The sequence below is a fragment of the Aulonocara sp. 'chitande type north' Nkhata Bay genome, linkage group LG20 (genome assembly GCF_057382095.1).
Source record: "Aulonocara sp. 'chitande type north' Nkhata Bay isolate Kocher_YH1m ecotype deep benthic linkage group LG20, A_spYH_male_GT1.1, whole genome shotgun sequence".
Taxonomy (NCBI): Eukaryota; Metazoa; Chordata; class Actinopteri; order Cichliformes; family Cichlidae; genus Aulonocara; species Aulonocara sp. 'chitande type north' Nkhata Bay.
In genome coordinates this window covers 17,809,664-18,065,000 of record NC_141363.1, presented here as the reverse complement: position 1 = coordinate 18,065,000, position 255,337 = coordinate 17,809,664, and the positions used below count along the sequence as shown (strand labels likewise).

General features: G+C 40.7%; 9 protein-coding genes and 3 long non-coding RNA genes across 30 annotated transcripts in view; 2 read left to right on the top strand and 10 right to left on the bottom strand.

Moving 5' to 3' along the window:
* Window positions 1-13,386, bottom strand: part of ap4b1 (adaptor related protein complex 4 subunit beta 1) — a 46,098-nt gene extending 32,712 nt beyond the window's left edge. Inside the window, exons 1-5 of the mRNA XM_086278564.1 lie at window positions 13,263-13,386; window positions 12,972-13,089; window positions 2,981-3,205; window positions 2,771-2,901; window positions 2,468-2,615 (exon numbers count right to left, since the gene is read on the bottom strand). Of these exons, the coding sequence (XP_086134690.1) occupies window positions 2,468-2,615; window positions 2,771-2,901; window positions 2,981-3,205; window positions 12,972-13,084 (617 nt within the window). The 5' untranslated portion in view covers window positions 13,085-13,089; window positions 13,263-13,386. The remainder of the gene's footprint in view (window positions 1-2,467; window positions 2,616-2,770; window positions 2,902-2,980; window positions 3,206-12,971; window positions 13,090-13,262) is intronic.
* Window positions 13,387-15,021: 1,635 nt separating this feature from the next.
* sephs3 (selenophosphate synthetase 3) lies at window positions 15,022-20,564 on the bottom strand. Its single transcript, XM_086278568.1, has 8 exons — window positions 20,156-20,564; window positions 19,360-19,463; window positions 18,798-18,905; window positions 18,474-18,628; window positions 17,309-17,399; window positions 16,639-16,738; window positions 16,243-16,455; window positions 15,022-16,149 (listed from the first exon to the last, which is right to left on the bottom strand). Exons 1-8 carry the CDS (start codon window positions 20,430-20,432, stop codon window positions 15,905-15,907), a joined length of 1,293 nt encoding a protein of 430 aa, XP_086134694.1. The 5' UTR covers window positions 20,433-20,564; the 3' UTR covers window positions 15,022-15,904.
* Window positions 20,565-25,729: 5,165 nt separating this feature from the next.
* On the bottom strand, window positions 25,730-54,578 carry ikbkg (inhibitor of nuclear factor kappa B kinase regulatory subunit gamma). 5 transcript variants are annotated; one of them, XM_086278714.1, is made up of 17 exons: window positions 52,293-52,376; window positions 52,032-52,078; window positions 51,344-51,484; window positions 44,059-44,333; window positions 43,544-43,618; window positions 43,326-43,427; window positions 42,697-42,882; window positions 41,764-41,825; window positions 41,488-41,535; window positions 38,921-39,023; window positions 38,689-38,804; window positions 38,433-38,585; window positions 37,750-37,822; window positions 37,499-37,633; window positions 36,209-36,345; window positions 35,977-36,053; window positions 25,730-26,967 (listed from the first exon to the last, which is right to left on the bottom strand). In XM_086278714.1, exons 3-17 carry the CDS (start codon window positions 51,480-51,482, stop codon window positions 26,783-26,785), a joined length of 1,866 nt encoding a protein of 621 aa, XP_086134840.1. In that variant the 5' UTR covers window positions 51,483-51,484; window positions 52,032-52,078; window positions 52,293-52,376; the 3' UTR covers window positions 25,730-26,782. The 5 variants fall into 5 exon arrangements, with proteins under 5 accessions (XP_086134840.1, XP_086134841.1, XP_086134842.1 ...); XM_086278715.1 differs by lacking the exons at window positions 52,032-52,078; window positions 52,293-52,376 and adding an exon at window positions 54,515-54,578; XM_086278716.1 differs by lacking the exon at window positions 41,488-41,535 and having other exon boundaries at window positions 52,032-52,393.
* Window positions 53,868-62,078, top strand: tmed4 (transmembrane p24 trafficking protein 4). Of its 2 annotated transcripts, XM_086278720.1 has the most exons (5): window positions 53,873-54,082; window positions 55,722-55,822; window positions 58,547-58,672; window positions 60,377-60,523; window positions 60,635-62,078. In XM_086278720.1, exons 1-5 carry the CDS (start codon window positions 53,920-53,922, stop codon window positions 60,782-60,784), a joined length of 687 nt encoding a protein of 228 aa, XP_086134846.1. In that variant the 5' UTR covers window positions 53,873-53,919; the 3' UTR covers window positions 60,785-62,078. The 2 variants fall into 2 exon arrangements, with proteins under 2 accessions (XP_086134847.1, XP_086134846.1); XM_086278721.1 differs by lacking the exon at window positions 58,547-58,672 and having other exon boundaries at window positions 53,868-54,082.
* A 75-nt stretch (window positions 62,079-62,153) lies between these two features.
* On the bottom strand, window positions 62,154-65,957 carry plpbp (pyridoxal phosphate binding protein). The gene is made up of 8 exons (XM_086278719.1): window positions 65,785-65,957; window positions 65,086-65,193; window positions 64,951-64,986; window positions 64,795-64,870; window positions 64,138-64,278; window positions 63,915-64,057; window positions 63,696-63,794; window positions 62,154-63,324 (listed from the first exon to the last, which is right to left on the bottom strand). The coding sequence occupies exons 1-8, from the start codon at window positions 65,872-65,874 to the stop codon at window positions 63,133-63,135; spliced, it is 885 nt and encodes a 294-aa protein (XP_086134845.1). The 5' UTR covers window positions 65,875-65,957; the 3' UTR covers window positions 62,154-63,132.
* A 2,801-nt stretch (window positions 65,958-68,758) lies between these two features.
* snrpg (small nuclear ribonucleoprotein polypeptide G) lies at window positions 68,759-72,347 on the bottom strand. The gene is made up of 4 exons (XM_086278402.1): window positions 72,212-72,347; window positions 72,016-72,038; window positions 71,212-71,336; window positions 68,759-69,041 (listed from the first exon to the last, which is right to left on the bottom strand). Exons 1-4 carry the CDS (start codon window positions 72,241-72,243, stop codon window positions 68,991-68,993), a joined length of 231 nt encoding a protein of 76 aa, XP_086134528.1. The 5' UTR covers window positions 72,244-72,347; the 3' UTR covers window positions 68,759-68,990.
* Window positions 72,348-73,488: 1,141 nt separating this feature from the next.
* LOC147305408 (uncharacterized) lies at window positions 73,489-77,673 on the bottom strand. 2 transcript variants are annotated; one of them, XM_086276609.1, is made up of 2 exons: window positions 77,486-77,673; window positions 73,489-76,908 (listed from the first exon to the last, which is right to left on the bottom strand). In XM_086276609.1, exon 2 carries the CDS (start codon window positions 76,881-76,883, stop codon window positions 75,327-75,329), a length of 1,557 nt encoding a protein of 518 aa, XP_086132735.1. In that variant the 5' UTR covers window positions 76,884-76,908; window positions 77,486-77,673; the 3' UTR covers window positions 73,489-75,326. The 2 variants fall into 2 exon arrangements, with proteins under 2 accessions (XP_086132735.1, XP_086132734.1); XM_086276608.1 differs by lacking the exon at window positions 77,486-77,673 and adding an exon at window positions 77,327-77,466.
* A 2,234-nt stretch (window positions 77,674-79,907) lies between these two features.
* On the bottom strand, window positions 79,908-102,125 carry tbc1d22b (TBC1 domain family, member 22B). Of its 3 annotated transcripts, none has more exons than XM_086276607.1 (14): window positions 101,812-102,125; window positions 97,725-97,781; window positions 95,738-95,930; window positions 95,461-95,626; window positions 91,462-91,629; window positions 89,045-89,112; window positions 88,638-88,766; window positions 88,482-88,547; window positions 86,278-86,392; window positions 86,002-86,108; window positions 85,854-85,929; window positions 85,629-85,756; window positions 83,744-83,839; window positions 79,908-82,310 (listed from the first exon to the last, which is right to left on the bottom strand). In XM_086276607.1, exons 1-14 carry the CDS (start codon window positions 101,865-101,867, stop codon window positions 82,182-82,184), a joined length of 1,554 nt encoding a protein of 517 aa, XP_086132733.1. In that variant the 5' UTR covers window positions 101,868-102,125; the 3' UTR covers window positions 79,908-82,181. The 3 variants fall into 3 exon arrangements, with proteins under 3 accessions (XP_086132733.1, XP_086132732.1, XP_086132731.1); XM_086276606.1 differs by having other exon boundaries at window positions 89,045-89,115; window positions 95,461-95,623; XM_086276605.1 differs by having other exon boundaries at window positions 79,909-82,310; window positions 89,045-89,115; window positions 101,812-102,121.
* Window positions 102,126-105,813: 3,688 nt separating this feature from the next.
* On the top strand, window positions 105,814-244,596 carry myt1b (myelin transcription factor 1b). Of its 11 annotated transcripts, none has more exons than XM_086276063.1 (23): window positions 105,814-106,170; window positions 207,929-208,035; window positions 214,125-214,179; window positions 215,941-215,971; window positions 217,071-217,133; window positions 218,802-219,163; window positions 220,594-221,715; window positions 223,677-223,811; window positions 224,221-224,311; window positions 224,596-224,712; window positions 226,427-226,641; window positions 227,817-228,004; window positions 229,997-230,251; window positions 230,857-231,011; window positions 238,426-238,488; window positions 238,875-238,943; window positions 240,636-240,698; window positions 241,026-241,106; window positions 241,692-241,913; window positions 242,491-242,582; window positions 242,737-242,840; window positions 243,481-243,624; window positions 243,762-244,596. In XM_086276063.1, exons 1-23 carry the CDS (start codon window positions 106,059-106,061, stop codon window positions 243,900-243,902), a joined length of 3,987 nt encoding a protein of 1,328 aa, XP_086132189.1. In that variant the 5' UTR covers window positions 105,814-106,058; the 3' UTR covers window positions 243,903-244,596. The 11 variants fall into 11 exon arrangements, with proteins under 11 accessions (XP_086132189.1, XP_086132179.1, XP_086132178.1 ...); XM_086276053.1 differs by having other exon boundaries at window positions 243,759-244,596; XM_086276052.1 differs by having other exon boundaries at window positions 226,391-226,641.
* On the bottom strand, window positions 131,191-132,872 carry LOC147305406 (uncharacterized). The gene is made up of 3 exons (XR_015126635.1): window positions 131,696-132,872; window positions 131,477-131,621; window positions 131,191-131,394 (listed from the first exon to the last, which is right to left on the bottom strand). It is a non-coding gene; the product is annotated as an uncharacterized LOC147305406 (long non-coding RNA).
* Window positions 151,612-152,338, bottom strand: LOC147305405 (uncharacterized). Its single transcript, XR_015126669.1, has 3 exons — window positions 152,176-152,338; window positions 151,876-152,095; window positions 151,612-151,785 (listed from the first exon to the last, which is right to left on the bottom strand). It is a non-coding gene; the product is annotated as an uncharacterized LOC147305405 (long non-coding RNA).
* On the bottom strand, window positions 229,368-235,604 carry LOC147305404 (uncharacterized). Its single transcript, XR_015126539.1, has 3 exons — window positions 235,480-235,604; window positions 230,835-230,922; window positions 229,368-230,219 (listed from the first exon to the last, which is right to left on the bottom strand). It is a non-coding gene; the product is annotated as an uncharacterized LOC147305404 (long non-coding RNA).
* Window positions 244,597-255,337: the final 10,741 nt, after the last annotated feature.

The window sequence follows — 255,337 nt, the reverse complement described above, 5'->3', positions numbered from 1 at the left end:
GTCATTACAACAAGTGTTTGTGAACTAAAAATCAAGAATGTGGGATACGGTTTGTCCGTGATTTGAAAAGCCCAGCGCTGCTCCAGACGAAGGAAAGACCAATTCTGCAGGGTAGACCTACCTTGGCACTTGTGCAGGTGAAGCCAAAGGGAAGTGTGGAGATCAGGGAAATTATTTTACTGCTATGGTTCATAATCATAATCATCATCATTACCATTGCATTAATCATACAGTTTACAGTATTGATATTGTATTCAGATGTTTAAACATATTGGTACCCAATTAGCCTTTATTACAGGTGCAGTTATAACCACGTTAAACTGTTGAGTTAAATCAATAATCTTAAATGCTTTTGAATGCTTGTTATAAATCTTAAATGTGTATGTGCTGATTCTGATAAAAGAAGGCCCTAACTCTGAGTACACTCTGTGCCAAAGTAGACAGGAAGCGCAGGCTTTTGCAGAGCGTGCTTGTGAAAGTGAAAGTTACTTTGAGGAGCTGTTTGGATGATGCTATTTGAATAACCAGGTTATTAATTATTGTCTTTTATTCATTTATATCTTTTGATTAAGCTTTTAGTAGAGGTTCTTGATTAAAACATTTATTCAACATATTACAGATATAGTTTCAGTTAGGTTATTATGCACATGAGAATTGGCCTCTCTTCTCATAAAACAAAGTTCGTGTGAGGTCGAGCCACACACACACACACACACACACACACACACACACACAGTAGGTAGGCTTATGTTCTAGGTGAGAGTTCAGATATATTTTCTTGCAACTGCATTTTTGTGTGTGCAGAATTGGTAGTTTGTTCCAGAGCATGGCCCGAGGTTTTGGAGAAACGAGAGTCAGAAGATTGACAGGAAGCACCTGCCGTGGAGACGAAGACAATGTTCTTTTCAAACTGTGTTAAAAGTCATTGTGGTTTTGATTTGACGTATGCATGTATTGTATCTGATGATGCATGAGGGGGCGTTAACCCTGATGAATCAAAAGCAATCTGAAGTGTCTTTTTGGGCGGAGATCTACAGCTGATGTTTTGCAGTGTACATCTCCCCACGCTGCGTGTGGTCATTAAAATCGATTGTTTGACCAAGCTCTTCTGGACCATGGTTGTTTTTACTCTCCTCCTCAATATTGAACCCTTAACAGAAAATATGCTTCACCATATTTTCTAGTCTTTGGCTTAAAATGAAGTTGGTTTGGAAACATATTCAGCTATGCTTCATCTCCTGCTTTGCGTTTGTGTGGTTGCCCCGTGCTAGCAGTGTCCAAGCCTTGTTTGTTTTTGTTTTTTTTCCCCTTTTCACACCGCGCCCCCCCTGCAATGGCTCTGCGCCCCCCACACTTTGGGAAGGTCTCCACTAAGCGTAACAAAACAAGTAGCGAAACTTACATGAACTACAAACTACACATACTGCCTTTATCCACATAACACCATAAAGGAAAGGGAAAAAAACAAAACAAAAACAGGAAGGAGAGACAGACTGTAATATGTGAGCCACAGCTGCTCAGCTCAAACATAAGTATTACCTTTCAGCCAAAACACATTATCAGTTTGAAACTGATAATGTGATGTGCATTCATTATAGTTTACGAACTCATTTTGCCACTGAGAAATCAGTTTCAAATACAGTTTCTATGTTAGGACAAAATATAATCTTGATGTTAGGTGATGGAATAAAATGTGATTTTATAAGCGTGATTATTTAGGGTCAGTTCCTGGGCAAGTTCTTACATCTCACCAGTGCCAGTAGTGGAAATTTGCTGTCACTGACAAAAATGAATAAAACAAAATAGCCTGGTAGCACATACGGCTGAGGAAAGTCACCTGGACGTTGCCAGTGTTATGCTATGCTACAATAGTTAAACATGCAGGGAAATATATTTATGTGCACATTGCTCTTCCTGTCTATAATGCTGGTTTAGACAGAAGTCTAACAGGAAGCTATTTGGCTCTGCTGATATGATTAGCTATCTGTAGAAGGCTGGATGATAGCCACACACACAGACAGTCCTGCAGATTAAGGCTCTCATTAGACAAAAAATGAATTCAATTTCAGTAAGAAGACAGAATGCCTTTTTTCCCCCATTAACTAAGTAGCAGATGAAGAGAAGAATGTAAAAACATTAGAAACAAATTAATGGCTTTCTTCAACCCTCTCCTTCTTTACCCCACCCCCCCCCCCCCCTCTTTTTTTAACTTCTTCCTGTGATGGGATTAGTTTTCTTCTGGTGAAATTTCACAGTTTTCTAGATGTGTCACCATCCACCACTTCAGCTACCTACTTTGCCTAAAGGTAAAACAGTAGGGCACGCCCCTAAAAAATTCACATTGAAATTAATCAAAGACCTAATGCAGTTCAGCACTAACAGTAAAATAAACTGCATACCAGAGCATCCTTATTTTGACAGATTTCATGTATCCACATTTCATCTGATGTTTTAACTGTGGACCAACCTGTTGAGCAGGTGGTGGGTAATGGGTTTGTTAATAGCGATACCACCCTCCTCCTTCAGGATCTCCTCCAAAGCTCGGAGGCAATTCACCATCACCACGGGGTCCGGGTCCCTCAGGAGGCTGTAAAGTTCATTCACCACTGCTGCATCTGGAAAGAATCACAAACAAGAGGTTTCTGTACATGACGCTGATGTATCAGCAAGTGAAACACACCTGCTGATACATCAATAGTGATGGGATTAACTTTCTTCTTTCTTGCAAGAGAAGAAGAGAACTGTGTTAACGGGATAAAAAAATCCCCACCTATCTCAGAGCTAGGATGGAGGTTGTGCAATTTGGCCCAGCCGAGTACAGCCACACGTCGTACGCAGGCTGCTCTGTCTCTCAGTCCTGCTGTTAGAGGCTGCTCCACATACTCCACCAGGCTGGGTAACCTGGCACACAGACACATTCAAAACCAGTCATGAGTGGATGTGGCAGCTTACACTGAGGTCCCTGTGTACAACAGCTCACCTGAGGTTGGTCATGTTCCTGAGGGCTAGACTGCGGACCATTGGGTTTGGATCCTGGCAGTCCTTCCTCAGAGTGTTGATGACCAGCAGGGACAACTCCGGGTTTAAAGTGGCGTAGGAACACAGGAAGACATAAACCAATTTCTTCTGGACTACATCTACTGTGGCACAGGCTTTCACCATCTCACTGAACAGGCCAGACACATCTACCCCTTGTGACATGGTCCTGAAATGGAAGGGGGAGTAGAAGGGGGCCAGATAAACAAGAAGAAAGACAAAAGCGGGAATGAATAAGGAGGGGACAGTCAGAGTTGAAATAGAGAAAGAAAGATTAAAGGAAAATGAAAAATGGGGAAAGAGAACAAAGAAAGAGACACATGGAACAAGAGGAAATGATAGGACACAGGAAAACCTTTTAACATCACATTTAACAAACATTTCATTAACATATTCTTCTTACTAACACAACTTTGTCAGTGCCCAGATATTTCAAAAACATGTGAGTGCAGAGAAGAATATTTCTGCAGGCTTCTTGAAAGAGATCCAAAGCTCTCCTTTGGAAGCTGGTTGTCTTTTGTTCTGCTCTATATCAAGATGATCCCCCACTGCTTCAATAATATTCATGTCTGGGCTCTAGGGAAGCAAGTGCTCCATTGTGTGTTTTTCTCTATAGGTTTGTTTTTACTGCATTGGTACTCTGTTTGGAATCATTGCCGTACTGACAAACAAATCCACTGCCAATCAGATGCTATCCGGATGGTATTGCACGGTAGATTAAATCTGACAGTACTTTTCTGTCTTCATAATTCCATCAGTTCTGGCATGCTCCCCAACACACTGGCTGAAATGCAACCCCAAACCATGACAGAGCCTCCACCATGTTTTCAGATACCATTCAACTGCGGTAGACAGTATTTCTTAAGCCTGCCACTTCTGCTTTTGTCCTCGGTTTCTTTAGGGACAGCCTGCACGCCACTTTGAGATAGTTTTAGGCTAATAGTTTTAACCTCATTAGAGCAAAAATACTATTTCATGTCTTTCAAACACTGTTGCCAAAGTGCTTGCTCATAGGGGGTCATATGATTGTTGGGTTTTTCTCTGTATCTATGAAGCGCCTTGAGGCGACTTATGTTGTGATTTGGCGCTATATAAATAAAATTGAATTACTGTTACTGTTGGCATTTCTGTAAATTTAACAAACAAATTGGAACAAATTATGTATTTTTGCAACAGGCTGCTAGTAAAAAAAGAGCCTAAAGAATACAAAGAATACAAAGCACAAACTAGGCCTTTGCTACTAAGTTGTCAGTTATGTGCAGACACAATGATTCATCCCTTCAGTTAGGCATCTTTTTATGCTTTAATGCTTCCTTCATAAGTTAGTGATAAGAAATATATATAATATAAAACAAACAACAAACAACCCTCTGAAAACAGTGAGGTACACGGACTGGACTGGAAATGAGTAAAGAGGAAGTTGAGGTCTAAAAAAAACACGTCAGAAAGCCTTGTGAAATATTGTTTAAAAAACATACAAGAAAGTCTGGGTGCCTGAAAGCAAAATATAAAGAAATGAGGGGTGGCTCAAGCCTTTGCACAGTACTGTATATCTTCATATATTGACCTAATTTTCTTTTTAATGTTGCCCAGTGTTTAAGATCAACATTCATTATTGGAACAGAATAAGTCCACTTTAAACCTTCAGCTTACGTCTTTCCTTGAAATGATCTACTGCTTCGTAGTGAAAACAGGATGATAAACCCCCAGTCAGCAGTGATGTTAGTGCTATGTCACTAGTCCTAGTTGGTCTTAAGCCATTGAAACAAAGGGGAGTATTAGTCAAAACAACAGAGTGTTACTACTGAGGGGTACGATTGGTACCTAGGGGTTGTATAATGCTTATATGTTCACTTTCCTTTCCAATATTATTTATATAAAAGGCGAATGGAACTTTGGGGTCTTAATAATGAAGCCAATGTAAAAAAAGAGCCCTGTTTTCCTGGGTCCATCTCCTCACAGCTTTCCATTTTGATGTTTCTCGTGTATTTTTCATGATCCTTAAATTGTATTTGAATTACTAGAATCCATACTTTTAGTATAGTTTTATGTATTTGTTTAATGTTGCCTAACTTTCCAGATTGTTTATGATATGTAGTCTACACCAGTGTTTCACAAAGTGATTACAGTTTAACGCATCTGTTAACACAAGGGATGTTGAATTAAGTAGCTTGCTGTTTTTTTCTGTTGTTTCAACACTTCAGCTCTCTTTCCGTCAAAGACACAGCAAAGAGCGAGACTTTACAAAAGACACAAAAATGAATCATAGTGAATCGAGCCACATGTGGGACTGTTCAATTGGGTGTAAAATGAATTTCATCAATCTGAGCTTCCACAATAAATAAGCAAAATGTTAACAACGCTGACAACAATTTACAACCATTTTCACTGCGATTATCTCATTTTCTTCTTATTCACAGTTAGATGCTTATGACTCGTTGTCAGCAGTTGGAAGAATGTACTGATACAAGTGTGCAGGGACTGTATCTCAATTTGTTAAACATCATTACTGAGAATGTTTGTTCACATAGTTTCTTCTGAGCATTTCTCCTTATGTGTGGGAAGTTTCAACTGGGCTGCCTTGTGGACAACAAACACTCTTAAAATCCTCATCATGAAATGACTAAGTGTTTTTTGCAATTTTGTGAGAATATCGACAAAGCTCCTGGTTGTGTACAGCTTGGTAAAAAGTCCTTGCTGCTTTTGCAGATGTCTGTTCTTGTTCTGCATCAGTCAAGTTCTTATAGTTCTCTGCATGTGTAGGCTCATAATGTCGATTTAAACCATCATCCTTAACCATAACCATAGCAACCTGCTCTCCATCAGCTAAGCACACAGCATTACCTCTGATTTTAATAAATAACTTCTGAATAGAATACTGAATAGAAGTCAATGTCTAATAAAAGACTGCCAAACTCGTATTTCTCATAAACATGGAATCCAGCACATTTACAATGAAGCTGATTTCCTTGTGCACAGATATCTACGTAAATCTACAACAATAGCAGTCATCTACAGAACCAACAAAGCTGTATTGTAATTTCCCACAAAAATGATGTCATTCTTTCATATTTCCAGTTAGCTGCTAGCTAACACCTGCTTTTTCCAGTGACAATTAACTTAAATTGCATGGGGGATGGGTTGGGGTGGTAAGCAGGTTCCCAAAAGCAAATGTGTGCCCGGTGTTCCAGATCTACTGGCGTTTAGATCAACTGGCGTTGGTCGAACAGATGTGTGGCAGTCTTGCGTTTCAGGAGCTGCTACCGACAAACCAGCAAAAAAACGCCAAATGTGTCATCTGTGACACTTGTGAGGTTATCTCAAACACACTCTGTCAGTCTTGATGCTGTTGAACAACAAAATGTTTAAAAATGTGGCGAGTTTACCTGGCGATATCCTCATGCGCGACGCAATCGCGAAAACAGCAAACAATTAACACCACGCCGATGTTGTTCACGGGACAGCAAGAGTAAACGATCGGGAGACTCTTGTCGTCGTTATCGTTCCCCTCGCACGGTTTATTTCTCCGAATTCAGCGTTTTTGCTTCATAACTACAGCGTGCAGTTTACTTTGTGCACTAACATGGAGTCGAGTCAACCAGCGCCACCTCTGGCCAAGTGCCACAGCCTACAGCCAGATCAACTTGTGACACACATCTACACCACGTTTGAATTCGTGTCATGCACATTTGTACCTTTCAATTGTCTGTGAAGGTTCTCAGTCATCCAGGTCATCGTAGTCAAAGGAGCTTGCAAAGAAAAGCGTCTGGACTTCTTTAAGTTGCTTGAAGACGTTTCACCTCTCATCCGAGAAGCTTCTTCAGTTCTAAGGTCAAATGGTGGAGAGTCCCAGATATAAACCTAGTGAGAGTAACCCCCCACAGAGGGACAAAAGGACCCCCTGATGATCCTCTAATCGCCTGAGCCAAGGTGTGAAACTGGGTGTGGGTCCCAATCAGCCAGAGTTTCGGGTGTGTTCATTGTGAAACCTGGCCCCACCTTATCATGCGAATTCCTGAGGTCAGATGGCCCAGTGGGCGTTAAGGCGTCTGGGAAGGGATCTCAAAACTGGATTATAGATGGCAGAGAGTTGGTGTCGTAAACCCCCGCCTCTGTTCAAAGATGGTCGCTCACAGTGGACATAGATGGCTTCTTTCACTCCTCTTTCAAACCATCTGTCCTCTCTGTCCAAAATGTGAACATTGGTATCCTCGAAAGAGTGTCCTTTATCCTAAGATGCAGATGGACTGCTGAGTATTGTCCTGTGGAGGTGGCTCTTCTGTGTTGTGCCATGCGCTTGTGAAGTGGCTGTTTGGTCTCTCCAATGTAGAGGTCTGAGCATTCCTCGCTGCACTGTACAGCATACACCACATTGTTAAGTTTGTGTTTTGGCGTTTTGTCTTTCGGGTGAACCAGTTTTTGTCTGAGCGTGTTGCTGGGTCTGAAATGCACCGGGATGTCATGCTTGGAGAAAACTCTCCTGAGTTTCTCTGATACACCGGCTACATAGGGGATGACAATGTTGTTGCGTCTGTCCTTCTTATCCTCCCTCGCTGGTGTCTGGTCTTCTTTTCTGTGCCTCTTTGCTGACTTTAAGAACGCCCATTTAGGATAGCCGCATGTTTTGAGTGCTTCCTTTACATGTGTGTGTTCTTTCTTTTTTCCTTCAGGCTTAGAGGGAACATGTTCTGCCCGGTGGTGTAGGGTCCTAATTACTCCAAGTTTGTGTTCCAAAGGGTGATGGGAGTCAAAGAGGAGGTACTGGTCCGTGTGTGTGGGCTTCCGGTAAACTTCGATGTTGAGTTTGCCGTTCTCTTCAATGTGCACGGCGCAGTCCAGGAAAGGCAAACAGTTGTCCTTTGTGTCTTCCCTGGTGAACCTGATGTTTTTATCCACAGAGTTAATGTGCGCAGTGAAGGATTCCACTTCTTGTGTCTTGATTTTGACCCAGGTGTCGTCCACATATCTGTACCAGTGGCTGGGTACTCTTCCTTTGAAAGAGCCAAGAGCCTTCCTTTCCACTTCCTCCATGTAAAGGTTGGCTACAATAGGTGACATGGGGGAGCCCATGGCACAGCCATGTTTTTGTCTGTAAAAGCCTTCGTTGTACTTGAAATATGTAGTGGTGAGGCAGAGGTCTAACAGTGTGCAGATCTGATGTGAAGTTGGTCCTGTCCTCCAAGGAGCTGTCTTCTTGTAGTCGTTTTCTGACAGTCTCCACGGCCTCCGTGGTGGGTATGCAAGTGAAGAGAGAGACTACATCAAAGGACACCATGGTTTCATCTGGATCCAGGGTAAGTTTCTGGACCTTGTCGGTGAAGTCGGTGGAGTTCTTGATGTGGTGTGGGGTGTTCCCCACGAGAGGCGCAAGGATGGTAGCAAGGTGTTTAGCAATGTTATAAGTGGCTGAGTTTATGCTGCTGACTATGGGTTTGAGTGGGACAGCTTCCTTGTGGATTTTAGGAAGTCCGTAAATGCAGGGTATGGCATCCCCTGGGTAAAGGCGGTGATATGTAAGGCGGTCAATAATTTTGTCCTTTTCAAAGTCTTGAAGGCAAGCTATAACTTTCTTTTTGTAGCTGCTTGTGGGGTCTCGCTTTAGGGCTTCGTAGGTATTGTTGTCACTGAGGAGAGTAGTGATCTTTGTATGGTAATCTGTAGTGTTTAGGACCACGGTGCATCTTCCCTTATCAGCTGGTAAAACAGTGATGTTGTGGTCTTTGCTCAGGGAAGCGACGGCCTTCTTTTCCTGTATTGTGAGGTTGGATGGAGGGACTTTGGCACTGGAGAGCGTGGCTGAGACTTTCATCCTGATTTGCTCTGCTTCTGTCTGTGATAATTTATTAATCCGTATGGCAGATTCTGTGGCTGTGATGAGGTCCACTATGGGCAACTTTTGTGGAGAAATGGCAAAATTGAGTCCTTTGGCTAATACTCTCTTTTCAGGTTCAGTGAGAATCCTGTCTGAAAAGTTCTTAACCCATTTCTCCTGACTGACTTCAGGTGTGTTTTCTTCTCTGGGTTGTGTAGGTTCAGGATGAGGAGTGTGTGTTTTTGAAAGCAAGGTGTGAAATTTCCTGCGTTGTCTTTCTTTTCCTTTAGAGTGTTGGGCCCGCTGAGCCTTGTCCACAAACTTGTAAACCTCTTCTAAGATTGGAGAGGGTAGAAGGATTTCCAGTTCCTGCAGGGTCTGGCTGATCTTGATCTGGAGGGCATCTATGGTGAAATGGACCTGTCTTATCCTTTCACTTAAAAGGTGATTTTGTGCTCTCTGTAGAATCAAGTCTGCTCTGTATCCCCTGACAGTGGATCCAAGGCGCAGGCTCTTAGGAACAACTCTGCTTTGTCTACATCTTAGGTTGAAACGGAGATGGTTCCTATAATCCGCTAGTTTCCTTGATTCCCTTTCATACTCCCGCACCAGTTGAAGGGTGTTCCTCCCAAAATGTACGGCAATATGTCTGTGAAGGTTCTCAGTCATCCAGGTCATCGTAGTCAAAGGAGCTTGCAAAGAAAAGCGTCTGGACTTCTTTAAGTTGCTTGAAGACGTTTCACCTCTCATCCGAGAAGCTTCTACAAAAGGCGACTACAAATGTTGTGGGTGCTAAATAAACAGAAGAAATTGATCCCTGTTGTCTTTGCTTACTGATTGTTTTCAGTGTTGACAATCCACATTGCCGGGATTGTATCTGTCAACATGTTTGTGGGTAGATCTGGATGTACCAGGGGTTAGTGCAGCCACTCAGCCTCTACTCAATGTGATCATAGCAGCAGGTGCAGATGTGTCACAAGTTAATCTAGTAGTAGGCTATGGTACTTGGCCACAGGTGGCAGCAGTGGACTGACCTCCATTGGAGACTGCTCCAGCTGCTGTGTGATAGTGGATCTGCTACAAATTGAAGATCATAAGCAAGTTTTGGAAATTAACCCTTGTATTAAGTTGAAGAACAAACAATTGACATTGATTTTGTTGCGGGTCATTTAGATCCGTACTGTGTAAATCCACTCAGAATTATCCAAAAACTGCAATAAAACAATAGCAACTTTATTTTCCATTAGATAAACATGTAGAACACAGACATACAACAGTTAGACTTTCCATAACTATTTTAGGAACAATTTGGTTTTTCGTTCTTACAAACACATTTCTTTTGAACTTGCCCAACGTTCTCAGTTTTTCAATGCTCAACATTTTCTATTTTGTCCACATGATGGACAGAATGTAACTGTGTGCTTTCTGCAGATGTATTTCTTGCATTTCTCACAAAGAGTGCTTGTTTTCAAACAGGAACCTTCCTAACTAAGATTTAAAACAAAGGATTTCTACGTCTCCTCCAGTCTCACAAACAGATGACAAACCAAGCGACACACCTGAGTCACTGACTTTCTTAAATCCACTCACTCTCACTGGCTGTTTATTACTAATCACTGTGTAACTGCTGTGAATTCACAGTAACTGCCATCTCCTTACAAATGTTTATTAGATTAACCACACTTATACAGACTGTATATAACAACCAACTCTAAAATGTTTGTTCGCAGAGAAAAGACACAGGCAGACTACACTAACGACTACACTACAACACTAGTGAAATATTAGTGTCATTTCATTCATTTCAAAGGTTTATTTGCATGACGCACAAACAGACACAATTGAAAGGTACAAATGTGCATGACACGAATTCAAACGTGGTGTAGATGTGTGTCACAAGTTGATCTGGCTGTAGGCTGTGGCACTTGGCCAGAGGTGGCGCTGGTTGACTCGACTCCATGTTAGTGCACAAAGTAAACTGCATGCTGTAGTTATGAAGCAAAAACGCTGAATTCGGAGAAATAAACCGTGCGAGGGGAACGATAACGACGACAAGAGTCTCCCGATCGTTTACTCTTGCTGTCCCGTGAACAACATCGGCGTGGTGTTAATTGTTTGCTGTTTTCGCGATTGCGTCGCGCATGAGGATATCGCCAGGTAAACTCGCCACATTTTTAAACATTTTGTTGTTCAACAGCATCAAGACTGACAGACAGAGGTGTGGACTCGAGTCACATGACTTGGACTCGAGTCAGACTCGAGTCATTAATTTTATGACTTTAGACTTGACTTGAAAAAATGTTGTAAGACTTGTGACTTGACTTAGACTTTTACACCAATGACCTGGGACTTGAATTGGACTTGAACTGGTTTACTTGAAAAGACTTGATATTTTACCCCAAATATAAAATGTAACATGCATATAGAGATTGAAAATGTGATGTCATTCTGGGGTAGAACCACAAAGGATTCTGGGAACTCGTGGCAAGAGGTACTAGCGCACGCAGGCTTTTAATTGAAATCAGTTATACAGCGATAAAAAGAAACACAAAAAATGGCAAGAAGCTGTTGTATTATTAACTGCAATAGCCGGTCACATGACAGCCACGGGAAGCCGACGGGTAAAGAAATCGGTTGTTATCGGATTACGACGTTTAAGAGAAATTGTTCGAGCCATGTTTCCGAAGTAACAAAGAGGCGACGGATGGCCTGGATCGCAGCCATTCAAAGACCAAATATAACGTCCCAGAACACTCCAGCTCACAGGTTAGTCTGCTCCAAGCATTCCCACAAAGGTCAGTCTTCTGTTGTAGTTAATGCGTCATTTTCATAACATAATTGGTGATATAGGTTACAAGCAAGTCTGGCGCTGAACAGAAATTGTCGCGCTATGCTCCTTTGTTTATTGTGCATAAATAGTGAATTGTCCTGACACAATATTGTGTTTCGCTTCTGTTATTATGGTACATTGACAAAAACATACTTTTATTCACAGGATAAAACAGTTGTTTTGTATCACTAATTGCCCAGTACGATTACAGCATACAATATTATTGTCACTGCTACATTTCTGTAATGCGTACCAGAAATTATTTCCACTACTAATTAATTACCGTTGAGCTCAAAGGTCCTATTAATAAACGGTTAACGAATGTGTATTTATGACGACGATTTGTGAGACTGGTAAACTTATGATACGTACGATGGTCTTTCGTTCTACACGGTGCATTTCAAGGTCCTGCACCCATCCGTCGGTAAACTGTACCTGGGCTTGTTGCAGTGACCTGAAGTTACTAAACTTCATGAGTGTGTGCACTCACTCCAAGAACCGTATGATTATAAATATGCACATAAATATGCTACGATGAGATAGCTGACTTCATCTAACTAGCAAATGTTGTCCAGGCTACGTTGGTGATGCAGTTTTTTTTTAATGTGTATGATATTTTTGTCATGCGATTTTAAAGCCGGTCCTACAAGCGCATCCAAGAATAACATGCAGCTTATCTCAGAACTGTCAGTGAAAATTATTCTTGGAGCTAGGTTTAATTGAGCTGCATTTTAAAGAGGTGCAATTTCACAATTTGTGTATATTTTCTAAGTTCACTATTTTGTCATGTGTTGAGAAAAACACAGATTTAAAAATTACATGGTCTAATATTTACATTTAGCATAACTGCAACATCCTTTTTTCGTTTTTTTTAAAGACTCGAAAGGACTTGAAATTCAAAATTTCAGACTTGTGACTTTACTTGGACTTTTACACCAGTGACTTGAGACTCGACTCTGACTTGCCTGACATTACTTGAGACTTGACTTGAGACTTGAGGATAAAGACTTGAGACTTACTTGAGACTTGCAAAACAATGACTTGGTCCCACCTCTGCTGACAGAGTGTGTTTGAGATAACCTCACAAGTGTCACAGATGACACATTTGGCGTTTTTTTTGCTGGTTTGTCGGTAGCAGCTCCTGAAACGCAAGACTGCCACACATCTGTTCGACCAACGCCAGTTGATCTAAACGCCAGTAGATCTGGAACACCGGCCCCGTTTGACAGATGAATGCGACCTTGCAGGCAAACCGCAGCGCCTGGTGGCTGAGCAGAGGGATGAGATGAGTACCTGATCACTTTGAGGATGGTGTTCCTGTACCGCAGCGGGTCTGACTGGACGTTGGGGTTGGACAGAGCTCTCCTCAGCTCCCTCACCGTCTCCTCCCCGCCCAGATAAGGCATGGTAGCTAAGAGACACAAAAAACATCATTCTGCTTGTCAGTAACAAGCAGGTCCAACTGCACCTCTGGCTGTTGTTTTGATAACGCAGCCGGTGACCCAGCGTTCAGCCGGTGAGATAAAACGCAAAGCTTTTATATGACCCAGTAACACACGAACTTGTTCATTTTAAAAGCGTTACCGTTTAGCACTTTGAAGGACGAAGTTCATCCGTAACAACACAACAAAAAGGACTAGAATAATTACTCCCTCTACACATCCGCATTTCTTCTTCAGTGTTGTTTTTCCTCGTTTTAATCCCACGCTGCTCTCTGCTGGCTGGCGTGAGTATAGCACGACAAAGGTAATACTCTCCCCTATCTGATACTTTGTTTATATTTCGGTGGAAAATGTTGCTTTACTCCATTTACTCCATCTGACAGTGGTTGTTAATCGTGTGCAGACCGACATAGGGTACAGTCTTATAGATTTAACTGCCTAGAGCAGAGCTGGATTAAACCACTGCAGGCACCTAAGAAACTGTTGAGTTTCAGTGACCCTTGTTACATTCTTTCTATAAGCATAGTATTGTTTAAAACAGAAAAGTAAATGCACACAGCAAAAAAGATCAAATTTGTAGATCCACAAACCAACTATTAAACTAAATTATCTATATTTCATCCCTGGATGTCTGGGACCATACAGTCCTTTTCTACTCTTGGCTGATAATCAGACTTTGTATAGCATAAGAATAAACTCAAATAATTATGACAAGACTGCTATAATCAAAAGAAAATATTTTTTTTAAATCATGCACATGAATGTTGGTCCAGATGCAAATGTGGAAAGTCAGAAGCTAGGAGAGTAGCAGCAAGAGCTCAGTTCCTTTACATTAAACATTAACTTGTAGTTTTCCTATTGAAACTGATATATCCCATGATGCTGATGCTCAAAGTTGGTTATGGAAAAAATGGGGAAAACAATATGATTTTCACTCAATATTGTTACATTTTGCTTTAAATTGATTTGGTTGAAATTACAGAAAACTTGTAATGCGTCTCTTCTGTCCAGAACATTTCATCTGGTTTTATCCTGCACTGATGTTTATGCAGGAAATGGTGGCACAAATAAGGTGATTTAAAAATAACCAAAATTCAACCTACTCCTGTGAACTTATTCTTGTGTTGTCCAGGGAGGGACTCACTGATTTCCATGGAAATCCCTCAGACAGCATCAGGTTTACATGCAAACATGCATGGATCAGCTATCTGTACACAGATCACTTTGGTAACCCAGTGTAAATCAGGCCGTATGCCGCTATAACTTTCTACGCATGCAGCCATTTGAAGATGACAAAATCCAGAATTTAACTGAAAAACTGTTAGCAGTGCATTTGCATATATTCATCCACCCAGTAGATCAATACTACTCTATTTACTCCAGGTAGGTAGGTAGGTAGGTCTCAGTGGATGTTTTTTTTTTTGTCTTCCAGAACAAGATCATGCTAAATGAGGCACATGCGTAGTGATGGATGTGTGTCAGTCCCACAAAGTAAAATGGGTCAACGGTCTCAATGTCAAAATGCTGGAGTAGCTATTAATCTAGAAATGAATATGATGTGAGATTAACATTTGTGAATTTGGACGTTGTCTGAATGTCCAAGTCAACACCAGTGATGGAGGAGCTGTCTGAGCAGCTTAATATTACAAGTATACTAGCAAGCAGGATGACTGATACTAACAACACGGCAGTACAGTCCTGACACGACTGGTGTATGCTTGTATTAAACATGACCAAAGGTTCAAATAATGAACTCATTGTATGTACTAATCCCTGTGAGGCAAAAGATCAGGCTTCAGACTGCTCCAAACCCCTTCAATGTTATTCTTAGCACTTTTCAGTGAAGGTTTCTTGGTGTAAAAATAAAAACGTGCCTTCACACTACAGTTGCATAAGACCCAAACAGCACTTTGGTCTAAATTGATGATGGGTTTATTTGATTGTGAAAAGCAAGAAATCTACAAACAGACAGCACTAGACCTCCAGCACTGAAAGTCCAATCCCTGATCCAGAGACAAACATCCACTCTGCCCGGCCCTGCTGGTTGGGGTTTGAAAGGCAGAGCTTCATTAACAAGGAAGGGCGGACTTTGTGCTTGGGCGGTCAGGCGACTGCTGACCCAGGTGGACAATCTGAACACGGCCCAACAGGTCCCAAAGGAAGCTGCTCAAACCTTCCTCTGGATGGCGTGGGCAGAGCCAGGTTCTAGGAGTGATACATCATTTCTTTTCCACAGTAAACCGTCACCAAATTAACACATTTAATGTTAGCCATACATCCTAAAATAAATCACCCTAATCCAACCATAACACACACACACACACACACACACACACACACACACACACACACACACACACACACACACTTCTCATTATTTGCTACTTTGGGCAAGTATGATTCAGTATTTTTCTTTTTTATAGAACTGAAACTCATTTTCCAGAAGCTGTTTATGATTTTGATAAATCATATAAAACAAGTTTTCTATATGAAAGGCAACAGGGAAAAATAATGCTGAGAGAGGCAGTACATTGTGCCCTGAAGTTACAACATGAAACATGAGAAGTACACCATGTTTTAGCAGCTCCTTCTAAAGCTGGACATGTATGCAGCCTGTGGTCCATTTCCTGTCTCAGTGGATCACATGACACTGGGTTTTGGTCTGTGCACTGTCAACTTTTTGACAGAAAAGGTAGATGGGATGAACAACAATTAATACACACATAGACACACTTATTCTCTCTTGCACACACACACCAGAACAGTGTCAGAGGGTGACAGTGTCTATGACACACTGGGGTCAGGGCTGGTGGAGCTGTTTTCCTGATTTGCTGCCTGGCTTCCTCGGGGTGGAACCTCGATAATGCGGGGTTTGTCAATGATGCGAGCATGGCGGTCGCCTTTCTCCACAATACCAATAATCCACGCTCCGCCCACCGCCCCCTGACCCCCTGCTCCGGAGCTGAGGTTTTTCATCTCTGAGCAGAACTTGGCTGCCTGCTCTCTGGGCAGACACACCAGCAGCCCACCTGGAGAAGAGGGGGGAGAAGGGATGTGAGTTTCTAGCTTTAAATACTGCATTTATTCAAATTTAACCACATGTTTAATGTCACTGGTTGTACCGGATGTCTCAGCTGAAGTGCCCTGAAGCAGGTTAAACAGGTTTCCGCAGGCTTTACTGATGGCAGCCATCTTGGCTATGATTGGAAGGTTATGGATAACAAAGGCCACCTCGTTTTGCTGCTGTCTTGCCAGGTTGTTGGCGTGACCCAACAAGCCGAAACCAGTCACGTCTGTGGCAGCGTGGGCCTGGTACTTGTGCATTAGACCCGCCGCTGGAGGCAAAATGTGAATGAGCCAGAGTAGAACCACAAGAAAGAAAAGGGAAAATAAATTAATCAATAACAGCTGATATAAAGTCTGCTAACTGTAATTTAAACATTATTTAGTTAAATAGTTAACTAATAATACATTTGCATGACCACTAACGACTCAAGATCTTAATCAAAGTAGTGTACCTGTGCGGTTAAGGGTTGCCATGGAAAACATAGCTTCCTGATAGGCCTCTATAACTTCCTCTTTGGTGACAACCAGCTTGATCTTGTTCCACTTTTCAGGCTGGTAAAACAAAAACAACAACAAGATAATTAATCTTCAAAGCAGTGCTTTTATACATTTCTACATGCACAATGACCCACACATGGCAGCTGTGAACCTTTGCAGGAAGGAGAACTGTTAGCAAACAAAACATTTTTTTGTTACACGGACACAAACCCTGTCAGCAGTCTTGGGCGTTTCATCAAAGAACTGGAGCAATTTTAGCTCATGTGACCAGGAAGTAACCAATACATATTGTCTTTCTTGTAAACATTTTTCCAAATGTGTCAGCATGCAATTCTCACCAGATATTGTCAACCAAGTGCCAATTAATATCATGGTGTGGGGCTGTTTTCAGCTAGCCAACAAAGCTACCACACTACATATAACACTGAAGGAAGGATGAAAGGAAAAATGTACTGAGACATTCATGATAAAAGTCTGCTGCCATCTACCAGGAGGATGAGGATGAAACGAGGGTGATGTTTCAGCAAGACAATGATCCCAAACACACAGCTAAGGAAACTCTCAATTGGTTTCCTGTGGCAACATTACACTTAATATTTCTGTGAACACAGTTGAATGGCTAACCTGATCGATCCACAGATAAGCGTTTCCAGCCACCCGAGTGCCCAGAGGTTTGGTCAGCACCAAAACGTCACCTGGTACAGCCCCATCAGGCCTGGAAAATAAAACAAAACGTAAACATAAAACATGCAAATCTTTGCATTTTGTGAGTCACAACCTTTCATAATGCGTTATTCATAAAAGGTCTTTGTTTCTTTGTCTTCACAGGCATCTCTGCTAATGAGGCACTGGCAGAACTTTTATTGTTCAATAGAATTTTATTGCCGATGAGCAATAAAAGTTAGTCATACCCAGAATATTGTAGCTGTAAGAGATAAGAATGCAGAGCGTCTCACAACACAGAGTTGACTTGTGTGGTCCCCCATGTTTCACAGCTGCTCAAACACCCTCACTCTTGTTATGAAAGCTTAGCTGGATGTGGCCCTTCCTCCCCAGGCATCCTGGCTAGTTCAGTTATGCAGGTCTTGTCCTGCTGTGAGGCAGACTCCAACTCCACCTACTTGGACTGCAGTAGTCCTTGTTTTACACTGAAGTACCACTGAGTTGAAGGCCACTCTATCTAGAACTAAGTAGAGACCTGGCTTAGCTATGTCAGGAGTTGAACTAAATGTAGATATAAGACTCTCAAGAAAAGCCTGATATTGATAAGTTTGTCACGAATAAGTTTAAAAATAACAAATTTGTTGTATTCCCAGTCATTATTGGTATTATTTGATAATTACATTAAGAACGCATGTGCACCTCCATTTGTCATGCACATGCATCAACCCTGCCAAGAAGAAAATGTAAATCTGTGGCCACAGTTGAACACAAAATGTTAAAGTATTATTACAATTCAATGTAGTTTCAGGGGTTCTGGAGGTTTGTTAACAGTGTTAATTATGACCCTGATTTCCTTGTTACAGAGGTAGGATTGCATTAACAGTTGGGAAAAGGGAAGATCAGGTCCAAAAGGACATAAAGAGGTCTGTAAAAATGTAATAAATATGAGGTGAAATTCTAATTGACCAATTAAAATAAACATTAACAGTGATGTAATACCAACCAATCTGCATCACTGATATCAAAACCGGTGCTTTTAAAACTGGAATTCAATTAAGGAGAACTGCACCACTGACAGACTGGGGTGATCTAACTATAGTAAAGTAAAGCTGTTTCAGGTACTCACATAATGAACTCATTAGGCTGGCAGACGACCGATGCTACTCCTCCCACAATGATCCAGGGATTTATCACAGTCTGTCCACCTGTCACTGAAGTTCCTCCCTCTTCTGCTGCGTCACGAAAGCCTCGAATCATCAGCGGCATCACGCGCTCACGGTCCTGTTTCACACATGCATAAACACATGACCATAAACTATCAACGAAGCGCTTATGCTAGCTTTAATCAATGTTCATTTGTTTATGAAAATTACAAGGACACAAATCTGTTGACAGCCCCCACTTCATAATCACATCAGAGACTGACTCAACACAGCACACAAAATCCTACCTTTTCATTCATCTTCTGGCTGACACTCAGTAGCATCAGCATGTTGTCACACTCTGTGATGCCCATGGCATAGAGGTCGCTGAGGACATTAGCGCATGCTATCCTGCCCTGTAAGACAAACGGAGAGAGAGTAACAGTCATGTGACTGTTAGCTTTACAAAGCTCCCATAGATAGGTGGCACTCAAAGACAGAAATCCTCACCAAAAACTGCCAATGGCATAACTAATGAACAGAAGGAGCTGGAAGCTTTATCACAGTCTAATTGCCTGCGATGTGTTTTTTTTTTTTTTTTTTAAATCTTGATATTATAGTCTGCAGTACTGTTTTGGACAAAATAAGTAATAATTTAATATGTGCATTTGAGGTTTTGGTTTTATGGGCTAAAATCTCCTATTATACTGCTATAATACTATAAAAAAGAAAAAAAAAAGATGTCACTTTAAACAAAGATGCCTAATTATCAGCAAGTTATCCTGTTACGTTGTTTGCATAGCTTTCCCTCCTTGCCCATGTACTGTGTAGTAATGCTTAGTGGCGGGAAATGCATGCTAGTAAACTCACCATCATGTATGGATCTTCCACCAGAGGGTAAAAGAAATCTGTGGTCTGGACAAGTGACAGTCCTCCATGTCTCAGAGGAATGACAGCGGAGTCCATCCCTATGCCTGTAAACACACCACAAGGATGAGGACAAGACAAGCAAACAAAAGTTGACTTATTTTGTGTTACTACTACTTTTTATTTTTGGTAGTCCGTATTTAACTGCAGTTAAACAAATTTAGTAGTCTAGTTATTACGGGACTGTTACACGGAATTGCCTGACACTGTCTGAACTTTACATGAATTTGTTTTAATCTTTGGGGGTTACTCAGTGTAACTTTGTATATTGCTGTTACACGGAGTTAGAAAGTGTGCAAGTCAGTTACAACAGGAACATTGGACTATCTGCACGAACTTCGCACTCAGAGCATCCGAGACATTTCTGCTGACTCATACTTACCGTGTGGTAATTTGATAACTCGCAAAACACGTGTCCTATACTTGCCTGGTTAGTTAACTATTACATGTATTAATTATTAATTATTTAGCCAAGCTAAAGCACTATTCAAGCTAAAGCTAAGCACTATATGGGTAGCTTTAGCTATCAATATAGTGTGTGTGTGTGTGTGTGTGTGTGTGTGTGTGTGTGTGTGTATTTGAATCTTAAAGTGTTTTCCGCCCATTGCTTTCTGTCAAATAAGCTGCCATTAGTAAACACAAGCTAGCTAGGTTAGCAACAGTTGCATTAGCTAACTGACGTTAACTTGGGTTTTAGAGTATAATGGCTAGCTCTACTAACTTCGAATTTGTCCTTTACCTAGTCGTGGGCCAGGTAGCTGTTGGCCGAACTCCGAAGCTTGGTCTCCGGCCTTCCCTGTCCCGTCGGCCCGGTCCGGCTCCAGTCCCGCCAGGAGTTTGAGCAGAGCCTCCTGCGGGACTTTGCAGCCTCATCCCTTCAGTTCCGAAAAGCTTGTAAGGCGGAACCCGCGCTCCAGTCCGTGCTCCTCGGGTTTGAACGGTTTGTATCCTGGGGGAAAACATCCCTCAGTGCCCACAGCCTCCACTGTGGGAGGCGGGGAAGTTGAGCCTGACATGCTCGTGGCCCTCTTCTCCCACACAATACCAGCTGCGTAGTATAACACCGGTGAACACAGGCACACGGATGAATGGAGCGTGTGGCTAGCGAGTGGTACGTGAAACGGAAGACCTTGGAAAAGTTAAACGGCATAAATGGAACTTCCTGGTGTTATTTTCACCATAAAATCGTTTGCGATTCAGCAGGTCTAACAGCATTCAAAATGTTTTTAAAAATTCCAAATACTACATTTGTTGCATAACTTGGGGATTTGATTTATTGTTACCACTATACCAGAAAAAAATAAGGGGCAACAAATTGAATGAGCTCTAGAGAAAACGCTTTATTTTGTAGGTAATGACTCTACTTCCGGCTTCTCCCTGTGTTTCTCAGTCAAGCAATAGGACCACAGACTGATTAAGTGTGCCTATGTAAAGAGGCACACTTGTTACTATTCGTCGGATTTATTATTCTGCATATTATTAGGGCCCGAGCACTGACAGTGCGAAGGCCCTATTGTAATTGCTCTGTTTATTATTATTATTATTATTATTATTATTTCGGCAAATGAATTGGCCGTTTGAGGGCCTAAACATGCTCGAAAACTCATGAAATTTTGCACACGCGACAGGTCTGGTGAAAATTTACGTATTTTAATGTTCTCAGACTTGGCCAGGGAAAATTAGCTCAGTAGCGCCACCTAGAAAAATGAAAAACGCGAGCCCCCGGTATGGGGGGCTAAACCTAAAGGTTTGAAAGTCGGTACACCTATATAACGTTCAGAGTCGAACAAAAAAGTCTATTATGGCAATGTCCTAAACCCAACAGGAAGTCCGCCATTTTGGATTGAATGTGACATTTTGGCTCTGATTTTACCGTTTCGATGCCTCGAACTTTAACGAACTCCTCCTTGGCATTTGGTCCTATACGCTTCAAATTTGGACAGTGTCAACTACACCCTTGTGCCATGTTAAATTGCGGAGCTTTTGAGTTTTCACAATACTATGAGGCCGTGGCGCCATGGCGAATTTCGATGACTCGCCATGAAAATCGTATTGCCTCTCATTTTGTCATACATTTTCTGACCTTGACCAAAGTGAACACATATGATAAGGCTCCACCCCTGAACATATTTCAACTGCCATATTTGACATCAAGGACAGCGCCACCTAGTGGGAACAGGAAATGTCATGTTTTACACTTTGGGGTACAGTATAGTGATGGGTGACATCTGCAGCCTCAAATTTCTCCAGGAAAGCCTTAAGGAGTTGGTCTTGGGTTACAGTGAAAACTGTGACTTTTCGCAAAAGGGTGTGACCCCAGCGGCATGGCGAACTTTGATGTCACGCCATGAAGAAACAAATTAGTATAACTCAATGAAATCCAGTCTGATCAGTACCAGACTTTACAGGCATGATGTCACACCCGCCCTGAACAGATTGATGTGCCCATTGTCGGAAATACGGACAGCGCCACCTAGTGGCAACAGGAAATGTCATGGCTTTAATTTTGTTGTACTGATTTTCACAGGTTCATCGTGGCCACCTCAAAAGCAGTGAATATCACCAACAGTCCCTCGTAATGCTTCAGTGTAAAAAATGTGACTTTAAACTGAACAGCGCACCCTGGTGGCAACGCTGTTCAACATGAAAGATGAAGTTACTTTTGAGGGGCTTGGAAAGTTTATAGAGGCTTGAAACTTGGCCCACGCCTCCAATGTGATGAAGGCTTTGTTGTTATGTAACCATTTTCCTTGAATAGCGCAAAATGGCTCCACAGCGCCCCCTACAAAATTCCAAAATATCAGCCCCTGCTCTGTGTTTTATCTATGAGTCTGAAACCTGGTAAGCTTATGGAAGATCATAAGATGTACAAAAAAGTCTCTTGGAGCAATATCCCAAATCCAACAGGAAGTCAGCCATTTTAAAGTTAATGTGTAATTTTGGCAACATTTTCCCATCTTTTCAGGCACCATACTTTGACGAACTCCTCCAAGGGATTTCATCAGATTGATGCAATCTCCTGTGTGTGGAATCTAAAGACCTTTGTGATGTTAAATTGCGAAGCTTTTTACATTCAGGGAAACGGGGTGGTCATGGCGGCACGTAGAGTTTCAATCACTCGCCAAAAAGCAGTAATCTGCTGTCACTCAAAGACACAATGTCCAATCTCTCCCAAAGCTCATAGGCGTGATGAGACTCGAGCTCGGAAATGTTTGTTATGCCATTTGTACATAATGGTTAGAGTGCCACCTAGTGGAACGACTAACTAATCATGAATGAATGAGTTGAAATGTTAGCTGGTGGTTAAATGCATGAATTCCATCAATGTGACATCAGATCGGAGGTGCTGGTTTTAGGTGTTGGGCGTGGCTCGACACGCCGGGGGTGCGAGGGCCCTCATAACGCTGCTTGCAGCTTTAATTATAAATGTATTTGAAAGTAGATTAAACACATCTGTGTCGGCCGTGGCTCATTAAAGTTCTTGTCTTTAAATGAACCTTGTCTTTGTGTGTTTCAGGTACTGAAATCTCAAAGACTGAATGAACCAGCATTGCAGCCATGGGTCATTGTGAGCATCACAGGGAAGGTTGCACCTGTATGACCTGCACCCATGTCGCTGCTCTTCTGTTTAAGTAGAAGCAACAGTGTTGATCCGTGTCACAGGGACTGTTACAGATGAACCTACATACTGGGTTTTGCTGGGTAATATGGCCAAGATACTGTCAGTGGTTGGCCATAAGATAGACCTCTACTCTTCAGCGGCCCAAAAAGGGCTCTGGATCAAAACAAAAACAGACCATCTGCAGTGACAGGTAAAAGAAGCCGTCCTCAAAAAAGAAAAATTCCACCTGCTACTGTGGAGGAGTTGTCTCAAGAGATGGGAAAATATTTTTCCAAGCATAGTTCTGTTCTGAATAACCCATAATGTTGCATTTAGGGGGCTATATAAATGATTTGCATTTACTGAATATGTACTTACTAAGTAACACTGTTCAAAAGTTGAATAAAGAAACAAATAAATGTTTACCTTTTTTTTTAAAATTACAACCACGTTGTAAAACATCACATCAGTTACAATGTAGTATCCATGTCGTTTATAGTTTACAAATGACAAAATGTTCACATAAAATCATGACAGCATTTAAATAATATCACCCACTACTAGCATTCTGTAATTTACTGTCTCTTTTTAAATGTATCACTATACAGCACAAGACTTTTAAGAGTATTTAACAAGAGCATTTTCCCCTGGTTTTACTACCACACTGGGGCACATGTTCACCAAAACGCAGCAAACCTTTGCCATCTTATCCAGGAGGGTCACCTTTTCACCCTCACATGGAAGATGTAATCTGATTGGCATGGTGGTATGCAGCATGTAGTTTGAAGCAAAGGTTCCGGCAGTGCCCCATGTGTAGTGTTGGAAACCAGTTAGGATTTGTTTCATCCATTTCATAGGCTGGTTTGCTTGCAATAATGCCAAATAATTAGCAACTCTATAAATAGAAGGTAGTTCTGCAAAATCACTCATTATGATGTTTGTTCTAATTTGCTATGACCTCAGAGCACATTGAAAATAAAACTAATAGGCTATAAACAGTAATATGAACTTATTTAGAACTTACCAGAATGAAAATACTGTAGCACACCAACAGATATCTGGGGATGGTAGAGAACTGGATATCAGCTCGTCTCACAGCTGCTATGCAGGCTAGACGCCTTCTTTTGGTAACATCCGATACATAAGCTCCCTCATGATGCTTCCAGGTGAGGAAACAATGAAAAGAGGGTCCATTTTCAAGCTTATTTCCTTGCCGGTTGTGCAATCTAACATCACAACCGACCACACAGCAAGCATTTGTTTGGCCTGCTGATATGGCGCCTCGACCAAAAATCCTGGCTACGCCCCATCCGGTAAGATCACGCTCCAGAGCCCTATTACGGATCTAGAAAGAAGATGCTGCATTTTTAACTCTGAGAGAGATGGAGAATGAGCCTATTTCCAAAAAAAGTGGAGTGTGTTCCTTTAATTACTATATTGTATATATTGTCAAAAATTAAAGTGAACATAGCAGTTGTTGTATCTTGTTTACTGTATTACTGAAAGATGATTTCAAAGTCAAGTTAACGCCACATTATAGTGAGATATTGTGTAATGTGAAATACTGTAAGCAAATGAACAAACAACCTAATTCTTGCTAAACCTTTGACTGTTTTGTTTGAATCCAACTGTTTTTTGCAGATGTACATAAGACATGTTTTACTTTTATTATTATTATTATCATTATTGCACTAAATACATTTTAAATAAAGGATACTTTGATATACATTCTACCGTAAGGTTGGAAATGTATTTTCTTCACCCTAAAATATCTTTTGAAATGTATTTCAGTTTGAAAAAAATATATTTTCAATTTCAAAAATATATTTCTTTGAGCATCACAAATACAACATATTTACCATATATTTGAAATATATTTTGGCCAGGAAAAATGTATTTTTTTTACCGTATTAAATTCCTTAACTACAGCCACATTAGCTCCACTACACTGTACGCCGGGCCGGATGTGGCCCGCGGGCCTTGACTTTGACACGTGTTGTAAACGGTTTCTTTATAGTTGCGAGAAAGCATTTACGATGACGCAAAACAAAGGCAAGGTGAGTCTAACGTGTGAAGCAATGGTGTGACTATGCCGAAATTGTGTCGAGGTTAAGAAACAATCAGAGCGGTTTCCACAGTGACATCTCATAATGCTGTTTTGTGAAGAAAAAAAAAAGAAAAAAAAATACACAAACTCTGCACAATTACAATTAAGGCCAATTATTACACCAGACTATCAATAACTTCGATCAGCACGTGTTTTGGGGAAATACCGGTACAAACAAGGAAGAAAAAACACCGAGGCTGTTCCCACATTGAGTGCTCGCTGATGGTAGTGTCCTTCAGAAAATTTTCAACAATACCATTTTCTCTCTGTTGACCTTCTTGAAGCTGTTTCAGTTGCTTAGTGATTGTTATGAAACACACAATAAATCCAGCTATAAAATAAAATATATTGAGAATGGACCGATATGTTTATTGTGTCAAGCTGTTTTGGGGCTCAGTGAGCTTTATTTTTAGCGAGCCTTGCCAACAGCCTGGGAAAACACCCATAAAAAAAAAATCTGAATCCTTGCGCCTGACCTGCCTTGAAACAGCAGGTGAGCCACCAAACCCTTACTTATGTCACATGACATACGTGTTTGAACCCCACTCTGGAGCAGTGTTTCTAAACGAAACATCAATTCCATATCTATATAAAAACATATAAAGTCAAATGAATAACTGATTTATTTTGTGAATCTCCAACAGTTTGATGCATTTTTTCCACAAATGTTTCTATACTTAGTTAAAATCCACACAAACTGTGAAGAAATCTTACATTCAGATAGATAAATAGGTGCAACAGGTAAAGCTAAGACAATAGAAGGGTCACAAAAGGGCTGTTGGGTTAAGGACTGGGTTTAGCATGAGGTGCAGTCAGTCATGTACACAGGCACAGAACACAGAGAATGGTTACTTTTTTCCTCCAACAAGAGTAAATCCATCTCTAATACATCATAATACATGTTCTGAGGTAATGCAGACAGCTACGTTTACAACCATAACATATCTGATTTTTTTTTTAAGCTCAATATGTTATTCACATGATCATGTGTATAACATCTGGATTGTCACTTCTTTTTTTTCTTCTAAACTTATCATCACCTTAGGTCTAATAATTACTGATCTTTTGGACTGATGGAATTACAAGTATACACATTTACTTCACAGCATGTAGTGTGCTCCTCTGTCATCACTACAGCATTGAAGCAAAGAAGCAAGGAAATGGGGGATAGAGGATCATGTGAATCTAATCACTGAATCTAAAAAATACTGAAGAAAATGTGCATCAAAGTGCTGTCTCAGAGGAAAGTAAGCATAGGAAAAGGTAAGAGGGGAAACATAAGAACAGAAATGATTATAATGATTGTGGAAAGGGAAAAACTACAGCAGAGACTGGATCCACACTAGAGCTACAGGGAAATATCATGCTGATTTTCTTGCTTTTCTTTCACTTGTTCAAACTGTCATCAGATTGCCTTGGCATGAACTGTCTCAATTCCAGCATACTGAACTGTTCAACAGAAAGATCCAGAATTTGTGTTCAGGTTTGTGGATGTGTATTTGTTTGAGAGAGAAAGCGAGAGTAAGGTGCAACTATCCAAACATGTTTTTCCAGCGGGCACCCAGAAATGGGAGAAGACACACTGAATCTAAACAGACTATACATACTGCATATCTATGTATGTTGTTGTCATGGTGTGCAGGGCAATAATGATTATGTTACTGTATACAGTCCATTACATGTATCTGCAGTGTGTCCATATCTGGAGCCAGGTACTGGCACTTAGGACAACATAAATCCGGCAGCTCCTCAGTTCCGACTGGACCTTGATCACCGACTGGTCCCAATCCCGGAGTACGGAATGAGGGAGCAGGGGGCACCGTGTTGAAAGGGGGGAACACACCTAAGGCCGAGAGAAAGAAAACCTTTAAAAGAGAAACCACGTTTTACATTTCCTCAGTACATGGTGGTGGTTAAAGGTAGATTTACTCAAGTACGTATACACTGATCTTGACTTGAAAAACTAGACTGTCTATTGTTATCAACAGGACGATTTTAATTCAGTATAGTTCTGTTGTTTCTCTGGTAATAATAATAATAATAATAATAATAATGGATTGCATTTATACAGCGCTTTGAGGGCCCCGAAAAGCGCTTTACAATTCCACTATTCATTCACTCTCACATTCACACACTGGTGGAGGCAAGCTACAGTTGTAGCTAGGGATGCACCGATACCACTTTTTTGGAAACGAGTACGAGTACTTGCATTTCAGTACTCGCCGATACCGAGTACTTAATAAAAACATGATTTAAATTTGCAGGTAACAGCTTTAGTTCTATAATTTAACAAAAAACAAACAAACAAACAAGGGACTAGTTTGGAATTAAGAACATTTATTTAATGTTGTATGCAACATATTACAGAATAAATAATTATAAAAAAAAACAAAATTTAATTTTAAATTTGTTTGTCTGTTTCTCTGTTTAGAAGTGTCACTAGCACAGTCACAGCTGGGATGACATCAGAGGCTAGTCCGTCGTAGCTGCTCACTTTTTTAGTTAGTTCCTCAAAGGGGGCGAGGATAGCAACAGTCGTCTCCATAAGAGCCCATTGGTGAGCGAGATAGTCAGGGAGTTCGTGCTCGGACACATACACGCCCAGCACTCGCTTTTGCTCAATCAGGGACTGGAGCATGTAATACGTGCTGTTCCAGTGCGTCTGTACGTCCTGCTGCAGTCTCTTTATTGGCTGGTTGAGCTGTCCCTGAATGTCCTCGAGGCGGGAGTAGGCTAGGGCGGAATGTTTAAAATGCCCAACTATTTTCCGTCCCACTGCTATAGCATCAGCTATGCTCCTCTGTGCTAATAAGCGTGGGTAAACTCTTTGTACTCGTTGTTGTGTTGGGATTTTAGGTGCTTGATTAAATTGCTTGTGTTAAATGCGCTACCTTTAGAGCCTCCTCTGGACAATTTCGCTGAGCACAATTTGCAGTCCGCGTCGCGTCTTCGTTCACTTTGAAATAGTTCCACACAGCTAATATGTCTCGCCTCGCTTTCTCCCAGCTCTGAACTGCAGCCGGGGCCTGGGGGCGGGCACTCGGCGCCTGTGATTAACCCCTTACATGCCGCTCAAACATAGACAGGTCTCAGACCGTGGTATCGGTCCTCGGTATCGGGGGACTTTTAACGAATACGAGTACTTTAGAAAATGTGGTATCGAGGCCGATACCCGATACCGGTATCGGTGCATCCCTAGTTGTAGCCACAGCTGCCCTGGGGCAGACTGACAGAAGCGAGGCTACCATATCGCTTCTGCAGCGAGGCTGCCATATCGCTTCTGCAGCGAGGCTGCCATATCGCGCCATCGGCTCCTCTGGCTATCACCAGTAGGCGGTAGGGTAAAGTGTCTTGCCCAAGGACACAACGACTGTCCGAGCCGGGGCTCGAACCGGCAACCTTCCGATTACAAGACGAACTGCCAACTCGCCACGTGTAAGCAGCAGTGCACCAGTGTCCAGAAGGAAGGCTACCATAACATGAAGGAATTTAACAACAAGAGCTGAGCGGTATTTTGCACTTGCTGCTTCATCACCTTTTCTATACCTGTGAGTAAACCGCAAACAGCTGTCAAATTAGTACAATGTCATCTCTCTCCCTCTCTCATTATGTTCTGACTGATTAAATCAATACTTGTTGGGAAGAGGCTTTTGCACTGACAGTAATATAGCCAGTTGTAATCAGCTCCATTAATCAAGTTGACACATGCAAGCAGGTACTCAGCCAGTAGCAGTATGCAGTAAAGACTTTCACACGATTTTGAATTAAGGCTACATCCACACTAATGGATGGATCCATGAATCGTTTTCAAACGAAAATGCATTGTTTTCTCTCCGTTTTGGCCTCCCGTCCACACCGAGACAGCATTTTCCCCGAAAGAAAGCGCAGCGTTTTCAAAACGCTCTCGAAAATGCATACATTTGAAGATGGTGCTTTCGCGTCGCAGTGTGGACAGCGAAAACGGAGACTTTTAAAAGCAATGACACATGTTAGTCATATGATGCAGTCATGTGACCAATTAAAGATAGCGGAGGGCATTATACAGCAGTTGTTTTGTTTGCTCTCAATTTTGACAGCCCTATTAAAGATTAATATCAGTTTGTACATGCTTCAGATAGCTTTTCTTCAAATTCTTTAATTCTCACTCGCTTTTGCAACTTTGTACTTTTGTGTTACTCGGAGCACAACTCCACCTCATTGTTAGTCCATTTAAAAAAACTTGGTGCTTTTCCTCGACATTTTTCCACCAGTGTGGACGTAGCCTAAGAAAAGCAAAACAGTTAATAGCAAAAATAGTTTGTAAATTCTTACTGTTTTTAACTTGTATTATGTTTTTTACTTGTATTGCTATGTATTAGGGCTGCACAATTAATCGTTAGAAAATCGCGATCTCAATTCATACTTATGTGCCATCTAATTTCGAAATGACAATGATTTAAAAGAAAAAAGAAAAAGAAAAAAAAAGATGAAGATTGTACGCATTTTGATCCGGGACATAAGCTGCATGAAAACATGCGCTCACTCTTCCTGCTCAACAAATGACAAGGGCGGAGGCTTATACCACGTGATACAGAAGTCAGCTGGCAGGGAAAAAACAACGGAGAGCATGTGAGAGATGACGAAGCTGTAAAGGCCAAGAAAGTGACTGGAGAAAATCTGTCCCGGTCAACCACCCAAACATCAAACATCAAACAGCAAACCGTTTTATTCTCCGCGGGAGTTTGCTTCATTCATCCTGGCCGCTGTTTACATCCCGCCAGACGCAGATGCGCAGGCAGCTCAGTGCGCACTCGCGGAGCAGATTCTCCACACGGAGCGGACATTCCCGGACTCTCTCATCATTGCTCTTGGGGACTTTAACAAAGCCAATCTGAGCCATGAGCTTCCAAAATATAAGCAGTATATTAAATGCCCGACCAGAGAGGAGAGGACATTAGACCACTGTTACAGCACGATCAGCGCCCCGCTGATCCCCCTATCGCGCGGTGCCCCGCGCTTCACTCGGACTTTCTGACCACGTCATGATCCACCTAATCCCCGCGTACAGACAGAGGCTGAAGCTCTCCAAACCTGTCGTGAGGACTAAAAAACTGTGGAGCAACGAGGCTGTGGAGGAGCTTCGCACGTGTTTGGAGACCACAGACTGGGACACATTGAAGGCTGCTTCTAACAGCTTGGACGAGTTTACGGACACTGTCACCTCCTATATCCACTTCTGTGAGGACAGCATTGTGCCATCACGCACCAGGGTGAGTTATAACAATGACAAACCCTGGTTTACTCCTAAACTCAAAAAGCTGTGGCTGGAAAAGAGAAAGGCGTTCAGAAGCGGAGACAGGGACTGCTACAGAGAGGCCAAGTACAGGTTCACTAAAGAAGTGGACATTGCTAAACATCAGCACTCTGAGAAGATGCAGCAGCAGATCTCAGAGAATGACTCGGCCTCTGTGTGGAAAGGTTTTAGGAATATCACAAACTACAAGCCTAAAACCCCCCACTCCACTGATAACTTGCTCTTAGCCAACACCCTTAACGACTTCTACTGCCGTTTTGACGAGCCATCAGGCAGCCTTCACACCTCCAACGGCCCCAACAATAGAGACACTTTGGACACTAATTCCCCCACCTCTCCCCCCTCCATAGAGCCATCACCACCTTCAAACCGTTCACCTACAACACCCCCCTCCTCACCCCACACAAAAGAGGATTTCACACCACCTCCTCCCACCACAACTCTTCATATTCATGAAGCAGATGTGAGGAAGCAGTTTAAGAACCTGAATGCTCGGAAAGCTCCCGGCCCAGACGGTGTGTCTCCTGCCACCCTCAGACACTGTGCAAACGAGCTGGCCCCAGTGTTTTCTGGCATTTTCAACTCCTCACTGCAGGCATGTCATGTGCCTGCCTGCTTCAAGTCCTCCACCATAATCCCTGTCCCCAAGAAACCTAGGATCACTGGACTAAATGACTACAGACCCGTGGCTCTGACATCTGTGGTCATGAAGTCTTTTGAGCGCCTAGTTCTCTCCCATCTCAGGACCCTCACGGCCCCCCTCCTGGACCCCCTGCAGTTTGCATATAGAGCCAACAGGTCTGTAGACGACGCCATCAACATGGCCCTACACTTCATCCTGCAGCATCTGGACTCCCCAGGAACCTACGCCAGGATCCTGTTTGTGGACTTCAGCTCTGCCTTCAACACCATCCTTCCAGACCATCTCCGAGACAAGCTTTCCCAGATGAATGTGCCTGATCCCATCTGCCGGTGGATCACTGACTTCCTGACGGACAGGAAGCAGCATGTGAGGCTGGGAAAGAATGTCTCGGACTCCCGGACCATCAGCACCGGCTCCCCTCAGGGCTGTGTTCTTTCTCCTCTGCTCTTCTCCCTGTACACCAACTGCTGCACCTCCACCCACCAGTCTGTCAAGCTAATCAAGTTTGCAGATGACACCACCGTTATTGGACTCATCTCGGACGGGGATGAGTCTGCCTACAGGAGGGAGGTTGAACGTCTGGTGTCCTGGTGCAGCCACAACAACCTGGTGCTGAATGCCCAGAAGACAGTGGAGATTATTGTGGACTTCAGGAAGCACACAGCCCCACTCCCCCCCATCATCCTGACTGACACCCCCATCACCTCTGTGGACTCATTCCGCTTCCTGGGTACCACCATCACCCAGGACCTGAAGTGGGAGCCCACCATCACCTCCGTCATCAAGAAAGCCCAGCAGAGGATGTACTTCCTGAGGCAGCTGAAGAAATTCAACCTGCCAACACGGACGATGATGCAGTTCTACACTGCAATCATCGAGTCCATCCTCACCTCCTCCATCACCGTGTGGTACGCTGGAGCCACTATCAGGGACAAACAGAGACTGCAGCGTGTTGTGCGCTCTGCTGAGAAGGTGATTGGCTGCAGACTCCCATCTTTGCAGGACCTGTACACCTCCAGGACATTGCGGCGTGCAGCTCGGATCTCAGCTGACCCTTCTCACCCTGGACACAGTCTGTTTGACCTGCTCCCCTCAGGCAGGAGGCTCCGGTCCATTCGCACCAGAACCTCTCGCCATAAGAACAGTTTCTTCCCCTCTGCTGTTGGACACATGAACAATAACCATATGACTGTACCCGCCACTAACACATGACCCTACGCTGTGTCACTGCATCATTCCATGTTTGGCACTGATCACCACCTGCACTCATGTATATATCTTTCAACGTAGCACTCTTAATTCTTATTCTCATGTATATATCTCATGTATATCTCATGCACATATCTTTCCACTTAGCACTTTTAATTCTTATCCCTACTTTAAATTTTTTCCATGTCTATTTAAGTGCTATTTATGACACTATGTTTGCACTGAAGCACCGCAGCAATTTCCTAATGTTGTAAACCTGCTCAACATTTGGCAATAAACCCCATTCTGATTCTGATTCTGATTCTGATCAATATCAGGAACCTTATACAGCGCCTCCCCATACCCGTCGAACTCCAGCAGGCACAAAGAAATTACGGAAGCTATCACTTATCACCTGACCAAAGATATGGCTCCCATCAACACTGTTCAAAACGAGGGATTTAGGAAAATTATCAACATCCTAAACAAACGCTACACAGTGCCGTCCCGCAACTATTTTTCTATTGTTGCACTACCTGCTCTATACACGCAGTGTCGAGCAACGGTGGAGACGGAATTACAAGCAGTACAACATTTTGCGGCAACAACAAAATGTGAGACATTTATTGTTTTTATGTTTATTTGTTGTTTTTATGTTCAATCTCAACTGTTACGAAGTTGATGTGCAGTTAATAAGTGCAATAAATATTTATACTGGAAAAGAAAATCGTGAGAGAATCGTGATCTCAATTCTAAGCCAAAAAAATCGGGATTCTCATTTTATGCAAAATTGTGCAGCCCTACTATGTATCACTTTTATTTATCTTTTTAGTTTCAAATAGTTGTACGGCACTTTGTTTGAAAGCACTTTATAAATAAAGTTATTATTATTATATAATTACTATTAAAAGTACACTGTAAGAATAACATCCACAAATACCCGTGCTAATATTTAGGCAAAAAAGTAGGATCGCTAATTTGAAAAGTATTTTCCTTTTTCACTGTTGCATTTATTTACAACATATACAGTGGGGCAAAAAAGTATTTAGTCAGCCACCGATTGTGCAAGTTCCCCCACTTAAAATGATGACAGAGGTCAGTAATTTGCACCAGAGGTACACTTCAACTGTGAGAGACAGAATGTGAAAAAAAAATCCATGAATTCACATGGTAGGATTTGTAAAGAATTTATTCGTAAATTAGGGTGGAAAATAAGTATTTGGTCACCTCAAACAAGGAAAATCTCTGGCTCTCACAGACCTGTAACGTCCTCTGTAAGAAGCTTTTCTGTCCCCCACTCATTACCTGTATGAATGGTACCTGTTTGAACTCATCATCTGTATAAAAGACACCTGTCCACAGCCGCAAACAGTCAGACTCCAAACTCCGCCATGGCCAAGACCAAAGAGCTTTCGAAGGACACCAGGAAAAGTATTGTAGACCTGCACCAGACTGGGAAGAGTGAATCTACAATAGGCAAGCAGCTTGGTGTGAAAAAATCAACTGTGGGAGCAATCATCAGAAAATGGAAGACATACAAGACCACTGATAATCTCCCTCGATCTGGGGCTCCACGCAAGATCTCATCCCGTGGGGTCAAAATGATCATGAGAACGGTGAGCAAAGATCCCAGAACCACACGGGGGGACCTGGTGAATGACCTGCAGAGAGCTGGGACCAAAGTAACAAAGGTCACCATCAGTAACACACTACAACGGCAGGGAATCAAATCCCGCAGTGCCAGACGTGTTCCGCTGCTGAAGACAGTGCATGTCCAGGCCCGTCTGAAGTTTGCCAGAGAGCACATGGATGATACAGCAGAGGATTGGGAGAATGTCATGTGGTCAGATGAAACCAAAGTAGAACTTTTTGGTATAAACTCAACTCGTTGTGTTTGGAGGAAGAAATGGCCTGGTAAATGGCCTGCATTTGTATAGCGCTTTTCTAGTCCATAGGACCCCAAAGCGCTTTACACTACATTCAGTCATTCACCCATTCACACACACATTCACACACTGGCGATAGCAAGCTACATTGTAGCCACAGCTGCCCTGGGGCGCACTGACAGAGGCGAGGCTGCCGGACACAGGCGCCACCGGGCCCTCTGACCACCACCAGTAGGCAAACATGGGGTTAGTATCTTGCCCAAGGATATTTGGAATGCAGCCAGGGTGCAGCCTGGGATCGAACCACCGACCTTCTGATTAGTGGCTGACCTGCTCTGCCACCTGAGCTACAGCCACCCTATACTGAGAAGAATACTGAGTTGCATCCCAAGAACACCATACCTACTGTGAAGCATGGGGGTGGAAACATCATGCTATGGGGCTGTTTTTCTGCCAAGGGGACAGGACGACTGATCCGTGTTAAGGACAGAATGAATGGGGCCATGTATCGTGAGATTTTGAGCCAAAACCTCCTTCCATCAGTGAGAACTTTGAAGATGAAACAAGGCTGGGTCTTCCAACATGACAATGATCCAAAACACACCGCCCGGGCAACAAAGGAGTGGCTCCGTAAGAAGCATTTGAAAGTCCTGGAGTGGCCTAGCCAGTCTCCAGACCTCAACCCCATAGAAAATCTGTGGCGGGAGTTGAAAGTCCGTGTTGCTCGGCGACAGCCCCAAAGCATCACTGCTCTCGAGAAGATCTGCATGGAGGAATGGGCCAAAATACCAGCTACTGTGTGTGCAAACCTGGTAAAGACCTATAGTAAACGTTTGACCTCTGTTATTGCCAACAAAGGTTATGTTACAAAGTATTGAGTTGTATTTTTCTTATTGACCAAATACTTATTTTCCACCCTGATTTACGAATAAATTCTTTACAAATCCTACCATGTGGATTCATGGATTTTTTTTTTTCACATTCTGTCTCTCACAGTTGAAGTGTACCTCTGGTGCAAATTACTGACCTCTGTCATCATTTTAGGTGGGGGAACTTGCACAGTCGGTGGCTGACTAAATACTTTTTTGCCCCACTGTATGTAGTTAGATCCAAATGGTTTTGGACAATGACACATTTTAGCCATTTATCCTCTGTACACCACCACAGTGGATTTCAATCAAATAATCAAGATGCAATTGAAGTGCAGACCTAAAAAAAAAAGTATTACAATACATGTTTAGGATTTACAAACATTTTTTTACATAATCCTCCATTTTAAGAGGCTCATAATTAGTTGGACTGACAAGCATTTCATGGCCAGCAAAATGAGTTCTAAAGTGTATAATAATTTACACTCTGCTTTAATTCAGCCTAATGCCACAAAACTGATCAGATAACGTTTCAATGTACAAATGGAGAATGACCCAAACCATACTGGAAAAGCAACCCGAACGTTTCTGAAGGCAAAGAAATGGGATATATTCTTCAATGGTCAAGTCAGTGACCTGATTTCAAACCAATAGCACATGCTCTTTAATGACTGCATAAAAGGAAACTGACGGTGGTCAAGCAAAACTAGACATTCAACAGACATCGTCATAAGATACGGGCACTTCCAAAGAGCGTTACTATTTCTTTGAATCTTATGAACAAAACATTGAATCTACTAATGAATAAAATAATTGTTAAAAACTTTAACAAATTAATAGTTTTTAATTGCAGCCCTATATGTGAATAAATTAAAAAAGAAAATAAATTCCAAAAAACACACAGCATGAAATTTTCTCTATTTCAGTAGTGAAAGTAGAGCTTCATGAGAATAAAACTATCATGATTCTGTACCTTGTGGGGGGGGGATGAGTGTGGGCCGTGCAGAGAAGTCATCCAGGTGTCTCATCTTCATTTGTTCCATACGTGCACTGAAACAGAAGGGAGCATTGAAAAGTTCTATGTTAAATCTCATCTTATTAACTGTACATGCAGATGAAACACACATAATGAAGCATAAACACATCCACATACCCAATCTGATGACACAAATAATTATTATAATTTGCAATGTCTTGGTTTTTACCGTGCGGTAGCTTCCTGTTTAAGCCTCTCATTCTCAGCCAAGGCCTGATTCAGCTGCTCCTGCAGCTCCTCCTTTTTCTGGTTTAACTTCTCTCTGGCTTCTCGCTCAGCAAGGAAATCTGCCTTGTAGATCTCAGCCTGGGTGAGAGAGACATGTGAGGTCATTTTTCATGCAGTAATTTGGGTTCATTTCAATAAACTGGCATTACATACATGTTAAAATGTCGGCGTGGCTGATGAAGACTGAAGTTCAAATGTGTGCTGTCATCATTATAAGAATACTGAGGTTCTCTCTACTCTTTCCAGGCCAGCTGCTGAAGTCACCTTAGTTTGTGGTGGTTTGAAACAATTATTAGCACTTTAGATTTTCCAGAGTGATTCAAAGGACTCCAATGAGAGGAAAGAATCTGAGGGACCAGTTCACCTTGGCTGGGATAATGTGGAGGGCACTCAAGGGAGAGCATCTAGTGGCCAGGCCTATGGAACCTATGTGTTACACTACTCAGCATTCCTGAAAATGTCTATACCAGGGGTTAGGAAAGTCCATCCATTAGTCGAATTTAGGATTCAGAGGGAACAATGTGGCTTTAGTTCTGGTTGTGGAATGCTGAACGAGCCCCTTACCCTCTCACAGATATTCAAGTGTGCATTTATTCTACATGTACTTTGTGCGTGTGGAGAGGGCATTTTTCCATTGAAAGATACGGAAGAAGGTCATTTGGTCCCTGTGCACCCGCAGTGAGAGTTTCATCCACATTTCAGGCAATGAGCTGAACACAATCCCAGCAGAGTTGGTCTCCACCACGACTGTCCTCAACACCATTTATATTCATAATTTTTATGGACAGAATTTCTAGACAAGAGCTAAGTTGCACCGGTGGCTCTCAAACAGTCTTTGTGTCAGATTCAAGATGCTGCGATTAGCATTTGAGCATTTTTGCTCCACATTGATTACATCCCACTTGGGTCGTGACAATGAGATTCACTACACCACTATCGTGGACTAAAGAAATCATATCTCTAATATCTCCCAATTTATAGAAATTTTCAAAAAGTAATGCAATCATTTTTTATTTATTTAAAGTTACAGTGTGTAAAATCTCACCACTAGATGTCAGTAGACTGCAAATTGCATTCTATGCATAAACTTAGCTACATTGGCCGCTGTTCATCTGTAGACTGTCAGTCCGCTGTTTACTTCAACTGTCAATATGTGTCCATAGTCACTGTCATCTACCAGACCTGTCAAGTGACCACTTTATAAGTCAGCTCAACAGCTAAGAAGGAATACCTGTGCAGTAAGGACAGGAATTGTTTCCAGGGAGCCTTTCTGTTGCTCCACCTCTTCCTTCAGTTTATCAATCAGGTCCTGCTTCAGGGCCAGCGCTCGCTCAGCCTCCTCCAGTCGGCAGCACAGATCTCCACCCTGGAATGCATAAACACAGATTCATGTTTGGACTTGACCCCCAAGGTATTCCAAAACTAATGAGTGTAAAAACCTTTTTTAATTTAATGTGTGTTTGGTTGGGTTTTTATTTTTACCTCATTCTTCAGTTTAGAATCATAGTCTCTAAAGAGACACGTGTATGCATGCTGTAGCTGTGTCAGTTTTTTCCTGAGGAAATAAAGTGCAATATATTGGTAAACGTTCAATAAACCAAAAGGAGGAATGACCAAAGAGACTGTTAACAACACAGAGCTATTACCAATCAGTCTGTCTGGCTAGTGATCTATCACAGTTCACATATGACTTTGACCACAATTTGGGTTAAAACCCATTAGGTTATAATTGTGTATAATTACCAGTGTAATGCATCAATAGTGTAATGCAATGATCGGGGAACATTCTTAATTTCGTTGTACCTGTGACAATGACAATAAAGGTTCTGATTCCGATTCTAATATAGAACCACTTTTTTGCACAAAAGATTAAATAGTAAAGTAATTATTCAGGGTCATCACAAGCTAGTGTACCCTTAAGTCCTAAGCTCGGATAAAATGGGAGGCTTGTGTCAGGAAGGGCATCCGATGTAAAAACTGTGCCAAATCAAACATACATATCCGTTCACTCTGGTGGCCCCTTGTTAAATAAGGGAGCAGTTAAAAGCTTCTACATTTTTTTAATGCATGTTCCTCCGTTCAAATACATCTTTCTAAATAGCACAACAGTGCAGAAACATATGAATCATGTTGGCTTCTTCTATCTGTACGCGTCTTGGACTCACTTCTCCTCAGTGACAACATGTCTCTCTGACTTCAGGGCCTGCTCCAAGCTCTGGGTTTGCAGCAGCAGCTTGTCCATGGCTACATGATGCTGTTTCTTCTGCTGTTCAAGCTCCCGCTCTGCCACCTGCAGGGCCTTTATTTTACTGCTTAATCTGCACACAGGCAAAAACAAAACAAAACACATGAGCACACCTAAAGGGTGAACTAAGACATAATTCTGTGTATGGATCTATTGCAGGTGATGTAACAACTTACTTGTCTTCCAGGAGTACGCGTTCATGCTCACTTTTGTCCAACCAGCTTTGTCTTTCCTGTAGTTCTCCTAGCAGGGAAGTTGCCTGAGCTTTCAGGGCCTCGCAGTCCTTGGCCAGCTACAAAAACACAAACAAGCTTTTTTGCACTCCGCTTGCTAGAATTAAAAGTATAGGAGGTAGAAGATTTTTTTCATGCTTTCAGAGTAAAAATGACAGCTAGTCACATGTGATACCTGGGCACAGTCCTTGTCCTTCTGTTTGAGCAGGGCTTCAGTTCTGTCCCTCTGAGCTGAGCTCTTCTGCAGGTAATCAAGCTTCTCCTCCAGCTCCCGATACCTACAAAATAAAAATCACTTGTAACAGGCAGTGACAGTGACAAATATTGAAAAATAAATAAATAAATAAATAAATATAGGAATGCCCTTTTTAAATTACTGTCTAATACAAACAGACAGCATGTATATACAATATACTGCATATCATTATATATTAGATGCAAAGAGCTGATCTTTTCTATAAAAGCACAATTTGAAAGACCGGTTGATTTGACATAAAAATAAATTAATTTAAAGTAGTAAGAAAATCTAAATATTGTACTTGTACATTACTGGATTAAACATTTATAGGATGTTAGGGCTGCACAATTTTGCATAAAATGAGAATCCCGATTTTTTGGCTTAGAATTGAGATCACGATTCTCTCACGATTTTCTTTTCCAGTATAAATATTTATTGCACTTATTAACTGCACATCAACTTCGTAACAGTTGAGATTGAACATAAAAACAACAAATAAACATAAAAACAATAAATGTCTCACATTTTGTTGTTGCCGCAAAATGTTGTACTGCTTGTAATTCCGTCTCCACCGTTGCTCGACACTGCGTGTATAGAGCAGGTAGTGCAACAATAGAAAAATAGTTGCAGGACGGCACTGTGTAGCGTTTGTCTAGGGTGTTGATCATTTTCCTAAATCCCTCGTTTTGCACAGTGTTGATGGGGGCCATATCTTTGGTCAGGTGATAAGTGATAGCCTCCGTAATTTCTTTGTGCCTGCGGGAGTTCGACGTGAAGCGTTGTATAAGGTTCCTGTTATTGATGTTTGGGTGGTTGACCGGGATGGATTTTCTCCTGTCACTTTCTCCTCATCCCTGACGTGCTCTCCGTTGTTTTTTCCCTGCTAATTTTAGCATCACATGGCACAGCTTCTGTATCACGTGGTATAAGGCTCCGCCCTTGCCATTTGTTGAGCAGGAAGAGTGAGCGCTTGTTTTCATGCAGATCAAAATGCGGTACAATCGTCGTCTTTTTTTTTTTTTTAAATCGTTGTCATTTGGAAATGAGATCGCACATAAGTATGAATCGAGATCGCGATTTTCTAACGATTAATCGTGCAGCCCTATAGGATGTCTTTTAATAACTTTTGGAAATCATGAATAGGGATGGGTATTGATAAGATTTTAACGATTCCGATTCCATTTTCGATTCTGTTTAACGATTCGATTCCTTATCGATTCTCTTATCGATTCTTTTTTTTTAAAAAGGAGAACACTAAAGTCGATTAGCTTAGAACTGTGTTTTATATCTTCTCTTTGAACAAGATAGAAATTTAGGAGTAACATGGCCTTACAAACCCAACAGTGAGATCTTAAGAGATCCACAGCCTACGGCTCTTCAATGGGGTGTCACAGGGTCCCCAGGAAAAAAAATGTATATGTAAAATAATAAAATAAATATTCTCCTGTAGCAATAACAAAGTTTAACATAAATTATTCTGTAGCAATTACACAAGAATATCCAGTAATGTCCTGCCTACAATTAAACACATTCACTTACCAAAGTGAAATCGGGGGCATCTGCTGTGGCAAATGGGTGCAAGTCTTTGACCACAAACTTAGACACTGCTCGGTGACATTCGTCTATCCTGGCCTGAAAGGAGACGCTACCGGTAGACTGCAGTGAGAACTGCCAGCATCTGAGCCAGCCAGACTCTGTCTCTCTCATCATGGTTATCTAAATGCAACGCACAGTAATAGCAGGTTTTGTAATAAGGTAAATCGCGCTAACATAATGTGCAATGCTAATTGATTAGTTACCTGCAGTATTAACGGGAGAGGACGTGGAAACGCTACCGCTGCTGCTGGGTTGAGCTTCGCTAGTCCGGAGCGGATCAAAAACACGACATTCGTTGAACGCAATCGCGTGTTTTTTGAGCAAATGCTTTTGCATGTTCGTAGTGTTTCCTCCCTTTGATGAAATCTCTACTTTGCAAGTATTGCACGTTGCCCTGTTGTCATCCTTTCTCATAAAGTGTAACCAAACTTTTGAGCGTTTGTGCCGCTCAGGCGCCGTGTTTCCTACTGGGTAAAAGACGCTACTCAACGTGATGACGTCATTCGGGGCGACTGGAATCGATAAGGGAATCGTTTATAAAAGTGGCAAACGATTCCAAGGAATTGAAACAGTGGGAACCGGTTCTCAACAAGAACCGGTTTTCGATACCCATCCCTAATCATGAATGAGATAAAATACTAGATGACACTGGACAAATCATTGCTGTTGTGTTACAACATTATTGTGTTATTGGTCTGTGAGCTGAAGTTTGGCAGCTCTAATAAAATAAATGAAATAAGAACAAATACATTTCCTAAAACAAACAAACAAACAAACAAGGAAAACAGGCTTTTTTCAGAATAAGAGACACACAGGTAGACCTCCTGCAGTGATGGAGAAGACAGCAGAGCAGGAAGCAGACGTGCAAACAGTGAGAAAGACAAAGCCACACAGAACTGCGAGCTCACCTGCCCTGTGTGGCCTGAAGTTGCTCTGTGAGCTTAGCCAGGCTAGAGCTGGAAAAAAGGAACAGAAAGAGAGGAAGGAGAAGGAAGACAGCATCTCAAAAGTGAGGCTTTTGTTGTTTTAAGCAATCAAAAAGCATGCTGGTGTCATTTTCCAAAAGAGAGCAATTCTCTGCAGATATTCTGTATCATTAAACAGAACTGTGTTAAAGGTTTAGCAGAAAGTAAAGTTAGTGCTGTTAGTTTCCAACAGTGCGCTTAAGTGAAAATGCTTCATACCAGTCGGACGAGTGCTGTGCCTCAGAGCGCTGCTGGACAACCTCCTCAGTAACATTGTTCGTCTGTAAAACAGTCATACAAGTTTTTCCACGTCACAGACGACAAAACAGATTGTGTTTATCATCACGTTATCTCTTTTGTAATTTGCAAGCAGTGAAAGGTCACATCTACCAGTGACACGCAAAATGCAACAGAGGAAAACAAGCCATTACTTTGTGAGGAGATTTCTTCTGATAACATTTTTATCATTTTTTAAATCTTCTTTATTCATGTTTTCAAATGTTATTATTAACTGTAGTGCTAATTGCTATTTAACATTTATGCTAAGAACACACAAGGAGGCTGAAAGCCACCAGGTGGAACTGAGACATGAATCTTCAACGTAACCTAAACAGTGTTGTTCTGTCATGGCTTTAGGAAGGCCACTCAAAATTATTTTATTATTTTTGATGTGATTAGTTTTTGTTTACCATGAAGCTGATTTGTCTGACTACCAATCCAAAACCTGAAACACCTCAATCATATTTCAAATATGATTACATGCAGCAGCATCCGTGAGCGAAATGATAGAGGTCAGCACATTTAGCTACACGGTACAGTAACATTACCGATAAATCATTGCTAATATTTGGTATTTATATTATTAATATTTTTACCGATTTTACTTATTATTGTATTTGTGATTTCATATTAACTTTTACCTTAACATGCCAACTAACTTCTATATTATCTACAGTAGCATCTCGGTGTTACATTCAAGGCCAAGTGGCAGTTCATGCTATACAAATCTGGAAAGTTATGCGACAGAAACAGAACATTCACACATTGTTTTGCTAGTAAATGTTCCCTTTACGCTGCCAGGATCATCTACATTACTACCTTACCATAGTGACTCATCTGAAAGACTTTTATGTGCCTGGATATCAACGTTACCTGTGCCTGGGCCAGTTTACCCCGGAGCTGGTCTATGCAGTGAAGCATTCGCTCCTTCTCTTTCTCTCCCTCGTCCCTCTGCTTCTCTAGCTCCTCATTTTTCCTTCTCAGCTCTCGCATCCCTTCCTCCAGTTTCTCTTTGTGGCTCTTCAGCAGCTGCAGGAACTCGTTTGCACCTTCCACAGGCTCCAGAGAAAAACATGGAAGTGGCATAGAGATGGGTTAAATAGATGAACATACAGAGAAGAATGAGAAAAATGGATCGTGTTCGTTGTGGGCTTCAGCACTGAAACTACACCGAAACATCCAACACCATGTGGATAAGGAGAAAAGGAGAGGTTGTGATTGGGATAAACTGTGTTACTGTCTTTTCCAAATTTTATTTGAGTGTTGTCCAAAAAACCCCCACGTTTGACCTCAAAATTTATGCTGCTGAATGTAAAACACAGTCCAACACACTTCAGTTGCTGCCAATGTCATTTTAGTCACATTTTCTATTAGTTACAATTTTTGACCTCAGCCACTGTTTGTAGATTAGGTGAGGAAAGCTCAAACTGGATGTGTGAGGGCTGCAGGTGCAGCGTTAGAGATCTGACTGGTAGAATTAGGATGGGAGTGACCGGGCTCACCTGGCTATTGTCATTGCCCATTATATCTCCCAGTTCATCTGAAAATGATATGGGGGGAGAGGATTGTGCGTAACTCAATGAGCTATGCACACTTGTGTTATCCTAGACACACAGACACACTGATTAGATGAAAAATATGAGCAGAAAAAAAAAACAGAGTTTGACTGACCATGACAGCACATGAACATGAGCCACAAACACACACACAAACATCTTACCAGGCTGCGAGGTGGTGATGTCTGTGTGCATTGCTCTGTATCTTCGACTCTCTTCTTTTCTCGCTGATCTAGAGTCTGAGAGACATAATGGAAAAGATTAAAAGTCCATTTCTCACCTTTCCCATGATATATATGGAGGCTCGTATTAAACAGGATTAAAAAATTTAAAAAAAAAGAAGACCTTTTTTAAAATCTTTGCTCTGTATGTTGTCATATGAGCGGATATCCCTAATATGTTAATCTCTGGCTATTATACAAAAAAATCCCACCCACCTATTACCCAAGCATTTCGTTACTGAGGAACAGCCAATCAAAAGAAAGCTAGCTTAAAGGGGGGATGAGCTAAAACAGTTTGTTTCTGTACTGAGGGGCCACACAAAGACCCGTGTGAGTAAGGATTGCCTTATATACATCTACAGGACACACAGATTTGGTGCATGTCTGCTTGCCTTTGTAAATTTGAAAGTAGGTAAATGGAAACATGACTAATAATTATCAATTTCCAGCTAGCCAACCTGTGGTCCGTCCACTGGTCCATTCCTGGCTGTCCGTAGCTGCGGGTTTTCAGTCTGGCTGGAGCTGCAGCAGTGATTAGACGAGGTGTTGGAGGAGCCAGGTCCGTTCACCATGCTCTGTAAGGAGTGGTTCTCCTGGGCCAGCCTCTCCACCAGGGACCTTGCTTCTTGGAAGCGACAGCTGAGAAACTCTCGTTCCTCTTTTGTCCTTCGTTGCCATCCCTCCATCTCCTCACAGCGCTGACGCAAGGCCAGGTTGCTCCGCCGCAGCGCCTCTGTGGGAACAGAATGAGGTGGTAAAAGGAGATGGGGGAGACTAATATATACTAAATACAGTCATGTGAAAAAGAATCATTTCACAGGCTCTGCAAAGTCCTGTAAAAGACAAATCTGTGAAACTGTGATTCAGTAGCTTGCAGAAATACCTGTACCTGACTATCAGTCTCTCACACGATTGTGGAGGATATTTCACTGATTCCTCTTTGCTCCACTTCACTTAGTTGTACACTTGTTTAAGCACAGCTCTCTTGTAGTCCTAACACATCATTTCAGGCAGGCTGATGTCTGGACTTTCGGCCACTGCAACGCTTTGATTCTTCTGAGGTTTTTTAGTGTAGATTTGGCGATGTGGTTGAGATCACTGTCCCATTGTTGCATGACCCCACTTTACGCTAAGCTTTAGCTGTCAGATAGAGAGCCTCAGCTTTGACTCTATAATACTTTCACCAAATGTGCCACTGTGCATTATAACCAAACACAATCTCCACTTTGCTCTCATCTATCCAAAGACATTGTTTCAGAGTTCCTGTGATTTGTTCAGAGGCAACTTTGCAAAGCTAAGCTATGCTCCCATCTTTTTTTTAAGCGAGAGGAAGTTTTCTCCTGGGAACCATTCCAGTACAGCCATACTCCTTTAGTCCTTTTCTAATTGTCAATCCATGAATTTAAACATGCTAATTGAAGCCGGTGGAGTCTGAGAAGTAGCTTTCAGGGTTTTGTAATCTCCCTTAGCATTGCATGCACTGACCTTGGGGTAAATTTGATAGGACACTCCTGTGTTAACATGCACCTGAAAACCAGCAACCTTAAATTTTTTTTAGAAATGGTCACACCTGCTGTAAGGGTGTACTTTCGGTGTGTGAAAATTATGCTTTTCACACGACTGCGTGTTAATGATATTACTGAGTAACTGAATTAGTTTGCTGATGGTTTCCTTGAATTAATGTTAATAAATATAATTTGCTTAACTGAAAAACTGTTCCACTGACACATCAAATCTAATTATACTTTTACAAACTCTTGCTCAGTTCTTGGAAATGCACTCAGATATGACTTTTATTTTTATGACACCCTTTCCTAACTGACTAACAACAATAGCTGATGTCAACATGAGCATAGAGTAGGGCTGCTCGATTATGGCAAAAATGATAATCACGATTATTTTCACTGAAATTGAGATCTCGATTATTTGACGATATTTATTTAACCCTTTAAGACCTACCATAGAACCAAGTCCGCCAGAGCTTATATTATTTTTTTACATGTTGTAGTGCCATTTTTGGGAGCATTTCAAGTTGCTATACATCAATACAACTGTTATAGCCCATATTTTAATAATATGTATGCATTAAGTCCATAGTAACTACATTAATTGCAAAAAAGTGCAAAAAACTACAAACATTTTTTTTTACATATATTTCTAATTGGAGAAATTAAAGAGGTTTATCCATCAAAACTTTAAATACAAAAAATTTGCAAAAATTAGTTTACAACAACAGGAAATTTATTTTGAGTGTCTTCATAGTTTTATTTTGGAGATACAGCAATTTTTATACACGGCAGGAAAAACAAAAAACAATCCTGTGATGCAAATTCGCAAAGAAAACAGCATGTGCATCAAAATAAACTATTTCCAGCAGTGCAATTCGAGTTCTAAGCATTCCAGAAACTGTAGTTTTTTTTACTTGTAGGCTTTTAAGGCCTACAAGTAAAAAACGACATTTTCCGCGAAAATTACGTCACTTCCGGTTTCGGGCAGGAAATGGCGGACATGCAATAGTTCGCGTTGACGTCTTTTTCAATGTGGGAAGTGTAACGAACAGCTGATCGGATCGGCAAAGCGTGTTTCTGGAATATTATGTTTTTGTTCCTGCAAGCCCTTTTATGCAATTTTTGCAAAGCTTTATGTGGAGGGGAAACCGTGACCGAGGACCAGCTGATGGCATAAGATGTAAGTACAACAACTCCGGTTTCATATGCAAAAAAATTATTGCGCTAGCTTACGCAGTTATGGTTCTACAGGGATTTAAAAATAGTTATGCAAAACGGAGCGTGCCACTCTGACCGGCTTTAAAGGGTTAACAATAACAATGTATTGAATAATGACTTTAAAAAATAATATAAAATAGTGTGCAAATACTGATAACAGTGCAAATGTTTGCAATATAAGAAATAAATGAAAAATGTAAACATCTATGTTTAGAGAACTTTGCAGTGTTGCTCTGTGGTGCAGCTACGACACCGTAGCAAAGTTTACACACTATGTCTACTTGATCCACGTCTGACTCTGCGAACCCATAATGTTTCCACACCACGGAAGTTTTTTTTACCTCTCTTTTCAACCAACGGCAGTCACTAGTGATGTGCGGATCGATCCTGAAATATCGATTCCTCCGATACCAGTCATTTATGTTCTAGAATCGATTCTCACATTAAAATATCGATATTTTTAGTCATTTAGGGTTAATTTGTAGTTTATCACTAACAGCAACACAGTGGAAAGAAACTATAACATTCGGATTCTCTACATTCAAAGGAACTACTTCCTCTTCCGCCTTTCATAGTCATGTGCGAAATACGGCTGTATAAATGGCTCGCAGCCCCTTGGCGCGCGCACTCACAACAATGGCTGAGCCTAATTGTGCGGACATATTTTACCTCCACAAACAGCTGAGACATGGTTTGCGATACATGTGGCAAAAAAGTGCTCCAAGAGTGAGGTGTTGTGGCTATACTTTCCCAACCTTGAGACCTCAGAATTAGGGAGACAATCAAAAGGGCACATTTTACAGAGTTTATTTATCGGATAAAATACGTTAAATGTCACCGAAACAGCGGGGGTGTCCAAATTCAGAGGCTGCTTCCACCTGAGGACCCGCCCTTCACGGTCTAAAGAAAGCCGGGTAGTACGTCATGAGTTCCCTCGGTGGAGTGAAACTCAGCCGTCTGCTCCTTGCTATCTAAAATATAACCAGGCGCTGGCGTAAACTCTCGACCGTCTCACACTTTCTTTAATTAGTTTTCTGTTTGGTGTTTATTCAGCTGTGTGAAAACCCCGGAGGAACCCACCTGAGGGATTAATAAAGTTAAATTTAATTTAATCTAATCTAATAACTTTAATCTCAGCCAAACCGATTTACTCACGAACAAACAAAACACTGTAAAACCAAAACAATAACATTTTTAAGTTATCAAAGTGACTTATATATCATGTTTAACCCGAGTAGTGAAAGCCTGCGGGGGTTTGAAGACGATGTGTCGATTGGCTCAGATAATTGAAGTTTACACAGCTACATTCTCACCTGAAAACATGTTAAAAGTTGGGGGGTTTTTGCGACCCAGAAAGAGAAATAAGAGTAATATTAAAACTAAGTAGCTGCCGCCATTGCTGGAAACTGGAATTGGCTCGGCCGCGCTATGAATTCTGCGATATGGTTTTTCAATTTTGTTGTCCAGGTGGAAATTCGGGAGAATGGTGGCTCCGGGATTCTCCCGGAAAAATCGGGAGGGTTGGCATGTTTGGTTGTGGCAACATCACTAACCTTGTCAAACACCTCAGAGTAAATCATATCACAGAATATGAGTAGCGTATGTTGAGACGAACTGAAGAGGAGGAGAGGGACAGGTGCTGCTAGGGCGAGACACACGTCTCTCACAGAGTCCTTTAGTGCTGCAGGCAGGCAACATGTTCAAATAGCGCACAACTTCAGTTTTTTTTATTTCCATATGATGAACTATGCATTATTAAGTGATAAGAACAAGTAATCTGATGACCTGTAATCATTATGACGCTATAATTTGAGATACAATAAATAAAATACGTTTTTTTGTATAAAGTATCGGTATCGGATCAGTATCGTCGATACCACCCTGAAAAGTACTTGGTATCGGATCGGAAAGGAAATCCGTGGTATTGCACATCACTAGCAGTCACTCTCCTCTCCAAATAACTTCTGCTTAGCTTTCCGAGCTTCCCTCGGGTCCTCTTAATTGTTGTGACGTGTGTTCGAAATGCAGAGAGGTGCGCTCGATTTGCCGCACGGAGCAGCGCGAGAGTAAAGCACGAGGGAGGTGCTAATAATCAGCTCAGTCATTTTTAATGATCTGTGAAAGCCCAGATCGTAATCGTGATTAAAATTCGATTAATTGAGCAGCCCTAGCATAGAGTTTAAATAATGACACAGACTCAGTTTGCTGACTCTTTCCTCGCCTTCCTGTTCGCTACTGTGTCTATTAGTCATGTTTACCATTATACAAATGTTGACAAAATAAATGTTCAACTTTATTAGCAGTAAAAACATTTCTCAGTTGAATTAATTTACATGAGCTGCAGCATATAAAGGTTAACGCCAACTAATGCTAGTTAACTTCAGATAGTTTGCTGTATAACTGAATATAGAAAGCTTCCTCTTTACACTCTATAAACTCAACAGTGAATGACTGAAAATACTTTGTTTAAATGTTCCTTTGAAACAGTAATGTGTACTCAGTAAACACACCACATTATTTACATTAATAAAGTATTTTTTTGTGCACTTATCTTGAGAGAGAAAGCATACCGAGCATACCATACTATATACTGGACACAGTTAAAGTGCTGTGACTCACAAGGTGTGTAAAGTAAAGTAAAATTTTACTTATATAGCACCTTTCAAGATAAAAATCTCAAAGTGCTTCACATAAGCTAAAACATAAAAATAAAAATCAACCAAAAGCAGGTTTAAAAAGATGAGTTTTTAGCTGTTTTTTTAAAAGCGACCACTGAGTCCACAGATCTCAGGCTCAAAGGGAGAGAGTTCCACAGTCTGGGGGCCACAGTTACAAAAGCTTTGTCACCTTTTGTTTTCAGCCTTGTGTTTTGGACAACCAGCAAGCCCTGGTCACGTGACCTCAGGGACCTGCTGGGAATGTATGGATGTAAAAGTTCACTTATATATGTTAGTGCTTGTCCATGCAGAGCCCTGAAAGTCAAGGTCAAAACCTTAAAGTGGATTCTGAATTTAAGAGGGAGCCAGTGCAGCTGAATCAGCAGGGGTGTGACATGGGAGTAGTTGGAGGACTTGGTCAGAAGCTTTGCAGCAGCGTTCTGAACAACTTGCAGATGCTCCAAAGAGGCTTTACATAAACAAGTAAACAAAGAATTACAATAATCCAAACGAGATTAAACAAATGCATGAATGACAATTTCTAATTCGGAGCGCGATACAATGGGACTCAGCTTAGCAATGTTTCTCAAGTGATAAAAACAGGAGCGGACCAGAGCTTTAAAATGAGTGTCCAAAGTCAGAGCTGAGTCAATAGTAACACCAAGGTTCCTGGTAGAAGGTTTGGCAAATGTAGCAAGTGGACTCAAGTTTTCCATAACACTAGGAACAAATGTTTTAGGAGCATAAACAAGGACTTCAGTCTTCTCCTCATTTAGTTGAAGAAAGTTTCCAGCCATCCAACCTCTAATGGAGTCTATGCACCTATGCAAAATCTGTAGCTTGGAAACATCATGGGGCTTAAAGGAGATATATAACTGAATATCATCTGCATAGCAGTGATACGAAATGTCCTTAAAAGTGCTCAGTAAGTGCTGAAGAGGAGCCCCTGATATACCCAGCCAGTGTCTCAGCCTATCTAGCAGAATATGATGGTCCACAGTATCAAAGGCAGAGGTCAGGTCCAACATCAACAAAACGGAGCATTCTCCTGCATCACATCTCATCAAAATGTCGTTGGAGACTCTAAGAAGTGTAGTTTCAGTAGAGTGAGATCTACGAAAACCAGATTGGAATTCATCCAGAATGCTGTATTCATCTAGAACAGCTATAAGCTGCTTAGCCACAACCTTTTCTAAAATCTTAGCAATGAACGGTAATTTTGAAATTGGTCTGTAGCGTCAAGCTTAGGTTTTTTTTTAACAGTGGGTGAATAACAGCATTCTTACAATAAACAGGGACCTGACCGGAAATCAGTGAGGTATTGATAATTGTAAGCACACAGTGACCGATAGACTGAAAGACATTTTTAAACAAAGATCCATGTAAAATATCAAGAGAGCAGGAGGATGCTCTCATTGAATCAACGCCTCCATGTTTCTGCTGATCTAGCTTATGTTTTTCTGTCTGTATTTGTGGTGTAGGTAAAGGGGGATCCTGCTGCTTTGTGAGGCATCTGTTGTAGTCAAAACACTTGCAAACAGGTGTGAAGAATTGTTCAACTTCATTGCATGCATCATTAGGTCTCCATAAATGCTTACTAATTTGTAAATGTGAATAAAGGAATTTGTATCTTAAGTAACATGTGCTTGCAAACTGAGACCTGGAATTGAGTATACAAGTGTGTAAATGACCTGTAGTTAGAGAGAAAGCGTTCCCACAGATATTTCCATCTACAGCGGCACAAGTATATCTGTAACTCATGAACTTTCTATTTTTCAGCCATTAATATCTCCGTACACATCTATAGATTTCATTACACTAGGAAATCTGAAAATAGATTGAGGTTTTTAACAAATGTACAAATCGGACGTCTTTTCCTGTTAAATGATAGTTCTGCCTCACCAACATCATCAGATACTTGCTCATAGGGGATTGTCTGCTCTTTGGGGTTTTCCCTCTATTATGCTGTAGGGTCTTCACCTTACCATGCAAATGTGACTAACACCAGAGACATTGTAAGAATGAGATGTGACACTTTAAGAGCCAAGATGCTTATAGAAACAGAACTTCTAGGGGGGAAAAAAAGCTTGTCTGTAACCTTTGAAAGTATGTGTTATCTCTGCATACAGTTTGTATATCCCAGTGACCACTGAATCGAAGAGTTAATGTAGATAAATGCTTTAAAATAATGAACCACACAAATATGCTTCTAAAATGACTTTTAAAGGACAAGATTTTCTTCTTTCTTTCTTTCTTTCTTTCTTTCTTTCTTTCTTTCTTTCTGCATCTGCTGTTTGAGCTCATCACTCAGTGCAGCGATATTCTTTTAAGAGACCTTTTTTTAGTCTGAACACGCTTACCTCTAAGCTGCTGGTTGTCACTCAACAATCTGGTCACCACTTCATTGGCTGCAAGCTCTGGTGGGACCCTCAGGGTCCCTCCACTCTCTTCTCCGGACATCTCCCACTGCATGGGGCCATCGGGTTGTGGCTGCACCATCACTGCAGAAACACATCAACATTACATCACATATAAGCACATTTCTTGTTTAACTAAACCGTTATTAATGTTGAACATCAATATGCCGATGACCTCCATGGCATTCTTCATCACATGACACATGGCAGACCAGGCCTCAGCGCCCTTTAGGCGGCCCAGGCTGTAAACTTTCATTTTCACTTTAATACAACGTCTAAATCCAAGTCCAGCATGTGTGTGAAATGGGTATCTGACCTGATGATAGACTTCACGAGTCAAAGATAAAATGTAAGTGATTTTTGAGCTCACGTACAGGAATGGAGGAAAACATTACGTCATCCGCATTACCGAGGCAATGGACTCGACACAAATGTAGATTAATTAAAGTATAAACGCCAGTCGTCAATTTTAGCCAAAAGCACCAGATCGCCCCAGCTGTGTTATAGGTAACGTTATAAACATCTTATTTTCTCCCCAACTAAACAAACAGGGTCAAACATGACTCCCGTACTAATTCTAAGCCCATCTGGCAGGTAATGTAGCTGCATTACTATGTGAAACTTCACTTACCCAATCTTCTTTTTCACTCCGGTCGCGTAGAGTATCAGACAACACAGCTGTCAGTCACATACAAACTGTTAGTAAGGGTATTTAACGCAATTAAACCAGCATCGGGGAGCTGGGAGCTGGCGCTAAACAGCTAGCGACTTAGCTAATGAGCTAGCTAGGATAACAAACCAAAAAGACAACAAAGTAAACTTAGGCACTTGTTGACTGACATTAAACTAGAACTACATTAACGAGCTGTCTGTCTTCAGAAAGATATTGTACCTGGTTTGTAATATTATTCCAACGGACTGAACGTGTTTGACATGGGCTGAGCTATCTGTTAAAGCTGAAGCGAGTGTTGTTCGCGCAGGAAATGAGAGGAAAAATTTCACCCTGAGCTGAGTCTCTCAGGCTAACCCCTAAGTCTTGCTAGTTTGAAACGTTTCACATCCCATTATTTATTAGAATTAATAGAATATCTTCTGAAACTCAATTCAAATGGTGACCCATTTTAACTGAAACGGATTGCCCATTATATCTAAAACATTAACATAAACTGGGCTGTTAACTAAAACAAAATGTGGTTTATTTTACAAAATGTCAGCATTTTATCTGACAGGAACCATCATGACATGGAGTAATTTAGAGTAATTTAGAGTAATTCATTATCCTTTTTATAATTGATTTATTGGCTTGCATGCTAAAATTGAATGTGTCAGGTCAGTCACGCAGTTTTCTGTGTCAGTCTCGCAATGAGGTGCTGCTCTGCACCACCTAAGTCTCAGACCAATAAAATCAATCAACTCAAGTGTTAAATGTACTGTACTGTTGTGGCACCAGCCTGCAATCACTATCACTCATTGGCTTAAAGCTTTAAAAGAGCTAACATGCTCATAGCTTAAATGACCAGTTTTACAGATTTTGCTGATTTCATGCCCAAATTACACAGATACACAGCTAAGTGACATAACAGTGGCATATATACAAATATTAACTTTCAATATTGATACCATTAGTACTAGCGGACAATACTTCGGTGACTAAAGCTGGTTAGATATTTTGGGTATAAACTGAAATTAGTTATAATGAAACTATTAATATCTTTCTAAAACATACGACGTTGTCACCTTGAGGGACTATAAAAAGGAAACAGAACTCACTTGTATCAAGTCAATAAAAAGGCCTAAGACAAAATACTAAACAGAAGAAAGAAGAAGAGAAATAACAATTTAACATAAACCACTGACACACTCCGGGGCCTGATCAACCCTGCAGGGCCTCAATGGATGAGGGTGTCTAGTGATAATGGCTGAAACACCTGATGAATCCAATGTCCACTATTGACGATGTGTCCCAAATTTTAATATGATAACCTAGATCAGATCTCTGATCCCTAAACCTAACCAAGAGAGGAAAAATGGCAGATAAGTTTGGGTAAAAGACCGAAAGTTGAGGCACACAACGACGTGTCCCGTTGGTAAAGTTTCTGGGCTGCCTTTTCTCATAACAGCCATCCCTCAAGATTTTCTCCATTTAAAGCAATGCATTATCAGGCATTGTAACATCTAGTCATTTTACTAAAAAACTGGTTTCAACTGCATCAGAATAATCCAACAATTCCAAGATGAGGCTTCGGTCACTACTAATATGTTTTTCTTTTTCATAATACAGTGGGTTTCTGTTAGGATTAAGGATTAGGATTTTTAGATCTATTTATTGAATTTATTAAAAAGGTCTGTGCACTAAAATATAAAACTTATTCACGGGGTGAATCGTGGACGAGCGTGGAAGAAAGTCGTGCCTGAGAGGTTAAACTCAGGGTACCTCCTTACACTAGGAAATCCCCTTCCTTTTTTCACCGAGAGAGAAACGTCAGGTAGCCGCAGCGGCTTTACAACTTCCTGTGCTGATGCGCCCAAGTGAAAGAGGCCACAAGATGCTGTCTTTCCCGGCTGCTGGAGTTATTTTATTACTAGCTTGGATTTATCCAAGTGACAGCCTTTATTTTCACATAGGGGAGACGGAGAAAAAATGTTTCATTGAAGAAATTCCGGATGAGACCATGGTTATTGGTAAGGACTATTCGCTTGTTAGCATAACCTAGCTAACTAACGGTACACGCTAACAGCTGGCTGCAGCAGAGATGCTGCGTTGGAAATGACAACGGGGACCACACGAAGACTTCTTCACGGTGTTCACACCGGTTAAAAGTGTTTAAGCAGCAAACTGTCAAGTTTTGGCCTACTAAAGAGGCAATCGGTTTGTCTCTTTATACTTAAAAAATATGTTAAAGTGAGTTTCTAATCTTAGTTAGCTAAACAGTATTTTACACCTGAAGCTAGCATAGTTGGAGTTGTACGTGGTAAAACTGGACGGGTTAACATACGTATAAATATATATATAAACAACCCATATTAGTGTCAAGTATTGCCGAAATAGTATTGTAAATATTTGTGCCAGCCTTGAATTCATAATTTGTCCACATCTAGAAGGTTTAGCTTTACCTTCACTCGGATGAATGCATTGGCACTGCTCCCCGCAGATCTATTTGTGGCAAGTAACCTTCACAGTACACTTGATTCGGTACATTTTAAGCATATGGATCTTTACTGTAGTTTTATGGTGTAATAGATTTAAATGACACGCTTTCACCAAGACTTTTTTATTTAAAAATTGTCGAAACTCAATTTCTTTTTCACACTGGGTAACAATATTCATATTACTAGAAATCTGAACAGAATGATGGTGATGCACCTAATATATGACAGTATTTTTTTTAAACCAATTTTAGGAACAGTATCCACAAAATTGTACTTACCTTACAGGGCTTTTATATGTGTCACATCTTTGCATTTTATGTATTTATGCATTTTTAGGATGTGTGTAAGGGTTCAGCTGCACTCAGAATACTAAAACATTCTTAAATTGATCTCAGAAATGAGTTTGTTTTTTTAAATGCTGCTTTAATTAGGTGTAAAAAAAAAAACCAAAAAGAAAAAAAAGGTGACTCTATAATGCTACACTCCGTTAACTCTACTGAGTGTTTTGGCCCTTACAGTTTAATATTTTTGGTCTTGCTCTCAACACTCTGCCAGCAGTGATTTTACTAACTGCAGCAGTGGTGTTTTGAGTTTAGAAATTCCAATTTAGGCCTCTGTACACAGATACATTTACTAGCTTGTGAATTTTGTGTTTAAAAACAATTTTTTGCCTGACATGAACAGAAATATGCATATTGTCAGGATGTAGAGATTGTTCCACTTGCATTTTTAAGATCTTAAGCTGACTCCGCTATTTTCATGAATGCTTTTTAGAACGTCAGAAAACTGAATTCCAGCATTTCCAAAAGTGAAATCTGCCTTTATACCCAAACATGCATAAATGTTAAAGGCTGTTAAAACTACAGATCCACTGAGAACTGTTGTATATTTACACTTTAATGCATCAAATATTTGAAATAAAAAAAAGAAAAATAAACTGTGTTTACTTACTTACATTTTGCTTTTTATGCTTTACCATTCAATGTGTTTTTATGTCCTGACCCTGTACATCTTGTGTAAATACCCTTGTTCAGTGTTATGATAGTATTTTCAACAGTATGTTTAATATAAACACACTTTACTGGCTGTGTTAGCAGTGCAGAAGTGAATGATTACATGATCCATTGATGGTATGTTTGCTTGGTTTTTTTTTTTTTTTTTTATTTAAAAGGAAAGTACAGGACTCAATTGTGGGACAAACAAACCGGCTCCTTCCTTCCATCCACCCCTGGTCTTGGGATGCATGTTGAGATCAAGGATCCAGACACAAAGGTAAACACATGAGAGGTAATTTTCCATGGAGTGAAATTATTCTCAAATGAATGCTCTATGTTCCACAAGTGTAAACTAAGATTTGCAAAATGGTACAATTTGTATTTTGGAGTAGTCAAAAATGTGTGCTCAAATCTAAATCCAAAGCAATTTGAAAAACAAAAGACAATTTTACAAAATACACATATGAAAACGTGAATAAATGCTAATCATTGACACACAGATTTTTAAGTTCAGCTATCTAAATTGATCATTTTTGCTTTCATAAATCTTACATATGTTTGTTAGTCATTAAGCTAAGATGAATGCTATTGTGCTGTGTTCTGAGACTGGTAAGGTGATTCAGATGTAGTTATCCCACATTACCTGAATTATATCTATATTTCGATTATACAGCAGAATAGTTATCTTGTACTAACTTAAGAGGATGAGCCAGAGGGATGGCTTATCGTGCTGTTCTCCAATCCGCAGAGGCATACTGATTGGCTGTTTTTGTAGCGGAAGAGCATCCACCAGGAAGCAGCAGCATATTTGAACCATATATTAACCTTCATACAGTGGGGCAAAAAAGTATTTAGTCAGCCACCGATTGTGCAAGTTCCCCCACCTAAAATGATGACAGAGGTCAGTAATTTGCACCAGAGGTACACTTCAACTGTGAGAGACAGAATGTGAAAAAAAAAAAAAAATCCATGAATCCACATGGTAGGATTTGTAAAGAATTTATTCGTAAATCAGGGTGGAAAATAAGTATTTGGTCAATAACAAAAATACAACTCAATACTTTGTAACATAACCTTTGTTGGCAATAACAGAGGTCAAACGTTTACTATAGGTCTTTACCAGGTTTGCACACACAGTAGTTGGTATTTTGGCCCATTCCTCCATGCAGATCTTCTCGAGAGCAGTGATGTTTTGGGGCTGTCGCCGAGCAACACTGACTTTCAACTCCCGCCACAGATTTTCTATGGGGTTGAGGTCTGGAGACTGGCTAGGCCACTCCAGGACTTTCAAATGCTTCTTACGGAGCCACTCCTTTGTTGCCCGGGCGGTGTGTTTTGGATCATTGTCATGTTGGAAGACCCAGCCTCGTTTCATCTTCAAAGTTCTCACTGATGGAAGGAGGTTTTGGCTCAAAATCTCACGATACATGGCCCCATTCATTCTGTCCTTAACACGGATCAGTCGTCCTGTCTCCTTGGCAGAAAAACAGCCCCATAGCATGATGTTTCCACCCCCATGCTTCACAGTAGGTATGGTGTTCTTGGGATGCAACTCAGTATTCTTCTTCCTCCAAACACGACGAGTTGAGTTTATACCAAAAAGTTCTACTTTGGTTTCATCTGACCACATGACATTCTCCCAATCCTCTGCTGTATCATCCATGTGCTCTCTGGCAAACTTCAGACGGGCCTGGACATGCACTGTCTTCAGCAGCGGAACACGTCTGGCACTGCGGGATTTGATTCCCTGCCGTTGTAGTGTGTTACTGATAGTGACCTTTGTTACTTTGGTCCCAGCTCTCTGCAGGTCATTCACCAGGTCCCCCCGTGTGGTTCTGGGATCTTTGCTCACCGTTCTCATGATCATTTTGACCCCACGGGATGAGATCTTGCGTGGAGCCCCAGATCGAGGGAGATTATCAGTGGTCTTGTATGTCTTCCATTTTCTGATGATTGCTCCCACAGTTGATTTTTTCACACCAAGCTGCTTGCCTATTGTAGATTCACTCTTCCCAGTCTGGTGCAGGTCTACAATACTTTTCCTGGTGTCCTTCGAAAGCTCTTTGGTCTTGGCCATGGCGGAGTTTGGAGTCTGACTGTTTGCGGCTGTGGACAGGTGTCTTTTATACAGATGATGAGTTCAAACAGGTACCATTCATACAGGTAATGAGTGGGGGACAGAAAAGCTTCTTACAGAGGACGTTACAGGTCTGTGAGAGCCAGAGATTTTCCTTGTTTGAGGTGACCAAATACTTATTTTCCACCCTAATTTACGAATAAATTCTTTACAAATCCTACCATGTGGATTCATGGATTTTTTTTTTTTTCACATTCTGTCTCTCACAGTTGAAGTGTACCTCTGGTGCAAATTACTGACCTCTGTCATCATTTTAAGTGGGGGAACTTGCACAATCGGTGGCTGACTAAATACTTTTTTGCCCCACTGTATATTACTGTATAGGATCTGTAAGTGAAGGGTGACAGGTTTTTTTTTTGTGTATTTAGAAAACAAAAATGTCTGTGTTGTTTGAAGTAATGCAGAAATCCACAAGATTGCCAGATCTTCCAGTTTTTTAACAGGACTTGAACGCTGCTTACGTTTGTGGATCTGTTCTAAGCTGACACTGTGAAAAGAGTCCCAAACCCCTCTGTGCATCTCTGAATTGATCTGTGGAGGAAGCCTTTTGAAAGCAAAAATCATAAAATTTATGTAGCTGAACTTAAAAATGTGCATAAATGATGAGTATTTATTCAGGTTTGGATATTTGCATTTGCAAAAGAGTTTTACCTTCATTCAAAAAGTTTTGTACACCTGTATGGATTGGAGCCTGCAGTTGTGAGTACGAACACACATTTGTAAATCTTAGTTTACCCTTCTTGGTTATAACATACACTTTTGCAACCCTTTTGATACCAATGTAGCTCCATAGTTTTCTAATACACACCTGCACATGGAACATATAAGTTAAATCTAAGCATTTGCTGCTTACACATTCCCCAGATCATCCTTTCGCGTCAGTATGGATCGGATGGACGGTTCACATTTACTTCCCATACACCTGGAGAGCATCAGATCTGTTTGCATTCAAACTCTACCAAGATGGCTCTGTTTGCAGGTGGAAAACTGGTATGTGCAGAAGTGCACGTCTGACTTTTTGAACTGCCAGACTGCTTTCCATTAAAAATAATTAGCATTTGTTTAACAATAACTGAGTAATGTTAAGCAGTGTATAAATGTTTAAACTGTACATTAAATGAGTAGTTTAAAAAATAAACGACCTAAAAGTAGTTGATAAATCATTAAAAAAGAAAAAGAATCAAAAAGTGTGATCTTAGTCAAGTTTAGTGTATAAATGGTTATAATGGGTAGAGATTGTTTATATTTGAGCAATTTCAGTTGGTAAGTTTGAAATTGCTAGCTAAAAGTAGCTAAAAATGAGCTGAATTACATTTAAATTATTCAATTAAGTGATTTAAAAAAATTAGTTGATGAATTAGGTCTTAAAGTAATGGTAAAACCCTAGCTACATAAGGGTAAGTTTATAACTGATAAATAATCCTTGTAATACAAAGTTGACCAGATTTCTTAAATGAAAACTGTCACCCTTTTTGAAGTATTTGACCTTCACAACAGTGTTAGATAACACATTTACTTGTGTCTAAAAACTTAAATTTCTCAGAAAGTCTGAGATTGAAGGTGAGTTAACCCTAGACGCAATGAAACAACAACAACAGTGGCAGCCTACCTTAATGCTGTTTGATCAGCAGCGTAAATGTAGAGTCAAGTCACTAGAAGCACAGTGCTACCTTAGATAAATTAAAAGTATTGTCTCTTTTTGTATTTTTGCATTACCTATTTATTATCATACCTCTTAGACTTATGTTAATATATTTTTTTGGGCACATCAGTGAGCCTAAAAATAGTTTTCACTGATATTGTTTGTTTGTTTTAATCTTTATATATAAAAAAAAAAGCCTCTTAACTTTCTGTCTGGTCTGGCACTAGTCTGCACTTCACCTCAGACTGAAGTAGCAAACAATATGCCAGTATCCAGAGAACATAATGTATGTGCTGTAAAATAACACCAATAAATATGGGTGTGTTGAGCTATGCTGGAAATGACCTAAGCCCATTCTGATCCTTTTGTTCGAGCCTCTTGGAAGGTTTTTCCACCAGATTAGCTGAGGTTCTTAAATCAGTACAGTTCAATATTCTTGGGACCAGCATTTCAACTATGCTTTGAGTGAAAACATCATAATCAATAATAATAATAATAATAATGGATACTTTATTGATCCCCATGGGGAAATTACTTGTTTTTCTCTGCATTTGACCCATTCACTCAGTGAAGCAGTGGGCAGCCCACTAAGCAGGCGCCCGGGGAGCAGTGTGTAGGGACGGTACCTTGCTCAGGGGTACCTCAGGGTAGCCGTTAAGTGGATTCGAACCGCCGACCTTCCGATCATGGGGCGACCACTTTACCTACTGAGCTATCCCTGCCCCTGTCTTATACTAATCGTGGTGCAGGCCAGTGCACTGCATGAACTGATACCTTCAAGGATATCAAGGATACATTAGCACCAAAGAATCCCACTGATGTCACCGTTCTTCTTCTGTGGAAGGAGAACCTGCTACTTTTTGCTTCCAGACAGGAGTGAAATTTTAAGGTCTAAAAAAAATTATTTCATAAGGACAGTGTGCAGCTGTAGTCACCATTTCCCAAATAAAACTTAAGGTTTTAGTTAGTACATCAATTTAGCTTATTCTAAGGAAGTTCTTGATCTGAAGTTGACTGAAAAACATGTAAATCTGAAGTGTCTGTTACTGTAGAGAGTGCATCTGGACATTCAAGTGGGAGAACATACCAACAACTATCCTGAAATTGCAGCTAAGGACAAACTCACCGAGCTGCAGCTACGAGTCCGACAGCTGCTGGACCAAGTCGAACAGATCCAGAAGGAGCAAAACTACCAGAGGGTGAGTTAAAAAAACAAAAACCAAAAAAAACCAAAACAGTTCTGTTTTATGTCAAAAGTATTGGAGTTGAAGCCACTGCAGTGACTTGAATGTGCTGGTTTTCTTCTGCAGTATCGTGAGGAGCGCTTTCGCATGACGAGTGAGAGCACCAACCAGCGTGTTCTCTGGTGGTCCATTGCTCAGACGGTCATCCTCATCGTCACTGGTATTTGGCAGATGAAGCATTTGAAGAGCTTCTTTGAGGCCAAGAAACTGGTGTAACGTGAGTGTGAACAGAATCAGTGAGTGTGAAATGACACGAGCAGACAGACTTTGCTCACCCAAATAAAAAGGTGTAGGAGGAGACACTTGGTCCTAATATTAGCCATAAATGGTACGCGCAAATCTGCAGATACAATTTTGTGTCCCGGGTAATGTGGCTTTTTCCTTTCCTTTTAGTTTTTCCACAGTAACTCAAAACGGTTTGTTGTGTAATCCTGACAACACTGGACGTGTCACTTTTCTATCTTAAAGTGCAGGAAAAAGCATTTTTGTGATTGTATATGAAGAAAAATGAGAATGCTGAAGTTGTTATAAGTATTTAATTTTGGTCATTGTTAGTGTTACACATAGTTTCACACAGGTTTTGTAACTTTTAACCATAGGATTTCAGCTGTACTCATCAGGTACATACATTTCTGCATATACTATAATGCCTTTGGTTCCTTTTGCGCCCATTTCAGTGCTTGAGTCCCAGTTAGTTTTTATAAGCAGCATAATAAATAGTTTATAATTATTCCAGAACTGTGTTAAATACGCACATACAGGTATTCAAAGATTAACTCACGATACTTTGCCCACAATAGCAATGACATCATGATTCTGTGATATACATTAGGTTGATTTATTCAATGCATTGTGAGTTTCTATAGCTATATTTAGCTATATATAATATTAATATTTATTTAACCTATTGAATATTTTAGAGCTACAGCTTTGATATTGTTTCAGGTGCTTTACAGAAGCTATACCAATATTAAACCACTCGTCGAGATAGGCTTACAGTTATATTATAAACCTTTTATATGCTGCTTGTTTGTGTGAAATGAAATGTTAAAGTGTTACCATCCATCTTTCTACAGACAATGTATTGTTTGTAGTATACCAGATCTATCTGTAGAGCCAGTTTATGATATTAACAACAGGAATGTGTGTATAGATACTGGCTGCCCTTTTCTAATGCTTTTTACAAGGATTTAATACTACAAGAGCCTCTACACTTATCATTCCTGACACTAGATTGTGTTTCAACAAAACTTATTTATTGAACAGTTGTGACTTTTTTTTTTGCGCTGGGCTAGAGCCAAGTTGACTGTCAAACATTAGCAGGACAGCATTTTAAGATTTCTGATCATTTCTTAAATGCAGAGTTTAGATCCAATTTCAGATCCATAGATATCATATGCACTAAAGCCTTTTCAGAAATGTTAAATTGCCACTCTGGAAATATTCTGTTTTTTACTGTGGTCTGGGTGCCTGTTTCACATGCTTAATAAAAAAATAATTAAAAAAAAAACTTTGGCTGAACTTTTTTTTGTTGTTGTTATTTGCGCCACTTTGTCCTAAGGAGAAGAAATACACAGCAAATGGATCATCGTTTCAACAATAAAATTTATTGCTTGGCTTCAGCTTCCCTGTGAGCCAGATTCCAAACCAAACAATGCTGAAATGCCTCGGTAGGACAGTAACCACACATTAAATCACAAACTGACCTTTTTTCTCCCCATGTTGACAGAAAAAAAAAAAAACAAGACACACACAGATCTTGTGATACCGGTAAATAAACCACTGCTACACCATCAGAGCTGCAGTGTGAAAACCTAGTTGGATGATGAAACAAAATCACCACTTTGCATAGGTTAACCCTCACACTCACCTCCAAAGCACCACAGCACGGACACGAGACTGCTACACAGAAACACTTCCTCGGTTTACGCTCAGGTTTATTAATATCAAGAATAGAGTTTTGTCACCTTTGGCACACCAAACAGAACAATATCAAACACACAATACAATGTGTCATTATAAAGGGATAAATGATTTATTTGTTAAATCAGGTCTTTGTTTCATATGTTCAACAAGAGTGGTACACTGTGCTGTGTGGAGGTCCTGATCTGTGGGAGACACATTTCAGCACCGTCCTGTGTTTGAGTGGAAAAGTAGAAAATATCACACACCAGCACAAGAATCCAAAGAAACCTCACGCAAAAACACTGAAGTCGTCGTGTTTTCAGTAGTTTGTCTTGTATCCAGTTATCTTGACTAAAAGGTTTTCCATGAGGAGCAAGTCAGGGCACTAAACGTTAATAACACTTGTTAAACAACGTTAAAAAGGTTTTCTAGCTCTGTGCCAAATGCCACTTTAATGCTTAAACTGCAACAAGGGCACACAAAAAGTTAGGATTAGGCAAATACAATTTACAATTAATGCAGGATTCCTCAATCCTAGCTCCACAAGGCTGTGTGGAAAAGATCTGCTTCACCGCTCTGTTCGTTCTGCATGTGAAGAGCAGAGCTCTTTTGTTTTGCTTTTTTAATTAAAGGTATTTCAAAGAAGGAGAGGCTCTTTCTTAGCGTTCAGACACGGTGAGGTGCTGCATCTTCTTGGCGGCATCTTCTGACACCATCTTAGATGTTTTCTCAGGACTGGGAACTGGACTGGGACCAGGACTGGGATTAGGAGTGTTCAGTGCACTGTTGGGATACTCCCTGTTGCCGAATATGATGCTACCCACTCGCACATTGGTGGAACCCACCTCAATCTTTATATGGAAGCAAAGAAAACAAAAACAACAGTTAAAAAGGAGGAAAATAGGATGTGCAGATTCAAATCAAATATCAGCAACAATGCTGAGGAGTCTCCAAGGACAAATGTTTGTGCAGACAGTCAGATTTTCATGATGACTCCACTGATCTTTTCTGCAGTGCCGGTACAATGTTGACATTTTTTTCAAAGTTCAACTTTTAGGAAATGCAATGTATGTGCTGATGTGGGGTTTGACACAGACATTCATGACCTACAGAGGATCATTGACTTTAATCAAAGTCAATCAAAAGAAATTTGATTTCAGAATTTGGACACAAAGTTTTTTTAAATTGCTGTTACCAGCTTCCATACAGGAGTGACACTCACCGCATGTTCAAAATCGGTGGACATACCCATACTCAGCTCTACATCCTCTGTAGGCAGCTTCAGACTGTCACACACCTCCTGTCTCCGACTCAGCAGCATCTGTGCAGGTGTATTGTTAGGATTACAGACTGACACTAATATTAATAGTGTTTTTCATTTTTCTTGGTGCACACAAAAATGACCACAGGTAAATGTAGCCGTTCTGTAATTGTTTCGTACCTGGAAGTCTGGGTTGGGCCCCAGAGTGAGGTCATAGCCGTAGCGCCCAATGGTCATGAGTCCTAAGAAGTGCAGGGCGGGACACTGTGTCACTATGTGCTTCACCGTGTTGACCGTGTCCTCTGGTGGCAAGCCATGTTTGCCTAAGACAAACATTTGACGCATTGTTCACGTAACAGCAGCAGTGTTGGTGATCAGATCGTCACACCCAAGAAGCACTCACTCTGTTCTCCGCTGGTGTTGACCTGAACCATGACCTTTAACCTCTGTGTGCTGGCTCCTCTGATGCGCTGCCACGAGCTGTTGACCCTGTCAGCCAGTTTTGCAGAGTCGATTGTCTCCACAAGGAAGAGATTCTGCACTCCTGCAAAAATGAGGATGAAAGGGCATCATGCTGTTGTATGTATTCACTTATTTATTTAGAAATAGCTTTAATTTGGTACAGTCATGGTAAAGAGAAAGTACACCCAACAAGCGTCATGGCCCTTCCCACACTGCTTCTCAAAGATCACTGCTGATTGTGTTCCCTTTGTTAACACACACACCCGAATGGTCCAAATGATCACACTGACAAAAGTCTGCCTTTATAGACGCGCTTGTAACGATTAGAAGTACCTGACTGTTCTCTCTTTAATTACTATGGTAGCAGTAAGAGTGTACTTTTTTCAAACACTGTTTTGTTAAAACAGATAATGACAGTGTAATATGACGTGTTGTTGTTCATCTGAGGTTCTATCTACCCAATTTTCAGACCTGCTAACGACAAGATGTTTTTAGGGTTTTTTTTAGGTTTACATAAAACCTTAGAATAACCACAAAGCACTCTGAGAGAGCATTTCACAGGTCTGTGACCTCTACGAGAGAGCTGATGGTCACTCACCCAAAAGTTTGTTGACATTATTCTTCTGTAGATGGCCGATAAAATGCCACTTGATTTCTGGACACAATTCTAAAATCTGGATGAAGGGAAAAGAAACAAAGTCAAGGTCTGCGGTGGGGGAGGAGCAATCCAATCTTCTAAAATATGTGAACCTACCAGAGGATCTGAAGCTTTGTCAACAAGTTCATTAACCTAGGGAGAAATGAAGGGCAACGTCAATCATCTGTATTACTGTCCACCTTCATTCTCCTCACAGGTCATTCAGAGACGCTGGCAGTGTTGCACACTCACATAATTTTCCCCAAAGTTCCGCTGCCCTTGCTTGTAGGCCTCCACAACCATCTCTGGGGGTTTTGTCTTGCTGACAGCTACAAGGCGGGGTGGTACAGCTGGTAGTGTCTGAGGAAGGACAACAAAAGCTCATTTTTCATCCGTATCAGTGAGCATGAGCAGAGGAGCGTGTGATGCAGCATGCAAGCAAAGGTCTTTTGCAGAGGAGTGAGTCAACCCTGTCAGCATCATCCAAAACAACGATGCTTCCGGCTGCATCCACATCCTGCTACAGATCGTTCAGCTGCTCCTCATCATTTAGATAAACCAGCTCACAGCATGTTCCCACAGCTGTGACCTACATCAACCTTGATTCTATTTGAATGGAGTGGCACTTGTTGAAAAGGACATCTACACTCGTGGACGTTTCCCATAGAGCAATAGTCACACAATAATGGAATGAGTAACTGACAGACATCATCTGTACCCACTAACACGCAAACACAGCCAGAGTGCGTGTACCATGCTCCCCGCACGCACTGTCACGCATGGGGTGTTATGAAAGTGCTGCCGCAAGCCCGACTGTCTCCCATTCAAAGGTTGAAGTGTTTGGCAGCCTTACATAACGATTCGTGCTGCCGCAGCACGTTTTTCTCAGGGCCCCAAGAGAGGAGCGAAGGCAGAGGCGCTACCGAGAGGAGCATCCCGGCCTGCAGTTACCTTAGGCCGCCGGGCCGCCGCCTGGTTCACCCGTTCCACTACCGACTGCAAAGCCTTGGCAACTTCCTCCGACATCGCTACTTTCCACATTCCGTTAAAACTGCTATGACACAGAACGCAAAGAAACGCGTCCGCACTGACGACACTCGGCTTTCAAAATAAAAGTCTAGCTGAACGGGAAGTCAGTCGTCCGGAGTGCGCCCCCTGTCGACCCGCCGTCAGCATTTGCGCATTATGATTACAAATGCACACAGCACTCAAACACACCGGAACTGAAACCTGAGTGAGAATTCCTCTCCGGCTTCAGGCCAGAAGAAAAAAACTTTTTGAAGTCATATTTAGGAATAAGGTCAGCAAAACTGTCTTTACCAGGTTTTTCTAGATGCAGATTTTATGTGCTGCTGACATATAAAGGACAACAGTATCCAGAGACATTTGTTGGCTGCTGCAGTCTGGGAGACATGCTACTGAAAAGGAATGACATTGCTGTTTTTGTTTTTGTGTATGTAGATACAACCTGTTGGCAGTAAAACCTTTATTTCGGTCATGTCCTGCATTAAAAACATATCTAAAACAATACACACACTTTATATATTTGTGATCACTTACTGCTTTTTCTAAATATAAGAATTGCATTAGGATAAGACAGGTTTAGTCATTTATTTGTGTAGTCTTTAGTAGTTCTCTTAAAGACAATGTTGGCTGCTTTTTTATGGGCTCAAAATGTGGTCATAAATATTTTGTACTTGTAAAAAAGATTTGTATGTGTAAAAAAGATTTGTGTGTGCGTAAAAAAGATTTGTATGTGTAAAAAGAATTTGTGTGTGCGTAAAAAAGATTTGTATGTGTAAAAAAGATTTGTATGTGTAAAAAGAATTTGTGTGTGCATAAAAAAGATTTGTATGTGTAAAAAAGATTTGTGTGTGCGTAAAAAAGATTTGTGTGTGCGTAAAAAAGATTTGTATGTGTAAAAAAGATTTGTGTGTGGACTTAGAAAAAAAAAACCCTGCAAGTTACAAGTACGGATTTTTGACCCTATTTTTCTACCCTTCATCTGATTGGTCAATGTCATGTCAATCACAAATGTAATAATCCAATCAGAGAACAGATGGGTTTGGCTGTCGGAGGGGCGCTTTTTTGAACTGCAAGTCCTTGAAGGGTGATACCGTTTGTATCCGATAGCAGCTAGGTCCCCAAACTTTCAGTAGCTGTTGAAAGGAAAAAGTTGTGGTATATCAGTGGTTAGAAATAACATTATTACTTTAGGATTAGTTTAACACAAAGTCAGGGCTGACCCAGCACCATTGCTGTGAGTCACAGTGCGCAGCATAAAAGTCCTTTCACATCGGATGCAGGATACGCTGCTAATGCTAACTGCTAACTAAAAGCAAAGGATCCAGAATTTGTTACGCTGGCTGCTGGGCTCTATGGGTTTTTGCAGCAGCTCTACCTGTACTAGATGCACCTGCTCCTTGTCTTTTCTATCTCTGACTTTATGTCCTCTACAAGAGTTTGTTTTTTTTGCTAGTTCTTCAAATGTTCAATAAAAACATGTATGCTAATTCATAACGAAGAAAGCTTTGTAATGAAGACTGTCATTTCCAAAACACTGCCCGCCCCCACCCCGCGGTCCGCAGCGCTGTTGAAAAGGCTGTGGAAGTCCCTGTATTAAACACGTAGACCTGTGACATAAAAATCACCAAACTCGGACTACCACAGACTGTTTTCCTTCGTGGTGATGAAGGAAAACGCTGGGTTGGCATGTAAAAGGGCATTTATTCCCTTCAAAGACCTGCAGTTAAAAAAAAGCGCCCCTCGACAGCCAAACCCATCTGTTCTCTGATTGGATTGTTACATTTGTGATTGACATGACATTGACCAATCAGATGAAGGGAAGAAAAATAGGGTCAAAAATCCGTACTTGTAACTTGCAGGGTTTTTTTTTCTAAGTCCACACACAAATCTTTTTTACACATACAAATCTTTTTTACAAGTACAAAATATTTATGACCACATTTTGAGCCCATACCTTTTTGTCCCATTCTCTGTCAACATGATCCCACACTGCTTCACTAATGTTGGCTGAGCTCTGGGGACACCAAACCATGACTGACTGATCAAATTTCACTCACTTCACATGGCCTGTTGCCACTGATTTTCAAGCCACTTCTAATGTCAAATCAGAATCCTTTAATAATCCCTAAGGAAATTATGTGAACACTCATACCTCAGCCTTTTCTGCCTGTTTGTCTTCCTTAAGGATGACTTGTTGACAGCCACTCTTCCACTCAGACCATTTCTGACGAGTCTTTGGTGAACAGTAGATGGGTCAGTAAAGGACCTGTGCCAGATCTCTGCTGGATTCTTCTTTTATTTCTTAAGGACATGACATTCAGATACTGTTTGGCTGCTGTAGCGCTTTAGGCCTGCCACTCCTTTAATCCTTCACTTGTTTGTTTTTCCCAAAAATTTTTAAGCACACACTTGACACAATCTTGGCTCAAATATTCAGTTAACAGCTCTTTGGGCATCACATCATTGGTGAACCCCCCACTCTTTTACATCTGTCAGGCTGCTATCTTTGTAGATTCTGAAGCAGCAGGAATAAATTACTTTTTTGTAAAAGGCAGTGACTAAGTGCATACCTAAATTCAACATGTATTTGGTTTTCTCCTTCTTTTGAAAATAGGCAGGTATAAATGAGCTCAGCAGCAGCCAATCTCCAAAGAAAAACTTTTAGCTTCCGAAGGCCCAGAGAATCACTTAAAATTTCTAAGAAGATCTGTCTCTTAGCGGGGAGAATATGAAGAAATAAGGGTGTTCCACAGTATTTTATATCGGTCCAGCTGGACTCTTATCATCATATTTAGTGTGCAGCTTCCTCTGCCTGTTGCTATAGTAACATGTTGACAGTAACAGAACAATAACTTGTTGTATTGTGGTAATGTGATATAAACTGAATGCAGAAAACCAATTACAAAGAAAACTGATTTATTCACAAGATCACACATTTCAAAAATCCAAACAAAAAGACTGTATCTATCATCTCACAATTCAAATACAAATGCTTTGTCTCCTTACTGAGGAGCCAGAAAGGGACAATAATGTAAAAAACAAACAAACAAACAAAAAAAAACCCCCAAAAAAAAAAAAAAAAAAAAAAAAAAAAATGTAGGGATCATTTTCTTCAGGTGCCTCCTCCGCTCTCATACTCTCTCCAAGGCCTCCAGCATGATGATGCTGTTTCCCCTGATGACCTGTGAGAAACAACACCACACAGAGTAAACACACTACCATCATGACAAATGTCCTAAAGGTTTTAAATAAAGCACTGAGCTTTCCAAATCTAAACAGAATTTAGTATCTTATTCATAGAAGGTAAAGCAAACAGCTTTTCTTGACATTTTAAAGCCTAAATTATACTGAACAGCTGAGCACTCATTCCTGTTGTTTGTAGTTCATTGCCTGGGGAGAATGTGTACTTAGTGTAAAGTAAATCATCCACAGACACAGAGTCCACACAGTCACAAAAAGCAGGCAGGCACAAACTGCCCTAACCATCTCATGATGAAATTTATAACAGTGGGACCCGAGTATACCCTAGCGGACTTGCTGACGGTATAATTCCTGCTTCAAACCGAGTTAGGATGGTTTTGAAATGAATGAAAATGATTTCCTGGAGCAAACAGCAGCAGATGCAGGTATAACTAATAATGTATGGTATGTGAACACAATTCCACAAGTGTGCTATCGTGCAGTCCACCAAACAGTCCCAACAGCATGTCACTGGATATGGAAGACATATGTGTTGTTCAAGTGGGCCAGAAACGGGGAGGGCGCGATTGTGGAGTTCGGCAGGAAAGGGTATGACACAAACATGAAAAGAAAAGTACAGACAGTGACTGCAGTGGACACTTTTCGTTGTTTTTGAACACACTGTTCACTTCACTTCACTCCCTCCAAGACATCTACAGGAAGCGGTGCCTGAGGAAAGCGGGGAGGATCATCAAGGACTCCAGTCACCCCAGCCATAAACTGTTCAGACTACTTCCATCAGGAAGGAGGTTCTGCAGCATCCGGTCCCGTACCAGCAGAATGAGAGACAGCTTCTTCCACCAGGCCATCAGACTGCTGAACACGTCATAGACACCTCACCTTCACTACTAGAACTTCAACATTATGCACTCCATACTGTACATTAATGCCACTGTTTTGCACATGTCTCAACTCTGTATATTTTTATATATTTTATTTATTGTTTACTCTATTTAATTTGTAAAATATGTGTATACACACACACACACACACACACACACGCACGTAGAAAAATATTTAGTATACACATCCAGAAATGCATATACTATTATATATTGTACATATATTTATTAGTTTCAGATGTAGCCATTCTTGTATTTTGCTTGTTTACATTATTGTATTTTGCACAACTCTGTTGCTTGTGAAGCTCGCACACAAGAATTTCACTCACATGTACTGTACCAATGTACCTGCACATGTGATGTGACAATAAAAGTGATTTGATTTGATCAACTCGTTGTACTGAGAACTTTATACTTCTCCAAGGCTGGCTGATGGAACAACGACAGCACATGCAAGTGTGGCCCACGCACAGGTTGTAATACATATTTGTGATACTCCATCAACAACAAACACTCTCTGCAGGCAGTCTGTGATTGCGCAGGAACTGCGTTCATGCTACTCCCACTCAAGAATAAAACAAGCATAACAATCTGACGTTGTTCAGGTCATGGTTAATGTTATCGGGGACATGCTAAATGTCTGTGAAATAAGGGCATAAAACTTGTTCCACCAGCTGAGCTAAAACCAAACCGTCAAGTACAACCAGGTTACAAAGGACGAAATACTAGTAGCACATGATATGCAACCAAAATGTATACAAATGACTCCACCAAGTCTCTTTGCACTCCATATGACAGGAAGAGCAAATGGTGGATGGAAATGACTAATATGATGGAAAAACAGGGCTTTAATCAGGTACAAAATATTTATTTTATTTTGTGATGATATCATGCAGATTTCAATTTGTACTGCTGCTGAAACAGAGTGTGCCAAAATGCAAAGGGTTCACGTGCAAATGAATATTGGCAATCCTGTTAATATACTACAGCTAAAGCTATCAAGAAAGATCGGGGTCTTAATGGGAGTGCTTTGCAGCATGTTCAGACCGTGGCAAATATGAAGTCTGACACCATTATAACCAGAACTCTCTCGTAAATAAGCAAGCTGTAGTTAAGAGGAGAGCAGACTGCTTGAAGATAACAATGCTGTGCTGTGCTTAAGCGCACAACTTTTCTTTGGTTGGATGCACAAACTAAAGAATGAACAGAAGGAATGGGTTAATGGCCTTTGGTGACAATACAGAAAATTAAGAAAGACAAAGGTACTGACCACCATGCCAATTGTGTTCTGCTGTCCTCCGGGGCCCATCTCCAGACAGTCATCCACCACCAGGTTCATAAAAGGGTCGAACCCCCGCAGGATGCCTTGCACATGTCTGCCTCCATTCAGCTTCACTGAAAGGAGAAAAAAATAAATCACTATGAGGAATTTTACAAACTGCTCAGTTCATTTATTTCTGAGACTGATCCATCTTTAAACTCAAAGTTTAGATTGTCCACATACTACCACGAATATTTACATACAGCAAAATAAGACATCCATATTTATGCTATCACATAACCTAACTTTTGAGTCCACATCTATGAAAGGTACTTGACTTACCCAGTGTGAGGAATGAACTTATTATTCCGAGGGTTACAACAAGCTTATTTTCCAACTTTTAAGACCATAAAGACATCTCACAATTATAGTATAGTGTCAATGAAAGACAGTAGGGGTTATAAGATCTGTGCAAGTTATACAATATATCAACATTTGTCCTAACCATCGCATTTCTAGCAGTACTTCCCAGCAACACAACACGCTGCGCGTATTAAAATAAATTCCCCCCCTCCCCATGTGTATTGCCTGCACTACATGTCTGCTCTTTGTTATGAGATCCTGAACAAACAGGGAGCAGAGGTCATCGAAGAAGGCTTTGTGAAGTGTACCAGATGAAAACGTAATTACTGAAATTATTCAATAACTTTACTTTGATATTTCATGCTGTTGCTCAAAAACAACGAAAGACAGGAACAGATTCACTTTTAACATTCCGGCTGCATTTGAATCTGTGCTTGGAGTCATACTCACATGAAAGCTTCTTGTCCATGAACCTGGAAAAGAAACCCATCAGCATCGGTTACATGGTCACAGTTTCTTCACAGGCATGTTAGCTAATGTTAGCTTGTGGCTATTACAAACAATGTACCAGATCTGCTATACAGGAAACAAGAAGCAGGTACAAAATAACCAGTGCGCGTTTATTTATCAAAGATCATTGACTTACTTCTTCAGCTCGGGTGGGTGTGCTTTACTCATTTTAGCTGTATTTTCTGGACGCCGAAGCACTCGTTCGCAATCTTTTCGTTTCACGAAACCGCGGAAGGAAAGCGTGCGCCGACAACCGGAACTTCATTGGTGAACTCTCATAGTGGACCTTCTGCGTTTTCCTCACAGCGCCGCCATGAGGACAGGAGGAGGGAGAGCCGGCCAGCTTTGAATGCATATACCGGTAGTAGTGGAAGAAATATTCAAATCATTTATTTAAATGCAATTATCACAGTATATCCCTCAAATCACCACCAGAAACAGCCTTTCCTGTTGATAAAAGGCAGGATAGATTCATACTTTGATGTTTAGGCAAAATTCTGACCCTGCCATCCAAATGTTGCAGCCTGGGATCAAAACTCATCAAACCAGGTAACATTTTTCTAACCCAGTAATGTCCACTTTTAGTGAGCCTGGTTGATTCATAGTGTCAGTTTCCTGTTCTTAGCTCACAGAAGTGCCACCCGTTCAGTTCTGATGGTGCTGCAGCACATCTGCTTCATTGTCCGTGTTGTGCATTCAGAGATGCTGTTCTGCATACCTTGGTTGTAACCAGTGGTAATTTGAATTATTGTTACTGTCTGGCCTGACGAAGCACTATGCCAAAGCATTTTCACCCAGAGAAATTTTGTTCACTTACTGGGTGTTTTCTCTTTTTTAGACCATTCTTTGTAAACCCCATTTATGGTTGGGTGAGGAAAATCCAGTGTATGTTCAGTTTTTTGGGGGGTGTTTTGCTATAAGACCAAGTGGGCCCAATGACAACCATTATTTGTTGACAAATACATTTAATAATTTGAGGAAAATCATATTAGTGTAACTATTGTTTTAATAATGAATCTAATGTACATTATTGCATTTTATAACATTGTTTTACTGTTCCTGCTTTAAGAGTAATGTGTAAGCTTCATGGCCATTAGTTGTTATACTGTTGACTATGTTCAGAATACAAATGGAAGAGCTTTTAGCTGCGACCTGTTATTTTAATAATGATTTATATTATCTGAACCTAGAAACTAGCTAAAATCATCAAAAATAAATGTATATATTTGAGTAGAAATGAAATAACTTTAAACCACTTTGAATAAAATCAAATTATGGTATAATTTTTGCAATTTGCCCTTGCTAATTTCAACTGTCATCCATTAATTACTATCAGTCTGCTGTATGGCTGTGGCATGCAGTCAGTTTGAAAATTCACAGAATTAGAACAGCAGAAATGATGCAAAGAAAACATCTGACAACTGTTAAATTTTATTTATGTCATCTGCAAAGAGCCATACACACCAACTTACAAAAGACCTCAGAAAAGTAGAAACTTCAAAACCTAGAAACGTATCTTCTACATGTTCACAGTCGCATTTTGAAAACAGTAGTTGAAAATACTTTAGAAAAAAAAATCATGTTGATTTAAGTTTATTCACCAAAGCGCACTTATTGAGCATCGTAGACACACTGAAGGGCTGCCGTCAGTCCATCTGTTTGCATAGTTAGGAAATACGACCAGAGCTCATGCAAGCTAAAAAGCAGGGGCATTATGAAAGGCATTGTTTCGGGTAGAGTTATCCATGAAAGCCAAGTTTGCTCACTGTATAGATTACTGCGATCTCTCTTCCATGATAAAATATTAGGAAACAGCATGTAAACAAACAGTGTTACACATTACAATCTCATTCAGACCCTGGGGCTGCATTTTATCTCTCGAGCAAAGAAATGAACCTCCACCCAGTGCTCTAAGTAGTGCTGCTAACACTCACGTTCGGGACACAAGACTGACAACACGACAAGTTCAGACACCACAATTGATGAATAATTATTGCCAAATTTGTAAGAAAATACAGCAGAAAATATAACAAAAACTAGACAAGTGGCAAACAATTTGTCAGGCAGTGTTCTGGCCAGAATGTACCACAGTTGAGCAGATGGCCTCATTTCTCAAAAGAACAAAAAACAAAACCCTGAGGCAAAGATGAGCTTAGCTCCACTTTGAGCATGCGAGCAAATCCCAACCTGTTTTTGGAAAATGGGGTCGATTAGAAATGAACAGTTCAAACTCTAAGAGCTGGGAAGTTTATCCAAGGTCCAGGAACCTTTACACAACTGATGTTATTATTAACAGCCATTTTCAGCTGCTCCCTTCTCAAAAGGGATCGCCACAGTGGGTGACTCCACAAGTTTGACTGGCAGAGTTTTATGCTCTTTTTATGGCCTCCCTAATACAACCCCAAAGGGGCTTTGTGTATCTGGCTGGAATTAAACCAGCCCAGTTGCTGCCAAGTGGTGAGACCATCTTCCAGGATCATAAGCTACCATTCTTAATTAAAAGAAAAAATAAAAGGAAAAGCAGACAATTTGTGGAAGTTTTTATACCACTCTGTGGTATAAAAGTGGATACACAGACAACAACTGGTCTGAAAGAGGGACTCCTGGGTTTAAAGGTTTGGATACTTTGAATGGATCAAACGAATCAAAATCAAACTGTTCTGGCTTCTACAGTTTTCAATGCATTATAGAGTGAAAATTTGCAGACAACAGTCCTTCACAGTGAAAATATTAGCTTTATGTTCAATTTCATATCATCAGTCTTGCTGTAATAAAGCTGAGGCTCATCTTAAAGGCTGCTGCTGCTAAACAACATAAACACATATTCTGTGTAATTCTTCTTTGTTGTATTTCACTACAATGCAACTTGTTAATGCATGGTTGCTCTGCAAGACGCATCTGAGAAGATGTCCTGTTCTCAGATGTACAAACACTGATTAAACCTCCCTTTAAAAGCTGCTGTGATGGATCTTAGACAAACTGATATCCACACTGTGCTTTTCAATGAGTCTTGCAGGAGAAAATAAAATTCATGGTAAAGGGCTAAATAAAAGCTTAATAAGACATTCTTTTTAACTGTTGATATGGTTTGGATAACAAAGCCCGAGTTTGGGGTACAAAAGCAATATATTCTGAATTCTCAATCAGTGAACTCGTGACTCAACAAGAATTTCACAGAGATTTCATCACTCCCCTCTGTCTAACCCTTCAAGGCAAAAAGGCGGGTTGCTGATGACATTCACACTGACACGTCAGGCTTTGTCGGCTTGATGCGTGTAGCCCTCTGTCAAGCTGTCCTCCTCCACCCTAACTCGAAGGTGCTCCTGACAGTGTTCTAGGAAAGAGTCAAGTGCAGAGAACCCCTGCTGGCAGGGCACGCAGTGGTACAGCCTCTGCCTCCTGGAGCCTGGCCATTTGCACGTGTCCATCTCGGTGGTGCACACACTGCACTGTCTCCTCTTCATGGAGGTTTGGTGGAGCTCCATGTGTTCCTTCAGCTGCTGCTGCAGAGAGAAAACCTCTGCACAGGAGGGACACGGGAAATCTCTCTCCACCTCCTCTTGAGCTTCAGGCACTTCTGTGCATCTCCCTGAAACACCTTTCTTGGTCAACTGTCGAATGACTTTCCTGGGTCTCCCTGGGCCAGCCCTGACTGTCTTAATCTCAGCGAGGCTGGTTTTGGCTTTATTTGGTCTGTTTTCTGATAGTTTGGATGAGTCTTTGGTGGTACATCCTACAGTCTTGCTTTTGTTTTTGATAGCCACCAAGCTCAAGGCTGTATGCTGTCTGTAGTGTGCCCTAAGCGATAAATGGTGGACAAAGACTTTTCCGCAGACCTGACAGGGATACGTGCCTGCTTTCCTCCGCTTGATGACGACTGGCCTCGGCTCTCTCCTGACATTCTTCTCTCTACTGTGCTTTTCTTTTCTGTGCATGTACAGTTTAGAGGTGCTCCTGAAAACCATGTCACAGGAGCGACAGCTCAGCAGCTTTTTTTGAGATTTTGAACTCTTGCTTGGCTCTTCATCCACCTTAGCACTCCTTCCTTTCCTCACCTCCCCATCGGTGGCACTTTGCTCCTCTGCATGGCTGGCCTGTTCATGGCGTTGCAGTGCAGCTTCTGAGCGGAAGACTCTTGAGCAGAGTTGACACGTGTTGATAGCTCGGCCACTGGGCCCTGGAGTATCTGAAGAATCAGAGCGAGTGGAATCCCCCTCAGAAACAGGTGAAGAGCCGTCAGGGAGTCTGCTGGCATCAGCTATATCGGACAGGGACGGCAGCTCATTGCAGCCGGCCTGTTGGTGCTGCAGCAGAGCCTGCTTCTGGCTGAAACCTCTCCCACACGGGGCACACGCATATGGGCTGTGGTCCATGTGATGAGGCTGGCGGTGAAGTGGCTTGTCCAGGGGGCTGCCAGGATCAGAAGTGTGAGTCACGCACGTAGAGCAGGGGGAACCAAATAGCGACATCCCATGACAAAGCTCGCAGCATGTGGACTCGCACTTGTGTAGCTGTAAGGATGACCTCAGGGAGAACTCCTGGCCACACGAGGGACACCGGTGAGGCTTGGGCAGTGTGTGTTCAGACTCCTGGTGTTGTAACAGATCTGTGGCATAAGGAAAGGCGTTACCACATTCTTGACACAGATAGGTGGGCTGCTGGGGCAGACGCTGCCTCTGGGTTTGTGTGTGCTGTTTTGTCTCTGCCCTAGCGATAAAGGTGGCAAGCCTTGACAGAGTGTCTGTGGCTGAGCTGGAGCGACCAAATGACTCCTGGGACCTTGTAGTACTCCAGCTGACTCCATCCATCCTCCTTCACCAAGCTTTCTCCTGGCTTTTATGGAGACACAAGAGGTTTTAGCAGCTACCCTTTAATTCACTCAGACACAAGATCTAAAAGGCTAAGGTACTGAGAAGTGTTTTGGTTGTAAGCTAAATGGCACCACGCCTGCAGTCAACAGCTAGCCAAGCTCTGTAGGATGAGGGGAAACGTGCCTTCTTTTTAACTTGTTCCTCTTTTTTTGTTGACATTCTGAATTACTGGTCGCTAAGTTTTATTCTTCTATTCTATTTGGACAACACAGACTGCGACGATAGGTATCAGTTTAGTGATAAGTCTGAGCCTCTACAACGGTAAACCTTACAACAACACAGCTGCGACCACGGGCTAGCTTTGTGTTTGCTAAGGTTAGCTCGCTGCTAGCCTCGCCAACACGTCAGAAATGCACACTTGCGCTTGTTAACTAGCTTACCTTGGCACTCAGACAGGAGCAGTGCAGCGGCTGTATTGACGAGTGAATAGATTCAGACAGTGCGTTGCATTATTAATGGGATTCTTTAACACAAACCACACTGGCATGACTGCTAAACTGAAAGCCAAGTTTTCTTAGCACTTCCGGCACGTCACTTACCCACTTTGCAGCTTGAGTTCTCAGGTATGCGCAGTGACTGTAGGTATGATGCTTCTCCTCTCTCTTATCTAGCCCATTTACAGTCTTGCTAGTTACAATTAAAAGGACTTTCAAACCAAAACAATTTACTAATTTTTTTTAAATTAATGCCAGCAGTTGCTGACCCCTAATTAACTATTAAAAAGACATAAAATCAAAAATGTTCTCTGCCCCTTTCAACAAGGGTGTTTCCAGATTCATATCGACCATGTTACAGATGGGAACTAGAACAAATGGTGCGATATGGCAGCCTCACTTCTGTCAGTCTGCCCCAGAGCAGCTGTGGCTACAACTGTAGCTTGCCTGCACCAGTGTGTGAATGTGAGAGTGAATGAATAGTGGAATTGTAAAGCGCTTTGAGGGTCTCGAAAAGCGCTGTACAAATGCAATGACTGACTGTTTGTGTGTTTTAGTCCTGTGATATACTGGCGACTCGTGGAGGATTACTCCACCTTTTGCCTGGTGACCCTTCCCCCTTTCCTGACTTAGAAAAAAAGAAGAAAATGAATGGCTGAAATAAATTATTGTCACACAGAAATACTCAAGAAAAATTTTAAAACTAGAGAAACAACCCAAGTAAGTATAAAATGCAGTTTTTAAATGATGATTTCATTTATTAAGGGAACAAAGCTATCCAAACTTAATTTAAAATAGTAATTACATGCGACCCCTGGCAGGAATAGCGACAATCAAGAACAGTGGCTCACATCGCTGTGGAAGAATTTTGTCCCACTCTTCTTTGCATAAGCATTTCAATTCAGCCACACACAAAGGTTTTTGAGCAGAAGCCGCCTGTTTAAAGTCACACCAAAGCATCTCAATCAGGTTTAAGTCTGGACTTTGATTAGGCCACTCAAAAAACTTTTTTTAGTCATTCACAGGTGAACTTGCTGGTGCATTTTGAATTTTTGTCTGAATTATTAAGTGTGCTTGAGCTTCAGGGCATGAACAGACGGTGAGAAATTCATTCTTTCGGGTAGAGAGCAGAATTCAGCAGACGACACCGTCGTGGTGGGCCTGATCTCTGATAACAACGAGACGGCCTACCTGAAGGAGATTAGGAATCTGGAGAACTGGTGCCAGAGGAACAACCTCCTTCTAAACGTCAGTAAGACAAAGGAGCTGATAGTGGACTTCAGCACTAAGCAGGAGAGGAACTACCAGACCCCCGTCATCAACGAGTGCCCAGTGGAGAGAGTGGACAGCTTCAAATACCTCGGAGTTCACATCACGCAGGACCTGTCATGGTCCTGTCACATCAACACCGTGGTGAAAAAGGCCCGACAGCGTCTCTACCACCTCAGACGCTTGAGAGACTTCCAACTGCCCTCCAAGGTGCTCAGGAACTTTTACTCGTGCACCATAGAGAGCATCCTGGCGGGAAACATCTTAACCTGGTTCGGGAACAGCACCATGCAGGACAGACGAGCTCTACAGAGGGTTGTGCGGTCAGCTGAGCGCACCATCCGCTCCGAGCTCCCTGACCTGCACTCAATCTACAGCAGGCGGTGCTGGACCAAGGCCAGGAAGATCGTGAAGGACCTCAGCCATCCCAACAACAGACTGTTCTCTCTGTTGAGGTCAGGAAAGCGATTCCGCTCCCTGAAGACCAACACAGAGAGACTGAGGAGGAGCTTCTTCCCGCAGGCGATACGGTCTCTCAATCACACCACCACACAGTACTGACCCACACATATGGTTCTTACACACACACTGGACTTTCTGGACTTTGGTTTTGCACAACACTGGTCACTATATTCTTCATTTCCGGTTAATACTTGTACAGCTGCTGTTACTGTGTATATATTTATTTATATTTAGATTTCTTCATACATTCTTATATAGTTCTATATTGTGTATTGTGTATTTTGTTGTACAGTTATTTTATTTTCAACTTTAATTTATATATTTATCTTTATCTTATTCTTCCCAGTTAAATTTACCCTTCATTCTAATTTGTGTTGTACAGTTATTTCATTTTTAACCTTAATTTATATTTTATTCCTTCCTAGTTAAATTTACCCTTTTTAATTTTTCATATTTATTTCCTTTCTTATTCATAGCCTTTTCCTTTTTTGTTTTCTTTAGGTCACGAGCAGTTGTCCAAGCATTTCACTACATATCGTACTGTGTATGACTGTGTACGTGACAAATAAAAAATTTGAATTTGAATTCATGGTTCCATCAATTACAGTTGAGTTGATGATGGCTGGGATGACGTTCTTCTTATGAAATGATGTAATATTTTTATGTCAAAGTGGTTTTTACTACATTCATATACAATTTTTTTGTTAAGTTTATATGAATGTGTGTGTGATTGGGTGAATGACCTGCTGTAGCAAAAACCACTTTGAATGCCCCCCCCCCCAAAAAAAACAAACAAACCAGGAAGACAGCAAATACTTTTTCACATCACTATATGTGCTTGTATAATTTTTCCTCACATAGATTTCATCATAAATGTGAAGCACGTTGGAATTGTGTGCTTTAAATGGTGCTATAAAATAATATATCAACCCAATCCATGTACACACATGTTGTTTGTTTAATATCATCAGAAAAGGTGAATATACAGCTGAGACTGTAATAATTTAACAAGTCTTCATTTAAGGCTGAAGCCAGCATTGACTAGTGAAGCACTCTGTAAAACAGGCTGTACTTGTACTGTTCCAATAAAGATTGGATTTGTTGTTGTAGCTGCATGGAAAAAAATTTTTTTGTTAGTCTTTAGTTATTAACATCACATTTTTTTAACAGAATGACCTTTAAATTAAAACAAACAAACAAACAAACAAACACAAAACCCAGAATGGAGTCACAGTAATGACAATCATGCGGCTCACCTGAATGAATGAAAGTGACTTTAAGGCTACACGCATACTGTAAAACTCCAAAAAACATTCAAGGTGGTAGATGAAGATTGATTATGGAAATCTGATGACTGATAAATAGTGGACAAGACTGGTGTTCCTTCATAAATAAAGGAGAATCTATTTCACCATCATGTCTTCAGTAGCACTTCACTGAATAAAATGCCATTAAGTAGCTCAGAACTCCAGTTATAGTCGAAATGGATTAAGACTCGTGAACAATGTTGCTCCATTCAGTCTGCTGTGATCTATGGTGATGACGGTGGCATCCATCTGCTGGGCGTCACAACTTTCCAACAGAGACTTTGGTCCAGAATGAATCAGGTTAAAGAGTGAAGCAGATGACCCAACTTAGATTGATTTTCTTTCTATTAGATGCACAAAGTATAAGAGTGTTGTCATACCTTTCAAACATATGTTGCACTATTATTATCACTGGCAATGAAGGTAGATGAGTTGTAACGCACACAATCATATTAAAAAAAAAAAAAGAAAGAAGAAAAAAGAAAGAAGAAAAACACTGTTGCACAAATAAAGTTTCATGGAGCATGTCAGGAAAGCGTTACACTGTATGTGTACCTTACCAATGCTCTATAGGGTATTGTCAGGGATGTGGAGCTGCATTCAGATAGCATAATGACTTTCAATACCAACACAGGCATTTCCTCCAATTAAAACATACTGATTGTAAATATTCTGTATAACTGATGTTAATGAATGTTTTTCATCACTTGTAATTATGCACAGATTTTACACTGACAGGTATCTCTTGAAACACTTCGGGTAAAACCTCCACCCTCAGGCCAAAACTGACAAGCTGGCTGACTTTTGAGTGTTGATGCAGTGTGTCAATCTGCAATCTTCATCAAAAACTGGATCACAATTGTATAAACTTTACTACAATTTTAAGCAGCTACTGAATTAATTTAGCACAGTTCAGGTTCAGGAAAGATCTGAACAGTGCTAAGTTTAGATTTTTAAATAAAACTCTAACTTTACAGTTGTTGTTATTTCCAAACTATACCTCCGTTCTTCACAGTGATTTAGAAATTAAAAGTGATATTGATACCAAATCAGTCTTTTTGCTTTACACCCCAAACACAACCTAAAAAATGAAATACAATACCTTCTATTTGCTACTCATAGGTAATACTTACTAATTACAACCCAGATTATCAGTCGCGGCTTTAAAGATGCTGATCGTACAGAGCGATTTTGGTTAAACCAAAAAGCATCTATTTAACAAAGAAAGGGGACTGACAGCCAGACAATGTAAAACTAAGCTTTGTATTCCAGTTGCCTGCTTTATACCCAATATTGTCCCTTGTAAAACAAAAAATGCAAAAAATATAATCTTTAGATACCATTTCTCACTAAAAGGATGATCTCACAAACATTCATCATCCCACTATATTACAGTGTCTTCTTTCACGCTTACAGTGAACATAAGAGATGACCAAAAACAGTATAAGTAAACCAGAGTGGCATAGTCGAGTTGTTTTTTATACTGTCACAGTCCACCGTTGCAGTGCAACACTGCCTGCAAAATAGTCCCATATTCACTGAGCTGTGTGCAATGTAAGCCCCAAATCCACTTAATATTCACTGGACTTCATTTTCACAGGATAAAGTTGATATCACTGACATAACATCCCGTCAGTCTCTTTTACGTTACCTCAGAGACAGCACCTGATGTGCATCACAGACACCGAAGTTGCCCACTCAAGGTTTAAATTGATTTTTAAAAGTCAAAATGCAGCATTTTCCCTGGTGCGGAAGCATTGGGCTTATCTCTTGTAGTGGCTGGGAGCATCTGCAAACATGTATTTGAGCCTGTAAGCTTCAGCCAGGAGGAGACCGACTTCTTCATTCCCCCAGTGGATTGTAGGAAGGTTCTGCAGTAGCATGAGGAGACCCTAAAGAGCAAGAGAGAGTCCTTAAGACACTCAGTGTTTTGAAAGTTGGAGATACAAAGCCTTTTATTGTCAAACATAACATATGGGTTAGCATATAAAACTTAGCAGATGTACATGCATACTTGGTTGGTAAACCTACTACAAAACTACAAGCAACACTTTTATTTTCTGGTGATCAAATAAATACGGAGCCCCGCAGGGGACATGGGAGAAAAAAAAATTAAGACGGACTTTTGCGAAACAAACAACAAACAAACAAACAAACTCGGGATCTCACAAAACTTTTGCGAGATCTCGCAAAACAAACTTGGGATCTCACAAAACTTTTGCGAGATCTCGCAAAACAAACTTGGGATCTCGGAAAACTTTTGCAAGATCTTGCAAAACAAACTCGGGATCTCGCAAAAGTTGAATTCCAACAATGGCGGCAGCTACTTAGTTGTAATATTACTCTTTCTGGGTCACAAAATACACTATTAAGATATTTTGAGGCGTGAATGTAGTTGTGTAAACGTCAGATACCTGCTCGGTTTACAAGACATCACATATTTGCAAAAGTGCTCCAACGTTTTCGGAGATCTGACACCCACTATCTCGAAGCTAACGGGAGGTCGAGACCTACTATAGCCAGGAGGAACACCGTTTTCCCAGCACATTGTGCCTCGACCTCCCGGTCGGCTTCGAGCTGACGGCCTCCGAAGAATGCGGCTAAAACCTTTGCGAGATCTCGCAAAATAAACTCGCAAAACAAACTTAATTTTTTTTTCTCCCATGTCCCCTGCGGGGCTCCGTAAATAAATGATTACACTGACATGTTGATGTTTAGAAGGATGAAAGAAAAGGAAATCAAATTACAGTATTTAAACCTACTGCCCCCTTGCTCTAGTTCAGGGGTGTCGAAATCCAGGCCTCGAGGGCCGGTGTCCTGCAGGTTTTAGATATCACCGTGGGTCAACATACCTGAATGAAATGATTAGTTCATTACCAGGCTTCTGGAGAACTTCAAGACATGTTGAGGAGGTCATTTAGCCATTTAAATCAGCTGTGTTGGATCAAGGACACATCTAAAACCTGCAGGATACCAGCCCTCGAGGCCTGGAGTTCGACACCTGTGCTCTAGTTCATCATCTTAGTCACTAGTTTCAAGTCTTACCAATTGCAGCAGATTTATTTGGTAATAAATTATGCTACCATTAAGAGTAAAATACACATAAAAGCAGGATATGATGCAGGAAGTGGCTATCTTATGATTGATCGAAAACAAGTTAGACCAGCATCAAAATTGAAGAAGAACTACAAATGATGTGATTTAAACTTTTACAAAGTAAAGTTGATTAATTTTAACTCAGAAGACTCCGCCCTTGTCCGCCAGTCTGCCTTAAATGGGTCATATTAGTTTCTCTGCCGTGACTGGATGACATAGACAAATGTACCTGAAAGTCAACCATGGACAGGATTTCTTTGCGCCACTTAATGAGGAAAGCAGCACAGACGTACAAGTGGAAGCGGGAAAAACCCTCTGCTTCAGCCTGTGGAAAACAGAATAATGGTAGCCAATTATACAAATCAGCTTCAATCAAGAAAAGATTTGTCTAATGACTTACAAATATTGTGTAACAGGCCAATAATTGCAACCACTGACATACACAAAGGTTAAATTATTGTGAGTGATTGAAAACGGCATTCTTTCTAATGTTCAGAAAGAGGCAACTCCTTTGACTGCCAAAAGAAGAGTCCTTGTACAGAATTCTGTGAGGGAAAAATGTTACTTTTCACTTTATCTTCGACCTCAATGAACACATTTCTGAGGGGTTTATTCAATTCAGTTTTATATGTATAGCCTCAAATCACCAAAACAGTCACACTCAATTCACTTAATATTGTAAGGTAAAGACCCTACAATAATACAGGGAAACCCCCAACAATCAGACAACCTCCTGTGTGAAGGAAAAACTCCCTGCTAACAGGAAGAACCAGTCTCATGGAGGGCCATCCATCTGCTGTGACCGGTTGGGGATGAGGAGGAGGAAGGAGACTTACAAGTTCTATCGCTAGTTTCAAGTCTTGTTTAAGATGTCACGGGGTTAATTTATTAAATCATCATTTGGTGTAAAATATAAGAATGCTTTGATGTATGACTACTTTGGTGATTCATTTTGAGTGTGCAGTGTCTCTTGGATTCTTAGTCACATCCACCCCTTGGCTATCATGTCCAGTTTTCTAACATGATTTCCAAAAGAGAGTATGCTGTCTTTATTTGAACTATTCTCCACCAGTCATAAGTGCATTAACTACTTTGTAGGATAACAGATTTCCATTGTTGTCATCAGTGTACTGTTTATCACCAATGGAACAATAAAGGTGCCTGGAACCACACAAGTCCTTGTAACTCTCTGCATCCTCAATTAATGTTCATGTGATTCATGCTGACTTGCTGCTCACTTCTGGAGGGGAGTGCAGTGTGCAAAATTAACCTCACCATCAAAACTTTTGATTAAAAGCCAAAACTGGTACATTAATAAAACTGGTAGTGGCTATAACAATTTAGTATGTGGCATCTAATCTGGTAAAAAATGTGAATGTGTAAAATCACCTTTCAGGTATTTTCTTTTGTAACAGTCCTATACCCATTTTGTAATTATAAGATGTATAATGCCACACATGTTGGACTAATGAGCTTGAATAGTTTTACAGTCTATCAGGGCCCCATTATACCCACTGTCTCATGCCAGGCAAATTGGAATCTGTCATTTCTGTTGGTGATGCACTCAAGATTTTTGTAACCTGGCGTGCTAAATGAAGACAGGAGGATTGTGTTGATTGTTACTGTGATTATAATGACACAGATGCTCAGAGATTTATAGATTATACAGAGGAGATGATGCAACAGTTTGAAAATATGACTTTAAAAAAAAAAAAAAACTTTTCAAAGCAATTTATTTGCGTCCCGTTTTGACAACTTCTCCTACACCAGCACTGATGTGCAGGATTTGTTTGAGTTGTGACACTTATCATTCAGGAGAATACTGCAGCGAGTACCTGTGCTGTAACGGTCAGCATAAAGGGATACAGCCATGTGATGATGTCACCAGTGACACGCAAAGTGACCAGTGTGGTAAGTATAATGGGGCCATCAGAGATCTCAGATGCACATCACAAGATTTCATGAAATTTCTTCATCTTGACCCACAGAGCATAAAATAAGCTGCACTACAGATGCAGACACACTGACTGAAACAGCAGCAAATTGTCTGAGACAGCTGTGACTCGTGTTCATTGCTCATAAAAGCTCAGATAATGGTGGACACCCTGCCTTACCTGGTAAGTGTCCCAGAGACGGATAGTGCAGCGGAGTGGTAACTCCCTCATCAGAAGATTGTTCATCCACCGGAAAGCAAACTGCAGGTACTCCACTTCATACCTCTTGAAATGATTGTGAATGTCCTCTGGCAACAGACACAGATACACACACCTGTTAAAACTGGGTCTCCTGCTGTTAGCTTGTGGAAACAGGTTTCCCTAAGCATAAGCTTGTCCACGTACCATCTATCCTGCTGACTAGCTCCTCTAAAGCTTTCACTTTGTTCTGAATTCCAGGCTGAGCAAAGGTGTAGTTGTCCTGAAAAGAAATACATTTCAATAAAGTTGCTTACTAGTTTTAAATTAGCACTGATTGAGATTGTGTCCTGACCTGTATTCCATCCAGCAGCTTGCTCATGCACCAGAAACTGTCAGCTTCAATATTTCTCTGAGTTTCCAGAGGTAGTGCTGCTACGTCAAAGTTCTCCATATCCTCCGCTGGAAAAACAAATAACACTGACTGAGACTGATGACTCATATCAAGTCTTCTCTGATGTGAGCTGAGCTTTGATGAAGAAATTTAAAATTGTTGTCATTCAATATATAACCTAACTAGAAAAAGAACAAACCAAATGTTTTTTTCCCCCCGATTCAACGTGTAACTTACTGACAAACTCTGACAGGAAGACAACAAAAAAAGGTGTGACCAGATCGTTGATTCCTTGAACGTAACCGCTGGCTGGGTGACGGATGGCCCAGATAAAGAGAATTCGCTCAAAAATCTGAGGAAACAAGGAGAATTACTGCTAATGTTCAGCTCCAGCGTGGAAGTCTTTTTTTCTTTTGATTCCTGTCCACATTTTCAGTCTTATGTCTGTAGACACATATAAGCGTCTGTAAAAAATAGCATGAATGCTTTGAAGTGTGTTTTACAGACTGTTGAAACTGTTGTGTACATTAACTGAGGTGCCACAACATGACTGGTATGTCTAATCCTTATACCTGGGTAGTGTGGGCAATATTCTTGAAACTAACTGTGTTAATAAGACTATCCTACAGCACATTAACTACTGATAAAGTACATGTACACTGGTGGTCAAAAGTACCCCAAGAAAGACTTTTATTTTCTAACCCTAATTTCACAATATTATGTGACAGCATTTCAATGTACAATATGAACAGTATCACAAACATAAAGAAAAGCAAAATATTTTTATTTGACAGGTGTTGTCATGAGATTTGAGCAGCTGTAAGGACAAAAAACTGAAGAGCTCAGGGAGTTTACAGAGGAGGTTGTCAACTGGTCTCAAAGAGTTCAGGTTCTGGCAAACCAAGTAAGGAAAAGGAAGGACAGGAAGGCTTCCCTCGGGATGTGTTCTGCTATCTTGGACTTGAGACCTAACCAACACATCCTTGGTGGAGGATTATGAAGACCTTGGGGAAAGTCTCAGCCATTACTCTGGCAAGGCTTACCAAAGGAGCTTCTTTGTGGCGTGGCATTTAGTGTAGATGAAGGCTCTGGATATCAGTAGGCTGTAACATTATGTTGAGATCGGGATCAGTAACGGTTGAGTGCTGGGCGAGACTTAGATTCTTTCTCGGATGTCAAGTTTGGAGGTATTTAAAAGGAACACGAACATATGTAAATCCTTAAGAGTTGACAGAGGCTGTACATTTTACCATTAATGCAAATACATGTTTGTCCTGAATATTCAGAAATAATTATTGTCATGTGTAATATCTTGGTTGTTTTGCAAAGCCACTAAAAATCACTTCCTTTGAGGAACAGGCTGGGCTCAGTGCATTTCCTTTTTAACAACTAACTTCCTCTGGAGTGTACTAATCTGATGAAGCTTCTTCCTCAATGACAGGCAAATACACCACACTATACAACCCTGTATCACTTACAGTGTTGTCAATGCTTTTCACAATGAGTCCAGCCACAGAACAAAGCTGGAATGTTAACTTTTTGAGCAAATTAAGATGATATGCTGTATATCAGCACACACAAATAAAGACAATGAAAAACTTCATTATCCCAAATTAGTTTTTCAGTAAAGTAAAATATGACTTCTCAAAAGGTGAGTTCCCTTCATGGATTTATCTTCCTCCAGAAAACATTTTTCTCCATGCAGAATCTGACTTTGTAAAAAAGATTGACCAGTTGCTATGTTCCCTGCTGATCTGCACTAATAGAATAAAAAAAATAAAATAAAATCTTGTATAGTATACATAGTCCCTGTGCAGCCAGCCAGGAGACCCTGCCTGTTTCTCCATAAGAGCAAGACTTTAAACATTTTTAATAACATATTCATAAGGAATTCAAAGTGGAATGTGCAACATATTGTTATTGTGACCAGAGACCATAATGCCAATAAAATTCAATATCTGCCATGACAATGAAAGGCGAGTTAACCACTGGCGAGAGTAGGTGGGTTTCTGACAAACTAATGTCAACTTTGAGAGGACACAAATGAAATCAGTGGGAGGATAAAATTGAAAGAAAACAAAAAATCCAGAACTTCCAATGATGCCAGCAACAAAGCAAAGCCTCACATTACATGTCTTATAAAAGCAGTAACTCATACTAGGGGCTTAGCTATTAATATAATCTCAACATAGGACAATCTGTTGTGATGTACCACTTAAACATTTTGTAATAGTGGAAACGCTGAACTGAACCAAGAATTAGCTAGAGCCACTATCTCCAAAACAAAAACAAGTCCCTGGTTCACTCTAAACTGGAGAAACGAACCAACCAAACATTAAAATAATGTCGGTATTCCGATGCTCATCATGAACATAGAAAACGAGACACGTGTACTTTGGAGAAACAACTGAGATATTGGAGCTGCTTTTCAGTAATCTTACCTCTTGTACTGCAGGCTGCTGAAACAAGGGAATCAGAGGATTTGTTCTTGGAATGTCAATGTGGATCTGACAGGAACAAATGTTGACATGTTAGGTCATGGATCTTTTACATACATAAACTACATCTCTTTTTTTGTATTTCAGCTGCAGCATCACCTGTCTGTATGTGTCTTTATAGTGCTCGTCTGTTCTGGAGTGGTAATACTGCTCTATGAACCTGAAATATTCCTCTCGCTTCCTTTTCAACACCAGTTCTCTGCGTTCCTTGTTGGCTGGCAGGTAGCCCTGAACGAGCCATTAGAAAGGTTAAGATACAGAAAAAAACAACCCTTTTTTGATTAGCCGAACAATTTCAGAGGAACAGAACAGGCTGACCATTAGATAAGACGAGAGAACACTTGAGATATGTGCCGCTGTAAAGATAAAGCTTTTAGCATTATCTGAAAATTTTTACGAATCAAACAAAAAGAATAAAAAAAAATTGAGCTATTGAGACAGAATGCTTTGGATTATTAAATGCTGAGAAAAATGTGCTTTTGCAAAACTGAAGGTCACAGCCTTACAGAAAGAAGTCTCCATGTGATTGGCCGGACTTCTCTTGGTATGCCTGACCAGCTGTGCTTGCGGAGTTCTTCTGTAACAGCACAGAGCAAGATAGAAACAAGCACTGTCAATGCTACATAGAAACCAGAGCAGAGATCAGCACAACCTACACAACTAGTGACGAGTCACCCATGCAATAGAAAAATAAAGCTGTAAAATCAGTTTAATAGAAAAAATGTGATGTTCAGCTTTACAAAAGAGAGTTCTTTTGGTGAAAAAATCTCATCCAAGTCCTTCATTACTTGTGTTAACATGTTTATTAAACTGAAGGCTGTGTGGGTTCTTTCAGACAAACCCGTACCACATATTCTGGATCCATTTCTTTCTGGTGACAAGCTCATAAAGTTTTGCAGTCTATTCTTTAGCTTGACATTCCAGTACGATAAGTGAAATCATTATCATGTTGAGCACTGATGACAGAAAAGACATTAAAAGAAAATGGCTACAACCTGAAAAATACACATCTACAGAAAAATCTAACTTCTAAAGCACAAACACAACCAAAGTCTTTTAGAAGAAAGTCTCAGCACACGAGAGGCATTGTGAAGTGCAGTTCTTTCAAAGTGCGATCTAACTCACAGATATTTCATTTCAGAAATCTTTGAGGACCAGTCTTACAATGTTCCTAGCTACAGCCTAAAGATTTTTAGCAGTGCAACAGTTACAGCACGCCAGCAGTTCCTCTTAAAAGCTGGTGAGATACTGTGCCAATTTTATTAAATATGTATGACATGTTAACTCACACTACACATTTGAGTTAAAATCAGGCTTACTGTGCAGCCAGAGTTTCCATTTTATTTGAACACGGGTGAATCAACTGGAGCTCACACTGTGTGTAAATACCCAGATCCTGGTTGTTTTCATCTAGTGATAGTTAACAAAATTACAAGCTGAACAATGTCCTCTCTATGTCCTCAGTGTTTACAAAATCAACATCCAGCAATTACTTTTTAAAAGCTGAATTTGAATTGCTTATCATTTAAGTTGTTACATAGATGTCGTCATGGGCAATGTTTATTTGAATTACATTTAAGAGATCACTGACCTTTCCTTTGAGCTGCATTGAGGATTATAGTTAATTTGTAAATTTTGGATCTTGTATGGGTAATGAAAGAAATTTCTCTGCTCTACCAAAAACATATAGAAATATATAAAGGCTTACATAGACTCTTGTAAGTAGAGTCTACGGAGCTTGGAAAGAAAAGCGTCTGGACTTCTTTAAGTAGCTTGAAGACATTTCACCTCTCATTTGAGAAGCTTCTTCAGTTCTAAGGTCAAACGGTGGACAGTCCCAGATTTTAAGCCCTATGGGAGTGTCCCCGAGAGGGTCATGGACCCCCTATCATAATCACATGAGCTAAGGTGTGAAAACGGGTGTAAAATCCGGAACTCTCCACCAATTGCGCTGAAGAACTGAAGAACTGAAGAAGCTTCTCAGATGAGAAGGAACCTTAAAGAAGTCCAGACACCCTTCTTTCCAAGGTACTTAGACTCCGATGACCTGGATGACTGAGAACCTTCACAGACCTCTCAATTAGACCACAAAAATGTCAAATTAATCAAATCAAATGATCCTAATTTATTGATTTTCAGCAAGTGTGAGCACCTCTATAAAAGCAGAAGTTTTGACAGTTTGCTTGTTCCAATCACACAGAAAAGACATCGGCACTGATCTTAGAGGTGCAATTGCTGCTGCTTATCAGTCTGGGAAGGGTTATAAGGCCATTTCCAAACTATCGAAGTCCATCATTCTACAGCAAGAATGATCACTCGCAAGTGGAAAACATTCAAGACAACTTCCAATCTCAGCAAATTAACCCCAAGGTTGAAACTGAAACTTCCCTGACCAGTTAATTTACAACATAATGGATAAATGGGCCATTGCAACACGCTGATCATTTCCTTTTTCAAAGTCCAGACCTCAACCTTGTTGTAAAGAAGAGTGGGCCAAAGTTGCTCAGTCAGCAATATGAGAAGTGTCAGATATAGCTGATTGATTACTGATTGATTGCTGCTAAAAGTACTTCTACAAGCTACTAAATCATGGGCTGTACTTCGTTTTTCCACACACTGCGTCTACTTTTTGGCTCAGTTTTTGTAAAAAAAAAAATGACACAGTGTAATACATCACATTTTTTGTTCATATTGTTGTATTGAAATAATCTTAGAATCTGTTTTATACATAAAAAAACAGAATTTCTATTCAGGATGCCTGCATATTATACTTGCATGTCAATAATCTGTTTCCTTACTGGTGTATGGTACTGTAAATTATTAGGTAGCTATCTTCTGATTCAACAAAAGGCACGGCCTTCCTGCAACGATCAGTCCTTTAGCACATCCCAATATAAGGGAAAAGCTGCTTCTGTTGCTGTACCTAGGTCAGTGTTGGGACTAGCCAGTAGCTGCCTGAATTTGTCAAGCCGGCTTTTCTCCCGCACTGTCATCGGTGGTGCCCCTGATGCATTCTGGTCCGAGATGCGAGCCACCAGTGGGATGATGGGACGAACTGGGAGAGACTGCTGCTTCTGCAGTGTGGAGCGAACTGCATAAGGAGCACACGGATTAAAAACAAGAGGCAACTTTACAATGGAGAATGAAAACAAGCAAGAGCCACGATATTAAAGGAACAATAAAAAGGTTCAAATATTTTTCAAATGCAATTAATCTTAAATTAAACAAGTAAAGCTAAAGAGATGCATATTACTTTACAACAATCTCCTTAAGCTATGCAATTATTTTCTTACTTTGTTGCCATATTTATTTCTGTGGTCAGGTATTTATTCCTTGGTGGGAGTTGTTGACCTACTATTGATCCTGTGCCTCACCAAAAAAGGCACAGGTCATTACCAGCAGAGGTTTCGGGTGAAACCATTGGGAGACCTTGCCTCACCCTATCATGTGACCTCACCTGATGTGAGTGGGGGCTAAGGTGCCTGGGAAGGGATCTCAAAACTGGATTGTAGGTGGAAGACAGTCAGTGTTGTGACTTTGTAAACACATAAAGGCAGTTTAATAGGATTAAATTAGCTGAAGTGTTGACTACTGGCTACAAACGATTATTTTGATAGTCGACTAGTCACCGATTATTTTTGCGATTAGTCGACTAATCAGATCATGCATTCATTGGACATAAAACATACAGCTTATTGCACCAGCATGCATCTGCTCTTAATATAACTATCATTAGCTTAAGTGTTTAAGGTATGTGCTAGCTAAAAATAAAGGCAAGATTAAAATTCATTAAATTTTAATGAAATTTGCAGATTGTTTCAGTGAAGTTTAATAAACTCAGCCGTCTGCTCCTTGCTATCTAAAATATAACAGGACACCAGAGTATATTCTTGAGCATCTCACACTTCTGATAATCAGCTGTCTGCTTGAGGTTTATTCAGCTGTGTAAAAACTGTAACTTTAATCTCAGCCAAACCGATTCATTCAGGAACAAATAAAATACTAAAAAAAAAGCCAAACAATAACATTTTTAAGTTATCTAAGTGACTCATATATCATGTTTAACCTGAGTAGCGAAAGACGGCGGTGGGTTTGAAAACGATTTGCCGGGAGTCCGGTGTTCTCACGGGCTCTAGTGAGCCTTGAACCCGTTAGCTATTGAGCTGGTGGGTAACAGACGTCTCCGAAAACGTCAGAGCGCTTTTGAAAATATGTCTTGATAAACTGAGCAGATATTTGAGGTTTACACAGCTACATTCTCGCCTGAGAATATCTTAAACGTTTATTTTGTGACCCAGAAAGAATAATAAGAGTAATACTAAAACTAACTAGCTGCCGCCATTGTTGAAAACTGAGCAGGGCCACGCTATGAACTCTGGGACGCAGCTTCTTCTTCTTCAGGGTTTAACAGCAGCTGGCATCCTTGTACATGCAGTGCCGCCATCTTCTGTTTCAGTCCGTTATTACACTCTTAAATCCTACTACTTATTCCTGCGTCTTTTGGGATCTTACAAAGCTTCAAACGACGCGTCGACTATTAAATCAGTCGTCGACGATTTTGATAGTCGACATAATCGTGACTAGTCGACTAATTGTGGCAGCCCTACTACTGGCTAAGGCTACATCCACACTAATGGGTTTTCGTTTGAAAACACATCGTTTTCTCTCCGGTTTGTCCTCCCGTCCACACTGAGACAGCGCTTTCACCAAGGAAAAACGCAGCGTTTTGAAAACGCCCTTGAAAACGCATACATTTCAAAATGGAGCTGCCCCGTCGCAGTGTGGACTCTCGAAAACGCAGACTTTCTAAAACGATGACGCATTTTAGTCATGTGATGCAGTCATGTGACCAATTTAACAAGGATTGGGGAGTGCATTATACAGCAGTTGTTTTGATTGCTCTAAATTTTGACAGCCCTAAAAAAGATTAATATCAGTTTGTACATGCTCCAGATAGCTTTTCTTCAAATTCCTTAATTCTCACTCACTTTTGCACATGTGCAGGACTGGAATGTACGCGTTCTTGGCCTTTCAATGTGGACGCACAACTCTGTGAAAACGACTGAAAACGCTAGTGTGGACGCAGAGCGTTTTCAGACCAAAACGCCGTTTTCAAATCTATCCGGGCTAGTGTGGACGTAGTCTAAGAAAGGCTAGTGGGAGACCAGTCAACAATGTGAATATTCAGAAACTAGATGACTTATGAATAAAGATTCAGCTGACTATTCATCATATGAAAAGCCACTAGATTTGAAACAGTGATCCTGCTCATAAAGCTGAGGGTAAAGCTAATTGAGGATTAATGAAACCTGTTTACCATGTATAATTTTTCATTATTCACACAGTCCTACAATTACATCTGGCTTTGATCTTTCATCCTGTCACATATAAGACATTTGCAGATGGGAGTTCTTTTCATTCATGTGCAGAACTTCAAAAAGAAAAAGAAACTTTTCTTATTAATTTCTAGTGTCGAACTTGATGACAGTTATTTCATAACTTAAGCTATGAAAGGGGATTTCTTATGCTTATTTTCCAATCCATATTTTTAGTCTTTATTCTATTAGTTCAGACTCACAGTTCAAAATAATCCTTGTTTATCAAAAACGGGTCCTTGGTGCAGCCCATCAGTTCTTTCAGCTATTTCAGTTCTCTTCCCCCTACCCTTTGAGACAACAGTCTTCTGACTGAGTGCCAATCCAAACTTGTTTGAAAAGCGGTAGGGTGGGACTTCTGTGCTGACAATCAGATCTGTTTGTCCAAGGTGAACATGTAAGATAATCTCAGTGATATTAAACAGAGACAATAGCAGAAAAAATAGTCTGAAACTGAGTGTTTGGAGCAGTCTACAGCCTGAGTGACTCACAGGGATTCCTGCTGTACGCTGTTTGGTGAAACTGACAAATCTACTGAATTAAAGGCCTCCATTAAACTTTGGTTTTCTTAAAGGTGGATAATGAAAGGATATTCTTTTGGCAGACTGACTCCCAAAATATTTTGGACTCTGTCTGAAGAAGTCTGAAGAAGAGGGACTGACATTTTATGCTGCATAGGTCCATCTTATCTCAGTATTGTAAGAATAAAATGTTCCCCCAAGCATTTTTGATAAATAAGGTACTTAGGTTGGGTACATATACAGTAACCTGGCGTTCTGTAAAAAGTGTTGTGAAGTTTTGCATAAATTTTCCCTGTACTCGATCTTGTTAATTATTGAATTCACACATGACAAACTGTTTAAAATCAACCCTAATATCGAGGGGTTGCAAGAGATTTTACAACTTAAATCCAGGCACACTAACGGTAATTAAACACTGTACTTCCCTCATAGGCTCTTAAAAGAAAGCACTTAGAGATATTAATGGTAAAGACGCTGAACAGGAATTTGCAACTGTTAATTAATGCTTATTATAAATTATATAATTTCATCACAACAACATAACTGGATTGAAATCTGGGGGGCTGGTACATCACAAGAAGAGCTAGTCACAGAAAGAAACACTGGTTAGGATAAGATTATCAATGAAGTAGAAACTGATTTCACTTATTCTGTGTGAATGTGCCTTATGAGACACAGAGTTGATCAGATAATTATTAAATAACATGTGCTCTCTCTGTAATACTAATCCTGTATACATCTTTATTTTAGTATTTCTAGTTCTATTTTTTGAACATAAAGAAAACCTAAAGACATTAATTGTACAGCAGTAAGATAAATAAGTGGTATACAGTCCTCTGTCGTCTGCATTACTCAATTGTGATGATATCATGGAACATCAGACACATCCTAAAGGCCTTGCTATAATCCCACCAGCCCTAACTGCAGTCTTAAATCCCACCTGTGAAAATCTGTAATTAGCTTCACTATGAATCACCTGATAATCTGCTCTGTAGATCTTAAAGCTGCAGCATATTAACCACATACCTGAAGATGTGTTAAGGTGTGCATCGCTGCTAGACTTGACAACCTTGCCATTGGCTTGCTCGTACTCCGTGTCCTCCTCCTGCACATCCTGAAGGTTTGGACCTTCTGTCGTGGGTGGTGCCAATCTGTGTGAAACTGCACTTTCTGTGTCACCTGCTTGATGCTGCTGAGATGAAAATAATATCAAATCAAAAGACACACTAGAATGTCTCTTTTCTTTTCACACTAGTTCATTTTCTTTACTGCTGACTGACAAAAAATCAAATCTTGTAGCTACTTGGTTCTGTACGGATGACGTAGTGTGCAGGCCTGGTGGTATAGATACAGCTGGGTTGAAGGTGCCAAGGAATTCTTCATCCTCCTCATCATCAATATCCCAAGCATCGTTGGTGCTGCGGGCAAACTCATGAAAGCTGGAGGCTTTTTTGGTCTTGATATTGTTGAACTTGGGCTTTGTGTCTTTGGGATACCTGCAGGGAGACAGATTGAAATATCAAACAAGCAGAAAAGAGAAAGAAACCAACCAAAAAACAACTTTAGGAGATGATGTCTTGATGCATGTTCAATCATTAAGGAGATCCCTTAAAAGTCAATTCTGTTCATCTAGACGTAGAGTTTTCAGTGGGAGAAATGTTTTGTCACTCATCCAAGTGACTTCTTCAGTCTGAGACTGAAAACATTTGGGGGGTTTAGGAGATGATGAAAAAAATCCAGTGCAAACATTTGGCCACACTTGCACAGGACTGGTGCATGCAGTCCACACATACAGTGCTGTGGAAAAGGTATCCGGCCCCTCTCAGATTTCTTAGTTTGGTTCATTTCTCATACTTACGTCTTGTGTTCTGATCACTCCCAATGAAAAGTTTCACTATCTCCAAACTGTAGACCATCATAGGAGGTCTCACTAACATCTTGTAAATCTTCCCATTTGCTCTAACTTGCAACCTTCTGGCACAAATCACCCGACACTCTCTTCTTGACCGCTTTTGTGCCCCATCCCAAGATATTTAAATTACACTACCTTCACAACCTACTCTTTGCAACAATTCTGTTTCTCATTCACTTGCTGCTACTAACTTTCATTGTTTTACCTTTCTAGTGCATACCTCCATCTCTCCAGCCTTTCTTCCATCGGATCCCTACTCTCACTACAGATCAGCGTCATCTCCAAACATCACAGTCCATGGAAACTCTTTCCTGACTTCATCTGTCAGTCTGTCCATCACTATTGCAAACAAAAAGTGTCTCAAAGCTGATTCCTGCTGTATTCGCAACCCCACCTTGAACCCATCTATCACTCCTACCACACACCTCCCCACTGTCTTGCTATACTTACACATGTCCCCCACCACCTTCACTTACTTCTCTGCCACCCCTGACTTCCTCATGTAGTTCTATAGTTCCTCTCGTTCCACAAAGACACTAGTGAAACTAGTGAATCAGTCACTAGCTGTCCTCAATCTGTCTTCCTCTTTTGCACTGTCCTCATTCTTCAGCTCTTCAAAGAACTCCTTCCTTCTTCTCAAGACATTCTCTTCATTTGTAAGTACATTTCCATTCTATCCTTAATAAACCCAACCTGCTGCACATCCTTTCCAGCTCAATCTCTCTGCCCAGCCAATAAACACAAGTCGACTTTTCTGGCCTTAGTGTCCAACCTCACACAGAAATCAGTATTTCTTTGCTACCTGTCACTTCACTGTATGCCTAGCCTACCAGCATACTTGTCCATTTTCTTCATCTCCTTCACTATTCCACCTTTTCTTTGCCAACATTTGAATACTTTTCCGTACTTCCTCATTGCACCACCAAGTCTCCTTGTCCACTTTTCTCTGTCCAGTGAACAGAGAAAAGCCCTAAACAGCCGTTTAGTACACTAAGCAGCTTCTCTCGGTATTACAATAGTACTTTCTCAGTCATCAGGTAACTTTTATTTAAGTCTGGTATTTACTCTTTCACAAAGGACCAGGTAGGTTTAGAAAAAATTTCCCCTTTAATAAATGAAATAAATAAAAACACAAACTGTCTTTTGTATTTATTTATTTGACATTATCTTTGTCTAATATTAAAAATCTGAGGAGCTGAAACATGTGTGACAAATATGCAAAACTATAAGAAATTAGGAAGGGGGCAAATATTTTTTCATAGCACTGTATTCAAGCACTTGCGGCAAGAAACAGCTACGAAATACATGTTACACTGAGATTAAAAGTTAAAATGGATTAACTGGGATGACGCGGCACCATGCAGCCTACTGCACTTACGTGCGTCGCAATCGGGGATCAAGAGGTGGATGCTGAGCTCCATAAACCGGTTGCACACTGTGGAAGATAACATGTAAAATGCCGTCATCTCTTCACCAAAAAACACACGCAGCTCTCGAGTGTCTGACTGAGCGAACAATCAAAGATGAACTTAGAAGATGTTAATTAATAACTGTTCACAGGAATGTTGGCAGACATATGTCCTGGCCTCTGATGTGTTGCTCTTCTGAACTCACCTTTCTTAGTTTGAGTAAGTTGCTCAGTTTCTTTAAAATTAGTTAATTAATTACACAGCAAAGAGGGAGAAGTCACAGAGGAGAAGCAACATCTGGAAACAGATTGTATGACTATCAAAAATGTGTATATGGGAAAGGATATGCTTTATATGCTTTATAAGTGTTTAAAGAAAAAGGTGGGCCAACATAAAGCCTATGAACTGAACCCTGCACTGGAGAATTGTTACACCCCAAACATATAGGCAGGCTGTAGCCCGGCTAGAAGATCTGTACTGGCAGCAAACACAGTTGTAATTTCCTGTTGAGTGCATAATGACATCCATTTGATGTTTGGGACATCCCTAAAAATGAATTTCAAATCTGGGAACTATCTGAGCATTTCTTTAATGATCCTGCAATGCTAAAATCCCAGTTGGTAAATCACAGACCCAACAAATACTGTTCTACATGCTGCCTTCCCTTCCACATGACTTAGTCAATGCCTTATATGAAATATCCCTATTTCACAAAATGATCTTGTTTTAAGCATGCACTGAACAGAAGAAGTGGACAGCTTGCAGAGCGCCTGTGTTCTTTACCACCCTGTGGTGTGCAGTATGTTCAGCGGATTTGAGAATCTTAATACTCAGCTTCTTTCCAAATCTCTGGTGAACTAAAGCAAAGATAGTCTGGAGTGGTAGGATAGGATCTACAATTGCCAAAAATGCCTATTACCAAAATTTTATTTGCATTCTATTAAAGTCTTTACTCAGCGGAAAAACACTGATAGCTGCCCATTTTGCGTTTCCTTTTTTTTGGCCCCTTCAACTTCATTAGTTACATGTTGCTAGTACCAGGCTGAACCTACTCAACCTGTCCTTAAAGGTGCTCTGTTGCATGTGTAGGCGACATGGATATAGCAAAATTGTTGTGGTCAAAAAGTCTGAGAATATTTGAGTTTGGTGACACTGTGAATTATCCTGCTGGAATCAGCCATCAGAAGATGTGCACACAGTGGCCATAAATGTATGAACTTGGTCAGCAAGAATGGTTGAGTAGTATGTGGTGTTCAAATAATGCTCAGTCAGTATGAAGGACCCAAAGTTCGCGCAGAAAATTTCCTCCACACTGTTATACCACCACCACCAACAGTCTGAACTGTTGATACAAGGCAGAAGGTTTGATATTATCAAATTCTGACCCTACCATCCAAATGCTGCAGAAAAAAATGGACACTCATCAGACAAGACAACAGTTTTCAATTCTTCTATTGTCCAATTTTGGTGAGCCCATGCAAATTGTAACCTCAGTTTCCCGTTCTTATCTGGCAGTATTGGCACTGCATGAAGTCATGTGGTGCATTAGCTCATCAACTTCGAGATGTCAGCTTTTGGTCAAAGTCACAGTGACAAAGACTAAGGTCTCTGTTAAAGAGGGCTCTCTATGATATGGGCCATTTAGAGATTCAGACATGAAAATATTATGATAATACTTAAAAAAAATCTATTTTCTGTAGTTTTTCATAATATTATTCATTTGTCATGATAACCCAATTATTCTAAGTAACGGAGTGGGTTTTGTGAGAATATCACAGGGCTGCAAATAATATGAAGTTTATCAAACTGCAGCTTTTCAAGCCTAAGGCTGAGAACTGAGCCTGCTGATTATCTGGCAGTGCCAGAGTGTCTTGTTTACCAGCCTCACACTTGTTTTATCAGGAGCAGCTCAAGGACAGGCAGCAAGACTAGCTGTTAGCCTTCCTGTTCAAACATATGTTTGTGTTTCTAACGATCCACCCACCCCAGATCACTGTGTGTGACAAAGACAGCACCGCCCTCTCCTTGGAGATCCCGTCTTCTCAGATTTCTAAAACAGGCTGACCGCCCACCTCCACCCACTTCTTTTCTCTGCTCCACTCTCTTGCAGTTAGATGGTACCAGGAAAGGACATTTAATCAGATTATCAGTCTTGATAGTCATAAAAAAACACAGAGGTCAATAAAGATACAAACGCATAAACATGAAGAAGTGTCTTGTCTTATCAGTGAGGCGTGAGGGATTTTTAGCTTCCACCTGCGCACAGGAAAAAGTAAAATAAAACAAAACAAAGCAGGGAGCATACCCTTTATTAGCCATGCCCATGATGTCTATTGCGTAAGCTCTGCATGCTGGGACTAGCCTAGCTCAAGTATGTGTCTCCCATTATACTCAGCTTAGAGACTAATAAACAAACTCCAAATGAAGTTTGCAGCAGAGCAAAAAAAAAAAGTTCTGTTATTTTTCTGTTGTCTTGCAGTACTTTATAGACAAAATAATGCACACATGGGTAACAAATTAAAGATAAAAAAGTGCCTCAATAAAGAGTTCGGTCCCGACCTGCCATCAGAACAGTTTCAATGTGTCTTGGCATAGGCTGCATCCAAAAAAACAAACACTAGTGTTTGTTAAGTATGCCAAAATATGGTATTTTCAATGATTCCAGAATTATCAAAATGTACCCAATATTACAGCAGATGCATTCTATATTCAGGTGAATATTTAAGTATGCACACTCAGAACATTATACCGGCATAAATATCTCACAATGAAATACAAATACAGACACAGTATAATGTCAATAACTCTCCAGTTTAGGTGCTTAAATAGTAAAGTTTTCACCCTGACAGGCATTATATATAATTTCATCAGATATTCACTCTTATCAAATGAAGTTAGACTTGTGTGATTGGGCCTTACCTACATATCAGCGGGTGACTGCCTGGCAACCACCAGTTACTAGGGAAAAATTACTATTCTCCAGTTGCTAGCCAAAACTGCTCCCAAAAGGTATACATCACTGCATCAAATACCTCCTTGTGATCACTAGCAGACTGCTCCATGGATGACACCAACTGGTCTGCAAACACTTGGTAACTATTCACTACACAGTTATAAAATTGTTAAGAATGAACAGCTTACAAACCCATTCGCTCCCCCCCCCCCCCCCCCCCCCCCTCTATTAGCATGTTATTAACATGTTTTCACTACAGGATGAAATCAGCATTCCCAAAGTGCAATGTTTCCCTCCTATAGTTTCTGTTTGCAATGACCATCACCAAAATGCCCCCAACAAGTGGATAGAAGGGCTCTGCATTTTTTCTTGTGTGCTTAGTCAGTGTCTGAAAGATGTACTTTTTTTTATTTATTCTTTTTTGGGGGGCAGTGCAGTTTATAGAAACTTTTTAAATATCTTTTTACAAGACACTTTGAACACAAAGGCTTTCTACTGTGCACTTTATTAAAATTATGCTTCTCCCCACTCTTGTGACATAATATTTACTATATACACATTTCATTTGTAAACAGTAATGTCTTTACTGTGTCCTCCCCAAGTAATGCTGCCATAAAACGAGGATGCGTTTCATTTAACTCCTCCAAGAAAACCCACTGAGATGACAAAATAAGATATTAGTGCTGTGTTAGTGGTTCAGACAGTGCATTCTTCCTCCCTGATGTTTTTGATCGTTTTACTGTACTATCACCGGCACCTCTCAGCATAGACTGAGAAAGCATATGGCGGTTGACAGACAGCTGCCACCTCCAGTGTGATCGTTAGAAACCGCAGAGAAGAAAGAGATGGGGGTCTGCCTCTGAGCTGGGAGCTGTTATAACAACACACACTCGAATAAGACACTGGAAGCGGCTCATGCGTGAAATCCAGCGAACGAGTCGATTTGTGCGCTTGTGTTTCCACACAGATCTGTTAGTTACGAGTATTATCAATAGAAAAGAGTATTATTAATGTGTGTCTTTGTTAAGGACAATATTTCAACAGTGCCTGTTTGAAACTCACTAAGAAATGTAGTGCTACTCTATGAAGAAAAGAGGACCTACCTTCCAGGAACCTTTGCGTTTCTCCTCCAAAAATTGATCCTGTTGTCGGTGGCCATACTCAGATAACCCCCGTCAGACCGACACCGAAACCGGCTGCTCTCGTGAAGAAACCATGCGGCAACCGCTTCCGCGTTTCACTGGCGACAGCTCGGCCCCGCTCGGCTCTCTCTGCTCGGCCTCCTCATGAGTTTAAACGGTCGAGTGATAGTAATATTCGCTTTCCAGTGTGATGATGTACACTACAGCACACTGTAAGCCGCCATCTTGGGGCGCACCGACAGAAGCGCGTGATTGGTGCCAGACTCTAACAGGTGCAGCAAAAACAGCCAATCGGACGAGCTCGCGGTAGAGCGACGGTCAGTGATACTCGTGGATAAACAGGCACAAAGAGGTGATTCGTTGACACTGAATGCTGGCAGGGGAAGGTTTGGTGTAGACCTCAAACACCATTCTAATGCAAAGTCTTTCTTAGGACTCCAGCCTCTGTTGACGGCTGCATTGTGATGTGTTTGGTTTGACCACTCAAGTCAGCAGATGGGTATACACACTGTGGCAGAGAGCCAGAGATGAATAGTAAAATAATGATTAAATGCAGTGTGGTTGTATAAACACATAGTAAGTGATAAAAGGTGGGTGAAGAAGAAACACCCAGTGTATCATGTGAAGCCCCCAAGGGCTAAAGTAACCTGAGCCAATACTAAGTATATGCTTTATCAATAAAGAATGTTTTAAGCCTAATCTTGAAGGCAGAGAGAGTGTCTGTATCCCAAATCCAAACTAGAAGCTGGTTCCTGAAGGCTCTGTCTCTCGGTCTACTTTTAAATATCCTTGGAAGTAAGCCTGCAGTCTGAAAGTCAAGCGCTGTATTGGAGTGATACCGTGCTATGAAGTCTTTAAGATAAGATGGGGCCTGATTATTCAAGGCCGTGAATGTGAGGAGCAGAATTTTAAATGCGATTCTGGACTCTTTCTAGTCCCAGTCAATACTCTTTGCTGTAGCATGTTGGACCAACTCAAGGCTTTTCAGGGAGTTTTTAGGCCAAGTATAACTGTCACAACCTAAAACCAAAATCTTGTTGTTGTTTAGAATCATTTTTTCTATAGCCAGAGATTTCACACAAGTTTATCACACAAGTCTAACAGAAACAAGCACTGGTGCCTTTGATATTTTATCTGCTTTTGATCATTCAGTGGAGGAAGGTTCATAAAGCGTGTTTTGGGTAAACCTACCATCCATCCATCCATCCATCCATCCATCCATCCATCCATCCATCCATCCATCCATCCATCCATCCATCCATCCATCCATCCATCTTCTTCCGCTTATCTGGGGCTTGGTCGTGGGCACAGCAGCCTAAGCAGAGAAGCAGAGAAGACCTCCCTCTCCCCAGCCACCTCATCCAGCTTGTCCAGGGGAACAGCAAGGCGTTCCCAGGCCAGCCAAGAGATATAATCTCTCCGACGTCTCCTGGGTCGGCCCTGGGGCCTCCCTCTGGTGGCCACCCAGGAGGTGCCCAGAAGGTATCCTTGTGAGATGCCCGAACCACCTCAACTGCTCCTTTCATTCTACTCTGAGCCCCTCCCGGATGGCTTACAAGGCTCATGTGCCCATGTGGAATAGGTGGCTGACCAAAACAAGCCATAACATATGAAAGATCTATCCTTACTATCCATCGGAGCGTGAGTGCGTCTGTTATAAAGCACTTGGGCATAGAAGTCTTGTATGAATGTGCGTGAACAAATCCCTCATTTGAGCACTCAAAGGAAGTTCTTTGAGTGACCAAAAGAATAACCAAGGTTCTTCAAGGTTCTTCAAGGTTCTTTATTATTTGTCACATGTATAGTTATACAAGTATAACACACAGTGAAATGTAGCCTGACACGCTCCTCGACATGTGCAAAAATTGGGGGGGGGGGGAAGGAAGAACATTATATATATATATATATATATATATATATATATATATATATATATATATATATATATAGTATATGCACTGGGTGAATGTGCAGTAGTAGCAGCAAGCAGGTGATTTCTGTACATTAATATGAATAGATATCTGACTATTTTACAGGATAGACAATATAAACATATTTAAAATTAAAGGAATTGAAATGTACATTGTGCCTTGGTTTAGTGTCTGGAAGAGTCCTGTCTCAGTCAATTATAGATGATGTGAGAGGGCGGGTGTGTGTGTTTAGGGCACGGATGGGGGGATAGAAGCTCCTCTTGAGTCTCTCTGTCCTTGCCCGGAAGATGCGGAACCTTCTACCAGATTGCAGAAGTTGGAACAGTTTGTTGCCAGGATGGGACGGGTCCTTCAGTATCTGCGCTGCTCTAGTCCGGCATCTCCTGGTGTAGGTGTCCTTAAGCGGGGGGAGAGCAATCCTGCAGCAGCGTTCTGCTACCAAAGTGCTATATAAGCACAAGTCCAGTTAGACCTTTTGTCTTGTGCATGAATGTGATCCTCTTAGAATTTAAAAGATCAGCAATTTTGTGTCAGTGGCTAACCTCTTGATGAGATGACTTTGTGACATAAAGTTAAAGAATGTGGAAATGGAAACAAAACCACTACCCTTTGCTAAAGAGACGTACATCAGGCTGATCAGAGGCAAGCAGTTTACTGTAGCTACTGCAAGCTCTTCAAGCCACAAACTGTCATGCAAATCAAAATGCTTCCTCTGAATGTTGACCCTTAATTTATGCTAAGTAATACTTCTCTTTTCCCCCCAGTTGCTGCATTTACAGTCTCTGTCCACATGAGGGCAGACATCTTCCGCTCCAGTTAAAGAGCTTTTCTCAAAATGAAACCAGTTCAACTACTACCTATTTACTGTAAATGTTAGAAAAGGGAATTATCCTTTTATGCTGCTTATTCTGTGGTGTTGTCAACACCAGATAGCCGACCACACAGTGGGGACATAGCCATGCTTTTCCTGAAAAAAAAAGAAAAGCAAATTGACTCAGTTCGTCTTATTTTGTCTTATATAGCACATCTTGGCCTCTTTTGGCTGCATTCAAATACAGGCAAATGGAGGTTTTGGGACACGAATTGGTTTCGTTTTACATGTTGGCCTTGTATTTGAATTGCAGGTGCTCTCCTGTGTCTGTTTGTTTAGGGAAATCACTGCAGCACTCACCCACCTGTTCACTCCTCTTTAAGCGTTCAACAGACTTCAACTGACAAAATCCAGGTGAGAGTTAATATTTGCTGGGAACAAGTGTGTGCTGTGGATTTCATGTCATTGAGTGGCGAAAACTCCATTGAAACATTTTCTGGAGATAACTCTTTGTAGAGATGGTTTGGAACTTTCTCTCGAGGCAGTCTTGTGACTTTTGGCTACTGGATTTTGCTTGGTGTGGCCATCTCACTGAAGAAAACAGTGGTATGAAAGGAGCAGGCTGAGAGGGGATGCACTTGTAGTCACAAGGCAGGACAATAGGGAGCTGTGTGAGGGACTGCTGGAGTTGCCTGGGGCACAGTGACTCTCTGCTGTTACTTTGATCTTCCTGCTGTCAGGAAACCATGCCTATTTATTGAATTACATCTAGATGAAGGCATGTTTCCACTTGTCTGCTGTAAATACATATTTTAGTTCTAAATAGTTCATCTTTAATGGCATGCATTTCCCTGAATGGTACATTTCAAAATAAATGTATGACACATGCTCAGTGGAGTTTAAGCCCTCAGCCATATTTTGGCTTGTGTCCCCCCCCCCTCCCCTTTTTTGTTCTCCCTCTAAACCCTGAAAGGACAGCATTGTGACTTCTTCTCTTCCTGAATGCTTAAGTGGCAACAAAACCACTCCGACAGCATTCTTAAGAAAAGAGGAACTTTTTTTCTTTCTTTTGTCCTGTCACCATGGCGCAGTGTTCAGCAAACAGTTATTTTTAAAGTTTTCTGAACTGTTTGAGCAAGAAGATATTGATCAATATAAGAGGTCAAGAAGTCCTGAAATCAGTTTTGAACTTTTGAGTTGGAGCTTATTCAATGGAGGTAAGTTTTTTTGGGTTTTTTTTTTTTTTGCTTTCCTGTTACTTATGTCAACATTGCTCAAAATAGTTCTATGGTAATCATCTACTATTGTATACTTTTTGCTGTAAAAAGCACTAGCCAGATGTGAATAAAAGAAAGGGAAAACCTCCCCAACTTTTTAGCATGCTTTGGCTTCAAAGCTCACAGTGAAATCTACTGTGAAAATGTGCATACAAACATATTAGATGTTTGCGTTTCCTCTTCAGGCACATGGTGATGTCTACTGGAATTCTTCATCTCAAGGTCAAGAGGTCACCAACAGCTGTGCTTACACACTCTGACTGTGACTGGGCCATGAAGGATTGCGAAATCGTTGAGAAAGGTAAGATAGCTCGCTCACGATGAGGAAGTCTGTATGAGTGCTGTGTATGGTGAGCTTAGTCTGCAAAAACTATAACAAGTCCCTCACGAAAAAAGGTTGATACATCCCATGATCCATAAATAATAAATAGGGCCAAGGATTGTTCAAATTAAAAAGTGTGCATTGAATTAATAATTGGACCTATAAGTATGCTAGGAGTAAAAGCTTATGACGTGCAAATAAAGACATAACGAGATGAGCCTCTTTTATGTCTGTCTTGATTTTGAACTAAAAGTCCAAAGTGCAAAAAGGATTTTTGCATGCTTATATATTTCACAATGCCTGCTTTAGTGGACACTACTCTTTTATTTTCATGGCTGAGTACTTTTGAAAATTTCAGCTTTCAACTTTAAACACATTTCCATGAGGTCCTTTGGTTAAAAAGAACACCAAACATCCGGCTTGTTTTCAGCGCTCAGTTCTAAAGTCTGCATCTTTGATGACATTTTTTTCCCCACTTTTTGCTCTTAGGGACAACCATTTGGGAACTTTCCAGTTTCTTTCAGCTCTTTGTTATCTGAAGCTTTAACCCTTTAGATAACAAAAGTCAGATTGTACTTTTCAGATTGATCAACTGATATATCAAAAGGTGATTTCAGTTTTACTACTTCAAAACAAAACGCTGCCTGGCCCACCCTAACTGTAACTTCCAGTCATACCAGAGCATCCTTTCCACTGGCTACTTAATCAGTGATTGGCCCAAAGAAAACCTGCCATCACCAGTCTTCATTTTATAGCCACAATCAGGTTTTAGATGAACATTTAATCCCAGCCAGATGATGACTTTTTTGGGAAAATCTACACTCACTATCATATTATTCATCACAAAAAATGCACAACAATAATCATTTAGCCAATGTTAATTTGCTTGAAAATGACTATGGTGAGCATGTACTTCAAGAAGAGTGAGGACAAAAAACTGCCAAGAAATTGTTTGGCGGATTCTCTGGAAAGACAAAAGTAGAAAAGGAGACGTGGTGGTGGAATGAGGACTTACAGGAAAGTATTCAAAAGAAGAGGTTAGTAAAGAGAGCTGGCAAAGGCAAAAGGCTTATAGTGAGGTCAGACACTTGTTTGGCTGAGCAGAGAGACTGTGGTGGAACACAAGCACACCTGTACAGCAGGTTGGTCTTATTAAAAACAGAATAGAAATATACTAACAAGTGAAGAGAGTGTGTTGAAAAGATTGAGGCTGATGAATGCAGAAATTTTTTAATTTTGGATGATAGGACTGAAATGTGTGTATTCCTATCGCGAACAAATACAATCAACCTTCAGTTAATACTGATATTCCCTGGTAAATATTCCACATGAATGAATGGCTACATTTCCAGGTATGATCAAATACAACCCATCACCCTACGAGACCTTGGAGAGGCTCTAGTTTTTCTGTTACCCTCACTTGTAAGCATCTAAAAAAACAGATGGAAGGGTAGATTCAGAAGTCTGTTGAAACTTTATTTATTTGGATATTTTTTTCATTTCTGTGTGACATATTTGCTAACACTGCTACAATTACAAATGTATGTCCATACTGTAACTGCTGCACTGTGTAGGTTCAGGTGTTGCAGCGACCTTCTGGGTGTCTAGCAGCTGACCCTAGATCAGACTGAGGTTAGTGACATTTTACACCTCAGTGCCTGCCTATCGTGCATTAATCCTCTGATAGCACCTGTAACCTTGTGTGTAAATCTGTGAAGGGGAAGACTGACCCACACTTTCCTACAGCACCCATGAAGTCAATATACTGGAGGACAAAAGTTTTTTGTCCTTTGCATTAACTAATTCAAGAAATACTTGATAATACTTAGGCATAGATTTAACTGTGTAAAGACAGCAAAGAAAAAGAACAAGACTTCTAATACGCTTTATCCATACAGCTGATTTGCATACATTTTGTACAGCTGTGCTAAATTGAAAGAATAAAAGGAGACTATGGGATATGTGTTGTGGTGTGCACTTATCATAAAACAACCCTTGGATAAAGTGTGACAGTCTTTATGGCTGCTGTGCTGTGCTGCTGTGCTGTGCCTCTGGTTGTTATCACCCTGCTTATTATGGATGCACAAACAACGTACACACACACACACACACACACACACACACACACACACACACACACACACACACACACACACACACACACACACACACACACACACACTGCCCCCTGTGCTCAGTCCAATTGACACACTCAGTTTAGTTTTGTGAGAAACTGTGTGTTTGCATGTGCATCTGTCCGTGTGTGTGTGCATGTGTGCATGTGTGCAGTAGACTGAGTTATGAGCATGAAAGAAGCAAATGGTATTTGACCATGTGCATTGTGTTTTATGAGATGAGCAGGCTTTAATGACTTTGTCACCAGTAAATGGACACTGATTTGTAGCACAGCTGTCGCTCCACACTCTGATCAACTCTGGAACCTTCTAGAGACACACTTATGCAGAATTAGTAAATATGCACCACATCCCCAGCATTAAAGACCTGTGTTTAAACCATATATGCTCACAGAATTGTTCACCCAGAGTGGGATTCTGGCACAGACTCATTAATGGGTGTTAATGGTACAGAGAGTAACTGCAATCTAAAGTGTAATTGAACAAAAATTACAGCTGTACAGATGCAGGCAACAGTCATGCATTAGATTTCATATTCAATCAATGCTACTATTCCTCAGAGATACCGCTGATCTATAACCTGCTATCAGTAACATGGCTTTGATCCCATTTTTGTAGATACTGTGCAGATGGAGTTATGTTATTTATTAACACAGAGCAGATGTAGCAAGAGGCTCTTTTTGGAGCAGTGAGATGGTGTTCAACCCCCCCACCCCATAAAACAACCTCTATGTTTCCCACCACCCTGCTTACATGTCCTCCAAGGGTGTTTGTTCTGTAGTTCCACTTGCACTGCTTGTGTTGGGGAAGGGTTTAAAAATGGAAAACCAATTTGGAGATGGGCGATCAACATCACAACATGAATCACTGTAAGCCTGGTCATTTCATCCTTGCCTAGTTCAATAATCGTGGCGCAGGTGTAGTTTCAAAAGGTAGAGCTGACAGTTTTGCCTTTTATCTAAACATTTAAAATAACATATATGTGTTTGCAAATTGTTATGTTAAAGTTGAAACAACTTTTTTGCATATAATCTTATAGTTTAAGAAAACAGATACATGGAAAAATGTAATGTTGATATGTATTATTAAAAAGAAAATACAATAGTGTTTTCCAAATAAGAATTGGCAAATCATTTTTTAAAGGCTGTTTTCTCAAATCAGTTTCTTCCATAGACTGTATATAAATGATGGATGTTAACACTGTGAGGTCACTCCGGTTTGTAATGTCTTGTCTATGACTTTACTTGAGTTAGAAATACTCTAGATGATTTTTTTCTTACATAAATGGAAGCCTGTACTTTGCCCTATAACTTCAGTTCCTCTTGTCAACTAGATTAACATTCCTCCCCAGGAATTTGATGTCCTCAAGTCATCACTGTAGCATTTTAATGTCATCAGAATGACAAAGCTTTATAAAGTGGGTTTCACACAGAAAGTGATTAGTAGTAATACAGGAACCTAAGACTGCAGATTGTCAATGTTGTTCAGGGACTTGAAGCTGAGATTGGCCAAATACTCTTTAATAACATATTATTATAACATAATAATATGCACATATTCAACTCTGTATATTTTATATATTTTATTATTATTATTATTATTATTATTATTATTATTTATTTATTTTTTAATTTTTTTTTTAACTATTTAATTTGTAAAAATGTGCATACACACACACACCACACACACACACACGTAGGAAAATATTTAGTATACACATCCAGAAATGCATACACTATTATATATTGTACATATATTTATTAGTTTCAGGTTGGCCATTCTTGTATTTTGCTCGTTTGTGTTGTTGTGTTTGCACATCTCTGTTGCTTGTGGGGCTCGCACACAAGAATTTCACTCGCATGTGCTGTGCCAGTGTGCCTGCACATGTGATGTGACAATAAAAGTGATTTGATTTGATTTGATTTAAAGATGTCACTCTCAGGAAATAATAACTTTGATGGCTGCTTCTTCAAATCCATGAGAGATGCTAGCTGGATTAAATCAGCCCGAATGTTTGCGTTTTTTTAGTCACAGACTAGGGAAAGTAGGAAATGCTCAGTGTAAGATGCTTAATTAATTTTGGACTCTCAATAGCAGAAGAAGAGACTTGGGTATAAAAATGTGAATTCAGTCATTTTTTAGTTTTAAACATGTTTTTGAGAGATTTCTACATTTTCTGCCATTCCCTTGTTTTATGGCAGGTGTTCTAATAAATTTGTTAAGCAAAAATTTGTTACTCTAAGGTAACATAGCCTGACACTGTAAAACACGGTAAAACTGTCAATCACAGGAAGCATTCACAGGAAGAAGAGGACCCAAAAGCAGGCCACAGGGAAAAGCTCAAAATACAATTCTTTAAACCAAAACAAGCCTAGATTATGCATGAACACAGAATTAGAAACAAAACAAACAAATACCCAACAAGTTAAACATGATTAATGCATACTGTTCTCCTCCTCTCCTCCTCTGGCTCCGTTTTGTCCCCAGTATACCTTTTTTGCTTTCTTCTGACCATTGCTCATGCTAGGGCCTTTTCTCTAGGACCTAGGTCAGATTGACTGCTTTTCTTATCAGATATTTATCTACTCTGGTCTCACAGCATGACTATTATGTAATTTCTTCTTCATCTTCTTCTGTTTTACTGGCAGTTGGCAATCAATTTAATTAGAGCAGGTAGTTGTACTGCCCTCCGTAGAAGAGAATGTAATTGTTCTGCCTGTTACTAATCAGCTGGAAGCAGATAATCTTCCACACCTATGTGAGGCGAATCAGTGGTTGGGAAACACTGAATTAGACTACGTATATGATTTTTTTTCTTCATGATTTAAACCAACACCTCTCTAAAAGTCAAAGATGGTAAAATAAGGGACAGTTGTGATATCATGTCCACCTCAAATGCTTTTCTTATTGTTAGCGCACACATTTCAAGCAGCTCCTCACACAAGTATTGCACAGAATGGTCAAATGCTGCTGTGCAGGTCCATCTTCTTTATACTTAATAAACCTGCCCCTGAGTAAGTTTGACTTTTGAGAACTGACAGATCTGGGATCTCATCAAGATTTCACTGAGAATGTCCTGAACGTATGGAGAACAGGCCCTAGGACTTTTTTCAAACAGTGGCCTTGCTCCAGGTAAGGTCACTGTTTTGAATACAGTTAGTTTCAAACAACACTTCACAATTTGTTTGAGTGACCCTTTATTTTTCTTGACATTCAATTGCATTGTTTGACGTAAATATTTGTTCGTGTTTTGTTTTGGACTTGTTTTAAATTCTTGGTATGGTTTTGCCATACACACACTGTTAGCTTCAGCCTTCACCAGCAGATGTCACTGTTGCAGAGTGTTTACAGAGTCCCACAGGTTTGGTGTTTTTAAATGATTTGCTTTACGGTTGTCAGCACTGTCTTCTTCACTTCACTGCATCACCTTACAGACATTCAAACGGTTGCATTGATCTATCAATCTGTCCTGTTTACTCTGCAGACTCAAAGCTCACTGTCAGCGTAACAGGTGTGCCCTTTTGATTTCAGGGAAATGTCAGATGATGATGTGTATGAGGAGTGCGTTTGTGTGAGGCCTGTGCGTTATCAAGTTTGAAATGATTTCTCGTGTTCTGCTCTCTTACCATCATGCACTCTGTGTCTTTTACACTCTCGTCTGTTTCTCTGTGTTCATTTAGCAGTGAGCCGCAGCAGCAGCAATTCCACTCATGTATGCTGCACCTTGTTGACTTTAGCCTCATTAAGAGACCAAATGAATATGACGAGTTGTGACATTAGGCTACAGCTGGAACAAATGCGCCAGCCGCTCATTCTCTGGCCTGGCCAATTTTTTTCTTCACTTTGTTTCTCCCTCCCTCCCTCGCACACACACACACACAACCACACACACACATACATGTGCTTGTTTAGTTTTCGGGAAAGGGCTCGGTGGGGTTGATGGGTTTGCAACAATATTGGAAATGTAGATGGGCCTGTGTTTTGAATTGGATTGCATGCTTTGATGCAGAGACAGATTGTAAACTGTGATTTTATTAAATCCTTCATTAGGATTCATCAGTGAGATTGGATCAGAAAAAGGTCACTGTGCAGATGCCCCCCCCCCCCCCCCGCCCCCCCAAACCTCTCTCTTTCCTCTTTTCTCCATCCCCCTTTAAACATACCCTCCTCCTCCATCCTTACCCCCCTCCACCCTTTCTTTCTCTGTCTGTCTCTGCTTCCACTCAGCAAAGCATAAGGGGGACTTGCTCCATCATCTCCCCCTCATGCACTCTGGCTCACTCTCTCTTCTCTCGCTAGCCCTTGCCCAAAACAAATTTGTGATGAAAATGGGGAAAAATTATCATCATGGGCCTGCTAGAAAAACACAAGGTGAAAGTGACATTATCCCCCCCAACCCAGCCCACCCTGGACCCCCCCCTCCTCACCGCCATCTAGGCTGGCGCCAGTGGGACGCCTGTGCCACAAATCATTTGTATACTCTCATTTCTGCGAGCGGGCCGCAATGTTGCTTACTGCTTAGCGAGCAGATGACTTTCAGAAAGAAGAGTGAATTGGGAGGGAAGGATGAAGAGACGGGGCAATGAGGAAAGAAGAAGAGAGGGAGGGAGGTGTGTGTGTGTGTGTGTGTGTGTGTGTGTGTGTGTGTGTGTGTGTGTGTGTGTGTGTGCGTGTGTGTAGGGGGGAGGTGTGGCAATTTGCGTGTGAGGACGTCTGTGCGAGTTGGATCTGAAATTGCGAGGGAAATTGTGCGCGCCATATGTCAAGTTGTGCAAAGGAGGGTTCTCATTGTGCACCTATATTGTGTGTCTGTGTGCTTATGAATATGTGTGTGTTTTCTGTTTCAAAATGAAGCATCTGGGCTGTTTATTGAATCACCTTCACCATTGTCTGCATTCCCTGCTATTATCGCCAAAAGAGCTGCAGCCACCCCCCCCACCCGTCTACTTCCCCCTGTAACAACTCGGAAATGGGAAATGTGGTGCACATATTGTCTGTAGCTAGTGTTTGGTCATCTTTGTCTCTCTCTTTCTCTGACACACACACACACCCTTCCCCCACCCCTGCCCAGTGTGATACATCATGATTCTTCTGGTACACTGAATACATTCTCTATGGAGTCTGAGCCCTCAAGTCCATGCAGGCGAACATGTGACATTATATTCCTGATTTAAAAAAAAAGGTGTTATTTCACTTCCGGCACAGACACACACACTTGTTTTCATATGTTAGTGAGGACATTTAATTGAAATGATGCTTTTCTTTGCTGCTTACCCTAACTATCAAAAATGATTGCCTAAACGTAACCATAATCTAATTGTAACCTTGACACAAAAAACATAATTTCGAATCTCAAAAATGCTTTCAAACTTGTAGGGATGGGCATTTTGCTCCCATAAGGGACTGTTGGTTCCAACAAGTATAGTAGCATTCCAATTTTTGGTCCTCACAAAGATATCTAAACATGGTATGCACACACACACACACACACACACACACACACACACACACACACACACACACACACACACACACACACACACACACACACACACACACACACACACACTTCAAGTCCTAGTATTACAGAAAAACAACCATAGACACACTTATCAGACCATGCATGTTTATATAAATATAAGCACATACACCCATATTCCTCCCATGGCATGGCGACGTACACTATTACCTGCACACAAATAAAAAATACTCTCTTTTTTATCATCTCTCAGTCTCTGTCATCCTGGCCCACCCACACAAAAGCCACCCCACATGCATAACACTCACAGTTAGGTTCATTCTGCATAAATATAGAATGGAGACAGTGTGGCACAGTGACCTGCAGAGGAACCCGTGTATTTTGCCTGCAAGTTCCACAAGGGCCCTGTGCTTCCAGGCAAGCCATGCAGTATTCATGGCTCAGTCACGGGAATCCGCAGGGCAGGATGGTAGAAAATGCAGTGGAAGTATGGTGCTAGCAGCTCAGCAGGATAGTGAAAGTGTTACACAATATGCACTGTAGATCCTCAGTGTGCTTTTGTATTTGATGCCTGATCTGTGAAGTGGAACGCCTTCCTTTCAGATAGTCTAAATCAGGATTCAGATTTGCTCTTCTATTTGTCTTCATACATTTTGCACATGTGCGTGTGTGGGACTCTGTTTCATAAACATGTGGTCGTGTGTTCATGTTTCATGTGTTTGTATGTCTTTATGCTCCACCTCCTGCTTTGAGAAATAGGTCCTTTCTTTATTATCACCCCAAAGGCAGTCTGACAGTTTACTGTCTCTCTCACACACAGACACAGACACACACAGACACACACAGACACACACACACATGGTGGAGTTCCCTGTGACCCACATTCATTAGATTCAACCCTGTGGTGCCTCCAGGGATCTTAGGGGAGTTATGCCCCCTGCATTGAGGGTCTTGACTCTGAGATATGCAGCCCATGAACCCCACAGCATTCATCCTGTTTAGGGGGTACTGCACTTAGCAATGCTGGGAGGTCGCAATTGAGACGACGAGACCAGAGATAAAGACGTTTGGCTGACTGAATATTGCTGCACAAAGACCACAGTCATATGAATATAAACATCTAGTGCCTGTTTACTGGCAGAAAATAAAAATAAATGTCATCTGATTTTTCCACAGTTGAAATGCTTATGTCTGCTAGTCCTCTGATTCCACTGAATGTAATCCACCAGTAACCAGTAGAAATTACTATTTCCAGTATTTTCACTGTTCAGGAAAACATTAAAGGAGCACTTTGTGAAATTGACACTGAGAAGTAAATAAAACTGTCAACAGTAGGAGGCAGCATAGAGCTGGAAACTTATGGTTTAGATGTCAGTCTTTGTATACTCTCAACAGTTCTTACCGGAGGTCTTTGGCCCTTCACCCTCTTCAGAGAGCTGAGATACCACTGCTGTCTTATTGTCTGTATATGTTGCTTCAGGCTGCCTTTTATGATATTGCTTGGTTAGTTTGAGCAATATCTATTAGCAAGAAAGTTGGTAAAGCAAATCGGGCCAATTTCCTTCCGTCACTACCTAGTGGTCAGCGAGGGTAAAAACAGATTACAGTTTTTGCCCACTGCTTGAACACATTTTGCAAAACTCCGCTCTCTGTGCCAAAACTGTACACACAAGTACACATGACACAACACTGGGAAATATACCATTCACATCTGTGCCAAATTGAAACTCTACTCCCAAAACCTAAACTCTGCTGTCAAAACCTGACATTCCTTTGTCAAAATGTAACTCAAAATGACAAAATGACACATACTTGCATCATATGCAAACACTGACAGATCAGGGGGAACACACTAGTCTTCTTTATATAAAACACTGCAGTCCTTGATTTCCATTGTTTATTCAGAAGGCACATTTACAGGACACACATTTTCAAACAACCAAAAACGCAAATAGACCTACTCAATATTGTACATTGCAGTACCATGAATTCAGATAAAGCAAAAAAAACAACAACAACACAATACAGTTTTTGCCCGTTGCCTGAACACATTTTGCAAAACTTTGCTCATTGTGCCAAAACCCTAAACACAAGTAAACATGACACAACACTGGGAAATATACCATTCACATCTGCACCAAATTGAAACTCTACTCTCAAAACCTAAACTCTGCTATCAAAACCTAACATTCCTTTGTCAAAATGTAACTCTGTTGACAAAATGACACATACTTGCATCATATGCAAACACTTACAGAGCAGGAGGAACACACTAGTCTACTTTATATAAAGCACTGCAGTCTTTGATTTCCATTGTTCATTCAGAAGGCATATTTTCAGGAGACACATTTGCAAACAACCAAAAAAGCAAATAGACCTACTCAATATTGTACATTGCAGTACCATGAATTCAGATAAAGCAAAAAAAACAAAAACAACAAAAAAAAAAACCCATAATACAGTAATAGAAAAAACACTATACTGTAAACAAAAAATCATGACAATTGTGCATACGTGGGCTCATGGATCCCGCCGTCTGTTGGGGTCTGGCCACAGGACCTCATCAACATCGCAAGCAATGTCTTCTCCCGCTAGGCACTGGGGAAAATATCCTCTTCCATGTCAAAACCATCCATGGATTGCTGTCACCTGAATGTCGCCGCATTGCTCAGGTCGAATCCAGCTTCATCAATGAAAATGTATTCATGAGGCTGTGCAGCTCCATCCATGGCCAAGATTCTCTGAAAAAAAGGGGAACATATCACTGTACTACAGTGCTACACATACAGCACCCTCACCCCATCACACAGGTACCTGTGTAGCTCTCAGAATAGATCCATGTGGTACTGATATGGTACATATTCAGCTGCTACTGGACTTCACCAATACTCTATTGTAAATGTAAGGGACAGTTACACGTACCCGTACATATTCAGCTCGAAGTCCTTTGACCCTGTCACTGTTCCTCTCGAATGGGACTCTGTAGAGCTGCTTCATGGTGATGCTGTGTTTACCCAAGATGCGTCTGATGGTGGTGATGCTCACATGGTCTATGTTGCTGAACACTCGCCTGTCTGCAAGTATTTTCCGTCGTAGCTGGTGGAGACGGATGGCATTGTCTGCCCTCACTAGGTCCACAACAGCAAGTTCCTGCCGTTGTGTGAACAGGCGTTGGCGTCCTCCCCCAGAAGGTCTTCGAGTCATTCTAGAGAAATACAACCACATATTGTCATCGGTTTGCTTATTTTTCTTACAGTACTTCACTGTATATACTGTATCATCCACTGTACAACACTGTACTTCAATATAAGTAATCATGGTATGTTTCACAGAAACTACCACTTTGGCTGCAAAAGGAGCATTAGCACCCCGTACACTTGATATGGTAATGTGATATACTGTAGAACAGTGCTATAAAACCATCTGAGTAGAGCAGAAGGTATGGAGGTGAAGACATACCTGTTTTCTAGTCGGAATGTTCGTATTACAGATGCCACTGTGAAGCGGCTTAGATGTGGGTGGACTCTCTGCCCAGCTTCCCTCATAGTCAGGCCGTGGTTGATGACATGGTCCACCAAAGTTGCTCTTATATCATCAGAAATATGGGTCCGTGCATGGCCTCTTTGACCTCCTCCTCCTCTTCCTCTTGCTCTCCCTCCATCCATGCTTGCAAAGTTCTTGAAATGGCTAAACTGAGGGCTTTTTGTGGTTGGCTAATTGGTGTTCAGTTTTGCAAGTAAGTGCCTTCAGGTGTATATTTGAGTGGTTGCAATTACCCGATGTGTTTTGTATTTTGGATACATGTGTTTTCCAAATGGCACCCTGAAATTTAATTTTTGAACGAAGTGTCTTATGTATGAAATAGAGTGTAGTATGCAGGACCATGTGTGTTGCATAAAGGAGTAAGTGTGTTGCATAATTGCAACCAGAGTGCAAAGCAGCACTTTTGTTTAAGGTATGGGTACATGTGTTTGAGGTATGGTAACAAAAGCTTCAAGTTGTGTTACTTTAGTCTAAGCATGAGTTTATAGTGTTCAAGCAACGAGCAAAAACTGTAACTGGTAAATTGCTTCCCTCGTCACTACAACAGGCACCCAACAGGGTGCAAGCCACCCTAGTACAAGCTGGAGGTCACAGTGTAAGTAAAAAGCAAAGAGGTGACCCAGGAATAAGTCCGACCTATGGTGAGAAATGTGAACCAAGCTCTTGCTGTGGTTGTACAGAGACTGAAACCCCTCGTTGCAATGGGTCAGTCACCTCATACTTTCAGAGCATCACCCACAGCAGTGGTTCCCAAACTTTTTTTGCTGGGCCCCCCTTTGGTTTACATGAAAAATGTTTGTCACGGTGTAATTATTTTACATGTAGTTGTTTTTTTCCTGTGTAATAATATTCAACATTGCTATCAATACATTTTTCAAAAAATGCCTCTCTGTGCAAAATGGGTTTAAAAACATAAACAACTGTGGGATACTGTTTGTCCTGATTTAGACAGAGGGAACAAACTGTGGCAGGATCAGCCTGATATTATTTGTATCCCACTGTAACGTTACTGTATAAAGAGCAAACATCTCCAAAATGTCAGGAGTAGTTAGTCATTACAACAAGTGTTTGTGAACTAAAAATCAAGAATGTGGAATACTGTTTGTCCGTGATTTGAAGAGCACAACCCCTGCTCCCGACAAAGGGAAAACCAATTCTGCAGGGGAGACCTACCTTGGCACTTGTGCAGGTGAAGCCAAAGGGAAGATATGCTTCTTCATATTTTCTAGTCTTTGGCTTAAAATGAAGTTGGTTTGGAAACATATTCAGCCATGCCTCATCTCCTGCTTTGCGTTTGCCCCGTGCTAGCAGTGTCCAAGCCTTGTTTGTTTTTTTCCCCTTTTCACACAGCCCCCCCCCCCCCCCCCCCCCCGCAATGGCTCTGCGCCCCCCCTAGGGGGCGGGCCCCACACTTTGGGAAGGTCTGACCCACAGGATGCTCCAAGGGACATGGTTGAATGCCTTCTTCAAGGTAAACAACCACATGTAGACTGGTTGGGCACACTACAGTGCTCTCTCTCGCAACCTTGAGAGGATGGTGGTCCAGTGTTTCACGACCAGGATGGGAACAATATTGCTCCTCCTGAATTGGGAGGTCAACTAATGGATGGACTCTCCTCTGCAGCACCCTGGTGTAGATCTTCCTGGGGATGTTGAGAAGTGTGATCCCTCAGATATCGGAGCACACCCTCTGGTCCGACTTCTTGCAAAAGAGTGCTACCACTCCAGTGTGCCGATCCAGAGGTACTGTCCCCCACTTCCAGGACTTTTGAGTTTAGCTGTTTGCCTTAATTAATTTCTATTCATTGAGGACTATCTCACCATATATGTGTATATACAGTGGGGCAAAAAAGTATTTAGTCAGCCACCGATTGTGCAAGTTCCCCCACCTAAAATGATGACAGAGGTCAGTAATTTGCACCAGAGGTACACTTCAACTGTGAGAGACAGAATGTGAAAAAAAAAATCCATGAATTCACATGGTAGGATTTGTAAAGAATTTATTCGTAAATCAGGGTGGAAAATAAGTATTTGGTCAATAACAAAAATACAACTCAATACTTTGTAACATAACCTTTGTTGGCAATAACAGAGGTCAAACGTTTACTATAGGTCTTTACCAGGTTTGCACACACAGTAGTTGGTATTTTGGCCCATTCCTCCATGCAGATCTTCTCGAGAGCAGTGATGCTTTGGGGCTGTCGCCGAGCAACACTGACTTTCAACTCCCGCCACAGATTTTCTATGGGGTTGAGGTCTGGAGACTGGCTAGGCCACTCCAGGACTTTCAAATGCTTCTTACGGAGCCACTCCTTTGTTGCCCGGGTGGTGTGTTTTGGATCATTGTCATGTTGGAAGACCCAGCCTCGTTTCATCTTCAAAGTTCTCACTGATGGAAGGAGGTTTTGGCTCAAAATCTCACGATACATGGCCCCATTCATTCTGTCCTTAACACGGATCAGTCGTCCTGTCCCCTTGGCAGAAAAACAGCCCCATAGCATGATGTTTCCACCCCCATGCTTCACAGTAGGTATGGTGTTCTTGGGATGCAACTCAGTATTCTTCTTCCTCCAAACACGACGAGTTGAGTTTATACCAAAAAGTTCTACTTTGGTTTCATCTGACCACATGACATTCTCCCAATCCTCTGCTGTATCATCCATGTGCTCTCTGGCAAACTTCAGACGGGCCTGGACATGCACTGGCTTCAGCAGCGGAACACGTCTGGCACTGCGGGATTTGGTTCCCTGCCGTTGTAGTGTGTTACTGATGGTGACCTTTGTTACTTTGGTCCCAGCTCTCTGCAGGTCATTCACCAAGTCCCCCCGTGTGGTTCTGGGATCTTTGCTCACCGTTCTCATGATCATTTTGACCCCACGGGATGAGATCTTGCGTGGAGCCCCAGATCGAGGGAGATTATCAGTGGTCTTGTATGTCTTCCATTTTCTGATGATTGCTCCCACAGTTGATTTTTTCACACCAAGCTGCTTGCCTATTGTAGATTCAATCTTCCCAGTCTGGTGCAGGTCTACAATACTTTTCCTGGTGTCCTTCGAAAGCTCTTTGGTCTTGGCCATGGCGGAGTTTGGAGTGTGACTGTTTGAGGCTGTGGACAGGTGTCTTTTATACAGATGATGAGTTCAAACAGGTGCCATTCATACAGGTAACGAGTGGGGGACAGAAAAGCTTCTTACAGAAGACGTTACAGGTCTGTGAGAGCCAGAGATTTTCCTTGTTTGAGGTGACCAAATACTTATTTTCCACCCTAATTTACAAATAAATTCTTTACAAATCCTACCATGTGGATTCATGGATTTTTTTTCACATTCTGTCTCTCACAGTTGAAGTGTACCTCTGGTGCAAATTACTGACCTCTGTCATCATTTTAAGTGGGGGAACTTGCACAATCGGTGGCTGACTAAATACTTTTTTGCCCCACTGTATATATACACATATATATATACACATATGTGTGTGTGTGTGTGTGTGTGTCTGTAGAGAGCGAGAGCGAGAGAGAGATAAGCCTTGAGTTAAGTAGTTTATCTTTTCAAGATTGCTAAATAGGTTAGAGAGTGTGTCCCTACACACTCTCTAACCTATTTAGCAATGTGATTTCGTCAAAAACTTTAATAAAAATTAGTCTAACCTTTATGTTTTACAGTCCATGGCTTCTTAAGTTTATCTTGCCTTGAAATAAAAAGCACAAAACAAACCTATTTTCCTTACACGGCAACAATAAAGAGGCTGACTCCACTGAGGACCATAGCTTTTTAAGGCCCAGTCAGCGAAACACAAAAACCTTTTTCCATAAACAAATAACCAGCGCAGCATAATGAGAGTAATAACAACACATTTAAATACATTTTTACGATAAGGCATTCACAGTTGTCCTTTAAAGATGAGAGATAATGCCTTCTTTTTCATAGAAACATAGGGATGGATTTATGAAATGCTGTTTTCTTTTTTTCTGGGGAAAGTATTGTTTTGAAACTTTTCCAAAGTGAAAAGTGACTTGGGACAAAGTTTGTTTATTTCCTCATTATGGATGTGAAGCGTATCTCCCACTGGAGCACGCCGTTTTAACAGACGCTTTGTATGAGCTCAGGTGTCACACAAAGTTGTCTTGTTTTGCAACAGAGCACCACTTGTGACAAACTGCAAACTTTTCAACCAAGTTGGAGAATAGGCACTTTGATACTTGAAGCCTTAGTTTGGCGCTTTCCTTTCTCAGACCAGGTGGGTGCCATTGAGAGGGAAATGTCTTCTTGGAGGGTGTAAGTTTGGGGCTGTAACTCATGAACGGGACGGCTTTGAAAACACACAGGCTGCTGAGTGAGTGAGTTTTGTAGACACTGAGCTCCTTTGCGGTTGCGTTCTTCAGCCCTCATGAATAATTCGGCAGCGTCGCTTGTCACTGTCCTTGTTGTTGTTGTCGGCTGTGGTGTCACTCCTGTCTGAGAGAGACGGAGGAGACAGAGGACTCTTTACACTTCAGTCTCCTCTGCACTTCCTATTTCATTCACGAGGAGAGGAAGCGGCGGGGCTGTGTGCTGCGTCTTTGTACAAGTAAGAGAGAAGGGGAGACAGATAGAGAGAAATCATGTCTGCCTGTCTGGCATAATGGTCTGTTTGTGCTCCTGTTATAGTTTGAAGGAAGGAGGAGAAAAAGGCAAGGAAGCAGGAGAGTGAAGAGAAACTCTGCAAATGCTCGTTGTATTCGAGTTCTTTAAGAATAATCTGTAGATTGACCTTTTTTTGTGTGTAGATGAAAAGACGGATACAACTAACTTCCAAGAGAAAATGAAAATAGAGGAACTCACTGAGGACGAACATTTAAAACACTTAATCTGACACAGTGAATGACATTCTTTTAAATAAATTTTATTTCCCTGTCTGTTGCAAATGTGGTAACAAAATAGCGGACTAATGAAAGTACTACAACAGTCTCAAGACTAATAGTTTGTAGTCTTGAAACTTGATGCCTGTATTACAAAGCAAGATCAGCATATCCAGGATATATTTTCCAAACGCTGGCAGTTACTACAGGGTTTCCTAATCTAACCATGAGTGTAAGTAAGCCAAATGTTAAAGACATGTGAATGTAGCATGAGTGCTTTAACCACTCTCACTGTATCAGTGTAGTTTGTTTACAGCCAGGAAGAAAAGCTGCTCAAAGTTATCATACTTATCAGTGTTATTGCTTTAGCATTAAGACAAAGGAGGATCTGAATATAATTAAACTATGTTGTGTTTTATTAAATCAATGTGCTGCTCAGATGTTTTCTTCTGATACAGTTTCAGCTGTAACCCTGGTTCACTGGTCTGGGAGCAAGTCAAGAAAAAGCAAAACAAAACGAAATTTAAAAAAGCAAATAGGTTTACTTGTAATAGACATTTAAGTGTAATTAGTGCTCTGCTTTGAGAGTAAATTGCCATATTATAGTTTGTAATAACAAAAACCTACTTTTTCCTTATTCACATAGGGATGCCACAGCTGTTAGCTGCACATGTTTGATTTTGCTTATTTCTTTTCTCCACATACTCTACCTGATGCAATCACCATTGATTTGTGGCTCCTTACAATAACTGTACCAAGGACCCTTTGCTTATTGCACAAATATAATAAAACCACTGCACTAAAGAGCCACTATGGTAAATATATACCTTAGGGAGGTAGGTTATGTAACTAAATAGAAAAATTCAAATATAATAATATAAAAAGAAAAAGAAAAAAATAGTTGCAAGACAAGAAAACTGTGAATGTAGAAGTAATGTGTTGATTGTTTGTTGTTTTGGATCAATTTATTTCTGATAATCAGTATGCTAAGTCAGGTTTACCATCGCTGACCTCCAGTATTTGATAAATATATGTTTTTGAATTCTCAGGGAGAATTGTTCCATCTGATATGTCTCCTGTACTTTCTTGACCCAGTTGTTATATGTTGGTGAGGGGTTAGGTTTGAACCACTTAAGTGTTATACAGCTGATTGCTGCAGTTAGCAGGATGTCTTGAAGATATTGTTTAGCTGTTCCATCAGTGCCCTCTGGTATTAAACCCCAAAGCACCACATTCAGGTCCTCTATGAAATTTTGGTGGAATACATCTTTGGGTGTCTTCAAGATTGCCTCCCAAAATATTGTTAGTTTAGGACATGACCATAATATGCTAGTATTGTCATTCATGTGTGGCCCATGTTGTCTCCAACACTCACTTAATTGTGTTGCACTAATTTTTTTTCACTATTACCAGTCTAAAAATAAAAACTAGAAAATACTAATTCTCTTTCATCTGAATTCCCTCCATGTATTGGAGGTGTTTAGCAGGGGTACTCTCGTACATCTTTCTTTCCACCTAATCTAAGCGCAGTTTGTCCTCCCATTTTTGTTTTTCATCTGAAATGCATTGTTCCAGTCCATACTCCAAATTATATGATGAGGTGACCTATAACTTCTATAATTTATATAATTTTATTAAAGGTTTCCCATTTGCTGTGGGTGCCAAACCTTTCTTCATTCTTTATGTTTGATTAAGAAAGTCCTCAGTTGAAGATTCTTGAAGGAGTGTGTGTTTGGAGTGTGAATTGCTCAGTTAGTCAAATGACATAAGACTGCCATTATTATGAGCTAGTCCATGTTTTGACCCTAAAATCCTTTTGAGAGAGTAATATTGGTAATACGATATCCAATGTTTTTTCAGTTCTATTCTAATTCTTGGTTGTTTCCTGTGCCACGTGAATTTTGAAAACAGTTCATCAAATTTATTAAGTGTTGATTAAAAATATAAATGGGTAACAGAGAAGTTTAGGCAGCACACTCATTATGTGAATGTGTGTGAATGTTAGAATAACCACAGAAAAAGTGCTTGAAGAGAAGTACCTATATGTCACTGTCATTGTCTCTAATGACTTGTTCTAATAGTTCTGTATAGATATTGAGGCTTAGTGAGCGGCTTTGTCTGCACCCAGGTTCTTGGGTAAATTGTTCTGATGGAAATCCTTGCAGATTACAATAGAGTTTGTAAACTGGTATACCAGATTGCCATTACACTTCTCTCTGGTAGTTTTTTGGGGTGGCTTTTCAGCTTAATAATACATGAGAGTTCCTGTGAAAAGCTATCAAACACTAGTTTTATGTGCATAGTTTAAACTGCATGTCAGTCAGTTGTCCAATTACTTTTGAGCCTTAGATTGTAGGGGACCGTGTATAAAAATGGCCTAAACAGTTAATGCAATACTTTTGTTAAACCCTTTGACTTAAAGTTGAAAGTCTGCACTGCAGTCACATAGAAATTGTGTCGTTGTTCAAATATTGGACCAAAATGTGTTTATCAAAAATGACAGGTTCTGATGAGCGATGATCTACATAGAAACAAAAACATAGTTAATGTATCCGGAGCAATTTTGGAAATACACTTCAAAATAGAAATTTGTGTCCACTGGAGTTTTCCATCACTGTCAGTATACAGAAACTAGAAAGGTTAACTTTAGTGCCAAGTATATTAAGGGAAGGACGCCATAGCTTTACACACAGTTCCACAGCACACACCTTTAACTGCTGCTTCTAGTCTTTGAGAGTGTACTTTCATGAGGCCCAGATTGGACTGTTAAAGGAGAAATTGATACCTGCGTGTGACTCATTCAGGATTTTCACAAATGTAGTTTTCTGCCTTCCTACTTTCACTGGCTTACCTAAAAGATAGAGATGGAGAATATATTAGTTCCACTTCAGGTTAACATTTTCTGTTTATCTATCATTTAAAAGCATTACAGAGCTATTTAATAAAGATGTTATGGCAATAATAGTAGTTACTATAGTCACCACTACTTATTACTACTTTTAATGTATTTTTCTATAAAAACCAGCTATTTATTAAGAAAGTTTGTGTCATTTACTCATCCACAGAGGTGGGAATTAAAGAAATACAAATACTTGTGTAAATGTGTGTAATAATTAGAACACCAGTCATAAAAAGAAGAAAATACAAATATTTTAGAAATATGTCAATAACTATTATTATTTATGAGGAAAATAACACACTGAATTTACATTTTTATGCTCAGACGTCAGCTGGCACACTGGATTTCTGTAAGAAGTCAGAAAATAAGCATAAGATTCAACCATTAAAACGAATCTTTCTGTTCAGGAACACAAGTTAATAACTGTAATTTGGCATCTTAATCAAAAAATAATGTGTGTTACTATTTTTTCAGCTTTTTTGTAAAACAGTAATCTAATTGCTTGATAAAGTGAAGTAGGGTAAGAGATCTCCAAAGGCTACACATCATGCCACGATCTGAAGAAACGCAACAGCTGAGAACAATGTCAGTGACATCTATCAGTCTGGAAAGGGTTACGAAGCCTTTCTAAAGCTTTGGGACTCCAATGAACCACGGTGAGAGGCATTATCCACAAATGGAGAAAACGTTGAACAGGGTTAATTGTGACAAATCTGAAAAAAGGAAAAAAGAAATCATTTATAAATATATCCTGTATATTGAATAAAACAGACTATATATTTAAATGATATAAGCTATATTATCTACTAATGTTTATCATATATTAATAAAATCTCTACCACTTACTAATAAAGCTAGTGTCATTTAATAACTCAATAAACTTAATGTTTACTGAATGATGTAATTTCTTAAGTTATGTGAGTTTCACAGTTGGCATTCTGACTTTAGCAGCTGTCCCATCATACTTTTCTGAGGAGGAGGTCTATTTCCAACCTCTGAGTTGAATTGAATGCATCATAATTATCCCTGGGGTCTATATAAATTGAGCATGCCCGTGTTCTGGTCCCCTTTGCACAAAGCCTCTCTTTTTTAAATAAAGAGAGACCTGATGTGAAAATAAATATAATAAATTATACAGGCATGTTAGGCCCAGCAGGTCTTTTGTAGAATTTTGAAAAACCTCTGTGAGGAGTAGTCTGAAAAGCTTTATCAGTTTTTAAAAATCTAAAGTTTTGAAAATTTTAAAAAAACAATTGATCAAAATATAATCGGCTTTAAAATAAAAATATTTATCACAGTAAAATGTGAAAAAATGCAGGTATTTAGAAACTTTCCAACAGCCGTTATATGTAAGCAGATGCTCACACATATTATAAATACACCCCTAAAATAAAATAAACACAGGACACGACAGACTGGATTAGAGGTAAGAGAGGTTGATGTAAGGTGCGTGTGTGTGTTCGTATACATGCAGGATTGACATGGTGGTGGGGTGTTTCTTTGGGTGGGGTGGCTCTATTTGCATGTAAATAGCAAAAACGCACCAGTCCTCTACTGCACGGATGACAAAGACCATTTTGGGATTGGCTGAGCTTGTTTGTTATCCATCAGCAGAAGTAGAAAGGAAGAGTAGACAGTGGTTTACATGGTCAACAGAAACCACACGAGGGAGAAGGTGCAGGAGTGTGTCCACAAATATATGCTCTGTTTTGAACAACACAGATCAAGGAGAGAGGATGGGAGGGATCACACCATCACCTCCACATCCTCTGACTGGACAACCTCTCTCTAACCTCCTCTGTCCCTCTCTCTCAGTCACCATGTCATTCAAATTTTATTCCTTTCCTTCGTCTTTTGCCCTCAGTGACTTCCTCTGTTATCACTCACTCACTCCTCTGCATCCACTTCCCATTTGCCACTTCCCTCGCCCGCCCACTCAACCTCTTCCCAACATCTCCGTCAGTATCCTCCCCCATCTGTAGGCATACTTTGCTTACACCCTATTTCCCATAACTCTGTTCTACACCACCACCCCTCCCCCACCAACCCACCCTCTCTGTCTCTTCTTCGATTTCCCCAGTGGACCCTTACAGTAAACTGCCAGCATAATTTAAATGCAGCACCTTCCTTTTCGGATGGACGTTCCTGACGGGCAGAGGGAAAGGAGAATAAAAAGGGGCAAAGGAAGGGAAGCAATGAATCCCATTATCACATATATTGAAAAGGCTTAGAGCACAGGCATTGTATATATAAATAGAGCCCTCGGCAAGTATAATAAACCAGCTTAGATCATGTTGTCAAATCTAGGAAATCCTTTTTGGTTGTAAAAAGTTAGTATTCATTCTTTTGCATGGGGCTTTCTTTAGTTTACATCTTGGTCTGTACAAGATGTGTTGACTTACATTTATCCACTTTGATGTGTGTGTTTGCATCTGTATGCATCAAGGCTTAAGGCCGTTATCTGTCGTCACATACTTGACTGTGATCATAAAGATATACTGTGCAATCATGCATGTTATCATGGAGGTAGTGTATGCCTAAAATAATTAATCTTTTGTGATACACAGTAGGATTCCCTGACAAATGTCATTTACAGTGCTGTGAAGAAGTATTTCCCCCTTCCTGATTTCTTATTTTTTGTATATTTGTTACACTTACAATTTTAATCTTTAATCTCAGTTTTTTGGCCTTTGTATAAAAGCCTTTGTGCTGTTTTTGGTCAGTGCTGATTTTCACCTTGGCTCTCCCCCTAAGTCTCTTTCCCATTGTTAAATCATAAATGAGTTTTCTCCAATTGTGTATAATAGCCCCCGCTGTGATTTGCCTTAGAAATGACTTTGCAACATTTTCCAGATTAATAGAAGTTGATAACTTTGTTTGTCATCTGTTTTTGAGAGTCTTTAGATGGCAAAATGTATTTCCTTTTGAGATCTCTTATTGCTTGCAGTTAAGCACGGAAAAAAATCTTTTGTTCTCCTGCCGCCTGTATCACCTCTCAGCTAGCTAGCTAGCTGGCTAACTGTCTGTCAAGCACTTTTGGACCAAAAAAACCCCAAAGAAAAAGTCAGGTAGGTGGCAATTGCTTTTTTTAACAGGACTGTATGTATTTCCCTGTCTTTTATGTATTGTGATTGGTGCTTTCACTTGCTGTTCACATTTTAAACTCACATGGTCTTAAAATGAAAGAATTCCAAAGGCCTTTTTTTTTTTTTTTTTTTTTTTTTTAGCAATAAATGCAATAAATGCTTTTATTGTCATCATGGCTTAGTCATGTTCCTTCTAAAAAAACAAATTGATGCATATAATACTTGGTTAGGGACTTTAGCTTATAAGAAGAAAGCGTCTAGAGTCTTGGACCCAAGAGCACCTTGAACAAGAACAATTCAAATTCTACTTTCCACTGATGGATGACAGACAAGGTCTGTCAATCCTTACTTAAATGTTTTTTTCAAGTTAATTTAAGGGTTAAGCATTCACTTAGTGTTGAATACATAATAAACTGCCTTCACTGTGTTGCCCGTTGTATTGCTGTGTACACCAAATATCACTGAATGTGAATGTGGATGATCACTTTAGTGTAGAGATGTTCAGTTTACTGACTAGAATTAGTGGAGGAGAAGGATAGCAGACAGTGTTGGCTCAGCCACGCCCCAACTGTAGATAGTATCCATATGGATGAGTGCTAAAAAAAAGAAAATGGAGCCACTGTATAGGTGTTCTGTAGGGAAAACCATCCATGTAGAACAAAACATTTTTTGTTCCAGACTGCATACGTGCTAGTTGTGTAAGATTATATTTTAATATGGCACTCTATGGGCCACTTTTCAAGCCAGGCTCAAGTGACCATTAGAGAAACTGCAGCACTGTACTAAGCTTCTAACCTGAATGGCAGTGTCTTCACTAACTGCTATACGTGTGAACTAATTTGTGTGCTTGCTTACAATAAAACAACAGAATGGGGAAAAAATGAATGAGAAAAACAATTTGTAGGTTACACCTCAAATATGAGCACAAATAAATCTCTGTGCATAAGTATGAGTGACAGTTATCACTTTGTTTAAAAACTCGAGTGGCAACATAAGATCATATTTCTTTTCCAGGCCCTAAAGACATGATTAGTGGGACTGTGTGTGTATCAGAGAGTCGGTGACCCCTCTCCCATTATTGATCTGAATTCCCTTTCTTTCCTCTCTGCATCTGTTTCTCTTTGCGTCTGTTTCCTCTTTGACACTAACACTGCCCGTCAATAACACACATCCAGCAAATGAAGAAGACTTTGCCTTTCTTTTGTTTTCTCTCTCTAGCCCTCTCTCTCTCACGCGCACTCTGTGAAGTGCATTAACCACTGTTGCATCAGTCTTTTGTTGTTTTGATCATTTCACTCTAGGTTTTTCCCATTCTGTTATCACTGCATTTTATTAGTTCAGGATCATTCATTTTCTTCTCAAAATGTGTTTTTCTCCCTTAAGGACTAATTAGCCTTGCTGCAACTGCAGGGCCAAACAGGCGTAGCCAGGGTTTACTCATTATTTATGCCACTAAGTTTTCCTGCAAAACAATGTTTCTGGCTTGCTGTATCTTTTTGCCAAAGGAGATGATTTATCAGTTGGACTGCAGTTTTAAACAAGCAAACTGTTGTTCTGTGCGTAGCCAGGTGTAAACACAATCAACAACAAGTTGAACCTGCAGGGAAAAAAAGATCTGCCCGGGCACTTTCAAGGCTGTCTAGACTTAGCAGACTTATTGAAAGGTTAGTGACTTGTGGACATATATTTTGATATAATCACAGACTGACTTTACTAACAAATACATCTGACTAGGTTCTCTGTGTCTTTAGGCTGAGAATATGAAAGGGACAATTCAAGGACTTTTAAAATCAGAACGGCACAGGGGGACCAGTGGGAACTTTGTCAAAAATAAAACAATTTTGTGGGTTGACTGGCCGTGTTTTCTTGATCCCGAGTCTTGGTTGAAAAACAGTTCTAAAATGAAAGTTGGGCAGACATTCCAGACACAGCCTAAGTCTCTGTTGGATGTTCCTCTAGAGCTTTGCCTCAATGTATTTTGGGGGGATTTTTTAGCGAGAGGTGTTTGTTTCCTTTAATTCTTTTATTGATTGAAACAAAATGAAAAAAAAAAATAACTTTAATGATGGAGAGAAAAGAAAGTCACCCCAGTGAGAGAGACTCAAACTGTTGACCTCTTGCACCATGACACATAAATTCAAACAAGACATAATTTATGCATATAAACTAGTGCTGTCAGCGTTAATCTCGTCAAAATGACGTTAACGACATAACCGCATTAACGTGGCAAATCTCCATTAGCAAGTTAGTACAGATCGCCCCGTGCGTGGGGCTGCACGGCGTCAATGTGTTAGCACGGTTAGCTCGTTAACGCGTTAGCGCCGTCCAGCCCCACGCACGGGGTGATCTACGCTAACAAGTATTTATTTGTTTTATTTTTTTGAGAATAACATGAAAACTGTTTCTTAATTTACAAGTCAATCTAACTGAACCACAATTGCACGTGGAAGCAGCTTTTTGCCATCATATCAAAGATAGTTTTTCTATTTCAACAGTCTTTGAAAGTAGAAACTATGCTTTCATGACACCAGGTAAAAAGTAACAATGTAAATGCAGAATGTTTAAAAAAAAAGTGGTGAGACTAACAATACAAACCCCTGTGTTGTATTGATTTATTCAGGAAAGTGTTTAGTAAAGTCTTAGAGTCATTTTACCATAGATTTCTAACTTGGGACTTTTTCTGAAACCAAAAGAGTCTCCCTCTGCTGGCCATTAGAAGAATGTAGGTTTAAGGCCCTGCATGTGTTTTCATACTGTCCATGCAAACATGATCTAATTTTATTAAAGCTGTGATTGTAGTATATTTACTTGCTGAGGAAGTACAGAAGATAATTAGAATTAATTAGTAGTCTTGCTTATGTCCTCATGTTGGCTATTTGATTACCATTTGCTCTCTTAGCCTTTATTTTGCTTTTCTGTCATTATTTAAGGAATTAATGGACAAACTAGTAGCAGATTTTATATGTCTGGTTTGTTTGAACAGTAATGTACAGTGCATTCCTAAGTGTTTGGGATTTGCTGTCCAAAAGGATGATGATAAGACTGGTGACTGTCATGCGCCGTGGTGCGCGGGCACGAAAGGATCCAGGCGCAGACTCCGAGCTAACAAAAAGACACTTTATTAAAACAACGAAAGGCGACCCGGGGAAAGTAGAGAGCAAAACAGAAACTAAAAATCCGGGGAAACAATGACACGAGGAAGCCGGGATCGGGACGGCGGGGGGCTGCAATAGAAAGGGGAGATGATTACTAGGGAGCCAGGAAGCGGGGAGAACATATCAGGACTGAGTTAGAGTAGGGGCTTACGATAGAACGGAACCGTGGGAGCTCGGGAGGGAAGTGTGGCAGTCCGTGGGGGCAGGAAGTCCGTGGAATGGCGAGTGGGCCAGGTGAGCACCGCGAGATCCAGTTGAGCCGGAGGACAGGCAGGTAGCAGACGCCGAGTAGAAACCTGGACAGAAGTAGGCAGGTTAAACAAAGTTCCAAGCAGAAGAGAATGCACACTTTTCGTGGAAGTCTGGTTACCACTGTGGGGATGACTACGGACTGGCGTGGAGCATCCGTCAGCGCCGGATTAAGTGGATCTCCGTGTAATCACCGGGATGGAGAGCAGGTGTGCTGGTGATGGCCCAGCCCGGGGGTGTGGCTACCCAAGCATCACGCATTCCACAGACACAGGACCACGGACCATGACAGTGACAGTGAACCAAAACAGCAAAGCTGGGCAAGAAACTCTTAAAAACCAGGATGCTAAAAAGCTTTTTTCCACTGCAAGTGATGGTGTTCACAGTATCCATAAAAATGTGACTTAGTGCAGCTTTAATAAGGTAAACTAGATTACACACTGGCAAGATTGATTCCCTGTCTTTTAACTTAAAAGTGGCATACGAAATCTATATTTCATATTCATATTTATCCCATTACATTAGATCATATATGAACTCGTAATAAACTCAAATAAAAAAGTATGTCAATTTAAAATCCCTTCTAATGGCATCATCTCTTGGACATATTGGTCTGACAGCAGGGTTAACTCACTTCTCTTCATGTGGTATGAGTAAGCCAAAGTTCCTGCAAGTATGTGTAAGTATGTGTGTGTGTATTTAACGTCACCACACAGTGTTACATGGAAGCTTCAGTTGCCCCAAGAAGCCATATGGTCCAGTCCTAATCTGAGCCTCATCCTGCTGACAACACAGAGATTGACTTCTGTAATTAGATCTGATCTTAGGCTCCTGGTCACATTGAGTGGGAACAAATAGGGACAGAGGGGGATTTTAAGCACAGCAAAATCCAGGGTGTATAAGAATACATTTACAATTTACCCTGTGTAATTATAAGTGAAATTTGAAGATGTTGCCAAATTAGCTAGTTCTTTGTTTCAGCAGCATCTTTAAAGGCTTCACTTTAAGGGGGATATTGATGGATGAGACCCTTTGTTGAACCTCAAGAGCTCTCACTCTGATCTAATATTCTAATGCCTAACTGCTCTGCAGCAGTAAACCTTCCCTCTCACATGTCATGACCGCAGAGTGATCTTTCCCTTCCCTCCAGCCATCTTTTCATTTTATCTCCACCTTGATTGTTCCTCCATCTTTACAACTTCTGCAGTGAATAGACTGGGTTATAGCTGGACTCTGGGGGAACCTTTTCTTTCTCTGTCTTCCTCTCCAACTATCTTACAGTGCAACTCTGCTGCCACTCTCTTTGTCACTCTACATCTTCCTCCCGCCTCTCTGTTCTTTACTCCCCCCCTCCCCCCCTGCATTTCCTCCAGAAGGAAAATGCCATTCTAATTACTCTAACCCCATTGTTGTAAAAACTTAGCTGTTGCCTCTCTGAGGGAGGTCTGCTGTCCCTAGATCGAGTGGCTTTCAGGGCCCTTAATGGGTTTTACCTCTGTGTGTGTCACTGCCACAGATTGATCAGATAGCATGTGTGTGTGCACACACACTGGCTGTCTACTTGGGGCAGGCATTCAGGGAAAAGGGACATTGGAGGGGTGAAACTGAAAGGTGGTGGGGTAAAGGCAAGGATGTCTTATCTCCCTTGCCTGCCTGTTTCACTGTCCCCCAGGGGTGGGTGAGGATGGTGATGGTGACGCTTGATCTGTGTGTGTCTGTTTGGGGGTATGATATGTTGCTGTTCATGTCAAAAGTCACGTCACCCCGGGGCCTTCCTTCCAGCAGTTGCCTGCATCCTTCTGGAAGTTTTGCGTGTGCAGTGGTGCGTGAGTATGTGTATTGTTTGGAGCTAACTATCGGTTTCTCCCTGTGTCCCCCCCCCCCCCCCAAAAAAAAAGAAGAAAAAAAAAACCACGTGCCCACACACAAAAACCCAGCAGAACAACAACAACAAAAAAACCCCTTCTCATTTTTCAGGGTTAGTCCAAACAAGAGCAGACCCACAGAGAGCTGTGGGCTTTGCCACTCTTCTTTATTGTGTTTTAGTGCTGTGTGAGCGTCCCTCTCTGAATCTCTGGGGTTTTGTCCAGAAAGACATCACTGATTCTCTAATACAATCAGCAGAACCACAGCTGCACCACCATGATGGCTAATTGCATCATGGAGTCAGTGATAAAGTCTGGAGTGGCCTGCTGTTCCTTTCTGGGAAGATGAGACACTTTTTGTGGCCTTTGAAATTTTTTTTAATCTTAAAGTTTGGCCGGAAAGCCATTAATGGGTTTACAGTCAGTATAGGCCTGAGTCAGTTTTAAAGTGAAAAGTGTACTGTATCTTTGGAGTGTAGATTGTAATCAGGGTCTATGATCTATGACAAGGCTGATGTTAAAATTTAGATTAGTTTAAGGCAGCATCTTTGGTTGGAAATTGCTGTTAGATAACTGTGTTGCAGTAACAGTTTGCATAATATTCCTCTGAGCATTTTTCTGCTTTTTATTTATTCTATTCTATTGGGGTTTAGTCCAGTTTGCAGTGCCCAAAACTACTGTTGTTGGAATGGTCACTTTGAGGCTGGTTCAGAACATATAACAATATAAAAGACAGATGCAACCTGTGGGTCTGAAAAGCCCATAGGATGCCTTAAACATGCCTTCAGACAAAAGATTTCCAATTCTAGAAGTCTAGAAGGGAAGACAACCCTTGGCCCTGAACTCTGTAAACACTTTACATACATGCTGAGGGGCTCAGTCACTCATTTTGGGTCATATCATGTTGCAAATCTTGCCAATGAGGATTATCCAGCATATAATCATTATGATGATCATGATAAGTCATCAGCCAATTAGCGTACAGTTCCAAATTTAGAACCCCTTGCTTTTCACATCCAGCTTCAAAAAGCCAAGATGGCAATGACAGAGCTGCTCATCTCAAGGGTTTTTCTTCAGTTTTTGTGACTCAAATTAAACTGAAATTGTTTTAAACCTATCGCTAATGAGCAGGTTTCTGTGTCTCTGGCTCATCAAGCCCGATATCTTAGTAATCCACCCTGTTGACGGTCTTCTCTGGCTCCAAGAAATCGACGTGGCGGGGCCAATTTGTGTGTGTGTGTATCTGTGGTGTCCCCCCCATAATCCATCGTCAACTGTTATCCGATATGATCCATTGGCCAGGATGCAGATATATGTTGCTAATGATCTTTCATTTAGGCCGCATGATTACTTCTTTAATTGCATAGTCTGAATATACAAAACTGTATATTGCTTTAAAGGAGAAAATAAATCCATTAAAGTATGTGAAAACATAATCGGAATAATAGAATAGTAATGTAACAGTAGTTGTGATGAGGAGAAGATAGGGCTTGTGCCTGTGGTTGGAGACCTTGATATTCCATACCTGATCTTATTTTCCTTCAAGCTACTGGAGGCTAACGGGCAGGATGAAATCAGGAGATGTATTGATTTGGTCACCAGGGACAGGATCTGGTCTCTGTCTAATCATGGAGAAATGAGAAGCTCTTTGGGCTATTGTATTTCTACCAATCGAAGGGGGCACTGCCTCATTTGAAATTTGGCTTTAATCTTTATGAATTATGAATTGAAATTCTGTGCTTGAGAAGAAAAACTGCATTTACATAACCCCCTGACCAGTGCTTCATGTTTTATGTGTGCTCTGTTTCTTCACCACAATTTACAATAGAAATCATTCATTTATATTTTCCTGCTTGTCCACATTAAATCAATATGAAGTGTGGAATTTAGGTTTTATTTATGCTTTCTACTGCATTCATATATACAGTAGAGTATAGCTTGTGTGCACAGTGAATGAAATATTTGCCGTATAATTTATGTTTGATATACACATGTGAGTTCCATTATAATTGCTCATCCCTGTTGAACCATGCAAGTCAGCAGGGGGGAACTGAAGTCTTCTCCCTTTGGGCAGTATTTATGGAAGTGTGTGTAAAGGTATTTTCAGACACAAAAAGAGGAGCTTTAAATTTCAAATGGGATTCTGGAGGTTAGTTGAAAAGGAGAAGAAGAAAATCTATGGAGGGCTTTACACACTCCATCCCTCCTCTTCCTCCTGCTCCTCCTCCTTTCCTCTCTTCTTCATCTCTTCTCTCCCCTCTCTCACTTACTCTCTCTCTTGTCAACCTTTTCAAAAAGCATCTATATTCTCACACCAGGCTGTAGGGGCATGTTGTCATGTTGCTATGCTACCTGAATGTCAAACAGAATGTCAGAGTGATGGCAGAGCATGGATGCACAATAAAGATGAAGCTTCTTCTGACTGGAGAAGGCAAAAAGTATAGTAACATTCAAAATAAACAAAAGTATCTGTATAGCTGTTTGTGAAATGTAATTATCTCAAACATCAAAAATAAAACACAGAATTTAAAGATACATATATTATACAAATACATTCCAAAAGTTCCCAAAATCTGTGGTGTCTGAGAAGAACCATTCACCCAGCTGACCTCTTGAACTCATTCACACTTATTCACTACAATCATTTTAGCCAGAACACTTCAGTTGTGAATGGAATCAGCACGGCGTGACCACAGGTCACCAATATTTGCCTCTTCCAGCTAACTTCAGCGAGCCATGTAAAAAGTAGCAGCAACTATGTTTGCTTATCATTGGAAAAAAAATATTAGGCCCCAGTCAACAAAAGCATGTCTTCTCGGCACCTGGAATATGGAAGTTATTAAGCTAAATATTGAGGTTACTGTCATCAGGTCAGATTGTGGCCATGAGGAATCATTTTAATATCAGATGTAAGTGATAAAATTATTAATAGATAATACATTGAAATTGAATTGAAAACTGAAGTTGCTGCTGCTGCTCTGTTAATTCAGAGAGACAGAGAGATTTGAGCCATTCAGTGTTGGAGAAGTGGTTAAATATGTTTAAACTGCTTTCCATCTTTCCATCAGAATACGTTTCAAGGTAATTTGATGGTGATGTGGATCGTGCTCATTACGTTGACATTAACACTGATGGTTATTGCCGTTGTTGTAATTTATTTCTTTGTTTCAGTTCCCTTAAGTCCAGTTATCTTACTGCCGTACAAATCTTCACAGCTCCTGTAAAATTAACTGCATTTCATTTGGATTAATTGAAAAGTGACCATAGCCTACAGCCATTACTGTCTCCTTCTTAATCCACCATCACACCACACTCCTCTTTTGCTGCAAAATACTCTCTTCTCAAACTCTGCATCTCACCTTCTCCAGCGTGCGTTATCGGCTGGCCTGTAAAGCAGAGTTGCGATATAGAGCCCAAAGACGTAGAAATGCAGTAGGTGAACAATCAAATGACAAGAGGGCTTGGCAGGTTTACTAGTGGGGAGGTGGGCTGATGGAGAGAAGGACTGACAGTTAAAAAGACAGAGTGGGAAATGGAGGAGATGTGGGAGGTGGTGGGGGCTGTGTGCTGTGGAGCAAGTGATGGAGTGGAGAGGTGAGATGACAGCTGTTGATTTCTAACATCTGATGTAAAGGTTTGTAAATACAGGTAACTTTCCATGTCATTGACACTGACTTACATATTTATATGTTCATTTTTGAGTACTCGATATAAAGGATGGGCATACTTTTTGAATATACATTCCATCTAAGGGAGGGATTCCACTAGTTAATTGCCCTCTGTAATTATTTTCCTGAGCTCTGTTGATAAGGTTGTGGATTTAAGACAGCATGATGTTCAGTTTGTAAAGTTTGGGACTATTTAGAGAATGATACACAGAAAAGTGAGGCATCTTTTGTCTGCTTTGTAGTTGACCAGTTGGTAGCATATAATCATGCAGTATCCCCGGCTCCTCAATCAACCCCATGCTTGTTGTGTCTAGGTTTGAAGAGCAACATGCCAAGGGGCAAAATGCCCAGGTTGAGGCTTCCAGAGAGGACTTACAAACCAATATGTCCATTAATTCACGGGACCTTCATGCAGCTGACAGGTTAAAGACCGGTTAATATCGAGTCCTCTGGCATGTGATATTTGCATCCTCACATGGACATCTGCTGGCTAATTCGTAGAACAGCTTAGGGTACTAAGTGCAGTGCATGTGTGAAACTTTTGTTTCTTTTTAAAAAGTATGCCGACATTTTTTTAAAAATGACATTTTATGCACACGCACAAGCAAAGTGATCACATTTGTCCCATATTTCATGGAGTGCCCCAAGACTGAGCTATCCAAACGCACACAACATTTTCAAAAAGACTTATAGAGATGCTTAACACCATTGTGACTTTAACATGGCCTCCTTTGTCACACGTACCTGAAAGAACCAGCATGAAGCTGATCATTGTGATGTATTACGCTGGAGGAGTGCGCTAAATCCCCAAAGCAAAGTGTAGAAACCTGCAAAATGGATTCACGACACCATTTTTCACACCCATGCTTCCTGGAGTTACATAAACTCATACAGTACTGCTGGGCACTATAGGCTCCAGCAGCTGTGTTAAATTGGACAGCTAGAGGAATGGATTGAAAACTGATTCTGCTGTGTCTGTAACGTCTTCCTCTTACCCCAGACTAATTATCAACTCTTATTTCACTTCATGGACAAAATTAGAAATTTGTTTTTCGATCTCCTCTCTGCCATTTTGGTTTTGTTTTCCTTTTCTCTTCGGGGTGGGGATGTGTTTTTCTGTTGCATCAAGGATCTCAATCTCATTTTCTGCTCTGAATTACTGTCTAATGAATATAAGGTTTTCAACTTAGAGACAGGCAGACTACCTAATGGGTTTGTTAGTTTGTTGAGTAGCATGCCACACTCATTATTGCTTTCAATGCTGTGATTAACTTGATTTGCCAGGCAAATCCATCGGAGAGAAGATGATGTGCTCACATATATAAACGCACGCATGGCCCGTAATGTAATTATCCAACTTAATAAGTTATTAATACAGTTTGAGGCTCAGTTTGAAATTGAAAAGTGGATGGCTGAAAACACTAAGCCAACTGATGATCATGTTGTGATTGATTTAATTTCATTTAGTCAGGGAACATGATGTTACAACAGAGACTAACAGGACAAGAAAGTCATTCGGGCTGCTTCTAGTTAAAAAAAAAAGAAAACAAAAAAACCCCCAGTTATATTATTGCCTCATTCAAAACCTCCATACCACTTCTCATTATTTTTCTAATATTATTTTTATAGCATCCCTGCTTTACTAGACTGTCTATAAAAAAGAAGGAAGAAAGACGGGATGATTTTGTACTGGATTTCAGCTTGCATAGTGCACTGAGCCTCAAGGACGCCGCATATTGTGTCATCATTCTTGGTTGAATTTTTCCAGTTTTTAAAGTGAAAAAGTCGCATAACAAACGCTCTCAGTAGACTCACAATGCAAACATGCACACCAAGCATATTCTAGGATGATGCATGCTATGTGAGTAAGGTATGAGTAAAAGGAATAGATGAAGTCACTCAGGAATGCTCTGCTGAGAAAGCATTGCTCACAAAGACAAATAGCAAGTGTAAGCCAATGTCTTGATTGGGAAGTTGGCGATGCCCGCAAACAGCCAGTGACCACAACGGAGGCAGCTTTACAGTGTGAGTTAGCTTCTGAGATAAAACGATCTTTTATCTTGTGATAACTGTCTAAGGGAGGTCTCTAAATGTCGCCTTAATGGTGTCACAGTGGCGATTATCAAGCGTCCCCTGCTTCTTCGTTGAGCTCGAGGCTGTCACCAGAAATGTCAGATGCGTCCTGTATTACTAGTCGTCACGAGAGTTATGGTAGAGAGGACAGCTGCTGTGTGCTGTCTTTAAGGTTAGCCATCTGGATGCAGACCAAGTCTTTGTGCCTGCCTTTTCATGAATCTGTAAGGAACAACTTGCCATCATAACCAGATGAGACCGACTGACTCAAAAAATAAACAAGCTCTAGATAACCCAAGCTTACTTTACTATATTAGAAATTCACTCACTGATGAAGGGGTCAGGAGGGTATCCGACTGCAGCGATACTTTGTCGTATCATTTATTGTACCTCTCTGGGTCTGAACCAAACAATCAAATCACTTTATAGCTTAAAGTTTAAAGCTTCAAAGTTAAATTAAAATATGAAACTACAATAATATCAACTCCTTGACATGCATGAGTGTAGGCTTGGACCATTGGGGGTTATACATGAACAGGGTTACGGTACTCATCTAGAAAACTGCTGAATTTTTATACAGCAAATTTGTAGTGTTTTCTACATCATTTTATTATAGAAACATCTTAATTTATGTAAAGCAAAACAAAAATAAATTTAGTGTTTAGTGTAATAAAATACAGTGAGCTTCTCTGCATTATGCTCTCATTAATTTTTTGCAACTTTTCTGAGGCACGAGTTACTCCTTGGTACTCTTTTCGTTGCCTTTTACTTGGGAAAGTATAATCTGCTTAAATGTGCATTGCTTAAATACGTCTAACAAAAGAAATATTAGTCAGCATGCTAGCATTGGCACATTTTAAATGGACTTGCTTTTATACTTGAACGCTCAACATGCTTTATATGCCTCAGTCACCCATTCACACCCATGCGAGCAGTGCTATCTAACTAACATTTACACACATTTACACTCCATTTTCACTTGGCATTCAGTCCAGGGATCGAACTACCACCCCATTAAGATCTCTAAACTCTAAAAAAAGGATGCAGGGATGCAGACTGATAATCACAACACACTTCTTGTCTTTAAAGTCCTTCACAGTACTGTACCGCCACCTTTTAAAGATCCAAGCAACTCTCCTTTTCATTTAAGAACATTAAGCCATTAACCAACCTCTCACATCGCAATAGAAATCAGTCTGGTCAATATGAATCACCGGCAGCAATTTTACCTTTATCTTTATATTGTGTTCATGCGGTAGTTTGGTTATTAAATGGGGTGTGTGTATGTATAGTTTTACAGGGTGGGAGTGAGGTCAGAGGGGTTTTAAGCTAAGTATTGGTGTATTCGATGATATTGTTCTAATTAAGTATCTATAGATGTACTTTATATTTAATAGCTTATGTTATTTTTCATAGCTCATACATATGGATAACAACATATACAGGGAGTGCAGAATTATTAGGCAAATGAGTATTTTGTCCACATCATCCTCTTCATGCATGTTGTCTCACTCCAAGCTGTATAGGCTCGAAAGCCTACTACCAATTAAGCATATTAGGTGATGTGCAACACTGTAATGAGAAGGGGTGTGGTCTCAGAGACATGGCCAAGGTAAGAAAGGCTGAAAGACGACCACCACTGAACAAGACATACAAGTTGAAACGTCAAGACTGGGCCAAGAAATATCTCAAGACTGGTTTTTCTAAGGTTTTATGGACTGATGAAATGAGAGTGAGTCTTGATGGGCCAGATGGATGGGCCCGTGGCTGGATTGGTAAAGGGCAGAGAGCTCCAGTCCGACTCAGACGCCAGCAAGGTGGAGGTGGAGTACTGGTTTGGGCTGGTATCATCAAAGATGAGCTTGTGGGGCCTTTTCGGGTTGAGGATGGAGTCAAGCTCAACTCCCAGTCCTACTGCCAGTTTCTGGAAGACACCTTCTTCAAGCAGTGGTACAGGAAGAAGTCTGCATCCTTCAAGAAAAACATGATTTTCATGCAGGACAATGCTCCATCACACGCGTCCAAGTACTCCACAGCGTGGCTGGCAAGAAAGGGTATAAAAGAAGAAAAACTAATGACATGTGAGATTTACAAGGAGGGAAAACAGTACACCTCTCTGAACAGTGTTTGGGAGGCTGTGGTTACTGCTGCATGCAATGTTGATGGTGAACAGATCAAAACACTGACAGAATCCATGGATGGCAGGCTTTTGAGTGTCCTTGCAAAGAAAGGTGGCTATATTGGTCGCTGATTTGCTTTTGTTTTGCTTTTTGAATGTCAGAAATGTATATTTGTCAATGTGGAGATGTTATATTGGTTTCACTGGTAAAAATAAATAATTGAAATGGGTATATATTTGTTTTTTGTTAAGTTGCCTAATAATTATGCACAGTAATAGTCACTTGCACACACAGATATCCCCCTAAAATAGCTAAAACTAAAAACAAACTAAAAACTACTTCCAAAAACATTCAGCTTTGATATTAATGAGTTTTTTGGGTTCATTGAAAACATGGTTGTTGTTCAATAATAAAATTATTCCTCAAAAATACAACTTGCCTAATAATTCTGCACTCCCTGTAGTTAAATCTGGTAGAAGGCATCTTTTCTCTCATAAAGGTATTTCATGCAATCAAAATATAGGTATTTTGATTGCATGCAGTCCTGTCATTAAGGTACACACAAATATATCACAATACCTTAAAGCACATTTACGAGGGGCATGGGTACAGTTAATACAAAGACCCATAGTTGTGCACCGAGAAGAAAATATCCAGCAGATTCAGAGGACGTAATACCTGTTTTTGTCCATGAAGTCAAAAAACAAAACAAAAAACACATTAGTAATGATCTCTGCTCACAGTTCTCTCACTTAACACGAGAATAAATTACTTTAAAACATGTGAGTGCTAAGAGAGAAAGCATTACGAAAAGTCTTACCAGTAAAAATGGCAAACTTCATGTAAATGTATGGTCAATAATAAAAACATGAAAGATTAAATGAGCTGCCTGCATGAGACAGAGCAGGTTGAGTTTGATTTTGTATCATTCACAACCGTCCACCTTTCCATGTGCTGTCTGCCTTCTTCTGACCCTTGTACATCTAAAGTTCACAAAAAGAAACCTGTGAAAAAATATTTTTGTCTTTCAGTTTTTTACCCCATTGGCTTAAGAAAAATATAATTCACCTCATCAATACCTCCTGCTGATGTTGTGTTTCACCAGAAAATGTAGTTCAACTCTGTCCTCTTCATTTATCCCTTCAGCTCAGAAATCACATAACATGGCTTGTATGAAGCTGAGCATTATTTCCTTCTCCGGAACATATACTGTATATAAAAGATGATCATATACAACATGACATCACCTAGTGGTTTTCAACTTCTTTTGGAGCTGGAAATGGCCATATCTGAATGTGGAGGGTTAATGCTATCCAGCTTGGTTAGCAGACTGCATTCCACAACCCTTTTCACTGTGCCTGGTTATAAACGTAGCTTTTAATGCTGCTATGTTGGGTTTACGTCAGGGGCGATTTTAGCCCATTTTGGGGGGTGCTAACCTTAGAACACCTGTTGTGTGTGTGTGTGTGTGTGTGTGTGTGTGTGTGTGTGTGTGTACAGAGAGACAGCCAGGTTCATAATGGATATAAGAAAGTTTTTTTCAAAAAAAGGAGCCACATTCAGGTAAAAGTGTAAAATCAAATGACCTGTGAATCAGGAATAATATTGGATCAGTGTTTCAATATTTAGATATTTTATTAGATGTTCATGTGGTTTGGTTATTTGCCTTTTGGTTGAAAGTACACTGAGAGAGGACTTTTTGTTAGTGATCTTAATAGTATTTTTTCATATTAATTTAATTTTTCATCTAATTGAATACAATCTATTTGTGTATGATTGTCAGTCCAAAGAAGGAGAGAGGAAAGAGGGGAACGTGAGGAGAAAGTACAAGGTCAGGAAGAACCAGGTAAGAAAACAGGCAGGGAATAGTGACAGGCACAACAGAAACTGTTAAACTGACAAAGAGAACAAACCTGATTTTACTCACACAATCTGGAAGTTGTGTTCTCCCTATATTAAAGCTGCTATACAGAATCTGCAAAACAAACTGGGTTGAAACATTTTTGACCCTCTTTAACAACATTCCAACATAACATTATAATTGATTGGGGAGATTAAAATTAATGATATATTTTTATGTGGTTCAGCCAGAACTCTACTAAAATCTCAGCCAGTAATAGGTAGGCCAACTTTTGGACCGTCCAGTTGTCTGTATGACTGCCGCAGTACATACATCACATTTGCACCCTATCAGAAAGTGCCAAACGGTGCCCTGGTGGAGTGAGGAGCTGTAAAGAGAAGCAGAGTGCTCTGTTTATATTCTAAAAATGTTTTAAGCTAGCTTGTTTCAAAGATTCTGTACTGCAACTTTAAATGTTTTCCAAAAGCACACATACACTTATCAGTGCTTCTCAAACTTTTTACAGTGTGTACCACCTGATAAAATGTCAAGCTCTCCCAAGTACCACTATGAAAGCATGAAACTCATAAATCAGCACAGTGTGCTTTAAGGTAGGAGCCAAAAAGGGTGTAGTTTGTGTGTGTGAGCACCTGTGTGTACACCTGTGAGCATGAACGCGCTTGTTTTTAAAAGGTTCCTACATGTAATGACCTGTTAGAGGGTGTGGGGAGCCACAGCCCCGTCATTTATTTGTAATAATTGATGCTGTTTTGGGAGTGTTTTTGTATGTATCCAAAAAATGCAGTCAGTTTACTTTTTACTCACTATGAGCATCATTCATTATTCTCCCCCAGTAATTAAGGTTAGAATATGTATTTTTTTTAATTCCAACACATTCTTCTTTTGCAGCATTTAAATAACCTTTATCAGATTTGATGGTTTTGTTGCAGACTTTTCAAAAAAGTGTTTTGCATGTCTTTCACAAATGTGGGGATTAAATTGTGTTTAAATGTGCAAAACAGTGATGTCATGTTTTGTGACGAGGACCCAGGTACAGAGAGACGTGATGAATTTAAGAATCTTATGATTTAATAAAGAAATTTGCAGACTTGCACAGAGATGGTAAAATTATGATGACCGATAGCAGAGACGAAGATAACAGACGACGAGGACAGGGAGGAACAGGGGTTTAAATGCACCAAGGAGACATTCAGAGACAACTCGGGACGACTGGAGACATTTAAGAATGCAGGGACTGACAGAGACGGGGAAGACGTCTCATCGTGACGTGTAAAGTTTATCTTGCCTGGCTGGGCAGCTCTCTGGGTGCTCAGCACCCCCAAAGCTCTGATCCTAGAATCGCCCCTGGTTTACGTTTTTATCACAGGAACCATGGGACTGACTTACTTTTGTAAGCCGTAAGAGAAACTGCACTCCTGCCTTTGCTTCAGAACTGGAGTTTTACACTTAATGCTAACCCACTGAAAATACACCATGATTCATTTTATTCATCCCTATTGAATTTGTCAAAATGTTTTTTAATGGCAGCCATCATCAGAGGAAAATATCTTTTGTAAGAGAGTGTGGTTTGTTCTTTCAAACAATTAATAAATTAAAATCAGATGAACTAGAGAACAAAGTGCCATCTATGAATGCGATCTTCCAAGATGAAGCCTGGATTGATCATAACCGGAGTGTATCTGTCTTATTTGTGAGACAGAAAGCTGCAAAACGTGTCTGCTGAGGCACAGCTTTACATATGTCCACAAAATCAGCTAAAGCGTTTAAAGTCCAGCTGAAATGAGATGACTGCTGTCCTTTGATAAAAATCCTGCCCACACAAACCAAAACTACAAGCCCTAAACAGCAACCACATAAGCTTTCCTAAAGTTTAATCTAATATGAACAAGCACCAGGAAAACATTTAGCAGGTAAAAGCACACCACTAGTGTCGGTTTGCAGGCTTGATATCTTGCAGGGTAGCCTTACTTTGCCTCTCTTTTCTCCTGCTGGGAGCAAGCCTGTTGGAAAGGAAGAATGAAAATTTCCCCAAAGCCCATTGTTCCTTCCATTTAATAATAACACACTATTAATAAATGTCAAGATCACTCTGACATACTTTGTGGCCTCAGAAAGAGATGAATACATGTAATTTTACTGAATTATTGAACAAATCACATGGCACATGGAAACACAGCTAAAGCCTCTGCGTTTCTGTGTGTGTGTGTGTGTGTTCAGTTACCTGCAGCGATCAGAGTCATTTGTGATGCCTGAATATGCTGATAAATAACGTAGTACCATCTCCTGTTGGCCACTCAACTCAGCCCCTACAGCCTTAACACCTGCCTGCCAGGAAGTACATGAAGGTCACAGTGAGGGTATTGTGTGTATGTGCGTGCATACAGTATCTGCCCCGCACTGATTGGATTGTGATTCAAAAACACATGCACGCACACAATGAAACACACAAACACTAACTAAAAATGTAAGTTTAATGGGTAAAGTCTGGAGTGTCTTTTCTTACCTGTCACCTCTCGTTAGACTGAGCCGTGACGACTGACCTTGATCGTCTTTCCGAGGGCCGTTGCGCTGAGCGGCGTGTAAGCGTGTGTGTGTGCGTACGTGCCGGTGGCCATGTGTTCATTCAGGGGTTGGGGCTGCTTCACCCTAACGATGTGGCTGTGAAATCAGGCCGGAGCCCAGCGCCATCCCTTATTACGCCCCTCCAAATTCATTTGCCACGTCGGTTCTGCCTGCTCAAGGATGCGCCACACGCCTCTCTACCCATGTGGCTTTGTTTGTACCTGCCGTTAGTCTACATCTGATGCATAAGCCAAAGTGGTTAGTCTGACACAGGCATGCATACAAGTACACATGTTAAATCCCACCTGGATAATCTTCAGATCAGAGATATGATCTTTTATGATGTCGTTTATATTCCTTAAATGGATTTTTCTTTTGTAGTTTTGTTAAAACATAGGTGTTAACTTTAGGGCTACACTAATATTAAGCACATTGTGAACTGTGTTAATGCAGAGCTTCCCAGTAACTGTTTAAGCTATTTTAATGAAAACATGGCTATTCTTTCCATTTTTACCAGGTACTAGCAGTATATTCATGGAAGTATTACTAAAATAGCTCAAAACAGAATGCACTGCTATTTGAAATTGTATTATTTCACATTTTTTCCCTTTTTTTTTTTTACTCTGCAGTAACTTCTGCTACGGGCTTGTCTCTACGTGTAGTTGAATGGGAATTTATTGGATTGGATTTTTGACATTTGAACCTGTTAGACAGTCATTGGTTCAGGCTACAAAAGTTGCAAGTCATGACAGCTGCTACATGGATGCAGCACCATCCATTTAAATCCAGATTAATGCAACTAGGGACAGCATTCACTCATACACAGTAGCTTTACTATTTAAGTTCATTTTGATGTTGATGTAGAATTTTTTTTTTTTTTTTTTACCAAAGTCCATTTATTTGTGTACGTACTTTGGTATTAAGTATTGAGTTACACTGTTGTTTTGTGACTGTCAAAGACAGCTTGTGCATCGTCACACAAATGAAGACTAAACAAAGAAAATAGTCCATGTCCAAATTTAAATCAAAGCTGTACTGTAGTCTTACCTCAGGTTGTGTCAACAAATGTCAGCTGACTGACTCCCCTTCCTCTGTCATATATTGGATCTGGCCCAAGTTGGCCACATCAGTCAATGATTAAGGCAAAAAATTGTAGGTTGGGGGTGGGGTGGGGTGTCCTTCTCTTGATGGAAGATGGAACTGACACATATCCACATCAAGGATCTTCCCTCATGACCTTGATAGAATAGAATAGAATAGAATTCAACTTTATTGTCATTGCACATGCACAGGTACAGGGCAACGAAATGCAGTTTGCATCCATCCAGAAGTGCTTTAGTGATATAGATATATTACAATATATATTAGCAATAATATAGATATGTGAGTATATTACAGAAATGGGTCTATTATGGTATGTTATAATGTACACGGTATGAAGTATGTTGTGAATATTCTATAACTATAAGTATGTACAGGCTGTAGTGAGTACAAGCTATGTACAGGATATGAACAGGATATAAATATGAAAAACTATACAGAATATGAAATAAATAACTTTACAGAAATCTGAGATATACAGCTATACAGAAATGGGAACTATGCAAGTTGTAAACAGTTGTAGGATTAAAAATTATCGAATGTACAGAATGATTATTTACACAGAGCTATACAGTAGTGCAGTTAAGATAAGTGAGGGTGTAGATAGTTTCTACAGAGGCTATATAAAGTGCTAGTGGTTGTGAGTGGTGGTTCAGTCCATGTTATTATTGTGTTTGAGGGTACAGTTGTCCATTGTGGGTGTGTGTATGTTCAGTCCATGAGTTGATAGACATGGCGATAGCCTGGTAGCTCTAGCATGTAGTCTGTGGACAGCAAAGAAAGCTGCGCTGTCCTCTGGTGACAGCAGGAGTCTGTATTTGAATCACAGATACAAAGCTTCCTGTAGCGTGCCAACAATCACCTTTTTTACTCTTCACAATAAGGCAGCATTAAACATGCAGCACGAACGTGACGTGTGGCTGATACGCAGGGCACGGTCTGCATGTCGTAGGTTCTCTCACTCTGTGTGTTATCTGATCCATTGCTATCTTGTGCATGTGTGTGAATGAATGTCTGTGTGTGTGTGTGTGTGTGTGTGTGTGTGTGTTGCGTCTGCCTGTGCAACAAACAGATGGTATCATAATGACATCATTGCACACTAGGGTTATGTTCTCCACGGCTCAGAGCAGGAGGAAGAAATTAGGAGATGAGTGTTTGTCGATTAATCTAAAAGAGACACAAAAAACCGAAAAACCCAGAGAGCTTTCCAAAACATTTCACTTCAGCTCGCCCAACTAAGCGCCACCCGGATATTTCACCTCGCCTGGCCTGCTGCTACAAATGTCAGCGCTCCCAGTTAACTGGACTAGAAATGATCTGCCTCTGTCTTTCTCTGCCTCTCTCTATCATGTTCTCCTTCATTAGTTAAGGGTGCCTGAGTTTCTTTTTAAGAGCATCTCTTTTTCCCCTCCTTTTCCCCCCCTTCCCTTCTCTTCTCATCTTATAGGAAGGAAACGGGGAGAAACCTGTCACCACACAGCATTAGTATGCTCTTTTCATATCTGCACCCCACACCCCTTTCTCTATTCCCTCCCCCTCCTTCTCTGTCCCTGCAAACATAAAAATAGTTTATGCCTCTGACAAGAAAATGCCTCTAATCCTGAGGTTTGTTGGAGAGCAAACAGACGCAATTGGCCACTTATTATTCTGTGTAGAATTTTCTATGTGGGGTGTTTGTGGTATCCATGGCAACAAAGTAGGGTGCACATAGCCCCCCACCCACCCACCCCCCAGTCACTGAGCAGAATGGGAGAAGAGAGGATGAAAAGAGGCGATAAAATAGCACACTTACTGAAATGCACGGGGCAAGCTATAACCTGTTAGTTGAGTATCTGGGTGTGTGCGTTCACTCTGAGTGTGTGTGTGTGTGTCAAGTTTATGATGGTATTTGCGCACCTGCCTATAGCTGTTAGCTTTTGCACAATCAGAGTTGCATTTCTTTGATTGCATTTCTGTTTGTGTGTCTGTGTGTGTGTGTAAGAACTCAAGCTATTACAGAAAAAGACACAGGTGTACATTTGTTGTAATGCATGTTTATTCACTTATAGATTCAGATGCCATTATAGTTAAAGCTTGCCTCCAGCTGGGTTGGATGGCCTCTTTGTGTGCATGCGTGTGTGTGTGTAAATGCCACAAGGAGATAATCTTTGCCATGACAAGTCCTCTTCTCAGTGTGCTCCTTCTTTTCATTGGCCTACGCAGGCCCTGCCACTCCATCTAACACCGTGGAAATCAATGAGAGCCAGTCGGAGAGGTGTGAAGATTGAGCTGCGGTCAAAATACTTTGCATGCTGAAAACTAAAGCAAATGGGAGGGGCAACAGCAAGAAGTTGAGCCACTGGTTGTGTTTGCTGAAAAGAATTTGCATTGTGATTTCATCTAGGTGAAAATATTTCACCACTTTCTGTATGCAATTACATACATATTTAACTGACTTTAATTGATGCTTCACTTCTCTCCTTTTTATGAGATCTTATGTTTTGGTTGTGGTTGATTTGTGATTGGTTGATATGTTTTTGAAACAATGTGTCGCCTTCTCTCATTTATTCTCAGACCCTGACCTCTTCCTCCTCAATTATGACCAAGTATTCTTTTATTCAGCGCCTTCACACAGGCAAACAACACATCGTTAATATGGGGTCTCTTAATCTGAGATTATACTTATAAATAGAAAGACATCTTGACTCATGTCAGAGTATCCCATTTCAAACAACTTGAAGTGTTTACTGTAACCTTTAGGATAATTTCAAAGAAAAATACTCAACCTTAATGGCAATAGCAACATCAACAAAGAGGGAAACCTGATACAGAGCATCCTGTGGATCCAAGTAGAACCAGTATACAAATGAATCCAATGTTCAAAATATGTCTTAAATCAAGCACTTCAAATTTGCGATTTTCAGTTCAAAGGTAAGTAGCACTGAGGATAAAATATTCCTTGTTCCTGTATGTTTTTTCAAAGTCGTACCAAATGGGAATAGTCTGAAGTCAGTGAAGAGAAACCATTGCTGTGTGTGAGCAGTGAGTGTGTTTTTCTTCATTTGATGAATACAGATTTGTGAACACTGGTGTTAATAATCTTATTTAATAATCTAATCTGTTGATTTTAAAGGCTCAGCAGTGGCAAATTACACTTTGGAAATCTATAGGCGAGTATGTATGAAATATGAATAAATAGATGTGATTTAGGTTGGGGCTCCTTTCTGATCTCAGTGCTGCGATTACAGAGCAGATCACATAACCTTTGAATCTGGAGTGCGACGTTGCAAAAAAAGAAAAAAAGAAAAATCAGAAGGCAGTATCGTGTTGATGTTCCCAGGTGATTTCCCCAGCTGTGTCTCTTATCCGGTAGCTGCACAGCATGTTCCCTTCGGTTTCCTGCTCTCATCCTCTCAGCATTGTAATTGAAGATTAATAGAACTACGAGCCCTGCACAAAGTGTATAGTAATAGCCTAGATTATTCAGTACCTACTTGTAATCTCTGACATTCCTCTCATGGTCGATGTTGGCTGACTGCAAAATGGGCCCGAAGTGAATGTACAAGCTTTAAGGGATAGATGTGGTGATATTGTGGAATTATATTATTGTTGATAGCTCTGATTATCAATTTTTTTCGGAAAACTACTCCAACACCACCCTGCTACTTAAATTATTCACCATACACTCAGACAGTGCCTACATTGCTGCTGGTGACCGTGTTAATCTGAAAACTGTACCGTCTATCCAAATTCAGTTCAGTTCAATTTGGTATAGGGCCTCTAGGTGCTTTATATTGTAAGGTAAACACCATACACCAATATAGAGAAAACCCCAACAATCAGACAACCCTCAAGAGCAAGCACCTGGCAACAGTGGGAAGGAAAAACTCTGGCAGAAGCATGCTCAGGGAGGCGTCTTCTCCTGTCTTCATGCCCTCACCAAAGCTGGTGAGGGCATGAAGACAGGAGAAAAGATGCACCGTTGAAGAGAGCCAGAGAATAACACATAGTGAGTAAAGTGGAGTGTGTTAAGTTCTTGGGGCTAATGGTGACAGAGCAACTGTCCCAGGATTCCAACGCAGTCTGGGCCATCAGAAAAGTCCAACAATGCCTCTTTTACTTCAGGAAACTGAAGACAGAAATGCTTCTACATAGACCAGGGGTGGGCAACTCCAGGCGTTGAGGGTCGGTGTCCTGCAGGTTTTAGATGTGTCCCTGATCCAACACAGCTCATTCAAATGGTTAAATGACATCCTCAACATGTCCTGAAGTTCTCCAGAGGCCTGGTAACGAACTAATCATGTGATTCAGGTGTGTTGACTCACGGTGAGATCTAAAACCTGCAGGAGACCAGTCCTCGAGGCCTGGAGTTGCCCACCCCTGACATAGACTGTTGGTCCATTTCTATATGCTGACACACTGTGTGGTTCTTCAGTAGTACAAAGGCAGAAGAGGAAGCCATCCAGTAGGTTGTTAAAACTGCTGGAAAGATCATCGGGACAGAGCTGCCAGATATTACAACCATCTCCACCTCCTGCTGTTTGCAGCGGTCACTGCATATCCTCATTGACTCTTCTCACAGTGCCCATCACCTGTTCTGACTGCTGCCATCACGCAAAAGGTTCAGGTCCATTAAAGCAAGAACAGCAAACAGTTTTTTACCCATATCCAGTCAAACGTCTTAATAGTTCCCCTTACAACTCCCCCTGGCATTACATTACATAACCTGCACTGTAGGTGTTATGTTCACTGTTTTAACTGTGCCATTTATTTATTACTTATTCTTAATTGTTGTTGTGTCACGGACGAGAATGCGGTGGACTCAAGAGCAGACTCAATTTGCTTAGAACTGTGTATAATTTATTGAAAAGAACAAAACGTGAACGGAACTGGGTTTAACAAAAACCATACGCAGAAAACTAAAGGAAATCCGTGGGCGGAGAAACCGGCGTAGAGCACGGGGAGACTTCTAACGGGAACTTCTGTAAACACAGGGGAGAAATGTTACTGAATGGGAAACAAACGAGTAAGGGACAAAGGTACGGAGTGCCAGTGAATAGTCTTGGGCTTACTTGGCGACCCTAGTCATTTAACGGGGAAAAGGCTGCCAGGGGTGTATTCCAAAGAGGGTCAAGAGTGGAGAGTCCGGTCCAGATTTCGAAGAGATGGAGAATACAGACTGAAGGGCAGGCTGAGGAGAAGTGGAGTATATAATCCTCGGGTTCCGAGCAGATGGGAGGACAGGATGGAGACCAAAAACAGCACTACTGGTGAGTGCGATGGGTGGAGAATCTGAAGAATACAGGAAACAAAAACATATTAACCCAAGGTCCAGATATACAGAGTCAGAGCTCAGAGGAGGCCGAGTTTACCACAGATGGTAGCAGGACGAACTGGCGAGGAGTGGCAGGCCGTGCTGGCTTAAAAACCCTCTAGGTGGAGCCCCGGAGATTGACAACAGGTGATGAGCTGGCCAACTCCACTCCCAGGGACAAATGACAGGAACCTGGACCACGCCCAACCAGACACTCCCACAGCATATGACATGTTGTGATTTTGTTTTCATCTTATGGAGATGCTATTGTGTCTCGTTGTTCTTGTCACAGTGACATAAAATGTAATTTAACTTTATTAATTGAAAAAGGTTATCTTGTATGTAAAACTACGTTGTCCAGCTGCTTAAAAACATCACCCACACAAGTCTACTTTCAGGTGTGTCAATTTTGTGTCAGACTACACATTAACTGCCTTGTCCTGCTGCCCATCAAGATGCCAAATTTTTCTGAAGAAAATAGTTTAAATACTTTTGTTCACTTTTTCATGGACAATATATCGATAAAAAATAATACCAATTTTTTCCCTTTGATTTTACACCACCTACAAAACAAGGATGTGGGCTGTCTTTTAACAGGCCTTTCAAAAAATGATTTTGACCCACCTGCAAACAGTGCATCTGGTGGCCCTAAACCCTCATTTCACCCCTGTTCTTAACCCAAAACCTCCCACTGATTAAAGCTGTGAAGTATCCTGCAACACAGGACATGAATCAATAAGTGAATTAGACTCCACTTTCAGCTTCCTCTCTAGCCAGCCGGCCCCAAAACCAGCTGCCCAGGATAATGGGCCTGGACATGGAGGAGTGGGAGTGAGAAAAGGAGGCTTGGGGACAAAGAGGCTTTAAAGATAGTGTGATATACTGCTGTGGCATATTATCACTATATACCAGTCCATATCCAACAGCCCGTGACACTGGCAGGGTGCACTTTTTTTTAAAGCTAATTCATATTTCACATTTCCTTTAAAGTAGATGAGGATACTACCAGTGAACTGTCACTATCAGAATCTTAGCAGGGTGCTGGTTTCTCACCATTCTGTTTTGATGTGGTCATTATTATTATTTTTTTTAAACTATGGAGACATCTTTTCTGCAAACCTCTTAATACTGCAGATCTTTCACGAAATCATTTGTCAAGCAAGCACTGTGGCAACAGTGTTCTGATTTTATCCCCTTTTCTCACTTCCTCCACAGAGGTATTACTGCTCATGTGCTAAACTCCATCAGCTTTCATTTAGCAGTGTTTTAACCACACTCAATGTTTTTCAAGCATCAGATACAACCTCTTACTATTCACAATCCAAACTACTCTTATTAAAATGTGTGTTACTACTGACTGAGAGTTAGAGAACAAGAGAGAAGAGAAGAAGATACCACTTTCACTCAGATAATCCTGTTCCCCAAGTCAGGTAGAATGTGGAAAGAAAATGGAAATGAAAGATGATGTGTTGTATATATTGTATAATGCTAGGATAAAAGAGAATAGAACACCATCCACTTAAATTTAAATACATGTTTTATAATACCAGCGGTCATGCATATAGGCACATTTTAATTTACTAAGTTTCATTTCAGTCGTCAGTGGGATGTAAAAATATGCAAAAAACATGTGTAGAATATCCAAATCAAATTTTTTAGGGATTTTGCCACCATTTTTTCTGCAGCAAAATGCTCACATAAATTTAAATTCAGAATTATTTCAGTGCTATTTCTCTTATAACATTATAATGTCTTATAACCTAACCTAATTGTGACCACGAATACTGAAGTCTGCTCTGCACCAATGCAATAATGTCCATCACTGTAAACTGTACCACCATACTGGAAACTTGCGTAGTCAGCATATAATATTTATCATAAACTTTAAATAACACAAAATGATGATTTAATTCGTTTTCAAAACTCTACAGCCTGAGTAATTAAATCTCATTGAAACCCAAATAAAATACAGCAGCTTTTGCTAGCAAACCAATTGTGTACCAAAATGCAAAGAACAGTTTTGTTGTGATACTAGTTGAACTTCCAAAGATTAGTCTGTTTATGGCTGGTTTGTAGTTGTGCTAGCTAGATGCTGAAGTACCACTGTGTACAGTTTTTTGACATGTGCAACATGGATGCAAGACAGGGATGAGTTGGGAAAAAGCACAAAAAAAAAAACTTGCTTTGTAGCATTTTTTATTAAACTATCGAGCAAATTTGGACTTTTTACCTATTGTACCTCTGTGTTTGTAGGACTGTATTTCCTCAATACATCAACATATTCACATTCTGTTTTCCAGACATGTGCAGGAAGCCCTTGGCCACTGTCACACCCAATTTGAAGTAAATCAGACACTAGGGGTCACAACTCCGTGAAAGGTCCTGAGGCACATGTTTTTGGGGCCTCATTGTGCTGGAGCAAACACAGCACAACTCAGATTCTCTCTCTCTCTCTCTCTCTCTCTCTCTCTCTCTCTCTCTCACTCACTCACTCACTCACACACACACACACACACACACACACACACACACACACACACACACACACACACACACACACACACACAAGGGAAGGGCAAAAAAAGTACCACATAGCAATAATTAATTATAGCAGTAGCATTTGTCTAGCTTTTGATCAGCACCATGAACAGCAACCACATTCAGGTATCAGGGGAATGGACATATTTATTTAAGCTTATACTATAAATCAAACCATCTTCTTCAGCCAGATTACTACTGAGTATGGAACAAAAGGAAGCAAACCAGCAACCACATGTGCTTATAGACTTTCTGAGAGGGTTCTGTAATAAAAAAAAAGCACGCTCAGAATTCCTCACTCAATAATTGTTTCCAGGTGGATCAGCTTCTAGATATATCACACATATACATTACAATAGGAATGTATATGCTACTGCAAAGACTAACTATACACCCATCAGAACTCCATCTTTTGGGTCTTGTGCTCAGCAAAGTCACTGACAACACGGCTCAAGTCCTCTATTGAGCACAGTTCTTTTACTTTGCTTGCTAAACATAATTCACGATGCTGCTCTGCCAGCTAACTACTCTAAAAGACACTTCCTGATAAACAAATTGTTGCATAGTTGATGTCAAAAGATCAAGGACATTTTGCACAAATGTAAGGGAGTAAGGTCAGGAAGTAATATATTTCCCAGCATGTCCCTCTGGCATCAACATTTTTCAGAAATGTGCCTATTTTACTTAATGGAGTCTAAAATGACAAATTAAATATTATGGAGCTAAAATTGAATTCATAAAGAAAATGCATACTGCATTAACAAAAAAAGGTAGGCTTTGGTGGACAAGATAGAACCATGTATTAAACATATAGTGGAATTCATAACTGTACTGTCACGCTGTCTATATTAGCATCCAAGAATCTGTTGAGGAGAAGCTTCTTTGACAGTCATTTGGTCGTGGGCCCTCCTTCCTTTAAGGCCCCTGAGGCATTGCCCTAGCTGTCCCATTGAAATAGACGTTCCATTATGAAATTACATGAGTTCTGGAGTAGCATCTTACATTAAGCTTGGGACTTTTGCAGTAAAATGTCTTTGATACTAGAATTCATTTCACACATTATATCCATTGTGGTTTGTGGTATTCTAAGTCTGAATTTGGGGGTACCACTTCATTGTAAGCTAGTTACCCTTGACATTATGACTTGTTCTATGAAAAGCAAGTACTGAGAGTTATTTTTTATTATTAGTCCTTTCACTGATATTAAAAAGATCATTTCTAAGAGAGACCTGGCCACGAGTACTTCAAGAAGAAGTTTTTTTTTTCTTTCTTTTTTTTCTGCTTTAAGATTTCATTCTAAGTCAAGCTAGGCTGTCGCTGCACATGTAATAGACAAACCAGAAATCATAATGACACTTCCATCTTTTCTATTACCTGCTAGCTTTTAGCAACATGTGCATATTTCTTCCTTAAACAACGCTAAAACAGACAGCTGGAATACTCACTCATAAAAATATTTCATCCTATAACATATCAAAATGTTTTCTGTGGTCATAAATTATTACAATAATGAACATTATTTCAACTTGTATTTTCATTGAACACAAGCATACAAAAAAACATACTGCTTCGAGTAAATTCACTTGGAAGATGTCAGATGTTGCCTGTGTCATCATCCATCCACACTTGTATAAACAATAAAATGCACACCAAGTGATAAGGTCCCTATAGATAAATTTTGAAATGTGTGTAACTGATTTTGGTTGGTTTTGCCTGATCAGATACATACGTTGATTGTAAGTGCTCCTTTAGTGGTGGAGAATACAAAAAGGGAAGGCTGGTTCCATACTGGTTACTATAGGTTTTACATCATTGTGCAAGAGTAGATCTAAACTAACCCAAATCCAAAGTCCTCTTTAGCGCAGTGAACCCAACCTACAGATTGCTACTTACACTCAACTTACTGGTTTTTAAGCTTGTTTATTATCAAGAACGCAATATAATAGCAATGGTGAAATTTCATAAAATTAGACTCTAGATCCCAAATAACAGACCTCATTTAATTTATAGGTCATAGTGTGTGGTGGGTGGGCCAGAAATTAGTTTTAATAGAAATGTATCTGTGTATTTATTAAAAACAATCCCAATATGACAATTGAGAAAAGAATAAATCAGGGCATATGTTTGAAATTAATGTAACATATCATCATTAATTCCACACTTTTGCCATTCATTCTTTTTTTCAAATCTATGATATTGATATTACCCACAATTCAGCATCACTGGTAGCAGTTTAATTCAGATTTTAGTGGAAGATGCTAAGTGGCTAAAGTAGCATGCGACTTGTAGCCTGCAACAAATTAGGCGGCTGGGTGTGGGGATCTGATAAATTCACTTTTCCTTTTTTGGTTCTATTCAGATTTGTAGTCTTCATCCCCAGCCGTCATCTGACTGATGTGACATAGCTTGAGGAAATTTCTCAAACTTCACACAGCTCCCTGTGAAGCAACTTAAGGCTTTAGAAAGCTGTGGTAAACATGAGCTGAAGTAGTCCTGTTGTACATCTAGAAAAATACTTTGATGTGTAACACTGACAGATTTCCCTTCAATGCAGTCAGCTTGATATATTGCACAGTACGGCTCTGTGCAATTTGCAATTTTTATCCAACGTTTTGAACAAACTAAAACTAAAAAATACACATAATAAATACACAATATAACTTTCTAGTGGATCCTTTGTTTTTCTGTCCATACATACTTTTGGACAGATTTAAAGAAATAATGACCCACCTAACCCCATCTTTTCTTGGCCCTGCTTGTATCGCCAGGCACATTCATTACTCATTACGTTGTCTTTGCTATAGTGCCATGTTTCTCCCTCTGTTTGGCAGCAGACAGGATGTGTTTGTGCCACGCTCCTAGCAGGGGTGTGATGTCATATCACAGTGCCATATTCTGCTGCCATGATGGTGCATCTGCTGTTGATCTTGGTTTAACTAAGGAACCCTGCGCCAAGGCAGGACTAAATTAACCAGATCATCATCACCGGTAATCACGGGAATAGTCACCATATTTGGGCAAAAATCAAATATTCCTATTTGTCAAATTTTCCAACTTAATATGACCCTGTACTGTATTTCCAGTCACGGTTAAGATGAGCAAGAAGCGTGTAAGTCATGAAAGTTGGCCCTTTTTTCCTTTTAATGGATAAATCACTAACTTTCTACAGTATATATTTCTTCTGCAGCTCCGAGCTCTGAGCCTGGGTCAGACACTGTAGGTTTCACATCACAGCAGGCAATGTAGAATGTGTAGCACATCTGCACTTTTGTTGTCTCTCATCCTGTCAGTCAGTTCATTTAATTTTTCATTCAGCTCCGACTTCACAATGACGAGACATAAAAGGCCTGGTGTGGCTGACATTTTACAGCATGCAAACTGCTGATGATATTCTTATGATCTCTAGAGCAGCAAATGCAAAACACCAGAGAAGACTGTGAAAAAATGTCGATCAGCCTGCAGCTAGTGAGCAGGTTACTCTACACTGTGTTGCTTAGTATTGAGCCGCTCAAAGCCTGATGTTTTTGAATGCATGAATTATATATGAAGAGAAATTCTTGAAGGCAAATGCACGGTGGAAAACAGCTTTTTGCCTATCATACCTGTCAGGCTTCACTTTGACTAACAATAACACACCATCTGACAGCAGGACTTACGCACATTAAACAACCATATTCCACATAAGAGAAAAGTTTTACAGCAACTTGTCAATTTTAATCATCACAAAGACAACTTATGCCTGCTGATCATCACTGCAATGCTTAGCTAACTCTTTAGCATTATATGTAATTATTATGTGACATTATTATATGTCAATCCCTTTGAAATCCGTCTTGTGGATTGCCATGCATGTTAATTTTTCTAATATAGTACTTCATATATGTAGTTTCAAATTAACAAATTTATTCTCTGAAATTTGAAAACAACATTTTTTAGTCATTTTTAAGTTTTTATTGCATTTTGATCACACAACTTATGATTTTACTTTTTATTCAACACAGATTGTACTAATGCTAGTGCTAGCAAGCTTGCATCCATAAACTGTGCTAGGGCATCTTACAAACAAGGATATCAACACGAGTAATAAAATGCAAACATGTCACTCAGTAAAGCTGAAGCACAAATTTCTTGGATAATTCTTTAGATAATTCTGTAATACTGTTCTATGAATGGTCCAAAAGGCATCAGCAGCACAGAAACGCTGGAGAGGGCCACTTAGGTTATTCAAATTAGCACTGATGAAGCCTAGCAGAGAGCACAGATGCTTGAAGATGCTCACCAAGTAGAGGTAGTGAAGGTAAATGAGTTTAAATACCTACAGTAAAGCATCCAGAGTGATAGATAGTGGACAAAAGAGGTAAAGAAGAGAGTGTAGCCAGGGTGGAGTGGGTGTTAGAAGTGATGGAAAGATAGCAGCAACCATGAAAGGGAAGATTAAAAGATGGTGCCACTTACAATGAGATGTTTATTTGGAGTGACCAGGATGGAGAGGGTTAGAAAGGAGTACATCAGAAGGACAGCTCGAGCTGAGCATTGGGACGAAGTTAGAGAGGCAAGGCTGAGATATTTTCTGGACACATGCAGAGGAGGGATACTATACAGTGGGGCAAAAAAGTATTTAGTCAGCCACCGATTGTGCAAGTTCCCCCACTTAAAATGATGACAGAGGTCAGTAATTTGCACCAGAGGTACACTTCAACTGTGAGAGACAGAATGTGAAAAAAAAATCCATGAATCCACATGGTAGGATTTGTAAATAATTTATTTGTAAATTAGGGTGGAAAATAAGTATTTGGTCACCTCAAACAAGGAAAATCTCTGGCTCTCACAGACCTGTAACGTCTTCTGTAAGAAGCTTTTCTGTCCCCCACTCGTTACCTGTATGAATGGCACCTGTTTGAACTCATCATCTGTATAAAAGACACCTGTCCACAGCCTCAAACAGTCACACTCCAAACTCCGCCATGGCCAAGACCAAAGAGCTTTCGAAGGACACCAGGAAAAGTATTGTAGACCTGCACCAGACTGGGAAGATTGAATCTACAATAGGCAAGCAGCTTGGTGTGAAAAAATCAACTGTGGGAGCAATCATCAGAAAATGGAAGACATACAAGACCACTGATAATCTCCCTCGATCTGGGGCTCCACGCAAGATCTCATCCCGTGGGGTCAAAATGATCATGAGAACGGTGAGCAAAGATCCCAGAACCACATGGGGGGACTTGGTGAATGACCTGCAGAGAGCTGGGACCAAAGTAACAAAGGTCACCATCAGTAACACACTACAACGGCAGGGAACCAAATCCCGCAGTGCCAGACGTGTTCCGCTGCTGAAGCCAGTGCATGTCCAGGCCCGTCTGAAGTTTGCCAGAGAGCACATGGATGATACAGCAGAGGATTGGGAGAATGTCATGTGGTCAGATGAAACCAAAGTAGAACTTTTTGGTATAAACTCAACTCGTCGTGTTTGGAGGAAGAAGAATACTGAGTTGCATCCCAAGAACACCATACCTACTGTGAAGCATGGGGGTGGAAACATCATGCTATGGGGCTGTTTTTCTGCCAAGGGGACAGGACGACTGATCCGTGTTAAGGACAGAATGAATGGGGCCATGTATCGTGAGATTTTGAGCCAAAACCTCCTTCCATCAGTGAGAACTTTGAAGATGAAACGAGGCTGGGTCTTCCAACATGACAATGATCCAAAACACACCGCCCGGGCAACAAAGGAGTGGCTCCGTAAGAAGCATTCGAAAGTCCTGGAGTGGCCTAGCCAGTCTCCAGACCTCAACCCCATAGAAAATCTGTGGCGGGAGTTGAAAGTCAGTGTTGCTCGGCGACAGCCCCAAAGCATCACTGCTCTCGAGAAGATCTGCATGGAGGAATGGGCCAAAATACCAACTACTGTGTGTGCAAACCTGGTAAAGACCTATAGTAAACGTTTGACCTCTGTTATTGCCAACAAAGGTTATGTTACAAAGTATTGAGTTGTATTTTTGTTATTGACCAAATACTTATTTTCCACCCTGATTTACGAATAAATTCTTTACAAATCCTACCATGTGGATTCATGGATTTTTTTTTCACATTCTGTCTCTCACAGTTGAAGTGTACCTCTGGTGCAAATTACTGACCTCTGTCATCATTTTAGGTGGGGGAACTTGCACAATCGGTGGCTGACTAAATACTTTTTTGCCCCACTGTATATTGGGCAAAAAATGGGAAAAAGGAGGATATGCAGGGGGCTGGTGTGACAGAAGCAGAGATAGGTTGAGATGGAGGCAGATGGTGAAGCGAGGAGCTCACAGAAGGAAAAAAAAAGTACCCAAATCACAACAGAAATGTCTACGTTTATACAAGAAGCAACTGGTTGTGGTTGTTGCAGGTGACTATCAGCTACTGCTAGAAAATTCATGCTCAATGAAATCAAAACTACAGATCCTGTAATGTGGCTCATGGTTCCCCTAATAGTTACAGAGAGATATTTTGTGACAATCCACTATGTTATATCTATTTTCTGAAGCCTTTTGATCAAAAACATGATAAAAACAGTCAGAGGAACAATGTTTGAACCATGAAATGTAATTGTTCTCTTGACTATAGATCCGTCGGGCCCCATTCATTCAGAATTATCTGGTGTGTTTTAGTTGCACTTTAGACAGTGGCTTAAGTGGCTTCAGCAACAGTCACTAGACAAGTCAGTGTGTGCGACACGTGTTTGAGGAGGATGATGTAACTAGGCATATCAGTTTTATCTAGTCTTAAGGGGATAATGACTCAAATGATGGAGAGTAAAATTATAGACCAGGCAAAATGCCAGCATCCTTGATATAATGTGAAATACCAGCTGAAAATACAGTTAGAAGCATATCAAGGTAATATCAAATTTTATTTCTTCATGCAACATCAGATGTTTTTAAGGGCATACAGTTGTGGTCAAACGTTTACAAGCACTTATCAAGAGTATGAATGTCAAGGTCATTTTGGCCATTACATTATTTCAGTTTGGAATGATGGAACAGTAAATTAATCTTTAATTTCTTTAAAAATAAGAGATGGTGTGCACAGGTTTGAATTTATTTCTGATTTTCTCTAATTCACACAATCAGAAGTGTACTCACATGCTCGAATATATTAAAATCTTCCTTCACAAGTTGCACCACAACCAGACACTTTGGTAGCCATCAATACGCTTGTTTCCTAGCACGGAAGCAGATTTGAGGGACATTCCATAAATTTTCAAAAGGGTTGATGGGCTCTGTCATTTTATAAGCTGCTGAATCATGCTTTATCCATTCCAAAAATACATTTTGATGGGTGTTTAGCATCATTGTCAATATTGGTCAGAATTTAATCCTATACACAAAAATAATATGATTGGGGTTTTTTTTATGTCATAGTGGCTTTACAAGCATGTTTCCTTTTTCATGTCTCTTCAGTCTGAGCCTGAAGAAACTGAAGAATTTCTTTTGATGAGTGATGTGTTATGAACCGGCTTAAATGGAGGTGAGCAGACTAAAAAGGTAAATACAAACAGGAACAACGGGGAAACCTTGATAAGGTCATTATTTAGACACACAGAGTACATATATTGCAATGAGGGGATTGTGGGAATCAGCAGGAGAGGAGTGGTCTGAGTCAGGAGGAGGATAGAATTAGTCTGGGCTGAATTTGTAGAGAATTTTCCACAAGATGTGAGTGAAAACAGACCCAGGGTGATTACGTGAGCTTGGAGGTTATCCTGGTAAGGAGGAGGTAAGGTGAGCCACCGGTCTCTATTAGCGTGAATACAGGAGCTGTCGGCGGGTGAGTAGACAGGTGAGCTGTGGGGTTAGTATCCGATTATGATCCAGTGAGCGGATGATCAGCACTTAATGGAAGAAGGTAGATATTGTAACCTGGGAAATACTCCTGTAATATAATTATAAACAGCCTGTGACATCATGTTTCTCTTACTAGAAACCTGTGTCCAGAGGAACAATCAGTTTTTTGAGGCTAAAGAGTTGTTAGATGGTGAAATGCTCAGTGACACTGAAACTGACCACTTTTGCGAGTACTGGTTACATGAATTAGTACAACTTCACACAAATTCTCAGAAGCCCTAAATGCTTGTTGTTGTTTGCATTTTAACAAGGAGAAAACCATCCCTCAGCTTCCAGGAAGGCAAAGTGGCATAGAAAAGATTCAGACAAATATTTCTGTACATCCTTTCAAAACGGCTGAATGAACAGTTTGTCAGAAACAGTTGCAGGTTAGTTTCAACATTTACACATGTGACATTTATATTTTAACAATCAACAATCATGTTACTTTATCACACCCTTAATAGTCGTAATAATCGTATTCATTATATTCAACAATCATATTTAGAAGATGCCTGAAATGTGGGCACTCGTGTAATTAAAACAAATGAACTTAAATCAATAATGTCATGTCTAGTTTTTTCCTTAGTGGAGAATTGTAATATAAGGAATGACAGAACTGTCAGCTACCATCACTCCGCTGCAAACCTTTTAACTCTTAAGTATCAGAAACGTATGTGGCGACATCTGGATTTGTGAGACTACAGATTTCATTTTAATCATTTCAATTAAAGTGTATCATGTTTGATACATGTGTTTTTCAGATTTCTACATCATCACTGGAATTTTTTTTCCTTGAACTAAATTGCACAGTACATTTTTTCAGCAATAAATAAAAGAGTAGTTTTTGAAAGTTGTTTCTGAAAGAGCATGTTAATAGATTAAAACTGGTAGCTAGATACTACTACTGGCATGTAATTTCAGAAGCTAACATGCCATGGTGGTCAAGCTGAGTCCACAGGTGAACACTTGGAGGATCAGGTCTCCAGTTTTCCTTCATATTCTTCATATATTTGTGTTAGATATTTTAGGGGGTGAATACAGAGGCTAAGTGACTGTGAACAATCCCCAAAACTTCTTAAAAAGGCCTCCTTAGCAGTGCAAACACGAGGGCAGAGAAATCATTGTAGCCACCCTGTGTGCAACAAATGCATTTTACCATCTTTAGGCAATATGAGGAGAAAACTACACTGACAAGTAGCAGGAAATCTGAAGCTCTTTGTGTTTTTTAATGGAACTTTGTAGATGTGAACTTTTCTTAAAGATTAGTGTTTTCATTGGAGATAGAGAGACTTGTAAGTGAATATCAGACAGGATTGTTGTTTCATTGTTAGTCTTTTCAAGAGATTTTTTTCTACTATAGGTAATGTAATATTGATTGTGTAGGGTTATATTGACAGTAGTGTTGCCATGAAATAAAATGTAACATCAAAGTGAAATCTATTTTTTGCTGTAGTTCCATAGGCTCTTATGGGGCCCACACAGCCCATGTATCTTTCAAACTGATTTCTTCCTCTTGCTTTCTTTCTAAGCTATTTTCTTTCTACGTGTGGTTGTATAAATATTGGCACACATCATATTGTTAGTGTGAATGTGTTTGCACACTATTTTCTGAGACCATGTTAATGTATTGTGCTCTTTGTGTGCAATTATGAAACTTCTTAATAATTCTTTCATATATCTGTATTTATGCACATTAGAGCAGTATGTACACACGCTTTGTGTGTGAAAGCACACTTGAGTGTAATATTGTTCATTTATCTCTCCCTGGGTAGTGTCTTTTTGTGTGCTTATGCATTAGTTCATTTGTGATTGGATGCTTTGTAAGTTTGAATGCACAGTATTTATGTGACATACATCTGTGTGCTTCTTATTTGTGTTCTTTGTATTTTTTGCGTTCCTTTTTTCTTTGCAAAGGCACGTCAGTGATGTGTGTGCGAGTTACCAGTTCACACACTCCTCGTGTGAGTTGTGCATGTGTAGCTCTCTTTCTGTATTCTGTCTGGTAGTTATCTTGCCAGTCTTGTTGATGGTTTAGAGGAGGTTCCAGTGCTGCTGGCAGTTTCTCTGTCAGTCCTTCCACATGCAGCCGCCACCCCTATTAACACTTCCATTAATACTGCATCACAGATGGAAATCATCCTCTCACCCCACAGATGCTTTTAGATTTTGATGAGCGTTTTTTTTATTTATTCAACTCCCAGGGAGAGAAGAGCAGCAGAACAACTAGTTTTATTGATGGCAGAGAAAATCTGCCGCTGCTTTCCTTCCAGTGTTGCTCTTCCTCTCACTTTTTCTGCAGCACACATGTTCAGTTTGGAGTGAAGCTTCATTTTCCAGCCTGCTTAGGAAGAAAACCAGGTTGAATACATAGAAAGAAAGAGGGGCAGAAGAGAAGAAAACCTAGTGGTTTGGTGGACAATTAAAAAAAGCTGAGGGGCATTTAGAGGAATAAAACAAGTATATTAATCTCATTTGGATGCAGGCCCTTCAGCTCCTTAAACTTTCAATCTCCGGTTGCGATCACTACACGCACCCTTGACAGACATGAAACGTGACGCGTGGAATACAGAGTGGTTCTCTATGTTGAAATTAGCACACAATATATAGCCAAGAACAGTGCGTGTATGCAGACACGACAACATGTAATGCATGCGCAAATCATCCACCAGCACACACCACTTTACTCACAGTCACACACTTCTGTGCACATACATCCTGATTCCATTACCCGGTAACAGCTTGTCGCTCTCAAACACTCATATCAACATTCATTCTCACATATACCTCCCCCTCTCAGATAATCACTTGAATGCACAAACATACATGCATTCACACATAAACAGATACAAATTCCCCTGCAATCTCACAATGGTGTATAGAAATCACAAACATAAACTATTCAAACACGAGGCAAAAGCATTCTTATAGATCCACTAAAATGCACATATTTAATGCCCATCTCCAACATAGGGGAGGCACACGCTGGCACGTTACTTTACTGAACGTTCAAACACATCTGCACAAACAGAGACACACATTGTGCTAAATGATTTGTTTCCTCCTCATCTCTGATGCTTATGAATAATACAAGAATCTCAGGGGAACTTTTTGCTTCACATAAATAAGAATTTAGATAGAAAATTGCATTATTAATCTGCAGCTTCTGGCTTGGCTTTTCCTGTAAAGAATTCATACAGTGCTGCAAGCTTACAGCCTTGCAGAGCCAACAAGTGGCTCTGAGTAATTAGGTTTACCTGCACAAAATATGTTTTGGCCTTATTTTAAAAAAACACAATGCTCCAAAAAAGCTTTTTATACAGGGAGTGCAGAATTATTAGGCAAATGAGTATTTTGTCCACATCATCCTCTGCATGCATGTTGTCTTACTCCAAGCTGTATAGGCTCTAAAGCCTACTACCAATTAAGCATATTAGGTGATGTGCAACTCTGTAATGAGAAGGGGTGTGGTCTAATGACATCAACACCCTATATCAGGTGTGCATAATTATTAGGCAACGTCCTTTCCTTTGGCAAAATGGGTCAAAAGAAGGACTTGACAGGCTCAGAAAAGTCAAAAATAGTGAGATATCTTGCAGAGGGATGCAGCAGTCTCAAAATTGCAAAGCTTCTGAAGCGTGATCATCGAACAATCAAGCGTTTCATTCAAAATAGTCAACAGGGTCGCAAGAAGCGTGTGGAAAAACCAAGGCCAAAATAACTGCCCATGAACTGAGAAAAGTCAAGCGTGCAGCTGCCAAGATGCCACTTGCCACCAGTTTGGCCATATTTCAGAGCTGCAACATCACTGGAGTGCCCAAAAGCACAAGGTGTGCAATACTCAGAGACATGGCCAAGGTAAGAAAGGCTGAAAGACGACCACCACTGAACAAGACACACAAGCTAAAACGTCAAGACTGGGCCAAGAAATATCTCAAGACTGATTTTTCTAAGGTTTTATGGACTGATGAAATGAGAGTGAGTCTTGATGGGCCAGATGGATGGGCCCGTGGCTGGATTGGTAAAGGGCAGAGAGCTCCAGTCCGACTCAGACGCCAGCAAGGTGGAGGTGGAGTACTGGTTTGGGCTGGTATCATCAAAGATGAGCTTGTGGGGCCTTTTCGGGTTGAGGATGGAGTCAAGCTCAACTCCCAGTCCTACTGCCAGTTTCTGGAAGACACCTTCTTCAAGCAGTGGTACAGGAAGAAGTCTGCATCCTTCAAGAAAAACATGGTTTTCATGCAGGACAATGCTCCATCACACGCGTCCAAATACTCCACAGCGTGGCTGGCAAGAAAGGGTATAAAAGAAGAAAAACTAATGACATGGCCTCCTTGTTCACCTGATCTGAACCCCATTGAGAACCTGTGGTCCATCATCAAATGTGAGATTTACAAGGAGGGAAAACAGTACACCTCTCTGAACAGTGTCTGGGAGGCTGTGGTTGCTGCTGCACGCAATGTTGATGGTGAACAGATCAAAACACTGACAGAATCCATGGATGGCAGGCTTTTGAGTGTCCTTGCAAAGAAAGGTGGCTATATTGGTCGCTGATTTGTTTTCGTTTTGTTTTTGAATGTCAGAAATGTATATTTGTCAATGTGGAGATGTTATATTGGTTTCACTGGTAAAAATAAATAATTGAAATGGGTATATATTTGTTTTTTGTTAAGTTGCCTAATAATTATGCACAGTAATAGTCACCTGCACACACAGATATCCCCCTAAAATAGCTAAAACTAAAAACAAACTAAAAACTACTTCCAAAACATTCAGCTTTGATATTAATGAGTTTTTTGGGTTCATTGAGAACATGGTTGTTGTTCAATAATAAAATTATTCCTCAGAAATACAACTTGCCTAATAATTCTGCACTCCCTGTATGACTAATGAAAGTTCATGTTTCACAAGTATTCCTATTGACATGCAGTCCATCAAAGGTTTTCTATCAGTTTCAGATTTAGTGCAAAAAACTACACATCCTTGAATGCCCACTTGAGGATGGACTGCCATGTTTACAGCACAAATAGACATGTTTACTGCCTGCTTAATAAACAAAGTATCGTTAGTGTCTATAACTAATGTTTCTTACTTCTTTGTGAAGAGAGGAATTAGTGTTTTTGGGGCAAGACTGCTTTGACTGACAGGTGTATGACAGTATTTTATGTCTACATTACCTGGCACTATCTGTGTAGTTCTTTCTTTTGAATGCAGCTTGGAAACAAAGCTTGGTAGCGTCAACTGATGACAATAGACAATTCAGGCTTCAGAACAGGACTTCACAAACCAATGATCCAGCATTTATAAAGTGCTTCTCTAGTCATCTTAACCCACTTATTGTACTTATTGTTCATCAAACTATTACAGGGTAGGTCCATCTATGGTTCAACCATATAGAAAAAGCCTCTCTATTTGGTTCCTGCAACCACCTTTTAAAATCTAATTTTCAAATGTTGATACTCAAAGCAACGTTGTGCAACTTTTGATTTACTCTGATACTTGGAATACAGACATTGATGCCTCTCTCAGTAATGTCTTATTGCTTTTAATGCCTGTGGTGGTGAAAAGCAGATCGCATATACTGTTGGAGACACATCAGTGCCTTGTGATGCTCAGTAGCGGGGGCAGATCAGAGGAACCTGGGTGTAAGGACCACAGAGGATTAGTGGGAGGATTCCTGGAAGTATACCAAAAATATAACAATCCTATTGCAAATAGTCCATCATCTCATCTTTGTGCCTTAAATATAACACTTAAATACTAGTAGTATTATATGTTTTTATGTTACTGCAAAAGCAAAATCTGATGAGACTGTTTTGTACAAAAAGCAAGACTTGTTGATAACTTAGCTTAAATGTTATTTCCTTGTATGCTTCTCTGTGTACATTACATATCCACCAAAGAACATTGCTTAATGTCTTCACATTCTATGCAAGGAAAAATTTTGTCTCTTGAGTGGATTCACTGCAAGGCGTCCATGTACTTAAGCTGCTATAGTGCTATAGGATTAGGGATGGGTATCGTTTAGGTTTTATCCGATACCAGTACCAAACCGGTACTTTTGAAATGGTGCCGGTGCTTAAACGGTGCTTGAACCGGTGCTTAAAGAATGGAGAACACAAAATTGGTCCAACAACCTCTCATGTTCAGCTGTTTTTTTGTAAAAAGATAACAATGTTAGCCTTTTCTGCAGCTATAGGGGATTTATGGCATCACTCTTGGCTGGAAGCAGTGCTTAATCAATGGAAAAAACACAAACTTTGTCCAAAAACCTCTCATGTTTAGCTGTTTTCCACTTTTTCTTTGGTCATTTTAGCCTTTTTGGCCAGTGTGAAGGGAGTATCTGCCATCAAACAAGAAGACAGCCACATGTAACTACGACGGTGTTTGCTAGTTCACCTTATATGCATTAATGTAATAACGTGGTGAGCCTCCTCAACGTAAATTACACACGAACAACATTAAGCTACTCACACAGAGAAGAACGGCTGCTGCTGCCATCATCATCCGTCATCATTTCTGCTACACTGACAGGGCTAGGGGCCAGGACTGTCCTCTTCGGGTTCTTGGGGGATGTTGCTAACTCCGGGTCCGATAACAGGCACCACAGCTGCAGCAGATGTACTCGATGTGAGGTCTCGCAGTAAGCTATCAAATACGGCGCATTTCTCAGCTTTTAACAAAATGCTATACGTTGCCAGGTGTTTCATCAGATTTGAGGAGTTACCTCCTTTGCACAATATCACCTTAAAGCACTTGTTGCAGGCTGCTGAGTTTGCATCTTTTGCTATGAAGTACAGCCAGACTTTTGATTGCTTTTCCTTGGGCATTTTTAATCTGTAGCTCTGCTCTAAAAGAACGTACGTGCCTGGGCCCGCCCACTACGCTTGCAAAGGTAAAATGATTGGCTGGAATCCAAAGTGTATGACATCTCAGGGAAAAAAAAGCACTGAAATAAAGCACCAAAATGTGCGCTGCTTTTCGGTCTGGTTACTACCGTTTATGTCAGAACCGGTGCCATAATGGCACCGGATACCGGTACCCATCCCTATATAGGATGAAAAAAAAAAGCAAATTCCTTTACTGGTGTTACATATTTTCAAACCACTAATTTAATAAGAAGTGGCAAAATTCATTTTCATAGAGTTTGTATAAGAATTTTTCAGATTCTTAAGTTCAACCATTGTATTTGCTATGATTATTGAGTTAAAATAATCTTCAGCAGCTGACCGATGTGCTTATAGAATGTTAATTATTTCTTTTCTCTAGTTTTTACACTTAAACTATAAGATAAGATTATGGGAGAGGATGATGGGAGAGGCGTGAGTTTCTCAAAATGGGCTCATTGAGTGCAGCATGGATAAGATCTTGGAGAGGCTACGGCTGCTGTGAATACTCAGAATAAGATCTCTGACTGCAGACTGGATACATCTCGGAAGGGCTAGCTCGGAATAACATCTCTGGGCGCAAATTGGATGACATCTCGGGGAGTCACACTGCCATGAGTTCTCAGAAATCGGCTCCTTGAGCACAAGAAATGACAACATCACAGAACGCAAGTATGGTGAAGCTCGCGGCTCTCCAACGGGAGATTGAGAGACCAGTGTTGGACTGTAGAACTGCTTTGAAATTCATATGAGCTGTTCGCACTAAAGTGAAAACCACCATCACTTATGCGGATACCCCTTTGAGACCGCAGCTTTGGCGCCAGCTGCAAGCACTTTTTCTATGATTAAGTGGTTTCTATCTAACATTCACAATCCAATGTGATAGGACTCAGACTGGATAGAGTCCTATTGTACTTTTCCTCTACAGGAAAAGGTCTATGTACAGTAAAACAAAATCATCCAAAGAATTTGAAGGTTCAACATATTTTCAAGTGGGTTGATCTGTTATGAAAGTTGGAACTCAATTCATGATACCAATGTTTATTATGCTGCAGGTTTTTATACTACAAAGCTCATTTTATGTTGATAGAACCCCGGCTCTGTTAATTTAATGCATAAAATGAATATTACAGTCCTTTTTGGGATGTGTTTGCTACTGTAAAATGTAATAACACCCATCATTTTAAAGAATTCACTGTCTGACTCTTTTCCTCAGTCCTGGAATCCGTCTTCTAACTTTACCATTTGAGAATTCTTTCATAATGCCACACCACAATAATACAGATACACAGCTGGCTGACAAAAATCATTTTTGTCATCTTTCTAATACAGTTCATTAAAGCGTTCTAGTGTCAGCAGCGTCACAAGATGTGGCACTGAGCTGTGCATTCATTGGTTTAGGAAAAAGAATTATATAATTATATCTACAAACTCTGTTTACTGTATCTTTTACATTTTATGTTAAGATTTCTGTTTAGCTGATGACGACTTCTACATAACAGCCGTCAAACTGATATTATGCAGTTACACATATGATGGGGGCAATCGTGGCTCAAGAGTTGGTAGTTCATCTTGTAATCGGAAGGTTGCTGGTTTGAGCCCCGGCTCCAACAGTCTCGGGTCATTCTGTCCTTGGGCAAGACACTTCACCCGTTACCTACTGGTGGTGGTCAGAGGGCCCAGTGTCCGGCAGCCTCATCAGTGTGCCCCAGGGCAGCTGTGGCTACAATGTAGCTTGCCATCACCAGTGTGTGAATGTGTGTGTGAATGGGTGGATGACTGAATGTAGTGTAAAGCGCTATACAAATACAGGCCATTTACCATACAATATTGTTTTCCATATAGTTAGCTTTTTTGCGACATCAGCATGGCGTTTTGTTGCCCTTTACTGGTGTAGTTAAGATACTCAAGATCTGGTTTTTAATAATGATCGATTTTTAGGTGGGACGGTTTAAAAAGGTTTTCAACAAGCTTTCCTGCCGTTGCTTTTCAGTTTCTCTGTGCATTTCCCAAAACGGTTCTTAAGAGCGAAGACATGCTGTTAATAGCTTCTTAAGCCGGGCTGTCAAAGTGTTGACATTAATAATTCATTTTAAAATAAACAATACTGTATATCAGTGTAAGACGCACTATAGATTAGAAATATATATAGATTAAAAGAAATGCACAGATGTTGTGCCTGTGTTTTTATAGAACATATGGCAGTGTTTCTGCAAAATTAATAAAAATTACTTTCCACATGAACTTGATCACAGTTTTAGTGAAGCATGTCACAGCTCGCAAGTTTAGTCTTTGTTACAATCACACCCTTACCACTCTCATCAACATATCTAGGTATCTTTTTTTTTTTTTATAAATAATTGATTAGGCAGCAGCTGCACCACTTGCCTTAATGCACAGAACAACGTTCTAAGTTTGGATAAGCACATGTACTTCCTGCTTCCTGCAGGGACTCATCCTACACATAGACACAGGATTGCTGGTGAGCCTGGTGATGCTAGAGTTGTGTTTATGACTGATGGCATGTAGCATATTGATAGACCATTTGTCTGAAAAAAGGGGGAAGATGAAAAAAAGCCAGTATGAATTAAGGAGACCTCTTAATTCTTTCATTGCACTAATCATGGGCCTGCATTATGAAACAAGTTCAGCATACTGAAACAGTCCCACAGAGGTGGGTATCAGCTCAATAACTCCACCCAGACTAAGACACACGGTGTTTGCAGGATGACAAATTGTATGTAAGCTATAGTATTAAGAAGTTCTCCATGAAAGTGTGTGAACTTTGAGTGGTAAAAGCATTGCATAAAATCCAAATACTGGCCAGAAACAAAAGCCTGAGAAAATACTTGCGTCACTTATAATTACAGCTCCGTATATAAATATACATAAAACACAAAAGAAGACATGAGCCTCCTTTCTAACACTGAAAACCCAGGGTCAACTCTGACGTTACCTCCCCAAGCCCCAAACCTGGCTTCATAAAGGCCTTTGAGCTGAGCTTTGTGGCCCTGGTTAGTCCCATGGTTTGGACTGTGTGTTCTCTGAATATCCGAATACATACATATATATGCTACCTATGTATGGTGTTAATGTAATTCATGCTCCAACGCAATCTCTCACATTGAAAAATGTGAATTCAATTGGTATACGACAGGAAGAGTATAGGAAATGTGTGAAAAATTGCACTTCAAGTGTAAAGAAATAGTTTTCGCTTTAATAAAAACATCTTTTAATTGGCTGCTGATTCTTTTTCTCTCTTTCCTCCTTTATTTCTTTCTGTCTTGCTTTTTGTAAATTCCAGCTTTTGTTCCATCTTGTAAATGAGATCAGAAGTAGAAAATGTACTCTCATGCCACTTCTGTATAGGTATAACACGCATTTCCATGGTCTTGCCCCTCTGGCAGCATAATAAAGAAGGTGTCAGAGAATAAGACCATCTCCATTTATATGTCTCACATGAGTGCTGTCACCTTTTTACGAGTAACTGTCCAGTTCAGGCATAAAATGATACTGCCTTGCTAGGCGCAGAGACTTGCACATACTCAAACACACTCTTACAGAAAGAGATGCTGTGGCTTCGATATGACACAATAAAGCTCACGATACCGTGATGAAGGAATCGTGGAAATGCATACTTTGTTATTTTCTCGTCTTTAAAGAACTTTTGCAGTTGCCATCACTTCTTTTGCTTTTGTTGCCTGATTTTAACAGGAGGTGACTCAAACATCAGTACCTTCAGCCTGAAAAGACAATACTGTAACAAAAAATCCTTGTTGAACACATGAGAAAGGAAACATAGTGTATAGCCAAAGTTTTATTTGATATTAAACAAATCTTTTATCTTTGCCCAAATGTAAAAAATCTTATTAATTTCAATTAAAATTAAATGTAATTTTTAGTTTATTTTTAAAGTTACAAGTGTGATTTCCTTTGGCATAAAAATGTATGTGACTCAAATTGTTGAGCTGGCTGAGTGTACTGCTGAGTGTTCATTAACTAAAGAAGCATATTCAGCAGAGTAGCAATCACTTTTCAGCAATCATTTTCTGAACGTTAAAAATCTCAAGAGATCCTTTTTTGGTAGTTTGAAGAGAACATACATGACAGAGGTGCTGTGTGTCTTTACAGGATGGAAAATGGACCGTTACTTAAATATAATACTTTCCTGCTCTAACTGAGCATTCGCAGCACTTTTAACTGCAAGCCACATTTACACATCACTATATTCTATGCCTTTAAGCAGTTTCTAACTATCAGGCACATGCTCACACTCCACTGGACACTTTGGGAACAATTTAAGGGTCAGTATCCTGCCTAAGAATGCTTTGGTTTGTGCCCGGAGGGGTTGGGGATTGAACAACCAACCTTCCAATCGCAAGACAGCCTGCACCTCAGAGCCGTATGTTTTTCTCTTTTTTGTTTTACAGACAGATTATTACACACATATGGGCTACAAAGCATCAGTTAGAGTTCTGCACAGGTCTAGTTTGCAAACCTGTATATGCATGCACACTGGCTCAGTGTGAAAACAGACCTATTACCTGCAGTAATTTTCAAGTAAAGTCCTGACCCACTTAAAGAGCCATTTGTAATTTTAGAGACTACACAGTCACTGCCTTTAAAGTGCTGTACTGGTCTCTTGTGCTGTCGGTAAAACAAATATCTTATAATAGCATTCTGCTTAAAATAAATGAATAAATAAATAAAAGGAATGCATTTAATAAATGAGGCTGCGTCTTAAGGTCAGCTAATAGGACTTTATGGGTTCATAACAGTCTCTCTCTTTTTTTTTTGTTCGCACACACTGTCAAATTATGTTTAGTAAACTACAAAACTACAAAAGAAACAGTAATATAGCCACAACTATAGTAGAGAATGCTATGGTTATTGTGTGGATACGTCTATCTTTTAGATACAGTCTGTTAGATCCAAATATAGATGAGAAGATATTTAGATATTACTATTGTTAGTGTGTGTGTGTGTGTGTGTGTGTGTGTGTGTGTGTGTGTGTGTGTGTGTGTGTGTGTGTGTGTGCGTGCGTGCGTGTGTGTGTGTGTGTGTGTGTGTGAAACAGCGTGTGTTCAGGGTGGGGGTGGGGTTTTCCACTCACAGATCGTAGTGTTCCTTAAGCGACACAAAGCCCTTGGCAGGTGCTCCCTCCCTGGCTTTGTCTCTTGTGCTGTCTGCTGTTTATTTGTTCAACTCTTAGAAAGAAAGAAAGTCCCCTCTCCCTCAGCCCTCAGGGAAAACAAAGAGCACATGCACAAAGACGGCACTGCCACTACATCCTGGCAGCAACAAAGCAGAGATACATATGTCAGAGATGGCATGGCATGGAATGGCAGGTGTTCCTTGGATGGAAAAACTGAACGCTACCTTTTTTGTTGTATAACCATTAACTGGCATTAACAGATAAGGCAAAGAATGTGCAAGTGTGCGCAGACTCAGCTTGACAGATAAAGAGGCTTCTCAAAAAATGTGAAAGAGTTGCACATTTGCAATTATTGGGAACTTTTAAGAACTTTTTCTGCCCACTTTGATTTACTTTTAGCTTACATTTTGCTCCCTAAACTCTTATTATTCAAAGTGCACATTGGCACTTTGTTTTTACTTGTAAAGAATAATCTAGGATCAGTGTTTGTGCAGAAGTTTCTCTGTGCTCAACTTAAATCAGTCAGCACTTTGGCTGGATAATGGTGGCAAACAAACAATAATTACATGTATTTGTTGATATTTACTTCATTCCTTCATAGTTTATTGAAAAGTTGCATTTAGCAGTCATTCCTAGTGATATCCTAAACCTATTATTTGACCTGAACAAACACAGTGCCAGAGCCTCTGGTGTTTGTTTGTGAGACATCTGTATACATCACTTCAAACCCTGCAAAGACTATTAAACTTTTCCAATAAGAAACAGAACTGAATCTAAAAGAAAACATAAAACTACAGTAAAGAGACACAAAACCAACTGACAAAGACACAGAGCATTTCTGCAAAGACAGACAAGACGACCCAAAAGGGACACAAATGACAGCAGAGCTACACGAAACCGCCAAATTCATCTTCGTAGCTTTTCCAACCTAGGGCCGTTGTGCACGCTACAACCTATCCCAACCTACACAGTTTGATGGGGAAGGAGTGGGGGCCAACCTTGGACAGGTTACTGGTCCATCACGGGGCTAACACAGGAAGACAGACACCAACACAACCACTCACATTCACACCTACAGCGAGTTAGAATCATCATTTCGCCTAATCGGCTTGCATTTTAGCCTGTGGGAGGAAGCCGAAGTATCCAGAGAGAACCCATATGGACACAGGAAGAACATGCAGCTCCACACAGTAGCAGACCAGGAAGTCTGAAACAGAAACCTTCTAGCTGTGACGCAGTCACCACTGCCCCCTGAATAGGACAAGATGTTGAATACAAGCATAGATAAGTCTCTCTCTCTCTCTCTCTCTCTCTCTCTCTCTCTCTGTGTGTGTGTGTGTGTGTGTGTGTGTGTGTGTGTGTGTCAGAGTGACACAAAATAAAAAAAACTGATTGATGGATTAATGATCCTATTAGTTATTAATGACTTTTTGTGTCCTTTAAATGTTCACTCTTTACTATGCTAACATTATAGCATCAATTGACATTTTTATTCCATCTTTTAACATAATACAACCACGATGCATAAGTTTAATAACTAAGCAGCCTTCTTTCCACAATGCCTTTGCTTTGTTGCCAATACAACTTATCTAATTAGGGAATATGACCACTTGTGATTTAACACGTGGACCAGAATGATATTCCTGGCATTAGTGCTTTGTCAATATGGACCAATACACCCAGGATCAATACTTTGTCAATATTTGTTTATCTCGCTCTACATTTGTGTGTGTGTGTGTGTACATGTGTATGTATGTGTGGCTCTGTTTGTGTGTGGAGAGAGGGCTGCTTGCCAGCTGTGCAATCTGTTCAGTAATCTCAGGTCTGGTCTGTGCACACACTCCACAATCTGCTCCAGTAAAACTGGCCATACCCTCGACCCCCCCCCCCCCCCCCCGACCCCCCCAAACACACACACATGCACATTGATCCTTCATTTCTGAAGGCATCAGACTTTAATCCTAAAATAAATTTCTTTTAAAAAAGCTGCGCATTGTAGGAATTCTACATGGTGTTTAAATTCAGCACAAGCGTGCTTCCGATTCTCAGTGGATCTGTGCAGACTCTTCTATAGACAACAAGCCCCACTGAACATTATTTCTCCCTCCAAGTATTCTGTAAGAATATTAAAATCATTGCTTGCCACGCACTGCTACTTCCCAGCAGCTAACCCACTCTCTTCCTGATTCACAATAACCCTTATCAGCCCAATTTCCCTTTTCTCTTCCTTTTGCCCATTTTAACACGCCACCCTGTTTGTTGTTTAAATGGAAGAGAGAGAAAATTGGCCACTTTTGCCGTTCAGAAACTCCCGCAGCTGTCAGTAATCACTGCATGTGTGTGTGTGTGTATGCGCACGCGTGCCGTGGTAATGTGCAGTTACCACAGTGGGGATGCATGGGGTGGGGGCGTGGAGAGAGGGGTCATGGCGTGTGGCGGAGAAAGCGCTATTAGGAGAAAATGATAGGCCTGTCCCTGAAACTCCATTACACACCAAACACTTAAAAGACTGGACCGGCTTCATTACAGGGCAACATGAATCATGCAGCACTCACACAAGCAACCGGCCTCTCTCTTTTTCTCTGTGTCCCACTCTCTCCCCCAGCATTGCCTTCTGTTTAAACTGGAGGATCGCCAGGAAAGAGGGTTGGAGAGGGATGGAGGGAGGGAGCAGAGTAAAGAGGAGCAGAAGAGGCTTCAGTGTTGCCGAGAGCCAAGCCTGTTTGCCTCAGGTCTGACAAACAGGAAGAGGACAGGCAAGAGGAGAGGACAAAAGAAGAGTAGAGGGAAGGAAATGGGGGAGGAGATATATCTAATAGGTGAAAAAGAAAGGAGTTTAAGAGAAGAAAGATAAAAAGAAAAATGAAATGGGAGCAGAAGATAAGGAAAAAATTAGAAAAGTACATGTGGTGAGGAAAGAACTGAGGAAGAGATGTAATTAATATAGCAGAAAAGCAACGTACAGAAGGAGTTAAGAAATGATGACGAGTGGAGGGGAAATACAAAAGGCCATAAGAAATAAGAGGAGATGAAAAGAAGAGCGGAGGGAAAGGGGGAAAGAGGAGGAGACATGAAATAGAGAAGAGGTGAAATATACTATATTGACAAAAGCATTTGCTTGCCTTCACACGCATATAAATTCAAGTGACATCCCATTCTTAATCCATAGGGTTTGATATGATGTCAGCCCACTATTCTACTCTGGGAAAGGCTTTACACGAGGTTCAAGAGTGTTTATGGGAATTTCTCACCATTCTTCCAGAAGCGCATTTGTGAGGTCAGATACTGGTGTTAGACAAGCTCACAGTGTCTTCTCTAATTCATCCCAAAGGTGTTTTATCAGGTTGAGGTCAGGGCAGTCAAGTTCTTCCACACTAAACTCGTTCATTCATGTCTTTATGGACCTTGCTTTGCTCACTGGTGTGCAGTCATGTTGGAACGGGAAGGGGCCATCCCCAAACTGTTCCCACAAAGTTGGGAGCATGAAATTGTCCAAAATGTCTGGGTATGCTGAAGCATTAAAAGTTATTTTCATGGAAACTAAGCGGAGGAGCCCAACTCCTTAAACACAACCCCACACAATAACACCCCCCCCCCCCTACCAAACTTTACACTTGGCACAGTGTAGTAGGATAAATACCGTCCTCCTGGCAACCACCAAACCCAGACTCACCCATCAGATTGCCAGACAGAGAAGCCACTCTAAAGAACACGTCTCCACCGCTCTACAGTCCAGTGGCAGCGCGCTGCATCTGATGCTTTGAGTTGTGCTTGGTGATGTAAGCCTTGGATGCAGCTACTCAGCCATGGAAACCCATTCCATGAAGCTCTCTACACACTTTTCCTAAACTAATCTGAAGGCTGCATGAAGTTTGGAGGTCAGTAGTTATTGACTCTGCAGAAAGCTGGTGCCACTAACCCCACTCATCAACTTGTGGCTGAGTTGTTGTCCTTCACAATCACTTCCACTTTGTAATGATATGACTAACAGCTAACTGTGGAATACTTATTAGCAAGGAAATTTCAACTAGACTCTTTGCACAGGTGGCACCTTATCAAAGTCAAGTCAAAGTAAACTTTACTCACTAATGTAAAGAGTGAGTACACACAATAATAACTTGGACTGAACCACCACTTACAACCACTGGCATAACTACTGTATAATTTATCCTTATATCTCATTGATCTCGACTGCACTACTGTAAATGCTGTATAGACAATCATACTGTACAATACAATAATTATAGTTTTATATAGCTTTTCAAATTTATAACCATACGTATAACCTGTTCAGGCCTGTACATAGCTTGTACATTCACTTCAGTTATAGCCTGTACATACTTACTGTACATACATACTGAAATCTAATTCTAATTGTAATTCTAGAATGTACAGAGAGTGTACAGAAGCGCAACAAAAAGTCAAATATGGCATATACATAAAGAATTTGAATTTGAGTTTAAACACCTGTAGTCATGGAAGTGATTGGAACATGTGAATCCAGTGATTTGGATGGGTGAGTGAATACTATTGGCAGTATAGTGTATGAGTTGATAAGAGGAGTAAAGGAAAATTAAGTGAAGGAAGGAAAGGAGGAGAAGAGAAGAGTGGAGACTAAGAGAAGAGTTTATGACAACTGAGCAAAGGAGAGAAAACTAATGAGAAACCAAAACTACGAGAAGCAGGGAAAGGAAGGGAGGGGGAAAGTAGGGAAGGAAAGGGATGAGAGATAAAAGAAAGTATAGAAAGCAAGGATGCAGTCATGTAGGAATAGATTAAAGTAAAAAACAATTCTGTGGGATTGGGTTTGGGAAAGATATGTGGAACTGTGAGGCAAAGCAAAAAAGGAAACAGGTGAGAAGGGGCCATAGGAGATAGAAGGAAATGGAAGAGGGGAAGACATCACATAGCACTAAGTAGGGAAAAAATAGTTTGAAGAAGAAAGGAAAGAAAACAGTGATGAGTAGTGTCATGATTTCATCATCATCATCATCATCATCATAATAATAATAATAATAATAATAATAATAATAATAATAATACATTTTATTTAAAAATAGCACCTTTCAGAGCACCTAAGGACAATGTACAACAGATAAAAGAGATATATATTTAAAAAAAACCAAACAGAAAAACTAGAAATATACATTTGATACATTTGGCAAAAGATGGATCCAAAGAGGAGACTCAGAGAGAAGTTGGCAGGTTTAAAGTGTTTATTGTCAAGGAGTGAATGGTTTGCTGATAGAGAGTAGTTGGCAGGGAGATTCAGCAGCACTACAGGTTTCTACACAGGAGCTCTGTCAGAAAAGAGATAAGGAATTAGCAGGAGTCCAAGAGGAGAACTTGGTTCACTTGTGATATCTTGATAGCTAATAACAGTTTGTGGTTAGGAATGAATACAGAGTTGGAGGGAGTTTGTGGGCAGCTGGTGGTTATCCAAGAGTTGGTGGAGATGGCAGATGGAGAGCGGGTAGGCAGACGAGCAGGTAACTCCTTCCTTTGACAGGTTACAGAGAGCTGCTGTCAGAGCAGGTAAGCAGAGCTGGAGGTTTCCACCAGCAACACTGAGGTGAGTGAGGTTTCTGTTTGGACACAAGAAGAGACAGAAGTAAAAGAAGCAGGCGATTACAAACAACAGGTCAGTGGCCTGATCTTCATCATAATGGCAACAACAATCTGGCAGAGAACTTTTGCGTCCTCCAGCCTTGATATACTCCACATTTGATTATTAGACAACGGCAGGTCTGCTCCAACAGAAATTCCTCCCAGGGGCGGGCCCAGAGAGAGGAGCCAGCAGAGCAACTCCACCTGAGACTTAGCATTGCAAAAAAAGGTTAATGAACAATAAAAACAGATATCCAGTCCAGCCAGCTGCCCCACGACAAGTAGAGAAAGTAGAAGGAAAAGGGCACAAGGAAAAGAGGAAGTAAGAGGAAAGATTGACAGTTACAAGAGAAAAGACGCAAGAAAAAGATGGTATGTAAGAAGGAAGCAATGTAAGAAAGGAGATAAAACGAGGCTGGAGTGGGAAGTTGCTGAAGAGACTGGAGAGCAGAAAAACGACATGGGGCAGGACAGGCTAACAACAAAAAGAAAGGAAATAAAAGGAGGAGAGTAGACTTGTCGAGGCATGCAATGGTAGTGTGTTGGAAAGAAAGTGTGACTTCAAGTTGTCTGTTTGTGTGTTCACACTTGCCTGTGCCTCTGTCTTTATTTGCCTGTGTGACTGCACACACATGTGTAAAGACCGCCTGTTAGCATTTGTGTATGTTTGTAATGAGCATGTGTGAAGAGTGTGTCCCTATATGTGCACAGGCATAGCAAGCATGTGTTTTTATTTGCGTGCGTGTGTGTACATGTGTGTGTGTGCGCACGCTCCAGAGCGTCTCGCAGCATGCTGCCAAAGGGCCGGGGCAGGCAGCCAGACCCAGGGCACAGCATGACACTGCATCCCGATCTGTGTTGTGACTGCCTCAATTACCCATCATCCTGACAGCGAGAGACGGAGAGAGCGAGAGGGAGTATGTGTGTAGCTGTAAACGGAGATGGATGATTCCTTATTCTTGTGTCTTTTATCTCCAGCAAGCTGATGTTTCCCCAATCTCCACTTATTTTTTTGAGTGTGCACTCGTGTTCTCATCTGCTATTTCACAGACACTTAAATCCAAAGCACAGTGTCCTCACCAAACCTTCTATCTCCACTTCTTTTCATGTTTTTCATCACACTGGCACAAGCAGCTGGATTACTAACCAAGCAAAGCTCCCATCCCAAGACATTTGTATTACCTCATATAAATTTAGTTGACATAATTTGATTAATGAAAAATATGTTGGAAAATTGCTCCAGTGACGGGGCCCTCTGTATACCATCTTTTTCATTTGTTTGGACCTATAAGAAAACATATTAAATAAAACGTTTATAACAATACGAGTCAGTATAATGAATACTCACAGAATGATTTTTTGGGGGGATATTTTTATAGTGGTCCTGACTGAAGTATTTTAGTTCAGTCAAGACCACTACCAAAAGAAGATTATTACTTCCTCCTGCAGTAATTTATATATCTCTGTGACAACGAACATTCCTCATGTTGCACCAAAACGTGGAAATACACAGACAGCCACAACACAACCAAAGGTTTCACTGCCAACCTCCTAATGCCAGATACAACAAAGAAAACCCCAAGAGGGCCAGTATCTATGCCTTGAAGATGATAATCATATTTGTGTGGTACATTATATTTGCCATGGGCGACCGTGGCTCAGGGGGTTGGGAATCGCATCTGTAACCGGAAGGTCGCCGGTTCGATCCCTGGGCTCTCTGTCCTGGTCGTTGTGTCCTTGGGCAAGACACTTTACCCTACTTGCCTACTGGTGTTGGCCAGAGGGGCTGATGGCGTGATATGGCAGCCTCGCTTCTGTCAGTCTGCCCCAGGGCAGCTGTGGCTACAACTGTAGTTTACCTCCACCAGTGAGTGAATGAATAGTGGTATTGTAAAGCGCTTTGGGTGCCTTGAAAAGCGCTATATAAATCCAATCCATTATTATTATATTTAAACCATGTGCAAAAAACATCAAAACCTGTATAAAATAATAAATAAATAATGAAATAATAGATAAATACAAATAATATGATATTCAGCAAGTTATTTAATTGTGGCTGATAGATCATTTTCATAAAGAAACTGAGGCTAGTAAAAGATTTTGCCCCACATTTCTTTATTTGTAATACCAGATGGTATTACATGATAGATCTAACTCTGGTGAGATGTTTGTGCATTCATAGTTCCATCAGTTTTGATAAGATAGGAAACACCTCAAACATGTAGACACTCAACTGTTGTACTTCTCTCCGGATTTCCTTTGGATATACTTTTAACAATTTGAAACCAAAAATGTCAAATTTGGATTCATCACACCATAAGACCTGCTTCTGAGTCCAGCTTTTTTCTAACCTGACATACCTCAGAGGGTTTTTTTGGTTTGTTTGTTTCTATGAGGCTCCTATAAGGCCTTTCCAGCTGAGAGAACATTTCTGATGAGGCTTTTCCAAACCAGTAGATGGATCTCCCAGGTCCTGTGTCAGGTCTTTACTGGATTTTTTTCCTATTTCCTTTAAGATACCATTCATTTGCTGTAAATAGATTTTTAGGGTTACCACTGCTTGTTTTGTACCGCACTTTGCTATAATTCACAAAAGTGTGCTGCACTGTGTCCGGTACTGCACACATTTTGTATTATATTTTTGGGTATTATGTTGTTGGTGCAGAGAAGGGAGCCGGAGATCGACAGACTGATTGGTGCTGCAGCCACAGTGATGTGGACGCTGCACCGGTCCGTAGTGGTCAAGAGAGAGTAAAAGCGAAGCTCTCGATTTACCGGTCGATCTACATCCCTACCCTATGGCCCCGAGCAATGTACCCTCTAATTTTTCATGTGTCTGAGCGAACACACAAACTCCCTGAGCGGTTCCTTGGACCACTGTGAGCAACAGTAGACGTGGTCACTGTCAGGGCTGGACCGGCCCACCAGGTATTACAGGAAAAGCCATAAAGCCTTTGAATGAAAACAGATGCTGTTGTGACAGTGATGTACACTGTCTTGTTGGTATATTTATGGTTTCTATACATTTTACATCAGATAAAAACTTTGGTTGTAAGATTCAGACAATTATTTAATAAAAGCTAAACATTTTAAATGAGAATAAAAAAGAAAAGTATTTCTTTGTGCCCCCCTCTCCCTGTTACCTGTCCCCTGGCAAAACTTTGCTAGACCCGCCCCTGCACAGTTACCAGCTGTCAGCTACGTAGAAAAGGATCCTGGTGTTATTTGTCTCTCAGAAACAGTTCATAACTTCCCTTGAACTCATTCATATCACCTAAAAGGTAAACCTGTTTCTCCATCACAGCTCTGATGATTCAGTAAGAACATCTCCTGGTTTCATCTTCATGTTTCCCTCTCACCACATATCCAAACCGACATCATGACCAGCAGGTTTACAGCTGTGGCTGCAGCAAACATCAGCTGATACTAGAAATTAAAATAAATTCTAACAACAGCTGATCAAGCGTGCTGCTGTTGTTTAGCGTGACATCCGCTGGTTGACTCTTTCTGGCGCAAAGTGGACGATAAACAAACAAGAGAGAAAAGCCGATCAGCTGATCATTGATCAGTTTCATGATTGAAGTAGCAACAGGAGAGGAAGGGGAGAGAATGAGAGAAGAAGAGGCAGCTGTGCAGCAAAGACACAGAATAAATCCAGCTTTGTGTGTTTTTCCATTCTAGCTGAAGTCCGGGACAAACTGTGTTCCTTTTCAGCTCAATACAAAACGCGTAATATTTTCTCTGAATACGGGACGGTTGGCAACTCTAACTAACCTTATGAATAAAATAAAGTTCACTATCAGAAACATCATAGCACCCACCCAGCTGTATAGAAACTTATTGTATTGTAACTGTCTGTAAAAAGTCAGCACAACGAAAATAAACTCCACCTAAACTTGGTTGATATCTGACCCAGATAGACTGCAGGTCATAACTTCTTACCTGAAGTTCAGTTCACCTGACACTCGGACCGGCGGCTGCCTCGGGTCTTTCCTCCTCCTGCCTAACCTTTTCCTCATCCACCTGCTGGCCTCTGTGGAAGCTCCGCCATAGCCACCACCACATAACTGAGTTATTTTTACACACCGGTCAGCATCTGGACAATCCACCACCTTACATTGTTTATACTGTTACAAAAAAAAAAAATCATCGGCCCATAAAAACTAAAAATCACCATCGGCCCACCGGGCAAATGCCCGGTATGCCCGATGGCCAGTCCAGCTATGGTCACTGTGGTCACGCCAGCATCGAATCCATCCAAGTTACAGGGTTTATTAAAATAACCAAATTACAGCATTTACATTTATGTTAGACTACTTTTAATTAACTGCTTTAGCCCACTTACAATGAAATTTTAAATAAAATCTTGTTCATGACCTGTGTAGTATGTTAACACTATTGGAAGTAAAAATAACTTGAACTTCAATTTTGAAAACAAAACTTTCTTTCTTTCTTCTTCTTTTTTTTTTTTTTAATGAAGCGCTGACTTGTATCATGAATCTGTGGTCTGGGAGAGAGTCCTGTAACTCTCTGTCTGCAAAATACAGTATATAATGACCAATGTTGGGCAATTAATTATATAGTTACTTCTTCAAAAAAGTAACTGAGTTATGCAAACAACAAAGTTTTTTGCAGCTGTTTACCTAAAAATGCAGCCAAGGCGTTTGTGTAAATAAATATTTCAATTTACAGAACAATCAGCTGTTCTGCATCAAATTTGATGCCACACAAATTATTTGTGCCACTCCAAAAAAATTATTTCTGTCCACTATGAGATAAAGGAGAACAACAGCCTGATACCTGCAGGCCTGACAACAGGAGATGTATCACTCCTGTAACACCTTTAACATTCAGTAGTCGCCTCATTGTTCTGACACACACAACAAAACTATTGACTACACTAACTGCACAAGATTTACGTTAAACGTGCAAATCTCTCACATCTCAAAACACCGCTGTCACTTCTAAAACTTCCCCCTTCCTAAACAACTAAATGCCATGTTGCCATATTATTTTTTGATTGGTCCACATGGTACATTTTTCGACCAATGGTGGAAAGTGTCTTTGAGCTTTTTCCTTATAAAACGCCGTTTTTACAGTTTCTTCCCACAGTAAGAAAACCAAACATTTTATATATTTTTATCATAACTCTGGTTTTACGTGGCCTATCAACACAATTTAAAAACTGGTATAAAGTCCACACTTTTTCCGTCAATTGTTCCGTCGGTCCTGCTCACATCTCCAATGGCTGTGAATAGTTCCTGTTTCTTTCTCAGGCACTCTTTCCTTTGAAATATTCAAAGTGTAACAATGGAATTTCCTTTCAATCCTAAATCAACAGTAGCTATAAAGAATACAACTGTGGCTGTGCGACAGTTTTCCTCACAACTCAAAGTATAAAACTCCCTAAAACCTTATTTAAAAGCATGGTTCTTATTGGATTTCTAGATGCTAATAGCTAATTCTACCCTTTTCCTTAAGATAATCAACATTTTCTGCAGTTTTATTTTTTCTACTTATACCCTTAAAATCAACAACAACAAAAACAAACTTGTATTTTTAAACAACCAAAAGAGTTTTATCCACAATTCAGCATTATATAAAACTATTCTTCACAGGTAGAAATATGATTATTATATTCACCAAAATTTGCAAGGTGGGATTGCAGAGAACAGTTCTAACTCTTATGCCTCAATGCATATCTGGTATTGCAAATACATTTCTACATACAGAATGCAATGAAAGCAGACTTTTTAGAGGATAAAATAAGTATTGGTGATTTGGCTGAGCATGAAATGCCAGTGCTGAATCACTTACCAGCACACGCAACCATTTGCTGTCTAAAGGTAACTTTAAGTAAATGCGGTGATGTTTGCTAGTCTATTTGAAAGTCCAAAATATCTAATTTTTCCAACATCAGAGCATCCACAATGCAAACAAACAGAAAAAAGCAGCTGATGTGGTAAATATAAAATACTGAAGTAATATCACTCTTTTGTCATCCATTTGTTTTTATTGGATATAATATCAGTGTGTAACAGCATCTATCTCAATGTGTTTTAAGTTGCAAGGGCAAGACCTTACCATGACAGAAAGAAACATGCAGTCCTCTATCACTTTTTTGTCACATTAGTGAAAACAGTGGTTGGAGAACATGGCCATATGACCTGTGTCAAAAGTAAGTGTGGAAATGGTCTTAATCAACTAGTGAAGTGTATATAGTATATATACTGTAAGTATATAGTATTCAGGGAGAACACATAGAAAACATTCCTAAATAAATCATTCTTAATATTAGAACATTTATAAATAAAGACTTTGAAACATAATAACAGAGAACAGGATAAAGTTCATTTCTAGAGTGCCAACCTTTCACTCCACCGTTTCTCTTCTATTTCGTGTTTGCTGTGCTTACAAGTCTCTCTCCCCTAACTACAGTGCTATGAAAAAGGATTTGTCCCCTTTCTGATTTCTTGGTTTTGTGCATATTTGTCATGCTTATATGTTTCAGATCATCAAACTAATTTTAACATTGGACAAAGTCAACCTGGTTAAATACAAAATGCAGTTTTTAAAGGATGATTTCATTTATTAAGGGAAAAATTTATCCAAATCTAGCTTTGTACTACTTTGCAGTAACTCGTAACAAGTCTTTCACTTCAATGTGGAGGATTTTTAGTCCATTATTCCTTACAATTTTTTTTATTTAGTCACACTGGAGGATTTTCAAGCATGAATGGCTTGTTTAAGGTTGTGCCAAAGCATCTCAATCAGATAGGAGTCTTTACACAGTCCACGTCAAACTTCTTTTCTTTTTTTTTAGAGATGGATTTGGTCTGGTGCAGATCATTGCTACATAACTTGCTGCTACATAACTTAAATGAACTTGACCTTCAGGGCATGAACTTATAACATTTGATCCAGCATTTTCTGGTAAAAAGCAGCTTTGGATCCATTATTTACAGCAAGTTGTCGAGGTCCTGAAGCATCTTCAGACCATCACATTACCACCACCATGTTTAACAGTTGGTATGAAATACTTTTTATGTTAAGTTTATGGCAGATGAAACTGAATGCAAACCTTCCAAAAAGTTCAACTTTTTTTGTCCATGTGATATCTTTCTAAAAGGTCTTGGGGATCATCCAGATGTTTCTTTTTGGCAAATGTGAGATGAACCTTTGTGTTCTTTTTGATTAGCAGTGGCTTGTCTGGGAACTCTCTCGTTTATCACTTATTTGCCCAGTCTCTTTCTTATTGATGTGTCATGAACAATAACCTTAACTGAGTCAAGTGAGTTTTGCAGTTCTTTACATGATGTTCTTGGTTCTTTTTTGAGCTCCAGGATGAGTTGTTGATTCACTCTTTGGAAGTTTCACCACTGTTTTATCCATTTGTAGATAATGGCCCTCACCATCATTCACTGAACTTGGAATCCTAACAAATAGCTTTGTAACTCCTTCCAGACTGAGAGATGTATATAATTTTGTTTCTATCGTGGGCCCTGAGTTTCAAGTTTTTGTGGCTTTAGAGAGGCGATTAGATTAAGAGGAGATTACAAGTTTTGTTAAGAGTATTTGTATTTCCTAGTGGTCATGAGTTTTAATATTTGTGCCTCCTAGTCTTAGTTTAGTTATTAGTGACTCCAGGTTTATTAGTTCCTCCTTGTATTTTCTTCTTGTTCCCTCACTCTTGTCTTCGTGTCAGTCCTGTCCCTGTATTTATTTTCTCTGTGCCACGTTTATCTGTTTTATTTTCTTAATCCTTGCCCCTGTGTTCTGTTTTACTTTCCCTAGTCTTGTATTTCCCAAGAGTTTCAGCTGCTTTCCCCCAGTCTTTCCTCTCTGCCCCAATAAACCTTCTGTGTATTTATACTTGCTGTCTTCTGTCTTTGCCCAGTGTTATTCTGTTCCACTTCTCCATGTCCTGTGAGTTTTCTCTCTTGAACTTTGTTTTTCATTTGTCTTTGTCTTTTGCCATATTCTCTTCACATCAGCTTAGATAAATGACTCGCCTTTTGTTTGGCCTCAACCTGTCTCTCTGCGTCTGCATATCGGGCCCTCACTCATCAAACTTGACAGTTTCTCATCTGGTTTTTTTTGCATTGTGTCATGATGTGTTGCATTTTGAGATTTTTTTTTTAGCCTACTTCACTTTGTCAGACAAGTTTTATTTAACTCATTTCTTGATTCAGTAGGTCTGTCAGTAATCAGGTTTGGGTGTTGCTTGTGAGAAACTGACCTTTCCAAAATTTACCTTTCCAAAAGAGTATGGTTAATCACAGTACATTTTAATTTAACTACAGAGGCACTTAGTTATTCACATAGGATCAGGCAGATTTGGAGTTTTTTTCCCCCTTAATAAATAAAATCATAATTTAAAAATTGCAGGAAGGAAGTGAATATCTTTTTCAGGCATTTGGTAAGAACACAAGCAATAAGTATTGTTCCCAAAGTAATAAAACTTAATACATATATTGAGTAGAGTTTACATACATATAAAATACATACATGCTTTTTGTTTGTGTGTGTGTGTTCATGAGTTTGTGTGGGTGGGTGTTGGGGGAGGGGTCTTAAATATTTATGATATGCCATTTTTGGAATGCAGTTTCATGCATTTCTCTTTTTTCTGTCATCATGGCTCATTATTATAATTAGGCTGTTATAGATATTCATGCATGAAGGTGAGTCACTTTTAAAGATACTGGTATGTACACCAAATAGTCTCTCTCTCTCTCTCTCTCTCTCTCTCTCTCTCTCTTACTTGTATTTCATATTTTTTACTGATTACAGCGATGGTGAATAAAAGCATGTAACTGTTCATTCTGACCGTACGCTCAGAAAGACAAATTAAAGGACAATACAAACACTGATTTTATTTTAGCCTAACTTAACGCCAATAAAAGATTTTGGACTGATGTGCTAAATACCTCTCTCCACTACCATCATCAAAACACCAGCATTTTAATTTTAAATGTTACTCATGTGTAAATCTTCCAGTTACTGTTGAAGATGTAATATGAATCCTGGCAAATCCAAGACATCCAAGAGGTTGGAAAACAGCATCATGTGAAGTTGTCGTTGGCTTACTGTAATTCTGCCTTACATGTTCCATGGCAACTGGTCAAACACTTATCCAAAGAGTGCTGAGCTTTACACAGACTAGAAGTACTGCACTACAATTTGATGAAGAACCTTTTTTTTTTTGTTTTATTTCTTTACAAAAATTAAAAATGAATTTTCAATCTGTAGGAGTTGTAGGAGTAGATATGTGACATAAAAATAGCAATGCTTTTAAAAAGACTATAAATTAATTGACTGGGAAAAAATCACAGAAAGTAATGTTTTATGAATTTCTTGTTTTCTCTTTCCAGCCACAAAATATACTACCAGGGGGAGCTTTGGAAGTCACACAATATGCAGTACTATGCCAATGTTTTAGTCACTAAAAGTAAAGTGGAGATGCTTTCAAATATAATTCCATCAATAGGTTTTATTTATCGCTTCCAAGAAAGTGGAGTAAACAGAAAAAAACAAAACAAAAAAACAAAATCAAATCAATTTGGCATGACTACCCTTTGCCTTTCTGACAGCACGGTGCCGAAGACACATGCACTCACGCACAGTTTTGCAAAGTACTTAGCAGGCTGTTTGAAGCATATTGGAGAACTTGCTAGATTTCTTCTGAGGATGCAGGTTGTGTCTTTTCATGTAGTCCCAGACCGACCAAAGACTCCCTGTTCGCCTCCCAAGAAAATTCTTTATTGCCTCTTTTCTACAACTGCTGAGAGTGATGCTGGGCCAGTTTTGCCTTTAACTTTTTAGAATATCTCCATGTCTTTTTTATAGGTTTGAGATTTTGAGACTTTCATTGCTTTACTACCAAAAGTTAAAATCTCGGGGCTGCATATCCCTGTCATTGTTTGTCATGTGATAGCCCATCCCATAACCACAGTGGTTAGTGATAGACTACTTCTGTCCATTTTCTTGCAGCTTTTAAATGCTGTTAACTTGAAGATTTTAACGTGGGAGTCTACGGGGACTGACTTGCTTTTAGAACCTGCGTGTAATAAATGAAGTATCTGCATTGGCTTCATTTTTCAGTCTTGAAGCTTGCTGCTTAGCTGTAATAGGACACAGATTATGGATGTTTAAGTTATGGTGCTTGTTGAAACTAGCATGGTAAAATGTTTCATGTCCATGTAGCATTTCTTTAGAGCATTTGTAGCTTTTCCAGTATGTCCTTCATTCCATTTGGCATCTTTTGCTGCTGTGGGCATGGTAGAATCTGCTAAAACAGGAGGATGACTTGACACTGAAGTGCTGGCTCCATATCACACAAGCTCTTAGAAACGACTGAGATGTCCACATTTGCAGTTATTCGCTACAGCGGGATGAATTTAATTTATGCAGCACCTGGGATCATTAACATTTTTTATCTCACCATGGAAGTGAAGTATCTCAATGAAGGATTAGATGTTTCATCGATGCGTCTACAACACAGGTCTTTCTTTGCTCCTCTATCGCTGTGAACAGATAAGCTACGTGTGCAAGTAAAACAAGTTGAGGCTGGAGAAAAAGGTGACAGCATCAGTGAGCCATCTTGAATTTAGCTAGGGCTAGTTGGTTACTATGGCTACCATTTATGTATACATATAGTGTATATACTAACTCTTGACACACACTTCTTTAGACCTGACCTTCTTCCCTCCCTCCTTCACTATCATAGCTTCACTCACAATCGGCCCTGTCCCATTCTCCTCCCCACCAGCATAATGACATTTGCATACAGATGTCTCACTTGTGCTGATAATGCATTCACCAGTCTGTGTGTGTGTGTGTGTGTGTGTGTGTGTGTGTGTGTGTGTGTGTGTGTGTGTGTGTGTGCAGTTTGCAACTGTAATCAGCTGACATCTGAGCACAGGTTAAGGCTTCAAGGCAGAGCAGCACGTGCAACCTTTTGAGGGAAAAAAGCCTCATTACTGTCATTATCGGGGTCATTATCAGAAGTAAGACAGCTTCTTTGGCTTGGAAAAATAGCAGCAGAAAGAAGGCTCCAAAGTGAGTGATTTGGGGGAGGAAGTGAGGATGGAGTGATGGGAGAATTGAGAGAGAAAAAACACTCCTTCTACTTTGCTGGAACAACTGTGCCTGGCAGACAGAAGTAAAAAGGGGGATTGAGTTGAACTTGTCAGGGCCAGGTTCTAAATCTGTGGTCCTTCCCCCGCCCTCCCTCTGTCTCTTTTTCTTCTTCTTCTTCGTCTTCTTCTTGTAGCATTTTCTTCTCTTGCCTCATGAAACAAGCCACCTACACTTTAGGACATCTGCTAAGCTGATTTTCTGGAGCTTAGCAGCACCACAGTGGTATCAAAGAGATTAGGTGAAACAACATCCAACTCTGGCTTTGTGCTGTGTTTCAATAATGTAGCGCCGTGCAACCATGCGCAAGTGTTTGTTGTGCCTGTTTTGCCTCCAGTGCACGCTTTGCTTTGCTCGCTGGCGCGCAAGCTCGGCTGTGTATGTGTGTGGGTGTGCGTATTATGCTCAGTGTTATAGTGCCATAAGTCACAGAGCTGGTGTAATACAGTTGGATCTGGAGTGTGAGCTTTTTTTGTGTGTAAGGATTCAGACAGCATAACCAGAGAGCTGCTTCAGAGGATCTCTCAAGTCTTTGTTTTTGAGCCAAGCCCATTATCACTGGAGAAAAATCATTTCCATAAAATAAACTGGTGTTTGGCTGTGCTGGAAATACACTAAATGTTAGGACTTACTATTGCCTTGCGAGGCCTTACACTAATGCATACTTGTATTTTCCTTTTTCTCACGTAAATATGCACCACATATGTGTTCACTTGGTGTTCTCCTGCCATACATTTGGTAATGAAAGGGGTGCTTTATGAAGCAAAGTAACTATACTGAACTGAATTATGCATGCATGATGGCTAACACTTAGTAACTATCCACACACGTAATTAAGTAGTGAAATGTAATAATGTAATTTATCCCTCTGGGTTTAGGGTTTAAATAATTGCTGCAGAGTCAGCCTACTGTGCATTATGTGTGTGTGTGTGTGTGTGTGTGTGTGTGTGTGTGTGTGTGTGTGTGTGTGTGTGTGTGTGTGTGTGTGTGTGTGTGAGAGAGAGAGAGAGAGAGAGAGAGAGAGACCATGGTTGCATGCTTTCTTTTTATTCCTTATGTGTGAGACAGAGATCAAGAAAGGGAGTTCTCAATTAGTTTTTTTCTTTCTCTCTAGCAGCTTTCACTTTTTTGTGTTCACTAACTAGAGAAAAAAGAGTGGAGAGGGGAAAAGAGGGAGTGGGAGGGAGAAGGAGGGGGTGAAAGAAGAAAAGAGAGCAAGCCAAAGAGCGTTGGGTGCTGTGTCAGTCTGATATTTTCCGTAGTGACAGCTGGGCCCAGAAGCTCAGACCCTTTTCTTCTGGCACACAAAGCCCATTAAGTATGCCACTCGCTCAATGGCCCCCACAGCCTCCAAATTGCTCCAAGCTCCTCCCTAAAGTGTGGCAGCCTTTGTCATTGTAATCAGGCCTTGTTTTTGAAGTGCTGCCTGTATTTACCGCTGCTCGGGCTGCATATTTGCCAAGCCTGCTGCCGCTGCTGCTGCCCGGTCTGAGAGGGGGTGAGAAACTGTACGTGGAGAGGGCTAAAAGACAGGGAGGGAAAGATGGAAAGCTGGAGAGAGAAAAAGAGGAGATGGAAGCAGTTGTCGACATGAGTAGAGAGAGGATGAAAGGATGGGAGGGGTCAAGTGTGGAGAGAAGGTGCGGTGACTCCAGATGGAGAAAGAGAAGTGAAGAAATCAGCCTGGAGAGGCCTGGAAGAATTTGACTTATCGACTTGGAGGGTGACAAGAGGTCAGGCGGGTGACCTCAGCGGGGGCACAGAGTGTAGGACGCAGGGGGGGGGGGGGGGGGGGGGGGGGGAGTGTGCTAGGATGCTAGTCTGTACCACTGGATTGACAAGGAGGGGGGTGGAAGAGGAGGGCTTATTTACAACTCCGATGCTGCATTGTGGCTCAAGCTCACTTTAAGATATTCATATTCAAGTCAGAGAAAGAGAGAAAAAGTCCTGCAGTGTAGATTTGTGTAAGTGACAGGCAACGTGACAGAGCGGTACAGAGGACAGACAGAGGAGCAGACGACGCAGAGGAGCTGAACGACGTGATGCATTTTGGCAGAGCTGCCCACCACTCCCACCCACCCCATGGGGAGGCTCAGGCTGCGGATGGGGTTGGGTACGCAGGGGAGGGGTCTCTAGAGATGACGGTCATCAGAAGTGGCATCCAGACCCAACTTTGTCTGTCTCTTGGCCTTTTCCTTTCACTCTGAGTGTATGTGTGTGCACGCCTGTTACAAATTCATAACTCCCACAAAAGACAGAGGAAGGAGAAGGGGAATCTGTGAGTAATGAAGAGCTACAGGCAGCTTGTGTCTTCATCATGCTACAACAGCATATATTTTGACTGCATATGAGTTGATTATGGTAGAGAGTTGGTTCACAGTTTTAGAGCTAAGTGCACATTCGAGGTGTAGATTAAAATCGATGTCACTTGCTATCATCTAGAGCTCACAAAACGTCTGATATAGATATGTCATTCTATGTCAAACATCTGACCTCTTACAGATTGTTGTGGATTGGATAAGCAGATGGATGGATGAAAGGAAACAGTGATGTAAATGTATGGTTATTCATACACAGTATTTGAATTGACGTTGTTTCCAATTTGCAGCGCTGCATTTCACAAATGAGGGCCACTCTGCATCATTTTTTTGTATTAGGTCTTGTTTAAAACAATAAAAAATAAAAATGGTAAATGTCAATGAGCATATACACAGATATAGATGTATCTGTGATATGCTCACTAACACTTGGCTTACCCATGCTTGAAACTTACCCGTTAAGCTTCGAGCACGACAGTGAACTTAACTATGCTTGTGGTTTCAACCAGCCACAAGACTTAAGAAATCAGGGAGCACTTTGACTCCTTCTCCTCAGTGTTTCTCCTCAGGATTTCCTTTATAAAATATCATCAGTTTCTCAGATAATGAGGTCAGTGTACGTACAAGTAACAGATGTTCAGGTTTCAGACGGCTCTCTACATCCAGTCTTCAGGAAGTCTTTACTCTTGGATCTGTATGATGTGTGTGTGGTCTACATCCACCTGCTATTGACATGTTCCGATTAGGAGGGACAGCCAATCAGAGGTAAGGTGGATTACAGAGAGGGGTACAGTGTTCCAGTCAGAGGTTGAACTGAAAGCCTGCAATAAGGATTGTTCCGAACTATGGCTCATTCAAAGTTACCTAAACAGTGTTAAAAAAATAAATGTATGGAGCTGGGAATTAGCAGCATATCTTTATGTAGTTTATTATATTGTGACTTGTATCTTATCATGGGCTATTATGGCACATAATGGTCTTTTTATTTTACTCTTTTTGTGTACAGCGCTTTCTAAATCTTTGTCTGTGACATAAATAAACTTTACTTGCTTACACCTGAGAACCATGGGAATGCCAACTCTGTTTCAAAATGTGAACATTTTAAGACTGTTTGTGCATCTATATCACTTTGTCACATATCCACAATACATAAAAACAAGGAAATTCAGAAGCAGTCTAACGTCTATAAGATTTTACACTATATGCTAGTCTAATGGCAACTATGATTTGATTTTATCCACCAGCTGAATTGCTAAGGCTTAGCTGTCATGATACGCACTTCCATTGTAAGTGATGTTGGACATAGTCCTCATGTCACCAAAAATACATGAGATAGTTTAGGCAAAAGTAACATGGCTCTCTGTTTGTATCAGCTTTTCTTTTGCTCAGCAGGAACAAATAATGGGGAAACACAAAAAGGAAACTACTTAAAGCAGACCTGAAACTATTAAGGGAAATCAAAACATATTTACTATTTTGATTGATCTATAGTTCAGTCTTCAAAAGCTGTGAAGAATACCAAAACCCTGCTTTCAAAGACATCACCTTGGATTTCTACTTTATTTTCCCTCAGTCCGTTTAACATTTAACAAAACAAAGTGGGGGTCTTTACATCTTAGATGTGGAGTTCCTGCACAGCCTGTACATGTAGTGCCCATCTCTCCATCAGCAATTCTGTTTTCAGATAAAGTCCTTCTGTGATCTTCTCCATGACAAACATCATCTTAACCCTTTCTCTCAGTGCTTTTTTTTTTTTTTTTTTTTTGGGGGGGGGGGGGGGGGGGTATGGTTTTAGCTGAAAGATAGCAAATCTTTGCTTTCCTACAAGCAGCAGAAGAGATCTGACTGGATGATTTTATTTAGTTAATCTGCTGATTAATTAACAATGCAAATACTCATTATTTGCAGCCTTCTTATTTCATTAAAAAATTTGAAGTCATGTCTATCAGAAGATATTTCAGTATGGGTGTGTTATTATTTTAGACCAGCCTGAAAAAAGTGAAGCTGTCCTTTAGCAAAACACTGCTGGGTGGACATTTAAAATCATGGATTTCTCAGAAATCCAAGCACCTTGGCTTATCTGTATCTAATGAAAGCTGACAGATATGGGTATGATAAAGATGCATGCATGTTGGAGAGAAAGAAGAAGCAAGGTTGGGGGTATGACAGTAAGAGAGGGGTTGGAGGGAGGGGGCATGTAGGAAAATAAAGTCATCATGTTATGAATCTGATTGTTGTCACAAGAGTGGACTCTGGTGTCCATCTGTGCACGAAACCAGGATGTGTTTCTGTGTCAAAATGAGCGTGCGTCTAGTTGCTATTTTTAAAAAAAAGAAATAAAGCTCTTTATTTTGCTTAACAAATTATTCACATCGTTCACATCATTTGTTACTTCAAACACAAATTTGCTCGTTTATCAAAGAGAAAAACTTTTTCCCTTCCGGTGGAGCACTGACTCTTACGTCTTTCCACCAGCGCAGCCCAAAGTTGTTCCAAATAGAGATGCTGAATAATGATAATGAAAGCGTAGGAGTGAACATTTAAGAGGACTTTTGAATAACGATGATGATGAAGATGGAGTGAAATTTCCATTAATTAACTCACGGGAGTCATTTTCTCAACAATGTTCTGTTTCCTGCTCGTCCCTGTGTGTGTTTCTGCGTGTATTTGTTTAAACTTTATTGTCACTGGTGTCTCTAGGACAGCTGGAGGCTATGTCAGAGTTCAGCTGCTTGTTATACAGAGCAGAGAATGAGAGGAGAGAGGGTTGGGGGTGGGGTGGTATGGTGTGGGGAGGAGTGTTCACATTCATTTGCGTGCGTTTGCATATGCCTGTGAATGTGTAGTGTGTGTGTGTGTGTGTGTGTGTGTGTGTGTGTACGTGAGTGTGTATGTGCATGTTTAGTCCTATCTGGGTAGTGGAACAGAAGGGTGAAGGGGGGTGAATAGTGAAGTTAATGGGCTAATGAGAGCACCGTGCTTAGGAAGAATACAAGAGGCTGTCTGGCATGGCCAGATAAAAAAAACTTGCAGAGGCATTAGTGGAGACCCAGCAGTCCTCCTTAACGGCGACACGTTCTTTGTCCACGCACACCAAAAGCCACTTTAATAAGCAGTGAATTCATTATAGATGTGTTTCTCTCGTTTTTTGGAGCCATAAAAGCAAAGAGATGGAGAGTGAAGGGATGTGGAGAGCAGATGTGTAAACTAGAAAACCACATCCAGTTTTTTAGGAGCATTAGTTTCAGTTTAATGTTTAGATATGGTTAGCTTTGTTGTTCACTCGATGATAAGAATAAACACGAAAACTACGCTTCAGTTAAAGGCTGTGTCGGTCAGATATTTGTTGACAGCATTTAGAACCACACTTCTGTGCACATTCAAGTAAGTTTAGCTCAGATGCGCACGGCTAAAACTAAAATTCATCTAGTTAGTTTCATTTCATTCAATGTTTAGTTCAGTAATCAGAGTTTGGGCTCAAATAAGCGGATTAAGTTGATTTTGTTTTATTTGATCTAGTTGGACTTCTTAGTTTTAAGTAATTTTTAAGTAAGCACTTTAGTTTAGTTTAGTTTAGTTTAGTTTAGTTTAGTTTAGTTTAGTTTAGTTTAGTTTAGTTTAGTTTAGTTTAGTTTAGTTTAGTTTAAGCCCCGTGGCAGCATGTAGAGCTTGTACCACACCTTTTACCTTATGTCAGCTGGAACAGGTTACAGTCCCTCTGCAACCCCATTTAAACAAGCCTCCAACAGTCTGTTTAAGGGCATTTGCAGCAGCTGTTTCAGTTAGGTTTAGTTTAGCTTCATTTAATTTAATCTGTTGGAGTTTAGTTTTGGTTGACACAAGTTGAGTTGAGTTTAGCATACACAGTTGTTGTCAGCTGTTCAGATTTGTCTGTTTGTTTTCTAATTCAGTTACGTTTTATTTGAATATCTTTAGTCTTCAGTGTTGAAAATTCAGGCTTTATGAAGCAAGTTAAGGGATTTTTCTTTGGGTCAAGAGGAATGCATTTCGTGCAGATTTGTTACATTTGTTACAGTACAAACGGGCTAGGAGCGAGCTTTGTGAATTTAGTTTTGTTTTCTTTCATTCTGTCTTTCATTTTCTATTTTCCAGCTTGGTGAAACAATTATTGACTTGTTCTAATAATTCCTTTTTTATGATGAAGACTGGAAATTTGACTGTAGTCCGACTGTGTTAATTTACTGTGCTGTCACAGCTTAGTTTAGTTTGGGGGGATTTTAAAAGTTTTTCCAAGTCATCCAAGTTCTTTTTATTTTTGTTTAATTTAGCAGCATTGATTCTTCTAATAATGTATACAGGTAGCTTAGCTTGGTTTAGTCACTTACATCTACTGTGCTTACACAGAAAGGGAAAGTTGAATTCAGTGTAGTTTAGTTTATTTATTGTGACCATTCAAGTTTAGAAGTGAATCAAGCAAATATGGGGTTTTTTTGGTTTTGCTTGAGTTTGTCTTTTAGCTTACTCTAGTAACATATAGTTATTTGCTAGCGAAGCTTATACTCTGGTTAAGGATAATGAAATTTAGTTTAATTCACTTCAATTGAGCAAAAAGGGAGGCTAAACCGAATCTGGTTTTACATTAACACTACAAATTTCAAAGTGTAGACAAGCACACGCCTCCAAGAAAGGAGAGGATATTGTTTGGCAATGTGCAACTCTCTTCAACAAACAATAGCAATAAGCAATCAGAACATTAAATGTACATGAAAAGGCTGTAGAATGTGTTGAGGTTGCTTTACCCCCCATTACATCTTGGAGAGATGGGGATGGGGGTAATGGGAGCAAGCAATGGGAGAGCTCATTATCTGGCAGACCATCTGCTATTGGGAGGGAGGAACTGTCTGTCTGTCCCAGACACAGACGCTCTGAATAGGCCTGAAGTTCCAGTGAAAATGCTCCTCTAACTTCCCTAAATTAGCTGTACATCTGGTACATTTGGTCACACGTGATGAGGGAGGCTGGTGGAAACTGACCAATCATGTTTTAAAAAAAAGTAGAGAAAAGAAAAGAGATGTTGCTAACATAAGCAGAATGTAGAAAAATATACCTTGCTTTAATTCCATGTTTGTTTACAGCTAGATTCATCATTCTGCAGCTCGGTTCTACTTCATTACGTGTCCATGCAGTTGTCCACGAGTTTGTGGTGGACTTGTGAGATATTTGTGATCTAATCCCGCGAAGCTCTTTGTGCAACACGTTTGAATCTATGTTTGATGTCTGTGGAAGTTTTCAGTGCAGCAGCATGTGCAGGTTGATGTAAATGAAGCAGATGAGAGTTTATGTGCATTCAGTCAGATCGCTGGGGGAGCGTGAGTGTGAGAAGTTGCCCGGCGCAGCAGATGCTCTTTGTTGCTGTTGTTCGGGCTATTGTTGTTGAAAGCTGACACTGAAGGGGCGGGATAGGCTCCAGCTCTTGGCAGCAGGAGGGCAGCCTTCCTTCCTATTGGCTCCCGCGCGTGTCGGTCAGTGGTCTGTCACCGCCCCTCGTCACTCCGTCGGTAAGTTGAAGTAAAGTTTGAGCAACTTTGTTAGGCTGAAGTAAACTTGCCAGCAGCACTTGACGGCCGCTGCGGGACTTTTCAGAGGGACCGAGAGAAGGAGCACCGCAGAGATGAAGCTGTGCCGCACTTTTCTAGGTTCGTATCGCTCACTTTTTTAAACTGTAGAGGAGCAACTTTGAAACTTAGTGTTTAAACTTTGTGTCTCGGCATCTCCATCTCTCTTTAGAATCATTGTGCTGACGCAGATATAAGCAGACAGTCAACAGACACACGCCGGAACTTTGTTTTAAAAAGTTGCAGCAGCTCTGTTAGCGTCCAAGAAATCCCTTTAGAGACATTGTGACCATCGCTGTACTGAATTAAAAGACGCTTACAGCTCTGTCTGGTTACACCAGTTGTAACTTCAAAACATCTCCGCGGGGCAAACTCATCGCATGCAAGCATTTCGAAATAAACTTAAGAAATGTAAACTTGAGTTCTGAGTACACAGCAGAGATAAACTCCAGCCTCTTCGGATAAAAACTGGCCAGACAAAGGACAGTCGGTCCCTGGGGGACCGTGTGGCCCCGGTACCATGGGGACACTGCCAAAGCTGCGGGCTTATTAAAAAGTTTTTTTTCTTTCTCTCTCTCGGAGTGTGTGTGTGTGTGTGTGTGTGTGTGTGTGTGTGTGTGTGTGTGTGTTTAGTCTGTCGGCTTGTTCCATCTGTCGAGGGACTATAGGGGCCTCCCCCGGTCCCATCCTAAGCGCTCACTCAGCTGCTGCCCCCATGTAATATTTATACTGGCTGCCTGCACTCCGCACAATATAGCCACCATACAAGAGCTATAGTGCTGCAGGCCTCTGCCATCTGCATCTGCAGACAGACTTTAGAACAACAGAGGAACAAGTTTTCCCAGCTCGTGCACCGGCTGCTCGATTACTCACACTCAGCCTTCAGAAGAAAGTTTTTGTTTTCAGTTTTTATTTCTTCAAAATAATAGCCACAAGGGGCGACCGATTACAAATGTTAAACTGTGCCAACATAGGCTTATACAAAGTGACACGGTGTATTTTACTTTTTCTTTCCGAATGAAGTGAGTTTACCCGTGTCTTACCCTTCAAAATAAAAGGCAAGAACAAGTGAATGACTTGATATTGTAAAGTTTTCAAACGTATACATTAAATAGGTTTAGATCTGTCCATTCACGAAAGTGATATTTATTTATGTATTTATTTATTTATTTATTTATTTATTTACGGGGGGGGGGGGGGGGGGGGGGCAGTTTGGGGTGAGTATGGAAAATAGTTTTATATATATTTATATATGTTTTCAAAGTAAAAACGTAAATAGATCGACTATAAATACGAGTCATTAGATATTTAAATTAAAGACAGTTTAATTTTCAGAGCTTGGACTTATAAAAGCTGCATTCTGCTTTGTTTATTTCAGTTTATATTAAGGATGAAATGATTGTACTTTATTTTGTCAATGTTTCCGTTCAAAAAATAAATAAAATGCAGTGGTGATATGATAAAGTTTTTAGACCTTTAAATGGAATAAACATTAGTTTTGGATATTCATTTTTCATAGATTTGGCATTCCGTTTTGTCTGTATTAGTTTATAACGAAGGCAAATATGGTTCAAGTTTTATCCTTCAAAATAAAAGCCACAACAGTAAAAAAACAACAACAACAAAAACCCACCCACTTGGTACTCTTGTGACAGTGTGTTCAACAGTATTGAAGTTTACATGTAAGCATTCATATTATTAGTGTAAAATGATTTTACTTGAAACCATAAGATTTACCTTTTAAAATAAAATATGAAAAACTGACAAGTTTGAAGCAACGTTATCAATGATTGGGACAAATGGAGCAAATATTGCCTATTTTAAAGGTGAAATATTATCATTTTAAAAATAGAACCTTTGTTTGATGCCATTAAAGTTAGCTGATGGCAGATAGTTAGTGTCAACAGTGGGCAGACAAACGCTTTTGTTGCCTCAACAATGAGCTGTAGTAGATATTGTTTGCCAGAGCTGTCCACGGTTCTGAACACGCACAGAATCTCTGGAGCAGCACTTTGGAGCTGTCCGCAGTGCTGATAGCAGCGAGCGATTGTGATTTGAGATTTGAGGCCTTTTCTCTCTTCTCTTTTACCGCCAGAAAACCTCCGTGTGTCTCTAGTTCACACCTGACCTACAGGCCTCAACTTTGCGACACCGGTCCACCCTGTGCTGGATCATGGCCCGGGATATTTCCTATCCCCCCTCTCTTTTGTTTATTGGGTTGTCGATGGCGTTGTTGTGAATCCATTCTCTCTCTCTGCGTGTCTCTTTCTGCACACCACTGTCTGAAATCATACTGATGGCGGCGTGCACGGCCGGTGATTGATTTCAGCTCCAATGCATAACAATGGGATTTCACAAAAAGAGCCTGCTGCAAAGAGATAAGAATTTAATAGAATTTCTGAAAGCTGAAGGTTGGGCTTTTTGAATATTCCCTACGTGCGCGGCGTGGAGACAGCAGATAAAGGATGGCATTTGTGGGGACTATTCTCAAATGGCTTGTAATGAATGGTTGTCATTTCCACTAATGGTTTCAAAACGGCAAAGCAAAAAGCATGATGTGAGCAACATTTGGGAGTGACTCCAAGTTGCTCTGTTAAGACCGGCTGTTTGTTGTTCGGAGCTGCGGCGGTCAGCCTAAAAACGATGAGCAGATCAGGAAGTGAGAGTGATTAGTTGTCTTAGTAAACTCCTGCTTCTCTTTTTATTCAAACCGATATCACACTTCAGTCCTTTCGTCGCCTCCCCTGAGCATAAATATTTTTTATGCTCGGGGGAGACATATAATCTCCCTCTTTGCCTATATGTCGTTAACCCCCACCCCCTTCTTCCCATACGGAGGAGTTATCAGATGCTGTCAGCGCTGCGCGCATATCCAGACTCTGCTACTACATCAATTCACGGTCCTCGACTAAAAAAAAAAAAAAAAAAAAAAAAAAGTCCCCCTGAATGAATTATTGGACGGTACCACTTTCCGGGGTGCGTTGGGGGTGGTGAAGGATTACAGTAATGCTTTTGGGGGACATCAAGAACTTGTCAGCGGGTGAAATGTATAAAACATGAGCTAATTCTGGTGTCTAATATTGTGTTGGAGCCCAGAGGCGTAGAGATGCTTCACCAACGATTACACGCTGATAATGGTGTTTATGGGATGTTTGGGGAAATGGAAACTTTATTTTCATATGTGGGAAATGGCGCGCAGTTAGAGTCAAATCTGGTTTAAAGTTGTACGTTTCGCTGGCTTGAGACATGCTTAGGAGAGAGGAAGGACGAAAGTCAGGGAGGGGTGTGTGTGTGTGTGTGTGTGTGTGTGTGTGTGTGTGTGTGTGTGTGTGTGCACATATGCCCATTGAGTTAGTGTGTAGTAAGAGGGGACTTCAAGCCCTGCCCATCTGATGCTGGAGGTTTTACTACAGCTTCCGTGATGTCATGGCAAAGGGCGGAGGGAGGAGTTGAAAGGGGCGGGTGGGGAGTTGAGAGGGGATGGGATGGATGGAGGGAGGAAGGGAAGGGTGGAGGGAGGGGGTGGTACAATGGCTCATGAGGGAAAGGTAAGTCAATATTACGTTTTTTCTCCCCTCCTCGCTGACAAAGGCAAATGAAGCCATGTTTTTTGCTTACAAACAAGTAACATCTTAACGCCCGGATACGGAGCCGTGCGCCGATGCGCTGCGCAAGAGAGGCCGGTGCAACCTTCAGCTCGCTCTTCTTATTTATCACATCTGGACGTTTAGAACGGGATAGACGATTGCTTTTTACAAGAAAAAAACAAACACATAGAGCTTTTACTCGGGATATCGTGCCTCTTTAAAGAAAACTACTTGGCCTGCAACTCTAAAAAGAGAGCGAGAACGCGGCGCCGAAACCACAGAGGAAATATTATCGGATACAGGTAATCAGAAATGTTTTGAGTGTTTAGATCTGTGATGATTCATCTGGAATTACCCAGCCTTTGTGCGTGACTTTGACTGTGTGATATTTAAAAGCATCCCCCCACAGCGCAATTTAGCACCGGTTTAGTGTTGATGTCACATTTTTATATTTCCTAATTCCCCGGTGTGGATTAAAACTTACCCACAGCTGCGATCTCCCCACAGTTTGACCTGATTTTTTTTCTTCTTTTTTCCATTTATTTACGTTGTCAGCTGCTATTAGTATTTTCCGCTCAGGATGGAGATGAAGCTATATTTTAGCCCCTTCCATGCTGCGTGTGTTTACACCGGCGCCGTGTAATAAGTGGGAATAAACCAACTATGGCGCTTTCTCGGAACCTCAGTTGATGCGTGCACTTCTCTGCCACTCTGCCCGTGTCGAATAGTTCATCATCAGAGTGTGGGGCTTGAAGAAGACACACTCAGTACGATGCTCCATCCTCTGCTCCGTCCTCTAGTTTCACCTTCCTGTCTCCAGGAATAAATTTGCTCGTTTACTGTACCACGTCCCACCCTTTCTAGTAAATTGAGATATGTGTGCAGAGTTTGTATTATTAGAAAGGTAGAGCAGCAGGAGTCCTGCGTGTGTTTGTGTGTGGACAGATGGATGGATGGAGTGAGTGTGATTGCGAGAAAGAGAGAAAGGCAAAGGGAAGGATGGAGGGAGGGGTTGACCATTTGATCCTCTGCAGCAAAAAACAGAGATGCTCTCTTCAAATGTCAGCCGCCTTTAGTAGTGCGCAGATGAAAAAAAAAGTCCTCAGAAGCGCACTGAAAATAGACGCCGGGGAGGGGAGCCTCGAGTGGCACGTTTCACTGGATCTTTTCGGACTGTGGCACGGTGCAGAAAGCGAGCCCGTGCGTCTGTGCTGTTGTTGTTGTTTTTTCTTGTTTTTTATCCCTCACACCCCCCACTCCCTTCTCTTGCTCACCCCACCTTCTTGCCTTGCTTAGATGGCCGCGTGATGTGTGCGCCTCGCGGCTTGTCAAAGCACCCGCGTCCTAAGATGGAGGAAAGAGATGGGGCTGCCGATGATGGTGATACACAGAGTGTTATGTCACCCGCTCTTTAAGTTTCTCCCCACTCCACTGTAGCAGTAGTAACCTCAGAAGAGAGTGGGAGAAACTTGAGCTGCCCGTCAGGAAAGCTTTCGGCGTTACTTTGCTTCCTGGTTTTCGCCGTTGGAAACGCGGACTTTAAACGGCAGAATGTCTCCGCTGCTTTTAAATATCTGCGGCTTTAAAATAGTTTTTACAATCTTCCACTGGAGTTGGTTAAAGCTCATTTAAATGCATGGAAAAAGCATCCGCAGGCCTATTGTTTGGCTTAATGTAGAATAAATACCGAGCCACACATGTAACGCATCCTAGGCAGAAAAGATAAAACACCTATTGTTTTTCTTCTGTTTACGTTTCCAGTGAAATGTAGCCTAGTTTTGGAGGGGGATTACCGAATTAGGTTATTGGTGCCTTATGCTGCTACAGCAGCGTATAGAGCTGCGTGTAGCAGCCTCTGATATGACCTGCTCCTGTGTGTGTGTGTGTGTGTGTGTGTGTGTGTGTGTGTGTGTGTGTGTGTGTGTGTGTGTGTGTGTTTGTAGTTACTGTGATAGGAGGAAACCTCGCTATTTATGAAGGGTTGAATAGGCGATGGTGAGGACAGCAGGTGCCGGAGGAGGGAGCGCAATAAACGCACTGGAGGAGCAGCTGGGGCCAAATTGCACCCTTGTCATTCAAAGCCTATCAGAAATCTAAGCAATACAAGCAAAGGTCAGGGTTGGCCCTGGCTTTCAGTAGAGAGGAAGCATTTCAACTGAAAGGCTGGAAATAATGAATTTCATGCCTGCATTGAAATGGGAAATAAATAAAAAAGAAAAGTGAAAATTAATTAAAAAAGCAAGACAAAAGTGCACAGATTCTTCGAGAGAGGAACGCAACTTGGAGAAGTGTTTGGAAAACGGAGAGGTACAGATTTTCAGGTGTGCGGCTCAGTTTAGTCTTAGAAGCAGCGGTTTGTGTCATTTTCTCAGAGGTCAAGGTGACCCTCAGGGGAGCTCCCCCCTCCTAAAAGCTGGTTGCCATGGTGCTGTTGCCTTTCCATCCAATCCCCATCACTAAACTGATAGTAGCATCTTGCAAACTGCCCCTCTTTTAGTCACCTTTCCTGTTTAATTTGCCCTTCAAGCTAGGATCTTTAAATCACAAATTTGCTTTTCACACCTGCCTCATAATCTGGAAACTCTCCTTTCTTTTGTGCTTTGACACAAAGAAACCAACAGAGTAACATGAAACCACCCCGCCGGTGCACAACTTTTGATTTCTCGCTCCCGTCTGCTCAGCTCGCTGTAATCACACTAAGTTATCTCTAAATCCTGCTTAACAGGGGGCCAGGGGTGTACAGCTGGCCCCAGCGCTGTACACACACTAATGCTGTTACAGACAGTTCACCCTGGTATTTAATCTAACTATGGATTTAGACCTCTTTGCTCTATTGTCCCAGTACAGTAAGCCGTAGTCCTGTAATGGTATTACTTCAGCCTAAACTTTGTTTTCAGGTAAAAGGTTTTCTTTTTTGGATCAGGTATTGATTCTTATCATTTATTTTCTTTGTGTGCAGATAACTGGCAAATCTGCCCCTCAATAACAAAAAAACCCAAGCTAAAAACCCATTCATTTTGCATTCACTCCCACCTACCGTCTCACTTCTGATTAACCAAACGTCCCCGGTGAATGGCTAATTGTCTCATACTCCTCCAACTTTTGCTGTAAAATAATGAGCTGTGAGTCTTTTAGATGGAGAAAGAGCAGCATGTGATCAAAGAATCAGAGAGAGCAGATCCTGAGCACGCGAGGTTCAAATCAGTTTTCTAATTTCCTTTTTTTTGTTCTAAATTTAACACAAGATGCCAAAGAAGGGTTAATTCTGACACCTCTTTCTGTGATGAATCGCTTCAGCTCTCTCTCTCTCTCTCTCTCTGTGTGTGTGTGTGTGTGTGTGTGTGTGTGTGTGTGTGTGTGTGTGTGTGTGTGTGTGTGTGTGTGTGTGTGTGTGTGTGTGTGTGCAGCACGAGGTCAAGACTAAGCAGAGTGAACGGGGGGCTGCTGACACACGGCCCCAGGCTATGTGTCCTAATAGAGTGCTGTTATATGTTTGGCATTTAGGAAGGGCTCTCAGCTCCTTGTCCCCAAAACTAACAATACAGGATGGATGCTCACTTCACTTCACTTTAAAAGGAGGGAGAAAGACCAGAGAGGAAGCAAAATAGGCATGGGAGTTTGCCTACTTGTGTGTGTATGTGTTTGTGTGGAGATAGCTGAGACAGAGATAGAGATGCAGACCTAAAGTATTGCTGCTGTAATCACTTTTTCACTCTGGGGTGGGGTGGTGGTGAAAGTTGATAAACAAGCATTTTGTAAATGGCTGAGCTTTGGTGTGTCAGGGTGTGTGTGTGTGTGTGTGTGTGTGTGTGTTGGGAAAGGGGAGGGGGTGTTCAAGGGGTCTGCTTCAGGACCCCTTGGATGCGGACACACAGCCTTTTGTTGTCTCGTCCACCATTGCTCTCACTGCTTTTAGTGCGCCACTCTCACTCACGGGTTCACGCACAGGACAGTCAAGCATGGAAATAAAGAATAAAAAAACTTAAGAGAAATGAAAAGGTAGGGATGCAGTCAATAAAGGCCGAGGATTTGTTCAGAGAGCTTTAGGTTTTGTTGCCTCAGAAGACTGCTGGAGGTTATTTGTAAGAGCTGCATTAGTTATTTAAAAACATTCTATCTTGAATTCCCACCACAAATTCTGAGTTCTGGGCATGATTGCTCTCAAGCACCACTGCAGCTTCCATTTACATTTTCAACAGAGTGGCCCAAATGCCTGGTCATACAGTCAGTCTAAGCTGAAGGACGCTTTCTCTTTCAGAGTGTTCTGATATATATATATATATATATATATATATATATACACATAAATATATGTGTGTATCTCAGAAAGGATCAGATTTCACTGTACCAGCTCAGCAGTGCTTGAAAACCGAGTGGGAGAAAGAGACAGAGCTGAAGCGACACGAGTTGCAAAGTTCAGCCTTGAGCACTCGCAGAAAAAAGAAAAATCTACACTTTATTTCCCCACCTGATCTTGAAACTACGTCTCTGTTTTGTATTTAACACCTGCACTGGCATCACTATGAGCACAAAGGGATTTGTAATACTGTGTTTGTCTCAGGCCGTCATCACAAAGATAAACTGAAGAGCTATTACCTTGATGAAAAAAGAGTGAGGGGGGGAGGAAGAAGAGCGGTTTGATTTATGTGCGATTCATTATATGCTAGCCATTCTTCAACCTCTCTCCCCTGACATTGCTCCCCAGCACCACCACCATCACCACTACCACCACCCCATTTCTTCATATATACGCTCCCTGAAAAACTTGATAAAAATGCACAAATTTGATTGATTCTAATAGTAGACTGACAGGGATCCCAGCTGGGGCACTTAACTGTGCCTCGGTGTGTGTGTGTGTGTGTGTGTGCGCGTGCGCCCACGAGATGCATACATACTTGTCTTTTAGTTAATAAAGGATCGTCTGCAGCACGCTTGAGTGCCCCAGCATTCCCTCAAAGTAAAACCCCCACCCTCTTCTCTCTTCCTCTAACCACACACTGCCCATCTACTGGCGCTGATGATTTCACATGACAACTCTCTCTCTTTTTCCCTTCTTTTTCTTTCTCCCAAATCTGTCCCCTCTCCTAACCCATCCCTTTCTCTTGCCCCACCTCTTGCTCTTGTTTCTTCCTTTTCTACCAACAGAAAATGAGTTTCGGGGTGAGCTGGTGAACCAGCGGTGGACACGAGGCGAGAGGACCAGCAGCCGCTGTCAGGCCTCCCAGAGACTGCAGAGCCGTCGACCAATCATGGTGAGTGACAACACAGCCCCCTTGTACATCCCCACCCGCTTCATCACTCGCCACCACACCCCTTTCCAATCTGATTCTGCTTCCTGAGCATTTCCCTCCAATCCCCAACTCAGCAGGGGAAAGTCAAAAAGGGTGGAGGCAGATGGAGCAGAGGGCAATAAAGCAGGCTGTGTATATGTATGTGTGTGTGTGTGTCTTAGGGTGCAGGGTATTTTAGACAGCCATGCAGGACAGAAAAAACATGAATCAAACAGCACATCAAATCTCCCGCTTGGCCCTGCCCATCTTTTGCCTCGGCCCCACTCAGCTTAGTTAAGCTCAGCGTGGCACAGCTCAGCGTTTTCCTGCTACTGCTGAGTTCACTTCACAGGGTTTTTTTTCCTATTGAAACACAATAAAAAAAGAAACTCAAAAGGATGTCCTTGAGCTGCTCATACTTTTTTTAAGTGCATGCTATTCTGCCTTATCAGCAGAGGAGAAAAATGCTCCCTTCCACCAACACCTCTTTTCTTCTCTTTAACCTGCTCTGCCGTGTCTAAAACTTCTGACCTGCTTTGCCATCCTTTCAAGGAGGTTTCTCCATTCTGAAAACAACAGTCTGACAGTCCTCTCTGAGATTTTCAGACACAGCCCAAATAAATTCCGGCAAGGACTCCCATTCTCAAAGCAACTCTGAACAAGGAAGGGACTAAAACGTTTACATTTTGAAACTGATAGCCACTGTGACATCACTGATGGGTTTTGGACCTGCTGTCGTAGTTTCCTGGAGCCAGAGGTAAATGAATTTGGACGAGAGGTTGAAGTTATTAGCTAGAAAGCCTGGTTTGAAAGCAGCATCTATCTGTGTGACTGAAAAGCACAGACCCACACGTGAAGCAAAACTGTTGCTATTAATTGCTTATTTTGCACAGAGCCCCCTTCCCGATTTCTTATTCAAATCGCAGTTTTTATATCCCGATTTCATTTATTAATGGAAGGAAGCTATCCAAACCTTCCTGGTGCTGTGTGGAAAAGCGATTGCCCCCTAAACCTAATAACTGGTTGGGCCACCCTTGACAGCAAAAACTGCACTCAAGCATCTGCGCTAACTGGCAATTGTCTTTCACTCCACTGTGGAGAAATTTTGGAGTGCTCTTCTTTGATGCCAAGGCATCTCAATTGGATTTAAGGCCAGACCTTGACTTGACCACCTCTTAACCTTTTTTTTTTAGCCATTCAGAGGTGGACTTGCTGTGTATTTTGGATTGTTGTTCTACTGCATAAGTCAGGTGTACTTGAGCTTCAGGGCAGACTTTAGAATTTTCTGGTAGAGAGCAGAATTCATGGTTCTATCAATTATGGTAAATCACAGCGGTTCTGAATCAGCAAAACAGCCTCACAGCATCATACTACCACCACCATGTTTGACTGTTGGCATAATGTTCTTCTTATGAAATGCTGACACAAGCCTTCAATAAGATCATGTTATCAGTTATAGGGGACATTAGTCACTGATATTGCATTTGCTTTGACCCCAGGTGCCCCTGCTGCTCAGCACTTTGTCTTGCTGCCGTTTTGTCCTTTTGAAAAACTCCCGAGTCTCTTTAAAGCCCCTTTTTGTGCTTCTACTAATTTTCTGCTTTGGAAGCTCTTTTGAAAAAGATGCTTTTGAAATAATTTTTACCTTAACTGGGTTTTAGTCTTTGAGGGGAAATACCTAGAAAATGTCATAATTCTAAGAATTCTACTTTCATCATTAAGACCAACTTTTAGTTTTTTCTTTGCACTGCAAATGAGAGCGACAATTAGATGGAACGAGATGGAAGAGAGTTTGAAGGAGAGAGGAGCGGGGGTTGTTTCCCCCTGGGCCCAGTAAAAGTAGTTTTGCTTCCCCCCTGATGGCTAGGGTTCATCTAAAGTGATGACTTTTATTGATTTGGTTTGATTTCTGCTACTGAAGGAGTGACAGAGAGGAGGAGAAGAGAGATGTGCTGCTTTCAAACACTACATCACGTGAAGAGGCCTCTGCCACTTATGATACCTTCTTATTGTCTTTTTTGACTTGCAGTAGAGATAGATGAAACAGACTGAGCATTAGCACCGAAAAGATGTTTAGTTACAAACCTTGAAATCATTCGAGGATGACTCACACTGTAAATGGCAAACCTTTGACAGCAGCTGACCCATTATGCAGTCAGACATGCTCAGTCTTCTCGCGTGCTCCTTCCTCCCTGAATCATTAAAGTGGAGCTGTCAAGGGGCTCGACGTGCGACGGTCCAACATGGAGGCCATGCAGAGGGAACTGTAGGCCCGCCTCTAATTGGCAGCTTCAGGTGATTTTTGGAGATGTCAGTCTTCTCTGTCAGTTGCAAATGCTTTTCTCCAACTCCTCTCCCTGTGTCGCAACCCCCCACCTTAACCCCCTCCTTTCCTCATCTACTCTTGTAAACCTGAAAATGAATAAAAGAGTCATTTATGTGCACCAGGGGACAGAGGATGACCTTCTCTCTGAAGTCATTGCCCCCAGCCAGCCATTTACATAGAGCTGTCAGAATGCAGAGCTGAGCTGAGGTCCTCCTGCACACAAAGAAGGACATAATTGATAATGTATAACACAGCCTGTAGGGAAGAGCCTTCCTCCTCCTCTTCCTCCACCTCTTCTTTTCTCCTTCTTCTGCTGCCACATTTCATCATTTCATACTAGTTAAACCCCACATCGCACACGCGCGCATATTGCCGCACACTCACAGCCTGAAACACTATCTCCTTCTTTTTCATTCTCTGCCTTTCTCTGTTGTGCATAAGACATTACTGGTACTGTGTAGGTCCACCTACATAGGTGCAATGTTCAAGGAGTCTAATTAAAAGAAAGCAAGGTAAAGGACAAGTTTTGAACATACCTTTAAAAAGGACCTTTTGAAAATGATTATAAAAATCAGGTGAATGCTTGCCTGGCTGCATCTGGATTCATTTGCAGTGACTTTGTGTTCATACAAATTTAATGAGCTGGAATTGAGAAAAAGGACAGGAAAGAGGGGAGAGCTCAGATGTGCTTACCTATTTAAATGTGCGTAGCTATGGTTACACAAACATGAAAGCAATGGGAGCCCTTTTCAGTCCAGGTTTTGATTCATCCAATGCCTATCAATATAGGGAGGAGGGAAAGGAAAGAGGGGGGAGAACTACAGGGGTAAGAGAATAGTATATCATCTTTTCATGAAGGAGGAATGTGTAGTTCAGTCTCATATGCACATATTCTGTATCGCATCTTCACAGACATCTTCTTTCCTTTCCAATAAAACCCAGTCACATAAAACATAGATCACATAGATCTGTTTTCATATGTTAGCCTTTGATTCTTTGATGCATCTACTAAATCTCTTAATCACATTTAAATATAACTTTACCTTTTGTAACTGTGAAAATCTAAATTGATTTAGAGGTTAAACATTTATTAGAAAGCTCTTTTTGTGTTTCATGTCTTCTATTTTTTCTCCAAATTGCTGCCTTGCAAACTGTCTGGCCACTCTGCTTCACCGGTAGAAAAAGTAATCATATCATATTGGTTAAGTAAAAGTAGCAATAAGAGCTGAAACGAGGAATTGATTTTTCAATTAGCCTTGTTGTTCAAAGGAAAAGGAGTCTGCAGCTGTTTTGATGACTGATTAATCTTTTCAGTCAATTTTCAAGCCAAATCAATTTCTTGTCATGTATGTTAGCAAACTTGGGTGTGGATAAATAAACTATTTTAGTTTGACAGTTGGGGCTTTGGGAAAGCCATTTAATTAAATTATAGGTATGGGTGTTAATATTACAAGGTTATATGCTGTATCAGTAATAAAATCTAAAATACCAACAAGAAAAAGTTGTGTTCATACAAGTATACAAGCTGGTTATTATAAGCAAAATATATTTCTGCTCCACCACTTTTCTCTTTGAGGTATCGTACTATATGTCTTAACTTTTAGCTGTTTTATCTCTTTAGCCATTACTTCTACCTAATATTTACATTCATTTTCAGATTCACTTATCTATTACTTTTACTTTTTTATTTAAAATACTGAGCTAAAGTTTTTAATGTTTAAGCTTGAGGGCTCACCTGGTTATTGCATTTTCTCAGCACATGCTGTTTAGCTGTTTAGCTGTTTTAATATTTGACATTCATTGCTATTGATAATATTAATTTGTGCTTAATATTTCAAATTAGACAAGCCATTCCACATTTTTTCTAAATCTAGTGGGGTTAGATGAACAGTATTCTCTTTGAGACAGAATGAGAAGGAGGAAAACCCCCCAAAAACAACAACTCCAAAACATGCACATGAAGTACAGGAAGCTTGCAAATCTATTTCTTATATTCCATGTCTGCGCTTCCATTCTAACAAGTGCAGACAATTGAGTGTAAGGAAATGGATTTGAGCTATATGCAGGCAGGCACGCACTTGTGTAGGCTAAAAGAGCATACACACATGACCGAGAAGTCATTACTGCACACTCATCCGCTCCTCTTCCCACACAGCACTGAGAGTGGAGCACAGAAGGAGTCAACTGCTCCCTTCAGGCAGGGCACAAAGCTGGTGCTTGTTGCATGACTTCTACACTAAGCGCTTGATCAAAAGAGCTGAAGCCAGAGTGGCAAGAGACAGTGTGTGTGTGTGTGTGTGTGTGTGTGTGTGTGTGTGTGTGTGTGTGTGTGTGTGTGTGTGTGAGGGAGCGAGAGGGAGAGAGAGAGAGAGAGAGGAGCATAGGGCAAGGCAAGGCAGTGGATGCTCGCAGAGGAAGGGAGGGGCCTGTGCCTGCACCTGTACCTCCGGCCAAACACTAAACATTAATGAATGAAGTGCACCCTCTTCGGGAGACAGGGGGAAAGAAAAGCCCTTAACAAAAACAACAACAGCGTGTTTCATCCTCCTCTCATCCCTCTTTCCCTCCTTCTTTTCATAAGTAGTCTTTTAGCAGGAAAGGGACATTGCCAAATAGAGAGAGGAGGAGAAAAAGACTACAAGAAACAGGGACCCCGTGTTTGAATCCCACTGTGGCTCTGCCAACTTGACTATAGAGAAGCAACAAAGCAGCTAAGTGGCTGGGCATGAAGAGGGGAGTACAGGCAACCGGGGGGATAAAAGGGTGGTAGACGAGCATAGGATGGAGGAAGAGTGAGACAGAAAAAGGGGTAGACCTGCGATTAAAAAAAAAAAATCTACCCAGAGTCCAGTAATCAAAGCTAATGGCTCCATTGTGTCTAAAAAGCATCTGATAGCTTTAGAGTGCATTGGGAGCAGTGTTCAGTGTGGAGAGGTAATGCTGAGGAGGTGTGGTCAGTGTGTGTGTGTGAGGTAGCAGGGTTAACACCTGCTCCTTTGTGCCTTAAAAGCTGAGCCAGGAGTTAGTGGCAGACCCAGCACACACACACACACACACACACACACACACACACACACACACACACACACACACACACACACACACACACACACACACACACACATACAAGTCCTCTTCTTAAAAGGGTTATTACAGTGGCTTTCTGGCTGCCTGTGTGTTTTTGCTTTATTATTATATTCAGCATAGTTATGATTGTCAGTCCCTTTGCTTACAGGGGCCGTGGCCCCTCTGCGTTCACCGCCTGTTGCCTCTCTACAGACTACAATCATGAGCACCACTCAGATGCAGGAAATTACAGGGGGAGTGATAAGAGGTGTGTGAGGGGTGAGGGTGGGGAGGGAGCTAAAAAGTAGCTTGAACAACCAAGTTTGTTTTTTCTTTCTACACCATGCTGCCCTTATAGTAGCCTAAACGAGACTGATGTTGGCTCTAGTGGGTTATAAGGTTTTTAAAGTATACTAAGTGAGTGAGGTTGGGCGAGCAAAGGAGAATTAAAGATATGATCATCTCTTTGTGTCAGAGCTACCTTTGGTGTGTTTTAATGGGAACTTCCTGAGCGTGGGTTACTATAGTCGTTGTTTTGAAGGAAGACAAGTGCAATTAGCTGTAGATGTGTGGTGGAAAATAGTGAGAGCATTGAGAAATTACCTCTGATGGTTTCTTTCCCCCTCTCCTTCTCCTCTTCTTTGCTCTCTCTGCTCGTGCTTTCTCCTTTTCTTCACAGATGAGCGTAGAGGGTGACGATAAGCGAACTCGCACTCGGTCCAAGGGAATCAGAGGTGAGTGTCGGTCACTCAGGCCCAGTCTGCAACAGTTACATTTACAAACACTCCTTCACAGCCAAGCATCTCTTCTGCTTTTTGACAAGCGTGTGGGTTCGTGGACTCAGAATGTATGTTTGTCTGTACACATAAACATGAGTGACAAAGACGGTGAATAAAAAAAGGTCTCTGCGTGTCTTTACTCAGCAGTATGTACACACGCTGCTCTCCAACATCAGAGCTTCTCTGTAGTATTGGATGTAACACAGAACACGTGGAAATGTCTGCCCCAATATTAGCAAAGGCTAATTTGCTCCTCTAAGTAAATCTGTACATGTATGTGGCTACTGATTCCTCAAGTCTCTGCAACTCTTCTTTAAGAATGAACACCGTTCTCCCAAAACATATTTGGTGCTGTAATAACGGTGTTGGAGAGGGCTGTCTTAACACATTGCTCCAAATCCTACCATAGGTGTTCAATTATGTCGACATCTGATAACACCAGAGCACGATTCTAATCATTTTCATCCTCATTATAAACCATTCAAGTTGAGCCCTCATACCCAATGTATGACCCTTCTCTCTAAGGGCACAAACGAATGAAAGGAAACCTTGTGGCTTTATGTGTACGTGCTAATGCCCACTGAACAGATCAGTAATATCGATGCATTACTTTTGAGTCATAACTCCTAGAATATCACAAAAACCACAGCCCTTGCTACTCCATATTTTTTTAGTCCACATGTACGTATGGCTGTGTGTTTATGTGTACAAACACATGTAAATTTAATGTGCACTTGAATGAATGTGTAAATATCCATATTGATATGTGTGAGTTCCTTGGTGTGTTTGCATTTGCACGTGTGTTTGATGTTTAGAAACAAGACAGCAAAGCAACAGTTCACAGGGCGTTCAGAAGGCGTCCAGTCATTCCAACTGCATGATGAAAGACTGAGAAACTACGATGTTGCATGCGCGCGCACACACACACACACACACACACACACACACACACACACACACACACACACACACACACACACACACACACACAAACTTGTGTGTGTATGCATGTGTGCATGTGTCTTAGTGCTCTTAGTGTATCTTGATACCCAGGCTATTTCTGACATGTGATTAATGCATGTGATATTGGAGGCCAAACTGAATTCTCCAGGATCCTATTGTTTTTTCATTTTGGCTTCAAATGAAAATAGGATATTTCTCCAAAAACTCGTTCTATCGCTCAACTCCCAATCGATGCCCACAGCCGGCAAGTGTGCGCGTGCTCTATGGGAGCAGAGCGTGATTTATGTTTTGAAGGCAATTACTATAAGTTGGCCCTGAATGAAGTGCTGTTTTCTCCTGATGAAGGCAGTTTTCCTTTTAATTTCTTTTCCCCAATTATGGTAACTAAAGTGTAACAATTAATCATGTTTTATTGCTGAAGTCTGCATATAACTGTCACTTTTTCTGAACAGTGCTGTGCAGTTTGGCTGATTTAGCCTTTCTGTTTGTGTGTGCGTGCCTTTTTTATGCAGCATGTTTGCTTTACTCTTGTTTGTTTTACATGTAGATGTGTATGTGTGAACCCAGGAGCATGTAGGTGTGTTTTAGGATTTTTCGGAATGTGTGTGTGTCTAAGCCTCTATGAGGAATCCTTCTGGGATTCATATGCATTTGTGATTTATTGATCTGAGTTTCTTTTAGCAGCACGGCGTTCTGAGCAGTTGTTCACCTTTGTTCTCTCTCCCCATGACCCCCCCCCCCCCCCCCTTTCAGTTCCTATTGAGCTTGTAGGACAAGAGCTGAGGTAAGGAAACACCTTCATCTTTGTGAAAATCCCTTTCATAAAGTTCATTTATATATCCCGCCAAACCCTCACCTTGTATCTCCCCCACCCTGGCAATCATACACTCTCTTTAGATGACGCTGTATATTATTCTTTTCCTATTACTCATTATCAGCACTTCTCAGTTTGTGGTCAGTGCCTCCAACAGGCTGCTATTGATTTCTTGCAGCCTTTTGCTGTTTCCTGCTATGAACACATACAGTACATCCAATGAAAAAGGTGTACGATCTTTTTGCAGTCTGATCAAAGGATGCAGCACAAGAAGAGAGGACTGTGAAGGGCTATTATTTAGTTTTTTCTCCCGCCCTTAGCTCCTCTCCATAGTTTCCCACTCAGGGACCAGCTTTCAGGGTCCACAAAAGCCAGTCATCGCCCTTCCTTGCCCTCCTTCCAAATGATTTTTTCATCCTCTCTCATTTTGTCACACTTCACCTCTGAGCATTGATCTCTACTCAGCACTCCAAAAAAATACTTGAGGTTTTGGGATTAAGAAGGAAAAAAAAAAGAGGCCAGAGAGTGGCTGATTTAAAATGCAAATGCAGCATTTTTTAATAAGTGAAATTAATAATAAGGATAATTGGAGTAATAAAGGGCAATTGCTGGGGGAAGTTAATGAGAATTGAAATGAGCCATCCTGAGGGGTCATAGCAACCTGAATCAAAGGCGAGAGAGAGAGAAAGAAAATAGAGTGAGCAAGAACTGATGATGATGACTGGTGAAGAGAGCAGAGCAGGGGAAATTACAGCAGGCCTCGGCTGATCCTTATCTCTCACAGTAACAGGATATAGGCCAGGGTTGATGTATGACAGAGAATATTATGTTTTCTCCTGCATGATACCACCTGAATTCATGCATTATGTGTGTCTGGTAGAAGAGTGGGGACACGTGCGTTTGTGTGACACATGTGCTCAGATTGCATGTCTGTGCTTCACTTTATTTTGTTTGTCTTAATTGACCTTTTCTTTTTTATTTACTGCCTGTGTTTATCATTGCTACTGCACAGGGACTAAAATGCACCCGTGCCTTAAACATATCTCTAACCTCCATCCATCCCATCCAGCTGCCCCACCCCTGGATGCAATGGCTCAGGCCATATCAGTGGGAGATACTCACGACACAGAAGGTAGGGCAGATTAAAACCCCACCCTCTGTCTCTCTGTCCTTTGTCTCAGTCTTGTCTGTCCTCTCTGTTCTCTGTCCCATATCATCTGCTTTGTGCTTTTATTCGGCATTACTCGCTGTAATACTGAGCGTTAGACGAGAACATCAATGCTACTTTTATATCTGTGCGCTAATTATGAAGCTCAAGCCAGCAGCTGGATTTCTAGCTTAGCATAAAGAATACAGATGAAATGTAAAAAAAAAAAAATTATTAAAAAAGCATAAAGAACAGAATTGAGTGAAATAGCTAGGTTCTAACTATAGGTAGCCATGGCTATATCCACCCAAATTCTTCCAAACAGCACTTTGGAACCACAGTTCAAAGTGGTGGTCTTGGGAGACTTTTGTCCTCACCGTGACAACAAGATTCCAAAATCTATCTCCTGGCATAAAACAGTGCTATTCACATTACAGACAAACAAATGATTTCTTGATTAATGAGCTTTAAAGATTCTTATCAACTTAATTACTTATCTTTGGACACAGCCAGGCTAGACGTTTGTTAAGCTGAGGTAAGCTACATCTTTTAGTTTTGTAGTGTTAATAGTATGATGTTACTGAAGTCAAGTCATGAGCAAAATGGTCCTCTTTTGCAGTGCTAATGGAAAAGGATGTAGCAGAGAGTTAGTTGTTTACATTCAGATCAGAAGAAATCAGGTTCAACAAAAGTGTTTTTGACAAGAGAAAAAGCACAGATTAGAGGGAAGCTGATTGAGGATACGTTTTTCTGCTTTATGTCCACATTTCCTGCTTTTACATCTCCCAGTCATCAAATGAATCTAGTTCTCCCACTCATTACTATCCTTATAATTCCTTCTGATTATTTGTAAAATAAAGATAGAAATAGAAAAAATAGAAAAACCAAATGGTAAACTGCACAGCTTCTTGGGTTCCTCAGCACCATTTCGATTCTTTGTTATTTAAATCGCAGATGGAGACAATGTGAATGACTTTTAAAGATACTTACTGAGTCAGATTGCAAATAGAGCACATTCATTATGTCACATACCAGACCCCCAGAGCATCTAAATCTAAACCTAAGTAATAAACCTTTCAGTGGGCAGTGGTGAAATGTGATTTCTTCAGGTGTTATTCCAGCTTCATTCCCCATCCCTCCATTCATCGTCTGTGTCGTTCGCCCTGGGAGATCCTGGGAGACTCGGGGCAGCTCACTGGCTTGTGACTCGTCTTTATTGAGGGGCAGATATTAGCTATCTGTTTACATGTGTATTTGTTCAGCAGGCAATTTTGAGGTGCACTTTGTTTATAGATCGTTCCTCAGACTCCCTCAGCGTCTCCCAGGTGAGCGTAAGAAGGAGTTTATTGGATTTCACCCTCTGCTGCATCGCCCGCCCGCCTCTCCATACGAGTTGTTCATTAAACGTTCCACTCAATTGGCTGAGATTGGTTGTGATATCTGAGTCAGCTAGCATGGCGCCCCCCTCAGGCGTGTTGATTCATACTGGAAAAAGCAGCTCCATCCTGTTTCATGTCAGAAAAAACCCCTGCCTCCTTCTGCTGTGGTTCTGTTAGACGTGTTAGGTTGTTGTTTCACTTATAACCCAGCTTGATTTTCTTAATTTTGTTCTCTCCCTTTTCTTCTTGTCTTCTCCTTTTCCCCCATCACAAGCATTCTGGGTTGCCCAATAGCAAGAAAGCGCCGTCTAGACGAAGCAGAGGCAGAGCAGGAACAAGAACAGGAAACAGAACGGCCTGCCTCCAAGAGGAAGTCCCACCCCCTGAAACTAGCCCTAGATGAAGGTTTCAGTGCAGAGAGTGACGCAAGCAGTGAGGCTGAGGGCGATGGAGAGAAAACAGAAGGAGCCAAGGTAGAAGAGGAAGTGGAGGAGACAGACACAGGTGTGGAGGAGGAGAGAGAGGAAATGACAGAACTCACACAGGACGGACAGACAAACGGTCGGGAGGAGAACACACAACAGAAAGAGGAGGAAGAGACGTATAAGAAGGAGGAGAATTTTGCAGCTGATGAAGGTATGAAACATAGCTTGTTGGTAACAAAGAGGGGTACAGTGAAAAATAACCACAGCATCAAAGGAGCACATATTCATCATGTACTTCAATACTGAAGCAGATTAAGGCCAAGATACCTGACTGTAATTGCTTGATGGGTTAAGCTCCCAAATTGGTTGATCGTACGATTCCCACTGGAGTGTCTTTTATTTAGACCCCACTCAGCTTCCTCACTACTTGCTTCTTCATTTGAGTCAGGACTACTATAATCAAGGAAGACTGGTATTTCCATTAGCAGAACTGATATATTTAATTGTATCGCTATGTTGGCTCTAGTCAGTGTTGGGAAAGTTACTTTTAAAATGTATTCCACTACAGATTACAGAATACATGCCCCAAAATGTATTTTGTAACGTATTCCGTTACGTTACTCTCATTGAGTAACGTATTCTGAATACTTTGGATTACTTAATATATTATTATGCTGTTTTACAACTACATGATTGTACTATGCTGTGTGATTTATTACTATTACTGAAGGTTACTCACCATACCAATAGCAACTAGATTTTTAAATCTTAATATAAATGAGTAACAGTAGGTGGACATTAGGTAAGGCTGCACTTTTTGCAGCGATCTCGTATAGAAAACTATTCCTCACTTATATAAAACAGAACCGTAGTAAAGGGACCTCTGGCCAATACGTTGGGTTCCGTTTTGGACCCATAGCCAAAAACTAGCTTTACTTTGTTGTCTGGGTCAACTTTGCTAGCGAGAGACAGAGAGAGGCGTTGAAAGGTTGCTCCAATGGAACTTATTGTTTCGGAGCAAAACACGAACACAGTGTACAGTCAATTCTTAATAGCTTACTTACAGCTGGGCTTGTCAGACACTCTTTTTAGCTGCAGTGGTTATTATTATATTTACATGCTTCCATCTCCCATTTCTGGTCGGTGACAGCTCTACTTTTCCACTCTCCTTTTTCTCCCCAACACTGGCTCTAGTGAGCAGCAGCATCAGCAGATCTCCAGTCCAATAGAGAGCAGGTATCAGAGACAGTAGATGTCACTCTTTACCAATAATCATTTGCCAAACTCTTTGTTTGTATATATTTCAAAATTAGGAACTTCTTGTCTTCTTGTCCATTAGTCCATGAGACTCACTGATTGTGATAGATTATAGCCTTTAGAGAAAAGATGAAATCATGGCCACTAGGAGCACAAGGACTTTGTGAGTGTCTTTCTCTGTCAACAAACTGCTTTACGGCTACAGTTTTGTAACAGTAGGTTCTTTTTATGTCACATATATAAATATACACAGTGAAAGACTTAGCAGGCATAAAAGTGATACAAGTGAAGATAAAGATATTGCTGACAACAGCCTGATGTCACTATGTGACTCATGTTTTCCTCTGTGTCACTGTTCTGACTTCTTCATCTTTACTCCGATAGAGGAGGAGTGTGTGATCATCGAGCCTGAGCTCAGAGCAGCGGTACCTGCAGCTGAGGAGTGTCACTCTCCCTCACAGAGCACCGAGGAGGTGGCCAACTCTCTCCTCCACCTGGGCTGTGTCAACAGCAACAATGCTCCAACTGTGGCCATTCAGCAGACTGTTGCTATGGAGACCAAGAAGGATGTCACATTGGCCATTACACAGGGTGAAGAAGTAAAGGAAGAGCAGGAGAAGGACACGAACGAGGGAGAAGAGGAAGATGAGGAGGTGGCACATGGAGTTCAAGCACTGAAGGAGTCATTTGCTCTGCAGCAGGAGGCAGCTGATGTGGAGGATGAGCAAGGGGAGCACGAAGATATGAGCAACCACATGAGCCCACAGCATCTGACTAAAAGGGACCAGTGTGAACAGTTCATAGGTAAAGACAATGAAAAAGAAAAGATAGTAGTGCCAATGCAGCAGAGGCAGGGCACTTCAGCAGATGAGGAGGAGCACAGGGATGTTTTGCCCATTTCTGATGTGCCAACTGCCATCCGCATCATCACCAGCACCGCAGCAGCTCAGGGAACACACAAGGCTGAAGACCACAGGGCCAGTCCTCTGGAGGACTACAACTCATGCGGGGCAAGTCCCTTTGAGAACAGAGCCAGTCCACAAGACAGCTCTCTTAAAGCTAGCTCAATTCAGAACTATAAGGCCAGCCCTCCTTTAAGCTACAGCTCCCACAGGGCCAGTCCACTGGAGGACTACTTTCCCATTCCCAGAGGGGAGAACTACAAAATCCACAAAGCTTCATCCTCAGCCTCTCCTGACATTATCGAGGTACGATCCGATAAGTCGGAGGACAAAGACTTTGACGATGTGGATGGAGATGACGAGCGCGATGATGAAGACAGCCTGTCACAGCGCTCGGCAGTGACGGACGAGTCAGAGATGTTCGACATGACCCGAGGGAACCTGGGCCTGCTAGAGCAAGCCATTGCCCTGAAGGCAGAGCAGGTGAAGCCAGCAGGACCCAGAGAGCTGCTCCGCACACCAGATATCCACCACCAGCGGTACTTCACCATGGAGGACAGGCCCAAGCACCTGGACGTCATCCGCAAGGGCTATTTCAGCAAAGGTATGAATTAGTAACCAGGGGAGAACAGAGCTACAACATGTACTGAGAGGGTATTGTGAAAGTTGCCTGAGGGAGACAGCACATCAGCCACATTTAGTCCGTTTCTTTTTATATCTTTGTTTTTTTAAAGCTACATTAGCTGCACATGGTACTGAAATACCATGTTGCAAACTTATTCCTCATCCAACAATGTTTTATAGGTTTACCTGGAAAATTTACATTTTCTCCGTTCTATGAAAATTTTCTGAAAACCCCAACAAAACTTCTATGTGATGCACTGAGCACGTCTTCTGCACCCACCTGTTTTTATTCGCCTTAAAAACAGAATGGTCCTGTGTTAGGGGAGTGTTCTTGTAAATCTTGGCATCACTTTGTGTCTGCCCACAGTTCGTACAGTGGAAGAGCACCTACATGTCACAGGCTTTAAGTACTTTACTCTGAACAGAGCTGGACTGATAATCTACTGCAGTATGTTTCTCACAGGCTATAATGTGTGCAAAACAGTATGTAATCAAAGTAACTAAGTTTGACTAATACAATTCTTAGTGAAACTAGACCCAGATGTCATTAGCATTTGACAGGAAGAATCAGCTGGCACGTTTTCATCCAGGCCTTAAAAAAAAGCCTAATGAACATTTGCTATTTTTGTTTAACCTCTACACAAACCAGCACAAAAAAAAAACATCAGAGGCAAGTGCCAGAATTTGACAGTTTTACTTTTGTTAGGTTAGCTAGCTTTAAGGGGGCAGTTGCCCCCTGGCTTTATCCTTATATTAAAAATACAGGCCAAATGTGCTCTTTCATTATTTTCTCTAATACTCTGCAAGACAGCAAGTGCTTTTTTAAATACCACAACAATATCAGAGGAATACAACCAATAAGGGAGCACACAGAAAATGATGTTCTGAAGTTTTGGCAAATGTGCTAAATGTTATGTTGGGAGCAGAGGGTACAAATAAACACAGTGTACCAAATAAGAGATGAGTCACAGAGCTCTGTTTGGATCCTCCCTTTTCTATTGTAATGGGGTTGAAGTGGTTCCAGCTGAATAGACTTCCATGAAGAGCTGGGAGGAAGTACTCAAAGAGGGAGCGAGAAGGGATGACAGCATGCGAGAGAGCACAGGAGAGACAACAACATATCAACAGAGAAAAAGGAGGAGTGCAGGTTGTTCCACAGTCAGCCATGGAGTGTTTGTTTACATGCTACGTGTGTTCGGGCCTTGTATTACACAGTTGGCACGCTGCCCGCTTGTCATGCTTCTCACAGTATAGCAGCAGTGTGATTACATGCCCGGTAGTGCTGCCCTCTCCTTGGCCTTAACTCCCTCCTGCGGTGACGTTCCTGTTCTGCTCGACGCTAATTAGGAAATGCGTGTCTCGTTAACATTCAATTTGAAGGCCAATAGAGCATCACACCATCCTCTTGCACCCTTCTCCTCTCTCCAGTGCCACTGATACTGCCTGGCCTGCCTCCAATAGGAGAGGGGAGGAGCAGGCATCTTTAATTATGTGTAAATTATATAGTGGTGTGAATTTCTTCTGATGTATTGTAAGGTGCTGCTTTGTCCAAGATCTAAACAAGGTCTTTGAAAGTGTTGTGCAAATGTAGCCATGGGGGGATTATCCAGCTCAACAGGATAAGATGGTGTAGTTTATCATTTTTATAGTATTTTATCTTTAAAAGTATTTAAATAAACATTAAGACAAATGCATGGAATACCTGGTGTATTTACAGGCATGCATAAGCCATGAGTCGGGGGATACAGATGGTGTGGGTTTTGTGCAGATGTTGGGAATATGTCTGGATTTCATGCTCAGCCAAGCACACTGTCTGATGACATTAACCACTTGCTTTTGTGCACCTTATTCATCCCACCTTCCCCTTTCCTTTTACTTGGCCTTCCATCTTCCTGTCCTCCTTTCCGTTTTCTTCTACATTCCTACCCAACTCTGACCCAGAGAGCAGCAGGCCAGAGAAGAGGGAGAACAAGTGTCCCACACCGGGATGTGATGGCACTGGTCACGTGACCGGTCTTTACCCCCACCACCGCAGCCTGTCAGGCTGTCCGCACAAGGACAGGATCCCCCCAGAGAGTGAGGTTTTGTTGTTGTTCTTTGTTATTCCAGCTGCTTAGCATAAAAAAATAGTTAAACAGTGTAATTGTTGTGCCATGAGGTTTTTTGAGGTCTCGGGAGCCACCGATTCCATGACTTGGTATATATATGTTTGGAAGAAACCAGTCCTTTGATTTGCATCGGTCAAATGCTGTGAAATTCAGTCAAAGAAATGCCCTCAAATACGTAATTTAATTCTAATTTTATTCTATTATTGGGGATTTTGGGGTTATACAGTCTGTGCAGCTGTGTATTCAAATCTATTTTTGCAGGAAGACCAAAAATATTAATATGAGAAATAAAAACAAATTTAATAATAAGCAAATCCCACTTCAGTGATTTTCATTTTCTGAGTTTTCTCTGATCACATGATTGTGCATCTTGTCAGTTCTGGCCATGCATGAAAACGTGCTGAAGTGTCCGACTCCTGGCTGCACAGGTCAGGGCCATGTCAACAGCAACCGCAACACACACCGCAGGTATATTTATATACATTGCACCTTTATACTGTATATCTATATATGAAAGTTGTTTGTGTGTGTGTGTGTGTGTGTGTGTGTGTGTGTGTGTGTGTGTGTGTGTGTGTGTGTGTGTGTATCTCTGCAGGTTAGAGTGTTGTGCACTTTGTGTATTTGCAAGCTCGTATATTCATGTATGCAGGGCAGCAAATGTGTCAGCCCACATCAGTACTGTGATGTAGATTTACACAGTCAGCAGTATGTACTTGTAATATTCATCTGCTTTGCTTCCTTTATCCCTGCAGTCTTTCTGGTTGTCCCATCGCTGCTGCAGAGAAGCTATCTAAGAGCCACGATAAGCAGCATCTCTCTCAGTCAGCGAGCGAGCACCTCAAAGGAAGTCCCAATGACAGAGTGCTGAGGTGGGTCATCAAAAAAGTACAAACTCATAGTTCAGGTTTTTTCTGCTTTATTACATTACATACTGTAGATATGGAGCCCTAATGCCCTCACGAGAGGTCAGTTATACAAACGTGGCAGTTATTGACTTTGGCCAATATCATTACATTGACATGTAAAGATTTTATCTATTTGATAATTTAATTACAAGTTATATGCATAGAAGGGAACTTTTTGATTCCTATATTGATTAAAATTTTGTAAATAACTGTATTAATGTTGCACAGTTAAGGTTTATGTGGCAAAAAAATTCATGCCTTTTGTCCTTTTCCAAAGCCCATCATAGATGACACAATGAATAGCAGAAACTAAGATAGACTGGGCTCAGTGACCCTTTCACCTACATAAAAGCTGTCTCCTCCAATCCAAACCCCTCACAGCTGAGTCCTTGTCAAGGTTAGCCACTTTACTGCTGAGCCACATTGAAACCGCAGAGAGAATCCTGACCTTGGTTACGGTACCCTGCATGAAAGGTGGAGCCTGGCCTCTGAACGGCTCAATAATAACAAGAAAGTCTTGAAACATCCTGGCTGGCAGGCTAATCATTACTGTCACCTCACATGCTAAGATCTCTTTATCTACATTCATCTCACCCGACCGGCCAGATCCCGGCCAAAAGAATGATAATTAGTGCAAACCAGACACTGGTATTATGCTGTCTGTGCTCTTCCTCATTGGTATTTTAATTAATAATGCAACCGATAAGCTAATTATGCAAGTTATAGGGGCATTGCGGGGGGATAGGAAAAATAATTGCTTTCCTTGAGGAAAACCTCATCAGTGGTTGGACAAAGCATCGAGTATTAAAACATAATAAGGCCTGCTTTGTTTTTTTGTTATAGATTGTTATTCAAATGAGCTACCTTGCCTCTTATACGTGGAGCTGCAGAATTCTTCATTTTAATGGAACAATGTTGAATTAATAAAATGGAAAAAAGTCACCTGTGATCAGTTGTAGCTCTGCTTTGCACACTTATTATTAGTGGGCTTCTATGTGATGGCCACCCCAGCTGCAGCAGTATGACTACAGGCCAGGTCTTGTAGACTATTAATGAAAAACACTGAGGAAAGGCTTCGGTGCAGAGGAGAATAAATAGGGCTGGGCCAAAGTGGGTGGAGGGCTTGGATAAGATGGTTAGGGGATGTAAAAAAAAAAATGAGTAAGGTCACTTTGTTCCTCCAGGCTCTATACCCCCAACCTACCCCTCCTCTGTCTCTCCTCTTTCACCACTCCCCCTTCTTTGGTTCCTAGTCTTCTCTTCTCCCCCTTCTCTCTTCTTTCTCACTCCCCATGCCCTTCCACCTCCCCCTGGTCTATCAGTGGATTTACGCCAACAGGTCTGACAAAAGCCCGGGCTCTCCAGAAAACGAGAGGGCTTAAAGCTCATAAATTCCGTGCTGTACAACATGCAAATGTGCCCTCTGCTGATAAGAGAGCTTTTAATCCTGCTGCACTCCCGCTAAGTACACCATTGCTCCTGTCTTCACTCTTTCTGTTTCATTCTACCTTTTTCTCTCATTCTTTTATTCTCTTTTTCTTCCCCCGTTTTGCTTTTATGTGTGTGTGTCTTTTTATTGCATCAATCCTCTTTTTATTTCTCATCTCTTGTTTCTGCTTTTATTTTTGTCTTTAATCCCCAGCCCCACCCTGACGTCCTCTCCCTCTCCCCCCTGCAGACCCATGTGTTTTGTGAAGCAGCTAGAGGTGCCCCAGTATGGGAGCTACAGGCCCAACATGGCACCTTCCACACCTCGCGCCAACTTGGCCAAGGAGCTGGAGAAGTACTCCAAGGTGTCCTTCGATTATGCAAGCTTCGATGCTCAAGTGTTCGGGAAGCGCACGCTTGCTCCAAAGATGCCCACCAGCGAAACCTCACCTAAAGCCTTCAAAAGTAAGAGGGAACCTCGGGCTTCTTCTCTATCGTGCATATTTATTTATTTGTTTTTCTATAAGGCAAACCTGTGGCTAGGTTACAGCAGCCGGATTCACTGTGAGTTAGAGTCTTTGGTCAAAGCCATGTGAGCCACACAGAAAACTGAAGATCTGGGCCACGTTATTTACTAACCATTCACTCATTGCTATGTGAGATAGTGTGATATGTTCATTTGTGCTAATTCTTGCTCTCAGTGTTGGCCTTTCTAAGGCTCTTGAAAATGTTACTCCAGCATGGCTCTTTGGCTGACTTTTATTCTTCAAAATGAGTGAAAAGAAGAGAGAGACAAATGTTCAAATTTCAGTTACTGTTTCACTCAGTTTGCCATTTCTGTCCTGTCTGCATGCATAGCAGTGGCTGTGACTCAGTGGTGTGCAGTGACTTTTACAGAAAGGCAAGCAGAGACAATTGCCACACACAAACGAAAACATCTTCCTCTGCTATTTAACTTTATAACAAGATAAATTGGATCAGATTAAAATGTGCCATTTGTGCTGTCTGTCTGCACTCTGCGTGGACGTATTCTGCACTCCTTCATGGCTGAAGAATGGTAGCTGAATAAATATCTGCTGTTTTACCAAATGACAATGACAAGTGGTGGATACTCCTTTAAGAAAAGAAGCAATAAAACCCAGTGAACGCACCTCAGTACACATAAAACTGCATTATTGGAAAACTGTGCATGAAGTAGCAAATTAAAAGATTATTATTCTGCAGAAAAATGTTCCTCGTCAGTATTGGATGGTTTAATATTACTTCTGCATATTTTTAAGGTTGAGCTCATTTTAAGTACTTTTATCTGTTTAATGTCTGGCATCATATTCTATAAATCATGTGTTTGTATTGGCTGTCCTGTGAGGAAGATGTATTTCTGAAAAATACAGAAACGTAAGATGATTGATTGATTGATTGATCTTTATTTAATATATATTGAAATATATTAATTTAAAAAAATCAGCTAAATTAAAAAGCTTCAGCAGTGTGGGGCAGAAAATAATCATGAAAAATGAAGGTAGAGTGTTAGCAAAACACAAAGGTTCTCTTGAGTGCACATATTTTTTCAATCCCCTTTTGTTTTAGTACTTTCCCAGAATATTAGCCAATTTGGGATTTGTGCCTTTGTCCCCCTGCAGCTAAGCCGTCATTCCCCAAGTCATCATCACCTAGTCTCAGCCTCCACGGTTATGGGAAAAGCTCCTCATTGGCCTACGACTACGCCCATGATGCCGAAGCTGCTCACATGGCTGCCACTGCCATCCTTAACCTGTCTACTCGCTGCTGGGAGAAACCTGAGAACCTTAGCACCAAACCCCAAAACAAGGTAAACCCACCATTTTTTCAAATGTTTTTTTCCCAGTCATTATAAAGGAGCACAGTTGGAATGAAAACAGCACAGTTGGTTTCATCATCACTTGGTAGTTCTTCGATGATCAAAAATGTACTCAATTTGAAGGGAGTCAAGTACAGATGGTTTTACTGTCGTAAAGTACTGCCTTGTTCTTCTCTGCAAAACACTTAGAGAAAGATTTTATTATCTGATTGTAGTGCAGATGAAACATTGCAGGCCACAGCTGGTAAGATGAGAGGAGATAGCAGTGGGTGTGCCTTTTCCACCCCTCTTCTCTCCTCTCGCTCATTTTTTTTCTCCATCAACTCTGCATGAATATATCATCAGGAGGCATTGGTTTACAGCAACAGGATGGTGTTGAGATTCAGTTGCATCACCTCTCCCATCCTCTTTCATCGTTTCATCCCTCCATCCCACACACTTTTCATGTTGTTATTGAATTTGGCTGACTGCCAGTTGCCTGGATTACTTTTCCACCAGGTAGCCTTTTTTCATTATCTGCTGGACGGATCTCCCACTCTCTTTCTATCATTTTCTTTCTCACATGTCCTTTTACCCTCTTTCTCTCTTCCTCCCTAAGCAAGCCTCCCTGTTCCTCGCTCGTTCCCTATCTCCCTCACTTTCTTTCTCTTTTCTGTGCACAGGAGGTATAATAGGAGCTCCACTTTCCCCCATATTGTGATTTTTAAAAGCCTTTTTGCCTCACAGAGGAGAGAAAGTGACTGCTTCATCATTTTTCGATTTCTGACATGCTTTTAGGAAGATAAAAAGTGAAAATTAATGTCTCTGGCAGCAAAGCAGAGCAAGGTGTTCAGCAAGGCACAGATCCAAGAGCATGCCTTAGCTGTGCAGATCAACTGGGGACTGATCTGGAATCAGAGTTGGAGCCAGTTGAAATCCAATATTGAAACACTGGAACACTGAGCTCATCAACCTGGGACATTTCTGGGAACTGTTCCCATTTTCTCTCCTCTTCTCCTAACCCTTTGAATTTTCTGGCCCTTGACCAGCCCATATGAGCACCATTTTACATGAATGCTGAAAACATTGCTCTTTTCACCCTTCTGTTTCTCTTCACCTGCCAGAACTATAATAAAGCATGGAGAGATGGAGCACAGTGTTCGTGCTGTTGGCACCAGAGTACATTAGATATCATGACTAACATGCTTAGGCGATGAGGCTGGTGTTCTGAACTTGAGTGTGTAGTGCTCTGAAAGAGGCCGTCACTCTGGTGCATGACTGTGAAAATGCTTGTTTGATACAGGCTCGAGGGCAGTTTTACAAGCAGGTAGAAGCGAAAGCAACATTTCTCCACATGAAAGTTCAGTTTTTATTTAGAATATATGAAATTAGAATTCAGGCAGATATGTAGCGCTGCATCAGAATCTGCTCAAGAGGGTAATTAAAATAATCCCAATCATCATCACACAGGACTGCCTCACATATACAGTGAAGTGCACCAGAGGAGACTGCATTAGTTATTCACATTTGAGAATACTTAATTAGATGTATTAGTTAGCTGTGTTTCTCCATTAATTTTCTCCCAGATTATGCACTGAGCTCCAAAGTTTTTAACAGGAAATAAAGCATAATTGCATTCATATACAGAGTGAGCTGCAATAAAAACAAATATATTTTAAAACTCAAGTTTCAAACAGGGCAAAAGTTTCAAATAATGACATGAATGTGTGTAAGACTAAGTTCTGTATGCCCAAAGCTCAATTAAATTCTACTGTAATGGTATCTCAGTGCAGATTTCAGCAGACTATTTCGTGTGTAGTATACCCTCAAAGTGGGCATATAGGGATATTATTAATCATTTTTCATTTGGTACTTCACTGTCACTTGTCTAAAATTATTTATTTGTTGAAGTCTCAAATTGGGGCTCAACTGAAAATTACAAGGATACTTATAAGCAGGTAATAACATAGGCTCAGCTATAAATTCCTGTTGCATTGTCTCCAGGAAATGGACATTGAAGTGGATGAGAACGGCACCCTGGACCTGAGCATGAAAAAACCCATTAAACGAGAGGGAAGTCTGTCTGGGACGAGCCCCGGCGTTCGGTCTCCAGACCCTTCCTCCTCCTCTTCCTCACTGCATCATGGTGGAAACAGCGGGATGACATCACCAAGCATACACACCTACAAGCAGGAGGACTGGGAGGGACCTCTGGATTACACCAAACCTAACCGTCAAAGAGAGGAGGAAATGGACGAGGTCAGTACAATTAGACAGAACAAAAGTACGAGCTCCAAACACGGTGTATTTCCTCAGATGTTACTCACAGAGGAGATATTGCGACATAAATAACAACAGACAAAATTCCCCCTAAGCCTTTTGAATGAAAAACTCTTAATTGTTTACATCACTTTGTCTTTGTGTAATTCCCTTTTCTTATTCCCTGTTCCCTTTTCCTCTTTGTATTATTCATTTATTTCACTGAAATGTGAGAGTTACTGTACAGTTAAAACATTGCACTGTGTAACAGAGGTAGTGTGTCAGGTGCATTGCACCATCCTGGATTTGGCATATGCTAATTTTTACTCCTTTGAACTTTTTCAAAAGAAATATAAAGGGCCTTGAATGTTAATTTTTTATGAGGACACTCTGCATTTGGAAACATCACTTGTCTGCAAAAGAATAAAAGAGGATTGTGTGCACATGGTGTTTGCAAAGTTTCTTTGCTTGCATTCAGATATACAATAGCAAACTATTACCTGGAAGCAGATATTTAAAAAACTAAATTCAGATAATAGGTCAAGCCACAATTTAAAGAGCAAAAGGCCTGCAGTGGATTTACCAGTGTGTTAATCACTTTTCAGATGGAGCATACCGGCCAGTCGTACGTCTCATCCGAACCAGAGGACTGTGACATGATGCAGGATTGCCTAGAGGAGAGGAAATACCCAGGAGAGGTCACAACCCCAAGCTTCAAGGTCAAATTTCAGCCCAAAGATAGCAAGAAGGAGTTGCTCTCGTAAGTAATAAGGCAATGAGTTAGAAGTCATTCTTATATCCTGATGGGTAACAAGATTATATGTGGTCAAAGGAGCTTGCAAAGAAAAGCGTCTGGACTTCTTTAAGTTGCTTGAAGACGTTTCACCTCTCATCCGAGAAGCTTCTTCAGTTCTAAGGTCAAATGGTGGAGAGTCCCAGATATAAACCTAGTGGGAGTAACCCCCCACAGAGGGACAAAAGGACCCCCTGATGATCCTCTAATCGCCTGAGCCAAGGTGTGAAACTGGGCGTGGGTCCCAATCAGCCAGAGTTTCGGGTGAGTTCATTGTGAAACCTGGCCCCACCTTATCATGCGAATTCCTGAGGTCAGATGGCCCAGGATGTGAGTGGGCGTTAAGGCGTCTGGGAAGGGATCTCAAAACTGGATTATAGATGGCAGAGAGTTGGTGTCGTAAACCCCCGCTTCTGTTCAAAGATGGTCGCTCACAGTGGACATAGATGGCTTCTTTCACTCCTCTTTCAAACCATCTGTCCTCTCTGTCCAAAATGTGAACATTGGCATCCTCGAAAGAGTGTCCTTTATCCTAAGATGCAGATGGACTGCTGAGTCTTGTCCTGTGGAGGTGGCTCTTCTGTGTTGTGCCATGCGCTTGTGAAGTGGCTGTTTGGTCTCTCCAATGTAGAGGTCTGGGCATTCCTCGCTGCACTGTACAGCATACACCACATTGTTAAGTCTGTGTTTTGGCATTTTGTCTTTCGGGTGAACCAGTTTTTGTCTGAGCGTGTTGCTGGGTCTGAAATGCACCGGGATGTCGTGCTTGGAGAAAACTCTACTGAGTTTTTCTGATACACCGGCTACATAGGGGATGACAATGTTGTTGCGTCTGTCCTTCTTATCCTCCCTCGCTGGTGTCTGATCTTCTTTTCTGTGCCTCTTTGCTGACTTTAAGAATGCCCATTTAGGATAGCCGCACCTTTTGAGTGCTTCCTTTACATGTGTGTGTTCCTTCTTTTTTCCTTCAGGCTTAGAGGGAACATGTTCTGCCCGGTGGTGTAGGGTCCTAATTACTCCAAGTTTGTGTTCCAGAGGGTGATGGGAGTCGAACAGGAGGTACTGGTCCGTGTGTGTGGGCTTCCGGTAAACTTCGATGTTGAGGTTGCCATTCTCTTCAATGTGCACAGCGCAGTCCAGGAAAGGCAAACAGTTGTCCTTTGTGTCTTCCCTGGTGAACTTGATGTTTTTATCCACAGAGTTAATGTGCGCAGTGAAGGATTCCACTTCTTGTGTCTTGATTTTGACCCAGGTGCTTTTCTTTGCAAGCTCCTTTGACTACGATGACCTGGATGACTGAGAACCTTCACAGACATAAGATTATATGTGCTTAATTACATCAACCCAGGTTAAGAAATAATCATAAAAAACTAATTTAAAGGAAATAGAAGAAGAAGATTTTATTAGACATGATGTTGAGATTTGGCTAAAAAATGAAAAAGTTTTCTCTTTATGTTAGTAGAGGGAATCGATACATACCCAACAATATCATAATATCTCAACTGAACTCAAGGTTAATTCAATTCAATTCAATTCACTTTTATTTATACGACAACAGTCACCTCAAGGTGCTTTACATTGTAAAGTACCCTACTTTAATACATACAGAGGAAAAAACCCAACAATCATTAGATCCCCTATGAGCAAGCACTTTGGTGACAGTGGGAAGGAAAAACTCCCTTTTAACAGGAAGAAACCTCCAGCAGAATCAGGCTCAGGGAGGGGCGGGGCCATCTGCTGCAAACGGTTGAGGAGAGAGAAGGGAGACAGGATGAAATACATGCTCTGAAAGAGAGCCACATATTAATAACAAGTATGATTCAATGCAGAGAGGTCTATTAACACATAGTGAGGGAGAAAGGTGAGGAAAAAATACTCAATGCATCATAATTGCAGCATTACTAAGGGAGGAGTCAGGGTTCAGTTACAGTATTACTGTGATTTTTAACATTTTGCATCCTGATTACTGCAATAACATATACTGTAATTTATCACCTTTTTAAAACTACAAAATATTCCCTCAAATTTACACTTTGTCAATATCTGTTTTATTGAATATGTTTTTTCTTTTTGCAGCAAAACAACACTGTCACTAAAACCTGCCATAAATTGTTATAAGAGTCAGTCTGCTATCAATCTGCTACCAGTTTGCAGTTGAATGAGGTCAAGTTGGCAATTACATGAAATCTGTTTTTGATAAAACAGCAATTAACTGTGATAAATCACATATCCATTTGCTGTCTAAATAGACAGAAATTCACATTTAACTGTAACGTTTCTGTTTCATAGGAATATAAGCAGAACAAAACCAGAGTTGAGGCCCCTCGCGTTGTGTTCATTGACAGACTCATTCAGACTGATGGCAACATGCTGGCAATCTGTCTGAATTTATAAATGTATACATTTAATAGCAGTTATTTGCAAATCTTTGACAATCTCTCTGAGAGTGATTGCAGACTGCTTGTAGAAATGTAGCCTCCTATCAGGCAACCTGTGCAATCCAATCACCTTGCAATCAACACCCTCAAGCCATCACTATGAGTTGCAACTGATCACCAAATGTGACAAAATTCACTATAGTCACAAGTCACTGATCTTTTTTGTAGATGCACAAAGGTTGATGTTGTATTTTTTACTCGTGTGACTAAAACCATAAACTTGCACTTCGTTATGAGGTAGCTTTGTCAAGCTAAGTGGTGGTTTTTCGGTTTTAACATATCTTCACATTTAATCAGCACTCTTGTTCATAGTGCTCCCATGGTATTTTAATTAATTTCATAAAAAATATCAATGTTTAGTGTTCCTATATCGATACTGTGCTGTAGTGATTTTTTTGCCATCCCTACAGTTCAGTACAAAGATCAGTGAAAAGGGATGTAGAAAAAGACATCCTTTTAGTTCTAAATAAAAGTTAAAGAAGAGATTTCTGTTGACTAGCAGAACTTTCTCATGTTGAGCCAGTAATACTCACCACTATACCACCGTTCTGACTGTCCAGAGACTCGCACAAAAAAGCTTGCAAAAAAAAAAATATATATATATATATATATATATATATATATATATATATATATATATATTTATTTATTTATTTATTTATTAGGGGTACAACGATACACAAAATTCACGGTTCGGTTCGGTTCGGTTCGATACTTTGGTGTCACGGTTCGATATTTTTTCGATACAAAAAAATGTTCATGCCTTTTTAATTTGTCATTTATTAAAATTATAAATATATATTTTAACTCAAAAGTACAGTTTTTAAATTTAACCCTAACCCTTGTGCGTGTTTTTTATTTTGACAGCGAATGCGCACCTGCGGACCACTTATGTGCAGCCCTGGTTATTTAGCTTGTCATATTGTAGCCACAGAAATTATTTTGTCCATGAAACCATAAAGCTGCACTTTCTTTTTGCCTTATAGTCTGATTTGTCATAACTTCTCCGTTTTGTGGTAAGCTTTTCTTTGGCTGTCACTTCTTCACCCTGACCTGTCTTATTTGGCTCAGCAGAACTAAAATATATATCCTGCTGCTTTTACACACGCACTCACATAAGCTCAGCGATTCTCTGCGCGATCAACCTCTCACATGTTTAAGCTTGCTGCGGGAGATTTCACTTGTCATGTTTGCATAGTAAGCTAACGATTAATAAGACGATGTCAGAGGAATTGGTGCACAAATTATCATCACTCACAGATCAGTGCTGTCGCTCTCTATACACAGTTCGCACGATTGCAAAGTGAAAGCAAAAAAACAAACGCAAATTCAAACGCGATTTCAATATGTCACATATTGACAGTGGCTCACCGATGCCAATGACATAATTACCCAGCTACATTTCTGAAAGAATGCAAAAGCATTGACATATATTTTTCCTTCCTACAATAGCCCGACGGGCAGGGCAGAGATAGATTTTGGTAGCCTGACTGGAAAAATCGCTAGCCCCGGGACGTCGGGCTAGCAATATTGCAAGCCCTGTATCTGATTGAGGAATCACTCATCTTTGGAAAAGAGAGTTTATTACAGAGAAATGTCTCTTTCCAAAATAAAAGCTATACTATCCGCTTCTTCTGGGCTATATTCTCAGCAGCATAAGGAGAATCATGTGCTAACAGCTGTCTAAATGACTCGGCTAAAGTTAGTAGCATGCTTGTTGTTTTTGTCTTTGCACTAGGATGATGTCGGCGTAAATGTGCAGTCATATTCGTTGTGTTCCCACTAGTGCTTTCAGGTTAATCTCGTTGAAATGACCTTAACGCCACAACACGGCAAATCTCCGTTAACGAGCTACCGCCGATTGCCCCGTGCATGGGGCTAGACGGCCAACACGTTAACGAGCTAACTGCGCTAACACACTAGTTTCCCACCCATGTAATTGAGCATTGCATGGCACATCCAACGTACTGTTTTACTTTAGTCCATGACTCGCTTACCTTCAGGGTCATACGTCACATGAAAACCAAAATAATTCCAAATGCCAGATCTGAATGAGGGTGGGGGAGGTCCATGTTGCAAGGAGAGCTTAACTTCTGTCTTGCTAGCTTGCCCTGCGCTCTTCCTTCTGAGTATGCTGTCTGTGTTGAGCGCTCAGTGGATCTGCGCTCGACAGTGCAGCCTAGGCGGAGTAGTCGAACGCAGATTCACTGAGCGCTCAACACAGACAGCATCGTCAGAAGGAAAGTTGATAAAATAAATTACAAATGTTGTATTGTTCGATACATATGCGTACCGAACCGAAAGCACTGTATCGAACGGTTCAATATAGATACGAATATCGTTGCACCCCTAATATATATATATATATATATATATATATATATATATATATATATATATATATATATATATATATATATATATATTAGGGGTGCAACGATTTTGCATATATATATATATATATATATATATATATATATATATATATATATATATATATATATATATATGTATATATATAAAAACACCCAGCAGTATCTTAGCTGTTCCCAGGACTGCTCTCTTCTGGACAGAGATCTCCGATGTTGTTCCCGGGATCTGCTGGAGCCACTCGCCTAGTTTGGGAGTCACCACACCTAGTGCTCCGATTACAACGGGGACCACCGTTACCTTCACCCTCCACATCCTCTCGAGCTCTTCTCTGAGCCCTTGGAATTTCTCCAGCTTCTCGTGTTCCTTCTTCCTGATATTGCTGTCATTCCGAACCACTACATCGATCACTACGGCCATCTTCTTCTGTTTGTCTACCACCACTATGTCCGGTTGGTTAGCCACCACCATTTTATCCGTCTGTATCTGGAAGTCCCACAGGATCTTAGCTCGGTCATTCTCCACCACCCTTGGGGGCATCTCTCATTTTGACCTTGGGACTTCCAGGTTATACTCGGTACAGATGTTCCTGTACACTATGCCGGCCACTTGGTTATGGCGTTCCATGTATGCCTTGCCTGCTAGCATCTTGCACCCTGCTGTTATGTGCTGGATTGTCTCTGGGGCATCTTTACACAGCCTGCACCTGGGGTCTTGCCTGGTGTGATAGACCCCAGCCTCTATGGATCTTGTACTCAGAGCTTGTTCTTGTGCTGCCATGATTAGTGCCTCTGTGCTGTCTTTCAGTCCAGCTTTGTCCAGCCACTGGTAGGATTTCTGGATATCAGCCACCTCCTCTATCTGCCGGTGGTACATACCGTGCAGGGCCCTGTCCTTCCATGATGGTTCCTCGTCTCCCTCCTCTTTCTTGGGTTTCTGCTGCCTGAGGTATTCACTGAGCACTCGGTTAGTTGGGGCTATCTTCCCAATGTATTCTTGGATGTTCGTTGTCTCATCCTGGACTGTGGTGCTGACACTCACCAGTCCCCGGCCCCCTTCCTTCCGCTTAGCGTACAGCCTCAGGGTGCTGGACTTGGGGTGAAACCCTCCATGCATGGTAAGGAGCTTTCTTGTCTTTATGTCAGTGGCTTCTATCTCCTCCTTTGGCCAGCCTATTACCCCAGCAGGGTACCTGATCACGGGCAGGGCGTACATGTTGATGGCCCGGATCTTGTTCTTACCATTCAGCTGACTCCTCAGGACTTGCCTGACCCTCTGCAGGTACTTGGTGGTTGCAGCCTTTCTAGCGGCCTCTTCATGGTTCCCATTTGCCTGCGGGATCCCCAGGTACTTGTAACTGTCCTCTATGTCTGCAATGTGGCCTTCTGGTAGTTCAATCCCCTCAGTTCTGACTACCTTCCCTCTCTTTGTTACCATTCGACTATACTTCTCCAGTCCGAACGACATTCCAATGTCATTGCTGTATAGCCTGGTAGTGTGGATCAGTGAATCGATGTCTCATTCATTCTTGGCATACAGCTTGATGTCATCCATGTACAGGAGGTGGCTGACAGCTGCTCCATTCCGTAGTCTGTATCCGTAGCCAGTCTTGTTAATGACCTCACTGAGGGGGTTCAAGCCTATGCAGAACAGCAGTGGAGACAGAGCATCTCCTTGGTAGATCCCGCACTTGATGGTGACTTGTGCTATGGGCTTGGAGTTGGCCTCTAGTGTTGTACGCCACATCCCCATTGAGTTCCTGATGAAGGCTCTTAGGTTCTGTTGATCTTGTACAATTCTAAGCAATATATATATATATATATATATATATATATATATATATATATATATATATATATATATATATATATATATATATATATATGTATATATATATATATATATATATATATAGAGAGAGAGAGAGAGAGAGAGAGAGAGAGAGAGAGAATGTTGCGTGATAGTCTGGCCGCAATCCTTTGTTAATCAATTATTAAAGTTAGAACACACAGACACATGTATTTGCTCTGGAAAAAAACAAACAACCTGCTCGGTGTGATGTAGAAATCTACTAAACATTGACCCTTGAACCACATGTAACCCTGTTTTAGCATGTACCATTTAGACGTCTTTTAAAGCTCTGATAAACAGAAAATTGCTCAGTGGGCTATTAGTGAAATTAGGTTGAAACTAGTTTGTTGTAACATCCTGAAAAGATGACTTTTCACATTGCAATTTTCAACCACATTTAGATGTTCTGTGGATGTGAGTTTAAGGCCATGACCAGCCAACCGGGATAAAAATCATCCCTGAACGTCTGGTGCTTTGTGAGAAGGGTAGTGACACTCTGATCGTTCCATCAGAGTGTGTACAAATGTACTACCCCCAGGTATTTATGGGAACCTTACAACTAACGACCTTCTATGTAAACTCTATGTACATATTTGCCGTGAATATAGGTGTATGATCAGCCTCTGTTTTTCCTTTATAAAAAATAACTTTGTACATCTAATCCCTAAAGTTGTCGCTTTCTCCTTCTGCCACTGCTAACTGCGTGTCTGTCCCCTCTGCAGGTGTCCAACACCTGGCTGTGATGGCAGCGGCCACATCACTGGGAACTATGCGTCCCATCGCAGGTATGTAGGCTTATTCGGGCACTAGTGTGCACTGCTGCTTTCTATATAAGCTTGTACATGAAATGTTAGATCTACTGAGACTCTCCCTCTGCTTCTCACTCCAAAGCCGGCACACCGAGACTAATTCAAACATTTTATTTGATCCTGACATGCCAGAGGCAATAATGTAGCGTGAGCCCAGGAAGCAAAGACGGTCATTGACTTTGATATGCATCAGTAATTTACTTCTTGCTGTCTGTCCTCTTCTTGCTAAATGACCTTGGTATGCCTTGCATTCTTGATTTCCCTTTACTCACATCTTTCTCCTCTCTCCTTTCAACCCCCTCTCACCCCTTGCTTCCCCCCTTTTCGTCCTTCTCTTCCTCTGCCTGTCTTTTCTCTCTCAGTCTGTCTGGGTGTCCTCTCGCTGATAAGAGCCTTCGGTCCCTCATGGCGGCCCACACCCCTGAACTCAAGTATGTCTGTTCTACACCTTCACTGCCTTTTCGCTGCCACTTCAGCTCACTGCTACTGACACTGTCCAGCACCACAGCACTTCATTCTGCTGACGTTAACTTATCTATTGTTGCTGGCTGCTTTCTGTGCTACCGCTGCATCTGTCATGGTGGTTTTTCCTATGTCTGTGCTTGCTTTCACTTCAATTACTTCATGTAAATGTGAATGAAACTTACAAAGGCTTTTCACAGCTCAACATGTACAGATACCGGGTGTGTTCGAATGGCAAAGAGCCTGGAAAGCTAGAATAACTTTTTCATATAGCACGGTGAAATCAGAGCTTACAATACAATACAAAATGCAAATTATCAATGTAATTGATAAATACTAAAACAAGCAATAAATCAATTATAACACAGTTATACAATTATACACAGGTAAGCTGAAAAGCAGCTGACAAATATAAAAAAAATACATTAAAAAAAATTATAGATCTATAAAATCCTAAAATCAGTTCTAATACAAATACAAGGTGTAAATGGCTGGGCAGGATTGGGATGATATGTGTTCAATGATGATCACTCAGAACTAAACCAGAGTCCAGAGAGAGTTTTTTGTGTGCGTATCAGAAAGGAGGAAACTGAAGCCTAGAAGGGAAAAAAGGGCTGAATTTATTTTATTTTTTTAAGATCAGTGGATTAATTTTGACCATGGGCCTTATTTGAAAGACAGGACTAGACAAGATCTTTGGTGTTTGACTGAAATAGTCACTTAGATGAAAATAAACATTTCTCCCACTGAAAACACAACATCTATGAACAGAAGCAACTTCTTGGTCATTACAATTACATTTATATAGCACCACTTCACAGCAAGTGTTCATTATTATTGTAAAGACAACAACAACAACATTATTATTATTATTATTATTATTATTATTATTATTATTATTATTAATAATAATAATAATAATAATAATAATAATAATAATAATGAAAGATTAGACAGAGAACCTCAAAGATCAGACAACTATGTGTAAGCACTTAGAAACAGTGGGAAAGAAGAATTCCCTTTTAACATGAAGACGCCTCAGGCAGACCCGGTCTGGAAGGGGCGAGTGGAAAGAGAAGAGAGAAAAGAGCGGCGTTGATGTGTGGTTCTGAAACTATACTCTTCCATGTTAGCAGATTAGGTCACTTTTAGAATGAAAGTTGTATTGCAATGGCTAAGAAATATGATTTCTGATTTTGTGAGGCGCAGCTGAGAAAGCTGTGTGCCATTCATGAGCTGACGGTACCAAGGGAGTCTAAAACAACAGCTAGACTTTTAGTGTCTCAAGGTTTCAAGGGTGGGTGAATCTGGGAGACACCTCTCTCAGCCCCTCCCTCAGCTTGGTTCTGCCAGAGGTTTCTTCCTGTTAAAAGGGAGTTTTTCCTTCTCACTGTTGCCAAAGTGTTTGCACACAGGGGGCCATCTGATTGATGTGGTTTTGCTGTATTGTTTTAGGGCCTTACAATATTAAGGGCCTTGAGGTGACTATTGTTGTGATTTGGCAGTATATCAATAAAACGGAACTGAATTGAATATACACATTGTGATCGTTTGTTTAAGATTAAGCAGATAAATAGTAAACCTCAGTTTTCAGTTGTGAAAACTCCCTGTGTTAATTTTTTCTGCCTAACTTTGAACATTGCTTTGTTTTTTTTCCCTAGATGCCCCACTCCCGGATGTGACGGCTCAGGTCACATCACAGGAAACTATGCCTCACACAGAAGGTAACAGAACACAAATGCGCGTGCACACACACACACACACACACACACACACACACACACACACACACACATACACAAACATACATATGTATAGCTAGTCAGAGAGGCCTAGCGACAGTTCACGATAGATTAGACAGGCACCACATACACATAATCCTATTTTCATCCATATTAGGCGTTTTTCAATGGATTTGGTTTGTCATTTGGTTGAAGAACCTCTGTAAAATTATTCTTCCTTACCATGTTCTCTTCCTTTATTAAGTAATCACTTCACCAGACCTTTTCTTTCCAGCCCTATGTTATCAACTCCATACTTTCTGTTTTCAGTCTCTCTGGGTGCCCGCGTGCCAAGAAAAGTGGAATTAAAACTCCTGCCAAGGACAACCAGGAGGACTCCGAGCTTTTAAAGTTCGTACCGCTCAGAAAGTCATAACGTCTGCTTTTAGCATGACTGACGGTAAAACTAAAATGCAATAAAGGAAAGAGAGAGCGAGAGAGAGAGAGACAGAGACAGAGAAAGAAAGAGAGGAAAGTCACTGTGAATCATATGCAGAGGTAGTGATCTGTCCCCGTAACTGAATCAACTTACTCATGGGAAAATACACTTACTGCAGATACTGATTCTGAATATAATTCATGGTAGACTATTGCAGAGTACATTGTTATTACATAAGAAATACATGGGCTTCATATTGCACACAAAACTGTTAATATAACAGTATGTGGAGAAAGCATGTACCAAATTGTAATAGCTCATTTGTCAGCAATATCTTGCATTGTAATAATATGTCCAATACAGAATTTAGCAAAACTGCTAAAAACCTTTCAGTTTTTAAGATAAGAATTATCTTAGTTTTCGCTTTACTTTCATTTTTGCATTCTCCTTGTCTAACCTTTGTGCCCCGTCATTCTCTTTCTTTCCGTATCTGCTTCCTGTCTTCCATACTTTTTCTTCTCCTCTCTTCTTCTTCTTACCACCTCTGCTCTCTGCAGATGTCCGGTGCCGGGCTGTGACAGCCTGGGCCACATCAGTGGAAAGTACGCCACACATCGTAGCGCTTACGGGTGCCCGCTGGCGGCCCGTAGACAAAAGGAGGGTCTTCTGAATGGCACGCCATTCAACTGGAAGGCCTTCAAGACAGAGGGTCCAACCTGCCCCACCCCAGGTTGTGATGGCTCTGGACATGCTAACGGAAGTTTCCTCACACACCGCAGGTAAGCTTAGGCTTTGATCAGTATCTTCAAATTTGAAACAAATCGATTAAATGAGGAATTCAGATTTTATAAAATGCAGCCAACGGCCAAGTATCTCTGAATCTCTCTTTTTTAATGTGTGGATATTTTAGTTATTTAGTTATCTCTTTTAAAAATTTATCACAAATGCTAAAATGTAAAGCTTCAGTTTGATACTATATTTTTAAATCGCTATGTCTGACCCAAAGAAGAATACGCAAATCTCTGTAAACACCCCATAAGTTGGTCATTTTCAACTTTAAACTGATTTAAACGTAGTCAAGTCTTTATTCTAAGTTAAGCTAATTTACAGCTTGATAGTTAAAGATGAGCACTTGAACACTTTGGAAATATTTATTTGCTTTGTCGAAAGTTAAATAAGAATATTGAGATGTTTTCACCATGTGTTAAATAGTCTGTCTTGCCGTTTCCAGTTATTTTTCTAGGCTAAGCTTTTCCCCCATAGCAGCAGTATATAACTAACACATGCCACTGTAACTTATAATGTTCTTTATGTAGATGTAATGTTAAATTTGACCCTCTCTGAATTTCATTTCAGCCTCTCAGGATGCCCCAGAGCTTTGTATGCTAAGAAGAAGGCCAAGTTCCCTACAGAAGACTATCTGAGCACTAAGTTCAGAGCCAGTGATGGTACGATGGTTAATTAAGAAAAATCTATGTGTTTACCCCCTTGTTACTGAGTCAAATAATAAAAATGCCAATGTTAGAATAGAGGTTTTTTTCTGTTTTCTTTTGGGGGTTTTTTTTTTTGCAAAACGTGCTTTTCTCTTCGCCTCTCCTTTAGTTTTGGACAATGATGAGGACATCAAGCAGCTCAACAAAGAGATTAATGACCTTAATGAATCCAACAATGAAATGGAGGCTGACATGGTCAACCTGCAGACTCAGGTGTGTGTTTGTTGTTGGGGGTTTTTTTTCCCTTTAGTGTGATCTTCAGTGTATGCTCTTGTTTTCTCGAGGAGCTCCAGTTTCTCCATGCAACAGCAGTACTGCCTACCTTAGCCAGTCTCTTGCGAAAGAGATAAAGTAATTATTGATCACTGTCACCACCTTATGAAACCTTGGTTTCATAAGCATGACACTGTTGAGAATGAATAGAGAACTATAATTTTAGGAGGATATTTATCTGGAACGTCTTTTACCAGGATTACAGTTTCTGCAGTTAAGACTCTAAAGAGCACTGCAGGCAGCAGGACACTTTAAAGATGGGTAAAAATTGTCCAGTATCAGTATTGCATCTGACCAATCACATTGTTGTGATGTGTGATGCATGGTGTTTCCACATCCCAAAATTATGTCATCGCTACAATCTGACTGGTTACTTGCAATGTTGAACTGGAACCAACATTAGATTTGTGGACCCAGGAACAATGAAGATGGTGCGAGCCACTAGAGAAGACAAAAATGTCTGTATAATGTCTGGACTATGGCCACTACATTGCCAGTCACCACAGCTGTTATTAAATAGATATGAATTTCTAGTTGAATATTAAAACATTTGCTGATGGTCTGCTGCTGTGCGTTGCAGATCTCCTCTATGGAGAAGAACCTGAAAAGCATTGAGCACGAGAATAAGATGATTGAGGAGCAGAATGAGGCTCTGTTCATGGAGCTGTCTGGTCTGAGCCGAGCCCTCATCCGCAGCCTGGCTAATATCCGTCTGCCGCACATGGTAAGTCCGCATTCACACCCTGTTGTCATTGATTGTGCATTTGTTTGAAGGCAAATCTGGTGCGCTGAAGAGCGTGTGGAGCCTTGTTTCTGTTTGCCCCCCTCAGTTGAGATTGGTTTTCATTTGCACCACAGCAGGAGCCAATCACAGAGCAGAACTTTGACAGATACATCAGCACCCTGACTGACATGTACACCAACAAGGACTGCTTCCAGAGCCCCGAGAACAAGGCTCTGCTGGAGAGCATCAACAAAGCTGTGAAGGGCATCAAGGTTTGAGGCTCCACACATACAAATGGAGAACGCAAACTGTCCCAAAGTGCGGAGAACACAGTGGAGGTGGAGTCAGGAAGGAGAGAGGTTGAAAAGCTCTATGATATATCGAAATATGATTCAAAAACAAAAAAAGGGAATTCAGGTTATTTAAGTAAATGGCAACTTAAAAAAATCAACCCAGGGAGCACTCTGTTGAAGAAAAGTGACGCGGACCAAAATCCACATCATGCTGCTGCTGGGATTCAAAGGAGGAACCAGAATAAGATCCATGTTACTAGAAGCTGTATCTGGGGGTTTAAATATACTGTATGTTTACCTGTTGTCTCTTTTGTGTCCTTAACTGTTTTTCGGAGAGGGTTTCGCAACTGGTCAGTCAGTTTTTTAGCATTTCTCCTCGGCCGGAACACTGAGACAGGCGAGGCTCGAGTATTGCTCACCAGAGCCCGGAGACAGGAAGAGGAACACTAACTGGAGCAGAAGACTCCCAACGCCACTGTCTCCTGTAGCATTCTCAATGGCAAGCATCTGCGGCTCTGAAAATCTCTCTGATCCACAACCATACTCGCACCACACCCCCCGGCATGCACCAAACTGAATGTGCGTTTGCTTGGTGGTATTACTGCAGCAATCATCAGTGGGGAAAAAAAACCTCATCGAGCAAGGTCGCAAGTTAGATTTAAACGCTGCAGCCCCCCCCCCAATAAAATGATAGTAATAGTGTGCACACATTTCGAATTCAGTTAGTCATATCTATAGTACTTATCAGCCTAGGAATTGCACTTCATTTCAATGACTAGTTTTTGTGGTACAATAATTATTGTTATATATGAATTATTTATACCTGTGAACTTTTAAATTGTAACTTATTGCCATTTATGTTATTGAGGTTTATTTATTTGAAGCAATCTATTTATTAACTTTGTTTAGTGAAACACACACATACAAATGCATCTTTACTGATTATCAAGGTCAAAAAGCAATTTGCAGATGTCGTACGTCAATATTTTAAAAGTCTATATAGATAAATGACAAGGCATAGTTTGTTTTGGAGTACTTTTTAAAAATCCTTTTTAAGTGCAAATATTTTATAATAGACTCAAATTTTTTTTGATAATTTTACAGTAAAAAAAAATATTTTTTTGGCTTGTTGCTCTTGTTTTCCTCGTTTTTATTTTGTTTGTGTTCTTTCTGTTACATTAAAAAAACACAGATGAGGAGATGAAAACAAAAAGAAAGTATGTATTTATTATTTATTTAATATGAAAGAAATTGACTGATATGGCTGTATATTTATTTTGTTATTTATGTGCGTGATGTGACAGTTGAGTCTGAGTAGTCTTAAAGATCCTCTGCTAATATTTAAATAAAGAACGAAAAAATAAATAAAATCAGTACAAATACTGTTTGATTGCTTAGGCATAGATGTACCAGCAGCTGATTGTTAAAAAACAAAACAAAACAAACAAACAAACAAAAAAAAACACTCAAAAGCAATCACTTTCACTATCCTCTGAGTATTTGCTTTTGTCAGGTGATGAGAACAATTTGTAGAGGAATTTAAAAAAATGTTACCTCTCCCAAGCGCTTTGTAGCAGCCAGAAGTGGCTCACCCACAATCTCTGTGACGTACCATGGCTGTTTAAGTAACGGTTTTGAATTCTTTACATCAGTGCAGTGGTACATGTATAGAGCTCTATTCCAGCAGTGTTTTAGTCTGGATGTACGAGTCTAAAACACACACAGCGACATATCCAACCCTCGAGGATACTGTAGGATGGCCTCCTTTGACAAACTTTTATCAGATAAACATACACACCCTTGTAGCCTTACTCTAGATTTTAATTTTTTGATGCACAAAGTGCCACTAAAAAATAAATAAATAAAGGAGAAGAAGAGAACTCACTTTCTTTCCTGACTCTTCGCATTTCTGCAATGTAACAATGTCTGGTCCTGAGGAGACCACAGCATCGAGAGAGTGGTGATTGTTTCAGATGCCTTTATTTCTCTGCCAAGATGGCCATAAGTACACTATATATACATTCTGTATAAATAGATTTTAAAGATGCTATATATATACATATATATATATATGAATATAAACATACATATATTTTTACAGTGTAATTGTTGACTTGCTCTTCTTCTTCTTCTCTTGTATATCCTTATCAAAAGATCACTAGCTTATTGGAAAGAGAAATGAGGAGGGATTATCAGTAGGAGGCAGTTACACCTTAATTAATATCACTAAGACCTGCTCAACTGTGGCTTTAAACATACCATTGAGTCAAAGCTGAAGGCTATGATACAGTACAATACTTTGGAAGTGTTCTCATAGGATTCCTTTTTTAAAATTTTCTTTCCTTGTCTGTCCCTGATCCAGAAATGTCAGAAACATCTACTGTATGTTGTACTACTGAATCTGAGAAATGAAACCATCAGTTTAGATGGTTGGCTCTTTGTTCCTAAGTGTCATGTGAGTTCATGTATGAAAATTTTTTTGAAAAAAAACACACAAAAAAAAGACGATGATGATGCCTGTGAGTAATGCGCATAGTGTTTAGCAACATTGTGCAGTGATTGTGTTAATAATGGAAACAGCTCATGCTCTGTGAGCTTTCCGATACTGAAGTGAGCAAGTAGAAGACCGTAGTGTAACCTGCCTTTGCGTTGCACCTGCTGTGGTGTACACGACCCCGTGTGTAACTCTGATGTCGAAGGCATGTTTTCAATGTGCTTTTAGCCAATGTAGAATGAATCTCCTTTGTGCACTTTCTCAATAACTGTTGAAGATGCCAGCATTTTAAGTCTTGACTTGTAAGAAACCCAATAGATAGATGACAGGCAATTGTCCCGCCTGTTTGTCACATAGAAAAAAACACACAAAAAAACAAGCCGTTTCATTCAGGGGGTTCAAAATGTATTTTTTAAAAAAGGAAGTGGTACTTTCTTTTCCAAACAAACAGGAAAAAAAGAACAACCAAAAGAGACTGATGGGAAGCAGAGTTTGGTTCTCAGGTGATTGGGGAGAGCTGCTAAAGCAGAGCAGAGCAATGCCATAGGTCAGCCAGTCAGCTGAGGCTAGAGGCAACAGCAGCGGCTGGATCAAGGCCTAGATGAGTGTGTGGGAGTGGGAAATTGATTTGCCCGGCTACACAATCTCCCCTTTGCTTTAGGAGGAGGCGTTTGTTGCATAAATACGAGCCCGTCACTCAAAAGAATGTCAGAGCCTTTTATGACTTTTATACTCCCCACACACCCCCCGCCAAAGCCCCCACACCATGACCCCCCCACCCCCACCCCCACACACACACCCCCCATTCCTCATATTTTGTGTAACCTCTCTCCAGGAAAAATAGTTTGGATGCATTTGGTTAACAAAGTAGCGTATTCCCTCTCTTGAAATGCACGAGAATACTACCCGAGAGTGTTAAGACTGAATATTCTCCCAACTTATTTGATAAGGCATGACCCCTTTTAAACTGCTTGATGAAACTGTCTACTGAGGTATGTAAATGAATAACACTGAGGCCATGAAAGCATAGCATTTCAAAAAAAAGAGAAAAAATGTCAGCTGAGAAAGCAAATGCAGCCCACGGTTGGTTCTGCGCCCACACACTGTATGTTTTCTTATTTACATAAAAGTACCGAGTGATGGAGTGAGCAGATTTATTATTCTAAATTGCAAAGGAACAACAAAAGTGGTCAGGGCTCAGTTTCCCCCGAAGCACCTGGGACGAAAATTGAATTGAACCTGATGAAACATTCGGGGGAACCAGAATCTTGTTTCAGAGGGGTCGGGGGAGGGGAGCGCATCGTCACCTGGCGAGAGCAGGTTGATGCCCACGCGCGCACACTCTACACTGAGAATAAGAAAGAAATATCAAGCTGAGCAAAACCAAAAGACCCCCAACATCCTCCCTGTTGTAGTCGCAAGCTGTGTGGTCTTATCATGTGTGCCTTTCTCGCTGAACTCATTTTGAGATAGGGTATGTTTACACCTGGTTCAAATACTGCTGAAAACATTTGGTCTGAATCTAGATGTTTTACGTTCAGGGGCGGGGTTAGCTTTGGGGAGGGGCTGGGGCCGATCATGTCGAATATATGCGTTTTCACATCCAGGCAGAGGCCGTTCTGTGACAGAGATGGCACGAAACAACGAGCCTAAGGAAACTGTGATCCCATTCTGTCGATTCAGGTACCAAAACTGCATGGACAGTTTCTGTGAAGGAATCTGAAGAACATCATCATCATTATCATCATCATCATCCTATCCATCCCTAGATAATGCATTAGTGTGCAGGGCATTATTTTGAAACAAGTGGAAGTGTCTGTACATATTTGTATTAAGAAGAAACAGTGTTATTGTTGTTGTATCGAAGACGAGTTGAAAATGGTTTTAAAAAAAGGAAAAAAAAAAAAGAAAATAGGTTGTGACAAAGAGAAAAAAAAATCCACAGCCAAGGGTTGTCCTGCTAGCACATTTTTACACAGATGAGCTATTTTTACTGGTGATTTTCTAGGTATTGATACTGATATCCTTTTAAAGTACAAAACTTCCAAAATTACAAGCACTTCCACAACGATAGATTGTACGGTGGTTTTTGTTACTTTTGTAGATGTGGTCGTTCCTTTGCTACAGCAACGTTTTTTAAAGTGGGACAGGCCTTGGCTGTGTGTCCTTGGGGTCTCCTGTTTGTTTGTTTGTTTGGGTTTTTTGCCTAATTTGTTTTTGTTTGGGAAGTAAAACACTGTAGATGGGCCAATTTTGTGACTGATTGTTTGTGTACTTGTGTACGTTCCCCTGTTCCTGTGTCAGTGTTATAAAGCAGAGAAGTGATGTCAGTTATTGTGGGAGTATGAACCATTTTAAATGTTCTCTATGAAAAACACAAATAAAGACTCATAGACAAGTGTGACTTTGTTATATCATTTTGTGCATGTGTGTGTGTGTGTGTGTGTGTGTGTGTGTGTGTGTGTGTGTGTGTGATCTTGTATATCTGTCTATGTGGGGAATTTTACACCTTGTGAGGGACATTTGTTGATCCCTGCCTGAGGAATCAGGTTCAGATTAGAATGGTTAATCCATATTGTCTTTGAGGGTCCCCACAAAGTAAATACATGTGTGTTTTCTTCTTTCTGTTATGATAAAAGAAAAATCTTAAACACATCTCTCCAGTGTGTGGATCTTTTGACTGGTCCTAACAGCATCACATGGTTGACTGATGATTAAGATTTGGTTTTAGAGTAAAGTTACAACAGTTTAATCATTCGTCCCTTCAGAAACCAAAGTTGATTGCCCACAGCTGAAAACTTTTTGCCAGTGTTGAGTAAAGTTTATTTAAATTTCTGGAAAATTCAAAGTCATTACGATTTATTTTCCAAACTAAAGAAATGCTTGAGCAAAAGTGTCTGCATTTCTTCTTATTTTGCTTCCAAGGAGCCAGATCTTCTTGTATTTTTTTTAAGAAGTAGCTCTTCAGGCCTTTTGTTTTTCTGCTTTATCCACCCATTTTAAATATATTCCGTTGACAATTTTCAAAGGACTGCTTTTGTTTGTTCGGCCCCTTCAACACCAGTGTTGGTCAAGTTACTTGAAAAAAGTAATCAGTAACTAATTACTGATTACTTCCCCAAAAAGGTAATCCCGTTACTTTACTGATTACTTATTTTCAAAAGTAATTAGTTACTTAGTTACTTTTTAAAACCACGATTTACAACCTGAAGAGGTGATAAAGCGATAGATCTTTCAGCCCAATTCTACTTTTTCTGCATAATCCATCATACAAAATGTAATCAAATGGAAAAGTCTCTTTTTTTTTTTAACTTGTTTTAATCTTTTAACTTTATGCATCAAGCAAAAATTTAATTATATGCAACATTCTCTGACTTGAATAAATTAGTTTAACATTTAAACCTATTTTCTGCACATTCCAGCACATAAAATAAAATATTTTTTGTGTTTACACTCACTCTTTCAAATAGATGCAAGTAAAACACAGCAGAAAATAAATAAAGTCAAAGACTCAGCGGTCCTGTTGCTCTATTTTCACCTGTAAAGCAGGACTGGGGGGTAGGCGGAGGTTTACCATAGGCTGATCCCTAATGTAAACAAAGGAGCCATGCCCCGAGTGTCCAAACACGGGTGAAAAAAGTGGAGTAAAAAGAAGAGAAAAGTCAACATAACTAGCACGAAGCGGTAATGCAAGATGGCAGGATCTGATTGCTAAGACATAAGTTTAAGGTTAAGAGAAGTAAAGAGGAAAATAAGAAAGAAGCTCAGCTCATTACCTGTTAGCTGCCATAACAGGTAACACAGTTAAGGTTTCAGAAAAAGTATTCTGTCGTTTGTTTGCTCGATCATGCCTTAAACACATCAAAATGCATAGTGGGATTATAATACAAGTGAATACTGTGACAAGCACTGGTACTGAATAGGCAATCACTTAGCAGCAAGGTGAATCGGTGATGCATTAGTGTGGTCTGCACTTCCTCTTCTTTGATTGGGTGAAATGAGTTGAAAGTAATTGGATGAGGGAACCATGGGGAGTGCCCTGCATAATTTCAACAAAACGCCGTTTTAAACGCCGTTACAGCTGGCAGAGAACGCCGTAAAAAACGCCGTTCAAAGATGCATAAAAACGGCGTTTTGTGCCGAGTAGCGTAAAAAACGGCGTTTCCGTCTGTCTTTGAACGCCGCTTTTTACGTCACTCGGATGGTGCGTTCAGGGCGCCATCCGAGTGGCGGAAAAAGCGGCGTTTGTCGGAACAGAACGCCGTTTTTTTTCGGCGTTTTGAATAATTAAACGGCGTTTTTTACGCCATTTCTTAACCAAACGGGTTAGGAAAGTGGCAAATTTTGGCTCTAATGGCTTGCCATAGTGTTTCTCTGTGAATTTCCCATTACGTCGTTGCGCACTCGGTGCTTGCTTGGAAGTTTAGGGGGTTTTTTTCGCTGTAAAAAGTTTTCTTCCCACGCACAACGGACGCTAATGTTTTTGTCACTTTTTATGGAATCAAACTCAAAGTAAGGTCAGTACTTCCACGCTTTAGACGCTGCATGCTCATACTCTCTTCCACAATCGATATATGATCCACTGTTGACCTGCACACAGCTGTTGTCACCAACGGCGCACTTGCTTACGTCACTGTCATGAGACATTCGCGCAAAAAATCACGGTTTTTGTAACGCAGTGTTCCTACGGGAAAGTAACGGTAATCTAATTACCGATTTTGCAATACTTACTGCCTATCTCTGTTCAACACTGACCTATGAATCAAGCATAAATAGGGCAGTTTGTTACTAGCAGGCTGTCACAAAGGACCTAATTTGATCCCATTTCTTCAGATGAGTCTATGAAAAATGACAAAAATAAGAGTTTGATGGGCATACAATTGTATTTCTGCACCAACAAGGCGATTCCCAGAGAACTATTAACTGAAAACTTGGCATAGTGAGCAGTGTGTCCTTGGGAAACACTGATGGAATTGGAAAAATAGAGGGCAAATGATGAAGAAGCAGGACTAAAAAGCTGTGTACAGCAGATCATGTCATGTCCTTAAGAAGAAAATCCAGCAAAGACCTGACACAGGTCTGCAGTGATGCCTCTGGCCCTTCAGTTGATCCATCTACAGCATCATCAGTAATGCTTTAAGTGGAAGGGTGACTGTCATTCTTAAGGAAGGAAAATGGGGAGGAAAGGCTGAGGTACAGGGCCGTGCAGAGAGGTTTAAAGGGGCGGGTGCTCAAAGTTAAAAAGGGGCACATTGAACCAGGCTGAATAACAACAACACACATTCATCAAAAATCTAATATGGGAAGGGCAGGGCTGTGCTGATCTGAGACTGTAGACATTAAAAAGCCCACAGGAGAGATGGTAGCTGATTAAATGTCATGAGATAATAACAAAATGCAAAGATTGGTGACAGCGCTTGGAACCATAAGGCAACAAAAACTGTGAGAAATAATTTAGGCTCTGCCTGTGAATCACTCTTTGCTTCTCTTCTTCCTTCCTTCCATCATTTCATATATCACTCTCCACTTGCTATGTGAGAACAAGGCACAACTTGCTATTGCAATAAACTATAATCTAATTATCCACACCTAACAACTCCAGCACTTAATCTATAATAAAATGATCACAGAAAAATGTTATAGCCCTGCCTTTAGTAGCCTCACACAGCTCCTGCTGTTTCCTCCTCATGTCCTTACCAGCCATGTCTGGACAATGTTATATCATGAGTAATAATTTAAAAAAATCCATCTAAATAAAACACACACATGCACACACACACAGTGACATTTTAGACCTTCTTCAGAATACTGTATATACTATGGGCATCACGGTGCTGATCCAGAATCCTTACATTATTATTTATTACTAGAGCTACAATAATAAAGCAAAGAGGAGGGGGAAGTAATAAATATGAAATAATGTAATTATGATGATTCCATTTGTTTCACTATCCACTCTGTGCAGGGGCAAAGCTTATTACATTTTTAAACTGTAGAGATACAATCATTTTACTGCTGTAAAATCCAAATTTTGTCTTATTTAAAATATAAATCTAATATAATCTGCTTCTTAATGTATGTTCTTTAAAATACAGCGTGTGTTTTTTAATATATTATAATTATAATAATGCATAATTATGTGGACATGCATATTAGATCGTTTTTAGTGAAATATAATCCCTCCAGAAAGGCAGGAAAAGCCCGGAAACTTACTTTAAAACTAAATATGTTCCCTGAAACGGTGACAGAGCTACAGACCCATGACAACTATATGCTAAAGCATATAGTTAGGGCTGGAGCAGGTGACCCTGAATCCTCCCTTAGTTATGCTGCAATAGACGTAGGCTGCCGGGGGATTCCCATGATGCATTGAGTTTTTCCTTTCCAGTCACCTTTCTCACTCACTATGTGTTAACAAACCTCTCTGCATTGAATCATATCTGTTATTAATCTCTGTCTCTCTTCCACAGCATGTCTTTATCCTGTCTTCCTTCTCTCACCCCAACCAATTACAGCAGATGGCCCCGCCCTTCCCTGAGCCTGGTTCTGCCGGAGGTTTCTGCCTGTTAAAAGGGAGTTTTTCCTTCCCACTGTCGCCAAAGTGCTTGCTCATAGGGGGTCATATGATTGTTGGGTTTTTCTCTGTACCAATGAAGCGCCTTGAGGCGACTTTTGTTGTGATTTGGCGCTATATAAATAAAATTGAATTGAATTGAATTGAAATGACAGCCAGGTAGCCAGCAGCTGTGACCAGCACTACTTGTGCAGTTAATAAAAGGACAGGTAATGTTTGTCGCGCTGTTGCACACACAGCTCGCTCATTTGTTTCAGTTCGTCAGCTGCAACAAGACAACTTACCAACGTGTACGTAATAAGCTGATACTCCTGGGTGCTACACACTACAGTGTGCGCTGTACACCTACTTACTGGTTGTGTCGCATCAGTCTGTGTCTCTGAGTTAACTTGTGTTTCTCCTACAGCTCCGGACCGCTAAAAATGCGCGTGCTCTTTGTGAGCTCGTTCCCGCCTCGTAACCAGCGCGTTTTGCCGTCAAGGGCGATCATTGGTTAAATGTGATCATGTGACTGATGCAAGCCAGATCCTTTTATTTAGCAAAACTGTGATTAATAGTTAAATATTATTGTTGAGGGGCACAGACAGGACTCCGCACGCACACACACATTAAAAAATAAATAATTTTTTTTTTTTTTTAAAGTTACCTCAACAAAAGGGCACTTTGGGCACCCATCATGAAAGGGGCGGGTGCTCAAGCCCCTCTAGCCCCCCCCTCTGCACGTGCCTGCTGAGGTATGCTAATTTACACAAGAACTGGACTGAAAATCCATTACAGCATGTGGTATAAGTGATGAATCCGAAATTTCAGTTCAACTTGTCACCAATATTTACCCGGGAGGTCAGAAGAGAGGGACAGAACCGAGTGCTTCTACGGCATCTTTAAAGGATCTAGAGGCTCTCAAGAGTGATACTGAAAAGCTAGTTCATGTATTTATTACTTCTAAATTCATTATTATCAGGAGGCTCTAGAAACTACCTGCAGATCCAGAATACTGCATAAGAGTACTGACTAGTAGGAGAGAGCATATGTCTCCTATATTGTCTTTTCTTCATTGACCTCCTGTTAAATCCAGAACTGAATTTAAAGACCTGCTCCTCACATACAAAATCTTATATAATGAGGCTCCATCATATAAGACCTCATACTACCTTTTTGACAGAGCACTTTTCTTACAGACTGCTGGCTTGCGTGTGATTTCTAGACATTTCACAAAAAGAATGGAATGCAAAGCCTTCAGCTTTTAGCCAGTTAGTAATATACGACACACTGTCTTTCTACATATTAAACAAAATTAGGGATCTGAATTCGCTAGATTCATTTCAGATGTAGCTAGATTATTTATGTTTTCATCGCTCTATTTATATTTTGAGCAGCACTGCCATCTAGTGGATCATTTTCTGAACCTTTGTTGTATGAGATATGTTTTGAACTTTATCTATACTTCTGTGAATTCCAGGAATTAATCATTCCTGGAATTCTCAGAAGTATAGATAAAGTTCAAAATGCATAAGTGAATGAGACCACAGTAATATACTGTTGTCATAAAATGCAGCGAGTTACCGTAACTGTTGATGCGGTTTAGTGAAAAGAAGAATGCTGTTGGTGTTCTGGTTTAGCCAGTTAGTACTCATTATTATAATACTCCGTGATTTTGACACCATATTTTTAGAGGTGCTTTCTTTTTTTAATTTTAGCTGTTTACAAGAACAAATTACAGGTATGTGGTGAATATGAGCTTAAAGTGCATACTCTTAGCTTTTATTTGAGGGGGTTGAGAAGAAGTTTATTTATTTATTACAACAGAGATTGAAAGGTAAATTCCAGCTGGGCTAATGCAGTATATGGAGTATGTTAAAGAATTCTGTTATGACTTCAGTTATGTTAAAGAATAATAAATTCACAACAAACAACTGCAGATCCATCACCAGTCTTTATTCTTCTTTCTGGAATCCAACAAAAAAGTTGACAATAAGATAATGAAAGAGCACATTTGTGCATTCATGTTAGTGTTTCTCTATAAAAAATAAATAAATTTAAAAATTGTGTGTCTTTGAAAGAGTCCCATTCACTCAGTGAGCTGTGAACCTTGACACCTGGATACAAATACAAAAAAAAACTAATTTGCATTTATTATCACATACTGAGAGAACGAGTTTCTAAGGAGCCAGGTTTTCTTTAGTAAAAAGTAAAGTAATTTTTAAAGTGGATCTCTGAGGTTTCTGAAGATCTTTCTTTGAAGTTTTTCTTTGAACATTTGCTCATTTCAATACAGTCCTAGTACCTGAACATTTTCGGGGGGGAGGAGGGGGTAACGCTGACTTATGAATGTTCAAGCATAAAAAAAGGCAC

Excerpts from the sequence above, each read along its gene's own strand:
- snrpg (XM_086278402.1), bottom strand. The coding sequence starts at position 72,243 with ATGAGTAAAGCACACCCACCCGAGCTGAAGAA. Across the intron at positions 72,039-72,211 it reads CACCCACCCGAGCTGAAGAA|GTTCATGGACAAGAAGCTTT; the intron begins GTAAGTCAATGA and ends TTTCTTTTCCAG. Across the intron at positions 71,337-72,015 it reads CATGGACAAGAAGCTTTCAT|TGAAGCTGAATGGAGGCAGA; the intron begins GTGAGTATGACT and ends TTCTCCTTTCAG.
- plpbp (XM_086278719.1), bottom strand. The coding sequence starts at position 65,874 with ATGTGGAAAGTAGCGATGTCGGAGGAAGTTGCCAAGGCTTTGCAGTCG. Across the intron at positions 64,871-64,950 it reads ACAAAGCTTCAGATCCTCTG|ATTTTAGAATTGTGTCCAGA; the intron begins GTAGGTTCACAT and ends CCCTTCATCCAG. Across the intron at positions 63,325-63,695 it reads CCACCGATTTTGAACATGCG|ATTGAGGTGGGTTCCACCAA; the intron begins GTGAGTGTCACT and ends TTCCATATAAAG.
- tbc1d22b (XM_086276605.1), bottom strand. The coding sequence starts at position 101,867 with ATGGCCACCGACAACAGGATCAATTTTTGGAGGAGAAACGCAAAGGTT. Across the intron at positions 86,109-86,277 it reads CTTCCTGTCAGAGTTTGTCA|CGGAGGATATGGAGAACTTT; the intron begins GTAAGTTACACG and ends TTGTTTTTCCAG. Across the intron at positions 82,311-83,743 it reads TGTCCATGGTTGACTTTCAG|GGTCTCCTCATGCTACTGCA; the intron begins GTACATTTGTCT and ends CTTGCTCTTTAG.
- myt1b (XM_086276051.1), top strand. The coding sequence starts at position 106,059 with ATGGTGATGTCTACTGGAATTCTTCATCTCAAGGTCAAGAGGTCACCA. Across the intron at positions 223,812-224,220 it reads GGACAGGATCCCCCCAGAGA|TTCTGGCCATGCATGAAAAC; the intron begins GTGAGGTTTTGT and ends GCATCTTGTCAG. Across the intron at positions 231,012-238,425 it reads AGCAAGAAGGAGTTGCTCTC|GTGTCCAACACCTGGCTGTG; the intron begins GTAAGTAATAAG and ends TCCCCTCTGCAG.
- tmed4 (XM_086278720.1), top strand. The coding sequence starts at position 53,920 with ATGCGCCCAAGTGAAAGAGGCCACAAGATGCTGTCTTTCCCGGCTGCT. Across the intron at positions 54,083-55,721 it reads GGATGAGACCATGGTTATTG|GAAAGTACAGGACTCAATTG; the intron begins GTAAGGACTATT and ends TTTATTTAAAAG. Across the intron at positions 60,524-60,634 it reads AGGAGCAAAACTACCAGAGG|TATCGTGAGGAGCGCTTTCG; the intron begins GTGAGTTAAAAA and ends TTTCTTCTGCAG.
- ikbkg (XM_086278715.1), bottom strand. The coding sequence starts at position 51,482 with ATGGTGCAGCCACAACCCGATGGCCCCATGCAGTGGGAGATGTCCGGA. Across the intron at positions 43,619-44,058 it reads GACCAGTGGACGGACCACAG|ACTCTAGATCAGCGAGAAAA; the intron begins GTTGGCTAGCTG and ends TATGTCTCTCAG. Across the intron at positions 38,586-38,688 it reads CGCGTACTCCTGGAAGACAA|ATTAAGCAGTAAAATAAAGG; the intron begins GTAAGTTGTTAC and ends GCCTGTGTGCAG.
- LOC147305408 (XM_086276609.1), bottom strand. The coding sequence starts at position 76,883 with ATGGATGGAGTCAGCTGGAGTACTACAAGGTCCCAGGAGTCATTTGGT.